General features: G+C 43.4%; 3 protein-coding genes across 17 annotated transcripts in view; 2 read left to right on the plus strand and 1 right to left on the minus strand.

The window, feature by feature from the left end:
• The first annotated feature begins 82,329 nt into the window (after positions 1–82,329).
• Positions 82,330–149,979, plus strand: ITPRID1 (ITPR interacting domain containing 1). 4 transcript variants are annotated; one of them, XM_034761128.1, is made up of 15 exons: positions 82,330–82,417; positions 88,301–88,472; positions 90,159–90,207; positions 91,614–91,657; positions 98,476–98,527; positions 99,555–99,641; positions 100,236–100,438; positions 108,332–108,921; positions 110,496–110,550; positions 132,149–132,231; positions 134,073–135,578; positions 141,062–141,189; positions 142,485–142,596; positions 147,680–148,015; positions 149,894–149,979. In XM_034761128.1, the coding sequence occupies exons 2-15, from the start codon at positions 88,322–88,324 to the stop codon at positions 149,921–149,923; spliced, it is 3,426 nt and encodes a 1,141-aa protein (XP_034617019.1). In that variant the 5' UTR covers positions 82,330–82,417; positions 88,301–88,321; the 3' UTR covers positions 149,924–149,979. The 4 variants fall into 4 exon arrangements, with proteins under 4 accessions (XP_034617019.1, XP_034617021.1, XP_034617022.1 ...); XM_034761130.1 differs by lacking the exon at positions 82,330–82,417 and adding an exon at positions 86,174–86,254; XM_034761131.1 differs by lacking the exon at positions 82,330–82,417 and having other exon boundaries at positions 88,202–88,472.
• A 532-nt stretch (positions 149,980–150,511) lies between these two features.
• PPP1R17 (protein phosphatase 1 regulatory subunit 17) lies at positions 150,512–215,765 on the plus strand. Its single transcript, XM_034761133.1, has 6 exons — positions 150,512–150,581; positions 191,928–192,077; positions 200,933–201,035; positions 203,007–203,159; positions 203,655–203,816; positions 214,703–215,765. The coding sequence occupies exons 3-6, from the start codon at positions 200,954–200,956 to the stop codon at positions 214,780–214,782; spliced, it is 477 nt and encodes a 158-aa protein (XP_034617024.1). The 5' UTR covers positions 150,512–150,581; positions 191,928–192,077; positions 200,933–200,953; the 3' UTR covers positions 214,783–215,765.
• An 11,741-nt stretch (positions 215,766–227,506) lies between these two features.
• Positions 227,507–288,358, minus strand: part of PDE1C (phosphodiesterase 1C) — a 276,106-nt gene continuing 215,254 nt past the window's right edge. Inside the window, exons 16-19 of one of the 12 annotated variants that reach the window (XR_004644507.1) lie at positions 279,996–280,073; positions 243,786–243,851; positions 242,389–242,472; positions 241,383–241,664 (exon numbers count right to left, since the gene is read on the minus strand). Coding sequence is in view for 9 of the 12 variants with exons in the window: in XM_034761134.1 (XP_034617025.1) it covers positions 229,208–229,377; positions 243,786–243,851; positions 279,996–280,073 (314 nt within the window). In the remaining 3 variants the exon portion in view is untranslated. Of the gene's footprint in view, positions 229,378–241,382; positions 241,665–242,388; positions 242,473–242,495; positions 242,828–243,785; positions 243,852–252,965; positions 254,329–265,706; positions 265,848–279,995; positions 280,074–288,358 lie in introns of those variants that run through there. The other 11 variants (XR_004644506.1, XM_034761134.1, XR_004644508.1 and 8 more) reach the window with 11 other exon arrangements.

The raw sequence follows: 288,358 nt of genomic DNA on the forward strand, positions 1-288,358 counted from the left end.
TAAAATATATTTTCATGTATGTCTCCTCTAAATGTTCTTTCTGATTTACACAGTAGTACAGTACTTACTGAGAACTACAAATATGTGCACATCAAGGGGGAATGTAATTTTCCTTAACTTTAAGGAGACTTTTGAGAACATATTGATTTGGTCTATGTATCTATCTAATTTCTGAAGTACCTAGTTGCTGCCATAATATCATAATATCTAGATGATGACTACCTTTAGGTGACTTGCCCATGGGGGCAACAAGAGGTAGTGCATTTGGAAAATAGAAACAAAGAAGTCTAGTTTGAATTTAACACAGAAAAATAGGCCAAATCCAGAGCATTTGCAATTCATATTGGAGGTGACTGAGTTTCTGAGCACCCTCAAAACCCGCAGGAATCAGGAGTTTTGGAATCTACTCCCAGCTCTGCTACGAATTCACCTTGGGCACATCACTTAGCTTGCCTTTGTCTCAGGCTTGTTCTACAGTTAAAGATTTTGCCAGCATCACTATGTTGGGTAGGAGTGTGCAAAAAAAAAAAAATCTCACCTATAACCAGCATAGCTATGCTGGTGAAAGCCTTAATGTAGATGCAGTTATAATGGCAACAAAGTCCTTCACTGCCATTTAGGGAACTGGTTTAAGCTATATCAGCAAAAGAATTTTTGTTTGTAGGTATAAGCTGTGTCTCCACAAGGGAGGGGGTTGCCAGTATAGCTACACCAATATATCTATACTGGCCAGCCCTTTTCAGTGTAGATAAGGCCCCAGTCAATGGGAAGTGAGAATGATCAGTGCCTCAGAGGGCTGGATCCATTGATTTCAGTGGGAGTTGCAGGTCTGAGTAGCACCTCTCGGAACTGGATACATTGGAATGTTTCATCTCAAAATGACACAAGCAAATTCACAATTAAATCACACCTGATAAACAAAAGAAATCGTATTTTTCAATTCACCTCATACAAGTACTGTAGTGCAATCTCTTTATCATGAAAGTGAAACTTACAAATGTAGATTTTTTTTGTTACATAACTGCACTCAAAAACAATGTAAAAATTCAGAGCTTGTAAGTCCACTCAGTCCTACTTCTTGTTTAGCCAATCGCTAAGACAAACAAGTTTGTTTACATTGACAGGAGATACTGCTGCCTGCTTATTTACAATGTCACCTGAAAGTGAGAACAGACATTTGCATGGTACTTTTGTAGCCGGCGTTACAAGGTATTTATGTGCCAGATATGCTAAACATTCATATGCCCCTTCATGCTTCGGCCACCATTCCAGACAACATGCTTCCATGCTGATGACGCTTGTTTAAAAAATAATGCGTCAATTAAATTTGTGACTGAACTCCTTGGGGGGAAATTTTATGTTCCCTGCTCTGTTTTACCCACATTCTACCAAATATTTCATGTTACAGCAGTCTTGGATGATGACCCAGCACATGTTGTTCATTTTGAGAACACTTTCACTGCAGATTTCAGAAAACACAAAGAAGGTAGACACAAAGAAATGTGAGATTTCTAAAGATAGCTACAGCAGTCAACCCAAGGTTTAAGAATCTAAAATGCCTTCCAAAATCTGAGAGGTATGAGGTGTGGAGCATGTTTTTAGATGTCTTAGAAGACCAATACTCCAATGTGGAAACTACAGAACCCGAACCACCAAAAGAGAAAATCAATCTTCTGCTGGTGGCATCTGACTCAGATAATGAAAGTGAACATGCATCAGTCTGCTCTGCTTTGGATTGTTATCAAGCAGAACCCGTCATCAGCATGGTCGCATGTCCTCTGGAATGGTGGTTGAAGCATGAAGTGACATATGAATCTTTAGCACAGCTGGCACGTAAATATCTTGCGACACTGGCTACAACAGTGCCATGAGAATGCCTGTTCTCACTTTCAGGTGACATTGTAAACAAGAAGTAGGCAGCATTATCTCCTGGAAATGTAAACAAACTTGTTTGTCTGAGTGATTGGCTGAACAAGAAGTAGGACTGAGTGACTTTCAGGTTCTAAAATTTGTTTTATTTTTGAGTGCAGGTTTTTTTTGTACATAATTCTATATTTGTAAGTTCAACTTTTATGATAAAGAGATTGCACTACAGTACTTGTATTAGGTGAATTGAAAAATGCTATTTCTTTTGTTTTCTGATAGTGCAAATACTTGTAATCAAAAATAAATATAAAGTGAGCACTGTACACTTTGTATTCTGTTCGTAATTGAAATCAATATATTTGAAAATGTTGAAAATATCCATTTTTAAAAAATAAATGGTATTCTATTATTGTTTAACAGTGCAATTAATCGCGATTAATTTTTTTAATCACTTGACAGCCCTAATATATATCTATATCAATCGATCTAGCTTTCTGTGATTTTAATGTGTGTCTAACTACATATGGATGGAAAATACAATACAAAAAAATAACTTTGTTTGCTATTCGTCATTAAATTTAAGATAGATTTTTACCAAGCAAAGTTACAAAGAAAGAAACAAATCCTCTACATGTATGGAAAGATCACATTTTCCAAATACAGAACATACTCATAATGTTCTGGGCAGCATGAAGAGTAGAGCTGGACAAATAGTGAAAATATTTGTTTGTAAATGTTGTTTGATGAGGAAATGGCAAAATATTCAATGAATATTATTTGCAGGATATTATTAAATAGCTTAATAATGAGAAAAAGTATTTATGAAGTTAATCAACAAAAAAGAACCAAATGTGTGACAAATATTATTTACAGCAAATTATTCAACCATCTCTAAAAAGGATTAGAATTTTTAATTTTGGGGCAATGAATTATCTTTTTAAAAGAATGTATTTTAAAAATTCTGTGTCTTAAGCACAGTTTGGAGAAAATACTTTACTAATAAAATTAACATAAACATTATTTTTCATGCATTGTTGTCTTGGGTTAAAATTTTCAAAAGTGCCTTAGTGACTTCTAAATCCTATTTTTAAAAGTGACTTTGGGCCAGATTTTAACAAGTATTTAGGTGCCTAAAGATCAGATATTCACATAGTGGGATTTTCAAAAATCTCTAGGCACTTAATTCCATCGACTTCTGTATCTGCATTAGCATCTTTAGGCACGTCACTTATTTAGGAGCCTAACGTTCCATTTTCAAAAGCAATGTAGGCACTTGGGAATCCCACTGAGACATAGGCCCCTAAATCACTGCAGTGTTTTTGAAAATGCTACCCTTTGTCTACAGCTAAAGATGGGTCTGTGACAGCTCTTTGACTTGGAGTCAAATAGTCATTCAGTAGTAATCCTTAACATCCACTGCTCAGTGTGTGTTACACATCCCCTTCTGTACTCAATCCACAAAGCAAGTCAGTTTGTTACAGCTCTCAGTTTGAGAGACTGGCTCTCTGTCGAGCTGTAGAAAGTCATGCTTTTAGCTCTAGAGGTTCCTTGGTTCATTCCAAGATGGAGGTCACACTTAAACTGTCAATTTGTGGATCATTAACATTGTTCTGGTACTTGCAGTATTCCGACAAATACTGCAGTAATATTAATGGGCAAAAGGCAAAGCTGAAAAGATTTGAATTGTGTGCACTCTACAGTACTTCACCAACTCCAGACAGATAACTCTGAGATCAGAGTTAGTGCTCTGCCCGTTCTATTGGCTCTCAGCTCCTGAACATACACACAGATTCATCCAAATGTCAAATTCATAAAATTACCACTTATGTTCACTCATTTTCTGCAGCAAATCTCTTCCGCAACTCAGGGAGAAGCATCACACTGGCCAGACTTGTGTGGGACAGGGAAACATTAATTAAGGAGGCAGATCAAGACATATATCTTCTGACCACAAGATATCCCCTATGGAGTCCCCCTCCCACAACAACAACGTAGATAAGAGGATTTCCAAACAAGAGGAAACCTCTATGAAGTTGTCTTGCAACTTGTAAGGATTCATGGGACTAGACCCCAGTTCTGCAGAGCATGGGACAGCTGACATACCCATATAACCACTGGGTGGCCATGTAAAGCTATATCCAAGGAGCACTCTAGTGATTAGGCGCTGCAGGAAATACTGCCCAAAGGGTTTAGAGTGACAGCACTCTGTGGCCACACAGACATCTGGCCTGCTGTGACTGCAGACAGAACCTTGCTTTCTGATCTCTGGCCTCCAACCCCAGCCTGACTGACTCTTGCTTATCTATCCTGACTCTAGCAATTTCTCCGACCCCTGCTTACAGACTACTGCTCCATGGCCACCCTTGTGGACACCACCCCAGCCATGATCACTAAGCCAGACTGCCTATGCCCCAGTCCCTCACAGTTTGCCCAGACCCATTTTTGACCCTTTCTGCAGAAGCACCTTAGTAGACATATGGAAGGGGTGGGTCTACCAGGACCCACTGGTCCCCATGGGCTCTTGATCTTCAGGAGTGGATCACTCAATTCCAAACCGAGATCCATGTGCTGCAATCCCAAGTGCAGCTCCTAGCAGAAAATCAGACACTCTGCGAGCTGATAGCATGGTCCCAGGAAGAGAAGTCTATCTCGAGTGGCTGCCCTCTGAACAAGATCCTTCAGTACCACTCCCCAAGTATGTAATCAAGATGGATGACTACCGACTGGCCCAGGATGTCTCTAAATACGTTGTTCATGAAGTGTTGAAAGGTCATGGGACTGTTGGTCAGACCGAATGGCATTACTAAATATTTGAAGTGCCCATAGAGGGTTCAAAAGGCAGTCTCCTGACCTAATGGGCACTAGGTTGTATGCCATCCTGGAGGCATGCGTGCAGACAGGCCCTTCAGCAATGTTCAGAGATGAAACTGATCCTCTTGTCTCTCCAGGAGATGCAAGGACTCCGCTGCTCCAGCCAGATGATGTCAAGAATCAGGGGAAGCATGGAGAATGGATTACATTGAATTGTAGCACTTCCCAATGACCCTGGAGTATGGCATCTAGGGGTACTGTTTCCTGTGCCAGTGGCCCTAAGGACATGAGTGACCCATTTATTGTCTCCACGAGAACAGATGTAGGCTTTAAATGGAGGGGGATTTGTAGTGCTTGAGATGCTTCAGCATCTATGAAATTATCTCCAGGAGGGCATACAACCTAGTGACAAATGGAAGACTTCTCACCATAAAAACATTAAATATCTGCTCAAGCCTTAATCCAAAGACAGCTCAGGTGGGTATTCTCTCGGTTCGATTTCATCATCACCTGTTGCCCAGGAACCAGGAAAAGAAAAGCTGATGCCTTATCTTGAAAGGGGGAACACTACCAAGAGGCCAAGGAGCCTGTCTGCTAACACCTCACAACTTCCTTGGTGCCGCAGTACACCAAGACCTGATTGAGCTAATTGATCTACTTTGTGGGGTGATCCATGAGCCCAGGAGGTGATGGAACAGCCTGAGCAAATGAGAGCCAGAACCAAAATGCAATGCTCCACACAGGATGGGATCACATACCTCAGTGGGCACATATATGTTCCCCCAGGTGGCCCCAGCTATAAGTGCTTCATCTCTGCCATGACGCTCCATTGGCAGGCCATTTTGGCTGCCTTAAGACTTTCCACACAATTTCCTGTTTCTTCTGGTGGCCCTGTATGCAAGCTGAAATCTAGCATAACATTTACTCTTGTGAACTGTGTGCACAAGATGCCCCATGATAAGTCCATAAACAGTCTAGTAACTCTGGATACCCCATCTAGACCCTGGCCCTCGATCACCCTGGATTTCATAGTGGAACTCCTTGACTGATGGCCATACGGTGGTCTTGACCATTGTAGACCAACTGACCAAAATAGTGCACTTCATCCCCTGTGACTGCCTGCCATCTGCTGAAACAATGGCTCAACTCCTAGTGGTACATGTTATCCATCTTCATGGGCTTCCAAATCGTATCACCTCGGACCGAGACCCACAGTTTGTCTCATGCTTTTGGCATGAAATGCTCTGGTTACTGGTTGTTTGGACTTTTACCTCATTTATGTACCACTTCCAGACTGATGGGCAGACAGAGAGGGTGAACTAGAGTAATACCTACAGTGCTTTTTCAACTACCATCAAGATAACTGGTTCTCCCTCCTACCTTTTGCCAAGTTCTCATAAAACAACTCCTCCAAGGGGCAGAGTCCCTTTTTTCCACCTGCCTTCCTGGCTGCCCCTCTGAACCCAGGAGCCACCAACTGTATCCAACCAATTCATCATATCCGGGGGGGAGCTTAAGGACCACCTCAAAGATGCAAAAAAGGACGACAAACATTATGCAGACTGTCAACACCAGGAAGGCCCAGCTCTCAGAGTGGACCAAAAGGTCTGGACCATGGCAAAACGCCTCCATATGAACAGGCAATCCTGCAAGCTAGATTACCAGTTCCTCAGACCATTTCAGTTTTGTCAGCAAATCACCCCCATCACCTTCAAATTTCAGCTGCCTTGATCTCTTAAGATAATCCTGTTTTCCATGGATCCTTTCCGAAGCCTTACACAGAGAATCCCTTTCCCTTTTGGTTTCAGCAGTCAGCCCCACCAGTCCAGATCCAAGGGCATGAGAAATATATAGTCCACGCTATTGTCAACTCTACTTATGTGGGGGAGACTGTACTACCTCATTGACTGGGAGGGCTATGATCCTGAAGGTCACTTCTGGGAACCTGCCGCCCATGTTCATGCCCCTGAACTGGTAAAAAAGTTTCATCAAGCCCATCCAGACAACCAGCGCCAACCCAGAGGAAGGCATCCCTGAAGATGGTGGTGGGAGATAATGTAAGGATCCAGGGGACTAGAACAAAGGTCTGCAGGGCCTGGGACAGCTGACGTTACCACATCACCACCAGGCAGCCACACAGAGCCATCTCCAAGGAGCACTGTAGTGACTGGGCACCACAGGAAGTGCTGCCCAAACAGACCTGAGTGACAGCACCCAGCAACCCTCTGATTGGTCCATGCACACTATTTAACCCTGGAGGGTGCCCCAGGAAGATGTTTGGGCAATCACACAGGCTTCTGTACTCCTGTGACTCCAGACTGCAACTTGCTTTTTGATCTCTGGTGCCTGACCCCAGCCTGACTCTGATCCTGACTCTTGCCTCCTGATTCCAGCCTGGTAACTACTCTGACCTCTGGTCTCCAACCCTGGCTTGACTTTGATCCGGACTCTTGTTTATTGATCCTGGTTCTAAAATTATTTCAGTCCCTACTCACTGACACCCACCTCATGGCCATTATTGACTTGTGGACACCAGCCCAAGGGTGACCACCTGTACCCTGGTCCTTTACATTATCATAGCACCAAACATCACAGTGGTTCAGGAAGGAAAAAGAGACAAGGCACTCAAATTCAAAGACAGTCCAGCAAAGAAGAATTGCTCGGGAGAATGTTGGCAATGGGATAAAGAGACTTTTCTCCACTGGGCTGCTTGTTTTTATCACACCCAGATTGGGATTGGTCAACAGGTGTTACAGAACCATCTGATGGCTATTTGGCATCCAATGTGAAATGCAATAGTTTCCACTAAATGGGGGACCTGACAAAATAACAAAAATCATTACTGCAACTGGCACTTATTGGCATCTCTGGTGATTGTTTCAGCAGAGATGCTTCACATTGAATAGGAATGGACAATAAGGGAATAGGGAATGGAGACTGAACTACCTTCTCACTGTTGGAGGTGTCTACTTTCAATTGGGATGAGTCTCATTGGTGATGCAGGGGAAACAGGTTTTGAAGCTTGAGTCTTGAACTTGTGTGGACCTTTTTCTGTGGCTAAATACACAACTTCAGCTTCCAGTACTTACAATTCTGGCCTCTTTCATGAGCCAAAAAAACTGAACCAAAAAAAGCGATGTGAGGCCAAGTAGTGTTGAATTTATATTTTCCTTTAGGATAAGGACATCTTTTCCCCTACATTCCATATGAATGAAACACACATTCTACTGATTGCAGAGTGAAAATCTAGGCTGTGAGGATAAAAATGTAGAGTTTAATGAAAGAAATGAACACTTTATTGAAAAAACAAAGTGAAAGTTTGAAAAAATATCCAGCATACACATCTCCTCCTAGGACAAAGGAAGTGTTCAGAGGCCTTGGGGGACCATTAGATCATGCTGATAAAATAAATTAACACATTTTTAAGCTATTGTACCTACTTTGTGTATTTGTGTAGTGGGGACTAGTTGTAAATATTCACAGTGAATAATTATTGTACTGTGAAATGCAAAGTACATTTAGAATTGAAAATAGTACAGTTTAGAGACCAATCCAGTGTCCCTGCTTAGATTTTGTGTTAAAGGCGCAAACCAGCATCACTGACAGCTCCAAAAATGTACTTTGTTAAACCTTCCATAGGAGTCCACCAATGAAGCAAGCTATTATCATAGAGGTGCTTGCAGTTCTAGTGTTAATATTGTGTTTCATATAATAATCTCCATGGTCCGAGATATGGAACATGGTTGTAAACATTTGATTTGAACTAGAACTTGATAAACAAGGTCGTGGTATGGTAGCAAGTGCTAGCTGTGAGAAGGATTTTTAGAGAGAGATTGAGTTGTATCTTTCTCCTACTTTAAATGGAAGGTGGGAGTTTTGTAACGCATCTTCAAATGCTGCAGTCCCATTTCACATTTTGTTCAGTCTAAGCACTTTTCTATTCTGTTATGTTCTCTGACACAGGAGGTCTGATTCTCCACTGACTTGCAGCTTGTGTAATCTTTTACATGTGTGCGATGAGAATACAAAGTGGGTAGAAAATACAAACGTTCTGACTTGGTAATGTTTGACACTCACAAGGGTAAATATCTATGCAAGGAGAAGCAGGCCCATGATATTAGAGACAAATATTTCTACATATATTGCAAACCTACCTTGAAATAAACTTCGCAGCATCAAGGTAATTAATTAATATTCACTATTTGTTTCTGGTAACAACCATAAGATGTTAGGTATTGTACTAATGCAAAAGGAGACATGGACTAATGTTTTCAAAAATGCCTCAGTAAATTAGGCTCCTAAATCCCATTTTCAAAAGTAACATAGGCATTTAGGAGCTTAAGTTCCATTGACTTTCATTGAGATTTAGGCTCTGAAGGGTCAGTTTTTTTTAAAGGCATTTTGACACCTAAGGATGCAGATAGGCATTTAGCAGGATCTTCAAAAGCACCTCGGTGCCTAACTTGCAGTGGGAATTAGGTGCCTAGGAATTTTTGAATATTCCAGTAGGTACCTATCTGAATCTTTAGGTGACTAAATACCTTAGGGTAAGATTTTCAAAGGGCCTGTGATTTTTCAAAATGGCACTTAGGTTCCTCAGTCACTGAGGAGGCACTTTTGAAAATTTTACCCATAGTGCTTACCCTGAAGAGCCTTACATTCTGTAAAGACAGAACAGACAAGAGACAGAGGAAAGGACAATAACACATATGTAAAAAATTGGGTGACAATTGTCTATGTCCTGATAAAAACAATTTAAGAAAATGTATCTCACAATCTTGACGTGATGAGCAGGTTAGTTTCTTGTAGGTATCACAGCAGATGTGGGTCTTCTGGACTGGTTTTAATGCAGAGACAATTTGAGGGAGAGCTTAGAAAGAGGATTCCACACACAATGATGGCACAAAGAAAGAGCAGAGATGTTTGTGAGATTTATAGGCAATTATTATCCATCTCATTCATGTCACAAGTCAAAACCCCAGAATATATGGGGACAGGAGGATCCAATGGGTGTCACAAATCCACATAAACATTCCTGACTCTTATGGAGTACAAACTTGCATGTGAGAAGCGCTGCACCCATGAGCAGTCCCATTGGAGCAAACGGGAAAACTGGTATTATGAGTAAAAATAAAGCACATAATTAGAATAGTAGGGTTAGAAGGGACCACAAGGGTCATCCAGTCTAACCCCTGCCAAGATGCAGGATTTGTTTGTGTCTAAACCCGTAATACTCAGACTGAGGCTTGTGAGCTGCAGGTGGCTCTTTAATGTGTCTCCTGCGGCTCTTTGCAGCACATAATACTGTGTGATTTAATCATTAACCAATCAGGAAGCTTTTACTATGTTACTAACCAATTGTAATTGATAAAATAATAATACTTGGTCACTGTGTATATACTGTGTAAATATGAATATATAGTACTGTAGTAAATGAAACAATGAATTCACACAACTGTGGCTTTTTTGGGTTATGTTGATTGCTAATTTGGCTCCTGAACCACTGAGGTTTGAGTATCACTAAATTATCCAGCCTCCTTTTGAAAGCCTCCCATGAAGGAGCTTCCACCACCTCCCTAGGCGGTCTGTTCCATTGTCCTACTGTTCTTATAGGTAGGAAGTTTGTCCTGAGATTTAATCTAAATCTGCTATGTTGTAGTTTGAACCCATTGCTTCTTGTCTTGCCTTCTGTGATAAGAGAGAACAACTTTTCTCCATTGTTTTTATGGCAGCCTTTCAAGTATTTGAAGATTGTTGTCATGGTCCCATATTTTCTATTTGTAGCTCTAAGGGTACATCTATACTACCTGCCACATCGGCGGGTAGCACTCAATCTATCGGGGATCGTTTTATTGCATGTAGGGTAGACGCGATAAATTGATCCCTGATCGCTCTCCGGTCGACTGCTGAATTCCAGCTCAGCAAGAGGCAGAAGAAAAGTCGACGGGGGAGCCGCGGCCATTGATCCCGCGCCTCAAGGACAGGAAGTAAGTAATTTTAATTCGATCTAAGATACGTCGACTTCAGCTACACTATTCTCGTAGCTGAAATTGCGTATCTTAGATCGACCTCCCCCCTAGTGTAGACCAGGCCTGAGTTAGCTGAAAATGAACTCTCAAATACAGGAAGACTGAACCTTTTGACTGTGCATCTGGGCCCTGAGCCAAAGCCCAGTGAAGTCAGCGGGAGTCTTTTCATTGTCTTCAATGAACTTTGGATCCAGGACCTTGAAGAGGATTGTGTACATTGTTTGTTTTAGCAACCATATGGGATATATTGCACTTGTGAAACATGTTCCTGATACACCCGTTTCAGAGAGTAAGGTACAATAGAACTGCACTGAAATTAATAAATAAACTAATAAAAAAAGTCCCATGAATACTATTTGTGCTTGGATTGTGTTTGCAATCATTTTCAATAGATACTGTAGCAAACAAGTTACTAATACAGAGGTGGGCAAACTGCGGCCCACATCCTGCCCACGGGACCGTCCTGCCCGGCCCTTGAGCTCCCAGCAGGGGAGGCTAGCCCCTGGGCCCTCCTCTGCTGTTCCCCCTCCCCTGCAGCCTCATCTCGTCATGCCACCAGCGCTCTGGGCGGCGGGGCTGCGAGCTCCTGCCAGGCAACGTGGCTGCGAGAGCCGTCAGCCTGCCCTTTTGCTCTAGACTGCATGGCAGCGCGGCTGCCAGTCCTGGTTCTCTAAGCAGCATGGTAAGGGGGCGGGGAGCAGGGGGATTGGATAAGGGGCAGAGGGCGCCAGGGGGGCAGTCAAGGGGCAGGGGGCAGTTGGATGGGGGTGGGGTTCTGGGGGGGGCATTTAGGGGCGGGGGGGGTCCCGGGAGGGGGCGGTCAGGGGACAAGGAGCAGGGAGGGTTGGATAGGGCAGGGGTTCTGAGGGGGGCAGGGAAGTGGGAGGGGGCGGATAGGGGTCGGGGGCTAGGCTGTTTGGGGAAGCACAGCCTTCCCTACCTGGCCCTCCATACAGTTGCGCAACTGTGATGTGGCCCTCGGGCCAAAAAGTTTGCCCACCCCTGTGCTAACAGGAATGTTTTTGGCAAACTGGTAGATTTTAGGCATCTATTCTAGACTATTCTATTTGAGCATCTATTCTAGACAGAAACTGATTTTTGAATATGCAATAGTGAGCATAACGAAGAGTTAGTTATATAGACAGAGAAGAGACACGTGCCAGGTGTCCTATGTATCCAATCAAAGCAGCAAGACTTTCATATACCCACAATGAAATGCTCACAAACGAACTTGACAAGAATTATTCACAGAAATTATTGTGGTGAATAATTTTGAATAAATTGCACTGAAAAAAGAGATGGAATAAAATTTGTAATTACAAAAGAGTTCTCGATATAAGTAACTGTTCCCCTACACACTCTTGGTCAAATCACACAGCCCTTCATGTAAGATCTTTGCCCCCGCCCCCAGAGCTTGTTTATAGCACCCAGTTGCAATGTCGTCAGGACAAATCTTCTACCTGAATAGGTCGGCCTGGTCTGTGGCTGGTTGTGTGTCCTATGTTGTCTCCTGATAGGGCCAATTGTGTTTAGAAACTGCAGCACTGATATGGTATGTAAAATCTCTGATCTATAACATTTACCCAACCTCTAGGTAAAACAGTATCTTCTGAGGTCTAAGTGATATTCATACCTCTAAATTGCCTTTTTTAAAATTGTTTACAGTATTGCCAGCCCCAAGTGTTCAAAAATCAGGCATCAGCCATCATGAGACTGGCTTAAAGATCAGCCTGCAAGGGGAGCTAGGGATGAGAAGAGGACTGTGGCACCAGGCCCAGCTGCTAGAAGGTGCTCAGGAGGTGAGTGCCCCACCTCCCTCCCTCCCATCACAGTAGCCTGGAGGCCTTCAGATCCTACAGTGTAAGTGAAGATGACCATGTAGCATCAATGCTTCATAAACTAGAGAAATATGTTATAGGGAATTATTTTGCATTGGCTGGGAAATGGACAGGCTGATCTCATAGGTCTTGTGCATCTGTAACTTCTGTGATACCGCGATAAACTTACTCCAGTATCACAATGAGAGCAGAAGAAAAATCTGTCCTAGTAATTGAAACTTTACATCAGGCAATCATTCATTTCAATGTGTCATATGTACATATAACATGAAACTATTGAGAAACCCAGACTGGAAAACCCCAGGCCAAACCATGTATCTCAAGATTGAAACCATTTAAATTCCAAGAATAAGTAGCTGACAAAACTAATTTTCGGAGATTAACATTTTTCACCTGGGTTTTATATTTCTGCAAGAAATATACACTGTGTTGGTTATGCATTGATCAAACTTTTATTGTGCCAGCTGTACTTCATAGACCTGAAAAAGTGATTCAAGCAAAACAAAAGAGAACATAAAAGCACAACTATAATGGTTTTAAATCCCAAAGAGGCAATTACAAGTTTGATTCCAGTGATGCAGCTGGACTACATTGGAAAACTAAACACTTTACACATATTAAGTAGATCTGAAGGCTAGGATAGGAGTTTAAATAATAAATCCACTCTGCAGTTACATTTGTAAAGTACAGCCCTTTTAATAAGTTGGGAAAATACGACAATAAGATTCACACTAATTCATATGCAAAAGATAGTTTTTACAAAGCTGAGATGTTAAAACAGGTTGGAAAAGACGGTAAGTTACACAATAACTAATCATTTAGATAAAACAAGTGGAAAGAAGATAAGAATACTGTGCAATGAGAATGAATTGTAATTCTTTAGTCACTAAGCATGTCAGCATGTTATAATGCAGCTTTTTGTATGCGGAGTGTTTCTTTGCCTGTTTGTAAGAAAAAGGAAGGTAATCAGGGCAGCGTGTACTGTCTCTTTCTCTCTCAAAAGGAAAAAAGAAGGCAAAGGAAAAGAGGGAACCCGGGGCAGGGTATCATGTGCCAAACCACACAATAAAAAGTAAGATGAGTTTGAGGGTTAGAAACACATAGGTCCAGATTGCAACAGGCCTTACCCAAGTGCACAGAGAGGGACTGCCCAAGCAGCCACCTTCCACTTCAGCAGCCACTCACAATGACAGTCTTCAGAGTAGCAGCTGTGTTAGTCTGTATCCGCAAAAAAAACAGGAGTACTTGTGGCACCTTAGAGACTAACAAATTTATTTGAGCATAAGCTTTCATGGGCTGTAGCTCCTGTTCTAATGGCAGTCTTGGAGATCAGAGATATGCAAGGGACAGCTCCCTTAGTGTGCCTTTAAGGGGGCGGAGCCATCACCTCACCTCTTCTCTGCACCTGCTCATGGAACAGGTGAACCACATTGGGTGAGAGCAGAATGCACCATCCTGAAGGATGGAACAGCTTGTGCAGGTCACCTAGCCACTTGGAAAAGATTTGTGTCTACCTGAAGTAAAATCCTTCCATGAATGCTCCATGGGTAGGGTGTTTAACCATGACTCTTAAGGGCCAGTGAGTGGCAAACACCAGAGCTTTGCTGAATGCGTTTTTATTCACAGGACAAGTGTACTCTTAGATTTGTTGGGTGCCAGAAATAACATAGAACAAGAAAGAAAAACTAAAACCCTGAATGAAGGGAAATGAAGGAACACAAAATTACAGGCAAGCAAGGAAGGTGGGGAAAGGCCTTTAAGTCCAAACAGGTTTTGGTTCAGACACCCCTCTTTGTCTTATGAGTTCACATAAGATTTGACCATAGCTGGGTTTGGAGTTCTTGCATGCTCCCATGGGAGTCTAGTGGGTTTGCTGGCTCTCTGGGACCAGAGGTGAGACTAATGAGCATAGTGAAAAATGCCATGCAGTGTTATCCATGTGACCTTTCCCCACAAACATGATAACTTTGATATTTGTGAGCAATCTGCAGCCTTGGCATGTTGATGGATAGCCATATAATGCCAAAACATTCATATCCAACACCATTATCCTAATTGGTGGATATGAATATAATGTGTTTGCACAACTTCTGGTTCATGAGCACAGGTTGAATTTGGATGTGGGATGATTTTTAAATGCATGTGAAGTTCTAGTCTAATATCTCTAGTGGAAGCCAAGAGGAAACTAAAGATAGATGGTCCCAAAAATAAAATGTGAAAAGATATTTTTCTTGGGAAATACTAACTGAATTATTAATAAAACTAGTGCCACCTATAGGGAGAACTGAACAGGCTGTTTGCTGATTTGCCTATGAAGGGCACAGGAGGAATGGCTGCTATATTTTGATGGTATTAGTTGATCTAATTTTAAAAGTTTATAAATTAGTTATATTTGTTTGATTTACCTCTGGAAAGAACATGTATTTTGCTAGAGTTGGTTACCCTAACCTGTGGAGAAATGCAGGAGGATCAAATGAGAAGCTTTCATACGAGTCGCTTTCCTTAAGAGGAACTTGTGTTTCTGATCTCTTTCTCTATAACGCAAGGTTAATGAAGCTGAAGCAGTCTGGAACCATCCTGCAATAAGGCAGATATGACAAAGCTTATCACCCAGAGCTAGAGTAGGACCAGAGTAGGGTTGTGAGGAGACGCTGGATTGGGGCTTGCTAAGGAGGGAAACTAGACCATCCTACGGCCATCCTGACAGAAGCCAGACCATGTCAGGATGTTTGTATGGTAAGTTTCTGAAGAAAGTGATCAAGGACCTTCTGTCAGCGTAGTGGGGATTCAATAACAGTTCTAAAGAGATCTGCAGTCTGATATTCCTTTCCTCTGTTGTTTGTGATGATTATTTTAAACAAAATGCGCTTTTAGAATACTCAAGCCAGTGGTATAAAATTTGCCCTTCAGAATAAAGTCGGAACAGTTAAAGGGCCATCGTCAACTTGAAATCTAGTCAAGTTTCAAAAAACAAATTAAAACAGCTTGAGGTCTATTCCTGTCCCTGAATCTGAGCCCTACCAAGGTATGTGATTTAAATGACCATTTTCCTATTATATCCAAATGCTTCTTCACCTCCCTGGTGCTATATGGAAGACCCTGGTAATGAACAGGGGTCAGTGACTAAGGCACAGATCCTGAAGTTAAACCTGAGAAAGCGGCCACTTGTGCCTGCGCTGAGACCCTTGGAAGGTTCAATTAAAACTCAAGGGGTCAAATGCATGGATCAGTTGCAGTAACAGGGCCTACTTTGCTGTTCAGGAGAAAGTATACAGCCAGTTTTATTCTTTCTTGCTAGATGCTAGTATAGTTTTTAGAATTGTTTTGCAATGTCCTTCTACTGGCTTAGTATTGTTGCTGGATTATAATTAACTCTAACTCAGGGGTGTGTGTGTGTGTATGTGTGTGTGTGTGTGTGTGATCCATCTATCTCTCTATCTGGAATGTGTTGTGCCTTCCTATGGAATTTTATGTTATCTTTCTTTGCTTCCTGATACTAATCTCTGGGGTTTTCCATTACACTGTTTGTGGGGAGGGTTGTATTTTGTTTTTCTGCTGCCTTTTGTTGATGTGTATATCTCATGCTTCATATTACTAGGAATAAAGATAAAAGATATTTCAGTTTTCTAAACCTCAGGACATCCTTTCTGTCTGATTCTTTGTGTGTTGTTGGCCTTTTATTATAAACTTGAAGTGAGTTAGTCGCCTAGGAATTAGTAGGAAGACAGAACCAGTGTAGCAAACTTCTTGCAGACCTCAAAGGCTCTGTTCTCTGTGTATCTTCTGTTCACTTCTGTCTCATGCTGATGAAGGTCTTAAAATTATTTTTCTAGCTTTTTAAAAGAAACCAAATTGAGCTATTATTTTGTTGCTGATGTTAATAAAATGTATGGTTTCTAATTTCCCAAATAATGAAGGGAAAACCTGGCTATCTGCAACGGCCATCAATAATAATTTAAATACTGCTACCATTAAGTACCACTTCCTAAAAGCACCGAATTGAAATTTTGGACTAAGACTAACCAACAGTACAAGAGGTAGCATATTGGAATATTTAACTTAGATTTATCAGCTCTTCGGGGCAGAGACTGCCTTTTTATTATGTGCTTGTACCAGCACAAGGAGTCCCTGATTCCTTACTGGAGCTGCTAGGTGTTAATCAACACAGTTATTAAATAATCAATGGTACAGCTGGGTGGGAAATGGTTTTCACATCCTGGGAATTTTTTTCAAGATTTTAACAAATTTTCCTATCTCAAATTGGGACAAAGAGTTAAAATCTTGACATTTTTTTTGTGAACTAACAACAAAACTTCATTTTGCGTCAATTAAAAATTATTGTTTTGATGATTTTGAAACACTTGATTTTGATTTTGACTGTTTTTTCACTATAATAAGCTTAACTTTCTAACCAGAAAATTGTTTTGAAACAAACCAATTTGTTTTGAATCAAACCAAACTACAGGTTGTTTTTAAACTTTTTTCTGCCAAACTTTTTCAAAATGAAAAATTCATAGAAACTCACCCTTTCCTACAAAGCGTTTCAGTTTCAATAAGTTGGCATTTTCCGACCCCCCAAAAAAAAAAGTTGTCAAAAAATACCTGACCAGTTCTAATCACTGGGAACTACTAAGCAACCAGAAAGAAATCAGACTCACTTATATACTATAGCATTTGGCGATTTGCTGAGTCATCATTAGGATACACTGGAGTGTGGATAATTGCGGGAATTACTGGACAAGTGATGCGCACCTTGGGGCATGATCAAGATTCAAATAAGAGGAAGTCTTAAACAAGGTTTGGATATGGAGATTTGTACTTTATTCTCTTTTTAAATGTAAACTGTCTGTAAAATAGAGTCTACAGTTTCCAAAGACATCAGCGGGTGTAGTAGCACTTAGCCACTAGGGCTGACATGATCTCTAACATACTTGAGCTGGTCGGAATGACCTCCTACCAAGTAGCAGGACAAAAGAGAAACACATTTTAGTGTTTATTGTACAGATAAAAGTCTAACAAATAGTTAAACATCTGAGGGTAGTGGAACTATGATTGTAAGATGTGAAAACTCCGGAACAGGTCAGTTGAGAATAGTGCTTATGCTTGCGCACATGTGCTCTCTCTCTCACTGTACACTGCAGAACAGTCCAACTGACAATAATATTGCTAGGTGGACATGTTACACTATATCAGGAACAAGTGATGCAAAAGACCATGTTGTGAAATCTGAGGCCCTGTTTAGGTCCCAGTTCTTAATTTTAACTGTTACCCCTCCATAGAAAAGGGCTGAGGACTCACCCCCAAATTTGGCAGATCCATATACAGATCCCAAGGGATTCACATAAGGTCAACCTTGTGGAACTCCTATACCTCTGCACCAATTCTTGCTCTCAGCATATCCCTTCCCCCTTCCGTGCTCGCTGGCACTATGCTTCCTCTGGTACCATATTACTAAGGGCTGGAGCTGTAGTCTCTTCTTTTACTAGTTTCTGCAAGGCCAGAAAGGGGCTGATGTACCTCCTCCTCCCTGGCCTACCCACTCTGCTTCAAGTGGCCCAATATCTAACCACTCCCCAGCACTGACCTGGATTGCTTGAAGATGCTTCTGCAATGTGAAGGGTGCGGGGAAGATGATACTGTGAAGGCCATTAAGTCATCCTTTGGCATGGACAGGGGAAAATCCATGTGTCCAATTGTTGGGCTAGAAACAGTGGGATGGAAGACTGGATTGACAGGGTTTTACCCCATTGATTTAGTTTAAAATGAAAGCTTAGATGCAAACATTTCCAGCAGCTTTCATGCCCATTGAAAAGTGCTTTGATCAAAGCACCAAGCCTAGTGCAAAATCTGCACAAGTCTTATTCTTCATCCAAAAAATAAATACAGAAAGCCACAGGCCCTGTCCACACTGGGCTCAGAATTGGGCTATCTGCAACCATGTTGCTACTGATAAAACCCAACAGGAAAACATCTGCAGCCTCTGTTCACTCTTAATCCATGTAATAATGTATTTAATTATAGTACTGCAAATGTGCAGTAAATGACATTTTTTACCTTTATATTAATAATAGGTATTATTTATCCTTTATTGCCCTGAAACATTTTAGGGACCGTTGTTAATATTTTGTAGAAATAAATGTTTATAGAATCATTAACTCTGGTTTTATTGGCCATATTTCTTGAAAAGATTCTGAGTCATGCCTTCAAGTCTGCTAGAATTTGTGAGCCTGTTTTTTGTTTGGTTTATATGTTTTGTCTGATTATGTAATTTGAAGAGAGAATTGTACAGTGTAAGGTGGAGGCAAGTCTTTATTTTAATTAAAATGCTAACATAAGAAATTATCTTATTGAGTGATTGTATTATAGTAGAGCCACTTGTTCTGCCATACAGTAGTTAAGTGTGATTTGATGCTTCCATTAGAAACCTCTATTCTCTGGGGCTTATAGAGTAGCCAAAAAAAATTCTCTTCAGGCTGAAACTTGGCACACAAAATCTCAGCCTAACTTCAACCGATTGTGGTTGAAATTTAAACTCCAAAACTTTGTTTTTCCTATTTTTGAGCTACTTGGGAAATGGCATGTGAAGGTCTTCAAATCATTTTTGGGTTAACTGCATGGCTCAGAAGTGGTTCTGATATTAAACGTGCAATGTTGCTAGTTCATGATGTGAATGAATCGTTGCTGATGGAGACAAAAAGAAATCAACAACTGGCTGAGTTATTGATGGTTACAAATGATATCCTGGCATGTGGGGTAAAAATTATGGCAAATTCTTTGGCAAATGATAACTGCATTGTTGGGCCTGATTTTCCTCTCATTGGTTTACACTGATTGAGTTCAATGGATTTACTACTGATTTACACATGGATGTGAGAGGGGAATCAGGCCCATTATAATTTGAGGATACTCAGAGATTGAAGACTCCATGCACAGAGATTGTAGGACCGGGGCCAATATATGTATCGAACTCTTTTCAATCAATTGTGTTTGTGACTCATTTCCTTTCCTTTTGGTAACATCTCTTCCCCATCCCACTAATATAAATATGATAGTTAGACCTGATGTTTTGAGTACACTTGACATGGTGCAGAACTTACATGCAAGAACAGCCCTTTGCAGTGCCAAGAGACCCGTGTGGACCTTTCTGACCCTTTTTCTCTGTGCCCTGCCTTCACTGTGGTATCTGAGTGCAATACAAAGCTATATAAATCTAAAAGGAAACCTGACTTTAGGTTCTCACCCCTCCACCCTTGCACAGGTAGTGGGGTCCTTTCTCCTTTCTATCCAAAGTGTTTGGATGAGTAACTGTCTCCATTCTTATGGCATGATCCTGCAATGTGCTGAGCACTGTGGCCCCAGTCCAGTGAAGTGCTTTCCCATGTGCTTAATTTTAAGCGCATCAGTAGTTTCATTGATTTCAATGCGAAAGTTAAGCATGTGCTTTGCAGGATCAGAGCAGGGTGTTCAGCGTCTTGCAAAAGCAAGCCTTTAGTTTTCACCCTGTCTGGTGTGGGGAGGTGACCAGAAACCAAAGGGGTACATAAGATGGTAAAAGCATGTTAAGGTAGCATCCTTCTTCAGCATGAAGCAGATAGGGTCCTGGACATGACTTCTCACAGGGCCTTGCAGAACTTGGGATCTCGCCTCACTGACGTTGCTCAGCTGCATATGAGGAATGGGTTGTCAAATGCTGCAGCAAATCTAGTGGCGTTTGGAGGCCAGAAAAGAGAACTCTGAAAGTGACATTAGTGGCCAGATTTTCCAAATGGGAAAAGAATCCAAAATGCTGAGCTCTTCTGTGAATCTAGCCAGAAGTATCACCCTGGGAGCTGCGAGGTGCTGAGCACGTCTGAAAATCTGACCCTAGCAGTCTTGCTGAACCTCCAGCGCCATGATTCATGTATTTTAAGTCAACCTCTGCAATTCACAGAAAAAAAGCACATGAATTAGCTATTTATTTTCCTACTGTGATGCTGACAGACCAGCTCAGGCCAGAGCTGTAGGCCAATTCACGTGTGTGTTAATGGAGATCAAAGGAGATGCTAATTGTATTGTTTGCACCTATTTATAACCTGTTGCTTACTATTACATTACATTTACATTATGCATGCCTGGTAATTAAATAACCCTAGATCAAAGTGTGTGTTAATGTAACAGTGTAGTCAGGTGTCAGAACTTCATGAAAACTAATGGAATGTTACTCGTATTGTTTTCACATATCTATTCCTATTATAATTTAATGACAGGCATTTACATTATGTACATGCCTGACTAAAACAACAAGGAGTCCAGTGGCACCTTAAAGACTAACAGATTTATTTGGGCATAAGCTTTCATGGGTAAAAAATTACTTCTTTCTTCAGATGCATCTGAAGAAGTGGTTTTTTACCCATGAAAGCTTATGCCCAAATAAATCTGTTAGTTTTTAAGGTGCCACCGGACTCCTTGTTGTTTTTGTGAATACGGACTAACATGGCCACACCCTGATACTTGATGCCTGACTAAATAACTCATTGAATGCAAATGAAGAAGAATGCTAAATTCAAACCAATTGGTCATTGTGTGGGTACAAACACTTAGATGGCTGTCTGGAAAAGAAGAAGCTATAAGTACTGAATCAAAGGAAGATCCTTTATCTCTCAACTGTTTGGATCCTAACAGGGCAGAATAACTGAATGAGAAGATGGAGATCCCCAGAATTATTCTGCGTAGCCCTGGCAAAAACTTTTGGGAAACTATCAGATTACTACATCTCTGCTATCATTTTGGCTTGCAAACTTTGACTCATTGGTTACAGTTGACGCTTGTTAGTAGCAATGGCTCTTTTGCTACGTTGCTCCTAAGCAGCTCTTGCTGTTATAGGGAGTGTTGTCTGGCCAAAGGCAGCCTGCTTTTTTTGATACATAAAACAACTACGTCTCATTCTAACAATGCTAATCCATAATTGTAACAGTGCGATGTATGTTTATTATCACTGCTACGGCATTAAATTAGTATACCTACTGCACATTTTAAACATGGGCTTTGGTCTGCATTTGTAGCCTACTACCATCTTGTATCAAGAAAGTTGTATTTAATTGATTTAACGTTATAAAAGAATCAAGTTTTATATTTTATGTTTCAAGAACAAACATCAACCATGACAACAAGCACAACCTCTTCTCTTACGTGAAAACATTTTTTGAACACGCACTTAACTGTAATATTTTATATGCACTGTAAGGGTGTTTGCTAAGCAAATGAATAATAATAATACTGTAATAACCTAAATTAAAGTATTATTCCATATCAAAGTGTATTCTATTTATACAGTATCAACATGTAAATTAATTAAGAATAGATAAACTCACTCATTTCAGGTGAAAGAAATCTGTGAATTTGCTCTGCTTCTTCTCAGTCACAATTTTGTTTTGAAGCTGGGATTCAATGTCCCAACGAGGCCCATAGAACCTGTCACCAAGTCCCTCTAGCAGTGAAAAGTGCCAAAGTGTGTTCAAAGCCTTCAACGGCTCTGAGTTTGTCAGAGGTGAAACTTCATCAAAATCATCCTCCCTCTCTTGATTAGCTTCTCGATTATGATACGTTTCATCAACAGAAGCTCATTTCTCTGACCTTGCAGCAACTGCAGCCCTCAGTAATTCCTCATCGGTTAGCTCTCCACACGTGAGCAAATCCTCATCCGCAGCAGCTATTAAGTCCTCTTTTTCTATGTTAACTAAAAATGGATCATCGTTCAGGGGGTCCTCAAATTCTTCAATATCCTTGTCTTGCACACCTTCCTCTGGCACAACAAATTTGCCTTTCTTGAAACAGTTGGAATTTATTGTCGGCTTTACCTCTTGCCAGGCCTCGGCAACAAGATGAATCTAGCAATCTAGCAAATTCACAGTTTTCAGGAGCATCTGAACATCTGTGTCAGGGTTCGCATCAAGAGCAACAATAATCCAGTTTGCGATTTTTGATTGGTAATGTCCCTTCATGTTCTTAATCACACCTTGATCCATAAGTAGTATCAAAGATGCAGTGTTAGGGGGTAAGAATTTGAGCTGGTCAGAACCAGTCCTTGAGGGTGTGTGGAGCAGTTATCCAGGAAGAGGCATATTTTATGGCTCTGCTACTGAAGCTGGCAATCCCACTTTTTTAGCCAGTTGATGAAAATCTCACCTGTCATCCATGCATTCGCTGAACTGACATAACTGAGGGGAAGTTTACTGAAATCCTTCAGAAAGCATCTGGGTCATTTTGACTTCCCAATCATGAACACCAGGGGTTTGTCACTCCCATCCATGCTAGCACAGATGAGCACAGTTACCCTGTCTTTTGAAGCTTTTCCTCCTTCTAGCTTTTCATTTTTTCCCTCCTACATGTCCTCTGTCATAGAGTCCTTTCATATAAAGTCCTGTTTCATCAGCACTGTAGATGTCAGCCGGGAAAAACTTTTTAAGAATGTGAGGAAGTTTTTCGCATTGCCACTGCTCAGCCGCTGGTTTGTCTGCTGTATGTTTTTTGCCATGCTCTTTTTTGTAAGCGACATTGAAGCGTTTCTCCCATCTGGTAAACCAACTGTCACTTGCTTTAAAATCGTTTAATCCAAGTGAAACGGCAAGCTGAAGGGCTTTTTCCTTGATTGCGGGTCCAGCAAGCAGTGGTCCCTGCACCCTCTTCTCCTTGAACTGTATAAAGAGAGTCTGGGAGATATCAGGGGCTTTTCCTTCGCGCCTGTACTTAAGGCAGCTATTCGACTGTCCATCTTCATATTTAGCCAAAAGCTTATCCTTCTGCTTCCACATTCTGCATACAGCCAACCTGTGCAACTCCCACTTGAGTTCAACTTGAGTAGCCCCTAGAGTTTGACAGTCTTGGATAGTCTGTACTTTTTCTTTCAGTGAGAGATTTCTTGGTCAAAAAGACAAAAATGTCACTGTTATGCGGCGGTTATGCTGATGTTACCGAGTGGACAATTCACGGTAGGGAAAGTGTTCCCAGGGGAAATGTTGCTCATAAGTGGCAGTTGCTCTTACAAGGTGTTGCTGCAAATAAGTGTCTACTAGATTATATTTTACCTGCTTTAACCTCTCAATAACTCGCATTCTTTTTCTTAGCTAATAAGCCTATAGTTAGTTTACTATAGAATTGGCTGCCAGCATTATCTTTGGTATGAGATCTGGTGTATCAATTGATGTGGGGTAAGTGACTGGTCCCTTTGGACTCAGAGACACCTGATGTGGCATGATTTTCAGTTTTAATAACCTTTTATCACATAGTTCAGTTTGTCTAGGTAGCAAGATAGACTGGAGAGGCTCAGGGGACTGTCCGTGACTCCATGATAAGACTGGTATAGTGATCTAGGAGTTCACATTTGTTACTGGTTTGGTGAAATCTAATTATAGAGCATACCACCAGTTTGGGGTGTCTGCCCTTTTTTTCTAACGGTCTGCCCTGAGAGTGACACAGTTGTGAGCCACTCCAGACAGCGTGACACCTACCATCAGGCCACTGTCTAACATGTTGTTCTGGAAATGCCAAGAATTTCTCGCCACTGTGTTTCCTCCAAGTTCTGCTGCTGGGGCTGTGGATAGCATTTGCTATCCTTCAGCTATGCCCTATGAAAAAATCCTGTGGAATTTAATAGACAATTATAAGTTTCCTGTAGACTTTTTATGTTATTTCCTCATTTAGAAGATACTTTGGGACTCTTTCCTTATTTTGTCCCTTGTTCGTGCATTAAAAGTTGTCTTTATGTTGTATATTTAATGACTGTTCATGGATAGCCATGTGATCTGTGATCTCATTGCATTTTTCAAACGAAGCAGAGGCAGTCAGGATAGGTCAGTGCTAAAATAGGTGATCTCCACCTAGGTGCTAATCAAAGGAGCACTGGTGTTTCAGGAGGTGGAACTCTTATTTCTGAGTCAATACTGAGCCTGGCATGGCATCACTGTTCTGCTGGGGTTGCCTTCTTACAGAAGAGAGAGAAAACAGAAGATCTGTCTACTAGTGGTCATTAACAATCATATGGCACTAAATATATGTTTTACTCATTGTTATTGTTATCTGCATGATGGACAGTAGGTACCCTTTGGGACTCATAGACAGACCTTCATGGACATATTATACCATATCCCAGATTTCCTAAAGAAGGGAGGCAACTAGAGAAGTTCCATGAGCTCGAACGAAGGACGTAACACAGCTGCACCTAGAGTCTGATCCAAAGCCTACTGAAGTCAATTGAGTACTTCCACTGACTTCAATGGGCTTTGGATCAGGGCCATAAAGAGGGCAGCCTCCTAGGAAGGCTGCTGTTGCTAGGAAAATGACAACTCACCACTCCCAAAGAGATTGGTTAAACATATGCACTTTTGGTAAGCGGATTGATGAATTGTTAGACCAGAAGGGACTATTATGATCATCCAGTCTGATTTCTTGCATAAGGCAGGCCACCAAATTTCACCCAGGGATTCCTGCACCTAGTTCAGAGCTTGTGGTTGAACTAAAGTATATCTTTTAGAAAGACAGAAAAAAGTGTACTTATTTCTTGTTATGAACCTTGTTTTGAATGTGCAGACTGAGAAACCTTTATGAAGGGACTTTTATTTTGTGCTGTCTTTTTAAAAAGAAAAAAGTTTGTTTTCCATACCAAAAAGTCTTCTGCTGATTTGGGAAGGATTTTACAACCAGGCCCAGCCACAATCTCGTTGTTTTTATGTATATTTTTTTGGAAAAGACAGACTAACATAAATAACTTGCTGCTATTGTTTGTGCTAAAATTGTGCACTATGATTTTACTGAAGATGAGTTAAGCACTTGTACATGGAAAAAGGATAGATGTTAAGTAATAAAGCCAAAAAGCCTGATTCTGATCCCAGTTACTGAGTAAACCAGGAGTAATTCAACAGAAGTCCATGGAGTGACATGTAGAACTGGCTAAGGGTACGTCTATACTTACCCGCTGGTTCGGCGGCAAGCAATCGATCTTCTGGGATCGATTTATCGCGTCTTGTCTAGATGCGATAAATCGATCCCGGAAGTGCTCGCCGTTGACGCCGGTAATCCTACTCCGCGAGAGGAGTAGGCGGAGTCGACGGGGGAGCCTGCTTGCCGTGTGTGGACCTGCGGTAAGTACCTTTAAGTTCAAACTAAGATACTTCGACTTCAGCTACGTTATTCACGTAGCTGAAGTTGCGTATCTTAGTTCGAACTGGGGGCTTAGTGTGGACCAGCCTTAAGTGAGGTCAGAATCTGGCTCACAGGTTTTACTTCTTTAGTATTTCCTTATTTTTGCAAGCAGAGTGAGTGAACAAGGTGTGTCAATAGTACATAAGTAAAATTGAAGCCTACAGCAATTTAAATTAAAAGCTAAAAAGATTTGGAATGATAAAACTGAATACATTTTAATTGAACATAATTTTATTGAAGACTATTAAATTACCACAGTGGAATAGAAGCAGAAAAAAACATAATAATGAGCTACCAAATGAAATTTTTAAATGGATAAACTGAAAAATTACAGGTACCCCGGTGTAAGACATGCAGAGTGATCATGATATGAACATATGAATTATTTATATCATCTTTAAAATGTAGAATGTAAATTTGTGTTGAATTAATTTCTGTTGGGAAATCACTACACAGTAAAACTGTCTGTCTCCTAGGACAATATTTTTTCCTTCTAATTATTATTGTTATTATTTTATTTGATCATATTGTTTGGGGAGGAGAGGAAAATGGAAAAATGTATGGTAATCTACAATTAGGTTATGGTTAGATTGGAAAATTAAGCACTTTATTTCTTGGCAAAGTTAATCAGAATCTAGACAAGCATAAGGTAACTTAAGAGCCAGATTCTTAACTATGACTTGTTCCCATTGCACAGCTCTGGTGGCACAAAAGTGCAAGAAATTAGTTACATCTTCCCAGCGGCAGAAAGCTAGTATAGCCACACGCTGTAGGGGGCATCTTAAGGATAGAAAGGGTCGGTCCAGAGCTCTACTGCTCCTCTGATCCCTGGGTGGTAGACAGCTCCTTGGGAACCAAAGCCAGGTGGCATAATTTAGAGCAACCTGAAGTCTGCTGTAAATTATGCTGAGGCCAGCGCAAGCACAGAACTGGCCCTAGAATTAGGGAGCCTTTGAGACACTGACCCTCATCACTGTAATGACCGATTTATTCTTATATTTATTTGTATTATGGTAGAGGCCATGGTCCTATTGTGCTAGGTGTTGTACGAACATATAACAGAGATAATCCCAGCCTCGAAGAGTTTACAATCTAGCTAGCTAACTGTTAGGGACAAACAGTCTTCCACACAGCTTATGTTCTAGCTTTGTCTTCATTATTTACCAAGGACCACACACTGTCTGGGATATTCCATTACACTGAGTGAAATGGCTGGAGCAGCATAAAAAGGCCCTAAAAGACCTGGTTTCTGCTAGGGGAGTATTCCCCTGGCACAGAAAATTTGGAAGACAGCCATAATTCTACCTTCCAATGACTCCCCACAAGCCCTGGCTGGGGTTGGGGGTGGGAGAGGCATGTTGGGAGTGGGGTTGCAATGTGTAATGTTGCAGGGATTTTCATCAGCGCTGCAACCCATAGGACAGCCTCAGGAGGCTGGCATAACTTATGCAGGTTGCCAAGGCTATTTTTTACAGCTTACCAGGGATTCTGGTTGAGTCTCCATCATTGACCATTTTACAATCAAGATTGGATGTTTTTCTAAAAGACATGCTCTAGGAATTATTTTGGTGAAATTCTATGGCTTGGATTATACAGCAGGTCAGACTAGATGATCACAATGGTTCCTTCTAGCCTTAGAATCCATGAACCTCTGAACTGCAATATCTCAGCCTATAATTGTATCCTGAAAGCAGTGACTTAAGACCACATTTGAATGGAAAGCTCGTATTGGATTTTCACTAGGCATTTTCTGTACCATAGTATTAACCCATCTTTCCCGTTTCTTTGCATGCATTGCCTTGACAGTGATTGTACAGTAAAATTCTGACTTTAAGTTGAAAACAGTAGATTTATATATATAATTTTGTTTTATAAACTGCACTAATTCTTTACGCTATTTCTAGCTTTGACTGATGACCCATCTGGATGTGAAGCTCATTGCTAGCTTTAAAGCATGCTCTGCCCATTCTCAGTCCTCTGACAACGGGGAAGATGATGAGCTAAAGATGTAAAGATTTTTGTTCTTATTATTTTGGAACAACTGTTCTTCTGTTTTCTGCTGTTTTCTTTTCATGGACCATTAGCAGCTTCCAAAGGCAATATCCTTTCACTGTCACACTATGCCATAGGGTGCCATTTCAACAACTTCAGATGAGGGCATTAAGTACAATTCTGGATGAGAGTCAGAGCATAACCAAATAAAAATAATAAAGGAAAGCTTGTACGAGTAATTTGGAATGCTGTCCTGTGCTGAATTCATTTGCAACTTAGCAGAGAGCTAGCAATCACGGATGATCAGCACAATACTCCACAGCACCTTATTTAATTGTAAAGTATTTCATATCCTAAGAAACATCACTACTCATTTGCTTTTCCTCTTTCAGTGATCATCTTTGCTGAATATTGAGCCACGAATCAGTGGGAGGGGAAGAAAATTTGTGTTTCTAATTCGAGGAGAAAAAAATGGACTTCTTATTGTTCTTCTTTCCTTCCCTTGCATGAAATCTAGAGTCACCCATTCCTTAGAATAGCATTTAAAAAAAACAGGGGGAAAAACAGCCCCCCATAATCTTTCAGTTAAATTTTTAATGCCTAAGGGCTGAATTCTGGCAGGTGCTGCATAGAGGTACGTGCCAGATAATCCTCCCGATCCCTGCCCAGCAGTGGAAGTGTGGAGCAGAAGCTATATGATCAATCCTGTCCCCCATCAAAACTCAGGAAGGGACCATTCTACAGGTCCTTCACAGCAGCCTAGGGGTTGGGGAGGGCATGGGCTGCATGTGTATACTCAAATGCCCCATGACTTGGCATTGCTGATTTGGCATCAATTTCTGTGTACAGCCCTCTGCACAGATCATTCATGCTCCTAGCAGGGAAAATCTGTGAGGTGCACTATGAATGGACTGCTCAGAGCTACAACATAGGCAGACATTGACTCTGATTTTGCAGTGCCTCCCTGCACCTATTTGGAGGTTACAGATATGCCGTTTCCTGGCTGGAATTTGGATGCAGGGATCTATATATAGCATAGCAGCTGGAGAGCAGATCAGTTGAGAGGGTTACATATAGACCTGGGAGACAACAAACCTGGGTTCCAGTCCTGGCTCTGCCACTAACTCACTTTATGGAAGTTACTTAACATTTCACTTTCAGTGTCCTTAAAATGGGGATAGTAATCTACCATCTGATGTATTTAAGGGTTTTCTCTAGCACCAGTCACTGTGCTTAGCTATCTTAGCTCCAACACTGAGGGCATGGTGAGGATTAATTAGTTAATGTTTGTAAAGTACTACAAATATTATTTGATCTATGTGTTATTTATTATTAACAATGCACTAGCTTCTTGCCATAGGAGAATTTAAATTTGATTTGAGTCATATGTAAGATGTGGTTTTGTACTCACCTCCTGTCCATTGATCACCATTAATCTCTCAACATTTGCCCAATATTACAAAACCTTCATTCAGCCTGGCATGACAATTGAAGTCTTTGTAATGGAAAGGTCTAGGGCTAAAATAAAACTGGCATTGCAGACCAAGATGCAATGGAATGTGCAGAGCTGTATGAAGAAAGCTTGCAAAAATAAGGGCAGGGATTGTCATTAACTATGTCTGTACTGTCCCTAGTACGATGGGGCCCTGAGCTGGCTGGGTTGTAGGCACTACTATACTATAAAAGTTAAATCATAATGAAGCTCTGGACAACACCACATTTAGCTTTGACCTTAGCTGTGCTGTATATATGGACATTTCTGATACACTGGTGTTGTGAGTGTCTTTCATAGTTACTGTGGGCAGAGTTGGGCGACATTTTTCAGTTGAATAGTAAATTTGACAAAACAATTCAGAAACTATTTGTGAATTTGAGTCAGCTTTGGCAGTTTGGGCCAAACAAAAATGAGGAACCTTCCCCGCCCCCCATCAAAACGGTTCATTTTGACATTTTGTTTTGAAAATGTTAATTAAAATAGACATTTTGTTTAAAAACACGTGAACATATTTTTTCATTTCAGCAAGAAAAACAGAAAAAAATCAGTTTGGGTTCAAAACTAATCAGTTATTTTTTGGGGGGGGTAGGGAAGTTTGGTTTGGCCACCCAAATGAAAAGTCATTTATTTGCTCAGCTCTAATTGTGGGCTAAACTAAATTGTGGTGTTTAGCTGCACCACTTCTAAGGGGGGGGGGGTCTTCCATCCCTTCAGACTGTGACTGTGGCTAGTCCTTCTTGGGTTTGCAAGTGGGATGCAGGGAAGTCTGCTTGCACCATTGCCCATGCTAGGGCTGGAGACAGATTGACCCTGTGGGTCTTGCATCACAGAATCATAAACCATTGTGTCAGTCATGGAAATAACATAGCAGCTGTGACTGGGGTAAATGGGGATTAGTGGCATCCTATTTTCAGGTGACAACGCTGTAATTAATCCATATAACCACTTTATGTACATGCATGAAAACAAGGAGCTGTCCAGACTAGTGCCGCTTCCTCTCAGTTCTGCCTCTAGTTTGCCTCTATGCCTGCTTTATGACACCCCACATTTTATTTGACACCTTCAGTCATTTTCCTCTTATTGTACATTCGCTGGAAAAGCAAAAAAAACCTCTCTAAAACTGCTGGACTGAAAATGAAATATGCGATGGCTGCAGGCTATGTTTTTCTTTGCTGCAAAGCACTGCCATGGTAATTGTTTCTACAAAAAGAAACTACTACTATGGCAAAAACAAAACAAAACAAAAAACAACCAACAACAGGCATCCTCTGTTTGCTTGAACCAACCATAAACTATTATGCTAGTAATTATAGAAGCCAATTGCACAACAGCTTAGTTTGACTTAATTGGCTTTTTTTTAAAGGCTGAATCACAATAAATAGTCCACAAACTCAGTACACAGGTTCCAGAGATGGTAAATTTCACTTTAGTGAAAAGCCATAGATCTCTGTACTTGACTGAAGGTGTTGGATTGTAAATCACTTTAGTCAGATATAATGTTTAAAACACCCTCTTATTTCTTTTTTCTCTGCAATAAATGGAAATGTATAGAGGTCTCTGAAAGCAGACTAAGCTTTGTTTATCACTTTGAATACTGGTTTCTAAAAGGAAAGAAATATTGCATTGTGAAAGATCAGTCAGGGGGGGGAGGGAGTTCATTTGTCAACTTTATTATTAGTTTGTTTGTGGCCTGCTTTTCCAAAAGTGACTAGTTTTGGGTGCCTAGACAGAGAAAACTTACAGCAGCAGGATTTTCAGAGGGTAGGGGCTTTGTGCCTTCTGAAAAGCAGCCCCTTTTAACAGGTCTCAAAGCGGGGCACCCTAAAACATTAATCACTTTTGAAAATTTCGGCCTATCGCACTTTTTTGTGTTAGTGCCACAATGTGCTAGGCACGCCTCAAAGAGCAAAGGTGGCATGGTCCTTATCCTGAGGAGCTCACAATCTACAGACAGGCATGCAGACCTATAGATCTATCGGCTAGGGGGAAACGGTGCAACATATGAGTGGTCAAGGTTGTGTTTGGTCAAGTCTGAGTTATGACTAGAGGACTGAGTGAGTCAATATTGTATTTGTATAATCACAGCTTTGTAGTAGGAAGTATGGTAATACTTTACATACTTGGAAGTATGGTACAATGTAAAATGCTGGATTTTTGTGAAGATTAAATGTATAAAAACTGTACAATTTTACCCTGATTAACCATGCAAAGCAGGTAATTGTGCCTGCCAATAGCTAATTAGCTGTATACTTGGTTCAGACAATGCTGGGGCCAGAGTTATGTAATAGAATTCAATAGGATGTTTAGCAATCTTTAGAAAGGATCTCAGTATCTGTTAAATTCTACAAATTTGTAATATCTATAGGACCATAATTGGTTGCATCCCTATTAAATTCTATAGGGCTTTCCTGTATGCTTTTTTAACCATTAAACAGGTATTTTTTAAATAGTTTTAAATGATCTTCCTTAAGGAAAACCAGAACATTGAGAAATAAATCAAGGGGAATGGATGGCAATTGTGTTGCAACCTTAGGCCCAATCCTGCAAACTATTCACCGAGGTGGTCCCCTGCACTTACATAGTGCACCAATGACGTCACTACTTAAGGTAGTATAAGGGTCAACCCACATGGCTGAGCCTGCAGCACTGGGCTTTAAATAGCACACATAGTTTTAACCCATGATTAATTTCTGTCAGGAATACTAAGAGTTAGACATTTAACTCCAGGGGTGCTGGAAGTAGGAGTGCTGGGGGTGTGGCAGTAATTACAATCAAAGACATGGTTTCCATTTTTAGTACCCCTACTATAAAAATTGTTCCAGCACCCCTTGTTCAGTGTTTCCATCATATACAGGGTTTACCATTTTGTTCAATGGCTTTCAGCACCTGACTTGACATGGCCAAGTTGCATGGTTCTGGTGAAATGGGGACACACTGAACAGCGCACACAAACTCGTCACTACACTGGGACTGGATTCTTGATTTGATGGCTCACCCAAAAGATGGAAGCCCCAGGGTTTAGTACTGAGTCAGAGAGAAATGTGGCACCTGAAACAACAATATCATTCCTCAGTTCTAAAGGCATAGGCTATGGCATTTGAGGTGGGGGGAGGCATTACAGGACAATGACCCTAGTCTCTCTCCATCCCCTTGGTTGGAGGCTGATTCCTGGTGGATGTAGAAGGAGCCGTGCCCTGCACTCCACCTAACACAGAGGCTGTTACCAGAGGCTCTTGTGCAGCCACACAGGAGAGAAAGCATCTTGTTCATCATCCATCCCTCTGTTTGAAATTCCCTATGTTAAGTCAAAGTAGAAAGAAATGCAAATAGCTGTGGTCAGTTTAGGAGTTCATCATCTTGGAGCATGAGCATCTTTAAAGTTAGAAAACAAACTGACAAGTATATTTATCTGCCACTCATGCTGTCTATGCACAGATTTCTTTGGAATGATCACACTGTTCCTCACATATTATTATTAATATTGCAAAAGATTAAACGCCATGAGTCAGACAAAACTAGCACTGTTTCATTTCAGCGGTTTTGTGTAGCATTGTTTCCTAACCCGCTATACTATAATGAGGTGACACTGCTTTAAACAAAGGCATGGCTTATTTTTGGGCTTAACTGCAAATGCTGGATCTCCCACTAACAGGGCTGCCCAGAGGATTCAGGAGGCCTGGGGCAAAGCAATTTCGGGGGCCCCTTCCATAAAAAAAAAGTTGCAATACTATAGAATACTATATTTTCATGAGGGCCCCTGCAGGGCCCGGGGCCTGGGGCAAATTGCCCCCCCCCCCCCCATCCCTCCCCAGGCAGCCCTGCCCACTAACAACTGAGAGGGCTGACAAGTTAGCACCAAAATTACCAGTAAAAGCTGGTGGTGTTGGAAGCATGCAAAGCTGATTTAATGTTGGTGTTTAGATGGCCTTGGAAGAAGAACTATTTGATTTCTCCATATTGTAGGTAAATTCTGACATCATGTGGTGAAACATACATATGTACATTATTGCTCTTTTTAAAAAAAACATATTATCTTCATATAGAGACAAGAACCATCATCAGACTGTGGATGAGCATAATCTTGCTACCCATTCAACATTTTAAATAAGCCAGATTTCTCTAATGCTTTGCACCTCATGTAATCACTTAGACCAGGGCAAAGTGGCATGAAACATTAAATCAAAATGGCAGCATTTTGCACTCACTTTGCACTTGTTTAAATGATACAAAGTGCAGGGTATTGGAGAATCTGATGCAGTGTGAAGCTACAATGAAATACTAGTACAGGAAATGAGAGAGAGAGAGAGAGAGAGAGAGAGAGGGTTGCACCTGGCTAATCACTTTGAACAATAAATCTTAGGTCTACTCCAACTTCTCTTGCAAAATTGTGATGTCAGTGTGAGCAAAATTAGGCCTTTAAAGTCACTAAAACTCCCATTGTCACACTTACTACTGTTATGAGAGCATTGGACTTGACTTAACTTGCAGCCATCTTGTGTCCTTAGCTACCATAAGCTGGAAGGGAGGACACCACATAGCCAAAGAATTTGTCCTTGCTTTTTAGGCAGACAAAAACAACTGCACAGTTAGTAACCATGTGTTACTAACAAGGATAGATACAGTGAAGTGACAGATTCATGGGAAAGGAAGGCAGTGTGGCTAACTGACCTTGAGTCTCTGTAAGTAGCCAAGAAGGCTAATGGCATTTTGGGCTGTATAAGTAGGGGCATTGCCAGCAGATCGAGGAACGTGATCATTCCCCTTTATTAGACATTGGTGAGGCCTCATCTAGAATACTGTGTCCAGTTTTGGGCCCCACACTACAAGAAGGATGTGGAAAAATTGGAAAGAGTCCAGCAGAGGGCAACAAAAATGATTAGGGGTCTGGAGCACATGACTTATGAGGAGAGGCTGAGGGAACTGGGATTGTTTAGTCTCCAGAAGAGAAGAATGAGGGGGGATTTGATAGCAGCCTTCAACTACCTGAAGGGGGGTTCCAAAGAGGATGGAGCTCGGCTGTTCTCAGTGGTGGCAGATGACAGAACAAGGAGCAATGGTCTCAAGTTGCAGTGGGGGAGGTCCAGGTTGGATATTAGGAAACACTATTTCACTAGGAGGGTGGTGAAGCACTGGAATATGTTACCTAGGGAGGTGGTGGAGTCTCCTTCCTTGGAGATTTTTAAGGCCCGGCTTGACAAAGCCCTGGCTGGGATGATTTAGTTGGGAATTGGTCCTGCTTTGAGCAGGGGGTTGGACTAGATGACCTCTTGAGGTCCCTTCCAACCCTGATATTCTATGATTCTATGAAGTTTCTTACTGGTGTCTGTAATTAAAAGTTTCTTGCTGAAGTTGCTTTGCTGATAAGTAGAATAATTAATTATTATTTGCTGTTGCTAGGGAAATTGTTAGCCTGTTAGGGGCCATTATGAGTTATGTGCCTATGTCTGGAAAAAAACGATAAAGAGTTTAGTGATAGTGTGTACTTCAGAGAAGCTTGGGAGAGAAGTTTGAGAGGATTTCTATGAACTAGGAGACTGGCATCAAACTCCGGATGAAGGCTGGCCACCAGAACCCTGTTTCAAACTCACTCGACACCATCTCAGACTTTGGGTAACTATATCTATCTGGGATGCACTAGACTACTGCTATTTTGATGTGTGCTTGGTACTCAATAAAAACAAGGATCTCTGAGTGGAAGCACTCTTTTGTGTACCAATCCTTATCAGACAGAGGTTCTATGTTGCCCACTGATTTATTTCCTGACATTGCCTGGAAAACAGAGATTAGATACCATAGCTTTGGGTTCAGATAACCCCAGGTAACACTACTTCCCATAAGCCAATCAAACTAACAGCGAAGTGAGATTCCAGGCAGCGCTTAAGATGATTGGCCATCTGGTATCCTCACTTGCAGCTGTTCAAATCTGACACACAGGGGTATGTGATCAAATGAGGAAACTCAAAACTTTAGCATGGAATTAAATGGAGGGGCCCACTTCACAGTCTTTCTTGAAATGTTTCTGAGGACAGCTCCAGATGTTAATGGTATTGTAGTGAAATTAAATTTCTGCGAAGTGCACTGATAGAACAGCACAGAGTAGCACCTTTGATAGTGCAGTCACATTGTGAAAAGCATCTTTATTGAGCCTGTGAAGGGACTCAGCCAGCGAAAACCCTAATTTATCAAAACTGTACCTTCTGCCAAGAGTCTGATCCTGACCCCTGCTTTGGCCCCACTCTAGAGGCAAAAGGGGACAGAAGACTACTTTAAACACCAGATTGGGACTCCCCAGGTGACAGAGAGCCGATGTAGCCACTTAAATCTCCCCTTCACCCCAAGTCACAATGCTTTTTAATGTGATTTCTAATCCTCCTTTCTTCCAGGCTGGAAGTACCGTGAGACCTGAAACTAGGAAATGTAGGGGCACACAAAAAGAAGTAAATAGTTATCTGAACTTTCTCAAGCCTCATGAAAAGTGCTGTTTTAGTTTTGAGTAAAGGTATATGTGAGTTTCATTTGATCTGAATTGGCTTTCCTATCCATAGCAGGAATATTCTAATGCCTATACAAGAGCAACATTGGAATTCGGGTTCATGAAGGGCTTCATAGTCACTGAAGACTAATTTACATATTGATTTGCATACTTTTACTCTTGTTTCCCATTATATTTGTCTTTGAAAAGTCCTTTTTGTGTGTGTGGCTCCCTTAGCCTAAGTACTCATTTCTTTCCCCTGTATGTTGACATTGCCTTTGGCTAAGGTAACAACTGCATAACACCAATGTGCACACAGAGAGGCATACAGAAGGTCTTGACTTCCTGGTTGAGATTTTTTTCACACTTAGGGTTATATTTTCTTTTCTGACAGGAGTTACATGCATGTGTTAAAGGAAGAGTATAACCCTAACTGTCGTAATTTTGCTGAAGCATTATCAGGTTTCATGTACACCTATCCAAAACCCCTAGAATTCCATAGTGTCTAGCCATTATGGGCCAGATCCTCAGCTGGTGTAAATTAGCATAGAATTATTATCTTAATGGAGCTATTTATACCAGCTGAGGAGACAATCTTGCCCTCAATGGAGCTGCACTGATTTGTACCTACCAAGGATCTGACCCTAACCTTCTAGACGAAAATTCTTTCAAGATGGTCCAACTTTTACTTCTGTCAGTGAATAACAAGCACAGTGAATAACATTCTGGAAACAAAGCACCAGTGTCATCCTTTTTGGGCTCTATAGAATCGACCCTGAATGGTGGTCATGCGTAACCTGCTATGGGTGGCATAGTTGTTATCTTGCCAGGTTATCATCCTCTTTCTTGTTGAAATCCACTCCTCTCTCCCACTTGCAGTGAGAGTAACTGTTTGACTTTCTTGCTGTGCTTCTGTTCTAGTTTCCTGACATATTGCTCTTCTGTAACTACTTCAGGGTTAATAGTCCTCGGCTTAAGAAGTTTGTTTGATTTTTGGCATTCAGGTTTTGGCCGTCTGCCCAAAATTTCTGAACTGATTTTCAGAATAAAGCACAGTTATGATAGATACCTTGAATCCTCTGGGACTTTTTTAAAAATCAAGTTGTTTGCTGTTTGCATTGACGTTTTGCTGACCCATTTGACTATACAAAGGACTTGACATAATGTGTCTGAACGGATGTATCAAAGAAAATCTCTGCAAGAAGTCACTTGTGAATTGTGGACTCTTCTCTGTTGTTACCACACTTGGAATCCCCTAGTAAGGCAACTGCAATTTAAATGTGTTATTACATTGTAACAGTGCAAGAGCTCAATTTACAAGAATTTGGAGAAGCAGTCCATCAGCAAGAGCTATCCTTTCCCATTTAATTCAAATAGCTATCCACCAAGCTTGGACCAAGAATGATCAGGAATGTCATGTGGCTTCAGTGGTGGTTTTGCACTCTTCTTGCTGTATTTTTAGATTTCACACCTTGAGTAATTTATCTGAGATTGCAGAATTCATGCCTGGTCAGAATAGGTCAGCTCTGGTTAATGTTTTAAATTTCTCTTTATCCAGATGGGCAGCACAGGAGATAATTTGTAGACTTTCCTAACTCATGCTGTCTGGTGTTATGACATGATGTCCTTTTTCCAGAACCTGTCATTTGTAACATATCTCCTCAATAGTACCAACCTATTTTCATGCTTGAGATGTCTGGACTTTTTCTGCTGGCCATCTATCTAGAATTGTGCTCTCAAGACATAGTAAGTTTGAATAATTTTGCATTTCTCACTTGAGCTTGCCAAATTTTGTGCTGGAAATGAGTAGTTCTTGCATCATATTTACTTCCAGCTGTTCTTTGTATCGCTCCTTGCTCTCACTACTTACAGGAACTCATGAAAGCATGGCCGCTATATGAAGTTTCTTATTATGCTTGTATCTCACATTTAACGAGTACTTTTGCAATTTCATGATTATTTTCTGGCGTGTAGGTGGTGCTCTGCATAATGTTTTTTGTACGGTGGCTTCCAACAGTTTATGGGTGATTTCTGCCTTGACCAGCTTCTGCCCATAAACATGTTTACTAATCTGCTCCCCACAGAAACAAGTGCGAGCATTCCTTTTGCAATCTGAGCATCATTCTGTTCTGTTTTAGTCAGTCCATTGTAAGCATATGCTCTGAGGTGGTTAGTATCTTGCAGACACAATGCATTGGGGCACCACCTCAGATTCTGAATCTATGAAAAAGGGGAGTTGCTTAAAATGTGTCTGATAAAGTGGGAGCCAAAACTGCAATGTGGTGCATTTTCTTGTATCAGGGCAGATCATCCCATATCCTAGATTGAAACAAAAATTGAAAATACTCTTATATTTTGAAGTCTGGACTTGAGCTCCTCAGCTGTTCTATGGGGAAATGCTAATGATTGATGGCCTTATTCAACTCTTTTTAGTAGGGCTGTTGATTAATCACAGTTAACTCACATGATTAACTCAAAAAAATTAATCACGATTAAAAAATTAATCGCGATTAATTGCACTGTTAAACAATAGAATCTCAGTTGAAATTTATTAAATATTTTTGAATGTTTTTCTACATTTTAAAATATATTGACTTTAGTTACAACACAAAATACAAAGTGTACAGTGCTCACTTTATATTATTATTTTTATTATTTTAATTTTTGCACTGTAAAAATGATAGACAAAAGAAATAGTATTTTTCAATTCACCTCATACAAGTACCGTAGTGCAATATCTTTGTGGTGAAAGTGCAATTTACAAACGTAGATTTTTTTTTGTTACATAACTGCACTCAAAAACAAAATAATGTAAAACTTTAGAGCCTATAAGCACAGTTGCCAACTTTCACACGGCAAATAAGCACCCCGACTTTCACAATAAGCCAAAAATCAAGCTAATCCCATTTCAAAACAAGGCCAAAACAAGACAATCCCTAAGAATCCGAACACTCAATGTGACTAGATCCCCCCCGGCGTGCCGTCTGGGACTGTGATGGGCCTGCTGCGCACTCCTGAATGTCTCCCTCCCCCCATTGCTCCTGCTTGCCCCCCCTTGCCCCTGCTTGCCGGGAGCCAATCAAGAAAAAGAAGCAACAAGCTACAAGCGAAACAAGCAACGAGCTACAAGTCAAAAACTAGCCAACAAGCAACTCACAAGCCAATTAAACCAAAACAAGCCCAATTTCTCAGGGTTTTTTTTTTTTTTTTTTGCAGTTTTGGCATGTCTGCCTACAAGTCCACTCAGTCCTACTTCTTGTTCAGCCAACCACTAAGACGAACAAGTTTGTTTACATTTATGGGAGATAATGCTGCCCGCTTCCTATTTACAATGTCACCTGAAAGTGAGAACAGACGTTCACTTGGAACTTTTGTAGCTGGCATTGCAAGGTATTTACGTGCCAGATATGCTAAACATTCATATGCCCCTTCATGCTTCGGCCACCGTTCCAGAGGGCATGCTTTCATGCTGATGATGCTCATTAAAAAAATAATGTGTTAATTAAATTTGTGACTGAACTCCTTGGGGAGAGAATTGTATGTCTCCTGCTCTGTTTTACTCACATTCTGTCATATATTTCATGTTATAGCAGTCTCGGATGATGACCCAGAACATGTTCATTTTAAGAACACTTTTCACTGCAGAGTTCACAAAACGCAAAGAAGGTACCAATGTGAGATTTCTAAAGATAGATACAGCACTCAACCCAAGGTTTAAGAATCTGAAGTGCCTTCCAAAATCTGAGAGGGACGAGGTGTGGCGCATGCTTTCAGATGTTTTAAAAGAGCAACACTCCGATGCGGAAACTACAGAACCTGAAACAACAAAAAAGAAAATTAATCTTCTGCTGGTGGTGTCTGACTCAGATGATGAAAATGAACATGCATTGGTCCACACTGTTTTGGATCGTTATCGAGCAGAGCCCATCATCATCATGGACGTGTGTCCTCTGGAATGATGGCTGAAGCATGAAGGAACATATGAATCTTTAGCACATCTGGAACATAAATATCTTGCAATGCCAGTGCCATCCAAACCCCTATTCTCACTTGTTTGTCTGAGCAATTGACTGAACATGAAATAGGACTGAATGGACTTGTAGGCTCTAAAGTTTTACATTGTTTTATTTTTGAATGCAGATTTTTTTGTATATAATTCTACATTTGTAAGTTCAACTTTCATGATAAAGAGATTGCATTACAGTACTTGTAATGGGGGAATTGAAAAATACTATTTCTTTTGTTTTTTTACAGTGCTAATATTTGTAATAAAAAATAAATCTAAAGTACATTTTGTATTCTGTGTTGTAAATGAAATCACTATATTTGAAAATGTAGAAAAAATCCAAAAATATTTAAATAAATCGTGTTCTATTATTGTTTAACAGTGTGATTAATTGTGCAATTAATTTTTTTAATCGCTTGACAGCCCTACTTTTTAGAACTATACAAATCTTTCATGAGTTTTTGTGTTTTTCATGGTGGCCATACTGTTAACCAAGTCAGTTAGTAGTATCTTAATAGCATCTGATTTTACCATCTGATCAAGTTCAGCTTTTACTTCATTTCTTATTGCTAATGAGATTTTGTACAGTGCCTGTATTTTGCAAATCCATATCACTGTGATGTATATCCTTAATGCATTCCTGTCTGCTAAACATCTCATAAATTCATTAAGAATATATTTTTCATCCTGCTCTGTGGACAAGTACCTGGTCCTTCAAAGCCCCCTTCTGGAGGCCCTGCGATCCTACCACACCCTACCCCATGAAAGGAGTAGTGAAGGTGGGTCCTCCAGGGCTGCCTAGAGAGGCTGCATAGAAGCAGCCAACCAGAGCTCATCAGGCTTAGATAAAATGAGCTGTAGGGTCTGAGCAGGACAGTTCCTGACTGAGACCAGAGGACGGAGGGAGCAAACTAGCAAGCTAACTAACTAACTAACTAACTAACTTCCTGTTGGGCATAGGAGCTCTAGAGAGAATCAGAAGATGCGTCCAGATGGTATGTGCAGTCAGTGAGGAGGAAGAGGATCTGAGAACTTCAGCCCTGAGGTCAGGGTGAAGATAAAGAGGCTAGGTGAGAAAAGGCCCAGGGAATAGCAGCAGTGAACTGGAGGCAGTGGTATGTGGCTGCTCTTGGTAGGGTCCCTGGATTGGGACCTGAAGTAGCAGGACCGGGTTCCCCCAACTGGCCACTGCAAAGTGGCCCAAGAACCAAGAAGGGGTAAGACTTAATTAGAAGCCCAAGCAAAGAGCAGTGGTTAAAGGGCCCAGAGACGGGGCTGAAGACCCTGGTGAGGGCAGATAGTTCTGTTGGACTTTTGCTACCCCTGAAGGGGCTTATCCATTTAGCTATGTGACTTGGTCAGAGGACTGAGCCACTAAAGACCTGCCTAATGAGGTTGACAACCTACAGGGGTGCCAGGAGAAAAAAGATTGCAGCACCACACCCAGCCCACGGGAGGCACTCAGGAGAAGTTATACACAAGAAGTTATACATGTTTGATCATTTGCATTTGCTGACCATTTTTCAACTCAAGCACACATGGATCTAACTGTTCTACTGGTTCAAACTTTACTAAGTGGCATTTGGCCTTATGCAGAGAGGCCAATGTTTCTTTTGTCACATGGGTTCATTTACTGTCATTTACTGTCTGCTATATGAAAGAAGCTTAGTTTATATTTTAATAGCAGATGGACACTAATTGTGTTGTATATGCCTGCTGCGGTTAGGATGCACTCAGTTCTAGTATCTATTTGAAATTCTTTTTGTACATTTAAGTCCATTATTACAAACAAATCTCTTGTTGAACCCGCCTTGTCACTGTATTGAGAGACCCAATCAACAATTTTTAAAAAAATGAAACCTACTATATTCTAAGTTCCACATGGTTAGACAGTATCAATTTTGGGTTTCAAAGGAAGTTGTCTAGCTTTCTTACCTGAGCTATATGTTTCAGAACAGATAGGTTCTGCAGATGCACTTTTGTTACTTATATATCCTGGAAGACATCTCTTTGGGTTTATAGTCTCTAGGACCTTCATGAAGCCCCCACAGGTTCAAATGTTTGCATCTAACTCAAAAAATGTTCACCCCTTTTGTTAACAATAACTCTGTGTACTGCTCATTGACGACTAATGCAGAAAACAAAGATGAAGGTTTCATATCAAGGTTCTTTTGAGATATAATTTGAAGAAGTTAAAGGATTTTTCCAAGTGTTAAAAACCAACTGTGAAGCTGCAAGTGGGAAAGCAGTTCTGTTCAGAAAGTTTGGGGGTATGTGAGTCAAAATCAATCTCCAATAGGAACCATGGCTCTGTTAACTACAGAAGAAATATGATCATAATTCCAAACTATTGGTATTATACATGCAATATTTTGTCAGAGTACTAAACTACCTTTATTCTTCACAGTTTATGGTAATGACACTGTGAAGACTATACCCTGCAGCAGTAGCAGAGTGTACACTATAGCAAGTATTAATGAAGTGGTGAAATATGAGGGGGAAATGAATCAGATAAGAGGATGGCAGTCTTGTGGTTAAGTTACTGAACTAGGACTTGGAAGACCTTGGTTTAGTTCCTGGCTCTACCACAGACTTCTTGTGTGACCTTGGGCAAGTCACTTGATCTCTCTGTGCCTCTGTTCCTCACCTGTAGTGTAGGGACAATGCTCCTTTTCTTCTGCCCGTTGTCTATCTCTCTTGTCCATTTAGAATGTAAATTCTATGAGATAGGGACTGTCTCTTACTGTGTGTTTGTACATTGCATAGCACAATGTGGGAATTCCATCTCTGCTGGATGCTCTATGCACTATTATAATGCTACTAGTAGTAACATAACCAAACTCTAGATTTGCCATTTCCTAAAACCTCACTCAATTAAATGAACTACACCTTGAATTCTAAAGGATACGCACATCATGACTCTATGTGTGATCTGAAATCTTGTGCAGAGACCAGGGGCAGCTCTAGCTTTTTTGCTGCCCCAAGCATGGCAGGTAGGCCGCCTTCGGCGGCTTGCTTGCGGGAGGTCCGCCGATCCCGCGGCTTCGGCGTACCCACCGCCGAATTGCCACCAAATCTGCGGGACCGGTGGACCTCCCCAAGGCATGCTGCCGAAAGCCGCCTGCCAGCTACCCTCACAGCGACCGGCAGGCCGCCTCCCCGCAGCTTGCCGCCCCAGGCACGCGCTTGGAGCGCTGGTGCCTGGAGCTGCCGCTGGCAGAGACAGACTGAAACGTTGATATTTTAATGAAACTTTAGATATGAGGAATAATACATTGTCATATCATATGGCTTGATAGTGAATTATTTCACTGATTTGCAAGTTGCCATAATACTGTAAACAAAACTAAAACCTTTCACTCATAGAAACCTTTGAAAAAGACTGAATCACAAAAAAACCTTGTGTATTTGAGACTAACCCACATATAAGTGTTGCAATGTTATCACAATGATTTCAAAGTAAAAGGATGAAGAAAGGAAGCCAAGTATTTCATAATGAATGCAGCATATAGCTTTTAAACAGGAGTAACATATGGTCCACTAATGTGAATGTGAATGCAAATTAGATACTTTTGATTGCTTTGAAATAAAGTCAGCAGATTCCAAGCTTCAAAAAGCAAATTGTGCAGATTTAACCACCTGAGTGCCACATCCAGAATACTGTTCATACAACATTTCCATATGAAACAGGGTAATTAAACTATTTTTTTAAAGGAAACCTGCCCTAGGTAACTTGAAGTGTTTGCTTTCTCTGGAAATATCTATTTTTGGTTTACCTGGTTTTGTAACCCCTGTTTCTTTAAACGTTGGTGGGCTACACTGCAGGGATTTCACTGTGCATATCTGCAGCTGTTCCATACATTAGCTGTCATTTGAAGAGGCTGTGCAGTGCAGCTTGCTTTTGAGAAGAAGCAGCACAACTGGTGTGTAGCTGGAAGTAGCAGTTGCTGGGAACCCTTCAGTCAATGCAGTTGGAGAAGAACGTAGCAGATGTTGTGCTAGGGATTTTAACATAGTCTGAGTTAGATGACTAATGGAAGGTCAGAGGCTAGCACAAAAATCTTGGAATTGCAGATGCAACATGGATCAGCACGAAGCAATGACAATTCACTACACACTTAATCTTTCTACCAGAAGCAGTAGGGAAACCTCAAGTCATTGCTGTCCTTGAGAAAACAGTTGATTTGTTCTTGATGAAAAGGAAAAACAACAGGGCTGCCCAGGTGTCATGTCTGCGGCATGACATCCACAAATGGGGCAGCCCTGTCAAGTCTGCTTGCATCTCAACCTGAATCTCTTGCCATTGGCAGGACGGCAGGCAGGAACTGCAGTTCCAACTGTGGCTGCTAGATGCTGCTGTGAAGCTTGGCTTCAGGCAGCCTGGCCACATGTCTGCCTGGCCTCTGGCTGCTCTCCCTGCTGGATCTCAGGGGGAAGAAGCAGCAGCAGCAGCCAGGGGTTGCCCCCAACCCCAGTGAGAACAGAAGGTGAGAGGGCTCACAATCTTGGCTCCAGCCTTATAGCTGCCAAGTGATGTGTCACTCAGTGTCTGATCTCCCCCATTGCTTGGGAAGGCTGTACTGACCATAAGTTGAAGTTTACAGCCAGATGCAAATTATTTAATCAGCTAATTTCCACATTTGCAAATATTTAAATTCACTCATTAAATGATTTGCATAAATGGTCACACCTGTGCAAAACTTGGCAGCTATGACAAGAAGATTCTTTTTCAAATTAATAATTGAAGAAAAAGAAAAGTAAGCAGAACACAAATACCTTTGCAGTTAAATTAGGGGTGGGGAAAGCAATTTTGAACTCACTTTAACATGGTTGGACAAATTTAAAACCTGGCATAAACACATGCAGTCCCATCAATGTCAATAGCATGCTACCCATTTATATCATGGTTAAATTTGGTTTCATGCTTCAAAACCTTGACTTGAATGTTACTGAAGTAGCACTCTGCTGAGGGGAGACTATTCAAAAGAGGGGCAGAGAGGAAGAGTGAGAAATTCTAATGAAAAAAGAAAAAGGAAAAAAGGAAATGCACAGGGTAGGGCTATTTGAACATTTGGGGGCGGTTCTATCCTTTAAACCTACTACAGGCTTTAGCCAAGTCTCTGAGGATGTGTCTACACACCAGCTCAGGTGGAGATTCACATGCGAACACTGCTCAAGCTAGCGTCTAAAAATAGCAATGTGGCCTCAGCAGCACAGGTGGCAGCTCAGGCTAGCCACCTAAAATATGCATTGTACTTGGATGGCTAGCCTGAGCCCCGCTCATGTAGCCCTGGCTACACAGATAATTTTAGTATGCTGGCTTGAGCAGAGCTAGCGCATGCATGTCTACCTCAGCTGGGAGTGACGCTTCCCAGCTGCTGTGTAGATATACTCCTGTGTGTTCCACAGCCACAGTAACCATGTCAACTTGTAAACTGAGAGTATGTCTACACTACCCGCTGGATCAGCGGGCAGCGATCGATCCAGCGGGGTCGATTTATCACGTCTACATGATAAATCGACCCCCAAGCGCTCTCCTGTTGACTCCTGTACTTCACCGCCACGAGAGGCACAGGCAGAGTCAACAGGGGAGCGGCCAGGGCTGGCTCTAGGCACCAGCTAAGGAAGCAGGTGCCTGGGGTGGCAAATCTGAAGGGGTGGCACTCCGATTTTTTCTTTTTTTCTTTTCTTCTTCGGCGGCAGTTCAGCGGCAGCTTTTTCTTTTTTTCCCCTTCGGTGGCAGCCTTTTATTTTTTTTCTTTTTCGGCGGCACTGCTGCGGCCACTTTTTTTTTCTTTGCTTCGCCACTTGGGGTGGCAAAAAAGGTAGAACCGGCCCTGGGAGCGGCAGCAGTCGACTCACCATGGTGAAGACACCACGATAAGTCGATCTAAGTACGTCTACTTCAGCTACGTCATTCACGTAGCTGAAGTTGCGTAACTTAGATCGATTCCCCTCTCCCGTGTAGACCAGGGCTGAGTGTAACCTACATGGTTGTGGGAAAAAACCTTCAAAGTATAAAGCAAGTGTAAATTAATGCAGTGCCGTCTTCATGAATCTGTAGACAGACTGAAATAGCAGCTCTGAGAATGGCCTCATTCATCTAATAGGGTTCTAACTCTGAAACTGAAATATTACACACTAAGGCTACATCTACACTACGAGCTAGGGATGTGATTCCCAGCTTGCCTACTCATACCTGTGCTAGCTTGATGAGAGCTAGTGTAAATATAAATAGTAGTGGAGCCATGATAGCACAGGCAGCAAGCATGCCAAGTACGTACCCATGGAGTTCAGGGAGAGGTGAAAGGGGCACTTACCTTACAGGGTGGGCTGGTTCTGACTCCCTCAGTCCCGCCCCTTCTGCCCTAGGCCCAGCCCCTTCCAGGGGCCAGAGCTGGCCCCAGCGTACTGGTAAGTCACTGGACTTACTTTCACCCTTCAGTTCAGGCCACTGCCCGTGCTATTGTGGCTACATTACTTTTTAAGGCCTCACTAGTTCTCATCAAGCTAGCACCAGTATGAGTACCATAAGCAAGAGAATCACACCCCTAGCACATAGCGTAGAAGTAGCCTAAATATCTACACCTGTCCCTATTTCACTGCTGATCATTTGAGCACAAACATCCAGCTAATGTGCTTATTCCTACAATTAGGAACTCCTTTTTATGCCTTCCATGGTGACAAAAGCTCCATCTATCCACTACCCAGTGACCAAAACCATAAATGTCCCCCAACAGCTTCTATGGTTCAGGCCAGGTCTACACTACAGACTTTTGCTGGCATAGCCATATCAGTGAGGGGTGTGCTGAGGTGTGATTTGTGACTGACATAGCTCTGCAGGGAAAGCCCCCAATATAGCTACAGCTATACTGGTAAATCTGTGTTTTTATTGGGATAGCTTATTTTGCTCAGGAAGACTAGAATAAGCTATGCCAGCAAAGTGAGAAAAAGCCATGTCCACAGTAGGAGTGCTTTGTTGGTATAACACACTGATATGGCTAGATGGGCAACTTGCTCTTAGTGTAGACCTGGCCTCAGTTTTTCTTTGTCAGCACAAAATTCTGTGGCATAATTGAGAACTGAAAAGGTGGAAGCATGGAAAATAAAGTTAATTTTAATATCTAAATTAGATCTGGTCAAAACATTTCCATTGAAACTGTTTTTTGACAAAACGTGGGTTTTTGCCAAAACAAAGATGATCATTTTGGTTGAAATGTTCTGTTTTTTTCCCAGGGAAGGCAGGAAACCAGTGAAAAATGCAGCTTTTTATGTAAAAATAAAATAGAATAAAAATTCGACTTTTTTGGTTAAAGGTTTTTTGGTTTATGTCGACCTAAATTTCAAATGGAGCCCAGGCCTAGAACTAGTTCTGTCTACCTGCAAAATATCCGAAGAGGCTTGCAACCCTCAAGCTGTCAAAGGTTCTCTCCACGTTGATTTAAATGTCATCCAGTGTACTGAGTACTTTTGGGTGTTACTGACTACATGGTAGTCGGCAGTAATTAATTTATTTGTGTTCCCCTTCGCATGAAGGATACAATTGGAAATCTGACCAGGTAGAGAAAAAAAAGTCCAGAGTAAAAAAAAAAAACAAATAAAAAAAGGTGACCCAGGCCTGCTCCAATTTCACAGAATTTAATGTCAGAAGGGACCATTGTGAGGGACCATCCAATCTGACCTCAATTTCAAAGTAAAGAAAATGAAAAGAACTGCAACAAGGAATCAAGAAACGGTGGCAGAGAAATATTTCTTCTCTTCAGGAATAGCAGGGTTCTGTTCCTCTATGTCAGCACAATTCTTTGTTTTATTTACTTATATTTTATATTTAGAATCTCCAGTGAACAAAAGCACAATAGTTCAAATATTGGCAATACCATTAGGGAAAAATATTTACATTGCATGTCCAGCATTGTGTGTTGAATTCAGAAGCACGCACTATGTTTTCACATTGTCACTTGCCCATATCACTGCTGGAGTGTACCTGAGTAAAACTCACTTGAAGTCAAATTCACTTTGTTTGAACATGCATGTGATGTTTGGTGAATATAATTCTATTGTGTGTGGGCATCAGTGACAGAGCTCAGTCATGCTAAGAGTCAGCTGTTCCTGTAAGGTACTAAGCACTCTCAACTCCAGGTCAATGGGAGTTCAGGGGTATGCAACACCTTGCAGGTTCAGGCCCATACTATGTAAAATTGTGCTTGCAAAGTGGGATGGCCACATTTTGAGAATTTGGCCCTGTACATCTTGCATATCTGGATAGATTCGCTACTATTCAGAGGGAGAGGAAGTATGACCTAGTGGTTCTGGCAGTAGCTTAGAACTGGAGAAACCCAGCTTCAATTCTCTGCTCCAGCATGGACTTCCTGTTGGACCTTGGGCAAATCATTTTAGCTTCTTTGTTGCTTCAGTTGCCTATTTGTAAAAGGGGGACAATGGTATTTCCTTGCCTCACAGGGGTGTTGTGAGGAGAAATACATTAAAGACTGAAAAGTGGCAATGGAGGCCATATAAGTACCTGAGATATAGAAGATTATATATAAAACTTAGTACCTATGTAATGCAAACTTCCTAGTTTACCTTTCAGGTATCATGATTTCTGGTCCAATTTCTAGAGCAAATAGGTTTGTATGTATAAGCTACACTTACCAGCTAGTTCGACGGCTGGAAATCGAAGTTCTGGGTTCGACTTATCGCGTCTAGTCTGGACGCGATAAGTCGAACCCGGAAGTGCTTGCCGTCGACTGCGGTACTCCAGCTCGGCGAGAGGAGTACCGCGGAGTCGACGGGGGAGCCTGCCTGCCGCGTGTGGACCAAGGTAAGTTCGAACTAAGGTACTTCGACTTCAGCTACGTTATTCACGTAGCTGAAGTTGCGTACCTTAGTTCGAATTGGGGGGGGGGTAGTGTAGACCAAGCCTAAGTTTAGCTCAGCTTCCAGATTTAGGGATGCTTTTCAGAACTGTACTGATTCTCCAAGCCTCTTGCGTTGTGTCTATCACTCATCACACAGGATGTCTTCTATACTTAGGTCAGGATTGTGCCCAATCTTCCAATGATGTATGTGGTAGATGTGCAGCTGCTATGTCATAATCTCAGAATTCTGATCTATAATAATTTTATGAATATTGTATGTGACCTCATCAGCGAGGTAGAGTTACTGTATATTTGTACTGAGTCATTAGACTTTTCTGTATGGATGTATTGATCTAGCTTAATGGGGGCGGTGGGGGAGGGGAGAGAACAAGCAGGAAATCAATGCAATGAATCTAGATAAGCAATCTTCCAACAAACACTTGGAGGACAATTACTAGAAAATGGCTTACTTCCACTCTCCAACCTGAAGGCACATCGTTGTTTTGCTGAGGTTGGGAGCCTAGAGGTCAAAGGGCTGTACACAGTGACTTGTTCTCGGAAAATGGAGGTGATCAAAAAGATTGAGCAACTTTTAGAGATGACCCCCTGAACGGGGGCGGGGAGGGGGGGCAGAAAGGGGGAATGGTTTTGAGTTAAAGAAAGAAATACAGATCTTAGCAATCTTCTTAGGGTGCCTGTAGTAAGCTTAGACCTATCAGGATCTACATGTGGAAGATGGATAGATGCCTTGCACACTAGACATGCATATCGTCTGTTTTGTTGTTTTAAGACCTATGTTCTCTTAAATGTCTTTCCTCTAAATAAATCATACATTACTGTAAGAAGGCTGTTTCGTTGCTGTGTTCACCACTGGTCATTGCTCCCGGAGGGGACAGAACTGCAGGTACTGAACGCAAGTCCGGTCTGATGAGTTAATCACAGTTAGCACCCGGCACTGCAGAATTGAGAGAATCATGTGTGTGACAGAGAAGTGACAGTCTGAGTCCCGAAAGGGGGTGCACGCAGAGACCAGTGGTGTCCTGTACAGTACTTATCACAGAGGAGTTTGATAATGTTTCTGGTACTTCATGGTTCTTGCTTAGTCAGAAACACTACAAGAGTTGGTTTTTGCATGCATGTCAGTGCTGGCCCTTCCAATCTTGGCCACGGCCAGAAAATGCTGCAAATAATGAAAACAAAAACAGAAAAAAAAAACACCACCAAATCTTTTGCGCTTCCTAGAAGGTACATTTTCAGATTTAGTTCAAGTTTTGGGTGAAAATTTGAGTAATTTCTTATTTTAGCAGAACTGGCTTTCCCATGACTACTTAGAATTAATGCATTATGGAGGCAGAACTGTCTTTGTATCCTTGATCATATTTTATCCTGTTTATGTGATGTACACTACTGCGGTGATGTTTAATGATACGTACATTTGTCTTGAGACTAATGGGATATTGAATTTATCATCTTTGTTCTCTAGAGTGAATTTGTAGTTACTCTATGTACGGTTTCTGTGCATCAAAGGTAGGCCAGATAATGACAATTGCCCTGATTTGGGAAAGAATCTCTGTTCAGGACAGTACTTAAGCACATGCTTCAATCCCAAATCTAAGCACAAGTCTTAAAGTTAGGGTGACCAGACAGCAAATGTGAAAAATCGGGACGGGGGTGGGAGGTAATAGGAGCCTATATAAGACAAAGACCCAAAAATCGGGACTGTCCCTATAAAATTGGGACATCTGGTCACCCTACTTAAAGTTAACCATGTGCTTATATGCTGTCATGAATAGGGATGAACTTAAGCCCATTTGTATGTGGTTTTCTGAGCTGGAGCAATAGCAGATGATACTACTCAAAATGTAGAGTTTGCTTCAGTTTTGTTACAAACGTGTCTGGGTCTATGTTTGTTGAGAAATAAGTTATTGAAAGATGAAACTGGGCCTATTTGCTAAGCGAAGATGACTTTCCTAGCAAAACTATACAAAAACGCATGTTAACAGAAAGCACAAATTCAGTGTAAGAAGTAATGAGAAATGAAATAGGGCAATAAGTTTGTTTGTGCAGCTCCATTGTCTGCTCTTCTGATTACACTAATGCAATTTTAACCCTAGTTCATGTCTTTTAATTTCTGCTAAGAACAAATGTAGAATTAAAAAAAACAAAACAAAATCCAGTGTATGTTGGAAACTAAAGATGCACAGGGATTCTGTACCCTTCAGAAAGAGTCCCTGAGGGTCCTATGGGGCAGAATCAGTGCAGCTATTGCTAGCATTGCTAGAGGAAGCTATGAGTGTCACTAGCACACAGCGTTGAGGGGTTTTTCAAAAACAGGCAAAAATTTATTATTACCTATGCAGCATCCAAAATGTGCAACTGTAGATGATTTACAGGAACAAAGACAATGTTTCTCCTCTGATGGTCTTTCAATCTACCTAGAATCTAAAACTGCACATGTGGGTGCAGGCAGGCACAGTATGCAGTGGAATGGATCGAATGAGTGACTGTACATACAAACAGGAACCATTACTTATTTTATGCACTCAGCTGCATATCTCCCCAACATAAATATTGGATGCATGAAAGCATATTTTGCATACGCAGCTTGGGTACCTTTTTTTCCCCCAATCCACCACTGAAAGTCTGACATTGGAGAATAGTTTGCAATGAAAGTGACTCTCTTACTAGACATTACCTTACCTCACAGCTATAACACGCATTTTTGTCCTCTACAAAATTCCACAAATGAAATCTATTTCCTTGTTAAGCCTTCAGTAGAGCAAGCTCAGAATGGCCACATGCAGCTATGAAGTTTGGTATAATATGTGAAAACTGCCGTGTTTCATATTTGTTTACTCGTGTACTTCATTTATGTAGGTGTAGCAACCTCCAGACTCTACACACACGAACATTCCATTCTATTCAATTATCAAAACACACTGTTATGAAAAAACCCACATTGATACGGCTGACAATGAGAAACATTCCCCAACTTACACAACCCGGAACCTTCCCACCCCAGGCCTACCGCATCAGAGAGAGTGGGAAAAGAGAGTGTTTACAACAGGCCCTAAAGGTCAGCAAACTCAGCTTCTGTCAGACCACGGGTGTGTAGGCATCTGGGTTGCCAACAGTCCCTTAGTGGAAGAGATGTCCCTTATTTTTTCATCTCTGTACAGCAAAGTCTGGAGTTGCTGAGTGCTACAGAAAGCATCAAGAAATGCCCCTGGTGAATGTAGGTGAGTGCGGATTATTATTATTATTATTTTATGTATTAATGATAATAATTATAATAATATTGGGAGGAGTGGTGGGGCAGGGGGTGCTAAGAAAAAAGTCCCTTATTTTTGAAATACAATATTGTTAATCCTAGTGGGTAGAGAGTAAGTGACAGAGCCAAGAGCCAGTTACTGAGAAAGCCCTGCACTCCCTTGTATAGGAGTGAGTGGGCTGGATCCTGAACTCTGCACAGGGCAGGTGTGGGGGGCAGAGGCAGAAGTGAGATAAAGCTCACCTTTGCACTCCCCAACCCTGAGGATGCTCTGTGTAGGGCCAGTTCCCTAGCCTACAAGATGGTATTGCCAACCCCAAGGATTCAAAAATCATAAGTCTGGCCCCAAAAAACTCTCGAGACTGGTTTAAAAATAACAAAGTTGGGTTCTTTTTATATAATTTCTAGATTTTGAGCTTAGAGGGGTCTATTTTCCTAGCTTTTCTCTGCAACCATGAAGATTAGAAACTTTCTTTTTTAAATAAAAGCTTTGTTTCTCACATATTCATGTGACTTCATGTGCTGGGGCTTTAAGAAAAATACCAAATATCACAAGACTTGCATCTGAAGAAGTGAGGTTCTTACCCACGAAAGCTTATGCTCCCAGTACTTCTGTTAGTCTCAAAGGTGCCACAGGACCCTCTGTTGCTTTTTACAGATTCAGACTAACACGGCTACCCCTCTGATACTAAGATTCATCAGAATATCACAGGAGTTAGCAACCCTGACATGAAGCAGTTCAATGAACTGAAATTGCAGTGTAGGAGCATCCCAGCCACCCCCACTTTCCTCCAGCCTTCCCCTCCGGTTATCAGAGGATTTGCCCTGCGTGGAGATGATTGCTCAGGTTTTTGGGCCAAATTTTGCCAGTGATTCAGCAAAAAGTGTTCCCATTTTAGCAGAGGATCTTGTCCACACTCTGTACATGTGACAAAGGCAAACCTGTTCTTACAGATACAATGTTCAAAAGTGTCTTCTAAATTTATACTTGCAAAATTAGGTGTGCCAAACCTGCCTTTGCACAAGTAAACATGTATTCCGATCAGGTAATCAGACAGTGATTTGCTTGGGCAAATGCAGATGTTGCACGCACAGATTGGTACCCATGCACTATAGCAAGAGCAAATTTACCAGTCCCCTTTGGAAACGTGCACATGTAAGAGGTAATCACTGAACAGCAATGAAAATTGTGGGCATAATTACTCTCATACCATGATGACCATTTACTTTTTATGACAAGATCTCTCTGCAGAATTAATTATCAGCTTTGGGGAAATATGGGTAGCTTTTTATAGTTTGATAATTTATCAGCCTCTCTCCCACATTCCTTTGCTGGCTGGCTGCTTTAAAAGCACACAGTCAACAAGAGAGCAGCGAACAGAAATATTTTCAAGAGCAGATGGGATGTACCTTCAAAAACCAGGATTGTCCCAGTGCAACTGGGACATCTGGCGATCCTAAAAAAAAAAAAAAACTAGATGAAATAAAAATTATGAGATGGCGGAGCAGAAAAATATGTCTTTGCCTTGATTAGCAAGCAATGTAATTAATCTCCTTCAATTCCCTTTTCAGTCCTTGGACTAAAATGAGGAGAAATAGGGACCTTATTGCTTTACCAAGCATTAATTATCATATAGTAATTTCAAAGCAATAAGAGTTTTAAAACTTAGAAGAAGGCATAATTCATTTATTTTTTCTTCCAAACATTTACTGTAAAGTGCCTGCCACCGTTTTAAGAAATAAAAACAACACCTTTATACCCAGAGCCCATGTAGTCTTTCCATGGATTTCAATCCACTTTGGATCAGGCTTATATGGAACAAACAAAAATACATGGCTGTTCAGAGAGAGATTGTAAAATAGCACTAGCTGCTCCTTAGTTAAACATGAAACCGGCATCGCATTCTGAGACTGATTTTCAACTGGCCCAAATCCATCCCTCGGAAATTTCATATGCCACATCTCACCCCAGGGTAGTCTTTTTTCTGGGAAATTTACAAAACTATAGAAAGGGAGTTTTTAAGTTGTATAACACACAAATCAGTCACTCCAAGACATTCATACTCCACTGACACATCACACAATGGGAATTTCTAGAACTCTGATGTAATTGAATGTGTCCTTGGACTTTAATAATTTTGAAATATTTATTATACATATAGGATGCAATGTATACATGTAACAATCTACATCCATTACGTTTGTACAATGTTTAGCACAGTGGTAAACCTGATTGGAGTGCTATCATAATTGAATGTTGACCATTGAATGTAAGCTCTTTGGGGCAGGGCCCATCTTTCTATTCAGTGTTTGTACAGGGCCTAGCACAGTGAGGTCCTGATCTGTGATTGGGACTCCTAAGCACTACCACAATACAAATAATAATACAGAGGATAAAGGTATGTTTGGTTAGGCAGTGCAAACTTCTGAGGATGTTTGTAATAATGGAAATATGGGAGGGGAAAGTAGACCTCTTTAGACATCATCATGGCACAGTACATTTTTATATACTACAACCTGAATAATCAAAACTCCCTGTGATCCTAAATCATCTATGTGTCCCAAAGTGATTGTATAAGAGTCAATCATTACCCCTCTCCCTTATGACCCAAGCTTCTGTTTATCCAAGTAGTTTTGATGCTCCCAACATCCATTTTGGATAAATGAGTTTGTGCTATATTGTTGGGCTCTATAGCTTTTCTCTATTTTTTTTTTCTTATGGTCAGCTGCTTATACTTCCCCAACTTCATCCAGCAACTGCACTTTACAGTCCTTTCTGGATTTTTCATATCTGATTCCCTTTTAAATGTACATTCTTACCTTTTCTAAAGCTAATAATAAAGAAAAACCTCCCATAAATCTAAGAATCTATTAATTGCACAGGGGCATCTTGGGATGAACAGAATATATTTCTGAGAAAGAACATTTATGTCTGTGTGTCTGCAGGCATACAGTATATGTGCCAAACGCTGTCATCAGTGACACCCACACAACTTAGGTGATGTAATGGAAGCCAGGATTTGGCCCTCAATGAAGGGACTCGCAGACAATGGTGCTGGAAACATCCAGGGAAAGAGGGGACACTGATGGATCCCATTTAACCATAGCATTTATACTGAGATTTATAAGATGCTTTACTATCGTATGGACAAATTTGCTTAAGAGAAATGTAACTTCTCAGCACAAATATTCAGACTGTCCTGGTTGCTTAACAACTAAACTATGCCATATGCACTAACAACATAAACAATGGAATATTGTTGATACTTCACAGCACATATTGAATTTGTTTGACCAAACAAGTATAGTTTAGTAACCCTTTTTTAGCATTCTTCTTCACCCATCCCAGGGCTATTATCTTTGGTCTGGAATAGTCAAATCATTCATACAGTGTATCAAGATGTTTCCTTAGATAAAAGCAGGCCTTTCACGAAGCTACTTAACTCATTCTTGGGCCAAAATGACCTCTGCTGGTGGAATTTTGCATATCTGTTCAATTGATAAAGTATCAAATCACATGAAAATCTTCTCATGAATATTTGCCTCAAAATGTATTGTGTATGTTTTTTAGTATATTTCCATTATGATGTGCTTGAATATTTTAGAGGCAGAAAATTGTAGACTATCAACTGTCCTTAGTACCAAAAATGTACAGGATAGAATAGGTGTGAGATAAAACTTGACTGCTTGAAAGTCAGATCAGGAGGTTATTAAAGAGAACACTTGGAACACAGACTGATTTGTAACTGATGTCCAAGACTGACTCATGGTATTTTTATCAATTTTTAAAAATAGCTGATTACATCCCAGCTTTTCAACAAAATCCTGCAACAATGACTCCCACTCCAGCAATAACCTCTCACATGCATGTTAATTTATGTGTATAATTAATAAGCACTAGTATCACTGGATTTAGATCAAGGATGATTTTGGCCCAGTTAGATCAGCTATGTTAGAATATAATCAGTGTAACACTGTCTATATAGTGGATGAATTTCATATGAAATAATATTATATTACATTTACTAATTTATAACGCACTTCATTCCACAGCACCACAACACATTTTCTAGTCTTAGAGCCTGATTCTTATTTACACTTAATCCACTTTACACCACTTTGGAATCTAAAGGGCCCTTAAATTGAAAATAATAAAATGCAGCCACCTTTGGATGTAGGGTGGCAATCACCCAAAGCACAGCACATCATATAACGATGGAAGAATAGAAAATGTTGGCCAACGATACCAGGCAAAACTTTATACTTACAAAAAGTGTCACATGATCTTTAGTCCCCAAGCAGAGCAGACAAGGCCTCAGGTTTAAAGCTTTCATCTGAAAGGAACAAAAGACAACTCCTTTATTAACATATATAATCATAATGAATAACAGTGACACTCACATGATGCCTTTCCTCTGAGGATCTCATAACTCTTTACACACACTAAGTAAGTCTTACAACTCCCCTATGAAGTACAGCAGGTATTATTCTCCCCATTATACAGGTGAAGTAACTGTATGGTGGTTCTCACAGAGCATTTGTATTTACCATTGAAATTATTTTTATTTAAATGCTAGAGAACACAGCAACCAGAGGCTGCTATAATCGGCAGTCAGCACTGTCTGTTCGGCCCCCTGCAGTCCAGAACTTGCCTTCCAAAATGGTGGATGGCCTTGAGGCCTTGCCTACACTGGTAGCAGGATGTAGGATATGTATAGCTACAAGCTGCATTGAGAAGCAGGCTGTATCCTCACGGCAGTGAAAGGCTTTGGCATGGGAGACTCTGGCAGCACGGAGTTGCCAGAGCCTGTCCCCACTGCCGGAGTCTTTCCTTGAAATGGGGAAAGGCTCCAGCAGCAGGATGCTATACTGCTGAAAATAGCAGTGTAGACATGGGAGGCACCCCATGGGCATGCAGAGAGCATTTCGTACCGGTACGCTGCACCAGCTAAGGGGGGGGGGGCACGTGACCCCACACATGACTTTTCACATGACCTCTGCCCTACCCCCAGCCTGGGGCCCCGCGCTGTCCACCTTCCCTCCCCATGATCCATCCTGTATTACTGGGGGGAGGGGCCGTGCTCCCAGTGGGTGGACACGGCACAGCTGCTGTGTGGGCTGCTAAGAGAAGAGGAGGGCTTGCTCTCTGGAACAACAGCCAGTTTGCAGTCACACCTGCTTTGGGAATTGCCAGCAGCAAACCAGCTCCCTCTGACAGCAGAGAATATTTTTTTCAGACACATTGGCAACCGAGCCCCGCGCTGGCCAGAGCTGGCTCTAGGCACCAGCCAAGGAAGCAGGTGCCTGGGGCAGCAAATCTGAAGGGGTGGCACTCCATCCATTCTTGGGACGGCACTCTGACTTCTTCCTCCCCCCTTCTTTGGTGGCACTTCGGCGGCAGCTTTTTCTTTTTTCTTCTTCTGCGGCAGTTCAGCGGCAGCTTTTTCATTTCTTCTTCCTTGGCGGCACTGCTGCGGCCACTTCTTTTCTTTTTTTTTTTTCCTTTGCTTCGCCGCTTGGGGCAGCAAAAAAGGTAGAGCCGGCCCTGGCGCTGGCAGCTCCTCCGGTGCGGCTGTGCCACCCCCAATCCCGCCACGCAGCTGCGTCTCCTGAGTCCTGTCTGGGGTCTGTACAGAAGTCCTGCTGGAGGACAGGCTGGAGTGGGGCAGTAAAGTCGTGCCAGAGGAGCTGCCGGCGTGGTGTTCTGCTCCTTTTGCCGCTGCAGTTTCTGGGAGAGCCCTGAACCACAGAGCTCTCCCGGGAGCCACAGTGGCAAAAGGAGCAGAACATGGGGCAGCTGGGCGACCCCATGCCGGCAGCTCCTCCGGCGTGGCTGTACCGCCCCCAGCTCTGTCCTCCGGTGGGAGGACAGGCCCCGGACAGGAGATGCAGGCATGCAGCCGGGTGGAAGGGCTGGAGGCAGTACAGCCACGCTGGAGGAGCTGCTGGCGTACGGCTGTCCAGCTGTCCCACATTCTGCTCCTCCTGTGTCTTTCCAGTATGTCGTACCGGCTATAAATAGCTTACTGGTATGATGTACTGGACCATACGGCCTACTCACCGGTAGAGAGCCATGTAGGGTGCATATTCTACAATTTCTGTGTGTCTTTACTCTCCTAAGCTGTACCTCGCTGTCTACACTACTGGGAGTGTGCAGTGTATGTACTCTACACACTGCCTTAAGTGACATAGTCTGAGTCACCTTCACATCCTTGCATTACAATTGCAGCTGCTTCACATAGTAGCCTTTGTCTACACTAGAAAGTTATACCATTTTAACTATACCAGTATAGTTCCAGCAGTACAATCCCCTGAATGTAGATGCAGTGTTTATATTGTTACAATTGATTGCTGTAAATTTGGGAAAATAGCTGTACTGATATGCCTTCATACTGGTTATAACAGGGTACTGGCCCTTTAAGGCCAAAGGGGTAGTGAAAGAGGTGAGTTATCCTGTTCCATGGGTCCAGGGAGGCAGAGGACAGGCACAAAATAATTGATGCAGTAATTAGGAGAGAAGAAGATGGTCCCAGGGAGCAGTCAGTGGCTAGCAGAGGGAAGGTATGGGGCCATGCCAGACCATTGTTCCTTTAAGGGCCTAGGATCTGGAGCCTGGTACAATGGGCAGGGCAAGGCTCCCCTCTCTCCCAACCAGTATGGACAGATTTGGGGAGTTATCAGACCCACCTGGGAAGCATTAAGAGCCTGATTAGATGACTGGGCGGGAGAATTCAAAAGACTGTCCAAGCCCAGCTACAGAGAACGGCTGAAGGGGAAGCTGCTGAAGCTAGCTAGGAAGAAGAACTCAGCCAGGACACAGCCCCAGAAAGGATGTCTGTGAAAAACCTGAACTTTAGGGGGGAATGTTCAGAGGCTGAGACTTGAAAGCAAAGCACACCATCCTGGGAAGGGGAGCTCTGCAACCCCTGTGTTTGCTGGGGAGAGTCTACAGGCCATGGAGACCAGGACTGAGGAACACAAGTTTCAAGAAGGAGGTCTGTGAAAGCCCTGAACTTAAGGAGAAAAGTACAGTCCCTAGAAGGAGGACTGTGAAAGCCTGAACCTGAGGGGGGAGGGCATTTGGGGCTCTTTGGGGAGCCAGATGCTGTTTAATAAATTAGACCCTGGAGAGGGGGAAATTTTAGAAATTTTGGGTGTAAGTGGAGTTGTTTTTAAAACCTCAGTGGGAAACGGAGGCAGAGTTCCTGTGAAGCCAGCCTAGGCCATGAAGGGATGCAATGGGAAGGCACCTGTTTACACCAACATAACTGTATCCACATTACGGGTTGAACTAGTATACCTAGTCTGATGAAAAACATCACACTCCTAAGTGAAATAGTTTTACCAACACAAAACTGTGTGTAGAAACCAAGCTTAACTGTGGCACAGGAAGACTGTTACACATGTGTGTCAATGGCAGAGCTGGGAATAGAGCTAGGGTCAGATTTTCAAAGATATTTAGATATCTGAAGATGCAGATAGGTGCCTACCTTTGAAAATCTGGCACCTAGAACTAGAACTGGTTGGAAAGTGGAGGGAGAGGGAAATCCAGCAAATTTACAGGGGGCGGGGGCGGAGGGAAGGGGGGGTCTGAAATGTTGGGATTGAAAAATTATAAATTGCTGTTGTGACTTTTGAAGCAAAAGGTACGTTTTCTTTCATTGCAAATCCCCATCCCTAAATGAAATATTTTTTTAATTTTATTTCAACTACAAGTGTTCTCTTTTGATTTTTCTAACCCCCACCCCAGTTTTTTTAAATTGGAGTTCCCCCCCTTTTTTGTGTTTTTTTTTCCTATTGAAGGGGAAAAAGGAAGAAAAGGCAAAAATGAGGGGAATACCCGTCTACTTATTTGCATTTCTTTTAAACAGTAAAAAGGTGTGAAGAAGGTAGACTTTCCTCCACTTTCTCATGTTTTCTTGTAGATCCTTAACTTCTGCCCATGTTGAAAGTGTTACTTCACTTCCAACACTTAGCAGGATCTGCACATTTTGCCACTCTTTTCCAAGGAACAGAAGTCAGGAAACAGGCAGAAAGTGGTGGAGGGGAAAAGTTAATTTTCCATACTTTCTGCCTATTTACCAACTTTTGCCAGTTAGAGAATAGTAACAGTGGGGGGAGAGCCTATTATATCAAAATGAAAAATTTAGGGTTTCTATCTGAAAAAAAAATTAAATTGAAAAATGTTGAAATTGACATTTTCCTTTAAAAAATGCCACTATTTTCTGATTGAAAAAAGTTTCTTTGAAAATTTTCTCACCAGCTCTATCTAGAGCTCTTTAATGGGATTGGGCTCATTGTCTGTATATATTTTTTTCTTTCTTTTGCCTTGGTCATGAGACTGTGTCCTATATAACAGAGATGGGGGGAAGGAGGAAGGAACAGAGGATTCACAAAGAATTCTTTGTGACATAGGTGGCAAGAGTAAAATATTACTCTTCTGAATTACGTTCGTCACCATTTTCCAGCTAAAGTCATTCAGGACACAGGAGAAATTCAGCTTCAACAGTACCACGTAAATTTCTGCACAGTCACACAAACGTGCCTACATGCACACACGTTCTCAAATCCCTTCCTTATTAATGACTGCCTTGTTGAAAAATGTTCTCTTGTTTTTTGCATAGTGTTCCAGAAATAGCTCTGTCAGGAACAGTTTTGCTTGAAAGTCATACATCATCAATGGGACTTTCATTTATTATTTGTATAGAAGGTGTATGTGTCCTTAAATTCTCTATGCAGCAACCAGCCTATTTGCATTTTTGAAAGGGAGGAGGGAGGAAGTTTGCTTTACTTGAAATATGTTGTTCAAGAAAATTTAACAGGCTGATTCTCAGACTAAAGCCCCAATTCATGCTTAATTTTAAGCATGAGCTTAGGTCTAGCTCTAGCCAGCAAAATACTTAAGCACGAGGGCTAGCCAGAAAACAAGAATTCTGTGTTGAGAAAAATCTGAAGATTTTGAAATGTCTTTTCATTCTGCATTGGAAGAAAACTGAAACCTTTAGAAACTTTTGTGAAAAAACAGAGAAAGACCCACCCCCCCCCAGCACACACCCCGAATAGCCACTAGTCTGGTGGCTAGGACACCGTGGCGGGAGATGGAGCACCCAGGTGTAAGTCCTTGCTGTACCTGATTTGGAGCAGGAACTTGAACCTGGGTCTCCCACATTGTATGTGAGTGCCTCAGCCCCAGGCTGTTGGCTAGTTGGGTGGGTTCCCTCTCCTGTTTTGATCAGAAATTCCATCCTGGATTTGAGAAACCTTGAAAATGAAAATTGTGTGTGAAACCAGTATGTTGCTGGGAGATGTTTCAGTTCCTATGAGGGGCGGTGGGAAACATTTTGTCAAAAACGTTAACTGTGTGGTCTGCTGAATCAGAGCCTAAATCCTGTCCTCAGTTACCTCAGTGCACCCAGTATAAGAGAGCAGAATTTGGCCCTGCATGTTTAAGGGAACACCATATCTACTGATCTTTCTCATGGTCATATCAACAACAAAACTCTCATTGACTTCAATGTGAGTGGGCATGAACTGTTATTGCACCCACTGTGCTGCCAGTATTTTAACATGGGGCTCCCACAAAAACTCTTCCCTAGCTTGTGTGAAACACCTCTGTTGCAGTTGTGTGCTCTTGGGGTGAAATTCACTGCTGTGCAGAGTGCCAGCAGATGGGCTAGGCACCACTTAATCCCACTTAAACCTTACTTTGAGAAGAGGGAAAGAATGTATGTCGGGGAGGGGGGATTTCATTCCTTTGTGGTTTTGTTTCCATTTACACAAAGATTTCCTTGTAACCATAATGAAGAAAGGAGGCTGCAATGGTTGGCAAGAACACTGCTATTAAGTATATTTGCTGGAAATGTTTATACTTTCCAATGCACTTGTTCAGGTACAAGTATGAGACTCTGTCCAACTTGTGTAAAGTAAGATTGACAGGTGGGCACTGGGCGGGGAAGCTGGTAGCTGTTTTGAGAGGAGCCTAAGGGAACCTTTCTCTAGGAAAGCTTATTTTAAATCTCTGCTATTTGAACTAATCAGGTGCATTCCAAAGGGGAAATATGACTCTCCAAAATTACTTTTAGGAGCCCCAAAAATAGATCATGGCAGGGATGAGTTAGAATTATCCAGAAAGGAGGTGAGCTGTATTACGCAGGGAAATCAGCCCAAACTTCCTTCCACTTGGTGGTAGATGTTTAGGAAGCATTACTGAGAACTTCTTCCTGCAAACCACCTCCTTTGACTCATCATTTTATGGGTTACTGGTTCCTTAAAATTATTTAATCAGGTTGCAAAACCCCTCCAAGTTTCAAAATATCTTGTTTTTTTAACTCTACTATATCAGCAACAAATAAAGAAGAGAATGAAACAGTAGCCATCCGCTTTATGTAACGCACAGCAAAAAATATTGAGCCAGTTTCTCAGTGGATGTAATTTGGCATAGCTCCACTAAAATCAATGAAGCTGCACTGATTTATACTAGTTGAAAATCTGCCCCAGTGTCGGAGGTTCCTTCTGTTGGGTTGACAGCAGCAAACAAAGACACACTGGCCCTCATCATGAATCATGTATCACCGGGAGTTTAGTATGATCATGCACCATTGTGTCAATGTGAGCAGGATCGTGTCCATTGTCCCTAAATGTTTGCCCATGTCATTGATGATATGGTGAGGCTGATATCAAAGAGATTTTGCAGCACAAGTGCACACTGCTAATCCATTGCTGTAGTTGTGTGTTGTGTACATCTATCGTCTCGAGGGTTGGATTTCTGGCTTTGGGTGACAGAGGATTCTCAACGTTGGAATTCATTCCCTTTTGCTTCTAATCAAAGCCCATGTCTGGCAATCTTTGGGATGCAATGTAATTCCACCTGGCTTTTTTCCGGTTTTGATCACTAGCTGGGAGACTGCTGGTGGGTAGGAGTGGCAGAGGTCGGATAGACTGAGTTTACTGGGAATTGATTGGACTTAAATGGCTTTAAATTCTGTCTCTTTATTCCTGGTTCCCTCCCCATAATGGCCATAAATATCTCTTATCCATAATGGCATCCACTAGAAGACTATACATGGATTTGTCACATGTCTAGTTAGTTTTGTGTGTGTAACATATTTATAAAACAATGTTAAAAGAACATTATTGAGATTGCAAAGTCAAGCATGCCAAATGCCAAAATGCCTATGCCACCTTAATTTAGCCACTTGCCCATGTGTATCCATTACGATAGTCTTTAATTACATGATCACATACTACTTGTTTCACATGCCCCTGCCTCATTCAGTGGCTTCTTGCCCAAGTCTTTTTGCCCATCTACTTCCAGTTCTCCCCATGGAAGCAGCTCCTTGTCAGATCTGTCTCCCCTCCTGCCTCATCTCTCTTCCCCGGTCCCAATCACTGATTTCCTCATCCCTGTCTCCTAGTCAGCCATTCCCTTCTTCCAGCTCCCTCAGTTGCTCCCATGCCTCTAGCAGCCAACTGGGTCCCAGTCCCCCACCCCCACCCTCACCCCCACCCCACATAGCTCTAAATCCCAATCTCATTACCCTACCTTTCCCAGTCTCCTTGTCCAAACGGTCCTGGCCTCCTCTTCCTCACAGCTCAAATCTTGTGACCCAACCTGTCCCACTCTCCTCCCTAACTCCTAGTCACAGTCTTTCTCCCTCTCCAATCCCAGTCTCACCAGAATGCTTGTCCCAGTCTACCCTTTTCCCTCACTCATCCAGCTGTTGTCCCCTCTGCAATTGCATCATTATTACTGTAAGCCAGAGTCTGAATGAGCTCTCCTGGCCATCTATTGATAAATTGGGAGGAAAGACTTTAGGAGCAGACAGTTTGTCTAGTGACACCTACCTAGGTAATCAGCAGACAAATCTGCTTTGCCAGTGTTTTGGGTTAAAATTCACTTCAGTTTTGAGTGCAGGGGTAATAAAATGTTACCCTTCGCTTATACAATAAGGATAATAACAGAACTGAACTTAACATACCCTAATTGAGGGGCTCACCCTAACTTTAACCTCACCCACTCAGCCGAATCCATGTGAGAGTCAGCGGTGGCATGGGCTCTGTTTAAAGAGTCCTAGATACCATGTGTCTGTCCCTTTCTAGAGTTTCAAGATGGAACTGATATGACCTTGTTTTTGTTCAGTGATCACTACAGTTGAAATCCTTAATGAGCAGGTCTAGGGGGCTAAGCCTTAGATGTGTTGCAGTGAAAAACAATGCAGAGGGTTCAGCAGTGTACTTGTTCATGCTTTTCTCGTATGGCTAAAAGGCAGCAGAGATTGAAAGTCAGATCTTTATAGGATTCCAACAGCGTTATATCTTTGTGAGCTTTACCCCTCTCTCCTTCATAGTCACCTGCTCCTTTGTTTTCAGCAGGCCTGTCTACTCCCTTTGGAAAATGTTCTTACAAATGGATGTAACATACACATAAATTGCTTCACAACAATTTAGGGCCTAATTGTCATGTACAATAAGCTCCATTCCACCACTCTGGCACTGAAAATGGCAATTAAGCCCATCGTCTGACTGGATTAGACAGTTGCTGAGAAGAAGCTGGTTTATTGGTGGCCACCTGTTTAATTTGAATTTTTCATTTAATCACTTTACTACAACACGAAGGGTGGGTTCATGAAGGGACTTAGACGCCTAACTGCCACTTTAGGCACCGCAGTCCACCATTCCGGCGCCACTGGCCTTCACAAAACCCCAGCTCAGCTGCCACTTAACCCCGTAGGCACCTAAAGTGCCTGGGCACATAAGTTTCTACTGTAAAAGTCCCCAAGGAACCTAAATTTTGGCAGCTGGGTGTTCACACAGCTGCCTAAGTTCTGGCACTACCAGATAGCTCAGCACATAACTCATGCCTAAGCCCCAGAGGGATTCACAAACTATGGGTACATCTACACTACAGCGGGGAGTCGATTTAAGATACGCAAATTCAGCTACGTGAATAGCGTAGCTGAATTCGACGTATTACAGCCGACTTACCCCGTTGTGAGGACGGCGGCAAAATCGACTTCTGCCGCTTTTTGTCGGCGGCGCTTACTACCACCTCCGCTGGTGGAGTTAGAGCGCCGATTCGGGGATCGATTGTCGCGTCCCGACGGGACGCGATAAATCGATCCCCGAGAGGTCGATTTCTACCCGCCGATTCAGGCGGGTAGTATAGACCAGGCCTAAGGGTTGTCATCACCTGAAATACTACATCAGCATAGCTGCACCTCTGTAGTGCTTCAGTGTAGATACTATCTACACTGACTGGAGGAGTTCTTCCATCGGTGTAGGTAATCCACCTCCCCGGAGGCAGTAGCTAGGTCAACCGAAGAATTCTTCTGTGGACATAGCGCTATCGCTGCTGAGGGGTAGGTCCACTTAACTACACCAGGCAGAGGTGTGGATTTTTCTAGTGTAGACCCTAGCCTAAGTGCTCCCCCGCTTATCTTACCTTGGGGACTGATCCAGTAGACATGCTCAGAGCTACACTCACACAAAAGATGCTGCCAATGCTACCAGAGAAGGTGATGCCTCCACTCCCTTTATAACTTGTAGCCCAGTGATTAGGACACACCCCTGCATAGCTGGTGGGAAACCTAGATTCTAGTCCTACTACTCTCATGAATATCCAATAATTTATACATAGGGCACCAGCTCCTATAGGAGAGCTTGAGAGAGCCTTGCCCTGGAATATTCTGTAGACCAGTGGCTAGAGCACGGTGATGGGAAACCCAGGTTCAAGTCCCCACTCCACATCAGGCAGAGTGGGAATTTGAACCCACCTTTCCCACATCCAGGACGAGCAATCTAATTCCTCAGATAAAGTTTATGGGGGGTGAGGGGAAGGGCATCTCCTTCCTATTTCTCATGAAAAACCACTAACCTGACTTAAGCATCTAACTCCAGAAGAGGATTCATGTTGTGAATCCTGAGCAGAGGCAGCATGGAGCTAGGCATCTAATTTCCTTTGGGGGTGAGAGCTTGGGCCACACCTCTGTCCTCGGTATCGCTTACTCGCTAGTTTAGCGGCTTCCTTGCTCAGCCTGCTGCCAACTCTCCCCATGTATTATATAGGGGCCTGAGCACCTAACTTGGCTGTGAATTCCAGTGAGTGGCAGGGCATCTAAAAATTAGGCACAGGAACACTTTGCATTGCAGCTCCTAAATCCTCCCTGTGCATGCCACCCTGAGGGTGAGATTGCCTGTACCATAAACTACAATTCACTTGGTGAACTCATCCTGGCCATCTTAGAGGCTTAGGAGGATAACAGGATTTTGAAACACAAAAGTCATGACAGACAGGAGCTGGAATTGGAGAGGCAGTGAAACTTAGAACCTCCAAAACCAGAGGCTATGTTTGTGAACTGCTATTTGAGGAAAAGGGTCAAAGGGATATACTTTGAAAGACTGGGGCCTGGTCTACACTACGACTTTAGGTCGACTTTAGCAGGGTTAAATCGAATTAAGCCTGGACACGTCCACACGACGAAGTCCTTTCTTTCGACTTAAAGGGCCCTTTAAACCGGTTTCTTTACTCCACCTCTGACGAGGGGATTAGTGCTAAAATCGGCCTTTGCGGGTCGGATTTGGGGTAGTGTGGATGGAATTCGACGTTATTGGCCTCCGGGAGCTATCCCACAGTGCTTCATTGTGACCACTCTGGACAGCACTCTCAACAGATGCACTGACCAGGTAGACAGGAAAAGCCCCGCGAACTTTTGAATTTCATTTCCTGTTTGCCCAGCGTGGAGAGCACAGGTGACCACGCAGAGCTCATCAGCACAGGTAACCATGATTGAGTCCCAGGATCGCAAAAGAGCTTCAGCATGGACAGAATGGGAGATACGGGATCTGCTCGCCATATGGGGAGACTAATCAGCTGAACTCCGTAGCAGTAAACGAAATGGCAAAATATTAGAAAAGGTCTCAAAGGCCATGAAGGACAGAGGCCATAACAGGGATGCACAGCAGTGCCGTGTGAAAATTAAGGAGCTAAGGCAAGCCTACCACAAAGCCAGAGAGGCAAACAGAAGGTCTGGGGCAGAGCCGCAAACATGCCGCTTCTACGCGGAGCTGCATGCCATTCTAGCCACCACTACCCCAATTGTGTGCTTTGACTCCGTCAATGGAGAAACATGCAACAGGGAAGCAGGTTCGGGGTATGCGGAAGATGAAGATGAAGAAGAAGAAGAAGAAGAAAGCTCACAGCAAGGAAGCAGAGAAACCGGTTTCCCCAACAGCCAGGATATGTTTATCACCCTGGACCTGGAACCAGTAACCCCGAACTCACCCAAGGCGTGCTCCCAGACCCCGAGGGCACACAAGGGACCTCTGGTGAGTGTACCTTTGTAAATATCACACATGGTTTAAAAGCAAGCGTGATTAAAGATTAATTTGCCCTGGAAATCGCGGCCAGTACAGCTACTGGAAAAGTCTGTTAACGTGTATGGGGATGGAGCGGAAATCCTCTAGGGACATCTCCAGAAAGCACTCCTTATGTACTCCCAAAGCCTTTGCAAAAGGTTTGCAGGGAGGGCTGCCTTATCCCGTCCACCATGGTAGGACACTTTACCACGCCAGGCCAGTAGCACGTACTCTGGAATCATTGCATAACAAAGCATGGCAGCGTATGGTCCCGGTGTTTGCTGGCATGCAGACAACATCCATTCCTTATCTCTCTTTGTTATCCTCAGGAGAGTGATATCATTCACGGTCACCTGGTTGAAATGGGGTGATTTTATTAAGGGGGCATTCAGAGGGGCCCGTTCCTGCTCGGCTGAACAGAAATGTTCCCCGCTGTTAGCCACGCAGTGTAGGGGGGAGGGGTGAAGGGATCATCCCAGAGAATTGGGTGTGTGTGGGGGGGTAGTCGGGTTTGTGCTGCATGTTAACCCGGAAACCCCAGCCCCTCCTTTTACATTGCAAACCCATTTTAAATGGCCAACCCAACGGGTCCTTGGTATGGGAAATGAGGGCGCTACTGTTTGAAACCATTCCCACATGTTATGAGGGTTAAAAAAGCTAAAAGACTGTGGCTTACCATGGCTGCCTGCAAGCCGAATTCTGTTGCCTGGCACCGTGTGAGTGATCTCTCACACCAAACCGGCAGGCCCTCAATATAAGAGGAAAAATGCGACTTGTAATGAAAGCACATGTGCTGTGTAATGTGAACAGCAAAATTTAACATGAAAGAGTGTACCCATTGTTCTCTAAAATGTCTTTTTTTTAACCACCTCTCCCTTGTCCTCCACCAGCTGCAAATGTTTCTCCTTTGCAGAGGCTAGTAAAGATTAGAAGGAGAAAACGGCGTACTCGGGATGATATGTTCACGGAGCTCCAGATGTCCTCCCATGCTGAAAGAGCACAGCAGAATGCGTGGAGGCAGTCAATGTCAGACTACAGAAAAGCACAATATGAAAGAGAGGAGAGGTGGTGGGCTGAATCGCGGGATGAACAGAGCAAGTGGCGGGCTGAAGATGATAGGTGGCGTCAGCTTGCAGACAGAAGGCAAGAGTTGATGCTCCGGCTGCTGGAGCATCAAACTGATATGCTCCAGCGTATGGTTGAGCTGCAGGAAAGGCAGCAGGAGCAGAGACCGTCGCTACAGCCCCTGTGTAACCAACAGCCCTCCCCCAAGTCCCATTGCCTCCTCACCCAGATGCCCAAGAACACAGTGGGGGGGCCTCCGGACACCCAGTCACTCCACCCCAGATGATTGCCCGAGCATCGGAAGGCTGGCCTTCAATAAGTGTTAAAGTTTTAAAGTTTTAAACTGCAGTGTGTCCTTTTCCTTCCCTCCTCCCCCACCCCTTTCGGGCTACCTTGGCAATTATCCCCCTAGTTGTGTGATGAATTAATAAAGAATGCATGAATGTGAAGTAACAATGACTTTATTGCCTCTGCAAGCGGTGCTTGAAGGGGGGAGGGGAGGGTGGGGTGGTTACAGGGAGGTAGAGGGAACGGGGGGGGGGGGGGGGGGTCAGAGGGTTCATCAAGGAGAAACAAACAAGTTTCACACTGTAGCCTGGCCAGTTACAAAACTCGTTTTCAAAGCTTCTCTGATGCGCACCACGCCCTGCTGTACTCTTCTAACCACCCTGGTGTCTGGCTGCACGTAATCAGCAGCCAGGCAATTTGCCTCAACCTCCCACCCCGCCATAAATGTCTCCCCCTTACTCTCACAGATATTGTGGAGTGCACAGCAAGCAGCAATAACAATGGGGATATTCTTTTCGCTGAGGTCTGAGCGAGTCAGTAAGCTGCGCCAGCGTGCTTTTAAACGTCCAAATGCACATTCCACCACCATTCAGCACTTGTTCAACCAGCCTGTAGTTGAACAGGTCCTGACTACTGTCCAGGCTGCCTGTGTACGGCTTCATGAGCCATGGCATTAAGGGGTAGGCTGGGTCCCCAAGGATCACGATAGGCATTTCAACATCCCCAACGGTTATTTTCTGGTCCGGGAAGAAAGTCCCTTCCTCCAGCTTTCGAAACAGACCAGAGTGCCTGAAGACGCGAGCATCATGTACCTTTCCCAGCCATCCCACGTTGATGTTGGTGAAACGTCCCTTGTGATCCACCAGGGCTTGCAGCAGCATTGAAAAGTACCCCTTGCGGTTTATGTACTCGGTGGCTTGGTGCTCCAGTGCCAAGATAGGGATATGGGTTCCGTCTATCGCCCCACCACAGTTTGGGAATCCCATTGCAGCAAAGCCATCCGCTATGGCCTGCACGTTTCCCAGAGTCACTACCCTTGATATCAGCAGGTCTTTGATTGCCCTGGCAACTTGGATCACAGCAGCCCCCACAGTAGATTTGCCCACTCCAAATTGATTCCCGACTGACCGGTAGCTTTCTGGCGTTGCAAGCTTCCACAGGGCTATCGCCACTCGCTTCTCAACTGTGAGGGCTGCTCTCATCCTGGTATTCTGGCGTTTCAGGGCAGGGGACAGCAAGTCACAAAGTTCCATGAAAGTGCCCTTACGCATGCGAAAGTTTCGCAGCCACTGGGAATCGTCCCACACCTGCAATACGATGCAGTCCCACCAGTCTGTGCTTGTTTCCCGGGCCCAGAATCGGCATTCCACGGCATGAACCTGCTCCAGTAGCACCATGATTTGCACATTGCTGGGGCCCGTACCTTGTGTGAGGGCTGTGTCCATGTCAATTTCCTTATCACTCTCGTCGCTGCACTGCAATCGCCTCATCAGCTGGTCCTGGTTTTGCTTTGGCATGTCCTGGCTCTGCATATACTCCAGGACAATGCGCATAGTGTTCATAGTGCTCATAATTGCCACGGTGATCTGAGCAGGCTCCATGATCCCAGTGCTATGGCGTCTGGTCTGAAAAAAGGCGCGAAACTGACAGAGGGAGGGAGGGGTGACTGACAACATGGCGTACAGGTACAGGGAATTAAAATCAACAAAGGTGGCTGTGCATCAGGGAGAAACACAAATAACTGTCACACAGAATGGCCCCCCCAAAGATTGAACTCAAAACCCCGGGTTTAGCAGGCCGTTGATTTCACGGAGGGAGGGGGAAGCAAATGAATACAGAACAAATCTGGTCCATCTATTTTTTACATCTTAAGCTGGCAGCAGACAGTGCAGCATCACTGATAGCCCTCGGCATCTTCTGGGTGCTTGGCAGAAGATACTGTACTACGACTGCTAGCCATCATCGTCAAGACGATTCAATAGGACTGCCGGCAGGACTGAGTCTCCAGGAGACAAAACATGTCTGCCCAGGTGCCTATGATTGAACTGGAGTATGACAACGATGGATACCAGTCGTAATACACCATCTACTGCCAAAAGGCAATTAGCTGCTGCTGTGTAGCAATGCAGTACCATGTCTCCCGGCACCCAGATGACATATGGTGATGGTGAGCTGAGCTGAGCGGGCTCCATGCTTGCCGTGATATGTTGTCTGCACAGGTAACCCAGATAAAAAGGCGCCAATCAATTGTCTGCCGTTGCTCTGACGGAGGGGTAGGGGCCTGATGGCATATAACCAGAACCCCCCGCGACACTGTTTTGCATCATCAGGCATTGGGATCTCAACCCAGAATTCCAATGGGCGGCGGGAACTGTGGGATAGCTACCCACAGTGCAATGCTCCGGAAGTCGACGCTAGCCTCGGTACTGTGGACGCGGTCTGCCAGCTTCATGCACTTAGAGCATTTTATGTGGGGACACACACAATCGACTGTATAAAACCGATATCTATAAAGCCAGCTTCTATAAATTCAACTTAATTTCGTAGTGTAGACATACCCTGGGAGTCAGAGAGGGGAAAAGGATAAATTACTCCCAACAAAAGCACCTTTTATGTGTGTCCCCCCACCCAAATTCATTGTAACTAGACTTAAGGTGAACCTATCTGCATAAGCTTTTACAGACTGTCAGACTAGGCTGTTTTGTTTGCATCTAATCTTCGTCTCTTGTTGTTCTTCATAGTGTTTTTAATTAGACCCTTGAGCCTTAGCATGTGATTTGGGAATTTCACACGGACCATCCTGGAGAGGTTCCAACAACCTTCAGCCTTTAAGATGAAGTAGAAAAGGAAGAGAGGCAGGAATCTGGGTCAGAAAGGCTGCCCTATGGAGTGGCTTGTCACAGGTGCATTGTGCACAGGGCTTTCGGCCTCTGATTGCAGAGAAAATGCCTCACCACAAACAAGACTTGAGTTTAAGGAGGTACAGGTAACAATTTACATAATGTATTTGTAGCACTTGAAAGTGGCAATACATTAACAAACCAATCCTCAAAACACCCTTTTAAGATAAGTAAAATATTATAGACTATTTTTACAGGTGGTGAAATGGAGACACGGAGAAGTCAAGTGATTGCCAAGTCCACAGCGGGAATCAGCAGCAGAGCCAGGTTTAGAAATGCCTCCCACCCACATCAGCAGGTGGGGGAAATAGATGGGGCTGGTGGTGAAGAGGGGGACAGTCCCCATAGCAAGGGAGGGAGACGCTTGCCAAGAGACAATAGGTAGCTCCTCCCATGGGAGTCTCTGGCGCCCATTGGCTAACTGGGGGAGAGGGGTGCTGGTTGGCCAGCATTCCCTAGCTCCCAGGATTTAGCCCAGTGCCAGGGCCATATGGAGCCTCTTTTGGCTCCGTTCCAGCAGCACACCCTACCCACCTGAATAGGAATGAGAACCCCACCTGGCAGAGGCTGTGGAGCTGACGGCCTGTTTAGGGGATGTAAGAAGGTCCGGACTCACCCCTGCAGCGCCCCCTACTGGTTGCTTTGGGGAATCAGCTCTCCAGCCTCTGGAGCGCTCTCTGCAGGCCAGTGATCCACCTGTCCTCCTCAGCTCCCGTATCCCGCCCAGGACCAGCTCCTGGTGCCCCTTGCTCTGGGTGCTGCCCCCTGGCAGTACCCACACGCTAGGTCTCCCCTCCCAGGGGAACCCCCACCCACTATCCCCACCTTGCCTCAGCACTAGGCCACTGCCAGTAACCAACTAGCCCCCACTCCCTGGGGCAGACTGCAGTATAGGCCACTCATCACTGGCAAGGAGGGTTTGGACCTGCTGCCTTGGCCTAGCCCTGGGCTGCCCTCTACAACCCCTAGTACTCCTTGGCCTCCTGCTAGGCCACAGCCTGGGCCTATCCAGGCTGGAGCTCCCCAGCCGGTCCCCAGCCCTGCTCCACTCAGGTACACTATCCCTCGCTTGCTGCAGCCAGGCCCTTCTCTCTCTGCACTCAGAAAGAGACTGCTGAGCTTCTGGCTGCCCTGGCCTTTATAGGGCCAGCTGAGTCTGTTTGGGGCATGGCCCCAGCTGCAGCCACTTCCCCCAATCAGCTCATCCTAAAAGCTGCTTTCTCCAGCCACAGCCCCCTCTGGACCGGAGCGGGGTCAGGAAGAAATGTTTTCTCCTAGAGGCAAAATTGGCAGAGGAGCAGGGAGTTTTTTGCCTTTCTCGCAGCATCAGCAAGCTGCAGTGGGCTAAGGAGAAATGTGCCTGGTGCCTAACTGAGGCACTGGGGTTATATTGCTTACACGTCACAACTCACGGCTGGTTTCTTCTGCGGTTAAGAAAATAAAATGAATGGTTCCAAGAGATAAAAGACCTGGGATTTTGGTGATGGGCCTTGTGCTTATATGGCCTTTGCTGGCCGAGGTCAGACCTTGTGGCCCACGTGGGCTGAGATCCCTGTTCTGCTGTACCCTCTGTCCCGTGTGCGCGTGTGTGCGTTAGGACTCAGACTCCCGCACTAGAACCAATTAAATTCCTGATGTAAGGTTGTATGGGTGATGGGCAGGTAGTGCCCCGCCCTTGAATGGCATATCTGTTCACACATATGTATTTTATAATATTGTATTACTGAGAGTAGGTTTGTGTGCTTTGGTTTTGTCGTTGGTCTGGCTGTTGTTTTTTTTTTTAAGTCTGATGAGAGCAGCTTTGTATGCTTTGGCTTTGTTGTTATTTTCAAGGGCTGGGTCTGTTTTTGTGAGCTTGACTGTTTTAAAAGTCTTGTTCTTCTGATTGATGTTTGAGAGAGCCGAGTGTAATTTACAAGTGTCATGAAGGCATCAGGATTTTTTGTCCCTCAATGAACTCTCTCCAGCGCTTGCCTGACAGTTCCCCAGGAGGTTACTGTCTTTTTGGGAGTATACAGATCTTTGTGCCTCTAGGAGATGATGTTGATTTTTCAAAGACAAACTCTTGGGCATACGTGACAAGATAGTGTGTGTGTGTTATCATACTGCCAAGGATTATTATAAGATCTTGATACTATAAATATCCTGATTTTCCTTGAGGAGTTACGTATAATAAAATCGTATTTTAAATTAAGTTTTTCAGCCATAAACTTTACAGACATGTAAATGTTATGCAGAAGGCCCTACTTGAATTGTGGGATGATTGTCAAAAAATTGCGGCTGAGTTGCGGACAAGCCATGGAAAATTGTAGAAACGTAATAATGAACCTTATTATTTGTGATAATAAAGTCCATTATTACTTTTCCGCGATTTTCCACTGTCGGCTGCATGGGGCTGAGAGTGGGGGGCCCCCTCTGTCAAAATTGCGGTGGAAACTGCAATTTCTGCAACATCGCAAGTTAAGTGGGGCCTTACTTACGCACAGTTAGGTCATCCTAACAATTTTAACTTTGCTGACAAGGAAGGGAGAGAAAACAACAATATCCTAATGGGCCTTTAAAAATCAGTTTAATGCAATTTGGGACCACAAACTCTACAATGTCTTAATAGTAACCATATGGTTATTGCATGGTGTCATAAGAGGGCAGTGTTAATGGAAATGCTAACCATGCCATTGCTCAATATGTCTGGGTTTCTTTAAAGTTTAATCTTAACTCTGGATATTTTTGTGGTTGCATGGAGAGGAAAAGAGGGGAAAGATAATTGCAACATCCCTGTAATTGTATTTTACCCTAAACTATTGATAATGGCATCAAACTTAACTCCATCTTGACACCGCTTTGTCTGGGGATATAAAATATGTCCTCTCTTGTACTTTATAATAATCACATGCTACATAAATGATTATAGTGTAACTGAAATTACAGGTGGAAAAGGTGTACTAAATTGCTCCCCCTCCCACACGTGCAGGATAGACCCAGTCAGAGGATGTATTGGATAATAAAGGGCTACTATATTTGATCTTAGCCAAAAGGCCAAGAGGTAGATTCACTGGAAGATACTACCAGAGTCTAGCTGGATATAAGAATGCATTTTTAAAAATCTGCAAAACCAATTTTTACTTTTTCCTTCCTTTATTCCAGTGCTTTTATACAAAATCTTGTCATCATCACCTGAGAGAACACACTCACACAAGTCAGCCTCTGGGCACACCTCCTCCTTTATTCCTCCTTGTTTTCAATCTGTCCCCCTGCCCAAGACAATTCTGAACAGGGATTGATAGGTCACAACAGTTTTTTTTTTTCTTCCCCTCTCCAGTTTGCATGTTGAACAGTTTAGTTAGCTCACTGAACACACCATCCCTTCCTGAGAACACTTGTGTGACAGTAGGAGCAGATAAGGTGTATCTGAAAAACAGGTTTCTCTTTAGAATGAATGGGTGGGGATATGAAAATGTCAACATAGATTAGGCAAATATTTGTCCTTTCTCCTTTCTTCCATTAGGAACTGTTAAAGCTGTGTCAAGGATTTTTAAAGCGTGAAAGCTGTTGAGCTAAAATGGGAAATTCTACTGGAGAGCTTTATCTGTTAGTTTTCTGCTTCTGGATGAGCTTTAGAAAGTGGTTTCTGGATTTCATACTTCCATAGGTAAGGCTATTTCTCACTCTCTCTCTCTGTATATATATTATTTAACTATTATAACCTTCTGGTGTAGGACTATAAAAATGAGTGAGCCTCGCAGTAATGTTTTACTACTTTCCCCTAACCTTTATTAAAGCCATGTTTGTCTTACAAATATATTATAGATATCCCACAGCTGGCAGAAAGGTGATCAGAGCCAGCTCCAGGCACCAGCTTAACAAGCAGGTGCTTGGGGCAGCCAAGGGAGAGGGGCGGCACCTGCGGCAATTTGCCGGCGGCAGGTCCCTCACTCCCTCTAGGAGCGAAGGACCTGCCGCTGAACGGCTGCCGCCGATCGCAGCTTTTTTTTTTTTTTTTTTTTTTTTTTGCTTGGGGCGGCAGAAATGCTGGAGCTGGCCCTGAGGGTGATGCCAAGGAAAATACTTTTTGAAAGACCAAATCCTTTGTACACTAAAGTGTGTTATGCATCTAATGGTGCAACCAACTCACTAGTGATGGGAAAGACTGACTCACTAGTGATCTCACATGCTGTCAATTAGTTGTGTCTATTGGAAATTGTTTATTGTTGTTTCTATCTCAGATCTCTTTGACTGAGAAAACTGTGTCGCCTAGTGATTAACTCATGGTGCTAGTAATCAAGCACACAGATTTTTTGACTCTCCAGCAATGCATTATTCCTTTTTTATATAGCAGGTCAAATCCTAAATCAAACCTGTCTATTGTACTATTTTTTCTCAGTTTCCATTCAGTCCTCACTCAGGCAAATTCTCACTGACATCAATGGACATTTGACTGAGTGAGGGATGCCCATAATATGGAAGATGTAAGCAAAGTTGATTAGACTATACATATCAAAACAGAATAAAACCCTTGCCCTAAGAATTTGCAATATAAATTCACAGACAGCAGAGTTCTATAGAGTCATTAGCACATGTGGGGCCTGATGCAGTGAAATGTACAGCAACGGGCAGCTTTCCACTGACTTCAATAGGCTTTGGATCAGGCCTGTAGTCTCTCAGATAAACTGGGAATGATTTAGGGAAAAATCCTATCTACTTCCTCACTTAAACTCAAAAGGACTTTTGCATGTGTAAGATGAGCAGAAGTTTGACCCCTGAGGGGGAAGAGGGAAGGTGCTCGTTAAATATTCACGAGAACAAATCTACCACATAACTGTAGTATTTAACATCTGATTCTGCCACTCTTACTCACGTGGAGTAGGGGATTAGTCCAAGGACTGAATAATTCTATCCTTATTCAGATAGCCTTATCTGAATTCTGATACTTTTCAGTCTAAGTAAGGCTATCTTGTTCCACATACTCTTATTGAAGCCAGTGGAACTGCTTGTGAACTGGGGTGCATGAGTAAGATCAGAATCAGGCCCAGTATGAGTAAGGATGGCAGAAACTGAGTGTACATTTCCTGCCTTATTCATTTTGGACACCAATCAAAAATAGTTATATTCACATAGCCAATGCTGATTTTGTACTGGAGATATAAGCCAGTGTTTGCATGCAATGGGGCAGTGGGAATAGACGTTGGCAAGGAAATAGAATACTTTCCAAAAGTTTATTATTATAAATATTAATGAGTGCAAAAATATTTTAAAATTAAGTTCTACTTTGAAAAGCAGCCCTATAAAAATGACATTGCAGGGTTCTACGTTTATCTCACCGTACTTACTGGATTCAATTTTATTTTTCAGTTCTGTGAATTTAGCTTGGGCTCCGAGAGTCAAATTGGGTTCTTTCTGACTCTGGCAGCACTAAAAATAAAAATAACAGGCCAAATCTTCAGCTGGTGTAAATGTGTTTAGCTCCGATGAAGTCAATGAAACTACAGCATTTTTATAGGGCTGNTTCTTTCTGACTCTGGCAGCACTAAAAATAAAAATAACAGGCCAAATCTTCAGCTGGTGTAAATGTGTTTAGCTCCAATGAAGTCAATGAAACTACAGTGATTTATACCAGTTGGGAACATGGCTCTCTGCATGTAGAATTTAGCAAGTGCGTTGATTTCAGAGAGACTAGAATACAGTGACAAAGAGTCCTGTGGCACCTTATAGACTAACAGAAGTATTGGCGCATAAGCTTTAATATTAAAGCTTATGCTCCAATACTTCTGTTAGTCTATAAGGTGCCACAGGACTCTTTGTCGCTTTTTACCGATCCAGACTAACACAGCTACCCCTCTGATAGAATACAGCCTTTCTCATAGAAGTGATGCCTCTGCAGGACTAACAGAATTAAAAAGAACCAAACATTTTTTTTCTCTCTCAAGTAAGTGGATATATCTCTGAATACACACAGGGAACTGATCTATTGGGTGGAGGATCTAGACGAAAGTTATTTCAGAGGTGCTGGGGTAACACCTCTCTCAATGGATTATTCACTCAGAATGACTATTTCATTTAACTAATTTGCCATGCTACTAGAGTTTGAAAAGTTTGTGCTACCATCTGGTAAATTTGCCATTAAAAAAAAAAAAATGCCTGCAGGAGCATTTCAAAATTAATTGCATAGCAATGGAAAATGGGGAGGAAGGAAAGGACTCTGCTTTTGGGACAGGAGTAATGGAACTGAAAAGTTGAAAGTATGAGCCCAATAAATTTTCAAGCACCTATGTTAGAAGGCCAGGTTCTGCCTTTGCAGACAACAGTCAACACTTGCCAATTTTGCCTGCGCTATATTGAAAAGTTTACCTCAGTATTTGCTATACTTCCCTGTCCTTGCTAGAGGGAATACCTGGAATGCTAAAAACACTGGACTAGACATGCCTGCTAGACCTAGCTGTGCATTGGGGGTGGAAGCTCTGCTGCACTGCATTGGGGGAGAATGGGGAAGCATTGTGCAATAGGGAACCCCTTCGTAGGCAGGGGGAGCTCTTGTCCTGCTGCTGTACCCCTTTATAGAGTCCAGCCTGCCTTCCTCTGCTGTCTTGTCCCGATTTATGGGCCAGTGTGAAGGGAAAGGAGGGCCATGTCCTCTTTGCAGTGCTGTGTGCCTTGGAAGAGTAGCAACAGAGTAACTACCCTGAATGCAGTGTCTAATTGTGCTTTACTCAGGCCACACAAGGATGGAGGAAGGGTCTTTGGGCCCATTCTTCTGCACACAGTGTGCTCATCTAAGGGCCTGGCAGAGGGAAAGTCCTACTGAGGGGAAGTTATCACTAAGGCCATGGGAGGTGCCTAAAATTGGCACTGGGGTATCTGAAAATCTTGGTCCTGTAAGGTGCCAAGCACCTCTTGAAAATGGCACTCAGCATCTCATGAGGGATATTCAACACCTCACTGGATCAGGCCCTAAAGTGAATGTTTCAGCAACCAGGTAGATGCTCACATCTGAGAACTGGGCCCACAATGTAAAGTAAGAGGTCAGCTAAAAAACAAACAATAAAACCCCAACCCTTTCGCAAAGCTTCCTGCTCCTTATTTTCTTGCTGTATTTTCTCAGTAATACAATAGCAGTTGACTTTAGCTTTCTGCAAATATAGTTTTAAAAACACATGCTGGGCTAGGCATGGTGCCAGCTCCCAGGTTTAGAAGAAAATGAAAAGCAAAACGTATCTGGATGGGGAGGAGGAAGAAACATATTGGGTCTGATTCTCCTCTCACTTGCACCAATATAAACAGGGAGCAAATCCCCGGAAGTCACTGGAGCTACACTAGTGTAAAACTGGTTCCTGTGAGCGGAGAATCAGACCCACTCTTTATATACTAAGCAATTCTCTCCTTTCCCCTTTCTAGCTTTTTCCATGTCAAATCTCAGTAGACTTGCTGGGCTGGATGAGAAAACTCAGTTGTTGCAGATAGTGGTGATCTGGATTCAGTTGTGGTACTGGGGACTGTGTGTTTGAGGGCTAAGCTTCCCAGACAGACCATACAGTAAGTGGCACTCTGCCCCAAGGCAGTATGGAATTAATGTCCTAGCATGGAATTAGGGGTCCTATTCTCTCTTGGCATATTCATCAAACTGGAATCCTGACCTCTTCTGCTCACTGAAGATCCAATGACACATTTTATTCAAGTCAGGATGTCTATGCCTCATGTCCTGGTCAATTTCCAAGTCTGGTAATTATATTTTACCTCCCTGAATCTCCCCAGGAGTTTCACATGTACACAACAGTCCTCCTTATCTGTCCTAAATTGTTATTCCTGGGAGGAATTCTGCGCCACTGAGCATGCACAGAATTTGTCCCCTGCAGATTTCTTTGCTTCCCCACAGAAAAATGACTTTCTGATGGGGAAGCAAAGGGAAGCCACAATAGCAGTCACGCGACCCTCCCCAGCAGTATGTTTCGGGTGCCCAGGGCAGCAAGCGCAGAGGTAAATCACTGTGGGGCAGGGAACGGGACTGGGGAAGACCTGGCTGATGACTCCTACCCTGCGCTGGGCTCAGCTGCTAGTCCCAGCTGGGCTGGGGAGGAAGGCACTTCCTCTTCCCCTGCACAATATCTAGGGCCAGTTCAGACCCACCCCCCAGATTTCTTCCCCAACTTCAGGAAGCTTCCTGCATCCATAACTCCTCAGCTGCAGGGGGAGGGATCCCTCTGCAGGGCGCTGCTCCCCCATCCACCCAACCCCGTGCATCCAGACCACTCATACACAGACCCTCACACCGAGCCTCATGCTCTCACACTCAGTACTTATCCATGAGCCCCATTCCCCATGCACCTGGACTACCCTGATGAGCCACCCAGATTCCCCCGCCCCCATCAAGTCCCAACCAGCTGCACCTGGATCCCCACCCCACTAAGCCCCACTCCTTCATCTGGACCGCCCCCACACTCAGACCCCCCTGCTGAGCTCTATCCCCCGATACCCAGATCCCCCTAGCTGAGCCTCAACCACCTTCGCGTGGACCCCCCTGCAGAGTCCCATTACCGTTGCACCCAGAACCCCTGAATGAGCCTGTTCATCCAGATCCCCCCCATACCCAGATCCCCCACTGAGCTCCCCACACCCAGATTGCCTCACACAGAACCCTGTCAATTCACACCTGGATCCCCTCACACTTGGACCCTGCCTTGCTGAGCCTGCCTGCCCACACTTGGTGCACCTGGCATAGAGGGGCAGGGCTCTGGGGTGTTTCTGGGACAGGCCCAGTCCTTGTATTGTGTCAGGGTTGGGTGCAGCCTCACCGCTGAGTCCGTGTGCCAGGGGAGAGCTGCACAGTGATCTCCAACCTCTGTGCAGTCAGTGGCCTGTGCTCCCCAATGCCATGCTGGCGCCTCCACATTTATTTGACAAATAAAATTTGCAGAATTTTAAAATATTGTGCACAGAATTTTTGTTTTTTTTGGTACAGAATTTTTAACTTTTTGGTGCAGAATGCCCTCAGGAGTAAATAATTGTGATATAGTCTTGCTTTACATTCTGAATCAGCTGTTCTTTCCCCAGGGCTAGATTCTGCACAGCTCTTCTGTGGCTCCAATGGTGTATCTGAGAGGGAGGGAGGAAGGAAGGCGCCTCTTCTGCCTTGCATGGCATATGTAAGGCTTGGGCAGAATTGCAGCCCTAATTTACTCCTCTGGGGGAAGACAGTACCTCAAATGGTGCAGGGAAGGGGTGGGGATTAGGCAGCCATGGCTCTGCCCTCCTTGCTCCACCTACATTTAGGTGACCAGACAGCAAGTGTGAAAAATCACACAGTGGGTGGGGGGGTAATAGGAGCCTATATAAGAAAAAGACCCAAAAATCGGGACTGTCCCTATAAAATCAGGACATCTGGTCACCCTACCTACATTGGCAAAGCTGGCTGGCCATGCAAAGGAGATCATGCTGCAGTTATTAGTGATGCAACAGTTTGTGTGCTCCCCTATATATTGGGGAACTCAGGGAGGCCCCCTTACTTTCTGCTTCCTTTGGGGTGATCTGACTGCTGTGTTCCCAGTGCAAAGACAGCACGATCCAACCCCAAGTGATTAAACAGCATTTTTAGCCAAATGTCTTTATAAAGTTCCTTTTTAAACTGTATCAGATCCTTTGAAATGAGAAACCCTTAATAGGTTCTTGTAATAACTGACATGGACTGACAAATTTGGGACCCAGTTCTGCTCCGGCTGAAATCTATCGGAATTTGGCTATTTACATCAATGGGAGCAGGATTGGACCATTTGTATCTGGTATCACATGGAATAAAAATGATGTGCTGGACTTAATGACTATAATGATGGCTACATTTTAGTTAATAAACAGAATTACTAGTAATCAATTATGTGCCGTTCCTTTTTGGGGCAAATGACACAGTTTTTCACTTTGCTATTTGCTACTATGCATTCAGATTGGATCCATGTAGCTCTGTTTAAGGGATTTTGCATTTATTCTTTTAGCTCGCACAGCATCTTGCACACTGGGGTCTTGGTCTATCTCTAGGGCTCCTAGGCATGATGTTAATACCAATAACAAATAACAATAATAAAAATACAACTTTGCCACTTTCATTTCCATTCCAGTATTGATAGAAATCTAGTACTTTGAAAATATCAAATGATTTATATAACCTTGGTGCCAAGTAGCTACTAAATTGGGGGAAAAAAACAACCTGAAACTACAGTTCAAAACTAGATATCAGTAGACATGTCATTTGCTGGTTACAGAGTCTCAAGCACGATCGAATGTACCCGTTACTTAAGAACCTGAAACCTAAATCCTTTATTTCAGCTTTTGTATTCTAAGTACCAATGCAGGTCTACAGGTCTGGCTTTTTTTACTTGTGAGCTTTTACACGGAGGTTCAGGTGCTCTGCATCCTGAATATCAAGTTCTGTGTCCTTCATTGCTTGTGATTGTTTGCAATGCAAATGGGAGGGTTTGTATCAAAGAGAACCATATCCATGGTAACCAAATGAAGACAAGTTTGCATTACTTCCTTAGTAAAGTGTAATCCTTCCCCTTGTGCATATGCCAAAGGGTCACACTGTGTTAAAGAGACAGGAATACATTTCTTAAAAATAAAGGCAAATAAAGCAGTTTCTACTTTTTTTATTTGTCTCAGTTCTCTCTCACACCCCCCTTCACTCTGTGATTTTTTTTTTAAGTCTTCTCATCATTAGAACCTAAACTAGACATTGTTCCTACGTTCCTTTGGCAGGGAGGATAAGCAAACAATCATCCATCTTAACTGTCAACTCAAACACCACTTGTTGGCAAACAGCCTTTCTTGGCCCTTCATGTTGGTTTTTTTGTTTGTTTGTTTGTTTTGTTTTTTTAGTTTAATGGGGGCTGGAGAGCCGACCCATGAGCACAAGTTCCTGTATCTTGGTTTTTCAGTCTTTGAGGGAGTAGCACAGCACAGATGTAGATGCACCCAGACACCAATTCCATTTTATTAACAGCTGGAGCAAGCAATACAGGTTAGATCGCGGCTAACTGTTTTTATTATACTACAAAATGCCTTCTGTTCTTCCAATGTAATGGAAAAAATGCTGTTTTGTTTTTATTTTTCTGGTTTATGTTCCAGTTAAAAGAACTGTAGCCTTGATTTCTTTAGCTTTTTCCCAGCCTTGTAGCTTGTACTTGTTTGACCAAGAAATGTTATTAATGAAGGCAATGGAATCTGGTCAAATGGAATGAACTGCTAGACCTTTGAGGTTGTTGCTTTTGTATAAGTTGTTCTAGTTAACAGGTTGTATCAAGTTTCATGAGTGATGAGCTCTGTGCTAAATTTTCAAACTTTCCCTTTTGTGACAATATTAAAGAGGTTTAAAATTCAACTATTTCTCTCTGTACAGTTTTACATTGTGTTTCAAATGGAAAATTTTGGGGAGTGAGGGTGCTGTTGGTTCTTATCATCTGCTATGCTTCGTTTTCTCAATTAAGAGCTAAATCATTATGATTAAAATTTAACATTATGATATGATTCAGCTTCCGTCACAGAATTCATTCACAAAGAGCCGCATTAATTGTCTTACATTGCACTAGTACTTCTACTTTAATAAGAACAGGAGTGAAATCCTGGCCCTACTGAAGTCAATGGAAGTTTTGCCATTGACTTCACTGTGACCTGTAATTCACAGCAGATTTTTATCTACAAAATCATGATAAAAATAAGGCATTATTTGAACTTTTTTTCCATTTTGAGTAACTGCTGTATTTTTAAAAAGTTTTCTATTTCATACCATGGAATTATTTCATATTATTATTATTTTAGTCCCCAGTATATATTTTACACTTCTACACCAGCATCACATAGTGATTGCAATATGCTTAACAAACAATTAATTTAGCCCCACAATGTCTCTGTAAAATAGTTTAGTATACATGGGGAAATCGAGGCACAGAGGGCTAGGTTCACAAAAAGACATATTATCTAACTGCCGCTTTAGGTGCCTAAACCACAGAATCAGGCCCCCACTGGGAATCTCATAGCCCCTGCTCAGGTGCCCCTGAATCTTGTAGGCATCTAAAATCACTGAGCCTAAATTTTTGTAGTAAACAATCCTTAGACACCTACTTTTCTGCCTCTGAGCGTGTGCACTGCAGACCACACCAGGTATCCAGACACCTAAATCCCAGAGTGATGCACAAACTGGGAGAAGATAGGTGTTCCTATGCCTAACTCACTTGTGGGACAGACCTGATCACTGTGCTGTGAGCTCACCTACTGGATCAGGCCCCTGAAGGTGAGCGTACACAAAATGGCCTGGAGGTTGGGGGAAACAAGGAGGAGTCGTCCCTCATAACTTTTAGCCCAGTGGTTAGGGTACTCACATGGGATGTGGGAGATCCCAGATTCAAATACCCCTTCTGCCAGAGGGAGAGAATGGATTGGAACAAGGATCTGCCACCCCTCAGGGATATTCTGATGTTGGGCTCCCTTAGCCTCTCCTTCTAAAATTGTTCCACTGTGTATGTAGATTGGCTGTTGTCACAAGATTTCCACCATCTTGGTCCACCTCCAAACAGGGAACAGGTTCCAGAAAATGAATCCCTTCCAGTTTTAGATATGAACCAAAATTGTAATCGTGGGTTCAAATCCAGAAATTTGAAGCTGAAACCCTCTTCCAATTCAAATTTGGCAGAGGGAGGCTTGAATTTGAGATTCCAGTGTGATCCCGTCTCTAGGGCTAGATTGTGACCAGTTCTGCACAGGTGCCTGGGGTGGGAGGGGAAAGAGGGTGCAAGAAATCTTTTTTTACCCCCACCCTCCTGGGACTGGTCACTGCTGGTGCTCACCTCCCTGGAGCTGGCAGGGCTTTGGTAGAGGAAAGTGCATGCTACAACCTATGTCGCTCCCCTTCTACTCCTGACGTTGTGCATCCTGTGTCTTTCTTTTTTTACTAGGTTATGTATATTGTGCTCCATTCACCTGATGGAGCTATATATTGGTATATAGAGAAGAGAGAAGACTCAGGATGATGACCCTGATTCTATTCTACAAATACGTTCAAAGTAATAATAGCAAAGGCCATCTTTGTGTGGGGGTTTCTCTTTTTTTTTTTTTAATCCTTCCTAAATGCAGGTGATCAGTTTAGAATTATATATAGTATTCCACTTACACATCCCAGGATATACATAACTTGTTGTGCGATCCCAACACATATGTCTGAAAATAGCATTGGCTTTTTCCACAATGGTGTTGGATTGCAACAGTGGGCTTAGTTTGCTCTTATAATACATAAATCATTCTGGCCCCAAGAACATGCTCGAGTGCTTTGCTGAATGGAGATGGAATTACTAATGTGTTTAAAGTTAAGCCTGTCCTTAAGTGCTTAGCTGAACTGGAGCATCTATGACTTGCTGCTGTTTTCTAATCTGTATCTGTGTGATGTATGTCACTTTCCTAGGAGCTTAGCTTTACATTTATCAGTACTGATTTTCATTATGTACAAGCCACTGAGTTTCTCTTGTCCTGTAATTTGTTTCTGTCCTCCTGTGTTTTATGCAAACCTCTCCATTTTACTGTTATCAGTTGATTTGCTGATTGTTGAATTCTATCCTTTCTCTGGATGGTTAATAAAAACATTAAATGATATCCATTCCGGAGACTGACCCTTCCGGCACATTACTTTTCCATTTGGAGATCTTTACATTAATTTCTATTTGTCAACTAATTTCTAGTTTTCATACCTGGCAAGTATTTATCTAATTCCTTTAAATGTTTGTTAACGTGTACATATCGCACACCATGATGAATGTGGTGTGATGAAAGGAATTCCAGAGTAACTTGTTTTTGTGAAATAATCATTTAAATATTTCAGTGGCAAGGAGAATGGGGTTGCTAAGTGCTGGCAACTTTAAGTGAGACTGATCATTCTGAAAACTTGCCATAAATTGTCTACATCTTGTTTCAGATGTATTTATTTGTTTATTTATTTACTTTGTGTAGTTAAGAACCTGTGTACATAGCTCATTCACAAGAGTCTTTAACTTCTACCTTGTTGCCTTCCTTGTGAATAGAGCCTCCAAGATGTTCCCAATGTGTTTATCAAATGAACAAAATACACAGAACATGGAAAATAGCCAGTCATTCATTTCATCGACAGATTTGCAGAGCTAAATTTACTTCTGGAGATCAATTAAATTAAAACACACAGATGATGAGTGGCTCTGGCACCCAAACTGTGATCAAGAGGACACTCTTGTCTGAAAAGATGTATCTTATCAGATTAATTATTATGTCTTATAATTAATATGAAATCAAAAGGAGCTCTTGAGTTGTGAGTTCAATCCTTGAGAGGGCCATTTAGAGAACTGGGGTAAAAATCTGTCTGGGGATTGGTCCTGCTTTGAGCAAGGGGTTGGACTAGATGACCTCCTGAGGTCCCTTCCAACCCTGATATTCTATGACTCATTCTATGACTCTATGACTCACTATCCATGGAAAAGAAGTTAATGTTGCTAAAAATAATTAAGGCTAATGGGAGTTACCTATATACATCTCCAGATGTAGGGCTTGATTCTCTATTGCCCTGCACCTTGTGTAGTCATTTACACCAGGGGGAATGGGTACAATACACTCCAGTTTGGATTTGGTAGTATTTTACACCCATTTTGCCCAGGTAAAAAGGACAACACAAGGTGCAGGAGAATCAGGCCCCCAGATACAAAACTTGAAAATAGGCACATTAAACTAAGCTATATCTGAATGTTTGTCCTTCGTCCTCAGACATTCCGTGTCACAGCATCTCACCTTCTGTTTCTGCTGAAAATGGTGAGAAAAAGGAGATCTCCTCTCCACATTGTAAAAGGTGTGGATTTGCATCCTTTGTGTGTCCTACTTTCCAAGCATTTTTCACAGTATTTTTTTTCCTGATAAGCATAAGATTCCACTTCCTTGCAGGCAGTAGTTCCTGTAGTCCCATATCTTCACTATGGGCTCAATAGCAAGGCAGGCTGTGTAGCCTTGCATGAGTGTAAGGAAAAGTTAGATCTCCCTGCCTTATACGCTGGCACAGCCTCTATGGAGGTTGGGCCTGTAGGCATAGGGCTAAGGGGGCACTCCATGCCCTCTTCTCTGCCTCTGCCTCTTCCCCTGCCTAGCAGGTAAGCAGAGATGGGAAGGCATACATAGCTCTGTCCTTCACCCTTGTCTCCCTGCAATGTGTTGGCCAAAACTGCTCACATAGAGAAGACCTCACATGTATCCCCCCCCCCCCCCCCCGGACACTGCTATGTTTCCAAGTAGAGAGAGAGGGAGGTCACGCTGTACCCTCTCACAGAGTGCCAGGACTGGGACTGTGCACAAGGTGTGAGTGTGTGGGAGAAATGCTTCCTTTGTTCTCTTCTTCCCTCTCTCCATTCCCTTCCCCCACACTACGTCCCTCTCCGTTGCCTGCCATAATCTGGACAAAAGGAGTCTGAATGGACTAGACTCCCTCCAAGAAAAGGTAGGAGCACACTGGCAGCACAGCATGGGGAAGCTCACGCTGGCACTGTCTGTACTAGGTCTGTTCTCTGCATAAATAGAGGACTTCACTCTCTAGTTCTTTCGGAAGCGCCCAGGTCACCTTAGAAAGGAAAGAACTCAATGGGTAGACCAGGTCATATAAGCCAATATTCCATGAATGAGCTTCAGCCAACAAAAAAAAAAGTGGTTTCAAAGGATGTTAAGAATCCCAGTTCATTTACCTTGAAAGCATCCACAAAAGACAGACAACAGAGGGATTTTTTTACACCCTAGTTACCGACACTTTGCTGGGTAGGCTCCTGCCTTTTCAGTTACATTCAGTTCCAGGCTTATTATGTGTAGTTCTAACAGAACAAACTTTGAAAGGGATCTTTAGGCTTTGAAACTATAAGCGTCACTAACTGCCCCACTGTTGGCTGCTATGCCACTTGCTGGGCAGATTCTCTGCACGAGAAGAGATTGGATTTCCTGGTGGAGACCGTGGATATGAAGTGCCTTAGCAAAGTGAGGAGGGGAGACTTTCCCAATGCCTGCTAAACTGTGCCTTTCTCAAGCCAGTTTTGTCATTGACAAAGAAAAAAAATCTCCAGATTAATTTAAAAAATGAGAGAGACAACCTAAGTAATGTTCCCCTTCCTCTCCTTTTCTCTCTGTCTCTTATGATAAAAAAAGGTTTTAAAAGCTGCTCTTATGGGGCTTAATCCTCTCTCCTCTCTTAAAAATTTTGATGCAGTCTGGCCTCCATCTGTCATCTCACACACACACTGAAAAAACAATCTTGTTGAAAATGTGATTCATGACTACAGTGATCTTTGTTAGAATGTTGCTGCATTGGAGCGCTGTGGGCAGATTGAACGGCAGCATTTGGAAGGTTGAGTCAGGACCACTTTTTTTTTTTTTTTTACTGCAGACTTAATAGGTGATTTGCTGGACTGAAATAACAGCTGAACCATGCTAAGCTTGGTAGAGAGTAAGATGTGCCTGCAATGCCCATTGCAAAGATATTTTAAATTTGTATTACAGTAACACCCTACAGGACTATCTTAGACCAGGGACACATTGTACAGGACACTGTACAAACACATAGTAAGAAACAGTCCCTGCCCCAAAAACCTTCCAATTCAAACATATCCACATTACGGACAGGGAGCTGAGACGCAGAGAGGTGAAGTGACTTGCCCAAGTTCATACAGGAAGTCTATGGTAGAATCAGGCATTGAACCCAGGTATCCTGAATTCCAGTCCAGTGCCTTAAATTCACTGCTGAAATGCAGGCCTCTCCCACTTGAGCTAAAGGATGAGCTCTGTCTATAGGTTGCTATAGTGTAAAACAGCCAGGATTTGTTAAATGTATTAAACATGATTTTCTTTGTATCTGTTTTCTTAGCTCACAAACTTACACCCTGGGATGGCTTCAGAGTCTTACTGTCATGAGACCAGCAGAAATGAAATGAACAAGAGGGATATCCTGTTATTTGCCAAAGCATCATGGACTCACCTGGATGAAGATTCTCTGACTCCAACTGTAGTAGACAACCCTCTTCCTCTTTCACAGCTTGGTGAGACCTGGGAATGGCATTACTGGATTCTTAAAAGCCTATTATGACAGAGGATAATGGCATTTTTCTTGCATTGTAGTGACTGCACTAATGACATGAGTACTAAGGCACACACTGCACTAGAAGTAAGATTGGGCTTATAGTCACATGGCTACCTTGAAATAATCATGTCATTTTACAATAATTCCACGGTAGACAATATGCAAACTCCAGTGGAAACAATTACACAGTAATAAGCATTAATACTATTGCATTATCTCCTAATAACTCTGGTGATACAAGTTATAACCAAGAATGTCACACAGCTTTTCAGTACCAAAGAGCCTTAAGTGGGGAGTATATGACTGTACAATAAAAGCAGTCCTTTTATTTTTGTTGAGTTTGCCTGACTGCTATATTTGCCAGTTGCTCCCATTAGATCGATCCCCAGTCTTGTCCCTTCTCTATTCTATATTTCATTTCTAGTTATTTTAAGGTTTTATACTGTCAGCTATCACCATAAGATTTGAGCCCCTTCCATGTAAAACTGAGAGGAATAGCAAAGTCCATAGTGGGATTCATGTAGTCCCTGGCACTTCTCCTTTTACTTTTTAAGGCTGATTTGTTTCAGAGTATTTTTTGGTTGGTTGATGTTTATTGACTAAAAGAGGTATCAGTGTTTTATCTACTATTTTAAAACTATTTTGTTAACCCCAAACCTTACACTGCGGAAATGCAGGCCTCTCCCACTTGAGCTAAAGGATGAGCTCTGTCTATAGGTTGATATATTGTGAAACAACCAGGATTTGTGAGATGTATTAAACATGAGTTTCTTTGAATCTGTGGGGTTGGGTTTTGTTTGTTTGTTTGTTTTTTGTTTTTGTTTTTTGTTGTTGTTTCCATTTTATGCCCTGATCTGTTAGTGTGTGTGCACAGTGGGAAAAGATGCAAAACAAACCTTGGTCTTCTTTACATTCATGTTGCACTGAATAGGCTTTAAACTGATTTAGGCCTGGTCTACACCAGGAAATTAGGTCAATATAACTATGTTTCTCAGGGAGTGAAAAATCCACACCCCAATTTCTGGTTTTGTTAAAGTTTTATTTTTGTTGTATTTTTCTGACCATCTCTTATTTATATTTTGGTGAATGCAGTGTCTAACATTTGACAGCACACAAACTTCCAGGGAATACTCTTCCAATGAACTTTAATCCTAATCCCCTAATTAATTAAAGACTCAGTGGTGACAGCTAGGCTATTTTTTAAACTGATGATTTATCTGAACATCAAGAAGCAAAAAAAAAAAAAAAAAAAAGCATTAATACATATCAGATTTTCATTGTAGCATTTTTAGCAATTAAATAATTGTCTCTCTGTGCCTCAGTTTCCCCATATGTAAAATAGGGATAATAATCCTTCCTTTCCCCTACCTTTTATTCATTTTCTCCATTTAGATTGTACCATTTTTGGGGCAGGGACTGTCTCTTACTATGTTTTTGTATAGTGCCTAGCACAATGGAACTTCATTTAGAAAGAACTCAAGTTAATGAAATGAAATTACTGCCAGTCTTTCCCTGGATAGCTTTTGCAAATTCTGGGATTAATGGCACTGGGAAATGAAGCAGTTCAGTCATGTGGTAAAGGGCTATAAACCAATCAGCAACTGTAGCCAATGATCCTATGTCTTTTTTTTATTGTTATTTTTAGAAGATTGTAAAGAAGAAAATATTCGACACTGGCTGGATTCTGGGTTCTTGTAAGTTTTGGTCATGTTATTGAATAAGTATTTCCTACATCCTCGAATTATGCCTGTGCACTTACTGATAGCAACAGTAGAGCTGGCCAGGAATTTTCCATTGGGATGATTTTCTGACAGACAATGCAGTTTCTGAAAAATTTTAATTTTCCATTAGAAAAATCAAAACTAAATATCTGATTTTTAGGTGTGTTCAAAATGTTTTGTTTTGAATCAATTCAACATTAAACTATGTTTCTCTATTATGGTGCATTGCCTCATGGGAGTTGTAGTGCACTTTCCCATTCTCTCATATGGTTTAGGGGGGCTACACCTTCAATAATGCAATATGGATAACCCTCTGACCAAACTGTGTGATGCATCATGGGAGTCATGTGATTTAGGTGGATCATGGGAGATGTTCTCTGCTGAGGGAGTTTGGTTTATAGAAAAGAATAGAGGCATCAGACTTCAGTTTCAGGAATGTTGAAATGTTTTCTTTCTACAGAAAATGGCAAAGTGAAATGTTTCAACATTTCCAAATCAACATTTTTCAGAATATTTTGTTCCATAAGGTTTTGCTGTTTTATCCAATTTGTGATGAAAACAAATATTGGAATTTCCCAGGGGACATAAATTCTGAATTTTGCTCAGTTGTAGCCTATAGCACTGTGGATACGGTATTTCAGTAGCTAGAACTACATTCTGCCTCTTCTTAGGCAGAATTGCACCAGGGAGAAGGAATGGCACAGCCTTAGGAACAGTGTCTGGAGACCTGGTGATGAGTATAAAAGGATGTAAGAAGCATGCCAGCACCTTCTAGGTGTAGCGTGGGCAGGACCATTACCATGGCCTGTGCCACCCAGCCTGTCCCACCCAGCCATGCCCCACTTGGTCATTTAGTACACTATTGCAAGCTAGTGACCACCCCACCACACATATTGGATCTAGTGGGAACTAGATTATGGCTGCCTCCGGTGTGGGTGCACTCAAAAGGGTAAGGCTTTGTTCAACCTCTTCACTCACTAGTCCATGTGCACAGGGGAAGAAATAATTTTAGTCCTTGATAGATTTAGGGCCATAAACTGCAAGCTTTACTTAGGCAAAATTTTCAGGGACAGACAGCTAGAGGTTTTGTCTGTAGCAAGGACTGCAAGATTGGACCCTTAGTGCTTAATTAAGGTCTCTGAATGTTGGGGAGCGGGGGAGGGGGCATGTACTGGTGGAAATTAAGTTGGGCAAAGGGAGCATTTTCCTCACCACCATACATACATGGCAGCTCTAATATACATTGAATGCCTAGTGCTGTACTTTTCTATGAAACTGCATCCCCCTTCCATATCTATTTAATGAAGGAGCAGCTGAGTATCATGCTTTTTATGGCGATTAAATTCCTTCTTTTTAAAAAACACATCTTTTATTTACAGTTTATCTACAAGTGAAGATTTACAACAAGACAGAGAAAAAGCAGGTAAAACAATAAAAAATCTGGGACATCTGCCTCTCTGGGCAAAGGGTTAACTTTAGTCAGTAATGGTAGATATTCTACATCAGATAGCACATCCATGATTAATAAATAATCAGTAAATGTTTCACCATTTGTCTTGTTCCTCTGAAGAATTGTTCATTTGTACAATACTAAAAGGCACAGCTCTCCATTTGTCTTTGCATCTGCTGTGTAGAGCCTTTCATCCATAGGTAAACTCTCTGTTCCTTCTCCCTCTGGAGTCTCAATCAGAAGACTCCCAAACTAGTACTCAGCAGAGACCTCTTTAATCTCCAGATCCTCGATGGATGTAAACTTGTGTATCTCCACTCAAGTCAATGGAGATACCTATGCAGATTTCTACCAGTGGATGATCTGGCCCACCGAGTTTTTGTGGTTTTTGATTTGATCTGCTTTAATTCTTGCTTTGATTGTAACATCTCTCCTAATGTACTTGTTAACTGAGGGTAATAGATCTCTGGGTTATGTCAGTGACGGGGGAACATGAAGGGGAGCCAAAAAATCCAACCCCTTGTTCCCTTTCAGATATGTAAGTCCACCAAAGCTTTCAAATCTTGAGTACCTGATGTGGATCCAAATAACTGCTTAATAATGCTGCTCAGATTCTAACATGGTATTCTCAACTTCCTATTTGCTCAAAATTAAGGGTATGTCTACACTACGGGATTAATCCGAATTTATATAATTCGAATTTTGGAAACAGATTGTATAAAGTCGAATTTATGCGGCCACACTAAGCACATTAATTCGGCAGTGTGCGTCCATGTACCAGGGCTAGCATCAATTTCCGGAGCGTTGCACTGTGGGTAGCTATCCCATAGCTATCCCATAGTTCCCGCAGTCTCCCCTACCCATTGGAATTCTGGGTTGAGATCCCAGTGCCTGATGGGGCAAAAAACATTGTCGCAGGTGGTTCTGGGTACAGCGTCACCCCTCCCTCCATGAAAGCAACAGCAGACAACCATTTTGCGCCTTTTTTCCTGGTTGAACACTGCAGACGCCATACCACGGCAAGCATGGAGCCCGCTCAGCTCAAGACAGCAGTCATGAACATTGTAAACACCTCGCGCGTTCTCATGCAGTTTATGCTGAGCCAGGACCAGAAAAACGAGGCGAGGAGGCGGCGGTGACGGCAGCGCAGCGACAAGCGTGATGAGGACATGGACATGGACACAGAATTCTCTCAAACCGCGGGCCCCGGTGCTTTGGAGATCATGTTGTTAATGGGTCAGGTTCTATCCATGGAATGCCGATTCTGGGCCCAGGAAACAAGCACAGACTGGTGGGACCGCATAGTGTTGCAGGTGTGGGATGATTCCCAGTGGCTGCGAAACTTTCGCATGCATAAGGGCACTTTCATGGAACTTTGTGACTTGCTGTCCCCTGCCCTGAAATGCCAGAATACCAAGATGAGAGCAGCCCTCACAGTTGAGAAGCAAGTGGCGATAGCCCTTTGGAAGCTTGCAACGCAAGACAGCTACCGGTCAGTTGGGAATCAATTTGGAGTGGGCAAATCTGCTGTGGGGGCTGTTGTGATGCAAGTAGCCAAAGCTTGAGGTGCTGCTATGAAAGGTAATGACTCTGGGAAATGTGCAGGTCATAGTGGATGGCTTTGCTGCAATGGGATTCCCTAACTGTGGTGGGGCGATAGATGGAACTCATATCCCTATCTTGGCACTGGAGCACCAGGGTACCCAGTACAGAAACCGCAAGGGGCACTTTTCAATGGTGCTGCAAGCACTGGTGGATCACAAGGGACGTTTCACCAACATCAACGTGGGTTGGCCAGGAAGGGTTCGTGATGCTCGTGTCTTCAGGAACACTACTCTGTTTAAGTGACTGCAGCAAGGGACTTACTTTCCGGACCAGAAAATAACCGTTGGGGATGTTGAAATGCCAATAGTTATTCTTGGGGACCAGCCTACCCCTTAATGCCATGGCTCATGAAGCCATACACAGGCAGCCTGGACAGGAGTCAGGAGCTGTTCAACTACAGGCTGAGCAAGTGCAGAATGGTGGTAGAATGTGCATTTGGCTGTTTAAAAGGTCGCTAGCAATCGTTACTGACTCGCTCAGACCTCAGCCAAACCAATATCCCCATTTCAGAGTAGCAGCCGTGTTAGTCTGTATCCGCAAAAAGAAGAACAGGAGTACTTGTGGCACCTTAGAGACTAACAAATTTATTAGAGCATAAGCTTTCGTGGACTACAGCCCACTTCTTCGGATACATCCGAAGAAGTGGCAGCCCACTTCTTCGGATACATCCGAAGAAGTGGGCTGTAGTCCACAAAAGCTTATGCTCTAATAAATTTGGGCTGTAGTCCACAAAAGCTTATGCTCTAATAAATTTGTTAGTCTCTAAGGTGCCACAAATACCCCCATTGTTATTTCTGCTTGCTGTGTGCTCCACAATCTCTGTGAAAGTAAGGGGGAGACCTGTATGGCGGGGTGGGAGGCTGAGGCAAATTGCCTGGCTGCTGATTACGTGCAGCCAGACACCAGGGCGATTGAAGAGCACACCAGGAAGCGCTGTGCATCAGAGAAGCTTTGAAAACCAGTTTCATGACTGGCCAGGCTACAGTGTGAAATTTCTGTTTGTTTCTCCTTGATGAAAACCCGCCCCCTTTATTGACTCATTCTCTGTAAGGAACCCACCCTTCCCCCAGCTTGCTTTCAAAGGAAATAAAGTCACTATCATTTAAACATCATTTATTCTTTATTAATTGATTATAAAAAGAGGGAGAGAACCCGGGTGGGGTTTGGGAGGAGGATCAGAGGGAAGGAAAAGGCCGCTAAAAAGGGTTAAAAAAATGACAGCCTTTTGCTTGGGCTGTCCACATGGCTGGTATCAGGGAAGATCCCTGCTAGCCAAATGCGAAAAGCTCTGGGCCAATTCCCCCCCACCCCACCCTGTGCTTGGCTAACTGCAGGGAAGGATTTCTTTTCAGCCACAGGCAAACAGCCAGTAGGAACGGCCACCTCTGTCCCCTTAATTAAATTCCCGTATTTCAACCAGGTTACCATGAGCGATATCACTCTCCTGAGGATTACACAGCGAGATAAAGAACGGATGTTGCTTGAATGCCAGCAAACACCGGGACCATACGCTGCCAGGTTTTGTCATGCAATGATACCAGATTACTTGCTGCAAGCATGGCATGGTCAATTGTCCTACCATGGAGGACGGAATAAGGCTGCACTGCCCAGAAACCTTGTGGCAAGGCTTTGGAGTACCTCCAGGATAGCTTCATGGAGATGTCCCTGGAGGATTTCCGCTCCATCCCCAGACACGTTAACAGACTTTTCCAGTAGCTGTACTGGCCACGAATGCATCCCAAGTCCTCAGGGCAAAGTAATCATTAAAAAACGCTTGCTTTTAAAACAAGTTTTATATTTTAAAAGGTAAACTTACCTGAGATCCCTTCCAAGGGATCATGGTCTTCGATACTGGCTTGGGAGGGTTGGGAGGGTACTTCAGTCAGGCTGAGAAAAAGATCCTGGCTGTTGGGGAGAATGGAGTGCTGGGTGCTCTCCGCAAGCTCGTCCTCCTCCTCCTCCTCCTCCTCTTCCCCGTCCGCAGAATCCTCAGGTGTAGCTGATGAGATTATCCCCGCCTCGGAATCCGCGGTCAGAGGTGGGGTAGTGGTGGCGGCCCCCCCTAGAACTGCATGCAGCTCGGCGTAGAAGCGGCATGTCCGCGGCTCTGACCTGGAGGGACCATTTGCCTCCTTTGTTTTTTGATAGGCTTGTCTGAGCGCCTTGACTTTCACGCAGCACTGATCTGAGTCCCTATTGTGGCCTCTCTCCATCATGCCTTTGGAGATTTTTTCAAAAGTTTTGGCATTTGTCTTTTCGAACAAAGTTCTGCTAGCACTGAATCCTCTCCCCATATAGCGATCAGATCCAGTACCTCCCATACTGTCCATGCTGGTGCTCTTTTTCGATTATCGGCCTACATGGTTACCTGTGCTGATGAGCTCTCTGTGGTCACCTGTGCTCTCCACGCTGGGCAAACAGGAAATAAAATTCAAATGTTCACTGGGCTTTTCCTGTCTACCTGGCCAGTGCATCCGAGTTCAGATTGCTGTCCAGAGCGGTCACAATAGTGCACTGTGGGATAGCTCCCGGAGGCCAATACCATCGAATTGCGGCCATACTAACCCTAATTCAAAATGACAATATCGATTCTGGCGCTACTCCGCTCGTCGGGGTGGAGTACAGAAATCGATTTTAAGAGCCCTTTATTTCAAAATAAATGGCTTCGTTGTGTGGACGGGTGCAGGGTTAATTCGATTTAACGCTGCTAAATCCGAATTAAAGTCATAGTGTAGACCAGGCCTAAGAGGTATAGAACTTCAAAATGAAATTTCCTCTTATCGTCTCTTACTATCCAGCATCTTCTGTGCTGCTAAAGTGTCCTAGTCCCTTTCAAGTATTAGATACTACATTTAACCCTGCAAAATGTATTCTTTACTGCACATATGTAAGTACATCTTTGCCTGTGAACACAGCACCAATTAGCACTGTTGTTGGCTGAGAAAAACCTTTTTGTTTTGTGTTGTTGTCATAAGCTTTTTCTGACTGATTTCTAAAGGGCATTATTTTCCCAAAAGTATATTCCAGCTCAGTAATCAGATGAAATGTTTTCAGAGTCTAGAATAAATGCATTTTTAGAGATCAGAAAGCGTACCTACTGTACCATCACACTACCTTATGGCCTCTTAGTTTGAGAATTTGTAGGTTTTCTTTCTATATATCCACTTACAATCCCACTCTGCTGGTTTGGGGATCTTCTGATTAAGGCTCAAGAAGGAAAGGGAAGTGGAGAGCTCACCTATGGATGAAAGTCTACTCAGCAGGTACCCTCAGATGCAAAGATAAATGGTTCTATGTTGTGTCTAAGCCTATTGCTGACAGACTAGTTATGTTCCATGGCTACTCAAAACACTGAAAGCTACAACCATTTCAAATTAACCCGCAGCAGCAGCTTCCACAGTGCTGTATTTTTACATTGGTGGTGCATGTGTTTGTTTCAATCCCAGTAACACACACTATTGAGGAGTTTACTATAATGTTAAATTTCTGTTGGCAGGGCATCAAGTTCTTTTGGAAGAAAAAATTGGCAAGCCCTATCAAGGAAGAATTCTAATAACTTCCAACATTTTTTTTTCTTTTGCCTTTGACAGGCACCCAACATTTTTATAGTGCATCTCCAGCTTTTGATTGCATGAAACCGGAAAAGAGTATACGTTGTGTCATGAGACAAGTAGCAGATTCTTGTGCAAATGGAGCACAGAGTTTGCTATTAGAGGTTCTGGTTTATGTTGCCATAGCAATTACAGAATGCCAATATCCTTTTTGTTCATAATTTTATTGGTTATCTTTGCAGCGAGTAAACCACAAGAATTTGTGTTAGGATTTATGAGCAGGAAAGTAATCCAGTAGAGAACATGAAGATGCTTTTTCCTTTCTTTGTAGACAAAGCTTTGTTAATAGAAAGCAAATATTTAAATCTCGAGAAAAGAGGTAAAAAGATATTGGCATGTGCCACAGAACGGCATCTATTGTTAACCACAGGAAAATATTCTGCCCCAACTTCCAAGCAGCAAGGAAGATTTCGAATCCATGGAGTGTGTTATTTCATTGTTGGGAGGAGCAATGAGTTATAACTGACACAGCACACTGTATCCTAATCTCACTTATTTACAGTAGTGAGCAAGGTTATTAGATGGTATAAACAAAGTGTACTTATAACTTCTAACTGTAGCACCCTGGAACTCCAGTAACGAGTGTTCAATACTTCCAGTTCATAGCCAGACTGTTTCTCTAACAAAAACTATTTCAGCTGCTCTGTGACTGTTTTAGCTCCTCCCCAAACACATTACAGATTTGATCCAAAACCTAGTGGAGTCAATGGAAAGACTTCCATTGACTTCACTGGGCATTGGATCTGATGTTACGAGATTGTCTACACTGGAAAGTTATACCAGTATAAGATAAAGTGTGAATTTAAATAGATATAGTTATCCTAGTATAACCCCCTGTGTGGATACTCTTGTCCCTATGAAAATTTAGCCCTCCTGATTCAGGTGAAAATCAAAACTTCAACAAAGCTTGGGGATCAGAATCTTTACAACAAAAAAGGAAACTCATTTAAGAATTGTTCCACATAAATATAAGGAGTTTGGTATATACTGTTAATGGTGCACCACATCCAAAAACATCTCAACAGTCAACCTGTGGAATTCTTTGCCAGAGGATGTTGTGAAGGCTAAGACTATAACAGGGTTCAAAAAAGAACTAGATAAGTTCATGGAGAATAGGTCCATCAATGACTATTAGCCAGCATGGGCAGGGATGGTGTCCCTAGCCTCTGTTTGCCAGAAGTTGGGAATGGGCAACAGGGGATGGATCACTTGGTGATTACCTGTTCTGTTCATTCCCTCTGAAGCACCTGGCATTGGCCACTGCTGGAAGACAGTATCCTGGGCTAGATGGACATTTGGTCTGATCCAGTATGGCCATTCTTATGTTATCTATTTTTCCTACCACTGAACCCAATTCAGTGGTTAGGTAGGTTGATCATCAGTGGCTAACATGCTCTGTGGGGTCCTATCTCACATTTGTGTGACAATGAAGTTAAAGTTTTCACATATTTGCTGCTTTTGCTAAAATAACATGGTCATACAATAAAATAAATCTTACGTTTGTTCTAGTTTGACAACATTTCTGTCCTGAGAGGCATTAGGAGTACAAATATAAATGTATTTTCTTATTTGCAGTTTCCTTGGCTAACCCAGGAATGGTGCAAATGACTGTGCAAAGCTATATGAGGTAGGTTTCAGACAATGCATGGCTATATTAGATATAAAGGAAGGAATTTTATTTTTAATATTTTCAAAGAAACCACAAAGTTTTTTTCTGTAGATACACCTCTACCCCGATATAACGCGACCCAATATAACACGAATTCACATATAACGTGGTTAAGCAGTGCTCCGGGAGGGGGAGGGGCTGCGCACTAAGGCGGATCAAAGCAAGTTCGATATAACGCGGTTTCACCTATAACACAGTAAGATTTTTTGCTCCTGAGGACAGCGTTATATCGGGGTAGAGGTGTAGTTGTTTTGGGTTTTTTAACATTACTACGTTAGTACAAGACATAAGCAAAATTTAAATCTTGTTTAAGCTGTATCTTGTGGGGCAGCTTGGAAGGATAGAGAATGGACCAACTTTTCATCCATAACTATATTAATGACCTTAATCACCTTAGGTACATGTGAGTAAAACAAAGTCCATCTATTACAGAAGCATTAAATTTGTGCCTTAGAAAAAGACTACCAGATTACAGAATGTTCATTCTACAATGAATAGCTCCTTAAAAACAAGCATTATTATCCAGATTATTCGTTACAAATACAGTCAGAAACCTTAACTATGTAAAGAACTGAGATGTAATTTGAAATGTAGTTTCTGCTGTTGCTACTTAGTGAGCCTATTCTATCTGAAACTTTGTTAACAGCAATTATATCCTTTAGAAGTAGGTGGCTAGAGAAACTGTGCTCCCTAAAGGTTCCCCAAAGATTCACCATCTGTCAAAAGCGAGACATTCTGCCACCTTTATAATTAGCATTTACTGGTACCTAACACCTACATTCTAACACCTACTGTAACATACTGTTCTTGAGAATAAGTGTATTGCCATAGTATCATACATGCTCTTCTTCTACGGCCTTGATATTATGTATCATTATAAATTAAGACAAAATGCAAATGTTTACTCTGGAAAAAAATCATAATGACATCCCAAAGGACCCCAAGAGTAAACACACTTCATTGTTACTTTTTCCAACTCCTGTAGATCTCTGCATCAATTTTCAGAAACTCCTGTTATGTCAAGATGGAACAGTTTCAACTCATCCCATTCTCTTCCTAGTGCACCGAAAAGGTTAGTAATTTCCAGATATTTTCAATCCAAAGCGGTAGGGATTAGTCCCATTTAGAGAATGACAAATATATGAGGATTAAAAACCCAATAAATGGAGTGTAAAAAATAAAGATACATGACACCCATTCCTGTTCCCATTGAAGTTAATGGGAGTTCTCTCATTCACTTCAATGAGAACAAAATGGCCCTCCACTGATTAGTAGGCACCTGATACAAAGCTTTCCATTGACATCAGAGGTGAGTATTGAGGCATGTTTGTAAGGCAATGTGAGGAAGGCTGAATTGCTGTAGCATGTGTCTTATCTATTCTATCAAGGATAGAACGAGGATTTCAATCTATAGGAATATCAACTTCTACATATGTTCCTCTTGCTGAGTACTCCGCCTTATCTTTCCACTCTAATGCATCCCTGGGAGAAAAAATCATGTGCCTCTGAACTGTAAGAATATAACTACCACTAATGGAGTAGTGTGGGGAGAGTGAGATGGAGGAAGGAAATAGAATTTCTGAGCAAAGGCAAACCATGTAATAGCTAAACAAAAAGAAGGGTAATGTCAGGACAGTGATATGAATTGTCTTTGTTTTATCCAAAGCATCACTGAATGGTTGCAGCTCTGGGAAAAGGATCCAGTTGAGATTCTGCTGGATTTGGGGTTTGGAACAGAAGAACCTGACATTTGCACTAAAATCCCTTCTCGATTCATCAGTAATGCTTCAGTAGCAAAAGGAATCAACATCCGAGTCTTTCTGGAAGCTCAAAAGCAGCGTATGGACATTGAGAATCCCAATTTATATGGTAAGTGTTCGTCAGAGATGCAACAGCAGCAAATAAAGTGGGGGTTGTGGAGGCAGGGAGAGGACCTTGAGAGGGAAAATTAATGAGACCTGGGACCATATTCGGGGGACATAAACACAGTTCTGCAAACTTACAGCATAACTTCTTCCTGACATGGTTAATACAACTATGATTTTTTAAATGTATCTAACCAGGTCTTCTAACATAACTGTTTTTATAGGGTAAACAGGCCCTAAGATGTAATATCATCTACAACTATGTTAAAATTTGCTATCTGGGCTGTTATTTTTTAAATTCCATTTATTACTTATATAGAATCAACAATACACCATGCACTTCACAGACACGTTCTTTACACCAAAGGAGAACCATGATAAAGCTATGTTAGAGATTTTTTGTTTTTAAGCATAGGTCTGGGAGACACATATTTGGACAATCAGTGTTTTAACATATTTGCACCTAGTGTTGTTCTATCTTCCAAGGATATTGAAAATGTGAAAGGATTCAGAAAAGAGCAATAAGAATAATTTGAGGACTGGAAAACCTGGTTTAGAGTGAGAAACTTAAGAAGATCAATCCATGTAACTAATCAAAGAGCAGGTTAAAAGGTGGTTTGATCACAGTCTAAAGGTACATATGTGGAAGAGAAGATTTCAACAATCTACCTACCAATGTGGTATTTTGAAGTCTTTAAATGAAGATTGAAGGATCTTTCTAAAAAATATGTTCTAGCTCAAATTGAAGTTATGGTCTTGATGCAGAAATTACTTGATGAAATTCACAGGCTTGTTTTTTGCAGGAATTCAGACTAGATGATCATAATGTTCCCTTCTGACCTTACAATCAATTACTCTTTAGTATCGACAGGATTTTAGGATTATGAGCACACCTTGTAATCTCTATGGTCCAATTTCTAATACAAATTCCCCCATATTTATGCTGAAGACTACCTAACTCAAATAATAGTCCCATTGAAGCCAATGGAGTTACATATGAAGAAGTGTTAAAGTATCTACCATGAGTAAAGCTACCAAAATCTGGACCCATGTTTCTTAGTATAATTCAAGTAACTGATGTTTTGTGCCCCATAAATACCAGAGGTAGATAGATTACTTCACTACGTCACTTATCTTTACTCATTCTTGTCTTGCTGCCCTTTCTCATGCAATTAGGAATGCTCTGTGGTGTCAAGATACTGCAATCCATCTTCTTCCAACACCCTCCCAGCACTACACCCTGCCACTAGCAGAGCAGTGAGGATCTGTTCTTCAGGCTCAACATTAGAACTGGTTGACATTTTTCAAATTTTGAAATTACAGATTTTGATTTTTTCAAAGGAAAGGGAGATTTTTTTCACACTGCCCTCCTTTTTTCTACCAACTTTATTCAGTACATATGCCACACACAACTGATCACACCATTCCCTTCCTCCTCCTGTTGCTCAGACACCCCTTCCATTTTTTAAAAAAATCTGGACTACACTTCCCAAGTCTGCAATTCTTATTCTTGTACAGCTTCCACTCCTGTCTGGTGCACAATGATAGCCAGATGACCTCAAGAACTTCAGTTTGCTCATGAGATGCTCACTGAGGCAGGATCTCATACATGTTGGCTGCCTTCCTATTCAGAAACTTCATCAAGTAAGCCGTACATTATTGAATGAGAAATGCAACAGAAATGTCCACCCTTACAGAAAATGTTTCATAGACCCGTGTGCCCATCTAAATGTTTACAGCAAACCCACACATCAACAAGATTGTCATCCCAGATGGAGGAGAGGAGAGGGAAAGAAGAAAATCAATGAGAGTGAAAGGAGTGAGTGAGGAGGAAGGGCAGATTAAAGGAGGAGAAGAAAAGTGAAAGAGTGAAGGAGAAGAGGAAAAGAGATCAGAACGAAAGAGCAAAGGATTAAGATCTAGCTTGGAAGAGAGAAAAGGAGTGGATGACAGAGGAGGAAGAGATTTGTCTGTCTGACTAGGCAGAGTGGTCTCTCTGGGGTTTGTTGTTTTTTTTAAATCTCCCAGTTATTAATTTCCCAGTGAAGTCTTTTCTATTTGGGTTTCCCTGTTGGTGGGAGAATAAACTGTGGGTTTGGCTTCCACAGTAAAGTTAGATTTATTATTTTCCTGGGTTTCTAGATCAGTTTAATTGCTGATCTGACCTTTTCAAATGCAGTTGGTTATTATTTGTTGATGCTTCTGTTTGATTGGTGGTAATTGATTTTTCTGTATAGTCACTGAGCCAGATTTTCAAGAGCTCAGCAATCCTTTGGGCATCTAAATAAAAGCCAGAGGTGAAATCCTGGCTCCATCTAAATCAATGGCCAAACTCCCATTCACTTCAATGGAGCCAAGGTTTCAGCTCTGATTTTTCAGAATAGCTCAGCAGCCAGCAGCTCCCATTGTGACACAGATGGCCAGATTTTTATAAGAGCTAAGCACCAAAAATGCTGAGCTGTTTTGAAAATCTAGCTACTTATTGTGGTGTCTAAATAGGAGCTGAACTCTTTAGAAAATCTAGCTAGTTCAAGTCATCCTCAGATGGGAAAGGACTTTGCTGGAAATGAATAGCCAGAAAACATAAGTCTTTAGAAGAAGAAAAACATGTCAGTCAAATTTCTCTCCTTTCTCACTCACTCCGTTTCCCGTCTGTTTTCCTCTTCCTCCTTTTTGATTCTCTGTGCATGTCTGATTTGAGAAACTTTATAGTTTGTACTCATGGATCATCAATCTGGAGGTTCCCCAAGTTATTCTGCATCATATTCTGCATTTCTGAAGCTCTTCTAAATATCCCTGAAAGATAGTTTAATATTTTGACTATAAAATCCAGAGTGCAATATATTTATTGTGTGACTCACTGGAACAGAGGAAAGGTTGCTTAAAGAGAAGGAGGGCATATGTGTTAAGATCTATCATCAGTTTCTGGTTTTTTTTTAATTCCTAGAGCTGTTCAAATATTAGAATTTCTGTCCCAGGGAAAATCCCAATACACCAAAATTTGTTAATGTCAATATTTTTTGTGAGATGGAAAGTTCAAAAAATTAGGATTCAGAACAGTCAAAACATTTCAGTTCAACATATTTGATCGAGGGCTGTCAAGCAATTAAAACAATTAATTGTGATTAATTGTGCGATTAATCGCACTGTTAAACAATAATAGAATACCATTTATTTTAAAAATGTTGGATGTTTTCTACATTTTCAAATATATTGATTTCAATTACAACACAGAATACAAAGTGTACAGTGCTCACTTTATAGTTATTTTATTACAAATATTTGCACTGTAAAAAAACAAAAGAAATAGTATTTTTCAATTCACCTAATACAAGTCTTGTAGTGCAATCTCTTTATCATGAAAGTTGAACTTACAAATGTAGAATTATGTACAAAAATACCTGCATTCAAAAATAAAACAATGTAAAATTTTAGAGCCTGCAAGTCCACTCAGTCCTACTTCTTGTTCAGCCAATCGTTCAGACAAAAAAGTTTGTTTACATTTGCAGGAGGTAATGCTGTCCGCTTCTTGTTTACGATGTCACCTGAAAGCAAGAACAGGCATTCTCGCGGCACTGTTGTAGCCAGCGTTGCAAGATATTTATGTGCCAAATGCACTAAAGATTCATATGTCCCTTCATGCTTCAACCACCATTCCAGGGGACATGCGTCCATACTGATGATGCGGACCGACGCATTTTCACTTTCATTATCTGAGTCAGATGCCACCAGCAGAAGGTTGATTTTCTTTTTTGGTGGTTCAGGTTCTGTAGTTTCTGCATTGGAGTGTTTGTTGTTTTTCTAAGACTTCTGAAAGCATGCTCCATACCTCACCCCTCTCAGATTTTGGAACGCAGTTCAGATTCTTAAACCTTTATCTCCTGTAAATGTAAACTAACTTGTTTGTTTTAGCAATTGGCTGAACAAGAAGTTGGATTGAGTAGACTTGTAGGCTCTGAAGTTTTACATTGTTTTGTTTTTGAGTGCAGTTATGTAACAAAAAAAGCTACATTTGTAAGTTGCATTTTCACGATAAAGAGATTGCACTACAATACTTGTATAAGGTGAATTGAAAAATACTATTTCTTTTGTTTATCATTTTTGCAGTGCAAATATTTGTAATAAAAATTCGAATTCAGTTACAACACAGAATACAATATATATGAAAATGTAGAAAAACATCCAAAATATTTAATAAATTTCAGTCGGTATTCTATAGTTTAACAGTGTGATTAAAACTGCCTAAATGACAATTAATTTTTTTAATCGTGATTACTTTTTTTGAGTTAATTGCGTGAGTTAATTGCCATTATTCAACAGGCCTAATTTGATCCAAAGAAAACATTTCAACATTCACAAATCTAAAAAATTTCCTTTCATTTTAACATTCATCTGTGTCCTCCTGAGCTTCCGTGGTGCCTCATGGGAGTTGTAGTTTGGGTGCCTCATGCACCCATTCTTTTTTATGGGCTGGAGTCCCCAGCCAGACTACATCTCTCAGATATATTGTTGTCTTATGACTCCCATGATCCATCATAGCAGTTCAATCAGAGGGGAGACTGCAGTGCATCATTGTAGAGCTGATCTGAAATGAAGCATTTCAGTTCGACAAACCAAGATGACATGAACCAAAATTAAATATTTCATTTTGATTTTCAAAAGAGTAAATAAAAATTTAGATTTTGCTTAATTTTTTTAAATGGAAATATTTTTGCAGAAACCTCATGTTCCATTTAAAAAACATTTTGTTGGAAAATTTCCAGTCACCACTAAAAACGCCAAAGGCCCCGTATTCATTTCCGTGATGGCCACTTATGAGATTCGAAATCCTTATAGCACGGTCTTCTAGACAATTTACCTTGGGACTTAGGTAAAGATAAACTAAAATGTGTTTTTTTTTCCTCTCAGCTATTTAAGACCTGACCTTACAAATTCTTAGACACTGACCAAATTACACATGCAATATAACTGAGTCAGTGGGCTTGTTTGCAACATAATTATCCTGAGACAATTACAGCACAACTGCAAATTCTGGTGTCTCATCTCTATTCCTTAAGGCGGGGTAGTCCATTATTTTTTTGTCAAGGTCTAAATTTCTTGGTCAAGATATAGTCAAGGTCCAGGCTGAAGAGAAAATAATAAGAAAACAATAACAATAATGATAAGTAGTAAATAAAAAGATTTCGGTGTTAATTCAAAAAGCATCTGGTGGTCTGGATTTGGCCCGCAGTCCGCCTAATGACTACCCCTGACTTAGTCTCATCTATATTACAGATTTCAGCTGTGTTGTAAATAGCTGTGAGGATAACTGTACTGTTATCAGGATCTCACAGCTATAATGTGAATAGGCCCCGATTCACATGAGTAGTCTAATTGTCTTCAGTGGGATTGCATGCATGGGCAAGGATTACTTGAGTAAGGATTGGTAGAGTTGAGTCCTTAGTATTTAGGAAAAGAGCTAAAAGCTCTGTAAGTAATGTGGGCTAAATTCAGACTGCTCATCTTATTCACATGTTTAAACATTACTCCTGGGAGCGATCCCACTGAAATCAATGGGGTGGCCTGCATGGGGAGGATTAAGCAATGAAGCAATGTTAACCTGATGTAGTTTCTCCAGTGACTTGGTTGAAATCGGTGCAGTTACACAAGGGATGGATTAGATTGTGCATTGATTTCATTCACAATTAGTGAATTATTGTTTGCTTCTCTTTTTCCTCATCATTTGATTCATTCATTAGCTATCAGAAACTGAGGTCATTTTTGACACGTTGTTTTGCTTTTGCAATCTATATCAAACTATAAAAGGTGGTTCTGATTTAAATTAGAAACGTTAGACCATTCTGTCACTAATAATTCAGAGGAGATTAGAAGTTGGCATTTTTACATCCTGACACGGTTAACAGCCTAACAATGTACAATACTGAGGATATATGTTTTATTCGGGGAATATGTGATGGCATCATTGATATGCAAAGCCATGAATGGCTCATGCCATCATCCCAAACTCATGCCAATAAAACCTTTATATCACAAAATACCACTCTGTACTCTGTCTACTGATAGATCCAATTACTAGTTTTTAACCAGAGCTAGTGAGAGCTTTGTCATCATCCTTAAAAAGACTTTGGGATGGCAAAATCCTCCTCTGAAGTTAAAAATCAGGCAGTGTTTGGAAAAACATGAATCTTAGAGAGAAATGATACCAGTCAGGAATTATATGTCATGATACTGGTCCTCATGCACAGGCCCAGCTCAGATCCATGTTAAATATCCCCTTGTTGTCTAATCATCAGTGAAGCGGCTTCAACAGTCTGCATGCAGAATATATGCAATAAATTTGGCTGCTCACTAGGAGAACTGGAAGCCAAGAATGTTAGAACTTTGCCATCTATTCTCCTTGGTGAATTTCTCAAGGAATCAGGAGCCCTTTTGACATTTTCATTGCCTCAGGAAGGGTTTGGGGCACAATATACAGACAGAGGTGTTGTAGCTCCTTTTATCAATAACCTGACAACATTTTACAATAATGGAAAACTCCAAAATTCTTTGGTTTTTTTTTTTTTTTGGTAAAACAGATGAAAAAGTAAAACATTTCCCCTTAGCTGTTATGCTGTGGAATAATATTCGCCAGCAAATTACAGAGACTTAATAAGCTTAACAAGCTGTGGGAACCTTATGAAACTTCTGTGTGTGTGCATTCTGCTGTGTCTGTGGAGGACAATGCACTTCTTGTTTTCTGTTGCTCTGAAAACAAGAACAGAGCCTCTAGGGGTTGTATTGATTAATACAGTGAACTATTTATTGAAATAAATTACAGTACTTAATCACTACCAGCTAAAGGGTTTATACATTTACGGAAGTCTTGGATGACAGTCAACTGTAAATATTTGAGAACTGATCTGATACCTTTATTCACAGTGAGTAGCACCGTACTCTGAGTGGACCAATTGAGCTCAGTGGGGTGACTCATAGTACAAATCGCTATTCAGTCTTAATACTGGAATCAGATCTGGCTTATGGTATTTGAGAACTTGAGGCTTGATTCTGCAGTGCTTACTTATGCTGAGTAGTATTAACACAAGTAGATCCAATGAACTCAGTAGTGAAACTGTTTCTATAAGTACTACCTGATTTAAGAGTTGCACAATCAAGCCATTATAACCCTGATCCTAAACCCATTTGAAGTCAGTGGAAAGATTGGTTGACTTCAGTGAACTTTGGATCAGGCCCTTAATGTGTTCATTAACAGTGAAAAGTTTTAAAATTAATTATGCTCCAGAAGGTAGTCAATTGTTTCAAATATACAATTCATCTTAATTCACATACATGTAACATGCATGGCCCCAATTTAGCAAAGCACTTAAGCACATGTTTATCTTTAAGCATCTAAATCCATCCCTTTTCAACAAAACATTTAGGGAGTGATTCTCATTTACATTAAGGGCCTTTTAAGTCCGTGTTAACTGCCAGCATGGAGTATAGGGCCCATAGTGTAGCTCAGAAACACGCTCTTTAAAGTTCAGTTTAACCACGTTTCAATTCTTTGCTGAATCTTTGAGTCTCAAGTTAGGCTCCCAAAGCCATATTCATGCATCTCTCTGTGTACACCCTGCAAATTTTGGTTGCAGAACTTTGGAAACCACTCTTCAAAATTTGGCCTTTAAAATATGGATAAAAAAGAATCCATAATAAAGGGATCTGGAGAAGCCCTAGCATTCATTTCCCAAAGAAACCTGTTATTTGAAAAATTCCCAGCCTCTCTGAAGAAAAGCAGAGGGGAAAGGCTGAACTGCCGTGACAACTGTGTGTAACCTGATAGCGTTAGTTTAGGTCATGACCGCATTATTCTTTTCTGTTTTAACAATGGGTCTTTTCATCCCTTTCCATCAAACTGAAGGACGTTTTCGACAACTGGAAGTCTTGGATCATGTGACTAGTGCCTTCTCCTCTTTGCTGAATGGTGTTAACACCCAGCAACAGAAATCAGAGGAGAGTAATGGGGAAGAAAAGAGCATGACGGACATTGAGAGGAACAAAGCTGAGGCCACACGAGCCAAGCGGAGAAGGCTAGGTCATCTTCTGAGAAAAGCTTCTAGACAGGCAACAATACTGCAAAGGAGCGCTCAGGCTTCTGGAAATTCAGAGTCATTCAAGGATAGAGAAGAACAGTCTCCCACCTATGCTGAGATGGACCGGCGCACAGCAATCAGGACAGGCTTTTCTGAAAATAATACCTTGGTGGGTCTGACAGAGGAACAGTCTTCCACTGAGGATGATGCACTGACATTATCACAGCTGCCACAGGCTCCAACAGGGAAATCTCAGGTTTATTCATATATACCTATAAAGCAGCCCCAGCTTCCTTCTGCATTGGAGATGGCTGTCAAAGACAGACCAAGGAAAGAGTTCAATTTGCTCTTGACCCACACACTCAGAAGGGTGTCTGGTCTAAAGGGCAAGCCTCCAGATTCATTTGAAATGGAAGAGGTAAGGCAGATTTCAATGTACTGTATAAGGACAATGTGCATGTACAGATGGTAAATACAAGTGTAGATCTGGCTTCTCTCGTCCAGGATGAGAGCTAAAATATAATGTTTTCTAACATCATATGCCCGCACCAGGGAGAAAAGCCAGATCCCTTTCTCTGTGTGTTATAGACTGTTTAAGATTTTCAATTTAGGTTAAAACTACTGTCAAAAAATTTGGCACAGGTGTTTCATAAAAAAAATCAATGGTGTCAACAAGTACTGTTGTATAAAATGCCAACATGCTTTCCAGCAGTTGTTCCTTAAGCTCTGTGTCCTAAAAACAAGCTCATTCAAAGCAATAGCTTGTCCTCTGATCCACATTCCATGGCATGGCTCTAGTCCCTGATGTTCTGCTGTCAATACATTTTAGGAGCAATGGGAAGCAGATCAGAGTCAGCGTGGTGCAGCATAACCTGGAATGTTTGTCAATCCTAGTCTTATATAAGAACAGTGTGCAGTTGCAACAGTGGGATCAGCTGGAGTGTGTCTGGTCCCATTGCTGCAGAAAGAGGTCCAGAAAGGCTACTGCCCTATACTGGCAATTCTAATAGGATGCACAGAGGAGCAGGCTTATCTTTCCAGCCACCCAAAGACTAAAGATAGGGGAAGGAGGCTAACAATTAGGGTCTCCCTGAGGAACCAAGGAAATGGGGAGAGGAAACAGCCAGCAACCCACTACTGACATTTGGAATTTGAGAGAGAGAGAGAGAGAGAGAGAGAGAGAGAGATGGCATGCCTCCTCCATAGAAGATGGCAGCAGATTAAGGAAGGTTTCCACTTTCAAGGGTCATCTTGGGGAGGTGGGATTCTGGATCCATGGAGAGGAGGCTCGTTCATCCGAGTCCTGTTTCAAGTTTTTCTTTTGCTACAAGAGTTTTGTCCCAGCCTACATTTATCTATATGTTCTACAGTGGCTAAGAAAAATGCTAAGCCCTGACTGCAAGGCTGGGGTCGTGGTGCTGTCCTCCCCCATCCAAGCTTGCAGAGAAACACATGAAACACTATTGTACCTCTCTGAGGCGGTGTGGTTCAGCACAGTGGACTAAAAGGTCCAAACTAGCCGCATACATTTTGAAGAGCATCTAGCACAATGGAGGCACCAATCCCTATACGGGAGGTTTGGGTGCTTCTCTAAATACATTCTCTGAGCAAAATCCTGCCCTTCCTTACACCTCATTGCAAGAATTGCGCCCCATAGTCTGATTTATGCTAATAAAGGCACATTTTCTGAGGGGCATTTGTTTGAGCCAGTTCAGTGGCAAGAGCTTGAATGTATAGTATAGGCGTAGGGGGGCCTTTGTGCATTGATAGTTAAATATGGGAGTTGGAGGGTGACCAGGACTAGATCCTGGCTTAAAAGGCGAAAAATTTATACAATCTGAAGAGAAACCAGAGCTAAACAGTAATAAAAACAAGAGCCACCAAAAGAAGACTTAACAATATTTCAGTTGGAAATTCTTAATTCTAAAAGGGAAAATAGACTTGTAATAATAAATAAGCTGGTTTTGCTTTTGTTTGTTATTTTTGTCTCAGATCCAGAGCTTTGAGGATGAAACTCCAGGGGGAAATCTTCATGACAGCACTTCAGGTAGGTATTAAGAAAAAATGTAGCTTTAAAAAAAATTAATTTTGCTGTGTATGTTTTCTAATTTCTCATCTCTTGCAGAAAGCATTCTCTAGCTGCTCCTACCATCTATGCAGTTTGGATGCACAACTATAAATGTGCCAACCAAATGAGCATTCCGCGTAATAAAATAATGTGACTTGCAAGTACGCACACCAAGTCAAAGGGGCTATATGTGTGTGTGCCTAGAGGTCTGCTCATACACAACTCATTGCCAGGCTGGGGCCTGTTTTAAGTGCTTAAAGGGTTAAAGCACAAACTGCTGGACCGACGTAAAGTGGAAGTGTGTCTTGACATCCTGTGGGAGGACCTGAGTTTGAGTCCTGAGTTCTTCCTGCTAGAGAGATGGATGGGAAGTACTGGAGAAGCAGGCTGCTCAGCCTCCAGAACAGGGAATGTCTAGCAGGGTTCCTCCCTCTAGTTGTATTCAAAGCAGCAATGACAAACTCCAGAGCAAGGGAGACTCATTATGTGATTGAGCTTGAGAGTGGCAAGGAACAGACAGCAAGGAATAAAGGGAGAAATCCTGGTGGGCCTTACCATATCATAATAGAATGATATTGATGATTTAAATGCAAATCCATATTTAGTCACATAAATAAGTAGCCTGATATCCATAGATGCAAATCATCCATACATCCCATTGATTTACCCAAGAGTTGACATCTCCAAAGGTGACATCTTGATGGCAGTGTAGTCAATAGCACAAGTCCTGTTGACTGCAGTGAGGCCAGGAGTTCACCTCAAGTGCGTAAGCTTCACTTAGTAAATGCTAGAGCTGATCAAACTATTTGCAGTGAATAATTTATCAGACAGCCTTTCTTTCTTTCTGTTTCCAAATGATCTGTGAGCAGGTTTTTGTTTGAATGGTGTGTTAGTTATACATAATCGTTCAATAAACACTGTATGTGGGTGTATTTCAGCTTACGGATTGTTCGTTTTGGTCCTGTCTTTGGCTGTTCACGATGGGCCTGATCCAAAGCCCATTGCTATCAATGGAAAGACTCTCAAGGGTATGTCGACACTGCAATAAAACACCCGCAATGGCCCATGTCAGCTGACCAGAGCTTGTGGGGCTAAAAAACTGCAGTGTAGACATTCAGGTTCAGGATGGAGCCTGGACTCTGGGACTCTCCAATGACCAGCCTGAGTCTAAATGTCTAACCGCTAATTAAACAACCCCACAGGCCAAGGCCTGTGAGCCTAGTCAGCTGACACAGGCCAGCAACAGGTGTTTTTATTGCAGTGTAGACATACTCTCATTGACTTCACTGGGCTTTGGATAAGGTCCTCCTGTTTGCTATTCATGGTGTATTAATCACCTCAGTTACATGGTATTGTTTTGTTTCTGCTTCCTGAATGACAACTGACTCTTTATAAATCGAGACATGCTCCCACACCAATGCACAAATAATCTGCATACTGGTATTCACACAAAGAACAGTCATTCCCCAACATTTGTGCAAAGAAAACCTCATTTGCACAAGTATTCACAGAGAGTGACCACAGCCAAACCAATTCAGGATTTGCTAAAATGCTCACAAATAGAGTTTCCTACTATTTGTCAAGCTCCAGTGAATTACTGTACCATGCAATGACAAATAGTATTAATTTCTGCAGATCACATAATTATATTCTTCTCACTAGGTACCCTGCATTCTGGCCTAAAACACAGAAATAAGCATGGTCTTTGTCGAGTTTTCATGGTACAGTATATAGAATGTGATTACTTTGCCTATACTGACAGCAGTGCTTTGTCATCCAGTTAAATGGCCAACCAATATCATATAAGTAAATAGTATAAATATTATACTAAGCAGGGGTCGGCAACCTTTCAGAAGTGGTGTGCCGAATCTTCATTTATTCACTCTAATTTAAGGTTTCGCGTGCCAGTAATACATTTTAACATTTTTAGAAGGTCTCTTTCTATAAGTCTATAATATATAACTAAACTATTGTTGTATGTAATGTAAATAAGGTTTTTAAAATGTTTAAGAAGCTTCATTTAAAATTAAATTAAAATGCAGTGCCCCCCAGACCGGTGGCCTGGACCCAGGCAGTGTGAGTGCCACTTGAAAATCAGCTCGTGTGCCGCCTTCAGCACGCATGCCATAGGTTGCCTACACCTGTACTAATGTCTGTGACACAAGGTGTAGTTCCAAAATGTTATTTCAGCATGTGATTTAAATTCTGGTTTTTCTCTGTTGTTATGGTATTATTGATACTTGTCTTAATTTCAAAGAAGACAATGTAGGGCCAGATCCTCTAATGTATTTAGGTACCTAACTCAGAATTGTGGATTCCACTGGGGGCAAAGTACCTAGAACATTGTACCACTGAATTTAAGTCCCCTTTGTGGATCTAACCTTAAGGCCCCAATTCAGCAAAGCACTTAAGTATATGCTTAATTTAAATTGAATAGTGATGAACTTAAACACGTATTTAAAATTAAGTATGTCCTTAAGTGCATTCCAGTACAGGGACAGACTTAAGCACATGGTTAAAGCCACATGCTGAAGTGTTTTTCCAAATAGGAACCTAATTATGGAAAACAGCCCCAAAAGTGAATTCTAATGTAGACTGTAATCTCTTTGGGGGCAGGAACTGTCTGTTACTGTGTTTGTACAGTAACTAGCACAATGGGACCTCTTTCTCAGTTGGCCAGCAGGATCTATTGTAAGAAACGTAAGTTACAAGCATCTGAAAATCGGGATGGAATGGAAGCTGTTCCACTCCATTACCTCTGGATGTAGTGCTAGGTGCTGAAGAAGTAGGGCTAACTAGCAACAGAGTATTTTGCATAAATGGAGCATATTAGAAATGGGTGACTTATTGAAGTACTTGCCCTAAATGGTCTTTTCCCTTGGTTCTGTAGCCTGGCCTCAATTTTAGTCCAATTGCTTAATTTTCTACACTCCCCATGAAAGCCAATTCCCTGTCTGCTGCGTGCCTTCTTTATATTTCTCCATAATGTAGCTTTTGGCTGTTTAAATGCAGCAGGCTTTATGATAAAGCTTTTTTTCTTCTTCTTTTCTCTTTTGGCAGAATGCTGAGACTTAATTTTAAAAGACACTCAAACCCCCAAACATCCCTGAATGACTTACAAGGAAAACAGTGTTTTCTAGCTCTGTTTTAAAAAAAAAATACAATTTTTTATTAGGCAATTTTATCATTGTTATAAATAAGTAATTGTACTGGGGAGAAGGGATAATCCTTATTTAATTAAATTCATCTATACTCCCAGGTTGGCAGCAACCAGACATATGTGAGACTAATACCCACAGCCTGCCTGTATGCATGTGCAATTAAAAATTCGCTCTACAGTAGCACTGGCAGTTTAGTGTTGCTTTTGGCATTTACAAATTCTTTTATTTTGTGACTTTTTTTTTTTACCATACACATATGCTGGAGCAGATGTTGCTTATTTGTTGTTTATTCAAATCTGTAGGCTCTGGCAGCTAACTCCATTGTTCTGTAATGAAGCTTTATTCACTGTCCTGTATTAGGACCCAGCAAATGCATGACAGGCAGAGTTAGCTCCCAGCAGGAAGCTATAGTTATTGCTCTTACTTATTGGCTGTTTATATTCTAAAGCTCACAGTTGAGAAAGCTGGCTGGGCAGTGCAAGGGACTGGTGCTGTTGTGTTCTGAGGGAAATAACTCCACTGTATCTTTGCCCTGATGAGGTGCAGGCTTGCATGTAAACTCATCTGTTGCAGGGATTTCATATTCGATACTTGACAATAGAGCTGTTCTCTCTCTCTACCCCCCATCGTTCTTTCCGTTTTCAATTAGCCTTTGTAAAGTATTGGGTTTAACTAAAGGATGTTTCGGTGTTGTTCATGCCCGTTAACTCAGCACGTGTCTGAAGATTCATTTGCAACAACGTCTATTATGGATGCAAGGGAACTGAGGTTTATTTTTGTACAATATTGTATTTGTTCACTCCCACTTCTTTCTTCTTTACTCCTCAATGCCTTTCCCCATTAGGGGAGCCACACTATTGCTATGCAAGGATTCCAATGTGGTATTGACCAAAGAAGGACCTGCTGATCCCTGAAGGTTGTGTGCCAACATAAAGGCATTAGCCTGCTGGAAAACCTCTTTGTAGCCCAAGAGGCAATCAATCAGAGAAGTAACCACCTCCATCTGGCACACTGTGACATGGAAACTCACTATTAGAGCATTCATGATTCATCTTGTCCCAACTAATGGTGCCAGGGATCAAACTATACTCCGTCTTCACAGCAGCTGGGAACATTCTAGCTTCCCAGCATGCTAAGCTAACACATTAGCTCCTGTGACTTATCAAGTAGCAATTCTTTTAATTATCACACCTTCACTCCTCCTACCCACCAACTCCACAGACAGTGTGGCACCATGGGAATATTTCCAGAATGCAATCAGTATTTTTCTTAATTGACTGTGTTCCAAGAGTGTGAATTCTGTTTATTCTTCATTGTAACGTGCATGGCATTGATTGCTCCATGCCACCACGAGTACGGGAAAGGAATCCACATTTATTTCCATGTTTCTGCTAGCATCAGGATATTCCTGTTGCCTCTCATCATTTTTAATGTTTAGCAAAATAGTAACAACATAGAGCCAGCTACCATAAGAAAGATTCCTTCTCGCCAGCGGAAGGGGGTAACAAGGTAATTCACAGTCCTGGTTACCACTAGAACTGTCACACTGTAACCATTTACATTGTGGTCCTTAATTGTCCCTACTTTCTGAACAGTCCTGACAGGTCACCTTAGTGTAATAATGACCTCCAACAAATGGGGTGAGAGACAGGGAAATTAGAGCATTGCTGGTGGAAATCCAGTGTGGATCTTGTTGCCTGTGACCTAAAGGGGGCTGATTTTCCACTCTGCTACATGGGGTTTACATTGGTGTAATTCCCTTAACTTCAGAGGAATTATAGCTGCGTAAGTATGGCGTAACGGGGTGACTTGGTTCCAAATATTTTATATACTACTGTTACTTTGCTGTTGTGGGAGATAGGTGGGATTTCCTGTAGTCTGTGATGACCACTGTGGAAATGCTGAACAGTGAAACTCTTCTGGGTGGCTTCTTTCTGCTCTGAGGAACTTAAGTTCTTCACAGAGAAGTCCTGACAGATTCAGAACAACCTCTGTGGAGCTAAGGTCAAAGTGGATACTGGGTCAAGGAACAAGGATTTACTGTGCTGTCCCACCCTCCAAATGAGTCTTATGCAGTATTCTAGTTAGAGGTTTTTAAGCTATTGTAAGCTATTGTGATTTGGACCTAATCCCTCCCTCAGAGAGGGAAAGGTGCAGGGAAGTTGCAAACAAATTGTGGTCAAACATACTTAAAAAATGGACACCAATATTGTTACTTATCTGTGAAGTGGTAATGCCTATGAGCCCCATTCATGTCCTGAGCCTTTTCTTTCTGGCTGAGATCACTGAGAAGGCCATGATGGGTCTAATCCAAAATCTGATATCCTGAAGTCCTTAAATCCCCTTCTAGTCAGGCTTCTGGCTGGACTATAGCATGGAAACAGAGCTAATAGCATTGGCTGATGAACTTCACATCAAGACATCCATGCTGACCTTTCAGAGGTTTTTGATACCATTTAGCAGAGTGTGTTACTGGACCTGGCAGGGAAGGGGGGAATTTTCATTCTGTTTGGGGTGATTCTATAGGATGGTGTCGAGTGACTCCTCCTCCTTCATCAGGGCACTCGGCTGTTGAATCCCACAGGAGTTCAGTCCTGTCATTTCTTTTTATTCATGTCTCTATGCAGTTGCCACTTGGGGAGATTGTGAAATAATATCTGCAATGTCATCTGTATGCTGATGACACTTAGCTCTACATCTCATTTTCATCAGAACCAGACATAGCCATCACCGGGCTCTCCTGAAGTTTGGCAGGGATTGGAAGATGGATTAAAGCCAATTGGCTGAAGCTCAATCACTAATAAGATGGAGGTGATGCTGGCTGGCAAGGAAAAATACTGGGAGGACCTGGCAAAGTCTGAAGCTGTTCCATCAATTGAAGGAGGATAAAAGACCATTGCCAAAGTGGGCTGTAATCTCAGGGTTTAGCTAGATTAATCACTTCTCTTAGACTCCCAAATTGTATCAATGGCTAGAAATAATTCTGATCATGCATCACTAACTAAAATATTATGCCCTTTCCTCTAAAAGGCAGATCTCACATTGCTCATTCACACCTTCATTATTTCTAGACTTGCCAATGCAGTCTGTTTATGACTAAGCAAGAAAGCCACTCAGAAGCTCTGACTAGTGCAGAAAGCAGCTGCCTACCCTCTGAGTGAGATCGGTTGTCAGAGCATATCACACCTGTGCCCTGGATTATTCCCAGTGAAAATGTGTGAAATTCAAAGTGTTGGGCAGTATCACCACACATAAAATGACCCCAACCCCTGATACCTAAAAGACAATACACTCTCGCTCTGACTCTGACCCAATTGCCTTTAGGGTGTGGCTGCTGGAGCCAAAGATGAGGCATTCTCAGTAAAGAACCCCCACCTCTGAAGTTTGCAGAACTCAATTCTGGCCTTTCTAGTAAGTTGCAACATTTTGTTCACTAGAGATTGTTGAGAAATATTTTTCCCCCATCAAAATTTTTAATTAAACAACATTTTTTCCATTTTCATCTAAATTTTTCTTCTCCAATTCTAGGGGGGTTGGAAAACACACAAAGGAATACATTCATTTGTTTTTTTATAGAAAACAGAATTTTCTTCATTTTAAAAGTTGTTCTAGAGAAATTTTTCACCCAGTTCTGCTCCTCACCAAGGCTTTCTACTAAATGTGAGCTATGAAAGCATGTGCTCTTAGATAGAGAGAGCTCTAGCCATTTCACTATTTTCTAAAGCATAGGGCTCATGAGGAACATGATGCCAAGCGCCTAATTTCTCAGGTGTTTTGGGTGGGAATAGGTTGAAGGCTGAGGGCTATGGTGATGTGCTAGTTATTCTGTGGTTGTTCCATGACTAGTTTAGAGGATGTTTTATAAATTTATTTTTATTCTGCGTGATTTAAGCTTATGAAATGATTAGAGCCTGGGATAATCACTTTTAAATCAAAATAACTAAATACATTTTGTTCCTTTTCAAGTTATGTGAAGCGTGCCCCTATACCACAGTGATGGGTGCCTTATAAAAATGTGATAATAAATAATAGCATGTACAGTGGGAGGCAGAAAACAGGAGAGAAAATTGCACAATTATCTACAATATAGGCAGCATATAACTGAAAATGTACATCACATCTTAGATGTATCAGTGTTATCTGTGATTACAGAAAGAAAAACAGGCCAGACTGTCTGAGAAGGAGGGTAAGAGGGTTCTTCTTTGGTAAAAGTAGAATAATTATACAGCAATATCTCTGGGGACCCTGGGTGCCTTGAAGTTTTCTGTTCTTGTTATAAGCTCTCTGGGGGCAGGAACTGTCTCTTTGCTCTGTGTTTGTACAGGCCCTAGCTCAACGGGGTTCTTGCCTATGACTGGGGCTCCTACGCATTACCAAAATGCAAATAAATAATAATAATAATTGCGTTTGGTACAGGATTTTGTATGTTACCAGTAATTTGTGGTGGATCACAACTTCAACATGAGTTAACAGTGCAATGCTGTTGCAAAAAAAGCAAATGCAATTTTAAGTTGCATAACAGAGGCATAGCCTGCAAGTCACAGGAGGTGACAGTACTGCTCTGTCCAGAGCTGCTTAGGCCTCAGCTGGAGTACTGTGTCCAATTTTGGTCACCAATGCATAGAAAGGATGTAGAGATAATGGGAAGGATTCAGAGGCAAGTGACAAAGATGATAAAAGGGATGGATTGCAAACCATATGAGCAAAGGCTGTAGGAACTGGGTAGTTTGGAAAAGAGGAAATTGAGGGGGAACATGTTAGCAGTCTTCAAATATTTGAAAGGTTGCCCTAAAAAAGATGGAGAAAAGTTGTTCTCTCTTGCCACAAAAGGAAGGACAAGAGGCAGTGGGTTCAAACTACAACATAGCAGATTTAGATTAAATCTTGGGAAAAACTTCCTAACTGTAAAAATAGTAGGACAATGGAACAGGCTGCCTAGGGAGTGGAAGCTCCTTCACTGGAGGTTTTCAGAAGGAGACTGGACAGCCATCTGACTTGGATGATTTTTAGACACAACAAATCCTGCATCTTGGCAGGGAGTTAGACTAGATCTGACTAGATCTGGTCCCTTCTAACCCTATGATTCTGTAATATGTGTATGCTAATTTAAACAAGAATCTCACTTAATCCAAATGGAACAGAAGACATGGAATTTATCTAGCTAACCTGCATTTTGAATAAGATGTAACTAATGCATAGTGGGGCACATAACCCAGTTTCCTATAATGTGGGTTTCAGATAAAACAATTTATCTAACTTCTACTATAGTTTTGTTTAAAACAAAGATCAGTGGAAAGGCATTAATGAAAACTGTAGTTTATTCCAGCACTGAAAACTGAAGTTATGGTTTGTCTGCTGCTGCCACCTGGTGATCATTCTCCTATGCTGCTGCATGTTGTTCTGTTTGTCAGGTCTAGTCATATGGCGATGTGCCTAGTTGGGCAGCCCTTACTCCAATGAGAAATTCCATTGAAATGGGCATTCCTAGAAGGCGACAGACTATAAACATGAGAGAGGGTTGTAGAATTGGGCCTCATATTGTTTCTATTTAAAAAGTAAATATAAACAAAGATTTGCTAGCACTGTCTGAGCCGTACATTTTTACTTCTGCAGTGGGGAAAATAAAGTTTTTAAATGCTTCAGAAAATATATTTGAATCATAAACATACTGTTTTGTATTTCAGTGACACTAAGTGTGCATGGCATGGATGTTGATAATCAGAACAGCTGAAAAACAGCCCTTTAGAATAAAGGCAGAATGTGCAGTTGTGGTAGTTTTGCACTCCCCAATTTTGGCAGTGATGTGGAGCTGCCCTGCAGATGTGCAACACAGGTTAGCACGAGACATTTTGGTCACATACCTGCAGGGCTGGCCTTACCATGAGGCGAACTGAGGCGGCCTCCTCAGGTGCCAGACTGTGTAGAAAATTGTGTCTGCTGCAGGTGCACATGTATTCTCTCTGCTCTAGATGCACAGAGATGGTGGAGTGCTGTGCTGGAGGAAGGAGGGCACAAGAGACATAACAGCAGGCAGGAGAAAAGGTGAGAGGCAATAACAGAAAGCAGCAGGAGCTGCAGGGAGAGAGAGGAGGAGGAGGAGCCTCTTATGTACCTCTCTAGCACCCCCAGGAGCCTGGACTGATTAACACAGCTTCTCAGGGAGCTTCCTGTTTCCTGCTGCTTCCCTGAACCCACTTGAGGAGAACAGGCAGTCAGCCGAAGTAAGAGGAGCCAGTTAGGCCCTTAAGACGCTGATATCTTCCCTCACTCAGGCCCTGCTACCAGCCTGCTTATTTGTCCCCTTCAATGGAGTGTTGAGAGCAACTATAGCTGGCACAGAACAGCAGTCATGAGTGAAAGAAGAAAACACCCCTCTGGGGCAGCATTCAGAAAAAGAAAGAAAGCAAAGGAAGCTTTTCTATCTAAGCAGGAAGGCGCTCTCCTGAGATACATAGACACAAATGTTCACAGTGAGCCTTCCGGTCCTAGTGAGGATGTGAGTGGTGAGGAGAAGCCTGATCTTCCAGTTAGTCAGAGTGCAGGTGACCTGGCAGTTACTGCAGCATCCATATCTCCATCTCAAATGGATGTAACCACGCACAGTCCTGAAGAAAAGTGTAGATCAAAGAAGAGTGTGGTGGAGGCGCAAGAAACAGCTGCTGTTGAATTTAGTTCCTTAAGTCTAGATGATCCAGGACTGTGGATCCACTTGAGCAGTAGCCTGAGGGACTTCCTTGTACTGCATGGGCCACAGCAAGTGAAAAACTTCATGTTCTCCAAAGACAATGAAAATAGAAGTTTCCATCCAACACATTACTGGTATGAAATCCCCAATGGTAACAAAGTGTAGAGGCTATGGCTTATGTACTCAAAAACCCAGAATGCTGCATACTGTTTTTGTTGCAAACTCTTCCCTCTAATGTTCCAGACACATTGGGTTCTACAGGAACAAAGGACTAGAAAAATCTGGCATGCCATGAGAAGGCAGCAAATCACCAGAGAGCATTCTATAGGTGGTGGAAAGAGCTTGAGATGAGACTAAGGTTAAAGGCCACCATAGATGATCAGCATCAAGAGAAGATTGCATCAGAGTCTCTTTACTGGTAAAATGTTCTGAAAAGGCTCATTGCCATTGTGAGAATGCTTGCTACCCAAAACCTAGCACTGCGTGGCACTTCAGATCAGCTGTATGTGCCAAACAATGGAAACTTCCTTAAAATTGTGGCACTGATGGCCGAGTTTGATGCTGTACTCCAGGAGCAGCTAAGAAGAGTCACCAGCCAAGAAATGTACACACACCATTACCTTGGGAAAACAATTCAAAATGAGATCATACTGTTACTGGCAACAAAAGTCAAACAGAAGATTGTGGCAGACCTGAAGTCAGCAAGATATTACTCTGTTATTCTGGACTGCACACCTGACATCAACCATACGGAACAAATGACTTTAATGGTGCGTTTTGTAACAACAACAGAACCTAGTGAAAATGTCCCTACAATAGTGACTGTCAGAGAGCATTTTCTAGAATTTATTGACATTGATGATACTACAGGAGCTGGTATGACAAATGTGCTTCTTAAAAAGCTGGAAGATAAGGGAATAGCGATAGCTGACATGAGTGGTCAGTGCTACGATAATGGTGCCAACATGAGAGGAAAGAACAGAGGAGTGCAGACATGGATCTGAGAGTTAAACCCTTGAGTTTTTTTGTCCCATGCAGTTCTCATTCATTGAACTTGGTCGGCAGTGATGCAGCATCAGCTTCTAGTGAGGCTGCTGAATTTTTTAATGTAATTCAAAGCATATATGTATTTTTCTCTGCAGCAACTCATCGATGGCAAACTTTGAAGCAACATCTGGGAACATCCTCTCTGATACTGAAACCACTGAGTGCCACACAATAGGAAAGTCAAGTGGAGGTGATGAAGCCTATCCAACACCAAATTGGGAAGATAGATGCCATTATGGAGGATAATGCTATGACAGGAACTGTTTGTGGGAGAACAGTGGCAGAGGGAAATGGAATCACCAGAAACATACATAACTTCAAATTTCTGTGTGGCTTAGTGTTGTGGCATGACATATTGTTTGAAATAAATAGTGTAAGCAAGAGACTCCAAGGTGTTGACCTTGAAATATCTGGAGCAATGGAACAACTGGACAAAGCAAAGTCATACCTACAGTCTTACCGGTCAGATGAGGGATTTCAAAACATTCTGAAGAGTGCACAGAAGTTGGCAGAGGAACTTCACACTGAAGCTATTTTCCCACCCATTCAAGAATACAAGAGTCACCGAAGAAGACGACATTTAGATTACGAGGCATGGGATAATCCCATAAGAGATCCCCAAACAACAATTCAAAGTTGAATTCTTTAACCAGGTGCTAGATTGTGCAATACAGTCAGTTGAAGAACGTTTCATGCAGTTGCCAGTGGAGAACGCAGCTTCTCCAAGCTGAAGTTAATAAAAACAAATCTACACTCCACAATGACACAGGAGAGGCTGGTCGGCCTTGCAACCATCGCAGTAGAGCATGAGCTGGCCCAGACTGTGGCCCTTCAGGAAGCAGTTCAAATCTTTGCAACCAAGAAGGCACGGAAAGCATGACCTTGATTATTCAAACAGATAAAATTGCCAGTGTTTACTATGCAGACAAGAAACGTTACATTTGCTGTTCAGGCATTTGAAAGTTAAGTGTTACTTAACATTTTTGAACAAGGCATTTTAAGTTGTTAGTTCTCCTTTATTGGGGTAGGTAGCAGAGCAGTATCATGAGAGGAGTAGAACAGGAAGAAGGCAGAATTGAGACCTTTCAAAGTTTTGTCCCAAGCGAGAAGGCATGGGAGTGTCATTTGAGCTCCCTGCCTCAGGTGCCAAAATGTTGTGAGCTGGCCCTGCATACCTGAGGACCCATATGCTCATTTGTAAGCTGTTTATATTTTTGTTTTGTATCCAGATGCTTAGATGAAATATTTTCTTGTACTGTGCAAAAATCCAATGGACTGCAAAGAGTCCTCTGCTCAGATAATAGTTGGAAGCCCACTGTATATCTGACAACAGGTAACTATTCCAGGGGAATTTTACTAGATTTGGTTTAGCAGTTCGGGGAACAGAAGTATGTGAAGTATCAATCAGTCCAGATACAGGTGATTCTTTATCCTTTATTCTAGTTACTTTAACCTTCTCCAAATGATGTTCTGATAGCAGTTAGGTTAGTGGTTTCACTGAGCTCCCTGCCCACCATGCTGAGCAATATTGTCTCATGGTTTCCTTGTAGTCTCTCTGTCGGTCTGTCTGTATCTCTCATCTCACAGTTAGACAGCAAACTTTTTGGGGCAGGGACAGTGTTTTTGTTCTTTGTACGGTGCCTAGTGCAGTGGGCTCCTGGTCTGTGACTGTGGCTCTTATGCACTATGGCAATACAAATAACTAATAAGGATAATCTGATCTACTCAGCCCTGATCTAGCAGGTTGGTTCGGAGATAGTGGGACTGTAGAGGGGCGGACTCACCCCTGCGGAGCCTCCTGCTGGTGACTCTGGGAATTAGCTCGATCCAGCCTCCAGAGCACCCTCTGCAGACTGGTGATCCGCCTGTCCTCTGGCCCTGTCTCCCTCCCAGGACCCCGGTGCCCCTTTCTCTGGGTGCTGCCCCCTGGCAGTACACTCCTCAGTACTTGGCTTCACAGGAGGCACTCTCACAGTTCCATATTGTCCTGGGTGGAGCCTCTTTGCTCCAGTCCAGTAGGGGCACTCCCTTCTCAAGTGTCCCCGTCGCCCGCAGGCGAAAGAGTCTTTAAGTCCAGGCCCTGGCCTCTTGCCCCTGGCTCCTGGTCTCTTATAGGGTCCGGGTGCCCACTCCCATAGCAGCCAGAGCAACGCCCTCTGCCGCTCAGCCAGATGGGCCGCCCAGGCCCTCCAGTAACTGCTCCTCTTCTCCACCATTTTAGACTTGATCCTTCTTCCAGGCTCTCAAGTCTCTGCTCCGGGCAATAGTCTACAGTCCTTGCCCTGGCTCCTTGTGTCAGGGGCGGACCGCTATGCTCACATTCTCCACCACGTGTAGAGGGGCGGACTCACCCCTGCGGCGCCTCCTGCTGGTGACTCTGGGAATTAGCTCGATCCAGCCTCCAGAGTGCCCTCTGCAGACAGGTGGATCACCGGCCTGCAGAGGGCACTCCGGAGCTGGAATGAGCTAATTCCCGGAGACGACCAGCAGGAGGCGCCGCAGGGGTGAGTCCAACACCTTACAGGGACATAACTGGCTAGGAATTTCCTGTTGATAGATGCTGTAGGTAAGGTTGTATTGTGGAGAAAGATGACATACAGACCTAGCCAACGGTATAACGGAACATAAATGGGGCAGAGACACCACAGGAATCTGCAACATCAGGTGTTGTCAGTAGGGTTGGGGGGTATAAATGAGGAGTAGTCAGTACCTATTCCAAAGTTAATCCGGCTAACTTTAGTAGACTCTTTTGTCCATCCTTCAAGACAAAAATCTGAATTTTAGGTACCACAATGTTGTGTCTTGACATCATGAGGTGCAGTCCTGTGGGTAAATATTAAGACTGACATTTTCAAACTTTGTACCTAAAGTCAGGCACCTAAAGTGACCTGCTTTAAATAGGTTATGGGGGGTGGGGGAGTGTACTAAAAGTGACCTGATCTCCAAAGGTGCCAAATTCCCAGTTTCACAGGTGCTGACTTTCCAAAGTGCTACGGGGTGCTTGACCCCAGGGCCCCACCACGCCCCACCTCTCCCCACCCCCTCTCCACCCCGCCCCACCTCTTCCCACCCAGTTCCATCCCCCTCCCCCGAGTGCGCCATGTCCTCGCTCCTACCTCCTCCCCCACCCCCCAGAGCCTCCTGAACACCGTGAAACAGCTGATCGTGGCAGGCGGGAGGCGCTGGGGATCGTGGGGGGGGGAGCTGATCAGGGGGCTGCCAGTGGGTGCTCAGCACCCACCATTTTTCCCCGTGGGTGCTCCAGCCCCAGAGCACCCATGGAGTCAGTGCCTATGCCCAATTTCTTCTGTTAGAGTTTTGATATTTGGAACCTTTGAAGATAGGCTTCTTAATAAAAGTGACCTATATATGGATTTAAGTGCCTACATTAGGCACCTAAAGTCAGTTTAAAACCTGAGCTCTGATTTTTTACAAGTCACTCTAATTTGTTTTCATGCTTGTTTGGTTTTTTATATAACATTTTTAGAAACGAGAACATCCAATCTGTAATCAAATGTTTCCATTCAAGATCCACCACCATCATGTAATAGCTGCAGGAGACCTGAGTCTCATCACAGTGGTAGCTTACCATAGTTGCACTGGGACTACTCACTGCTTAGGCCTGGTCCCCACTAAGCCCCCACTTTGGACTAAGGTACGCAAATTCAGCTACGTTAATAACGTAGCTGAATTCGAAGTACCTTAGTCTGAACTTACCGTGGGTCCAGACGCGGCAGGGAGGCTCCCCCGTCGATGCCGCGTACTCCTCTCGCCGAGCTGGAGTACCGGCGTCGACGGCGAGCACTTCCGGGAGTGATCTATCGCGTCTTAACCAGACGCGATAAATCGATCCCAGAACATCGGTTGTCTGCCGCCGGACCCTCCGGTAAGTGTAGACATACCCTTAGAGTTAGGCATATGCTTAAGTATCCTGCTGAATCGGGCCTAAAGGAGGAGAAAGTCATGATTTATAATTATGCAAAGACCTTGAGAGTTTTGTGTGAAAGACTGCAAAGTGCCTTCCAAATAAAGCTGAATGAATAATTCAGAATGACTCCTTCAGCCTTTCCCCCCCGCCTTACAAAATAGCCATGATCTCTGTTTCTCGGAATGTATTTATTATTCAAATATACGTGCTGGATATTTTTTAGAAAAATGTACTCTGTGTAGGTTGATCACACATATTTACAATTTGAGCCACATTGCTTACTTGTTGTTGGGCAGATAAGTCACCTGGTATTGTTTCTCTTTTGTGACTGGATGAGCAGGTGAGCACTTCGATGTGCATTTTTACATGTGTGAATTTAAAATTCAGTTTCTTCAAATACTCATTCATCCAGCTTTGAAAATTATGAATATCTGTGCCAATAAACCTTAAGTATTCAAATGCTCATGAAAGACAAACGAGTTGTGGTCATGGCCCAAGCGAATTTATTTTAAAATTCATGTGAATAGTACTGGATACTTCTTTGCTGCATTCACCCGGCATTATTTGCATTATTAAACACAACATCCGTTTGAGGTACGTTAAATATTCACTCGGTTTTTCAGATTAGAAACCAGGTCACAAAGAGGTTAAGTGTCTTGCACAAGGTCAACAGAGAACCAGTGACAGAACTTGCAGCTAAACTCAGAACTGGAGCCCGGTCATGTATTTTAACCACAAAACAGTACTCCTCCATTAGGAGTAAACATACAGACACAATAATTTCAAACAGTCTGTTTGCCCTAATCTTATGTGCTGGAGATTGCTGAATTTGCAAAGTACTGTATCGACTGCACCCCCCAAAATGGGGAGATTAAGTCTCTTTATGAAACTATTGGACTGAATTAAACTGATAAAGTAGCTCTGAGTGGTTAATGAGCTTTGAGACCTGGAAAGCAGTCTTTCTTATGGGAGACTAAATAGGTGTGGAGCAGTCACAGGATTAATAAATTATCCTAATCTACTTTTATTTACAACTCTTGCAGAACAGAAATGGGATTTAAGAGCAAAACCATCCTAATCTGAGCTATCACAGTAAGGCTAAGAGCCAAGGCTTTCTAGCATCTTTGGGGGAGATTTTCAGAGTTCCCCTTTCTACTATGGCCAGATGTGTTCTCTGCACAATTCTCTGAGTTGTAATTGTTAATTCATAACTCAGAAAAGGTCTCCTCTCGAGCTCCTCTTCGAAACACACTTTAGCTCCCCTTTAAGCTCTGCATACATGCTGAAAATCTCTGCAGGTTTGGGAGTCTCTGTACACTAGGGGCTTGTCTATACTTATGCCTAAATCGCCACTGCTGCAATTGATGCAGCGGTGTCGATTTTAGTGGGTCTGGTGAAGACAAACTAAGTCGATGGCAGAGCACTCTCTCATTGACATCTGTACTCTAGCTCCCCGAGTTGCGTAAGGTAAGTCAGCGGGAGAGCATGTGCCATCAACACAGTGCGGTGTTGACACCAGTGTAAATCGACCTAAGTTACATTGACTTCAGTTACGTAACTTATCTAACTGAAGTAGCATAACTTAGGTCAACTTACAGCTTTAGTGTAGCCCAGCCCTAGGAGAATGACCATTGCCGGCAACAACTTGTGCCCTTTGGGTGACCTTCAACCATTGTTGAGAAAGTTTAGCTGCTAATGTGGAGTGGGCCAAACTATCTTGAATACTGAATCTGTATGCTTGAGAGAAACCTGGTGTACTGAGTAATTCTGATTTAAGGGGCTATCAAAGTGTCAGTGTCCTAGTGTAGGCCAGCATTATTATATATAATAAAAGAGAATTTATTGAAACGCTAACAGCTTGCTTACAGTGGTAGCCACTAAATACTTTTACAGTTATCACTGGCAAGAAAGTTAGTTACCACAGTGTTCATAGGAAGTAAAATCCACTGCTGTGCAGAGAGCCAGCATAAGGCATATCCTCAACTGAGGGCTCACTTATCAGCCCTGTTTTGAAGGTTGAAGTGGAATTGAAGTGATGCATATGCCTAGAGTTGACCCACAGTACAGGGACCAAAGGGTGGATGCCCTCCAACTGCTCACTCAAGTGTAAAGGTGTTAAACTATGTCTACAGTAAGTGCTAAGTGATGTTTCACATGGAGTCAGCTACCTCATAATAGCTACTTAAAGCAAATGCAATTTTAGGTTACATTAACAGAAGCATAGCCTGCAAGTCACGGGAGGTGATAGTACCACTCTACTCGATACTGGTTAGGCCTGAGCAGGAGTATTGTGTCGAATTTTGGTCACCAAGGTATAGAAAGGATGTAGAGAAACAGGAAAGGATCCAGAGGTGGGTGACAAAGATGATTAAAGAGATGGAATGCAGCCATGTGAGCAAAGGCTGAAGGAACTGGGTATGTTTAGTTTGGAAAAGAGGAGATTGAGGGTGGACATGATAGCAGTCTTGAAATACTTGAAAGGCTGCCATAAGAAAGATGGAGAAAAGTTTGTTCTCTTGCCACAGAGGGCGGTACAAGAGGCAATGGGTTCAAACTACAGCACAACAAATTTAGATTAAATCTAAGGAAAAATGTAAGAACAGTAGAACAATGGAACAGACCACCTAGGGAAGCCATGGAAGTTCCTTCACTGGAAGTTTTCAAAAGGAGGCTGTATAGTTATCTGTCTTGGATGGTTTTTAGACACAACAAATCCTGCATCTTGGCAGAGGTGACCCTTGCGGTCCCTTCTAGCCCTATGGTTCTATGATTCTAACTTTTTTTTTCACCTTTTATCAAGCCCACAGACTGCAAAGCAACCCCTCTTCCCCAAAACAATAATGCGTCCCAGTTCTCCCAAATGCATGATGTGTAAGTTAAAATGGTTTGGAAAAAAGTCCGTCCTCACCTTGAGCCCGTACCCTGAGTTTCGTATTCAGATTTTACGTAGTCTTGTCATAGGCAGACTGTCACTGAAAAAAAAGAGATATTGGCCTGAATAAAAGCAAAGAAAAACCTGAGTAGCTGACCAACAAGAGAGAAAGTCTCATCTTTTCAAAATTTTCTGTCTTTACTTATAGAACTTCTGCAATCAGTATGTCATTGTCACTTCAGTGATTTGATGTAACCTTACCTGAACATGCAGTTCTTTCCTCCCTGTGCCCCATTCTGTCCTAAACAAGCCATGGGTGCTTTCAAACCACAGTCCTAAATTTATTTAAATAAACTACAAAACAGTAGAAAACAGAATCTGAACACAAAATGGACATTAATACTTTGTCTATAGTACAGTTTGTAACCACTTAGTGACGTGGTTGGCTCTGTCGCCACATCCAACATAGTTAATACATTGTTGGAAATCATGGCAGGTAGGCATGTGTAACTCTTGCCTACAGTCTAGGGAGGCAAATCGTTGTCTTTCTGTAGCTAGGTTGTAATGCTGTACTTCGATCTGTAGACAGCTCAACCAGTCTTCCATCCTCCTCTTGTGCATTAAGATGCTTCACATCTGGCTGGTGCGTCTCGTGTGCATGCCTTTCAGGGACTTTTAGATTTTTCATGGATACAAACAAGGGTAGGTGGCAAAGTAAGTGGTGATGTGCAAACATGATTGAGTATTTGATGGCTGCGTTGTGGAAAAGTGCTGTGTGGATGCAACTCAATGCAATCTGTTGGAAATTGGGTCATACAAGAGTGTGATGACATGGTTACAACAAACTTAGTAGATGGGGGGGGGCTAAAAAGTCTAGTCTTCTATTAATTTTCAGAAGATTCCACCATGTAACTCCCAATAGCAATGAGTTGCCTATAAAACCCACATGCAACAGGAGAAGAATAAACATCTTAATCACCACCACTCCCAAACAAATACAGGTAACTAATACGTTCTTCTAACAGCAGTGTGAATTTCCAAACTTACAGTAGACTGACCCTATCTGAGATGTGGAATCTTTCTCATATAGGACATCAGTTTGAGTCTAATGCAGATTGGGAATAGACCAACTGAAAAATTACTACATTTAAAAATTATGCTCTGCTTTTGTTTCTTTATTGATAAATGTGAATGGATGTAGGACAGCAGGATACATTGTCAGCAGCAGCTGGCTAAGGTGCAAAGGGTAATTGAAACATCTTGTAAAAAAAAGTTTAGAGATGTGGTGGAATATTTTTTTCATGGGAGAAGTTGAACTGTGATTTTGAGACCATTCATAAAACAGAAATTTTGGAGCAATCTTGATGCAAATTATTGATTGTGCAGGATACAAGCCGGCAATTCCCATCAAAAATGAGGCAACAATTGCTGAATTGACAGTTTATGTGCCGGTGACAAAAAGACAGATACTACAGTTTATGAATTTGTAATATTTAACCAATGGTCTGGTCTTGATTTTACAGTTGCCTTCATTTACAAATGTTTTCCACCCTTTATTAGTTCAAACGTCAAAATGGAATATATGTAACACATTTCATTGTAGGCTATTTGGTGAAAGCATCCTTTTGTGTTCTGCTTTTTATGTTTCTTAATGCACACAAATGACTATTGATTGTTCTTGTCCTGTCTTTTGAATTAACCCTTAGGTAACTAGCTTCACATGCAATGGGATGAAAATGGTTGATTTCCACAGGTTGTGGGAAGTGTTGTGTTAGACAGAAGGGAGGATTATGTAGCTGTTGGGAGGCTGGAGCCAAATTGTTGCCTGGAGTAAGTCCAGAATGACTCCACTCCTGGGAACCCCATTCTGCCTTGGCATGCAATCCTACTTTGACCTAAGAATAAGAACATAAGAATGACCCTACTGGGTCAGACCAAGGGTCCATCTAGCCCAGTATCCTGTCTTTTGACAGTGGCCAGTGCCCCAGAGGGAATTAACAGAACAGGTAATCATCAAGTGATCCATCCCCTTTCGCTCATTCCCAGCTTCTGGCAAACAGAGGCTAGGGACACCATTCCTGCCCATCCTGGCTAATAGCCTTTGATGGACCTATTCTCCATGAATTTATCTAGTTCTTTTTTGAACCCTGTTATGGTTTTGGCCTTCACAACATCCTCTGGCAAGGAGTTCCACAGGTTGACTGTGCGTTGTGTAAAAAAATACTTCCTTTTATTTGTTTTAAACCTTCTGCCAATTAATTTCATTTGCTGACCCCTAGTTTTTGTGTTATGAGAAGTAGTAAACAACACTTCCATATCTATTTTCTCTATAGCAGTCATGATTATATAGACCTCAATCATCTCCCCTTAGCCATCTCTTTTCCAAGCTGAAAAGAGTCTTATTAATCTCTCCTCATATGGAAGCCGTTCCATACCCTAATCATTTTTGTTGCTCTTTTCTGAACCTTTTCCAATTCTAATATATCTTTTTTGAGATGGGGTGATCATATCTGCACACAGTATTCAAGATGTGGGTGTACCACAGATTTATATAGAGGCAACATGATATTTTCTGTCCTATTATCTATCCCTTTCTTAATTATTCTCAGCGTTCTGTTCGCTTTTTTGACTGCTGCTGCATATTGAGTGGATGTTTCAGAAAACTATCCACAATGACTCCAAGATCTCTTTCTTGAGTGGTAACAGCTAATTTAGACCCCATCATTTTATATGTATAGTTGGGATTATCTTTCCAATGTGCATTACTTTACATCGATCAACATTAAATTTCATCTGCCATTTTGTTGCCCAGTCACCCAGTTTTGAGAGATCCTTTTGTAGCTCTTTGCAGTCTGCCTGGGTCTTAACTATCTTTAGTAATTTTGTATCATCTGCAAATTTTGTTATCTCACTGTTTACCCGTTTTTCCAGATCATTTATGAATATGGACTGGTCCCAGAACAGACCCCTGGGGGACACCAGTATTTATCTCTCTCCACTCTGAAAACTGACCATTTATACCTACCCTGTTTCCTATCTTAACCAGTTACCAATCCATGAGAGCACCTTCCCTCTTATCCTGTGGCAGTTTACTTTGCATAAGAGCCTTTGGTGAGGGACCTTGTCAAAGGCTTTCTGAAAATCTAAGTACACTATATCCACTGGATCCCCTTGGTCCACCTGCTTGTTGACCCCCTCAAAGAATTCTAGTAGATTGGTGAGGCATGATTTCCCTTTACTAAAATCATGTTGACTCTTCCTCAACAAATTATGTTCATCTATATGTCTGACAATATTGTTCTTTATTATAGTTTCAACCAGTTTGCCCGGTACTGAAGTCAGGCTTACAGGCCTGTAATTGCCGGGATCATCTCTGGAGCCCTGTTTAAAAATTGGCGTCACATTAGCTATCCTCCAGTCATCTGGTACAGAAGCTGATTTAAATGATAGGTTACAGACTACAGTTAGTTGTTCTGCAATTTCACATTGAGACAGTCAAAAGTCAACAATTTTAGCAAGTGAAATAACAAAGCAATAGGACAAGTGGTTTATTGACTATTTACATTGGTTTATGTCGAATGTTCAGATGATGACATTTGTTTTACACATATGTAAAATGGAACTTACAGGTGGTGATTATACCTGTGGTTAAATTGATGCCTGCCCTGGTATTTACAGCCACGCTGGGCTCACTTTGTAGTTCATTCTAGTTGTAGATATATAATCGGATTCAGAGCAATACTCCTAGGACCAGGAATATACTTAGCACAGGAACGAACATTTAAAGTCCATCCACTGCAGGATCTAGTGGGAAGCATTTACTGATTTTTATCCTGGCTTGCTGTTGAATCTCTTTCTTCTCTCCCCTACTTTTCTCCCTGCAGAAGTGCTGGTGACAAGAACAAACAGCTGCCAGTCTGACAGCAGTGGATTTCTGGAGGAACCACCGGAGCCCTTACCTTTACAAGTAAACTGCTGCTGATATTCTTCAATGAGATTAATGAAAAGTTTGAGCAAAACTAATACCCAAAAGTTATCAGGTTCATGAAAAACAAAAGCAATACACAGGGATGGAATTTCCCTGAGATTCCCTGTGGGGAAAACAGGGAGTTTTCATAGGCAAAAAAAACTTTCTACCCCAGTGGAAAAGTATGCAAGGTCCAAAATTATATCTTGTAGAACTATTCCACTTTGGCTACTTATATCCTATCTTACTGTATTGTATTGTTGCCCCTTTGGCTCAAGTGGTCAGCCAACATTTAGGGCTTTGCTGGGTTGTATCTGTTAGGAAGAGATGATGTGAGTCAGGTATATTCTTTGGTGTAAACTAGTTTATTTACAAAAGAGCTACAGAAAGTCTTCCCTGAACACAGGAGAAACAGCAGGCCATCTCCTCGCTCAGAAATAGCTCAATGTGAATCTCCATCAAGCTCATAGCCTATGAAGCTCTGTCTCTCTGCATCCCCTTAGGGCCACATTTGCAACAGCTTCTCTTGCTTTCTGCCTCCAGCCTACACTCAGCTGCAATCAATATTCTAGCTCCTCTGTTTGTATCCAAGGAAGACCCACTGACCGTACAACTTAGTTCTGACCTGCCATGTGGCCTAGTGCACTGAACAGTAGCCTCCACTGCTTGCAGATAAAGGAGCCACTGAGCCTGAAAATGAGTGCTTGGCACACCTGTCTTTAACAAGTTTGTTTTTGGATCAAAAAGCTCCTTAATGGCAGCCATTAGCATCTCTCAACATAACGTTATCTAGGCAGTAGCACAATTTGAGGTTTCCAAATCCCCTATATTCAAAGACTTGCAGTAAGATGTAACTAGAACATCTAATGAGAATTCAAAATAGCGGGTGGAAAGTGACATTACTCCCTGTGCCAAAGCTCAGTGAAGTCCTGGGGGAGGAATAGCTTAGTGGTTTGAGCATTGGCCTGCTAAACTTAGGGTTGTGAGCTCAATCCTTGAGGGGGCCATTAAGGGATTTGGGGCAAAAATCTGTCTGGGGATTGGTCCTGCTTTGAGCAGGGGGTTGGACTAGATGACCTCCTGAGGTCCCTTCCAACCCTGGGGAAAACAAAAAACAGTTAAACTATATGCTTCTGATTCTGCCATACTGATAAACTGCTTTGTGGGGGGAGGGATAGCTCAGTGGTTTGAGCATTGGCCTGCTAAACTTAGGGTTGTGAGTTCAATCCTTGAGGGGGCCACTTAGGGATCTGGAGCAAAATCAGTACTTGGTCCTGCTAGTGAAGGCAGGGGGCTGGACTTGATGACCTTTCAAGGTCCCTTCCAGTTCTAGGAGATGGGATAATTAATTAGTTTTATTTATTTTTTATTAAGTCAACAAAAGTCTTTTTATTTACTTCAATAAGCTGTGAATCAGGCCCATATAGTGCAGACTTCAGTAGGCGTGAGGTGCAAGGGTTGAAAATTTGATTGGCCCTGTTGGTCTTGTCTTCACAATGAAGTGTCTAGTCTTTTGCTCAGCCTGCTAACTCATACGAAAACTACAGACCACCTTGTTTTCACAAGAATGTTAACTTGAATTATGAACACACCTTTTTTTCCCCAGTGAAAACAAGGGTTTTGTGTGGAATTGATACAACATTTAGGAGGAGAAATCTCATTCTGCTCTCTTGACCACCCAGGGACCAACTGACCACAATCGGCCCTTAACCACGTACCAAACAAAAGAGTTCCTTTTGTATTTAAAAATTCTTCAAGATAAAGTCCCATTATCCATCTCATCAAACTAGTCCATGGCATTGCAATATTATATTCTTAACGTCCTCTCATTTTCCTTGCAGAATCCACCTTTTCCAGGACACCTGAACCTCAGCTGTGATACCCATGACCAAAAAGTAGCTCTGCCACATAGAACAGCTCTCGCTGTGTCACACCAGGATTTTCATCAAAAGCCAAAGGACCCTGTTGCTAACACCTCCACTGCAGATTGCAAGAACATTCCAAGGGTGTCTAGTCCAGATAGAGAACACAAGGACCAGAGGGAAAAGACCGCCCTCTCACTAACTGTGGAAGATGGTCTACATCAAGTCTTCAGTGATCAATCAGAGGGTTTTGTCAAAGAAATGGTGTACAATGCGAATAAGCAGGAGATTAAAATTGGAAGAGGGCAATTGGAGAAAGAGGAGAGCTGCATACCACAGCAAACTCCATGTTTTCAGGCTGGTAATCAGGATGTGAGAGATATTGTCACCCCAGAACCTGACTGTCATTTATACTTTGGTTCAGTACCCAAAACTCCAGCTCCATCTCACGCTGAAGAGAATGGCACAACTCCCATTGACTTCACTGGCAGTGGAGGCTGTGCCAAACAAGAGGCAAGAGAGGGACCTTTGACTGAGGAGGATGCTGGGAAAGTACTTAAGGAAAATATCCAGGAAGGTATTACAGGATATGTAAAAGGAAAGCAATGTGATAAGGAGATTTTCAGTAAAGTTGATACCCTGGCTCCAGTCACCAAGGCCACAAGTGGTCAGCAGTTTTGCAAACCGGACATTGATATACACAGTATAAGCCGCTCTTGTGAAACAGGGACACCAGAGACCCAATGGCAGGTCTCACAAGTACAAAACGAAAGCAAGGTTATTTCAAGCAGTTCTTTACAAGTGGCTAATTTTTCTGCTTACTGCAGATCTGAATTTAGTTCCCAGGGAAGCACAGAGACTTGCTGTTTGGGTAAAATATCAGAAGCCAACAAAACGGAGAAGAATGATTCTGTCCAAAACGCTGAAATACACACTAATCTCTCTAAGTCTGTTACTGTTCAGATGTCTTCAAGGCTGGTGTCCACTGTGCAAAAAGTTTCCCTGAGTGAAGGCCTTGGCAAAGGCCAGTCTTTAGAAATTAAATCCATAGGGTCCCAATGCTCTGAGGGTGAGCCAGTAATTACTTCAGAACTGGGTATTTTGAAGGAAAGTCTAAAGGAGACAAGAGAAGCTTCGATTCAAACTGACCCAATTGGAATAAAAACAAGAAATTGGTGGCCTGACCCAAATCTTCTCCCTCCATTTTGTAGACGTGGTCATCTCACAAAATCAGTCTCCCTAGACACTGGGCTTCATGGGAAATACAGATCATTCTACCATGAAACATTGGGTGCCCAGTCTGCCCAGTGCGGTCACAGCTGTCATTGTGTCTGCTGCCATCATTGCTGCTTTCAGTGGGCCTTTCCCTTCACTGCTTCCTCCGAACACCTTGGGGCCTGTTGTTCAAATCACAGCACCGTAGAGTTACAGCTTTTGAAAACATTAAAGCTCCTGCAGGATACAGCAGTGAGGAGTATTTCTCCAGTAAGTATGTTTCTTGCTGAAATAATACCTAGAATCTGGTGCATTGAGAATAAACTCCTGGGGTGTTCGTTTTTTCAAGGTCCACTCAAGCACTGTTCAGTGTTGCAGAGAAAGTGTCAGGAATGTAGTTTAGGAAACAGATAGGAAGAAGGGACAGTCCGTCCTGGACAAATTGGAGGAATGTCAGAAATATACTTTGACTCAAATTAAGTTGTGTTAGACTACGTCTCTTAATGCTGAGAGTGTCTAAATGGTACCTGCTAGGTTAACAACTGACCAAGATGAGCTGAAGGACTAAGGTTTATACAGGTCAAATTCAGAGGTGAGAATGAACTGCTGTTACTTGCTGCTTCTTCCATTCTCTTCAGTGTATAAATTCTACCAATCTGGGTTCCCTTAGGGCTTCTCTACATAAAAAGTTGTATTGCTTTAAACTACACCAGTATATATAAAGCAGTACAACCTCCCCCTCCCCAATATGGCTGCAGTTATACAGTGCTTATACTGATACAGCTTTATTCCCAGCCAGGCAAGGGAATAAACTGCACTGGTACAAGGCAGTTTTATATCAATATACTTAATTGGCCTCTCAGAGTTGGTAAGACAACGCCCACCTGTTCATGCTCTCTGTATGTGTGTATATATATCTCCTCAATATATGTTCCATTCTATATGCATCCGAAGAAGTGGGCTGTAGCCCACGAAAGCTTATGCTCTAATAAATTTGTTAGTCTCTAAGGTGCCACAAGTACTCCTGTTCTTTTTGCAAATTTGTGTAGTAATACAAGGTCAGCCAGTATTTTGAAACCAAAGGGAAACTTTATGGTTTTCTGTGAACTTATACAGCTTAACCACTTTATGTCTGAAGCCGCAGAATGCCCTCCTTTTGGTATATATACATGCTGCTATATACTTAGTAAATAAGGATGAAATCACATATGACCCAATCATCCCATGAATAGACTCAATGATTTCAATAAAATTGATATGATACTGTATACCCCTGATTTTCAGAAGGGCTGAGCAGCCAAAACTCCAACTGAAGTCAGTGGATGGGGAGTGCCCAGTATCTCAGAAAATCTGACCCAGGTAGAATAGGGAACATTTTAGGATATATCTACACTACAATTAAACACTCGTGGCTGACCCAGGTCAGCTGACTCACAGGGTCCCAGAGCCCGAGTCTAAATGTCTATACTATAATTAAACAGCCAGGTAGCCTGAGCCCCAGGAGCCCAAGTCAGCTGACATGGTCAGCTGCAGGTGTTTAATGGTGTAGACATACCCTTAACCAACCTAAAGCTGTGTTTGCTGTCGGAACCATGTGAAATGTTTGCAACAAGAACTGAAACTACAAAAAGTCACCAGGTTTTGACTTTGTTATGAACTCAAAACTGAGGATTCAGGGTCACCCGGGGGATGGAGGGCCTCGCTTGTTTGAGAAGCACCCCAAATCCATGGAACAAATGATGCAGAGCAGCTGGGGTAAACTGTAGTGGGTGGCATTGCAACCTGGCACTCAGGGTTGCAGCACCGCTCAGGTTTGGCCCAGATGCCCCTTGGTCATGACAGAGGGTGGGGGACAGCTGGGACAAAATTGAGTGAGTGTTGCTGAGATCTGGTACACAGGCTTGCAATGCCACTATAGGTGAACCGGCCCCTGCATGCAGTGTGCCACATGCCAGGTGTTCATCTGCTGGCTACCAAAACCATGGTGGCTCTCTCAGCAGTGGGGACTGACTGGGAAGCAGGATGGACCCAACACCAGAAGGCAAGTCTCACCAGCAGGGAGGGGTAAGGTAAGGAGTGGGCTGGGGAGGCAGGGGCTCCTGGAGGGGATGGCAGGGGAGGTCCCTGGAGTGCTGAGGCTCCTGGTGGAGGGCTGGGTGTAGGAGCTTATGTGCCAGGGGGTGGTTGTCAGCCTTTTTAGAAGGGTTGGGGGGCCTCCATTTCAGATTTTGCCCTAGGACCCCATAAACCAGCCCTGCTAGGATTGTTGGAAAGCTCACAATGCTTCTGAGAAAAGCTGGGCCAATGGATATTTCTGCACCATGAGGAATGTGAGTGTTTCTCCTGGTTTTGTGTTGAAACTATGGAAACTTGATGGTTTCAAATGAGTTTCTTCCTTCCTTTCTTTCTTTGAACCTGAAACTCAAAGTGAAACTTGGGACTGTTGTAAACACAAGTGGGTAAAAGTGCAGAAAACGGTTAGATTAACTCCTATGAAGTGAAACTGATGAATTTCATGTTATTGACTATATCAATGCTATGGGGGCTTTTCTTTAAACTATTTGCTGAAGTGCTATGAATTTTGTGAGATGTCTCTCAATTGCCACAAGATGTCAGTGTTTCAGTACATTACAGCTGAATTTATATTGTCCAACTTATTTATCACTCCTCTAATGGTGGTGAAGGATTAACAGTGATGCTTTTTCAGTAATCTGAGACTGAGGATACTGCAGGCATTGACTGCACACTACACTATTGTTCAAGCTCTGTTGTTTAAGCAGGGCCGGTGCAAGGAAGTTTCGTACCCTAGGCGAAACTTCCACCTTGCGCCCCCCCCCCCCCCCCCCCCCCCCGCCCCGCCCCCGCCCCCCCCCCCCTCCCNCTCGGGGGGGGGGGAGCTACCGCAGGGCTCCCCACCCCACCTCACCTCTCCTATGCCCCCTCCCCGAGCATGCCGCCCCTGCTCTAATTCTCCTCCCCTCCCAGGCTTGCGGCGCCAAACAGCTGATTGGCGCCGCAAGCCTGGGAGGCGGGAGAAGTGGAGTGGCCACTGCGCTGGGAGAGGGAGTCTGAGCTGCACGTGTCAGCGTGCCGCCAGCAGCCCAGCCCAGGAACGCTGTAAAAAAAAATTGGGGGCACCGCTTTTTGGCGCCTCCAAATCTTGGCACCCTAGGCAACCTCCTAGTTTGCCTAAATGGTAGCACTGGTCCTGTGTTTAAGCAAAGATGTGTTAAATCTGGCACTTGTCTGGGGTTAATCATGTGAAATCCAGCCCCTGCATCACAGAAGGATTGTGTGTGTTGGGTGCAAGGGACATGTAGGAAAGCCCATATAGGGGGGTCAGAAAACATTCCTAGTTTTATGTACAGTGGAACTCCATGCCCATCTAAATTGGAAAGCATTTGGTATGCTGGTGTGTAGTCAGTGGGTCTGAGGCTTTACTGGGCTAAAATCTTGGAGAGTTGCAGGGAGAGCAGCAGCAGGTTGTATCTGCTGCTACATCCGGTGTTTTAAAATTGTGGGTATTGCTCCACTGCACTAGGTTGAAGATTCTGCTCCTCACTTCTTCATATGGAGAAAATCCTGTGTATGTAGGCTTTATTCCACATGACAGGATTTGGTCCATAATCTTTAGTCCAGCCTGTCAAGGGATTTAAGCATCAAACATTTGCTAGAACAAGAGAAAATCCTGAAAGTAATCAAAATCTATATTAACTGCAACACTGTTCTTGACAGAAGTCAGTGTTAAAACACTGAAAGAGCAAATAGCCATCAGATTATATTGAATTTGCATGTTTATATTTTATTCGTCTGGCTATGACATTTTCTTGTACAAGGAAATTATTTCCCAATAAAAACACTTTATTTCCATACCTTTTGGAGGCTCAGTTGCTGATTAACATTACTTTAAAAAAAAATTGTTTTGGTTAGGTTTTCCAAAGTGGCCATAACATCATTCTAGTCTACTCATGTTTTTATACCATATCTATCACTAAGGTACTTGAGTGATCTCCAGCAGTGAATTAGGGGACATGACCAACATTTTTCATGTCTGGTTCTTTCTTTATTTCTTTCTCTCATCCTCTCCCTGGAGGGGGAAATTACATTTTTAACATATGACATGCTATGTCTTTATATTAGCAAAATCCAGGTAGGAGAAATACACCTTGATCTTGGCATGGAACGTTGTGAGGTTTGAGGTAGTTCGGAAATCCCATGGGAGTTGGTTCCACAACCTTGAACCAGCCCTTGAGAAAGCTCTGTCTCATGCACAGACAAGCTTTACCCTTGTGGATAGACCGTTCCATAACATCTTGATGTGCAGGAACCTCCAAAGCAGAGCAGGCCAGTGATCCATTGATTATTTATTCAAATGTATAACTGATCTAAACAATTAGTCTAGAATCCCGTTTCTAACTGAGGCCCATGCTAGAGTCTTAATGGGAAGATATAAAGTCCCCAGAGAAATACTATGCTACGGGGAAATTACTTCCCAATACCAATCAATGACCACAGTAGAGATGAAACACTGCAGACATTATTTCCAAATATTTATTTGAATGTTTAAGGATATAAACATATGAATTGCCATATTAGAGAAAGACAGTTCATTCAAACCAATACCTTGTGCAAGAGAGAACCTGGAGTGGATGATTAGGGAATAACCTGCCCATAGAAATTTCTTTCTAACTCCTGTCAGTTAGTGATTGACTTTTTTGCCATGAAGTAGGAAAGTTTATATCCTTTATAAATAAATGTGCTTTGGCCGTGTTTGTATATTCTATCAAGCAATGTTACTGGCAGGAATGTTCCCCAAAACATTGACTTGTGAACAAATATTGCAAACTCTCTGCAAAAAGCAAACTTTGAATTTGTCTTGGAAACCTGATTCCAAGACTTACACTCATCCAGTCTGGGGACAGAAATCTTGTGTCCTGTGAAAACAGCTCAAATTTTAAATAGTTAATAATGGATATTCGAAGCAATATTTGCCAAGGACAGTTGATGAGCAATCTATAGGCTGAAATATATTTGTGCCAAAAGTCTGCAAACATCACAATTCCCACAGATCTGTTCATTTGCTCAAAACTCTTCAAATAATGTGTTATACAAAGAGAACTGAACTATATATGTCATAGTGCCAGCTCGAATCCCAAAAGAATTGTATAGCCTTCGCAATTTTATCCTAGCTAGTGCAATTGCAGTTGCTATTTTTATTCTTATTAATCCTTTTACCTCCACTAATAATGTAAAAGTCAGCTAAACGTTAACATCTACAAATGGTGGGTCAAGAAAATGTGATGATGGTTCTAGAGGTACAGTGCTCAACCTGTCTTTCAAATCAGACACATGGAGCAAACTTCTTCATTCAGTGATGCTGGTGTAAATCCGGGGCAACTCTATTCAATGCTAATGATTTACATAAGTGTAACTAAGCTAAGAATTTGACCCATTGTGTCAAAACTATGGGCAAAATCCTGTCTCCCTTGAAGACAAGGGCAAAATTTCCATTGACTTCAGGGGAGGCCTATGTGACTTAAAAAGAAGAGCTGATAACTAAATGCGACATTTATATTCTTCAGAAGTCATCTCACTTGTTATCTGGAAGCTTGTACCTACTAATGTCTGACAAGCCTGCTTATGATGTACCTGTTCTGTTGATGAGAATAGGACTGCTGCCTCCTGAGCTGTCAGTATGACAAATATTAAAAGGAAAGTAATGAAATAGTCACTCTTCTTGTTCTTCTTCGTAGTGCACAATCCATGAAATAGAAGCTATGAAGAGATCTTGCCAGAGTTTCCGGGAGAAGCTAGATGAGATCGAGCAGCACCTGGTAGAGCAACATGATCTTTTTTCCAGTGCTATGTCAGATGAAGGAAGGTAATTATATCACTACAGAAATATACATATTATAGTCATTAAAAAAGCAACATTTTGGACCATGAGTGCATGTGCAGAGCATCTTGCTGTATGTGCCAACACTCAGACTTAACATTTTTACTGTATAACACAGAAGTCAGCATTCAGTTGTTCATCACTTTATTACTATCCATTTATCCAACCAATATTTTCGAAACTTGATCATGGCAGTGTATGTTATAAACAAGTTATGCTGCATTAAGGTTAGGTGTACATAAGAGATTTATAATATATACCAACGAACATACACTCTCTTTGATACTTCTCAGACTCAATGGCTGGGATTCCTCATGAGTATAACATCCCCAATCATGAAGGTGCCATCATGGGTATTGTGCATGTCGTGTGCCCACCCTGCAAGTGAAAAGGACTTTTTATGTAATTGTGTCCATAGAAAAGTATGACTTGTCTCCATTAATTTCAATGTTCAGAAACATTAGAATTAAAAATATGGTCTATTTTAGTTTTAAATGACTTAAAATACTATGGAAATACAGGCATAATTTGCAATAGATCTCATTTATTTTGACCTCAGCATTCCAGATGAACATAGGTGGTGGTTTGTGGGGGGAAGGTGGGGTTTGATGATGAGGGCATTATACAGATTGGGCCATAACCAAAGGAAGCACTGTATTAGAATCATAGCAGTAACACCATCATCAAGATTGTAAAACAGTCTCCATTATACACTTAATTTTAAAAAATAAGTCTTTCCTTCTAATAAAACTTGTTTCTGGCTGAAATTTTTCATGTGCAGTCCCTTGGCAGAGGAGGGTAGTTTGAGAAAAGGTAGCAGTTAATCGAACAAGACATTTTTGAATGAAGAGCACTTTGAAGTGTGGAGGGGGGGAAGGTATGTCTTTTTTTGTTCGGTTGTTTTGTTTTTGTTTTTTTGTAATGTCATAACTCAAAATGGCTGACTCCAAAATCTGTTTAGTTGGGTTGTCTGCAGTGAGAACTAGTGCCCAGGACTATTTTTGTACGACTGAATGGTTATTCCCTATGAATTAATATGGGGAAAGGTTAAAAGAGAAAGGGAGGACACACACATGGATTCAGTTTATTCAGAGTTCTGTGGCCTGCATAGTGCAATGCAGTAAAGGAACTATCTGATGTTGGTACTGTTAGGTTATTATTTAGACTGTTTTGTGGTGCTATGTCTGAAACAACACTGCATTAATGGCATGAATGAGAAATGGATGCTTTGCAGAGCATCACTATTCACCTGATTGTTTTTCTTCTGTTGTCTACTACAGGGAGGAAAAAAGACAACTGCAGATCTTACGTCAAGCTGTTCGTCGTGAGGTTTCTGAACTGGAATTCCAGCTGAATGATCGATCTCGCCAGGCTAGGGAGGGAATTTTGATGGTACGTTGTATAAGCAGCTATTCTTGTGAAACATAGGAAAAAGGAATCTAGTTTAAAGACGCTTTATCCTATTGCCTTTACTGGTGCAATGTCACAGTTAGTGGTTGCCGTATGTGGATTCCACATGCATTTGCTGTCAGTTGAACATGTGACCAAACCAACAAGGTTAAATTGTGTCACCTGGTACAACCGTGGGCCGACATTTTCAAAAAGGGACTAGTGATTCCAGGCGCTTCAGTTTTTAGGTGCCCAGTTTATGACTCCTTAAAGGGCTTTGATTTTCAGAACATTCTGAGGTCCAACTTTCTGAAAACCAGACCCTGGATACACTCAAAATCACTAGTGGTGTTGGCCACACTGTTGCTCTTTCAAAATCTAAAAAATGTTAAATCCAGTAAGTATTTTATTAATAAACTGCTGTCAGATGCAAAGCAAAAGTTTTCTCTTTGGAAAGAGAGAACTTTATATTTTGCCAGATCTCCAACTGATCACTTGTTTCTTGCCATTTGTGATTTTATAACCAAAAATGTCATCAACTTTCCTCCAAATCAACCACTGTAGTTATAGAATTGCTGCATGACTTAGAGTCATGTAAGCGTACGCACAAAACAACCATTTTGATACTAACTTCACAGTGCAGAAATTTTCAATTACTGAAGGCTGATAAGAGCCTGTAAAAATTAACATGGCTTGTAGGTGCGGTAAGGATTCACCTGGCATGGATACCCATCGTCGGCAGTTAATATGAAAGAAGTAAAACAACTGCTAGGAGCAGTCAGTAGTGAAACAGTTGATGTACACAGAATACGTATCATAGCTATGGAGCGACTGAAAGCTGTTGTTTGAGCAGTAACTAAAGCCAGCATGAGAGTAAAACCTCAAAAAGATTTAAGTGCTCCTAAATTATTTGAAGGGTATCCGCATTAAGCATAATTGTCATCACCATTAAGCAACAGTTGTTGCTATAAAGCATTGTACCAACCCACCCACCCGCTTCTCTGTGCTGGACACAGGATCTGGTAAATGTCTGAAGGTAGCATGTCTGCACCTGTTTCTCTTCAGGTCAGGCACAGACCTGGATCTGGAAACCCCTGCCACAAAAACACCCAAGTGCACACAGAGTTCTGAGACCATTTAATTAGGCTGGGAGAAGTGGCTGCTCAGCCTGGGCCTCTGTCCTGGTGGGATTTGCTGCTCCATGGCTACTCAGTCTTCCCTTGCCCTCAGGATACGTGCGACCCTAAGTCCCCAGTGCTCATCACTAGTCCCAATCTAGCTGTCCCTGACAGTCCTGTTCTTGGGCTCATTCACACTGCGCCCAGGGCAACACATTCCTTCTTCCTCCCACAGAACTCTCTCCCCCACCCCCAAAACACATGCTCCTGTCAGGATGGCAAGTCCCTCCAGCTCCTCCCCACAGTCATGGAATCCTCCAGTTTCTTGCCCCTCTAGGCCGTTGACTCCCATAACGTAGCTGTTCACATTTAGGTGCCATCTGCTGGCTTATTACATTACCCTCCATGCCCACCTTCTAAGATGATGTGCCTCTGCATCCTGCTGAAGCTACTTCAAATAGTCCGTAAGCCAGTCTGTGCACCTGCTGCAGTCTGCCCTGGGATTCTGAGACTGGTGGCAGGGGTGAGTCTTTGGAATGACCCTCTGCTGAGCCCTATCCTGACACCACCTCAAGTGTTTGCTCACGATCCCCATCTTCATCAGGCCAAGGTACCCATTCTAGGCTTTCTGACACAGGAACATTCCTTGTATGTAGGAACTGCAGATGAGCTGCGATACAGCACTCCTGAGCGTATTTTGCCTGAGGTTGGGTGGTCACCGAGGGCTCCTGTGTGGGCTCAATGTCCCTGCCCTCAATTCACAGAGGGCTTCAACTGGTTGTAATCTGCCACAAAAGTTTATCCACGAAGCACCCCAGACAATTTCCTGATGCCTGTAAAAGGGACCATTAAGCTTTCTGCATAATTTTGGACCCTGCCCCTTCCTGGTCTCATACCCACACCGACTTGCTTAGCTCATACACCTATCTGGTGACCCAGACATCATAGTATTCTTTCCGTCTTTGTGTGGCCGTAGCCTGATTCCTCTTAGCAGCTTGACTCACAGAACTCAAGTATCCTGCTACCTGTGTGACATAGTTGGATGGATTGCTAAACTTGTTTTCTCCTAAAACTTCAGCTCAATGTGCAACAGCAGTCAGAAAGGCTAACCATGTTAGGAACTATTAGGAAAGAGAGAGAAAATAAGACAGAGAGTATCATAATCCCCCTTATAAATCCATGGTGCTCCCACACCCTGAATACTGTGCTCAGCTCTGGTCTCCCCATCTCAAAAAAGGATATAGTGGAACTAGAAAAGATTTAGAGAAGGGAAATAAAGATGTTCAAGGATATGGAACAGCTTCCATACAAGGAGAGACTAAAAAGATCAGGGCTGTTCAGTTTAGAAAAGAGATGACTAAGGGCATGGGGGGTGGGGATATGATAAAAGTCTATACAATCATGAATGGTGTGGAAAAAGTGAATAGAGAAGTGTTATTCACCCTTTCCCACAATACAAAAACCAAGGGTCACCTGATAAAATTAATAGGCAGCAGATATAATACAAACAAGAGGAAATGCACAATTAGACTGTGGAACTCATTGCCATAGGATGTTGTGATGGCCAAAAGTATAACTGGGTTTAAAAAAGAACTAGATAGGTAATAGAGGATAAGTCCATCAATGGCTATTAGCCAAAGATGGTTGGGGCTGCAACCCCATACTTGAGGTGACCCCAAACCTCTGACTATCAAAAACCCGGAGGGGAAGCCTGCTGGATGTCTCCAAAATTGTCCTGTTGTGTACACTTCCCCTGAACCTCTGGTAGTGGCCTCTGTTGGAGACAGGATATAGGGCTAGGTGGACCATTGGTTTGACCCAGTATGCTAATGTTCTAACTCTTCCAAAACATCTACCCCAGATATGCATTCACCAGGCAGGCAGATCTTCCACCAAATAACACCATAAAGGGTGTATATCCTGTAGATGACTGGACAGTGCTCCACTAGGCCATCCTAATGTAGGGGACAAGCTCATATCACTCTCTTTGATTGTTTTGAATCAGGGAGGGCAGCATACCAACACACACATGGTTGAATCATTGAACTAACCTATCAGATTAGGGATGATAAGGTGTAGTGCAGGTTTTGTGGATCTCCCAAAGGTCACACACCTCTTCGAACAAAGGGAATTCAACATTTCTTCCCTGATCAGCATGCAGGAACTGAGGCATGTGTCTATGGTAGCACACAACCTATTGACAAATGCTACTGTCGGAACTTCCTGATCAGGAAGGGGATATGCTTCTGCACTCTTTGAAAAACAGTCAGCCACTAGAAGCACATATTTATTCCCTTGGGGTATAATGGACAAAGGCCCCAAGATAGCCAATGCCATTCTTTCATTCAATGCCTGGCCTGGGTAGAGACCATTGGAGCTCTGGGTTTACTTCCCATTTCTTTTCAAGCCCCACACACCCTCAGAATCCCCAGGACCTCCTTCTTTGGCACCACGCCTTGAATAAGTTCAGACCTTTTCCAAGATCCTGGCAGTTTCCGCACCAGCATTCCCTGTCTAACACTTGGCTCAGGCCACATAGTCCAATAGCTTTTCAGGCCTGGACGATGCTGAGCTTCATCTGGGAATTCCCCACTACCAGTTCCCTTCCTACACCAATCTATTGGCCCTATGGGAAACTGAGGCACAGAGAGATTTAGGGGTAGAATTCACAAAGGTGTTCGGCATCTAATGCCCATTGATTTCAATGGGAGTTAGGCACTTAAATACCTTTGTGAATCTCATCTTAAGTGATTTGCCCAAGGTAACACAAGAAGTCTCTGACAGACCTGGGGACTGAACTTTGTTTTCCCAAGTCTCTAGTTAATGCCCTAACCTCTGAACTATCCTTCCTTCCTAGCCTATGTTGCCTCCCTAAGGACTTATCTATGCAGGGAAATTGACTGGCATTGCTAGAGCTCAGTAATGATAAAAGTGACTTTATTTTGGAATATTTACTCTGATAAAGTCACTTTTATGCTGGAATAGTGTTCCCATGGGGAGTTACTCCAGCATAGCTGTAAAGACTTACTTATTGTGTTATAGTTGTGCTTGTCATTTTCCCCTGAGTGGATAAGCCCTAAAACACAACTCAAATTGGGGACAGGGAAGAAGGAAGCCCTATCTTCATTTGGTGCAAAGTAGGGAGATGGCCACCAGAGTTGTATCTCCCCAGGGTTGCTCTGCCTGGTTTTAGTGTCGCTTACAGTAGCTGAGGAAGAATAGTTGAATTGACAATGCAGCACTCTGTGCCTGCCCCAACATCTCCACCAGCTTTTTCCTCCACCACAGGAATTCTCCATTAGCCATTTCCAGATTGAAGCCATTCATTTTGCAGTGCCTGCATGACACACAGTGCATGGCGCACTGGTGAATCTGGGCCACAAATTGTTACGATACACCCTTTTCAATCTAGGGCTGCCGCACACATCCACAGAGGTCTGCTTGGGGGGGTTGTACTTAGGGTACGTCTTCACTACCCGCCAGATTGGCAGGTAGTGATCTATCTATTGGGGATCGCTCTGCTGTCGACTCCAGAACTCCACTGCGGTGAGAGGCGGAAGCGGAGTCGACGGGGAAGCAGTGGCAGTCAATCCCGCGCCGTGAAGACGGGAGGTAAGTCGAACTAAGATACGTCGACTTCAGCTACGCTATTCTCGTAGCTGAAGTTGCGTATCTTAGGTCGATTCCCTCCTCCCCCCCCCCCAGTGTAAACCAGGCCTAAGGCAACTGTGTCAGTCAATCACAGTAAAAATTTGAAATTTATGTTACTGAAACGTGAAAATGGGATTGAAATTTATTACTGAATTCTTTTCACGGCACCATATCCGCTGCCAAATTATACTTTGTTTTTTTGACCAGCAATAAGAAGTGGGCATGCTTCATAACCTCTCCTGTGTATCACCGTCTGATACCTTTTATAATTTTTTATTACTACAATATGCATGTCTTCCCTATTTTCTCTGCTGCAGCTGGACCAATTACTAGGAGAACAATCCCATCTGTTTTCAGAGCTTGGACTCCCTGATTGGAGGGAAGAAAGAAATGCCCAGAATAAACAAGTTGGTCCAGATGCCGCTGACACTACGCATCCTAGAGCTGGGTGCTCAGAAATGGTAGTTCCAAGGCGCCTGAGCAGAAGTGAAACATTCCCATCAGCTCCATCAACCTCAATGCCAGGAATGCCAGAGATACAGTTTCCTGCCATGGCAACAGTGGAGCTAGACCCACAGGAACTCCCCAGCAGTAAAAAGGAAATAAAAGGTCCTCCCCAGCCAAAAATTGACTTTAAGGCTTTTCTACAGAGTGTAAGAATTCATTTTATTCTGGTTGCTTGCATATTCCAATGTCAGAACATGCTGACACAAGATTACTATTGTTTTTATTACAGTAGTGGCTAGAGGCCCAATCAAGGGCCCCTTTGTGCTAGGTGTTATACATACCCCTACCGAGCTATAGTTTCTGCTCTAAATACCTTACAATCTAAATAGATAGGGCAGACAAAGGGTGGGGTAGCATTCTCAAAGTTAACTGCAGCGGTTACTCATGGTAATGAGGGCAGTATTATTATGTGGCTGGTGGTATTAGCAATGCCTTGTCAGTCTAGAACTCCGAGGGTGATTGGTTGAGATCTATACCAAAATGTGTGAAATTAACAAGTAGCATTAGCCTGCAAAACAACTTCAACTAGTTTACATGGACAGCCAAGGTAATGAATTTAGGTATCAGAGGGGGTAGCCGTGTTTGTCTGTATCCACAAAAACAACGAGGAGTCCGGTAGCACCTTAAAGACTAACCGACTTCTTTGGGCATAAGCATGATGCATCTGAAGAAGTGTTTTTTTACCCACGAAAGCTTATGCCCAAATAAATTAGTGAATTTAGGGTTTCTCCGGTTTTGTGTAAAAGTGAAAATGCTCACCTTTTTGACTGATCTGCTTTTACAGTTTCGCCATCAATAAGAAACAGATTTTTTTCTTTATTGTTCAAGATATAAAAACTTAGTAAAAGAGATTAACTAGAAAGTGGTCTACCTAAAAAGTCAGATGGGTAATGGTCTTGGTCTTTCACTTTTCCACTTAAGAATATGGACCCAAATCTTTAGGTCTGGACCTTCTCTTAAGCAAATAGATAGAGCCAAATTCTGCACTAAGCCTCAGTAAAATCAGTGGATTTCATTCTTCTCACTTTTAGGGTTGCCAGGTGTCCGGTTTTCGGACACTGACCGGGCCATTAAAAGTCCAGTTGGCAGGCTCCCGCCAGGCTCCGCATGGCTCCCGGAAGCAGCGACATGTCCCTCTGGCTCCAAAGCGCAGGGGCAGCCAGGGAGGCTCCATGCACTGCCCCTACCCTATGTGCCAGCTCCTCAGCTCCCATTGGCTGGGAACTGCAGCCAATGGGAGCTGCGGGGGCGGCACCAGTGCACGGTGGCCGCATGCACCCCTCCTGCACCCCAAGCCCCTCGTCCTCACCCCACACCCCCAGCTGGAGACCTCCCCCCACACACACCCTTCAATGCCCTGTCCCAGCCCAGAGCCTTCTCACACCCCAAACCCCTCATTCCTAGCCCCACCCCAGTGCCTGCACCCCCCATCCAGAGACCTCTCCCCCCACACCCCATTCCCCTGCCCCAGCCCAGAACCCTCTCTCATACCCTAAACCCCTCATTTCTGGCCCCACCCAGAGCCTGCTCCACCAGCCAGAGCTTTCACCCCCTCCTGTACCCCAACCCCATACCCCAGCTCAGTAAAAATGAGCGAGTGAGTGAGTGTGGGGCAGAGCGAGTGACAGAGGGAGGAGGGATGGAGTGAGCAGGGGGTGGGGACTCAGAGAAGGGGGCGTTCAGAGGGACATGTCGCCGCTTCCGGGAGCCATGAGGAGCCAGGTTGGGACAAGGGTGTTCGGTTTTATGCGATTAGAAAGTAGGCAACCCTATTCTCATACCAGTTTTACACACAGGAGTTATCCCTGATTTATAGTGGTAAAGCAGAATCACGAAATCATTTCCAAGAATGAAGCCCCTGGCTTAGAGAACCAAACAAGCAATTAAAGATTTCATTTAATGTATTGTGTTCCTTTATGCCAGTTATTTAAAGACTAAGACTGTTTAGCTATTTAGAAACTAGTTGTTAGTTGATTACTAGTTTTTAGTTACTTAAAGACTAAGACTTATTTTTCTTTTGCCAGCTGAAGAAATCATTCCGAAATTTTCAGTAATGACATAGCAGAATGAAGAGATTGAAGGAAGACTGACAACTGTGGACTTTTTAAAAAAAAAAAATAGTTGTGACTTCTTCCTACAACAAACACTTTAAAGCATCTAAGGCTTTACAAAAACAGAATGAAACAGCTGTCATTTGCAGCAGGGCATTCTATATATTTTCGCAATGCATGGACTGCCCTGAAAGGAAACCATTTATCTCGATGAAGGTGCCATGTATTGTGCTGTTCTGTGGTCATAGGCAAAAGGCCTGCAGTAAATTCTATCCTTTGGCACAGTATTAGACGCCAGATTGTAAGCTGTCACTTCAAAAAAGAGTTGAGCCCTCATAGTTGTGAAGAAAATCTTGGAAACGTGAACCAAGTAAACTGATGTTGCACTGTCTTCCTGTACATTCACCCAGCCTGAGAAAATAACTTGGAAAGGTATTAACTGTATAACTGCTGGTCATTTGAGTGAAGCAGCTAGCTAACATTAATTCTCAACCCCAAACTGCCTCGCACACTTTCCCTATCAACCACTAAAACCTCCATCTTCCCCCTGACAACTTCTATGATGGATGTATCTATCATCGCTATAGAAATCTGCAGCACAATGCCAATGTGTGGACAGCATACAATGTAGATTGAATTGAGTACCAAAATATATAACACAGTGAGTATCGTACTGATTGTATTAGTCATTTTCATATTTAATTCATAGAAACCTAATTTTAAAATAATATAACTGAAACCACTGCAAAAAAACCTGCAGAACCCAAGAAGGCTGCAGGATCCAGGGCCACTGCCTCAGCATTCTGGTCCAGTTTGCCGTGGAGTACACAGGGCTTTGATTTAGACACAAAATCTATTAGCTTGGAAAGCATGTGTAACTTCTGAGGCACCTCTGGGTCTCCCAGCTGTGTATGGGATGGCAATACATAAAGTGTTCAATATTAGAGACACGGTATTTTGTCTGACTGCTTTTTAGCTTAGTGCTTTACATCTACAAGGATTGCCAGTCCCATCTAACCATTTGTTTAATGCCGTGAAGGCGTTTTTGTGTCATTTAGGCCTTCATCTTCCAAGTCTTTACCCAATGGAAGTGCAAGTGAAGGCATCACTTGCTCACCAGCAAGATTAAGTGCTGAATGGTAGTAAAGATCCATTTCTCTCCACTTACAGTGCACAGGGTAACAAGCAGGGCAAGGCTGTCATTGGCTTAAGCAAAAGCCTCAAGTTAATGGGGTGTTTATTAAAGCACTCCTGGTGTAGAATAAAATTCATCCCTCTGCAGATGGCCAGCATGGGACCTGTGCACCACTTACACCCTATTTGAAGGCATAATAGGGACTTAAAAAAGGTGCTTGGGACTTGTAGCCCTCTGCACAGGGATGAATTTCACCTGCCAGTTAGTAGGCAGGAGTAACCAGTCACAGCAACACCCTTTAAAATGTCTGTGTGTGCTCCCCTCGCTCATCATTTTCTACTTTGCACTGACATGTTCCACCCTCTGAGGGTGACGATATGTCCCGTTTCGGACAGGACAGTCCCTTTTTTAAGCCCTGTCCCAACTTTTTTGGCAAAGGGAACATTTGTCCCATTTGTTTGGGCCGACTTCATCAGCTGGCAAAAACAAATAGGCCAAATGCCCATTTTTGTCAAAAAGGCAGGCTGCAGCGCAGAGGAATGTGGAGGGGTGGTGGTGATGCCAGCACCATGCAGCAGGGGGAGGCAGGACTGGCACGGGGAGGGTGGGGGGTAAGTCAGGGCTGTGAGGATAAGCGAACTCAGTCTTGTGCAGGGGGAGGGGGACGGAGCAGGCAGGGCTCAGGTGAGCTGCAACCCTCAGCCTCACGTGGGGGAGGGGGACAGGTATAGCTCCTGCGAGCTGTGACCCCCACCCCCAGCTGTGCATGGGAGAGGCAGACAGGTAGGTTTCAGGAGAGCAGCATCCCAAGTCTCATGTGGGGGCGGGCCTTGGGCAAGCAGTGACCCCCGTCTGAGGTGGAGGGGGGAAAGGGGCAGGCAGGAGTTGGGGAAGCAGCCACCCCAGCCTTGCACACAGGATGGCAGGCAGGGCTCTAGTGAGGGGCGATCCCAGCCCCGCTCGGGGGAGGGAAGGGTAGGAAGGGTTCAAGTGAGCCATGACCCCAGCCTTGAGTGGGGGAGAGGACAGCCGCAGGCAGGGTTTGGGTGAGCAGGCACCCTCACCTCACACACTGAGTGAGGGGCAGCGGCAGACAGAGCTGGGGGGGGGGGAGAAGTGACCCCACTGTCATGCAGGGGAGGAGAACAGGGGCAGGTATGCCTTGGGCGAACAGTGACCACAGCCTCACACAGGGGGGGTCGGCCAGGGCTCAGACAAGCAGTGGCCCCAGCCTTGCACGTGGGAGGGAGCAGGTAGGGTTGCCAACTTTCTAATCGCACGAAACTGAACACCCCTGCCCTGGCCCTCTCCACAAGACCCCACCCCTTCTCTGAGGCTCCATCCCCCTCCCTCTGTTCCTCATTCTCCCCCACCCTCACGCATTTTCACCAGCCTGGGGCAGGCGGTTGCGGTGTGGGGTGGGGCTGCAGTCTCTGGCTGGTGGTGAAGCCAGAAATCAGGGTTCAGGATGGGGGAGAAGGCTCTGGGCTGGGGCAGGGGATTGGGGTGTAGGGGGTGAGGTCTCTGGCTGTGGGGTGCAGGCATTGGAGTGGGGCTGGGGATGAGAGGTTTGGGATGCAAGAAGGGGCTCCAGGCTGGGGCTGAGGTGTTCGGAGTGGGAGCGGGCTCTGGCTAGGTGTGTAGGCTCTGGGGTGGGGCTGGGGATGAGGGTTTTGGGGTGTAGGAGGGAGCTCAGGGCTTGGGAGGCGGGCTCCAGGAGGAATTTGGGTGCAGGAGGGGACAGCAGGCTGGGGCAGGGTGTTGGAGTGTAGGAGGGAGTTCAGGGTTACCATGGCTCTCAGGTGGCGGCCGCCAGCTCCCTGCAGCCCCTAGGTGCATGGGCATCCAGTAAGGCTCCACCCACTGCGCTCGCTCCTGCAGGTCCTGTCCCTGCAGCTCCCATTGGTTGCGGTTTCCAGCCAATGGGGCAGCACATGGTACCTTCCTTGCCACCCATGCGCCTAGGCGCCATAAGGACCTGGTGGCCGCATCCAGGAGCTGCACGGACCTAGGGTAAGCAGGGAACCTGCCTTAGCCTGCCCCCGCCCCCCCCGCAAACAAACTTTTAACAGCCTGGTCGGTGGTGCCGCCAGGGTCCCTTTTTGACCGGGCTTTCCAGTCAAAAACTGGATGCCTGGCAACCCTAGGGGCAGGGCAGGCATGGCCTGGGCGAGCAGCGATCCCCCAGCCTCGCATGAGGGCAGGGGTTCAGGAAGGGCTCAGGCGAACCATGATCCCAGCCTTGCGTGGGTGGTGGGGAGCAGGGGCACGCATGGCTCTGGTAAGCATTGACCCCAGCCTCACGTAGGGGTAGGAAGGGCTTGAAGGATCTGTGATGCTAGCCTCGAGCGGGGGTGGGGAGCAGGGGCAGGCATGACTGAGGCAAGCAGCGACCCCAGTGTCACATGGGGGCAAAGAGGCCAGGGCCAGGCAAGGCTCGGGAGAACAGCCACTGCAGGTTCACCAGGGGCGGGGGGAAGGGGGGCGGGGACAAGCAGGGTTTGGGTGATCTCCAACCTCACTTTGGGGGGGGTTGCAGGCAGGGCTCAGGCAAGCAGTGACCCCAGCCTCGCACAGGGGAGAGGGGGATTGGACTGGCTTAGGCAAGCTGCGCCCCTAGCCTCACAGGAGGCACGGAAGGAAGGGCACAGACAAGCAGTGACCCCAGCCTCACGCTGGAAGCTGCAGGCAGGGCCTGGGCCAGCTGTGACCCCAACCTCACTTGCGGGGGGGAGGGGGTGGTAGGAAGGGCTTCAGTGAGCAGCTGTCCCAGCCTTGCACAGGGGTCTGCAGACAGTGCTTGGGCGAGCAGCGACCCCAATGTCACACAGGGAGCTGCAGGCAGGGCTCAGGCGAGCAGTAATCCCAGCTTTGCACGGGGGAGGGAGTTGCAGGCAGGACTAAAAGGGGAAACGAACCTAGCCTCGCATGGAAGGGAGGCAGGCAGTTCTTGGGTGAGCAGCAACCCCAATCACACAGGGGCTGGGGATGGGAAGGGAGGCAGGTAGGGCTCAGGCATGCAGCAACCCCAGCTTTGTGCTGCAGGAGGGGCAGGCAGGGCTCAGGCCAACCCCACAGTGGGGGAGGAGGGCTCAGGCCCCACCTAGTTTTCCCTTTGGGAAGTTTGGTCACCGTACACCCTCTGAACATGTATAGAGAGGATCAAACTCTTGTCAGTAGAACTTCTAGCCAGACACAACCTCTGGCCAATCATGCTTGCCTTAGTGACACAAACTCCTAATGACTTCAGTGGGAGTTTTATGTAACAAAGGCAACAAGATCTGTCCCACTGTGGCCCATATTTCCTCTTTGAAAAATCTCTTAAAATATTGATGCAAAAACTGTTTTTAAATAACAGAATCCACAGCACCTGAGCCAGAGCACTTTGTTTACGAAAACTGTTGCTTCAATGTAAATGTTTTCTGAAAAACTAACAGGCAGGTGCAGACATATGTTGCTGTAACCGGATAGATAAAAATTGATTTTATTGAGGAAACTAGCAATGGAAAATTGAAACTCCTATATCTTTTAGCCATTCATGGTTGATACATGAACTTATTGACCTTTTCACTTACAACTCAAAAGAGCACTTACACTGAATTAATCTTACTTTAAAAACCATCCTCTTCAAAACTCAAGGTGGGCTCCTTTAAAGTGTGTGAGCCTGTGACAGGAACCCAGGGATGCAACCTGGGACTGCTGGACTGCTGTGCCCCCTTAACTCACTAATCTGGGATGTCTATCACAATGCCTTACTGGTGACAAGCAGCAACCCCTCTAGGTGCTGTTACCACTCAGTACAATTGCATGTGAAGCCCCACACCCAGCTAGATTGCATGAATGCTCCCAGAGCCACTCACAAATCACACAGAGAAAGGCACCAGCCAAATCCTCCCAGCTCCCAGTCTTGTACTTCAGGAATATACCCTCTTGCACTGCTCAAGACCTTTTCTTGAGCAATGCAAGTTTATTAATTGGTTCACCACTTCATCAATGGAAAGTGGACATACACTAGTCTTTGTAACCTGAGCATATTTACCAAGCACTTCAATCAAACGCACTGGTAATGATAAACATTAGAATAAGTTTATTGATTACAAAAGATGGATTTTAAGTGATTGGCAAAAGTCCCTGCAGCCCGTGGCTTCCCGCAGCTCCCATTGGCGGGGAACAGTGAAGCATAGCCACTGGAAGCTGCGGACGGTCAATGTAAACAAAATGTCTCACGGCCCGCCAGCAGATTACCCTGATGGGCCGCGTGCCGAAGGCTGCCGACCCCTGGACTAGGCAATAGCTGGATTAAGCAGTTTTTCTCATGCCATTGGATAGTGCAGTTTGGTTACAGTCTTTCATATGCAGGTTCTCCCTGTTAGCCTGGGGACCAGTCTCCTCAGCTCCAGTGTTCTCATTCCCTTCAGTGTAGGTGGGAGAAAAGACAGGCCAAACCATACAGCCTCTGTTCCCTATATTATATCCTTATTCCATGTGCTTGAAGAACACAAGTCCAGGCACGTCTGGTGGCCATTGATGAGTCACGAGACAAGGTGGAGCAATTCCCCTGGTGTGGCCTTGTGTAAGGGAGTCATTGAATTGCAACTCCCTTGCTGCACAATGGCTGCTCATAGTTGTTCGACACCTACCCAGGCGCTGGTTAGCTCCCATGTTGTTGTTTCTGGGGAGCTAATATTTTGGCGATTCCCCAAATCACAACATATTTTAGTGACAACAGTACAACACAATCTCAGAACTTCACATGCACTAATGATATACATATTTAGATAGAACAATGGCTTTCAGCAGATCATAGCCGTTCCCATGATACCTTACATAGGTATCTTTATCTGAAATATCCCAGTTCTATACAAATGATGAATATGGGGGTTACAGGGCACTCCTCCAACGTATGGAGTGTAACAGAACCTAATCCATGAAACAATACTTGGAGTGTACACTGGGCCAAATTAACATCTGGTATAACTCCTCTGACACCCGGGGTGAATTTGGCTCAGCCTTTTCCCACGCTCTCTAGTGCCCATGTGACAGCACAGCTGTAATAAGCTGCATTGGTACTGCATCGCGGCGTATAGAAGCTGCATAGGCAAAATGGATAAGCAACATATGAACAATGCCGATTTGGGCCACAGAAAGAGAAGTCAGCTTTGCAAAGTTTCTTTATCGAGCACGTACAAGGGATGTGGCTCCTCCCACAGAACGGTAACTAGTGCCTTTCCAGCAGAATCCAAACATAGTTCCACAGACAAGGCAAGCTACATGAGAACATATATACTGTGTTACTAAGCTACACCCAAATCTCAAGATCGGAGTAAAGACCTCCAGCTTTGGCACAAGAGGTAAAATGTATCCCTGAGTCAAGAGGGCACACGTGGGCTATGCACCATTTAAATCCTAATCTAAGGGGTGAATTTAAATTGCTAGTGAATACACCTTTCCATTTTAGCAATCTTTGAATGGTATGGCCAGTTCATGGTGCTCAATACCATTCATCATTTAAATTTAACAGAGGCATATCATACAAAATAGTTTGTTTTCTCACATGGTGCCTAGAATTCCAAACATATAACACATATCTATTTATATACTGAAACTGTACAGAACTTTTGTGCATTTAGGGCTAGACCAGTAACTGGATTCTTTTAGCAATAAAAGTATTCTGAGCAACAAGAAATAGAAAAAGTCGTCAACTCTTTCTAATGTACAATAATAATAATAATCAAACTTTGTTTTCTAAAATGCAACTCAGAGCATTTTACAAATATCACTAGTAGCTAAAAACCCATGCTGTCACATGGGCATGGCAGCTGAGTCAAGTAATCCACCATCTATGCAGTTCCTGTTAGACAACCAATGGAAATGTTGCATGCAGATTAGCTGTAGAGTAAGAGTGATGATTGATTGATATCACAGTGGTCTGGGACTCTTGGTATGGCATATATACACGCCTTACTGTGCTGTCGTACAGGGTAGCACATTAAGTCAATAATGGCTGAGACCTTAAAAATTGGATGATGATAGATTGTGAATCCCAGTTCTGATTGAACCAGGGCCGGCTCTAGGCATCAGTGCTCCAAGCATTGGCTTGGGGCGGCACTTTCCAAGGGGTGGCACTCTGGTTCCTTTTTTTTTTTTTTTTTTTTTTTGGGCGCAAAAAACCGTGAGCCGGCCCTGAGCGGAGGTGAGCTGCGGCAGTGGGGGGGTGTGGGGAGGGCCGCAGGAAGTAACCTTGGGGGTGGGGGGCAGAGGAACCTCCCTCCCCAGCTCACCTATGCTCCACTGCCACCTGCTCCCCCGAGCGCACCGCCGCTCCACTTCTCCCCCCTCCCTCCCAGGCTTGCCGCGTGAATCGGCTGTTTTGTGGCAAGCCTGGGAGGGAGAGGGGAGAAGCAGAGCGGCGGCGGCGCGCTCGGGGGAGCAGGCGGAGCGGAGGTGAGCTGCGGCGGTGAGGGGGTGCGGGGAGGGCTGCAGGAAGTAACCCTGGGGAAGGGGGCAGAGGAACCTCTCCCCTCCCGAGCTCACCTCCTCCCCCGAGCATGCCGCCACTCCGCTTCTCCCTCCTGGAGGAGGGGAAATGCGGCACACCCGGGGGAAGAGGTGGGGCCGGGGATTTGGGGAAGGGGTTGGAATGGGGCAGGGAAGGGACGGAGTTGGGGCTGGGCCGGGGGGCGCACAGGAGAATTTTTTTTGGAGCGGCAAGAAACTTGGAGCCAGCCCTGGATTGAACCTACTGATAATCTAAAGAAAAAAAGGGCTCTCAAGCATATTGGTGGTTGTTTTTTCGCTTCAGGTTCATGGCTGCATGAATCCATTGGTCCAGATTTCCCAATTTAGTAGATTGCAGTAGTAGCCCTGCTGAATTGCTATGTAGATGCTATGGTACCATGCTAGGGTCTCCCATTGGTGGCTCTTCCAAGTATCTATGCAGTACACCCTGAAGAGTAATGGATGGTTAAACATCAGCACATCTCTGATACATTAATGTATGTACTGTGTGACTGAGTGCCTCCTACAGAATCCAAGAGGGAAGAATCTTGGGGTTGATCTTACTCCCTCTGAAGTCAATGGTAGTTTTGTCACTGACTTGAGGAGAAGGAGGCTTGGACTCATAGTGGTGGGGTTGGAATGAACACTTGTCTGAGGGCCACTTTACACCAGATTCATCACTGGTATAAAGTGGCCATAAAAGCAGCTTGAAGATTTTCTGGGAACAACTGTGCATGGGAGTTTCCCTAGGAAGCACAGAGTTGGCAAAGCATGCTCCATCCCCATCCTCCCTCCTCCCCGTGAGTGCCCCATGTAGGGGGGCAGGTGGGGCATGGCCAGGTTATTCCTACACTCCTCCTATAACCTGGCAGCAAAATAAGCCATGTGTGTCATTGCAACAAAGTGCAAATTTGCTTAAGCGGGAGCAATGTTATAAGAACCACAGTGACCAAAGTTTAGAAATATTATTGAATTATTATTAAAATTATAACTGCTACTTGCAAAAGATACTTACATGGTGCTATATATACGGCTGTTCATAGCATGCACACCAACCTGCAGCAAGCACAACAGAAGGTGAACCTATTGTTAAAATAGTCTTTGATGGCGGATGAGCAACCATCCCAGAATCAGTGTTTTTGCAGGCTATTATCTTTTATAAAACAGTAGCACATACATTAAGGCTGGAACCTGATAGGCTATTTTAATTGTATCTTCAAATCCAGACTATGCAACTCCTGCCAAAAAAAAGGGTCCGTTGATTTATTTATGATGCAACAGTTCCGTTTTTAATCAAATTCTTGTCATAAGCCAATGCGAATTCTCCTTTTCAGGTGGATCATATACGAAATGCCATGCACTGGAAAGTAGAAGGGTGTTGGTGTCTGATGACCTTTACAGCACCTTCCACCTGATGATCTCCATGCACTTTGCAAATATTAGTGAATTGAGTCTCATAACACTCCTCAGAAAGACAAGATGGGTGAGGTCATATCTTTTATTAGAACCAGACAATCACTATGCTTGCAAATGAACTCAGACAGAAAAAATGATGAAAGAAAAAAAAAAGACACCGTATCACATGTGGGCAAACACTTTTCACAAAACAATCACTCCACATCAGACCTCTGTGTCCTCATATTCAAAGGAAACCTGCATAACACTTACAAAAGATGAGCCTGGGAGCTTAAACTAAGGGCCACCCCTACCCATACGCAAAGTACGCAGCTGTATAGGGCACCAGGAAATTTGGGGCACCACATTTCCTGGTGGCCAAAGCAGCTGCGTGCTGCTCCAGCCCCTGCCCTGCCTCTTCTCCAAAGGCCCTGCCCCACTCTGCCTCAGCCCCGCCCTCACTCCACCCCTTCCCCAAAGCCCCTGCCCTGCTCTGCCCCAGCCCCGCCCCTTCCCACTCCTGCTCTGCCTCGACTCCCCTGAGAACTGCAGCGGGGCCGGACCTGCACTCACCGGCAGCCGGAAGTGCAGCGACCCACCCCAGCCACGCTGTTGGTGAGTGCTGGGGGGTGGTTCACCCCTGCCCCCCCAAACAAGCCCTGCCCCCCCCCCTGCGGAGGCCTGGGGTCAGCCCCACACACAACCTCCGCGGAGGCCTGGGACCCCTCACACACACCCAATGGGGGAGGCTGTGTAGGGCCCAGAATGGCTAGGGACGGCCTTGCTTAAACTCATAACTTTGCTAAATACTAAAAATCATGGACTCAATAACTGGGGTTATGACTCATTACAACAATCTGTAACCCATTAACCCTTTTTTGTCCTACAACTGCAAACGTATTAACTACCCACTTCACCTTGAATGTGCTCTTGCAACATGTGTTAACTCCTTATGCTAAACAATCTGTTCCACTTTGTGTTTAGCTGTGACACTCTGAGTACATTTCCCAGACCTGAAGAAGAGCTCTGTGTAAGTGCTAAAGCTTGTCTCTCACCAACAGACATCGGTTGGTCTCTCTAATATTATGGGCCTAACATGGCTACAACAACCCTGCAAACATTTCTGTGGGGTAATACTTCTTATATATGGGGAACAGAGGGACAAAGCGGTGAAGCAGCTTACACAAGTTTACACAGAAGATCTGTGGCACAGCAAGGATGTGAACCTCCTGAGTCCTGACACTCAGTTTGTACCTTATCCACCAGTTTATGGTCTCACTTGTGGAGAAGTTCACAACAACAGATAAATCGCACATTCATTTGCAGTGGGAGACTTGCCCTACAAATCCAAGCTATTTTTCAGTGGGTGTCACTATAAAAGCCCAGTGCCAAGTTCTTTGCTGGTGTAAATGGCTGCAATAGCTAAACGGCTAAAAGTCAGTTTGACAGGTGAAGCAAAACCTCAAGGGAATTCATAGCAGCAAGTAAAATTCTGGCCTCAGATGCATACGGCAGCATTGGGCCCCATGATAGGCACTTTATACTGCCAGACCCGCACAAAGTGACCTGAAAGGGGATAGCTGAATATTCTCCCAGCACTAGCCCAACATCCCACTCCTCAAATGCAGGGGGCGGCATGTCAGGAGTGAAAGTGGGTATGATGGAGGCCAGATGGAGTGGAGCTGCAATGAGAAGCTCTCCACTGATCCCCAGCCTTACTGTTGCAAGTTAGAGCAGGCCTGTTTCAATGTGAATAGAGCGCAAGTGGGGATTGAGCCCTGCATGAATTAGATTTGAGTTGCACATATCCTCTTGCTTTGCTGAAGCAAATAGTCCTGCATTGGCAAGAGATGGATATTGTATTTTCCATTTCTAATTCTATTATTATTTGTTAACAAATAGATGGGATCAGAGCTTAAATGGCCAGCATTGTCATGATCTGTTTTTAACCCTCCTCTTTTCATATCCCTAACCAATTATTGTAACAATGTTCTTCCATCATCAGTGGAAACCCTGAGCTGAGTTAAGGAGTTTACGTAGTGTAACATTATGATGGATGTGGTTGTGCCATCATCAGAAATAATCTTAGAAATGGGCCCAAACTGGGAAAAGACCATGTGTACATCTGAAGGTGAGATGGACGGAGAGAAACCACAAACACAGGAATCATAACATCTGTCCCTGAAATGTTGACACCTTTGTGGTAGAACAGAGCAGCTATTTAGCAGTACACAACAATACAGTCCTCCTAGAGTTTAGGGCACCATGTTAGGATAAGAATACAGTATAAAAGGGTTTGAGTGTCTATCTGTGGTAGAAGTTGTGACCAGGTGCCTGGGATGGACCACTCTGAAAATACCACACCCAGGGCAGACTGCAAAAAACAGGGCAAGCTATTCCCCCGTTAAGGCTGATTCCCCACTCTGGCATTTGGAGTGCAGAAGGTGGGGGCCCTCAAGAATTCTAAAAATTAATACTGGCCACTCTAGGCTTGTATTAAACTCCCAATGTTACAGCTCTTTTCTGACATTGGATGGGTAGATGCTGCCACCACCCAAGTGCAAAAATCCCTTTGACAACCCAGGAAGATGCACTTGGGAATTCCTTCATGTGGGGTACCCTCAAGCCCTTTCACTCCCCCCACTCCAGGGAAGAGCTGAGAAAGAAAACAAAGGAAATCAGCTGTTGCCACCAACTAATTAAACAACATATGCACAAACCTCTTAGGACACAAAAATTCAATCCTGTTTTTTTTAAAAAAAAATAGGTACATTTTATTAAAAACAAAAGAAAGAAAATACATTTGGAACTTAGGCTTTTTGCTAGATTTAAAAAAAAACAATTACAAAGATTAAGCATGAAGATAGCTCTCGAGGCCCAGCTTAAAGGTTACAAGCAAAACAAAAAGCACCTGGGGTTAGCACAGAGGAGTCCACAAGCCATAAAGAAATAAAAGAGATAAACCTAATCACGTCCGCCTAGACATTTCCTGATCTACTTACATATCTGAGGTTTCAGATAAATAGTTTCTGGGTATTATCTGATGATTTTTCATATCTGGCCCAAACCTTTTTACAGCATAGTTCCAGCACTGTCTCTGCTCTCCAGGAGAGCAACACAGACAGACAAAGGGGAAGTTTTTTCCCAATTTTAAAAAGTTCTAGCCTTCCTATTGGCTCTTTTGGTCAGATGCCAATCCCTTCCTTTTACCTATGTAGGGAGCCTTTTTAACCCTTTACAGGTAAAGCAAGCAGAGAACAACTACCAAGAGGGATTTATAGCTAATGGGCTGGCGGGGTGTCCATAAAAGGGAGCTACCTCCCTTTCATTCATCACACTCCCAAACTGGCGGTTTATTCTATAATAAGATTAATCGAGCCAGTAACAAAAGTGCTTCTGCAGTACCACAGTAGTTAACCAGAAGCCAAACACAGTCCCACAAAGCCATGCCAGCCCTTGGCTCCCATCCAGACAGATAGGTCTAATATAGTGAGAGGTTACTGAAACCCAGGTCATCATATGTGAGGTTATACCAATCCCAAAGGATGAGACACTTACCCCCAAGTCAATATGTATTTCAGATCTGACCCAAATATCACACTGCCTGACAATCTTTAGTAAACTAATTAAAGATTTATTAATAAAAAATAGAGTTAAAATGGTTAATAGATCATATACATACAAATGATTGCAAAGTCTTTATATCAGGTTTGTAGCAGTGATGAAATAGACTACTGGCTTGCAAAAGTCTCTCTGGTATTTTCCAAAAGCTTGGTAGGTCCTCAGTCCATAGTTCAAAATACTCCTATTAGTTGTAAATCGACAGTCCAGAGAGTTGGATCAGGAAAAAGGCAAAATGGAGGTTTCTCAGGGGTCTTTTATATCCTCTGCCATGTGCATGGAAATTTACTGTGCCAAACAAAGCCCACAGCCCCGTGTATGGAATGTTACTAGCCCAAGATGAAGTCCGGGGTCACACATCCACATCACATGCCCTTACATGTTTTGCTGAATCACAGGGGGTGGCCACTGGCTCCTTGCTGTCTGAGGCATCCACAGGCAGACCTACTGGGCAGGATGAGTTTCTTCAATGGCCCATTGTGAGAGTGGAGTGTCTTTAATGGGTCACCAACACATAGATATCTAACCCTGGTGTAAATCTATCTTGGAGATGTCACCCAGGAATACAATGCATGCTTAAGATACAAGTACATAGCCAATATCCATAACTTCAGATACAAAGCTAATAGATGCATATAGGGTGACCAGATGTCCCAATTTTATAGGGACAGTCATGATTTTTGGGTCTTTTTCTTATATAGGATCCTGTTACCCCCACCCCCACCACCACCCCCTGTCCTGATTTTTCACACTTGCTGTCTGGTCATATAAGCAAGATAAACATACTTAACAATTCATAACTTTTCTATCGATATCTCACGTGACATACTTTGTACAGGATTCATGGTAACTTTGTAACAGTGGTAACAACAGTGATATAAATGGTCACCCTTCTTATACACAGCATCACAGAATTAACTAGGGGCGGGGAAAGGTTTTGGAGGGGAAAAAACCCTAAGAGAAAAGCTATCTCAAGAGGAAGCTTAGAATGAAGGCTACATTTCTAATTATTTACATTAGTAATAAAGACCAAGTAGTAAGGAGGTAAGCATGGACCCTAAACACTGTGTATGAGCAAGAGAGGAACTTCACCTGCCTACACACCACTATTTTTTTCAGGGCTTAATGAAAGGGAAGAGTGCCAGCTGCTGGGTTACAAACAGCATATCCTGCAGCCCTTGGAGCCTGAACAGCTCAATATTATCTCAGCTGGAGGTAAGGACGTAAATATGACTCTTCAGTCTCCATCAGACAATATGTCTAAATGCATCTTCCATTCTCTCATTACCATATTATCACAGTTTAGCCAATTTCCTTTTCCTAGCTATTTCTCTTACCATGCAGAATTGTAGGCTGTCAAAAGTTGTTTTTGTCTTTCACAACAAGCAGGTTGTGAATTAAAAACAACCCGACGCAACACATTCAGCCAGTAAATCAGACTGAAAATCAACCGCAATAAGACAGATATCATGACCCTTAATATTACTTCCCCATCACCAGTATGATAGAGGATCATGTTCTCACCAATGTAGAAATATTCACATATTTGAGCAGCACCATCAGCCAGGACAGTGGAACAAGCCAGGATATCTGGAACAGAATCAATAAAGCCAGGAACACCTTCAGGAGCTTAAATACAGTCTGGAAATCATCAAAATACAACACCAAAACCAAATTCAGGATTTATCAGAGCTGTGTACTTTCAACACTACTTTATAGTGCAGAATGCTGGGGAATGTCAAAGTATGACATGTCCAAACTGTCTTAGTTCCATACAACCTGCCTCAGAAAAATTCTCCGTATCTTTTGGCCCAGAACAATCTCAAACCAGGACGTATTTACACAGTGGAGCCAAGAAGATATGAGCACTCTTATGACCGGGGTCCCAGTGGGGACCAGCTATGGTCACTCAATTAGGGTGAACTGCAAAGAATGGGCAGACAAACCCCCAAAAGCTGGTGAATATTCCAATACTTAGATTTACCAAGCCAGCATAAAACAGCTTCTTTATTACCTTACTAGTTACTCAGAAGTCCAAACAAGACAGTTCCCTTAAAGTGATCCAGCCTCAGGCCTCCATCCAGGTACCTAAGTCAAATATGATGATTTCTGAAAATCTTATTTCATCATATAAAAGAAAACGGTCTACTAATTCCAAAGGATCGGACACATTACCTCCCAGGTTAATGAATATTTCAGATTTTATTCAAATACACGCTACAGCCAATTCTTATTAACTAAACTAAATTTTATTAAAAAACAAAAGAAAAAGAGAGTATGGTTAAAAGATCAATATACATACAGACATGAGTTCAATCCATTGAGATTCAGATTCATAGCAGAGATGGAGAGCTTTGTAGTTGCAAAGAGTTACTTTAGAATTCAGTTCATAGGTTATAGTCCAATGTCCAAATATCATATTCAGGGCGTACCAGCATAACTGGGACCTCAGTCTTGTGACTCAAACTTCCCCTGATGAAGCTTAAGCAGATCTGAGATTAACAGGATCAGGACCCACGGGTCTTTTTATACAGTGTCCAAGAATCCACTTGACCACATAGTTCTGGTTAAACAATAGGCTTTTGTTGTAACCTTTTGCTTTCTAAAACACCACCCGTCATCTCTGGAATTGGCACTCTCACTGAAGGACTATCCCGATATGTAGACTCTCGCTCAGACCCTATGCCACCAGCACTCCCAGCTATCTCCGTGACATCACTGATTTCCTGAGAAAACTACAATGCATTGGTGATCTCCCAGAAAACACCATCCTAGCCACCATGGATGTGGAGGCTCTCTACACAAACATCCCACACACAGATGGAATACAAGCTGTCAGGAACAGTATCCCTGATGATGACACAGCACAACTTGTTGCTGAGCTCTGTGACTTTATCCTCACGCACAACTATTTCAAATTTGATGACAATATATACCTCCAGACCAGTGGCACCGCCATGTGCACCCGTATGGCCCCACAATATGCCAACATTTTTATGGCTGACTTGGAACAACGCTTCCTCAGCTCTTGTCCACTCACGCCCCTCCTCTAACTACACTACATTGATGACATCTTCATCATCTGGACCCATGGGAAGGAGACTCTGGAAGAATTCCACCACAATTTCAACAGCTTCCACCCCACCATCAACCTCAGCCTGGACCAATCTACATGGGAGGTCCACTTCCTAGACACCACAGTACAATTAAGTGACGGTCACGTTAACACCACCCTATACCGAAAACCCACCAACCGCTATGCCTACCTTCATGCCTCCAGCTTCCACCCCAGACACACCAAACGATCCATTGTCTACAACCAAGCACTGAGGTACAACCGCATCTGCTCCAACCTCTCAGACAGAGACCAACACCTACAAGATCTTCACCAAGCATTCTCAAAACTACGATACCCGCACAAGGAAATAAGGAAACAAATCAACAGAGCCAGACATGTACCCAGAAGCCTCCTGCTACAAGACAAGCCCAAGAAAGAAACCAACAGAACTCCACTGGCCATCACCTACAGTCCTCAGCTTAAACCTCTCCAATGCATCATCAGTGATCTACAACCCATCCTGGACAATGATCCCTCGCTTTCACAGACCTTGGGAGGCAGGCCAGTCCTCGCCCACAGACAACCTGCCAACCTTAAGCATATTCTCACCAGCAACCACACACCGCACCATAACAACTCTAACTCAGGAACCAATCAATGCAACAAACCTTGATGCCAACTCTGCCCACATATCTACACCAACGCCACCATCACAGGACCTAACCAGATCAGCTACAACATCACCGGTTCATTCACCTGCACGTCCACCAATGTTATATATGCCATCATGTGCCAGCAATGCCCCTCTGCTATGTACATTGGCCAAACTGGACAGTCACTACGTAAAAGGATAAATGGACACAAGTCAGATATCAGGAATGGCAATATACAAAAACCTGTAGGAGAACACTTCAACCTCACTGGCCACACAATAGCAGATGTAAAGGTAGCCATCTTACAGCAAAAAAACTTCAGGACCAGACTCCAAAGAGAAACTGCTGAGCTTCAGTTCATTTGCAAATTTGACACCATCCAATCAGGATTAAACAAAGACTGTGAATGGCTAGCCAACTACAGAAGCAGTTTTTCCTCCCTTGGTGTTCACACTTCAACTGCTAACAGAGGACCTCACCCTCCCTGATTGAACTAACCTCGTTATCTTCAGACTGATTCTTGCCAACATATTTATATCTGCCCCTGGAAATTTCCATTACATGCATCCAACGAAGTGGGTATTCACCCACAAAAGCTTATGCTCCAATACATCTGTTAGTCTTAAAGGTGCCACAGGACTCTGTTGCTTTTTCCAGATCCAGACTAACAAGGCTACCCCTCGGATACTTGACACCAGTAATTAGTTACACAAATTAACATAGGGCAATTTATCCATTAGGCAGTCTATTACAAACTTCAAAGAGACATATAGACAATGACATTATTTTACCCAAGATTCATCCAAATGTTAATATTCCCTTTTGATCTCTGAATCAATAATTATAGTGACAGACAGGGGTAGCATCTAAGATACACACAATTAGTATTACTTCTAACAATATAGGTTTGCATTTCAAAGTTCCAGCCTATTTAGCATGAATGGTCTTAATTACCATTCACATACCTTTCTAACATGACTTTAAAGGTGGGCTTTGGGTCATTCTGCCTGCAAACTGTTTAACCCTTTCTAGCCATGCATCACAACCATCATTATCAAGAGGCGTTGAAGATGGATTGATCATGTGCTTTGGATGGAAACTGATTCCTTCACCAGAATAGCAATAAGATGGACACCTGAGGGCAAGCAAAAACATGGTTGCTCGAAAGCAACCTGGTGAAGAGCTTTGGAAGCTGAGCTGAAAAACCTGGGGCACAGCTGGGGAACCATTGAAAGACTTGCCAGAAACAGACAGGAGTGGAGGAGCTTCGTCGCTGCCTTAAACACCAGAGGCGTAATGGGCACTAACTAGCTAATTAACTAACTAACTAATAAGAAGGTTGAGGTTAAGCCCTACATTTTAAGATATTCTTATAAATGATTAAATATTGCTAAGAAGGCTAATGACATTTTGGGCTGTATAAGTAGGAGCATTGCCAGCAGATCGAGGGACGTGATCATTCTCCTCCATTTGGCATTGGTGAGGCCTCATCTGGAGTACTTGTGTCCAGTTTTGGGCCCCACACTATAAGAAGGATGTGGAAAAATTGGAAAGAGTCCAGTGGAGGGCAACAAAAATGATTAGGGAGCTGGAGCACATGACTTATGAGGTGAGGCTGAGGGAACTGGGATTATTTAGTCCACAGAAGAGAAGAATGAGGAGGGATTTGATAGCTGCTTTCAACTACCTGAAAGGGGATTCCAAAGAGGATGGATCTAGACTGTTCTCAGTGGTACCAGATGACAGAAGAAGGAGTAATGGTCTCAAGTTGCAGTGGGGAGGTTTAGGTTGGATATTAGGAAAAACTTTTTCACTAGGAGGGTGGTGAAGCACTAGAATGGATTATCTATGGAGGTGGTGGAATCTCCTCCCTTAAAGGTTTTTAAGATCAGGCTTGACAAAGCCCTGGCTGGGATGATTTAGTTGGGGATTGGTCCTGCTTTGAGCAGGGGGTTGGACTAGATGACCTCCTGAGGTCCCTTCCAACCCTGATATTCTATGATTCTTTGACTACGGAGAAGGTGACACCCTTTATGTGCATGTGCATGTGTGGGTGTATGGGGGTCAGGTCAGGAGGGAGAAGGGAATAGAAATAGTAGTGCTTGTGGGGACTAAAGATAGAGGAATTCAGAGGTTCCAGGTAGGCATGGAAGTCAGCAATGTAGCTATAAACTGCAAGCCATATGACAGAGAGTGGGGAACTCAGTCAGCACCAGGGCTTTTCACCACCAGTAATGGGATCCACTTCTTAAAAAAAAATTAAAAAAGCAAAATAAAACCCAAGTTCTTGACATCAAGGATCAAAAATACCAGATTGGGGGCAACTGTTAGTAAGTCACAGAAAGGAGTCTATTTGTTACTCTTTCACCTCTAGAACTCACAGTTCTTCTTCACTGCCCTGAGGATTTGGGATACTCCCAACAGTTATCCAAGCCTTTCCTGCAACAGCTAGCTGTTCCTTTGAGGGTTTTCACCCAAGTACTGTCCAGCTGGACCCTGCTTAATTGGTGTGATATCAAAGCATGACGAGCTAATGGGCATCTTCCAACTCTGACATTTAGAATTTTATGATAGCATGTCTTCTGCACCTTCTGCCACCCATCATTAAGCAGTATGTCCTGTTTTAACAAATCTGCCACTCAACAGATGGTTCCTGCTGCATGGCCCTTCCATTCCCCAAACGCAGGGATGATGGTGGTGGTGGGGAATGCCAGAGGAAGAACTCACACACTCCGGTGGCAAATTTATGCAGCAGCAGCTGTGGATTTCTGGCCCTGCCACATCCAAGAGACCTCTACAAATAGGTACATGGGAAATATTCCCCTACTGTGTGTTCTCCTCTGAGCCAAGTGTCTTCAGTTTCTACAAAGCAGGGGCTCAGCATCAGGACTCCTGGGCCCTATTCCTGAGGGTCTGTCATTCATTGTGGGACCTGGGGGAGGTCAGTTTACCCTCCCTTTGCCTCAGTTTCCCTATCTGTAAAATGGGTTTAATAGTCCTGCCCGTCCCCACAACAGGGAGGAAGGCAGGATTCAGTCACTGATGATTGGTACAGGCTCAGGGATTCAAAAGTACTTTGGGGATTATTACAAAACAAGGTACTTGTAAAATATATCAGCTGGTGAAAGGCCATATTTCTGATGATCCAACACCTCTTATAAAGTTATCTGGAATTTCCCGAGTCCTTTGAACTTGGAGGAGACACTTCAGCCAAAACAAGTTGCTTTAAAAATATTTTAATTGCTTGAAAATTGGGATTCCAAGCAAAGGTAACACTACCATGAGGTTCATGGGATCCAGTGACATTTCACTGCCTTGCTGGTCTAGAAGCAGCAGCAAGAACTGGGGAATATCAGCACATGGTGAGATGGCAGCTGTGCTAGTTACTACCACACCACATCATTTGACACCAGATCAAATTGTTTTCTGGAGCTTGGGTAGGCAGTGGTGTAAGGAGGGGGTGTCCATGTTGTTAACCCCATTTTACAAATGGAGAGACTGAGACTGACTCACCCAAGACCATGCAGAGCCAGGAAAATCCAGAAATCCTGATCCCCAAATCCATGCTCTATTCTCTAAACAACACTGCCCCCTCTGAGTCTTCTGTTTCTTGTTCTGAAATCAATAATCTGTGAAGAGGCCTGGGACACCACACAGAGTTGCATGGGGAAATCAGAAACAGCTGGGACCAACCTAGCCCTGAGTGAGCTCATCAAAGGAGATGATGCAACAATGCTGTGATGTCAGCAGCTCATGTCTAGTTGCTGTCTTAGCAGTTGCATAACATTCTGTCCTCCGAGCGCCTGGGAAAGCTGTCCTGAGTGTACTCAGCAACCGGATTGGGATCTGCAGGGGCAAAGATGAGTGATTAGAAACAGCAGAGAAAGGAAGTCAGAGACCTAGGAATGGGTGAGGAAGGGTATGGAAAATACAGAAAGATAAAGGAAAACAGGAGTAATAAGAGGTGGAAGAGGAGCAATGGGGGAAAGGAGGCACAATGAAGGCCAAGATAAGGGTAGTGACAATGAGAGAGGAGCTATAAGACTAGAGGTAGAATAGACAAGGGAGATGTGAACACATATCACATCCTTCTACCAGGTGGTTAATAGCAGCAAGAAGGGCTGAGTTCACTATATCTAAGGTCCCTTGTGACAAATAATTAAACCAACTTGAGCCTCCCCTCACCCAGAAACCTGAACTCATTCTGTGGATGCCCTTATTAGGCAGAACTTCCCCACTCACAAGGGTAAAGTCAAGAACATTTGTATTAACATAGGAACAGCCATTCTGGGTCAGAACTGTTTGCAGTTCACCCTAATTGAGTTACCTCAGCTGGCTCCCACGGGCAACACCGTCACATGGGGATAGTGATTGAGTTTCTTGAATGGGATGTGCCAGGGAAGGGTAGGAATATGATTTCTGTATAGCTGTAAAAGGGCCATCTCCTGGGGTTTGTTTCCCACTCTTAGGAGTTACCTTGGCTTCTCTGCTGTTTCACTTGTGAAACAGAGCTAAATACTCGCATTTCCAGTTTGGAGCCAGGAGCGATGTGCTACATCTCAGAGGTGGGGAAAAATTCCAAAAGTCCTAATATTACAGGAAACATATCTCAGCATTGTCATCCCCAAGTGTTCAAAAATCATGAACCAGGCCCCAAAAATCAGTGGCTTGGCTTAAAAACAATGACATTTTAAAAAATACAATGGTTGGATTATTTCTATTCGCCTGCTGGATTCTGAGCCTTTACAGTGCATCTGGGGCACGGTTCCAAGCTCTTCCCTGCAACCCTGGGGCTAGAAACTTACTTTTTTAACATGCAATCTGGGATTTTCATGCAAACTCTGGAGGGGGATATAAGGTGGGGGTCTCATGATAAAATCAGGAGAGTTGGCAGAAATGGTATCTATAATTGTGTACATGGTCCAAGGCAAAATGGCCCAGATCATCAGAGGCATTTAGGCAGCTAATTCCCATTTAAATCAATAGGTGTTAGATGCCTAATTACCTTTGAGGAGCTGGGCCAATGAAAGCAACATTAACGTAGGTGCCTCTCTTTGGCAGGGCATTCTCAATTCTCTTTGGCATGTTGGTGAAATATTTGAGGAGGTAACTTCCTGGCCTCTCCCATCTCAGCATTCAGTAATAGAGTGAGACCTCTAAGAGGTCTGTTATCATTCTTCCCAGAAACCATCTGATCATCCACCTTTTCTCTTCTGTGCGGCTGAGTTCAGATCTGCATGCACTATTCCAAGTAGGGCCACATGCACCTCTCTGAGCATTTCAAAGGGTAAGCTTAATATTTTCAGTTTGCATTTTAATAGTGTCCCGTTTTGATTAGGCAATTTCAAAAGACATGGTACACATGAGAAGGGCTAACTTTTAATATTGCTTCATATTTGTTATGCTGGGATGATGTTTGTTTTCAGAAAATGGAGACAGGAGTGTAACAGTTGATTACATTAAACATTGTAGGGGATGAAATGCACATGCTGATCAATGCCTATTTTCAGGGAGAGATATTGAAAGCACCAATTAAGAGCCTGGCAATCAATAATCATAAAATGCTATTCCCTATCACCAAAGATATGAAGTACGCTTATTAAGTTTGCGGATGATACCAAACTGGGAGGGATTGCAACTACTTTGGAGGACAGGGTCATAATTCAAAATGATCTGGACAAATTGGAGAAATGGGCTGAGGTAAACAGGATGAAGTTTAACAAAGACAAATGCAAAGTGCTCCACTTAGGAAGGAAAAATCAATTTCACACATACAGAATGGGAAAAGACTGTCTAGGAAGGAGTACGGCAGAAAGGGAGCTAGGGGTTATAGTGGACCACAAGCTAAATATGAGTCAACAGTGTGATGCTGTTGCAAAAAAAGCAAACATGATTCTGGGATGCATTAACAGGTGTGTTGTGAGCAAGACACGAGAAGTCATTCTTCCTCTCTACTCTGCTCTGGTTAGGCCTCAGCTGGAGTATTGTGTCCAGTTCTGCGCGCCGCATTTTAAAAAAGATGTCGAGAAATTGGAAAGGGTCCAAAGAAGAGCAACAAGAATGATTAAAGGTCTTGAGAACATGACCTATGAAGGAAGGCTGAAAGAACTGGGTTTGTTTAGTTTGGAAAAGAGAAGACTGAGAGGGGACATGATAGCAGTTTTCAGGTATCTAAAAGGGTGTCATAAGGAGGAGGGAGAGAACTTGTTCACCTTAGCCTCTAAGGATAGAACCAGAAACAATGGGTTTAAACTGCAGCAAGGGAGGTCTAGGTTGGACATTAGGAAAAAGTTCCTAACTGTCAGGGTGGTTAAACACTGGAATAAATTGCCTAGGGAGGTTGTGGAATCTCCATCTCTGGAGATATTTAAGAGTAGGTTAGATAAATGTCTATCAGGGATGGTCTAGACAGTATTTGGTCCTGCCATGCGGGCAGGGGACTGGACTCGATGACCTCTCGAGGTCCCTTCCAGTCCTATAATCTATGAATCTATGAATCTATGAAGTATAAAATGCCAAGTTTGCCCTCACATTGCATCCTGACACTATTATTTATCCCCTATTGAGATGCAATTTACAGATTTTCATTACTAAAACTTCCCATAATTTTACATGTTTTATACAGGAGCCAACAACTGGAGTTTATCAGGTTGGTGTGAACACAGTCAAACTCTGTTATCCGATTCAAGAAGATGAAATGTGTTCTACAGGACCTCCCAGATTACAAATAATGGTTTATGCTGGTTCCGGACCCTTTCACATTAAGGCTAGTGGATTCCCAAAACTGACCAAAATGGAAAATTGTCAGGATGATGAACTAAAAACTCATCATCTTCCATCCATCTCTTATCTGAAATAAAGGCCTCTAAGTGAAATAATTGGTGGCCAGCATCTTTCTCAACTCGGAGCCACCGGATAGAGAACTAAGTGCAAACAACTTAGGGTCTGTCTACATTGCAATTAAAAACCTGTGGCTGGTCTGTGGAAGCTGACCCATGCTCGCGGGGCTCAGGCTAAGGAACTGTTTAATTGTGGTGTAGACCTTCGGGCTTAGACTGCAGCCTGGGCTCTCGGACCCTGCCCCTCAGGGGGTCCTAGCGCTTGGGCTCCAGCCCAAGCCTGAAGTCTACACCACAATTAAACAGCCTCTTAGTCTGAGCCCCACAAGCCCAAGTCAGCTGGCATGGGCCAGGCATGGGTTTTTAATTACAGTGTTGATATACCCTAAAGAACAGCATAGGTGAATTTACAAACCTCTCAAGAGGATTTAATGTGCAGTGCGGCTCTTAAATATCACCATAAAAATTGCACCATCTGAGTCAATAAACCTGCTCCTTGTGTGAGTGTAGAGTCAGATCGGCTGACTTTAATATCTCAAAATAAATTGTCATGCTTTTTATTCCTATTAGCACAGTAAAAACCAATACAGCTAAAAGAGGCTGAGCCAGTTTCCAGTCCTTCTTGTCCATCAGCAACAGCATTGTTGACAAAACTCCAGTTAGTTATACATGTGCAAAGTCACCGAAGGCAACAGGACTCCACAGGTGACACTGAGGCCCATGTCCTTAAAGGATTTGGAAACACCTCATTGACTTTAGAGGGCTTTGAATCAGACCCCAAAGTCATAATTTGGCCTGCAGAATCTTTTACTGCTCATGATGCATAGGAAGGAAAATCCCACCTTTTCTTTCAGAGCCCAGGTTGAATTTGCAAGCTGGCAGTTAGGAATATTAACTTTTTATTTTGAACGGCATACTTTAAATCTGGAACCCTGCAATGCCATTTTTACAGAGTCAGCCTAGATCTGTACTTTGACAGCTTTGATTAGAATCATCACGAAAGCACATACAGAAGGGGGGGCCACATGCCGCATACCATTGGCAAATTTTTTACATGAGTAAGGCAAACAGGATTTGGCCTTGTGATTAAATTTGCAGCATGTAAATTCTCTTCAGATTTGCTAAGGGTTTCCTTCCATCATGGTTCTTGAAATGGGAGGACGAGACTAAATAAAACTTGCTTGGCTTTGCTAGATCATATTTATGTAATGAGAACAGAGTCCTATTCAACTCATTTCTCAATAGCCACTTGCCAGAGGACTGAATTGCATTTTCTAATCTTTGATGTTAATTTCATGGCACTGAGGGATAAAAAGGGAACTCTATAGTCTTTTTTGGTGTTTAGTATTACAAAAAAAGGTTGCTTTCACGTGTATCTGCAAAATGTCCTGGTATTAACATTCATTGTTCTGCAGTTTCATTATCGATGAACAGAAAATATAGCAATGAATGGGCATTTAATTAAACTGCAGGCAAAGGAGCTACTTCATGCAGCCACATGTGTTAGGAGACTGCTTGAAATGGAATAGCCATTGTCATGGAAATTCACCAGGAATTTATCATTGAATTTCAGGTCCACAAGCACTTTTCCCCTCCATACATTTTATTCTAGCATTGTCTGTTTCACATGCCCTAAGCTGTTACCTTTCACGGTATGGCTATTACTTTAAAACGTGACCTTTCCCTACAATGGTCACAGTTATTTAACAAAAAACAGTTGTGTAACCCTCTCAGAGAATCATTGTTATAAAAGTAAAAAAAAAAAAAAAAATAAAAGTGGGCTTTATCCTGCGGCTGTTTTATTTGACCCTACATACATAGTTGAAATGTGCAGAGAGAGGGTTAGTTATATTGAGCATGAGCAGTTTGTGTACTCTGGCAAAGCTCTCATTCTAGTGAGTGTCACTTCCTCAGAGATGCTGTTCTAGCAGGGCTGCTTAAAATGGTGGGATACCCACAGCAAAGCCAATACATGCTCAATTGGAATTTTGTCAGCGGCTTCAGTGGGGGAAGGATTTCACCTACAGTGACATGCCGGTTTACAATCCAGGCCAGTGGGAAGGCTGTGTCATCCCTTGCTGCTGTAGCCTTCAACCGGGACTGCTCACAAATAGCCACCAGCACACAGGTCATTCCCAGATGCATTTGTGTAACTGCAGCTGCCAGTCGCACTCTGGCTCTCACCAGCCCTGGTTATACTGCAGGGTGACCCCAACACAGTGTCCGTCCCAGACTTTCCCCCAGAAATGTATCTCCTGCACTGTCCAGTCCTCTCAGTCAGTCCAGAAATATTAAGTTAACTATTCCTTTAGGGCAGTGGGTCCCAAAGTGGGGTTTGTGAACCCCTGGGGGTTCGCAAAATGTTACAGGGGGTTCTTGGGAAAAAATTCCCTAATGGCCGACAGAGCTGTCCCTAGGGACCCTGGGCAGCATGGGACCAGCAGCCCGGAGCCCCTGGACTTCCAAGAGCTAAGCAGATCAAAGCAAGCATCTCTATCACACTGAGGGATTGAAACTTCAAGACTCCTTATAAGTAATGGAAAGGGAGGTGGATATTTTTTGCTGTTTTTAAAATTAAATAGGCAGCTCGTATTGTTTTTAAAATTATTATGAAGAACAAGTTTAGGCTTTGTTGTAACATACGTTGTTTGCCTGGATTGCTCAAGACCTGAATGCTTGTGTAGGAGGAACTCTGAGTTAGCTTCTTAAATACCTTCATGCTGTTTCACATCTGATAATCCTTGATGAAACATAGGAGCCTTGTCTTATAACAGGCTTATTCAAAGTGATACAAGTACAAAAGTGAGATCTTGGAAGAATGTTGCCGTTTTCATAATGTAATAAAAATACTGTAATGATAAATAATTAATAAATAGTATGTAATAAGCATGTCATAAAAACAAATTTTATATTTCCAAGAACACTGCTTTTATAATTTATACTCAGATAAAGGAGAAAATCCCTGGAAATATTCCTTTTTACGAGGGGGTTTGCAAGACTTGACATTTTAGTGAAAGGGGTTCACAGGTTGCTAAAGTTTGGGAACCACTGCTTTAGGGGAATAACATGCACCAGCGTATCATGATAAATGAAGTTACCAGACACTTTAACTTAAACACAGTGGATTAGATAAAACAATAAATCAAGTTTATAAACTACAAAGAGAGAGGTTTTAAGTGAGTACAAGTAATGAGGCATAAAAGTCAGAAATGGTTACAAGAAAAATAAAGAAAAAACACAGGTGCCTAACTTAACAAATTATGTTAGATTCAAGCAAAATTTCTCACTGTATGCTTCCAGCAAGATTACTGACCAAATGCTTCGGGTCAGGACCCCCGCCCCTCCCTCCAAGTCCAAGGGTTGTTTCCTTTTGTCTTCTCAGGTGCAGAGAATGTGATGGGCAGGGGGAGGGAGAGAGAGAGATGCTTTGGGGTATCTGCCCCTCCTTTTCATCATTTCAATCCCCCCCTTGAAAAACTTTTCCAGCTGAGAACCAGGAGACAGAGTCTGTGTGGAAGGATGTTCCCTGCTGGAGTTTTTTTCCACCTGTTTGAGTCTCTTTTGTTTTCCCTTCCTGCTTGATGAGTCTGTTTACTGCTTATTAAGCAAATTAAACACATTCCTTTGTTTAGGCCAGACCTGTTTGCTGACTTCAGCTTGGCAGGGCTGTGGGGTTTGAAGCATGTTTTAATAACATCATACAAGGGAATCATATAACTTCACAAACAATGTTGCCACTCATAGTTTATCAGAACAATACTGACCAGCAGATTATGAGTTTTCAAATGATACCTTACAATGTATACCTAGTACAAAGATTATTACAATAGAGTATCGGGTGTGAATACAGGGGTATATTATGTCACACCCACTACATGGCAATTGTACTGGAAACCACAGATTCTATATAGTATTTTTATTTGCCACTACCGATAGTGATGTCAGCAGCTCAGTGGTTGTAAGCCCATGTGCAAATCTTTTCTTTGGTTCTTCATCCACATTTCTTTTGTGAAGCAAAGCATTGAATATTATATAGCTCTAGGGAGGGATGATAATAAACTGTAATGCGCTTGCATTGGGACAGGTGTCTAGTGGGTTGCCTTCAAACTGGGCTGAGCTGTATTGAAATTATACTGAAGCTGATAAGCCTGGAAAAGATAAAGAAAGAAGTGGTTCTGTGGTAGAATTTTCAGAAGCATTCAGTGTTTGCCTAACCGCCCACTGAAATGAATGTTTTACTGGTAACTTCAGTGGGACCAGAGCTAGGCCAGTGTTTGTTGCTTTTGAAAAATCCCATGCTGTAGGTTTTTATCTTTTAAACCTCTTATGTCATGTCATTTGTTTAACGCCTCTGTACAGCCAGCAGTGATGGAGAGATGATCTCCAAAGGAGTTCAGGCTTCTGAGCCTATTACCAGGAAACAGTTTGCTTAGAGCAGGGATTATGCAAGAGCTCTTACAACAGTTCCTTCCCCAATCAAATGTCCCTTCAGGTCACACTTACAGCAGGCTTGTGAAGATCATCAGATCTGAAATTGAAGAGAACTAGTGAGACTATGGGGTAAAAGCAGTGCAAAAAATAGTATACACCTATTAGCTATTGTTTGCCTTTTGGTAGCATGAGATGCATTGTACATGCGTTACATTTCTGTATTTCACCTAAAATAATATTTGGTCCAACATTGAGACCTGCCACAAAGAATGCATCAGTCGGCGTTTAGCATCATCTGTTCCCCTAAGAGAATTCTCAGACAGAGATTGTTTCCTTTATGTTTGTGGTATAACTTGACAGGACTATTGAGGAGCAGGTGTGGCATTTCTCTCCCCCTCTTCCCCCCTCCCCCTCTTCATACACTGTGGTTTGTCTCATGACATTTTTAGAAATTTGGGGAGTCCATTTTAAGGCTGAGGGTCGGTTTCTCTGCTGTGCCTCACAGGAGGTAAGATGTGGGCCAGGGAGCAGGAGGGCACAGATGGCCTTATACCACCTTTGCAGCCCCAAATTCTAGGCCAGGCCAGGGTGCTGCCCAGACTCTACTGCAGTTTAAATATCTCCAGGGGTGCAGTGTTCTGGTGACATGCAGCTACATCGAGCCTACTCTGAGACTGCCCCTCCCACTCCTGGACACACTCCTCGTATGCTGCTAGGCCAGATGTTGGCAAAGTGTGGCTCTGCCAACCCTATTATAGCCAGACAATCCCTTTACTCAGGCTTTTTCCCAAGAGTTGCTTTAAGTAACGGTGACCTTGCAAGGTTGCCAATGGGCCGCTCTGCATCCCACAAGAGCTGAAGCAATGTGTTCCAGCAACATCCCTTCCCTCTCACTGTGTAGGAGAGTAGCATAGGGCTCTTTGCCAGCCTTACAACAGCAAGGGAATCCCTTACTCAACTGGTATTCCCAGAGGGCCATTCTGCACCCTTTATGGCACCTTTTTCCAGCCAGGGCAATATAAGAAGGCCACAGGAGGGGACAGAATCATGCCTTTAACTTCCCAAGGAGCGTTCAGCAGTATGAGCAGAGAATCAAGCAAAAATGCATATCCCATCCATTTAAATGTGCCGTAAAAAGCGGGATCAGAAGATGTCTGACTTGAGTACAGATGCATTAGTCAGCACATTTTAGGTCTGTTTTTCACCCTTATTATATCTACTTAATTGAGCAATTGAAATGCCTCTGTTAAAGGTCCCCAATGCTAAAAAATTAATATTCATCCACAGCTTTAAATTGGCAATGACTGTGTGGCTTACACTTCTACTCTATAGCCCAGCCTAATGTCCAGTTTAAAGAGAGCAACTTCTGTTGGTGCAAGTAGAGGGACTAAAACCAGCATAACTAAACAGAAAATAACACCAGGGCAGTAGCTTTTTTTTTTTTTTTTTTTTTTTTTTTAAAAAGCCTTCTCTAAGAACCTAAACAGATCAGAATAGAAACTACGGCCCTGATCCTCCTCTCATTGAAGTCAATGGCAAAACTCCCAATTGGGTAACTACTAGGAAATGGAAACCATGAAGTAAAATGGCAATGAAATGACAGCAATGAAACCAAAATGGAAACCAGAAGTAAAAATGGCAATGAAATGACAGCAAGAGTAAATAGCCTATGTATCAAGGAAAACAGTACAATTATTCAAACTAGCATACACTGCTATTCTAACTGGGCCAAGAAAGCTGTGTTTTTAATTTGCAAAAAAATTATAATCCAGGTTTGCTAAACCAGAACCAGAGGTGAGTTGGTTCCACATTCTTTTAGGTGTGTTTCCCCCCCCCCCCCCCCGCCCCCATAACCACCAAAGTTAGTGAAGGTGGAATTTTTTAAAAAAAATGGTTTTGCCCCATCTTTAATTACCATGTTTACTTTTTTTCTACAGCACCACAGGGTTTACACTTTGCATCAGTATTGAACGACCAGGGGCCACATTCATCCCTGATGTAACTACATTAGCTTCAGTGGAGTAAGTTGACTTTGGTCTGAGGTCATTACCCTCATGAGTTTACAATCTAGGGCCTTGATCCTGAAAGTTGCTCCCCCCACACATGAACACTCCCCTGTGCACAGATCCCCAGTTAAGTCATTGGCGCTCTGCCCACACGCAGGGTTCTGCCCTGCAGACCAGCTCACAGAACAAGGGCTGAAGTTTGTGAATAATGACAACAAAAAAAGTAGTATAAATATGGCAGGTGCGACTGCACTCTCTCTAGATCAGTGCTTCTCAAACTTTTCCAGGATCCATTAATCTATTACAGTTTCTTACTATAACCTACCTAACTTTGTGGGATTGCAGGGACAGCAAGAAATCCTGGCTAGTTTGGGGTGCTGGAACCCTTCCGAATCAGAGCTTTTATTGCTTTGCAAAATCAAAGGCAGATATATTTTGCATAACGCAAGAAGTGGAGGAGAAATAAAAATAAGACAGTTATCTCTTCCTCCAGAAAGGAAGGATGATCTTGGAAGGCAACTGAACAGGGATTCAGGACACTGGGGTTCAATACCCAGCTCTGCCTGCCACAGACTGTGTAACCTTAGGCAAGTCAATCTCTCTGTGGGTACGGATTGCAACCAATATGGATGAGCAACCATTACTCACGTTACTGACTCAGGCTCTCAGAGCTTGGGCTCCCGGCTGAGAAATTGCAATGTAGATGTTTGGACTCAGACTGGAGCCCAAGCTTTGGGAGCTTCCCACCTCGCAAGGTCCCAGAGCTCAGCCTCCAGCCTAAGCCCAAATATCTACACTGCAATTTTTCAGCCCACAGTCTGAGCACTGCAAGCCTGAGTCAGCTGACCTGGACCAGCCATGGGTTTTTTATCACTGTGTAGATGTACCCTGTGCCTCAGTTACCCATCTGTAAAATGGGAATAACAATTTTGTCTTGTCTATTTAGATTGAACCTTCTTCAGCACAGAGATGATCTCTGACTAGGTGTTTCTGCAGTGACTAGCACAATGGGGCACTGATTTCAGCTGGGGCCTTTGGGTACTACCATAATACACATACCTGGTGAGGACTGGGGATTTTCAAAGAAGCCAATGCACAAAACTGAAAAAAAATTCCCATTGAATTTCAGTGGGAGTTAGTCCCTAATTCTCTGGCTTAAGCTCCTTTGAAAATCCCATCCTGTTCCTTCTATCAGTTTCACGCCTTACACTTAAAGTATTGTGGTCCAGTGTCAATCCATTCTGGTTTCACTGATACTTTCAGCATAACATTTTCTATATAACACACGTTCAAGTACTCTTTGCTGTGATTCTTCACAGATGCATAGGCTACAACCACTCCCTCTCTTTTTATTTTCTTGGTTTTAGGCAAAGGCTGGAGTTTGCTACTGAAGCTTTGCTTCTAGTTTGAGAGAGAAGCACACATTTGGTATTCGGTGTGGTTTCTTACTTTCATGCATATCATTTTCATCCAGGTAGCTCAGTGAGCAGTATTCTTCCTAGGCTTGCACTCTGGTAAAACAAAGCAGACAGTACACATCATATTAGAGGACAAATATCAGAGGAGTTTTATAAACTTATTTTTAACTAAAAATGAATAAAGTCGATAATTTTATTTTAAAAATATAGAATTCAGTGTGCATAATCAGAAAACCCTGCAATAAATCTCATTTGGAATGCTTTACAAGAAGAACCCAGTGTGCTGAAATAAAGGTAAAAAAACAATTCAATGCCTAATCCCACCACAGTAATTTATTAGGGAGAGGGGGCAGGAATGAAAGAGGAGGTGAAGACAGAAAATGGATGTCAGGGAAGTTGCTCCAGGAAGTTAGAGAAAGGCATGGAAACAGGGAAGGCAGCAAAGGGGCCTAGACAAGATTAGAACTCCCCTTTGACTCCATGTCATATAGGACCTCTACATTTGAGGTAGACTGTGAGCTGCAGGGGTCAGAGGTCTTCTGCTCCTGCTTTGCAAAGAGTCATTATCCTGATCTCTCTGGAGAATAGATTTCCATTACCATCTGCCGTTTAGTGGATTTTTACATCTGTCTTTCCCTAAATGTAGGCAGAATAAAAACTGACCCAAGGAAATATAAATGGGGCTGGATGGAAATAATAGAGTTCAAAGCTTTAGGAATCCCAAACTCATTTGAGAACCTTTTCCTGTAATTTGGAGCTATGTATTTTTCAAGTGTGATTGCTCTGGGAGTTTCAGGGAGACCTGTGCTTTGTGTCAGGGATAGGAGAAATCCCTCAAAATGTGAGGCTGGCACAAATGCATGTCTTGCACACTATATAGGTAGTGGGCAAAATTCTTCTCAATGACACCTTTTCATTCCCATTAACTTCAACTGGGGTGCCCAGCTGTAAAACAGTAGACTTAGGCCCACTATCTATATTTTCCTTGGGATTTTTCTTTCCCCCGTCCATTTCTTTTCTCATAAGGCTAGATTGTGCATCACCCCAGAAGTGGCTCTAGAAGGCAGCATGCCCCCAAAACACGCCTCTGAGACACAATTCCCTCCCTGCTTCCTCTTTGCTCTGGGAGGCAGGAGGGAATGATAGTTTTGCTGCTGGCCTGTGCCAAAAGCAAGTACAGCATCCCCTGCAATGGCTTAGCCCTGGTCCACACTACAGAGTTAGATCGACATAAGGCAGCTTACGTTGATCTAATGCTGTGAGCTTCTACACTAAAATGTAGCTCTCACTGATGTAACTTGCCCGTTAAAACCGACTTAACTCCACCTCCGTGAGAGGTGTAGCAATTAAGTTGACATAGTTAGGTTGACACAGTATCAGCATAGGCACTACGTTGCTTACATCAACTCTTGCTGCCTTCAGAAGTGGATCAGCGGGTGGGAGGCATGGGGGGGGGGGGGGGGCGGGTACTTAGTTACCAGTGGATACTAAGTACCCACTATTTTTTTTCCATGGGTACTCCAGCCCTGGAGCACCCACGGAGTCGGCACCTATGGTCTGTGCAGTGATATATGGGATAAATACCAGCATTTGGGCTCTCTACAGAAGTAAGTGCATGAAATTCTATGCCCTGTATTATATAGGTCAGACTACACTATCTGGCCTTAGAACCTATGAATGAGTCAGATAACCATGAATTTGCTTTTAAAATAAGAAAAGAATCCACCAGGAGTTAATGTCTTCCCCTCAGTTATTGACTAACTGTGTCATATACAGTTGACTGTAATGGTTTGCAGTTATTTAAGGCCCTCCACCTATTATGTAGATTTGACTTTCAGGCTATAGTGCCTCCGCAGGGCTTACCATAACCTGGCAGCTTACTGTGATTCTTTTCTGCCTCAACCCCATACAGTAAGGCTGTGACGAAGAGCTGACTTAGAAACTCCATTTGTTCCTCCAGATTGAGTTGTGCTTTGCCAGTCTTTCAAGTCTCGCCTATGGTCCTGCTAACATTTGTCGGGGCAGTGGGGAGCTCAGAGGTATGTCTACACGGCAATTAGACCCCAATTGCTGGCCTGTGCCAGCTGACTCAGGCTTGTGGGGCTCAGGCTAAGGAGTGTTTAACTGTGGGATAGACGTTTGGGCTTGGGCTGCAACCCAAGCTCTGGGATCCTCCCACCTCGCAGGGTCCTACAGCCCAGGCTCCAGTCAGAGCCCAAATGTCTACATGGCAATTAAACAGCCCCTTACCCTGAGCCCCAGGAGCCTGAGTCAGCTGGCATGGGCCAGCTGTGGGTTTTTAATTGCAGTGTAGACATACCCAGAGACTGCTCAGGCCTCAGTGGTTTCACTCAGCTTTATAACCGACACAGATGGTCTGTCTGCTGGGCAAATACACTTTAGGAAAATCTTTGCCATGTTCTGAAATAAAGTCAAGCTCCTATTTTTGAAGATCTGGACCTATATGCCTTGCTGCAGTGATAAAGTCAATTCGTATTCTTATAGAAATGCAAAGGAAAATAGAGAAATATCATAATTTCTGTGAAAGTTAGGCATATCGGGCACGGAATCTAGTCTATCACATCCTAAATGTATATGAATAGCAAAGAAGCTATGAAGTTTAACACCAGGTAAAAACTAAATACATCACTTCTATTTGATGAAAGGCCTCATTATAGTCATTGATCTACTAGGTGCTGATTGCCTTTTACTACCACATCAAACCATCCTGACAGCAGTCACCTAAACTATAGGATGAATCATAGTTTATTACCTAGAGAAAATTTTCAAAAGTGCTTAAGTGACTTAGGAGCCTACACTTCACTAAAGTTAATAGATTTAATCTTCTCAATGCCTAAGTCACACAGGCACTTTTGAAAATTTTGCCCCATGCCATAAATTGATAAGATTTCTGTCTGCAATCAAACTTGTACTACTATAGCCTCTGATCCTATTTCAGCAGAATGTCACCATTTGGATGGAAGACCATGATGGGAAACGTTGTTTCTGACGTTAGTGTTTGGTTTGGTTTTACACTACTCACATGTCCACATTCGGAATAAAATGGAACAGACAACTCTCCTATCACCACTCACCTTCTGAGCTCCTCTATTTGCTATTTAATGTGTTAACACTGTCTGGAGTGGCTGTGAGTGCCTACCTCAGGGCAGACTGTCCAAAAACAGGGCAGACACCGCAAACTGGTAGTGTGTTCTATAATTAGATTTCACCAAGCCAAACGACTGTGAATGCCTGGATCACTGTAACAGTCTTACCATAGAGTTACAGACAGGCCCCTTAGGCTCTCCGTCTATGTTGTCAGCCAGACAAACTGGACTTAGTGTAAATCATCACTTACACCAAGCCTCACCTAATATTTAGGTTGCTTCCACTCCCAAGAGACCAGTCACTTATTCCAGATCAATTGGTACCCTAGATCTTACATCAAAGACAACCCCTTTAGCCAATCCTGTAAGAAACTATCTAAAGGTTTATTAACTAAGAAAAATAAATGAATTATTTACAAGTTAAAGCAAGCAAACATATGCACATAAATTAGTTATCATCTAAATCCTAACAGTGACAGAGTTGTGTGATCTGTCAGTTCAAAGTGTCCTTCAGGGCAGACCCATTGGAATCTTTGGTCAGAGTTCAAACAGCAGAGAAAGATGGCAAATTTTCCTGTGGCTTTGTTTTATTTCCTTCATTCAGCTTCCAAGTCCACAGGATGAGTTTCCTTGCACGTAGCATTTCCCAGGTGGGATAGGGTCATTAACCAATCTTTTGTATTGCTATATTCCTTGATGGCTCATCTGATTTTGATGGGTCGGGGAGCAGAGGTGCTGGAACAATTTTTATATTGGGGGTGCTGAAAACCATTGATCAAACTGTAAACCCTGTATATGATGGATACCACTTCAAGACAGGGGGTGCGGCAGCACCTCCCGCACCCCTAGTTCCAGCACCTATGCCAGGGAGAGGGAAAGAGATTCTAGTGCCTGGTTTCACAAGTTCAGAGCTAACATTTTCAAAGTTATCAAGCAAAATGGACACATTTTCTTATAGCAGAGAATACTGATGTTACAAGTGAGATTCATGCATGCAGCAATTTACAAGCATTCCATAGAGTCTAAACATTAAATACATTCTTATCAGACTAATACCTATTCCAGGGGTCGGCAACCTTTCAGAAGTGATGTGCTGAGTCTTCATTTATTCACTCTAATTTAAGGTTTTGCATGCCAGTCATACATTTCAACGTTTTTTAGAAGGTCACACTCTGTCTATATTCTATAACTAAACTATTGTCTTATGTAAAGTAAACAAGGTTTTCAAAATGTTTAAGAAGCTTCATTTAAAATTAAATTAAAATGCTGATCTTACGCCGTCGGCCCGCTCAGTCCGCTGCCAGTCTGGGGTTCTGTTCATCTAAGCCGGCAGCAGGCTGAGTGGGACCGGCGGCCGGGACTCCAGACCAGCAGTGGGCTGAGCGGCTCAGCCCGCTGCCGCTCAGCCCACTGCCAGTCTGGGGTCCCGGCCCTGCCCACAGAGTGGGTACCTACCTTCTCCCTGGTTCGAGCCCATTCTCTTCCTCTCTCTCTGCACTGAGCTGAGGGTGGGAGTGCACTGAGCACAGGGTTGGGGGTGAAGGAGCAGGCTGGGGGTTGGGGTGTAGGGTCTGGCCAGGAGCTAGAATGAGGGAGGGGGGCTCAGGATTGGGGCAGAAGGTTTAGGTGTGGAGTGCTTATCTGGGCAGCTCCCATTTCGTGGTGGGGGTGGGGATGTGGGGGGTACAAGAGTCAGGGCATGGAGTGTGTGGGGGCTGGGTATGTGTGGGGGTGCTGGAGTCAGGGCTGGGGTTATGGGGGCTGCAGGGGTCAGGGCAGGGGGCTGGGTGTGTGTGAGGGGGTGCAGGGGTCAGGGCAGGGGCTTGGGGGGGGCAAGGCGGGGGGGGGGGGGGGGGGTGGGGCCTCCGGGGCCCCAGGAGGGGGCGGGTGTCTGACGCTCGGGGGAGGGGTGCTGGGAGCCAGGACTCTGGATTCCTAGGTTTCCAGCTGGGCTCTACTTGTTCGAGGGGGTGGGGGGCAGATGGAGACTAGGGCTCCGGACTCCTGGATTCTTCCCTCAATGCCAGAGGGGAGCGCGGTCCAGTGACCTGGGGTGGGAAAAGAGCAGGGCCGCCCAGAGGGGGGTAAGTAGGGCAATTTGCCCCAGGCCCCGCAGGGGCCTCCACGAGAATGTCGGAGGCTCCCCCTGCCTCTGCCTTTCCCCATCCCCCGGCACCTCAGTGCGCCGCGTCCTGGAGCAGCCCTGGACAGTGCTACAGCGGCATGGCTCGGGCGGGGCCTGAGGTCCTCCCACTCGGAGCCGCGTGGTAACGGGGCGGGGCTGCGAGCTCCGGTGAGCCGAACGGCAGGAGCTCCTGGACGTGGCTCGCTGAGGCTCTGGGAGAGGGGGTAAGTGGCATGGTAAGCCCCTCTGAGCCGGGCACCCCCCGACCCCATCCCCCCCCCAGCCCTGACCCCCAGTTTCGAGCCCAGCACCTCTGAGCCAGGCTCCCCCCTCCCCCCTGCAGCCCTGACCCCTAGCTCCGAGCCCAGCCCCTCTGAGCTGGGCACCCCCTGACCCAGAGCCCAGCTCCACACCCAGCCCTGGGCAACAGTAGCACCACCCCCAGGCAGCGACAGCCCATTGGCACCAACCATCACCCAGCAATCGCCCATTATGTAATTGCAAATGTATACATACCATTAAAGCATTTAATGTTTTTAAATAATGTATTTAATGTATTTTCAAATTATTAAAAATTATTTTTGAATGTATTTCACTGGTTATTTTTTACATTTCCAAATACATGTTGCTATAGAATTGCCACTTTTTTTTATGGAAGGGGCCCCCAAAATTGCTTTGCCCCAGGCCCCCTGAATCCTCTGGGCGGCCCTGGAAAAGAGGCATGACCCAGCTGTTCCCAGGGTCCAGCAGGCAGTGAGCTGCAGCCCCCGGGCTCGGGTTCAGCCTGTGGGATGCGGTGTGCCCCAGTACAGAGCCGAGCTCATTCCGGCACCGGGGCTCCAACCCCAGGGCAGCCTGCCTGAGTCCAGGGAGCGGGGCCGGCCATGCTCGGGGCGGGCGCACGGCGCAGCTGGGACACAGGACCCTTCCCCACTTACAGCCTCGCGGGCACTGCAACTCCTTATTTTGTGCATCACGGCAATGATGTTCTCAGTTATCCTCATCTCGTTGGAGAGGGCGTTCCACAGTTATGATTTCTATGGATACATACACGATGGTATGAAACTTCTCTTTAACTCTCCATAATGTCTTGTCCCCTCATCCCCATGCATACCGTCTGCTTCTTCTCCACAACAGACTGCTCCTCATGTTTCCCATGCATACTGTCCTCTCACCTATGCTCATGTTCACTGTCCATTCCTCATGAGCAAGCCCCATAGCCATGTCTGCATTCATGACATTCTTTCCAGACCACAATGTCTATAAAAGAGACGTCATATTTTAAAATGAACTAGCACGGCAATCTGGCCTCAGTAAAACTATTTCAGTAATTAATTTGTGACCTATGGTGTGGGGAGAAGGGTGGAGAATAAGAAAACACAGACCACCACAAGGTCTCCTGGAATCTGAGGTTTTGCTGCCCTCACAAGCTATTTCTTGCATTTGCAGGGCTCACATCTCTAGGCTGAGTTGATGAATCTCATTTACTTGTTAATCTGAAGCATTTTTCCCCGTCAAATTTAATGTAAGGGTGATTCTAGCCAAAAATAAGCATACTTTCCCCCCATGCACTCCTTCCTATATATATTCTACCATATATAAGATACACTGGCTCCAGTGGATGCCATATATATATCACATTTATAGGGTAACCAGATGTCCTGATTTTATAGGGACAATCATGATTTTTGGGTCTTTTTCTTATATAAACTCCTATTACCCTCCCCCCACCCCCGTCCCGATTTTTCACATTTGCTGTCTGGTCACCCTAAACATGTATCCGCTGGCCCAAATTCTGCTATCATTCACACCAGCACAAGCCTGTTTAAATCAAGTATGATAGCATATTTCGGATCACTTCTCTATTTTTTTCATGGTAAGTATTCTTTCTTTTCCACAGTCTCCTGGTTTCTTTATTCCCAGTCTCTCTTTAGCAGACATGAGCCTACAAATCTTTAAGAAGTGGCTTCTTGTTCCACCAGTATATCTCTCCAGTGGCTTCAGAGGAGTTATGCTGGATTAACACAGGTGTAAATGAGATCAGAATCTGGCCCTGGGCTGGAGCCAGGGCCGGCTCCAGGCACCAACTTGGCAAGCTGGTGCTTGGGGCGGCCACACCGGACAGGGGCGGCAGGTCCAGCTATTCGGCGGCAATTCGGCGGATGGTCCCTCACTCCTGCTAGGAGCGAAGGACCTTCCGCCGAATTGCCGCCGCAGATCACGATCGCGGCTTTTTTTTTTTTTTTTTTTTTTTTTGTGTGGCTGCTTGGGGTGGCCAAAACCCTGGAGCCGGCCCTGGCTGGAGCAGATTCAAAATTAGCAAAATGAATTCACTGCAAACAAAGTTATAGTCAGAAAATTTTTTACAGATTGCTGTCAATGGTAATATATTAACAGGCCATTCCTTACATATGACAGCACTTTCAAGGGATAGGTGAATTTACATTACAAAACCAGAATATCTATCTACTATGAAGACGACAAGCACTTCCATTGGCACAAGGATGCCTTCAATAAATCAGCCAATGTATTGTTGTTTGGCTTTGGGGGCTGTTGCAGGTAGTCAATATTTTTTTGTAAAGGAGGAGATTTTAAAAGGACAAAGAGCAGGTAGGTGCTCAATCCCCTTTGAAAGTAAATGGGAGTGAGAATCCTAACGACCCTGTATGCCTTAGAAAATCTCCCCCTTAATTACAAGTCAAGTCAAAATCAAATAGCAAATATATTATAAATGTTATTACATACTCCCTTTTCCCTCATAGGTGCTTGTCTTTTTAGGCCTCATGATTGCAAATAGTTAAGCACCTGCTTAACTTTAAGCCCATGAGTAGTTCCACAGACATCAATGGGAGTGTCCACATGCTAATTAAGGGGAGGGTCAGATTTACCATTTATTCAGCAAATTTATCAGGCCATCTTTCCCTGTAGAATAATCAATCAGACAGTTCTCCAGAACTGGAAGGAGTCTCAATCTCTTTATGGCTCTCCACAGCAGGTAACAAGAAACATGGAGGCACTGAAGAGAGTAGCATCTGGGGGGTGCCAAATCCTGCTCCCACTGTGCCACTGATCTGGTCAAGATCCCCATGCGGGCAGCCCACCAGATTGCTGAAGTGGTATCTCCAGCCTCTGGATCCCTGAATATCTGAAGCCTCCAGAGTCTGTACAGGCATTGTCCCAGTCTTGGGGTCCCTAGGCACATCCTTGATTCATTGTCTAACACTCCCTCCTGAGAGCTGAAATCTCATGTTCCCCTGCTCAAGCCCTGGAACCAAGACTCCCTGTTAGCTTGAATGCACCCTCTCTGGGAATCCCATCAAAGATATGAGCTTTCTGGTTTTCCTCTTCAAGGGGTGACATGGTAGGTGTAGCATATACCACACACAGACACTCTGCATAGAATTCTACCATGCTGTTGCTCTTTACTTAATCACATGATCTATAAAAAAAATAATCAATTCTACACACATTTCCCCATCTTCATTTCCTCACTACTGCAGGGCATTCTTTGGGCAGGGGTAGGTGTCCTCTGGGGCCGTCCAGGTCCTTCTGCTGCAGAGTTTGCCTTGAGTTCCAAAACCTACAGTCTCCTCCCACAGCTCACCTGCCCTATTCTTCTTGGTTGATCTATGCCCTTCCTTCTTCCTTCCCGCACTTTCTCTGAATATCTCTCTTCTTGCGCCCTATGAATCCTTATTTAAACCCATAATTTGTCACCTAGCAGCTTTTGTTCTGTTCCTGGTAAATTTCTGCTCTCTGCTTTCCCCCTCTCCTCAGAGAGGTCAAGTAAAACTAGTTTCCCCTAAGATGCAGTTACTCGTTTGGTCTCCCCAGGTAAGACTTACTCATGTGCTGATAGTCCTTCACAATTGACTTGATCTGGCAGAGACGTGTCACGAGCCATGTCTGTTCAGGGTGGCTACACATGCAGAGGGGCATTTATGGTACAACAGTTTCATAATACTTTCATCATAACCGCATGATATCAACCATCACACCCTGCTCATGTAAAAGTTCTATGGTAGACAATAGGCCAGATTCTCAGCAGGTGTAATGTCATCTCTGCCAATTTACACCAGTTGAGGCTCTAACCAAATGTGAGTAAGCTGATAGGCTTTTCCCACTCTTGCACCCACAACTCTTGGTTAAGGGCTTTGGATAACATTTTCAAAAGCATGTACATGAATTAGGCCCAGACCTGGGCAGGAAGAATTGCTGTGATTTTCCAAATATTTTCCTGTCCTGAATTGAGACAGAAAGTTGAAATCTTGAAAAAAATCTAAAATCCATAAAAATGTCACTTCAGGTCAATTAAAATGTTTCATTTTAATTATGCCCTTTAAAAAAAACACACAACTATAAATTTACTTAAATGATGTCATTCTGACATGAAAAATAGAAATTGTTTTCATTCAGAAAAGGTCCAAATAGGATGTTTCAAAAATTTTGAAACTTTTTTTTTTATTTGAAATGGGAAATTCATCAAAACGGACCCCTTTCTGCACACAGTTTTGGATTGGACCAATTGGCATTTTTTGACAAAAAATGTTTAGTTGAGAAATCCCCAACAAGCTCTACTTCAGAATTTAAGTCCCATTTTCAGAAATGACTTGGGCATTTAAGTCCCATTAACTTTCAGTGAGACTTAAGATCCCGAGTGCCTAACCCACTTCTGAAAAATAGGTCTTGGGATCCTAAGTCACTTAGGCACTTTTGAAATTTTTCACCCTGCGTCATCCTGGGATAAATGCCCATCTCAGCCAGTGAAGTCACTCGGAAATCTCATTCCTTGCGGGACTGGACTTGAATTTCACAGACGACGAGGGCGCTCAGCAAATCCCAGGACTGGGAGCTAGCACCGAACATGTTTGGTCCCTTGGCACACTCCCCTTCTATTGTATGAAAGAAAACAAGACTCATTTAAACCATATGTTGCAATGCCATAGTGACAGCATGGGAATGGCAGTCCGAGTGTGACAAACCAACTGTCAGCAGTCACAGTTTTATAGAATGTTTTAATGAAAGGCGCTGGGAGAAGACTTTTTCATATGGGGATGAATGCTAAAAAGGGCGCGATTCATAATACCGTCAACTGAGCAGAGTGCTTTGTCTTGATTTTGCAAAGATCAGACATGTTTATATATTTTTCCTCCTTCCAAACAACAGTCCCATCTAAAGCAATGGGCTAAAATAGCAGAGACTGGGCACTGCTGGCAAGTATACAGCAGCCACAGAAGATTCCCTGCCTGACCCCCTAAATGACATCAGTGTGTCAAACTTGTGTAATGAGTCAAGGCCATATACACACACAAACACCGCAGTCCTCAGCTAAACCTTAATGTTTATGGGCCTGCCTCCTCGCACCTTTTTCATCCACTGCACAGCTCTGTATACAGCAAAAAACAGTCTAGCGCTCTCTTGTCTGCATCCTAATTGACTCTTGCCATAGCTGATTTTTATCTCCAGTTGGTACACTTTAAGATTTACCATCCCCTGTTTAATTCCTTTCATTCCACCATCAAAATGTGTGGATCATTTCCTTTGATCTCTGGTATAAAAGGTTGTTTAATCTTAAACGTTTTTTTTTTTTAATTTCTGTAGAATTTATTTTTTTCCTTCATTCCAATTAAAAAAAAAAAAAAAAAAAAAGCTGCAACCATCACATCATCAAAAATCTGTTAAGTGCACAGGCTAAAGGTTATTCTTTTTTTTCCTCCCCAGAGTACTCTTGAAACAAAGTATTACCATAGCAACAGCCACTGCTGCTCCCTAGATAAGGAGTGCAGGAGCACACGGCAGCAGCAAAGAACGTTCCTGCTTCAGTGAGTGCTGACCCTGTATCACACCCATCCCAGAGCCTTTCACCGGTCGGTAAGTACGTCTGCACACATGCACTTTACCTTTGCTTGAGTAACAATTTTTTTGCAGTCACCAGGACCAAGTTAGTTACAGTCATTTGATATTTTCTAGTTGCGCTTCTGTAGACTATTATCTATACCAATGCTGAGCTTGCAGTAAAGTTCGGAACTCCAAGTACTCCACAGGATAGATTTGGAAGAAGTAAACATATGATACCATATGGCGAAAGTTGGAGGTGGACTGAGCTGTGAATGGGAACGCTGGGATGGCGGATGAAGTGCTATAAAGACAAATGTGTCACTTTATTTTAATTGCAGCGTTATTTCATGGACAAATTGTGCAAATTGACAGAATATGAAAGATTATTAGGATTTTATCCAACTAAAAAGAAATGACATGTGTAGGGTATGTTTTGCTCCTAGAGGAATTAATTAGGCAAGGTTTTGCATATTTAATCATCTCCAAGTATAGCAACTTTTTTTGTCAGAAACTCAGACATTTTATTCTGCTTTTGATCCATTGATTCAAGTTTAGCTGCTGCTACTACAGGGCCTGATCCAAATCCCCGTGTGAGTCTCTCTCCGTGGACTTGGCAGACTGTTCAAAATCAATTTTGTGGGCTAGGTGCAACACACAGAGTTATTTGTCAGAGGTTTGGGTGGACAAAGAATGCACAGTCCGGATTTTAAACACATGCAGTATTATGTATCGTAGAGATGGTACATTTTAAGGCTGCTTTATAAAAACAAATTCAGACCACGTTGGTGGGAATTTTTGGAAACAACAACCTAGTGTCAAATGAAACTTTTAACCCTGGAGTAGAAACTTTGCATAATGTTATCAGGGCTCAAGTCGAGGCAAGTTACTCTGATGAGGTGGTATAAAACCACAGTGATCAAACTGCCAGTGAAGAATTTCATTTTGAGACCTCTTGAAAAAAATAGTCAGTCTCCTTGTGTATGACATACATTTTCTAATCTTAATGTGCTTAATTCAAAAACCGACCAGAGGACTTACTTGTGCGGGTGGCAGAATATAATCGGGGTATAGAAGAAAGAGCACACTCTCTAACGAAATCAAATCTTGACTTCTGATCAGAGGAGAATGGACCATTCTCCGCTGCCTTGCTCCTGGAATAGTCATTTTCAGCTGTGCGAAGTGAGTGCGTAGTAGGCGTAAAACACTATTGTACTGGAATGGTCGCATTTTACACCCACTTTGCACAGATATAAATGGCTGCACTAGGGGCAAAACAGGAATGAACTGAGCCTCTGACTCTTTTTTAGGGTTCAATCATAAGGTCTCTTGCTTTCCCATAGAGGGGACTACGGTGATTCCCCACTCTCCCGTATGCGCTATCCACATTGTAAGAGCTTCCAAAGGATGGGGGGCAGGGGAGAGAAGCTGCCAACAGGCAGGCAGGGGTTGGAAGCCTGCCTACACCACCCCTTCATGCAGATGCCAGCACCTCGGAGTCGACAGAGGTGAAGCACTAGCAAAAAAGGCTGGCACTGCTTATTTCCCCCTTGGTGTGAAAAAGCACCAGCGTGTGATTCTCGAAGTCACAGGCCAGGTCTACGCTACAGAAAAATCCACACACCACGAGCGACAGTGGGAAGGCTTCTCCCGTTGACATAGCTACCACCTCTCAGGGCGGTGGAATAGGGCTTGCACAGACTAGCCACCCTCCTGAGTGACGTAAGTTACACCGAAGTAAGCGCTAGTGAGGACAGCGCTAGGTCGGTGGGAGAAGCTCTCTCACTGACATAGCTACCGCTGCTTGGGGAGGCGGAGTAATTTTGCTGATGGGAGAGTTCTCTCCATCAGGATAGAGCGTCTGCACTAGCAGCACTACAGCTACATTGGTACAGCTGTGCCGCTGCAGTGATTCTAGTGTAGACTAGCCCTAAGTATGCCAACAGGAGAAGCTCTCCCACCAGCATAGGAGCATCTTCACTTAAGCAGCACAGCGCAGCTGCACCAATGCAGCCTATTAAGTGCAGACCTTGCCCACAGTCTGATTCATGTCCTGCCACTGGGACAGTGCAACCCTTCGCTTATATGTCCATTGGGCAACACCCTATCAAATATTCATAGTTACCACTTGCAGCTCTATAGTGCATCAATAGCAGCTAGAAAAGCATTGCTCACTTACATGCATACAAACACATTCGCAATCCCACCTCCAAATATAAGGCCCTAGCTGGCAGCCCTTACTCACACAAACAGTCCTATCAAAATAAGAGGATCTGATTCTGCTCCCATTAAAGTCAGTGAAGATTTTTCCATTGGCTTCAGTGGAAGCAGGATTGGGCTTGAAGGCACTGTTCCCCTGAGGAGGGGGCCAGGCCTTTAATCTCTCATACCCTGTTTTTCTTTTCATCGAAATTTGATTGCTAAGAAGGGAAAAAACAAACAAGAAAATAATCGGCACACAGCCCTTTCAACAAGCAGTCCCTGTCCTTGTCTCAGAACATTATAATTAAAACTGCAAGAAAAATATTTTGGGTTATTAGTCAATAGCATTTTCCTTTTCAAACACTATACAAAAGTTCACGTTAATTATTGGCAAGTGTATATTTTTAATTAAGTGCACTGGGTCCAGCGGAAGTGTAAGTACCTTGCATTATAACTGTTTCTATGGTAATATTTTTATTAACTAGCAGAATAAATATTCATATTAAACCTGCATTACTTACCACAAAAGAGTCTTCTCAACAGCTGTTATTTATGCACCATCCATGCCAATGTTTCAAAGGTCTCTTCAACGATGACTCATAGATTACATGCTGGGGGGTTGCTCTTATTTTTCCTTGGTGACCACATTGCTTAAGGGCTCAGATGACCCTCTGGGTGAATAGAACATCCAGGGGCTAGCATGAGAGATGTGTGCACTACTGAGCCATTAGAAGGCGCACCTTGGGTAAAGCTTGCAAGGGTTCAACATACATTTTATAAATCTACGCTATACATGGAAAACTTGCAATAGAAATTTGTAATAAATCACCTCCCTTAATGTGAAACATGGTCTATTGTCATCTACAATTTCAGCAGGAGTTCACTTTGTGACTATGGTTGCAATTGCTGTTAATGTTAACAGAAGCTAAGAATAGCCCTGCTGGTGTATCATCTGACATCTAAACAGTCATTTATTACTTATGCAACTTTTTAATCTTTATGCAGTTATAGTAAAAGAAAGTCTCAGCCAGTTTTAAGCAGATGTCATTTGGATGGAACTGTAGGGCATGATTTTCAACAATGGGCTGTGCACTGAAACATAAAAATAGCAGAATTCAGCATGCACGTTTTCCACTTAGATGGACACCTCTGTGCACAAACAGTACTTTGTTTGTACAGTCAGGCAGATGGGCAAGGCAATGGGGCTCATGCAATCATTCATGGCTGTCTTTAAAAGCCAGGCCCCAAATGACCTAGTTATACTTATTTTGCAAGGTAACTGCTGTTGCAGCGCATTTGTCTATTATTGATTGCGAGGTACAGGTGCACTTTTAGGTTTCTTTGTGCGGTGACACTTATACCGTTAATAAAAGCAGCGATAGGCTAGTAATAAAACCTCAAATCCCCAAACCTTCAAATTCCATTTAAAGAGCCATTCATATTTGACACACCCCCTCATCCCCTCCATGAATCCAAAGCTAGCCCTACAGTTTTAGTCCCACGTCAGAATCAAAATGTGACCAAGGCCTAATTTGTTTTTATTTTGTTTCAAATGTGATGAAAATCTCACACAGACAGGTTTTTCTCATGAGATTTCAGTCCAGGAGTGTTAACATTTCACAGGAACAGTTGATTTCACAAGATTTCCATCTATTTGGGCAGAAATCTGTGAGAACAGCACTCTTGAATCTAACCCTAAACCCTAGCCTTTCTATGACCTAAAGTTAAAAGCTGAGCTAAACCAAATCTAGATTTAAAAAACTGCTTGCTTTGCCCTGTCTATGTAAAATACTCTTATCCAATTGAAAACTGGATTAAACTTCAGTGGAAGGTAATTTTCAATACAGGAACTCCTCACTTAACATTGTAGTTATGTTCCTGAAAAATGCTACTTTAAGCAAAACGATGTTAAGTGAATCTAATTTCTCCATAAGAATAATGTAAGTGTGTGTGTGGGGGAGATGGGGTTAGGCTCCAGGGAAATTTTTTTCGCTAGACAAAATTCTCTCTCTCTCTCTCTCTCTCTCTCTCTATATATATATATATATATATACACACACACACACACACATATATACACAGTATAAGTCTTAAACAAACAATTTAATACTGTACACAGCAATGATGATTGTGAAGCTTGGTTGAGGTGGTGAAGTCAGAGGGTGGGATATTTCCCAGGGAATGCCTTACTGCTAAATCACAAACTGGCACTCGGCTGAGCCCTCAAGGGTTAACACATTGTTGTTAATGTAGCCTCACATGCTACAAGACAGCACGAATTGAGGGTGGGGAGACAGCATGGCAGAGAGAGACAGAGATACATACCATGTGTGTGCGTTAAAAACGCACATTGCCCCTTTAAGTACGCTGACCGCACTCTAAGTACATTGCCTTTTTAAGTAGATCAGCAAGTTGAGACAGCAGCTGCTTCCAGCAAGCTCCCTCCATCCTGAGCCCTGTCATATTCGCCCCTCCCCCAGCTCTATGGAGATGGGGTAAAGGAGCGGGGAGGGGCAGAAGTGGGGAGGGGGAGGGGAACACCCTGACATTAGCACAGCAATGCACAGCAAGCAGGAGGCTTCCGGGAGCAGCTCCAAGGCAGAGGGCAGGAGCAGCACACGGCAGTGGAGGGAGGGACAGCTGAACTGCCCAACAATTGATAGCCTGCTGGGCGGCTGCCAGACAGGGAACTTAAAGGAGCTGATGGGGGGCTGCCGGCCCACCCTGGTTCCAAGTCCTCATCAGCTAGTTCCAATGGGCTGCTCTTCCTGCAAGCAGTGGAGAAAGTAGGCGGCTGCCAAACGAAGTTATAATGGAGCATTGCGCAACTTTAAACAAGCATGTTCTCTAATTGTTTAGCAACGAAACAACGTTAACCGGGATGACTAAGTGAGGAGTTACTGTCTAGCATTAAAACCTTTCAATTTTGGCAATTAAAGTAATCACTTACTGGCAGGAAGGTAGGCTTTTTTGTAGAAAGTGAAGATGTTTTCTTTGTGGTAAAAGAATGCACCTGGAACATCTGTATATGTACTTTAAGGTGTTTTAATAAAGCCGTCCAGTGAGTCAAATTCCTGGTCAAAAGGATTGCCTCATTTTTGCTGTGTTCGCCTTGGACCATTTAGCAATTTACTGACATCGAAGGAGGTGTTAGCGGGTGAGACGTTCCAGGTATTCTTCATCTGCCTTTCCATCCCCTGAACATATGACGGCCCAAAGGATTCTAATTATCATATGGCCATGACTCAGCAAGTGAGCTAATCCCAAGAGGAACTGGATGGCTTTTAGTAATCTACCCAGAGTCACTGTTTTTTTCAGCCTATCCGGCCATTCCCCAATCCTCCCCATCCATAAGGACGGTCATTAAAATTTTATGCCATGTGCTTTCACAATTAGCAACACATAGCCAACCTGCTCCAAAACTTGAACTCATTAATAGCTAAAAGAGAGCACTTGTTAACACTCCCCACCCCCCCACCCACCTGGTCTCAGCCTTTGCTAACCTAAGGAATGAGAATCTAGGTAACCCTTCCAGCCCAAAACTCAGTCTAAATTCTTGCACAGTCCTAATTCTGATGCAAAACTCTGCATTCATACAGAAAATGTCTCGCGCTGGCCCAAATTAATCCCTCCTATAACTCTGCTGAAATCACTGGAGTTGCACAAAGGATGAATTATTCTCTCTACATATGTATCTATCTTAATCCATCATGTACAATAATTTCCTTAAAAAGTGACTGATGTCGAGCAGAGAATGCAGAATGTCGTAGCATGTAGTCCAGCTGAAAAAGAGATGCATTCAAGAATCTAAAATATGAGCTCAAGAAAGTATGTACTTCTATTTCAAAGAGGAAATTAGTGATTTGTATTAATTATCTTCACATTTTTCTCTTCTAGAATTTTTGAACATTTATTCAATAATTCACTTCTTGGGTGTCAGGATTTTATTTTATTGCTTTGTGAAAGCACATTTAGAATTCTTCATTTATGTGCAGATAAACTGTGCGTGACTTTCTGTTCTAAATCCCATTGCACCTAGATGCTTTGAAAAAATTTACATTTCAAAGCAGCCTGCGAAGGTTTTGCAGCTTTCTAAAACTGAGACTAGCAGTGGGCAAACCTCAAAAGCTTGAAGGGTCAACCTCATCACTAGTAGCCACACAACCCTTTACCTCCAACGAAGTGGGTATTCACCCACGAAAGCTCATGCTCCAATACGTCTGTTAGTCTATAAGATGCCACAGTACTCTGAGATAAATCAATTAACAGCAGGATACCAAGAGAGGAAAAATAACTTTTGAAGTGGTAAGAGAGTGGCCCATTACAGACAGTTGACAAGAAGGTGTGAGTAACCGTAGGTAGAATTAGTATTGGGGAAATTAAGTTTAGGTTTTGTAATGACCCAACCACTCCCAGTCTTTATTCAGGCCTAATCTGATGGTATCCAGTTTGCAAATTAAGCCAGTTTATCTTGTTAGACTGACCTCACACTTGGTAAAGAAACCCCCATCCTTTCATGTATTTATACCTGCTCCTGTATTTTTCACTTCATGCATCTGATGAAGTGGGTTCTAGCCCATGAACACTTATGCCCAAATAAATTTGTTAGTCTCTAAGGTGCCACAAGGACTCCTCGTAGATTTTACTCATCATTACGTATGGTTTCCAGTTTTCCAGTTCTGTCCTACCAAAAGTTAATGGCCCACCATTAATTTGAAACTGTCACACTTCTTTCTACATTTTTATTGTTGTTACAAACACCACCTAAAATGACTATAGCTGAAAGGGATTAGAGAAGCAACCAAAAAAAAAAAAGTTTTTCCTTTATTTTTCCAGTGTGCTTAATTTGTGCATTTGACAGCACTTCCTGCTCTATGGTCAGTTTCACTGTTTCCCCCTGTACAATCCATTTGTTAGTCAGTTTTCCCTGTCAGTGTGGATCTGTTGCAGCAACATGAATGAAAAAATCATTTGTAAAAACAGGAAACTGTTGTAAAACCACTCCTCCCCCCCCCCCCAAAAAAAATAATATTAGTATGTATTTACAGTGTCTACCACAGTGGTGCTCTGGTCCTTGAGCGAGGACTCTAAATTAGTAGCTCTCAACCTTTCCAGACTACTGTACCCCTTTCAGGAGTCTGATTTGTCTTCCATACCCCCAGTTTCACCTCACTTAAAAACTACTTGCTTACAAAATCAGACATAAAAATACAAAGTGTTACAGCACACTATTACTGAAAAATTCCTTACGTTCTCATTTTTACCATAGAATTATAAAATAAATCAATTGGAATATAAATATTGTGCTTACATTTCAGTGTATAGTATATAGAACAGTATAAACAAGTCATTGTCTGTATGAAATTTTAGTTTTTACTGACTTCACTAGTGCTTTTTATGTAGCCTGTTATAAAACTAGGCAAATATCTAGATGAGTTGATGTACCCCCTGGAAGACCCCTGTGTACCCCCAGTGATACACATCTAGGTTCCCTCTAAGGTGAACGCCTGCACAGCTGCGCAGGAGGCCACCAAGGGCCGTGCAGGCGTGCACACTGCACTCGGGCGTGGGGTGAGGTTGGGGGTGGTGATGTGGGAGCTTGGGGCATGCAGGGCTGGGACTATTCCCCCAGCCCCGGGGCTGCAGCACAGCGAGGAGAGAGGCCTCTCCCCCCACCCCAGCCTGGGGCTGCAGCGGGGCAAGATGCCTTTCCCCCGGCCCCAGCCCCAGAGCTGATGTGGCCAGGGAGAGGCGTCCCCACCCCAAGGCTGCTGCGGCAGAGAGAGATGCCTCTCCCCCAGCCCAGGTACTGTTGCGGGGAGAGAGGACTGGGGGGAATCCTCTCTTCCCACCGCAGCCCCTGGCAGCCTGCACCCCAAAGCCCTCTCCCCGGCCCCACCTCAGAGCCCTCACCCCCCTGCACCCCAACCCTTTGCCCCAGCCCTGAGCCCCCTCCTGCACCCTGAACCCCTCATCGCCAGCCCCACCACACACAACCTCTATATTGGTGCACATAACAAAATTAATTCCATACATAGATGAGAAAAATTAGATGGAACACTGGTACACGTACCGCCGGTTGAGAACCACTGCTCTAAATGAATAAATGAATAAATAGCATTAACACTAACACCAACAACAAATATCAGGGGGACTCAGAGACTGGTATAGAACCTGGAACTACTTTTAAGTTACAATTAGATTTCAAGTGGACTGTGTCCCTTTAAATAGATTCCTTCAAAACTAATTGTTAAAACCCCTCCCATTTGGCCTGCTCTTTTTGAGGCTGGCAGATGTTGCTTTAGAATCTGCAGTTTTGCATTCATCAGTGGGAGTGGGGGGCGGGGGGGTCAGAAGGCAGTAAGCCCATACAGCTCACAAGCACTCCAAGATCAGCCAGGCCAGCAGTGGCTGTCTGGCAAAAATCACTTTGAAAACAGGAACTTCCCAGGGCTGGATGGAAGGAGCTGATTGGCACAGAATATAACCTCGGGAGTCAAAAAATCTTACCGCCTTATAGGTGAAACCGCGTTATATCAAACTTGCTTTGATCCACCGGAGTGCGTAGCCCCGCCCCCCCGGAGCACTGTTTTACCATGTTATATCCAAATTTGTGTTATATCGGGCCGCGTTATATCAGGGTAGAGGTGTATATCTGTTTTATGGTATGCTTCTTTTTGTTGTTGTAGCTTCAAGAGAAAACCTTTTCAATGATGTCAACAGAGTGTGTGCAACCACTTGATATCCCAGAAGACAGATTGGACAAGCGAGACTCACACTGCAACCGTTTAGGTAAGTGTTATTATGGTGATGTCAGTGACTTGTAATTAGAGAGATGTCTTCTTTACATCATTAAGTACTGTCCACTGGCTTTTTCTTTCCAAGAGGTATAACTGAGCCCTCGTGAAACCCGATAGACTATGCCTTCTGGTAACACATCTGCTGCCAGATGGACAGGCAAAGGGTGTCTTTCCTGCATATAAATATTAGCTGAAGCTCTAGAAGGAAATTAACTAAAGAGAGGAAAGGAGAAAGAGTCATTGTCCTTTTTCGTGACAGAGAAAGAGAAGCGCTTTTATCGATTATACAGTAATAAACTGGAAGCTAAGATATATCTGAGCCTTCACTACACCCACTTTCTATGTGCAATTTCAGTAAAAGATTTCAAATATTCCTTTAGCCTATATTTGGACAGAATTTTATTTTTTTTCCCCTTTATTGTCAATCTGTGTCCTTTCTGGGGCTGACTTTTTACATAACTTTTGCACTTGGAGTACCAGAGGCATCTCTGCTCATACACATTTCTAAATATGAGGCTTTCAAGACTTTGATAGATGTGACTTTTGCATATTTTTGCATTTTGCATGTTCGCCTTTGCTTCACATGTCATTACTTTATTCCAGCCTTCCAAAATTGTCATGAAGATTTGCTAACCCAGGCACAAAAATCTACTTGACTACCCGTACACTGATGGTAATAATGAAATACAAATGCTATTTTATTTGTCCCAAGCAAGTAGAATTTTGCAAGCCTGCTTTACTCACACACAATCAAGATGTCTGAGTGTGATTTCACCCTGGAAGCACAACCCAGGTCAGGGCTCTTTTATGGTAGGGGCTATATAGAAACAAAATAAAAAATGTCTCTCTTCTGAAGAACTTATCATCTAAATAGACAAAACAGACAAAAGATGTGAGAAAGGAAGAACTATTATCCCAATTTTACAGGTGTGGAACCGAGGCACACAGGAATAAATGATTTTACACAAGATCACATGGGAAGTCTGTGGCACAGCTGAGCACTGAAATCCAAAACTGCTGAGTACCAGTGCAGTGCCTTAATTGTGAAGTCATTCATCCTTACTTTCACTAGTCCATGGAAGTATGATGGTGTGAAATCTAGGACATGAAATCAGAATCAGGCCCCTTTTGTTAAGCAAAGTTTCTAACTGAAAAGCAAAGCTGACAAATCCAACCAAAGTCAAATTTAAAAACCAAACCTCTGGTTTGTGTGCTATTAGTGATGGGTCAACCTCAAAAGACTCAATTTGTTCAGCTTGACTAAGCATCCAGAAATTTGGGTAATTGTCTAGAATGTACCCAGACTATCTGATGAGTCAAGTTCTGCTTCAATATACACTGGTGCAAATCCAGAGTAACTCCACCAAAGTAAATAGGAGCTGTGGGTAGAGAGGACCTCTTAAAATTAGTCCTATTATTTAGGTGTCTAAATATGGCATCTAAGATTGAAAATATTAGCCTTAACGTCTGTGTCACCCTATCTATAATATGGGTATAATTCTTCCCTTCTTCACTGTGAGGTTTAATTCTCTAAGGCCAGCATAAGGTACTTAATTCTCACTTATTCCCCGTTTTTAGTGGTATTAAGGCCCTTGTGATCAGGGCCGGCTCCAGGCACCAGCGCAGCAAGCAGGTGCTTGGGGTGGCCAAGGGGAAGGGGCGGCACGTCCGGCTCTTCAGCGGCAATTCGGCAGCGGGTCCCTCGGTCCCTCTCGGAGGGAAGGACTTGCCGCCGAAGAAGAAAGCGGATCGTGATCGCGGCTTTTTTTTCTTTTTCCCTGCCGCTTGGGGCGGCAAAAACCCTGGAGCCGGCCCTGCTTGTGATGGCCTTCTGTGCAGAGGTGAGTTTACTTTGTGTTTTAACCTGCTACGGTGTAAGTATTGTTATTAAAGTGAGCCCTTTTTTAAATTCTGTGATTCATTATTTTCTATTAGCGAGGTATTCTTTATTTTTTCCATGCAGATGACCTTTCAGAACAGTTTATTAAGAATTGTGACCTAAAAAAGAAACCAAGAAAGGGTAAAAATATCCAGGCTTCCCAGAACAGTGAGCTGGAACAGAAAAAGCCAAGGAGAAAGGATACACCTGCCTTACACACCCCACCACCTATACCAGGTAACACAACTTAGTAATATTGAAATCTGACAAACCTCTGATGTTTCCTGGTTTACTTGTATTCACTAGGAATTGAATAAAAATATTACTGTCCTCAATTCTCCTACATCTGTGTGTGCCTACTTATGGCAGGGAGGGAGAATAGGATTCTCAAAAGTACTCGGTGTTGAAATGTATGAAAAATTCACACCCCTGAGACACATAGTTAAGTCGACTAAAGCCCCAGGGTGTGTACACACAGTTAGGTTGACAGAAGAATTCTTCCATCAACCTAGCTACCGCCCCTTGAGGAGATGGATTAACTACATTGATGGAAAATACCCTTCCCTCAGTGGAGCAACTGTCTACACTACGGCACTACAGTGGCCCAGCTCCAGCACCATAGTTGTGCCACTGTAGTGTAAGCATACCCTAAGTATATCAAGTTAAATGGGTGCAATTTTTATCAATGTAGACGAGATTTAAGTAATATTTATTGTGTGTCGTTCCCTGCAGGCATCCTCTCAGACTTTTCAGAACATTTAATTAAAAGGTGTGACATCACCGAAAAACCACAGAAGGGTAAAGTGAGTACAGTCTCTCAGCTCACTGATCAGGAACAGAAAAAACCCAGGAGAAAAGATACACCTGCAATACACATCCCACCCCTTATACCAGGTAAGAGCATTAGCACAGCTTTCAAACGTAAAAAGTAAAGGGCAGTTAGTTTAGGAACACCCTCTGGAAATGTATGGGACACCATTTATCTGCCCACTCTGCTTAAGTTATCTAATCACGCCTACTTTGATCTACTTATTTTTCTTATTCCCAATTGGAATTATTGTTATTATTTGTGTTGCAGTAGTGACCAAAATGTGCTAGGTTCTGTACAAAGATAGGATTCAGTCCCTGTTCTGAAGAGCTTACAATCTGAAAGAAATTGGGAAAGGGAGATCTCTTTTGACTTACCCTTGCTGAGAACTAAGAATGAGTTCAGAGTTCAAATTAAAAAAAGAACGGACCCAAATCTTTGCCCACAATTTGACTTGAATTTGACCACTTAGACTGTAAGCTCTTTGGGGGCAGGAGCAGTTTCTTGGTTGTGGGTTTGTTTAGCTCTAAACATGATGGGGTCCTGGTCCGTGGCTGGAGCCCCCTAATGCTGGCGTAATACAAATAATACATACTAATGGCAAAGGTGAGTATTTGAACTCATCCAAGCCCCTGGAGGGTCACCTATCAATAAACGAATCCTCCAGTTTTTGTTGGGACCAGAATTTTGTTATCAGTTTAAATGTATCCAATCAGTCTTCTCCTCACTTCTCACCCATGTAGCAAATGGTGAAAGCTGAAGGCAGGAGGCAGCATGGTTTAATGTATAAAGAGGCAAGAACACCTGGCTTGTTATCCTGGCTCTGCCACTGACTTACTGTGTGGCCTTGGGAAAGTCACTTAGACCAAAATTTGGGTGCCTAAAATTAGGCAGTTGAATCCATCTCTAGGCATCTAATTAAAGCATGGCATGATTATTGGTTGTGCTGAGCACCTATAGTCCTGAGTGAATTTTAGGTCCTGATCCCTCACTGTGGCCAAGCACATTTCAGGAAGGGCTCTTGTGGCCCCTCTGCTGCCGTGCTGCAGGATTGAGGGAGGAGAAAAGAGGTTCAAATTATAGCCAGCCCCCAATGGTTCCAAGCATCCGTAACAGCAGTGAGGGACTGTCAGAAGGCCCCAGTGATGCCCCCTAATCCAGCTGCAGGGGCATAACGAGCATATGCAACTATCTCACTGGAAGATCGTGATATACACTGAGGTGATCCGGCAGTGGTTGCCATCCAGACAACAATGGCTTCAGGGCCTTTTTGTGGCGGTGGTACAACTGGAGAGGCTATGGAGCAGCTAATTAGCTTGGGTATCCCTATGGACTCAGCCACCCAAATTTGAACATTGTGCCCTTAATTACTTTGTTTTTTAGTTTTCCTATCTGCAAAAAAGACACGGCTTCTTACTTTCCCTACACCACAAATGTGTTGTTAGCCTTAATTAGCTAATGTTTGCACAGTGCTTTGAAGATGTAAAGTGCCATATCAGCGTCAAATATTACTACTGTTCAGGGAGGAGTGAGCTATTGCCAGTCAGAAGAAGCAATGTCTCAGCTGTTTCCAAATCACGGGGGAGGGAGGGACAGCTCCAAATCTAGTGTTAAATGGTTCATAAAGTAAGATACCACTGGAGAGGGACACTTACTAGATAGTAAGGAGCACTAGAAAAGAAAAGGCCTAAGGACCTGATTCAGCAAAGCATTTAAGTGCATGCTTACATTTAGAAACAGTTGGCACAGAGAGAGAGAGAGAGAGAGAAACCAAAGGAAAGAAAATTATAGAGGGGGACAATGATAAGAGGCACCTTAGAAATATTTCCACCAGACTGATGGGGAAAAAAATCCAAACAACTAAAAATAGACCTGAGGAAATGTAAGCCCTTTGAGGCCAGATTTCCAATGGTATCTCAATGCCTAAAGTTACAGATAGGCATCACCTGGAATTTACAGAATTGTCTAAACAGGTTAGGCACCTAAATGTGTGATGCTTCCCCGGGGCACCCAAGCTTGGGAGGTACCTTACCACCAGCAGCCCTTTGCCTGAGGAAGTCTTGTCTGTACCTGCTGTGGGTCAGCTCCCTGAAACCACCAGCCTCTGGCAGCACAATCGCTTCTTTCCAGGCCTCCGCAGGTCTCACTTTCTGTATAAGCAGTGATAGGCACACACCAATCCCCAAGTACTGCAAGCATGCCCTATTCCTTTGAACACACACAGAACGAGATCTGCTGTTCCCAAAGGAATAGCACACACCATCTTGTAAGCATCTGCTCAGAGTCCCTGCTTTACTTAACACATAGCATTTAGATAGATAATAAATGTATTCTTGTTCCCACTAATCTTATCAAAGAACAGAGATTCAAGTGATAGAGAGTGAGAACAGGGCCGGCTCCAGGCACCAGCTTCTCAAGCAGGTGCTTGGGGCGGCCGCTCCGGAGAGGGGCGGCAGGTCCAGGTATTCAGCGGCAATTCGGCGGACGGTCCCTCACTCAGCCTGGGAGTGAAGGACCTCCCGCCAAATTGCCGCCGCAGATCGTGATCGCAGATTTTTTTAGATCGCGATCACGGCTTTTTTTTTGTTCATTTTGTTTTGGCTGCTTGGGGCGGCCAAAACCCTGGAGCCGGCCCTGAGTGAGAATATGGGAAACAAATGGTTACAGATAAAACAAAATAATAACATGCATTCTAGAGACTAAACTTAACTAACAAAGTATTCCTCCATATCCTAAGGATAGCTTACCCCAAGTTCTTTCCCCGGGGTTTTCTCCAGTTTGGCTAAGACAACTTCTTATCAGATCAAGCCCACTGGCATATTGTCCTCACAGATTGAAGGAATGAGGGTGCATCTCCTTATACCCCTGAAAGTTAATTGTCCTTACTTTAAACAGGGCTCTCCCCTACTGGTTCACTTCTTTCTGTAAATTTCTTCTCTTTGAAGATTTCTCAATCCTCCATTAGCATTCGGCTCAGACTATAGGTGGAGGCCTATTGTGAACCATAAAATACGTAATTTACATGTAAACAAGACAGACAGATAACCATTTCTTGCCTGAAAGAAAATGTGGTTTTCCCTTTCTGCTGACCAGTCCCTAGTTACAGTCCATAACGACATAATTTTCAGTATATATACACACAACTCCTTACTCAACATCCATACGTATATATGGTCATGGTGAGCAGTGTGACACAGGCTTTCATTAGAAAACTTACATGGCATTCTTTTGGTGAACCCAAGAGACCCCTATACCCTTATATAACCCTGTACCCTCTGCCAGTTGCCATCTCGAGGTTCTTGGGTCACAAACTCCTATTCAAATCAATGGGGCTTAGGTTGCTTTTGAAAATCCCAGTAGGCAACTATCTGCCTCTTTAGGTGCTTAAATATCTTTGTAAATCTGGCCCTTCCGAAGGGTCCCTGGTAATTCAGAGCATCTGCTCATGTGAGTAAGGTTGAGACTGTTTGGAGGATTAGGTCATAGAGTTTGGCAAGTACTGGAAAAAATGAATCCACCAATATCCTACAAATTGCTTTGCACAATCAGACCTTAGCACCTGTGCCACCCCATTACAATCTAGTGTTGACTGACATGCAGGATCAAGGCTTAAATTTGAATTTTCAAACAAATTTGCTTGTACTGCGTTTGCAAGCAATTTTGTCTTCCTTTCATTCAAATACTTTAGTTAACATGCCTGGGAGGTTGGGGGAAATCAATTTTAAGTAAATATTGGAATCATTAGAGGCACCTAAATACCTTTGAGGATCTGGGCCTACGTGATATATTTCCAATTGCAGCTGCTTCATTTTCAAATGTTAAATATCAAGTAGGACTGTCAAATGATTAAAAAAGGTAATCACAATTAATCATGTGATTAAAAAATTAATCACACTATTAAACAATAGAATACCATTTATTTAAATATTTTTGGATGTTTGATTTCAGTTACAACACAGAATACAAAATGTACTTTAGATGTATTTTTGATTACAAATATTTGCACTGTAAAAAAAACAAGAAATAGTATTTTTCAATTCCCTTATTACAAGTACTTAGTTCAATCTCTTTATCATGAAAGTTGAACTTATAAATGTAGAATTATGTACAAAAAACCTGCATTCAAAAATAAAAATGTAAAACTTTAGAGCCTACATGTCCACTCAGTCCTACTCCATGTTCAGACAATTGCTCAGACGAACAAGTTTGTTTACATTTTCAGGAGATAATGTTGCCTGCTTCTTTTTTTACAATGTCACCTGAAAGTGAGAACAGGCATTTGCATGGCACTGGCATCGCAAGATATTTATGTGCCAGATGTGCTAAAGATTCATGTATCCTTTGATGCTTCAACCACCATTCCAGAATACATGCGTCCATGCTGATGATGGGTTCTGCTTGATAAGAATCCAAAGCAGAACGGACCGATGGATGTTCATTTTCATCATCTGAGTCAGATGCCACCAGCAGAAGATTGATTTTCTTTTTTTGGTGGTTCAGGTTCTGTAGTTTCCGCATCTGAGTGTTGCTCTTTTAAGACTTCTGAAAGCATGCTCCATATCTTGTCCCTCTCAGATTTTGGAAGTAATTTCAGATTCTTAAATCTTGGGCGGAGTGCTGTATCTATCTTTAGAAATTTCACATCGGTACCTTCTTTGTGTTTTGTCAAATTTGCAGTGAAAGTGTTCTTGAAACAAACATGTGCTGGGTCATGTGACAAAAAGTTCCTCTTCTGCCTTGGTGGGTCCTGCGCTTTTTGGCAGATTAGCTCTCCTCAGAGGTTCATGGCAGCCCTCAGTTTGGCCGCTTCTGCTCAAGGCTCAAACCTGCCATTCACTCAGCTAACCTCATCACTGGCCAGCATGGGGGAAAAGGGAGAACAATCTCCGCTGTCTCTGTGTACCACCTAGTAGGTCGGGAACAGGCCAGATCCCTCAGCACCTTCTTTATCCTCACACCACAGGACTTTCCTCCTGAAGCCTGATCACGCTTGTACTACTTAGTCCTCCAGTACCACGCCTTCTCACTCCCTGCTCCTTGCACGCCCTCCACTAACTGATGGGAGGTCCTTTTTAAACCAGGTGTCCTGATTAGTCTGCCTCCCATAATTGATTCTAGTATGCGCAAAAAGAACAGGAGTACTTGTGGCACCTTAGAGACTAACAAATTTATTAGAGCATANACTTCTTTTTATGAGCATTACAGTAAATATACACCTCTACCCCGATAATAACGCTATCCTCAGGCGCCAAAAAATCTTACCGTGTTATAGGTGAAACCACATTATATCGAACTTGCGTTGATCCGCTGGACTGCGCAGCCCCCCTCCTCCCTCCCTGCCTCCCCGGAGCACGTTATATCCAAATTCGTGTTATATCGGGGTAGAGGTGTAATATCTGCTATAGCAGGATTCAGCTAGGACTAACAACATTTGTCATCCAAATTCATTTAGTTTAATATTTACTTCTTTAGCATTAGCAATCTCTAGTGAGCATTTAAGTGAGAAATAGGGCCTCTAGTGGCTGTTTAAAGACCTTTACCATTTCTGCCCCTAGAAGACTACTTTTTTCGTTCCAATAGAATTTGCAAATGATAGAGGAAGTTAATGAAAGTTATATAGTAGTAGAGGCACTTTGTTATAATCCCCAGAGGATTTGCCAGCCAAGAAATACCAAAAGGGAATAAAGTAAAACAAGAAAAATGCAGTGGCTTTCAGGTCTGTAACAGAAATCGGTGCATGTGTCCAATTTCTGAGGAATGTGGCTGCTGATAGAAAATGAAACACCCCAGGCTTGATGTATCACTGCATTACTGAAGTTTTATGCCAGCATGACTCAACTGATTTTCATTTCATGAAACTGAACTAAGAAAGTGGTGAATGATCAGGCCCCCTTAGTCCCCTATGAATTAAATCCCAGTACCCTGCTCATTGCTGCCTCTCCCTAGATACAGCATTCCCATCCCAGCTGCCTTTCTATGGGTACAATTCTCCTGCAGCGCTCATCTGTCATCTAATAATCCCTGTGGCATATTCTGTGTGTGTGACATGGCTCGAGTGGCTTGTGTGCCTAGGTTTGAATGTCTCCCCTTTCAAAGAAGCATATTTTCTTTTCAGGTTGGATCCTGGAGTACAAAAAGCTGATATTTAGATGTCGGCTGCAGTGGTGCATGGCTTGCAGTGAGAGAACGACTTGCTGTGGCTGCGGACTAGTCCACTATTTACAACTTATTTACTTTTAGGGTTACCCAGTAAGGCAGCAAGGAGAGAATAAATAAAATGAGGTCTTGTGGAACAGCTGTGCAAAACAAAATCTCAGTTATAGGCTCAAATCCCAGATGTCCCAGCAGGGTTATTCGCACCAAACAAACATAAAAGGGCCTTTCTGTCCCTAGTCCTCTAGTATTGCTGTTGCTGGATGTGTGGCCTAAGTAGCACACTCCATGCTCAGTGCTCTCTCAATAATTTGCACTGTAGGTTGTTCCAGTTTTAGGTTTTATTTTTCTCCCTAGTTGCTACTAAACGCCAACGCGTCAAGCATTACCAAAACTACAAACCAACACTGCCTATTTTAGCTTACTTAACCAATATTTTAAAAGCTGTCTTCACAAACATTTTTCCCATAGATAGAGCTGAAAATCATTCCCCTCGGCTCCTCCCTCCATTTTTGATGAGCTGTCCTTGATCACTTGAGATCAGTCCTATCCACTTTGGGGTGGCTAGAGACTCTCTAGGGACTGTTTCTGTCGCACTTCTCAATAGGACTGCTCCTGGAATGAGGGGGGCAGAATCAAGTCCATACTACTTTACATCTTCCAAACACTTAACAAACATGGACTAATCTTCAGAACACCCCCATGAAATACATAAGTATTTACAGATTAGAAACTGAGGCACACAGAGGTTAAATGTCTTGCCCAAGGCTTCAGCGAGTCCCCAAAGAGGGATAGGACTCAGTCTAGAGCACAACGATCAATACCAGCAAGCTATGCAAAAACACAATAATGTCCAGAATTATTACTTCTAATACATCTAAACATCCCAATGAAGATCAGGGACCCATTGTCCTGGGTACTGTGCCTACACCTAAGAGAGAGTCCCTGCCTCAAGGAGTTTACAAGCTACGTGAACAAGACACGTAAACGTGAAGGGGAAAAGGGGAAAGGAAATATTATTACCTCTACATTACAGATGAAGAACTGAGTCAGAGAGAGATTAATTGACTTGCCCGAGGTCACATAGGAAGTCACTGGCAGAGCTGGGAATTCAACGCAGGTCTCCTGAGTCCCAGTCTCATGCCTAAAGCATAAGACCATCCTTCCTCTGCAGAACAGGAGATACATTCAAAGGAATTCTGAGTTCTGGTAAATTTGCCATTCCTTCCTCATTTTATCTTAACCTTATAGTTAGAGATACATGTGCATCCAATCTACTCATGGGTAGGGGATCATGTGTGTTGCAATAAGTCCAAAGCATTTGATAAATTACTGTGGCATTCAAGATGCAAATCTTACTGGAGCAATGCTTTCATTTAAAATCTGTCTTTTCCCCAGTATGCTATGGATAAATGTAAGTTCATCATTAGTAAGTGACATTAAAAAATAATTAACAGGTACAAAACTTGCCCCACTAGTTGTTGTCACATGCTTGCATTTCAAAAACATTTATAGACATGCATCACTTTAGAAAAGCAAAAGCTATTTAAATAGCAAATAAATCAAATCAGCCCACATCTTGGACTTCTGATGGAATAAAGAAGGGAAAATGGCCCTGATCTCCATTGTTGTGAGTTTGGCACCTCAGTACCTTCAAGGATCTGGGCCAATGTAACCACAATTCTAATGTAGCTCCCACCCATGACCATAAATGATCTGCATCAGATTTGAAACACCTTTTATTGCTAGCCTCACTTAGCAGCATATTCAATTAACTTAAGGGTTTCTGAAGAGCCCTCTGCAAATGCAGGTTTTGACAAGAATGTAAATATTCGTGTGAATATGGCAAAGCTGTTCCTGACAAACGGATATTTGAGATAATTATAAAACCACACTGTCAAGCCCTCATCCTCTCCTTTGTCAGTATTTCTCAAACTGGGGCCACCGCTTGTGTAGGGAAAGCCTCTGGCGGGCCAGGTCGGTTTGTTTACCTACCCCGTCCGCAGGTCCGGCTGATCGCGGCTTCCAGTGGCCGCGGTTCACTGCTCCAGGCCAATGGGAGCTGCTGGAAGCGGGGCCAGTATGTCCCTCAGCCCACGCCGCTTCCAACAGCTGCCATTGGCGTGGAGCAGCAAACTGCGGCCAGTGGGAGCCACAGTCAGCCGGACCTGCGGACGGGGCAGGTAAACAAACCGGCCCAGCCCGCCAGGGGCTTTCCCTACACAAGCGGCGGCCCCAGTTTGAGAAACACCGCGGTACACAGAGGAAGTCTCTGCATGTTGTAGCACCAGCAAAGCAGCTCTACACCATCCCCTCACCAGCCTCAGTTTGACAGGAATTGCCCTATGATTGATAGACAGTCAGATATAAACACCCCGAGGAAGCTCTAAGGTGCACCAGGGACCAGACTGGCAACAGATCCTCTACCTCCCCTTGCTAAACTGTACTCAGCACAGCTCTGGCAAGGACCTTAGAGTCTGAAGCCACTGATAGCCTAGTGTTGGGTTACAGATTTCTCATCAGCACTAGGTTCTATTGTAAACTACTACCACTACTCTGTATTTATTTATGCGCTGCTTTATACTTCAGAGATGCTGGCTAATCTATTAATCCTTAAAACATCTGTATGAAGCTATGCTGAATGTTGTGATGCCCATTTTTCAGATGGGAAAGCTGAGGCAGAGAGGCTCAGTGACCTGCCCAGACACTAAATCAGTAAGCAGAGCCAGGATTAGCACACAAGTGTTACTAATCCCACCACTCTGCACATTCAATCTAGACCACACTATCTTGTGCTTTTGATCTACATACCACACTGTACCAGCTTCAGAAATCCCGCCAGGATTATATTTTGGGAGCACTCTCAGTCACCACTGCATTCTATTTTGGTGAGCATGTGATTACTGAATGACAACAACTCCTTATAGCTGGGCTGCTGAGTCCTGTTGCTACTCTCCAGCTGTGCCTAGCTCCCTGGGCCTTGAAGACAATTTCTGCTAAAATTAGCTGTGGTAGGTGGAATTGCTTCACGCACGGAGTAATTTTGATGCTCCTATAGTCTGGCTAGGAGCCCATTTGCTTTTTCCTTATTGTTTTGTAACTCAGATAAGAACCAAGAAGCACTGGAGATAGGATTATAGATCATAGCTCTAAACTTTAGTTTTGTTTGCTATACATTATAAGCTTCCATTGCAGGCAGGGAGCATTTTGGAAAAGATGCAGAAATAACGGGATAAAAATAAATGTCTGTATTTTTGGAAAATTTTTTGCTAAGGGCTGAGTTGAAACCTGGGTGTGGAATATTTCTCTCTCTCTCCATCACTTTAAAATGGCTTCCCTGTTACCAGTTTCCAGTATTAGTCACTCAATGGCTGTTTGAAGGACACACCATTGTATTTCACACTTACCTTTTGAAGTTTCATCCCTCCCCCAATAAAATCAGCTAATTGGTAAAAAACCCCATCCAAACACAACCAGACCTGAATTCAAAATAGTAATTTAGGTCAATCATCTGTGTCCCTAATTCCTCACCTCTTGAAGAGTGTCCAGAATTGAAGAAAGCCTTCCTGTGTGGCATAGCTTCCTTTGCGCTATTTTCAGACTTCATGAATTGCTTCATTATGAGAGGGCTTTCAGCTCAGAAAGAAAGAAAATGGGTTGGTTTGACAGAACAACTTGGCAGGTTGGAACGCACTGACAGCAAACAGTAGGCGACTGACTTAAAGCGATTTGCTTGGCTTCAAGTCCGGGTTTCCCCTCACCCTGTTTATGGAATATTTTAGCCACCATACTAAAGACAGTGGAAATAAAACATACTGTGGAGGCTATTCATTGTTTTTTTTTAAATAGGAATGGGCAAAACAAACCAGTTCAGCTAAAATAAGGATTGAGTAGAGCCTTTGCCTGTGGGATTCCATTGGTTGATTTTAACATTTCATTTTAGGGGCATCATTTTTTAATTATATTTTATTATTTATTTGTATCACTGTAGTGCATAGAGGCCCCAGTCAGTAGTGGGGCCTCACTGTTCTAGGCTCTAGGTTTGTACATTCTAAATACACTAGACAGACAAAAGATGGGAGCTCACAAGCAGAGACACAGACACAGTGATAGTGATAAATGATAGGTCACATAGGTGTTCTGTGGCTGATTGAACCCAAATCTCTTGAATCCCAGTCCTGTGCTTTAACCACAAGATCATCCTTCCTCTCTATATTAAGCTGTACAGTTCTCCAGTGCCTTGGCAATGGGTGTGTGGTTTTCTTAATTATCCTTAGTATTCATTTACAGACAGATCTTCTTTGATGCATGTTCAAATTCACAAAGCTCAGTATTGCTTGTACTGGTACAATGTCTTTGGTAATGCATGGGAGCTTGTTCAGCATTGATCCAAGTTCATATTTTTATTCACATTTGCAACATGTTGCCATTAGATTCATTTCAGTGGGGATGATACTGGATGTGTGGGAGCTGGCTGTTAAGTCTTTCAACATTTGCCCATTCTGGAATCTGCATTTGCAAAATCTACGTAATAAACAGTCCAGAAGATTTCTGAGAATAAACCACAATGTGCTAGTTATTTGAACAGGTATCAGCAGTGTGTGAGAATGTCCAATAATTTTAATTACAAAGTACAAAAACAGACACGAGTTTCAGGTTTACTAAATATTAGGGGCCTGATTATCCAAATTTAATCAGAAGCAACTCCACTGAGTGTCAAACAATTGGAAAGGATAGGAAAATTAGGCCCTTGTAAACAATGAATATGTTAACCCGACTAGTTTTTTCTTTGTTTTAATTTTTTTTTTTCCTGTTTAAGGTACTAACCTGCTTAAAGAAGAAAAGCAGACAGTGATTGTGGAAGATGATGAAAAGGATGGCGAAAAAACCCTTATTTAAGATTATTGTGATATCTCCAAAACTATTGTAAATAATTCCAGATCATTCAAAATGGTAGCATATAACAAAGCCCATTTGTTTTTATAAATAATTTTTGAAAGCATGCACTGCATTTAAGCTAGTACCAAATGCTTATCTGTAAATGGCTAGCATTGGAAAAGATGAAAGTAAATAGACTTGTGGTTAGGGTTGGAAGAAATATCTTGTATTATCTAGCCCTATCATTCAGAATTTTTCTACTCTGATCCCATCTGAAGACAAAAAAATTTTTGGACATCTCTAACAGTGGCCACAAGGGATGCCAGCTAGCACCACATAACAGGGTGGGAGCTGTGAGTGTGGGACACCCACTAACTAACAACAGGCTTCTCTTGAGAAGAGAGCTGCTATAGGTCTATCCCACAAAAGGACAGCACCAGGCAGAAGTAGGCCAGCTTCTACACCACCACCCCCTTTTCCCATGGTTGTGAAAATTTGGCTAAAGATTTTAATGTGTGTTTGTGTCCTGATTCTGTGTTTCATTACACCAGCTTTACTCTGGTGGAAAATCAGTGACTAAGGTGAAGTTACACTAGCATAAAAGTGAACAATCAAGTCAACAGGTCCTAAAATTGAATCCAAATGTCTCTTGCATGTACAGTATAAGTTCAGTACCCATATTTGTAATTTTTTCCTTTGTTATAACCTGTGAGTTTGCTCTAATACCAAAAATTAGTACCTCATAAGAGCCATCAACTTTGAAACCTTAAATATTACAAAGCACACTGCTATCAGAAAAGAAGCTTCCTAGAAGTGCAACGTTTGTAATTTATACTAGTATGTATTATTGAATTTTTAGCGTCAAAGTTCTTTTTCCAAAGTTGGTGGAATATGAACTAGTTGGGTAGCTGATCTTTTAATCTGCATGTTTTCTTTTGGTAAGTGCTTTTAATTGAAACCTAGCCTGTTAGGGGGTGCTGTTAAGATTAAAAATCTTTGTTGGAGAATTCAGAGATAATCATACACAATGTTTTCACAATATTTTGTGGTAACAGTAATTTACAAGTTAATTCATACAAAATGTCTCACAGTGAGTCACAGACAATTACAATCAATATAGTTCAAACAAATAGAACTAGGTACCTAAAGAATGTGACATAAAACAGATGGTCTGTGTGTAAAAACTGGGTGTTCTCATGGTTGTTCCTACTAGGTATCCACCTGTACAAAGCTCCAACCCTATTAACATCAATCTGTCCTTTATTGAGTCCTTGACAATCTCAGCAGAGGGGGCAAAGACTGTGTAGCCTAGCAGACTGAATTCAATTATCCTTTTACTGTCCAACATGCTTACCTTTTTAAGAGGTAGGGTGACCAGACAGCAAATGTGAAAAATTGGGATGGGAGTGGAGTGTAATAGGAGCCTATATAAGAAAAAGACCCAAAAATCGGGACTGTCCCTATAAAATCGGGACATCTGGTCACCCTATTAAGAGGGCTGAGGAACGCTGGTTGTAAGGAATCTTACAATATAGCTACTTCTGCTATACCTGAGACTTCAGTTTCCAAAGCTATTGATCCAGCAACATTCACAAGCATTCAATTCATTAATAAATATTTAGAGGCAATGTATACCTTGTATGGTAAATCAATGACAATACCATAAAAATTACATAGCTAAACTTATACAGTGGACTAAAATTTATGAATTGGCTATTTGACCGGTATTTTTTGCTGAATATTAATGTATAGAGTAGATTAAAATATTAACAGAAACCCACATATCAACTAACAATATTAATGTATGGTGAGCAGCGAGTGTATTTTACAGGTAATGCTTTGCAATTCAAGTTACAATTAATTTCCTCATATGGTCTACCTACAGTGCCAATGCACTAATTGTTTTTGAGCTATTATTATGTAGGTCATGGTTGTGGTTCTTTATTCACAGTTTTCTTTTAAGTAGTCAATGAGGGACAGCAATATCTGTACCTCTGTCCTATTTCTTAGTGTAACTCTTTTCCACTGGAAGAATTTCCCACACCTTACTCCAATTGTCACAATCAGTGGGGAAATTGTGTATTTGATCCTAGAACATCACAGTTCAAGTAGCCCGAGCAGTGTGTCTGGATGAGGTGGCATGGCCTAGTGGATAGAGCACTGGACTGGGACTGTGTTCTAGTCCTGGCTCTGCTACTATCCTGCTGGGTGACCCTTGGGCAAGTCACTTTACCTCCCTGGGACTCAAGTTCCCATCTGTAAAACGGGGATAGCAATACCTCCTTTGTAAAGCACTTTGAGATCTACTGCTGAAAAGCATGAAATAAGAGCTAGGTATTTTTAGCAGCAGCAGGATGATGACGTTCTCCCCATGACATGAAGTGGAAGCAGAGCTACTACGTGGCCAGCTCTGGCAGTTCAGGCCTACATATCGTGGATCCACTTAGTGAATCAAGATGGGTGGATAGACATCAACTAGGCCATTTCCTCTCCTCTTCCTCCACCCCTTCTCCCAAAGCCTTGGAGTAAAGGGAGGCCCTATGAAGTACAACCCAGCAGCATGCAGTAGCTCCAGACACCTGTATGGACTCTCCACACTTTTCTTGCCTGTTTAAGGGTTGTGTGTGTCATGAATTTACCTACCTGCAAGAAGCTTATAGTCTCCATACTAAACTCATTCCTGGTTTAACTCTGATGATGTCAGAGATACAGCAGAGCTGCTAAGATTGCTGTATTGCTAACGGTCCTGTAGGCTGCTGATTATCTTGGAGCCTACAGGCTGTTGAGCACTGCTTGAGGATGTGCAGAGAGCAACAGCCTTCATGCAAAGTAGCTCTATTCCCACACTGATGTGAGCACTGCTGAGTAGGGGGAAAGCGAGTATTGAGAGGTAGAGGAAGTATGTGGCCAGGTCATAGGAACTTAAGTGCAATAATGTGAATACAAATGGCATCTGTAATAGCACTGCTAAAGTTTTTCAGCTCCTCCTGTTGCCAGTCAGGAGTACTTCCTGACCTGAGTGCACTCCAGAGCAGCCATAAAGGCCAGCCACTCACACAGAAAAGCATCTGGTGATTCTCCAAAAACAGTATTTCTCCCAGCCAGCTGCTGAATGCCACATGGCAATTGCTGGGTACAGCGCTGACCCTCCAACACTTGCTCCTCTCAATTTACATCATGAGTCAAAAGAGCTGCTTAGCAGCCGAGGGGTAACGCAGAGCTGCTGTCTCAACCCTCAGCTGCAGCACTGAAGACCTGAGCCCTGTGTCTCCAGGAAAGTGAAAGTTCCAGTCTCATTGCCAAACCCAGATTTGTTGTTGCCAGGCTGCTGGGTCAAGTTCCGGGGTAGCAGTGTGGATCCCAAGACATCTCATCCAACTGAAAATAAATGTGCTTCAACAGTATCTCCTCCGCATGACTTCAAAAGGAACATTTTCATCCAATAATGCAGCCTTTCCTGATGTGTGGAGCGTGCCCCTGACAGATGTCTGTGGGTGGGTCTCCCATGGAGCCGCCATTGCGATGAGGAAGATGTAGACATTTAGATGGGTAAGCCTTTAACACCACAGGGCAGGGGTGAAAATAGGGAGAAACTGGCTTCATTTTTCTGAAGGTGTCTGTTTCAAAAGCTCGGACATGTTAACCTAGTTCAACACAAGCCATTTACACTTTAAGCACTGTCCATTTTTTAAGCAGAAGTTACATCCGCAGTGACACCTCACATCTAAATGTATCATCCCCATATAGACCAATGCAAAAGCTAGCAATAAAAAGCCACTGAATAAACCGCTAGGTGTAGTTCATTTTAAAAAATATGTATATTCATAAGTTGTCAAATGTGCATTTACTATTTTCCACCTACAAAGCTATTTGAGCAACTGGAAAGTCATTTCCATTTGGGAAATTGGTGAACAGTAGGCTTTTGCCATGTTCACTGGCAGGGCCAATATGTATGTAACCCTTTGCCAGGTGGTATCAGCAGCAACAAGGGCCGGGTTAAATATCTAGGGGTTCCTTTTAACAATACAAAACAGAACTGGCTCGAGCCCTCACCCGATGATTTGGGGAAATTAAACACAACGCCTGGGTTCCTCAAAGGGGCTATACTTCGCTCTCGCAAACACTGAGTCTGTGTATACCAAAAGAAAACTTTCATTAAAAGGGAAAGGGAGCCCAGCATTAAATTGGGGATTCAGAATTCAGAGCTGCATTCGTGTAGGTTCACCTCCCACCCCTGAAAAGGTTGGGGAGAGGGACAAGCAGTGCCTCAGCTGCTGCGGTTTTCTTTGCCACGGCCTCTGTTGGCCATGGGTGTGCTGTTTTCTCTGCTATCGCTGGCCACTCACTGCCACTTCTGTGATGCTGCATTCTCAGGTTCCGTGAATTAGCCCACGTCTTAGTGATTTCAGATCTTAGCAATTACATTGGGTAGTGGGGGAACCTCACTGCTAGTGCTGTCTCTGTGTTCCCTGCAACACCGTCCCTGCACCAGGCGCAAGGCTTAGCCCCTAAACCTGCTCATCAGTAATTTTAGCCCTGGTAACCACTGAACAGAAACAAGGCCTTTCAATTAAGTCTAAACTGCTCAGTCTTTAAACACTTGAGAAGGGAGGGTCAAATGGCATCAAAGACTCTAAAAGCAGAGTTCCCACACTCAGGTAGGAATACCTGTCCCCATCCCCCCTCTCTTTCACTGGGAGTTGGCATCCCTGCCCCCCCACTTAGCAAGTGAGGTTCAGATCAGGGTGTGCTAAGTACAGTCCTGCTGCTGTTTACTCGTACAATAAGGATAACATTTCATTACCCCTTCGTTCAATACTAAAGTGAATTGTAATCCAAAACCAGCCAAAATTGATCACTTTGGCAAAGCAGTCTGTCTGCTGAACATCTAGGAAGACTGGGTGTCTATGTGAATGCTTTCTGCTCCTGAAATCTTCCCTCCAGTTCATCATTAGATGTCAGGGGAAAGCTCATTCAGACCCTGCTTACGTGTATAATTTCTCACTGCTTTCAACTGCTACATTACATGAAGAGAAGTCACTTCAATATTACTTTCTATGGGAACTGGTCATAAATCTTTAAAACCTTTTAGGACTCGCAGAAGCATGTCACAGTGCTACAAACTGTGTGTGTATGTACGAAGCACTGTCCCCTTCTGAACGACTCTGAATCTGAACCTCTCCATTGCCACAGAGGGCCAGAGGCTGCTAGAGCAGCAGAGGGTGCTCTCTAACTCAAGTGGCAGCCGGTTGTCCTTTTTGAGCAGACATGCTTTACCCCCTTCTCCTCCTCCCCCCGCCCCATTCTCCCCGGGAAGTTCCAAGTCGCCATGGCACACAGGGCAGCAACCACACAAGGTTCTGAGACAGCCGCAAAGGCCCAAACCCTACAAGGTATTTCAGAGCCCACCTCTCCATTCAATCAGAGGTAGGCACCTAAATACCTCTGTGGAACTGGACAAATAATGTTTCTGTTGTGGAGCTCCCATTCTACACATCAGCAATGTGAAAGGGACACTATCCCCAAAGTTCTAATAGTCCCAGGAGCAGGAGGGAAATCCAGCCCCTATGTCCTGCTTCCAGCCCTTCTCTAATAGAAGGGGGATGCCATTTGAGAAGGAACTGTGTGAGCTGCACATGTTGCTGCAAGAATGCAGCAGGCTGGGCGTTTGAGCCAGGGAACAGCCTGTCTGTATAGACACTATGGGCCTGCGTTCACTGCACACAAGAATCAGTCAGAACCCAAAGGGAAAGAGGGGCTCTGATCGGTGACTAAGACTGATAGTGGAGAGGCTGAGGGACAATTTGTTTGCTGATAAAGATAAGTGTTGCTTATAGGGGGGTTGTTTGTTCACTGCAAAAGGAGCTGGAGTGATTTCTGGGTGAATTCCTACCTCCCCAAAAGCTTTAAGAAGGTTTTGGGGAGGTAGGAAGGGGAAAGGAAAGGGGTGGGAGATTGTACCTAACTACCTGAGAGGTAGCTATCCCTACAACATTGTACTTTAGCAAGCAACTTTTAACCCAGGATCACAAAAGTCTATTACACCTACAAGTAAATTATTATTAGCCCTATCTTACTGATGGAGAAATTGAGGCCAAAGTGTTAAGTATTTTCCTAAGCTAACCAGTGGTGCAAGTAGGGTGGTATGGTCCAGAATGCCGTACCAGTAAGATATTTATAGCTGGTACAGCCAGAGGTGAAGGTAGAAATAGGGACTTACCAGTACGGGGCTGGGTTGGGGCTAGCTCTGGCCCCCAGAAGGGGCGGGGCCTCGGGCAGAAGGGGCAGAGATGAGGGGGGTGTCAGAGCCAGCCCCGGCCCTCCCTGTACCGGTAACTGCCCTCCCCCGCTGGGGTAGTAGCGTCAGCCGGGGGCTCCGGCAGTAGTTTAAAGGGCCCAGAGCTCGGACGCCACTACCGCCCCAGGCCCTTTAAACCACTGCCGGAGCCCCCAGGCTGCCACTGCTACCCTAGGGCTCTGGCAGCAGGGCTCCGGGCGCTATTTAAAGGGCCTGGGGCTCCAGCCACTGCTGGGAGCCCCAGGCCCTTTAAATTGCCACCTGGGAAGCTCGGGCCGCCTGGATACGGCGCACCGACTCTTGCCGGTACGCTGTACCGGGGCATACCAACTTACTTTCACCTCTGGTACAGCGTACTAGAAAGACACAGGAGGAGCCAGTTCCCAGCCCCACCCCCACACATTCACATTTCCTGAGTCCTCCTGCCTGGGGTCTGTAAAGCAGAAGTCTCTGGCAGGAGGAGTTCAGAGCCCCTCCCAGGTAAGGTGGGATGGATGTGGATCATGGGGAGGGGTCAGGGAGAGCATGGAGGCACTGGGCTGGGGGTAGAGAGGGGAGGAGTGGTCACATGGGGAGGTCACGTCCTCCCGTGTGCCTCATGAGTACAGCGTACCAGGAAGAAATGATTTCTACTTGCACCACTGAAGCTAACACAACTAATCAGTAGTAGAGATAGAAACTGAACCAAAAGCTATGATTCCTTCTGTTCTACCCACCCAGCTAACATACTATCATAGATTAAAGCAGACTTTGCAGGTGTCAAGTTTAGGAACTCAGGCACCACTGCAGGCTGAAACTTTGTCCAATCGTTTAAGTAAATTAATTAACAGTTATGTTAGTTAATAGTTAATTGATGTTTGGATTGTGCTTTAACCATCTAAAGCAGCACGTAAATGCCAGTAGTTGGTCATCTTCCCTCACCCAAATGCCCTGTTATTCTTTCCCTATGTCTGTCTGGTAACATGCAAAAAGTACACATGCAAGTGGTCACATGCTTATAAAGGTCATATTTTGAAAATGTGGCCTTCTATCAGCTATACCTGTAAATGAGAGTGCACAAAAATTGCACATAAAAGTGAACATCAGAAAAAGACGTCATGCTGAGGCCCTTTAGAAAAACGTGGTTTATTTAACTGCAGCCAAAGTGTAATTAACCAGATTCATGACTCCTTTCATTCTGATCTTTACAACCCCAAACCTCATGGATTGTTTTAAATGAGGTCAAACCCACCAGCACAAATTGAAATGAGATTTTGGAAATGTAATACTTCTGGTCAAATGAATGCAAGAAGTGAAAGTTAAAATCAGTTTTCATTCCATGTAAATGTTCTCTTGATCTTAATTTTCCAGCAGGGAAATCAGTGTCCTGCATTCATTCTGTCAGTCTGCTCAGCTAAGACAGTGCAGCAAGCCATGAAAGGGATCTTTCACCCAACTTTTTGATTGAAACAAAGGCCTTGAGAAGCAAAAATGAGACAGAAGCTGGGGAAAGAGAAGATAAACCTGGGAAACATTCTCTGGGAATGTAAATGTCCCAGCAATGGGCTGCGTTGTCCATGTTTTTCTTTTAGGTGTGATAAGCAAGAGAATGGTACAAGCTGACTAACTGCTGTACACAGGAGGTCTGACTAGATAATCTGGTGTTCCCTTCTGGTCCTAGACTCTATGGCCACCATGGCACATGACTTATGAGGAGAGGCTGAGGGAACTGAGCTTATTTAGTCTGCAAAAGAGTGAGGGGGGATTTGATAGCAGCCTTCAACTACCTGAAGGGGAGTTCCAAAGAGGATGGAGCTAGGCTGTTCTCAGTGGTGGCAGATGACAGAACAAGGAGCAATGGTCTCAAGTTGCAGTGGGGGAGGTCTAGGTTGGATACTGGGAAAAATCTATTTCACTGGGAGGGTGGTGAAGTGTTGGAATGGGTTACCTAGGGAGATGCTAGAATCTCCATCTTTAGAGGTTTTTGAAGCCTCGCTTGACAAAGCCCTGGCTGGGATGATTTAGTTGGGGTTGGTCCTGCTTTGAGCAGGGGATTGAACTAGATGACCTCCTGAGGTCTCTTCCAGCCCTAATCTTCTATGAAAGATTTCCAATGACTGCAATGGGCTTTGGATCAGGCCCCTAACATATTAAAAGGGAAGACAGTCCATTTGTTTAATATTGCACTCTTCTCAAAATTGTCTGTTTTTACTCCCCTCTTCCTGTGTTTCCTATTGGAATTTTCTATTTATTTGGGAACAAATACCATCTCTGCAATACTGTACATTGCCAGCCGCTCTAAAGCCTCTTTTACCTTTTTCCTATCTGGAAATCTTATTTTACAAAGACAGACTAACTAGACTAACTAGGATGAGTTAAATGGAAGGGAGGGATCAGAACTTTTCTTCAAGGTGTTGCCTGCTTCTCCAAATATCGGAGAGAGCTGGGGCTGGATCCTCAACTGGTGTAAATCTGCATAATATCATTGAGTGCAATGTACTAACACTGATTTACATCTTCTCCATCTGGCAACTCTCCTAGATTTACAAGACAGCAGCTGTGGTCCTATGGACAGTAGATTTGTTGTCCCCCTGGTGAAGTTTACCAGGTCTGTGAGAGGCTGGGAGAAGAAGGGCAATGGATGGAGAGGCTGGCTGAGATTCAATGGGACCAGCCTGAAGGCAGAATGGCAAGCTGTCTGCACAGCTGAGCAGCAGATCTTGGGAAGGGGGAAGGAATGGAGCTGGGGAGACAGGTTGTGTAGGGATTTGGGAACAAGGCTCTCCACTGCCTAGCTTGCCTTACCAAACCCATTGCTCACCTGACTCCCTTGCCCTGTTGTATACTCACAACCAATTGATTCTCAGCTCTCTCCATCTCCCCAACTCCCCTGCTGTCCCCTAGTTCAACTAGCTCCTCTCCCTGCTGCTGCTGAATCAGCTTCCTAGAGGATACAGAAGCCACACACACACAATTATTTAGATATAGATACACGCATACACAATATATGGAATAAACCCTAAAGAATCCCTCCCTCTGCTGTATAATTAAGTTATAATGAATGTAAGATTTTAAAATTCAGATTTTAAATAGATGCTTAAAAAATCCATTGCCTTGCCAGAGGAAATGTCTCTAGTGGTTAGAACAATGGATGAGTTCACAAATGAACCACAAACGGAAAAAAGGCTCTATTTACAATTAAAAGTTGTGACAAATAATTCAATCAGCTCTAAATGGCATCAAGTTTCCTGACTCAGAATCACTGAGTGAGCTATTTTAGTCAGACTGTCACCATTTCTATACTTGCAGCATCTAAGCAAAATGCCAAAGTTCACTGCAATGCCAGGTCTCCCTTAAACAGTGTATGCCATTCTTAAACACATTGCTTGGAAAACTTCTTCAATAGGTACACTAGATGGCAGTGTTGTACTGGTAGGGTGACAATATGTTCAGCCATGAGACCTTGGACTGAGTTGAATTATTTGATTTAATTCTAGTAGTTTTTTTTCTCCCAGGAATGATTTGCTCCAGAATCCAGTATGTACATGACATAGTCCACACAAGTCACAAGAGCTTTTAGAGGGCTAATATTAGCAGTACATCACTATATAAAGTTAGAGAATCACAACAATAGAAGATCAGAGGGGTAACCGTGTTAGTCTGAATCTGTAAAAAGCAACAGAGGGTCCTGTGGCACCTTTAAGACTAACAGAAGTATTGGGAGCATAAGCTTTCATGGGTAAGATGCATCTGAAGAAGTGAGGTTCTTACCCACAAAAGCTTATGCTCCCAATACTTCTGTTAGTCTTAAAGGTGCCACAGGACCCTCCGTTGCTTTTAACAATAGAAGATGACCCTTTTACATTTCTAAGTTACATATTGTTATATGAAGAGACAAGGTGGGTGAGGTAATGTCTTTTACTGGACCATCTTGTTTTGGTAAAAGACAGATTTTCAAGCTACATGGAGCTCTTCTAAAAAGCTTGTCTGTCTCACCAACAGAAGTTGGTCCAATAAGAGATATGACCTCACCCACCTTGTCTCTCTAATATCCTGGGACCAGCACATCTACAACAACACTGCAAGCAACATATTGTTAAAGAGGGCATTTGGTGACATCTAGATAAAGCAGTGTAGTCCAGTGAATACAACACTGGGCTGGGACTCATGAGATGTGGAATCTATTCCCTGCCCTGCTGGGTAACCCTGGGCAAGTCACTTTGCTTCTTCGTGTCACAGTTTTCCCCCTCCCCCTGTAAAAATAGGGATAATTACACTTACCTCAAGTGTAAAATGCTTTAAGACCTATAAATGAATAATAAAGAGCTAATTATTATAAGAATTTGCAGGGGCTCTCAACCAAGAACCTAGAGTGGGTATTGACACTCTGTAGCCCTAGGTATAGGACAGAAGCCAAATCATTGGCCCTTTTTTTGCCCTAATAGTGCAATATCAAATATATATTTTGGGATAAACTGACACAGTTTTTATTTATTCAGATTTGGTTACTGCATTCCCTCCCCCCCCCCCCCCCCCCCCCCCCCCACACACACACACAATCTAGACACATTACAAGAGTTATTAAAAATACAGTTAAAACACTAAATCAGGCCCACACTCACCGATTATAGAAAGGCGGAAAATCTCCTACATCTTTTCAGCCCAAAATAACTCCCAGCCCAGCCTCCACCTCTTCCTCAGGCTGGCCCCATCTACTTCCCCATCCCCAGAAAAAAGCTCAGGGGACTGGACTGTCTTTCAGAGGTGTGAGGGAATACCATAGAGTGTTCTACTGACTGCTGGGTGGCACCTCCTTCTGGCCATTACTCTGCCCAGTTCAGCACCCTCTTTCTTCACTTCTACCATTGCTCTCTCATTACACTCACACAGTCACAGTCCAGCGGCTTCCGAACAGCCAAGTCACATTTGATCTCCCCATCCAGGGGAAGTCTTTCAAAATCCTTCCACACCAGCAGTGGTCAGGCAGTCCTCAGGCCCACAGCCCTGCCTATGTCAGTCCCGTAGTGCCTCAGGCAATCTTCCCACTCACTGCCCCTAGCAATACCAGTCTGCAGTGGATGATGGTAGGGGAACCCAGGCCCACCCTCTACTCTGGGTTCCAGTCCAGGGCCCTATAGTGAGAAGTTAAGGTATGGGACTTCACCAACCCTGCTGCTCTCCTCTATGCACTATTTCCTACCAACCCCAGCCTTCAGTCCCCTCTCTCCTAGGCCTTTCTCAGGGGGGGATTCCAATGTCCCACTTCCTTCTTCTTTACTTCAGGCTTCCTGTGGTTGCCAGCCTCCTGGCTTTATAGAAGCCCTGCCTGCTCCCTCACAGGTGAGCTTTATTTCAATTAGAAGCCTCCCCACAGCCTAAATCTCCCCCCTTTGCAGCTTAATTGGCTGATTGGGCCCACCTGGCCTAATTCAACTCTCTCAGGACCAGTGTGGTGGAGCACATCCCATCACAGGTCCAGAGAGGGAGGCCAGCAGAGCTTGAAAAGAGGATGGTGCTCGCTGGGGAATGGCCTGGATAGGTGGAAGATGATGCACTAATTCAGCACATCCCCTTAGCAGCCTACAAAAGCTGGGCTCCTATAGAGAGCCCAATGGATTTTAAAGCAGTCCCCATCTGCCATAAATGCCAAGGGAGATCAGGCAGCGTCAGTCCAATATGCTTTCTCTTCAGGTAAATTCCCTTTCATCAGAAGGAGCCAGGCTGGTGCAGGAAATGTCTTGTGATAGGATGGTGGATTTGGACTTGGTAGAACCAGATTCAATTCTTGGTTTTCCCATATACTTCCTGTGTGACCTCAGGCAGATCATTTAGTTTCCCTGTGCCTAATTCCCCATCCATAAGAATGAGATGACAATACTTCTCTACATTGCAGGAGAAGGATACATTAAGAGGCTACATACATTTTGTCTGTGACGTGCTCAGACTCTATAGCAGGGGTCGGCAACCTTTCAGAAGTGGTGTGCCGAGTCTTCATTCATTCTCTCTAATTTAAGGTTTCACGTGCCAGTAATACATTTTTAACGTTCTTAGAAGGTCTCTTTCTATTAGTCTATAATATATAACTAAACTATTGTTGTATGTAAAGTAAATAAGGTTTTTAAAATGTTTAAGAAGCTTCATTTAAAATTAAATAAAATACAGAGCCCTCCGGACCAGTGGCCAGGACCCAGGCAGTGTGAGTGCCACTGAAAATCAGCTCACGTGCCGCCTTTGGCACCCAGGCCATAGGTTGCCTACCCCTGCTCTATAGTGACACAATGTAAATAATAAAATGGAAGTGCAAGTTAAACTGAACCCAGGGGAACAGGAAAGTGTATCTGGCCCAGTAAGTCTAAACTGGTGTCATCTGAATGCCAAGGGTGTAGACAGGTAGGGGAAAAGGTCTAAGATAAAGTGTGGTAAGTCAAGGGCTGTTTGAGAGAAGGAAACGACACAGACACAGAAAACTCATTTGGAATAATAATATTTTGCATTTCTATACAACCCAGTCAGGTAAAACATTTCAGGGCACTTTACAAGCAATATATAGTGAAAATATCTGCTCTTCATCAGGCCGAGAATTCCCAGATATAAATCAGGTTTTCAACATTTTAGTAACAGATGACTTCAAAGTATATACCACATTTCACTGCATTTACGTTGCTGGGGAGCACAGTAACTGAAGACTCTATAGTGATAAGAATTCTGATAGTATTTGAGGAAAACAGAACATAGAAACCAAATGCATAGAGAGAAGACAGCCAATAGGATGGAGTCAATTGACAGGCAATGACATCAGTTGTGCAGCTGATGTGCTACTTAAGAGGAAGACAATAATGTAATTGCAAGTAGGAGCAATATGCTGAGGTCACCTATTTTGTGGAGCTCACTGTCAGCAGCCATCTGTGAAATGCTACAGGACCTAGGCTAGTGCGCAAAGAACGGCAAGGTAATCTCTAATGAAGAATTGCAGTGCCTATAACATTCCCCAGCAATTTTCCCCACAATGCTTAGCCCTTATTGTACTATCTATGTGGCACCACAATGTTATGCACATCAAATGTAGCCGTTCTGATGTCAGGCAGACTTACACATCTGTAGCCTATAGCCAAATGGGACAAGAGGCGGGATGGGTAACTCTGCTATTACACCTGTGGGACCAAAGAGACATGTCACCTTGTGATGTTGACCCTGGAACTTCACTACTTCATGTATTATTGAAATGGGGATAATCAGTGGGGATAATGTCACAGCTCCAACCAATTAGTTTTCACTACCTAACATCATTTGTAGCAATGCCTTTCAGAGACATCATTTCCAGGAATGAAAACTCTTAGAGAACTAAAGATGAATATGGTCCTGTTTAGTGCTCTTTACGGAGAGACTGAAGTTGAGTACATGTGTGATGAGACTGCGACCCTCTCCTATTCCTACCACTTTGCTTCTGTATTAGGTATTTGTTCTACCCAGCTTCTCTAAATCTAGGGGTTCCTTCCTACATACAAAGCTTTGGAGGAATGTGGCCTCATAGACTTGGATTCCATTCTCCATATCGATCAATGGGCCAAAAGCCAGAAACATCTATTAGTAGCTGAACAAAGCTAAATAAGCCTCATGCATTTTAATGTGATGTTATGCTTTCTTTTTTCCCCCTCATCTGTGAAATTAGCGGGGAGGTGTTCATCTCCCATTCCTTGTACTTATTTCTCAATCCCTATTGTAGTATAATTGTCAGGCATCTTATTCATAATACGATCAGTTTAAAGCTAGGCTAGGCAGGACCTCACACATGATAGTGGGTTCAATGCAGAAATTACTGGGGGAAGTTCTATATGCCCTGTGTTATCCAGAAGGTCAGACTAGATGGTCTTAAAATCTCAGAATCTATACCATTCTTAATTTGATAGTAACTCTACGTAAGCAGATTTACTTTTGAAAATTTAAAGTAACAGCCCAATATTTTAGCCCTAAATGTGAGAATATTCCAGCAATAAGGAACACTATTGAGAATGGTTCTACTGGAAGATTCCATGGAATTATTTGGCTAAATCATATACTTGCTTGCATCTTGGATTACTCCCCACTTGGTGCAGAATTAAAATGATCCATGATTATTACACAATGTCCTTCATCAGCTTGCAAAGAGCAGTGTGAACTTCCTTTCTTCTTCTATTTCCTGTTCCAGTTCTGAGAAATATGTTGAATCTTTTTCATCCTGCCCCTCTGGTCGAGCAGCTTGTATCTCACCAGATGTTCCTCGGATTTCTTGTGAAAGGGTGGGAAGTGGGTTCCTGAGTGGTAACTGGGTCTCTTTAAATGGCGCAGTTGAGGTTTGATAGCTAGAGGTTATAAAACAAACAAAAAAAGGTCACTCATTCACAAAGCTACTATCAGATTGGTGGAGAACAACCCATGGATTTTGTTGTATCCCAGTTCACCCCAACCAATATGTCTGTCTGTATAGAAGAAAGAGAAAACATATTGTCCAATTAGTGAAAGGGGGCCTAAATGTAAAGTTCAAGTCTGTATTTACCTACCTATATAGGTATCTGAGCACCAGGTTTCGTTTCTAAATATATAATAATTACTGTATCACTGAATCAAAGATGAGTTTGAGGCTCTATGCTTGGATTCAGATCCAAACTTCCCCAGAATTCAGGGATGGTTGGATCTGGGATTTTTGGTCTGACTCATTAATGAGATAGTTGTCAGCTGTGAAATTCATGCATGGCTCCATACCTGGCTCTGAATCTTCTAAACTTTTAAATTGTAGGAGTTTGAATGCTTTGGGTCCATTTTTACACACCTAACACCAAGAATGAAGTATGAGATAACTAAACCCAAATGACACCCATTGCTGGTTATCAAAGGTAAATGAAGTGATCAGTGAAATAGTAGCATCAGATGAATATTCTATGGAGAATGTGTTACTTCTAGCATCAAAGAAGCTAAAGAGATGCCCAAATGTGAACTACTTAACATTAATTTCTGATGCACACTTCGCTCTCTCATGTTAATAAATCCCAGGAGTAATAAAATGTACCATAAAATGTTCTAGTAAACCAAGTACTTCTTTTATCCCATCTCCAATAATAAATATTCTGATTCTTTCCTGTTTTCAAGGAGACTGTCATTCAGGCAAGTAGAATTAAAGTCTGCAGTGTGTCCGCTAGGTGATTTACTGCTCATCACGGGGCATTCACTCTTCATATTCATTCTGTTTTCATTACTCAGCATGGACTTGGCCAAACTGTTGTTGGATTTCCCACTGCTCAGCATGGAGAAAAGTTTATTGCTAAATGGAATTGTACCAGAGTCACTGCCAATGGTGATGAGCTGGCTGATAAGTATATGGGGTATATCCAGAATACTGACAGACCATTTTTCATCTTAATTCAATAGCTGAGTAAAGGGAACACAATTCATTCAATTTCCTTAATCATTATTGACTCCCACTATGAGTATGCAGGGGTGGGGGGAGGTTATGTCAGAAGACTGGGAGTTAGGACCACTTACCCTTTCTGTGCTTTAGTTCCCCCATCTGTAAAATAGGGATAATGATAACTACTTAACTCAGAGCTTTTGAGAGGCTTAAATAATTATTGTTTGTAAAGGTGATTAGATGAATGATGCTATATGAGTAGCATTATTGTTGTCTAGGCTTCATGCTTGTGAGACGTGATCTTATAGTTTTGGGGGGAATTTAGGAAGTATCTCTAAGACAATATTACATGGCACATTGTTTCTGGTTTGGGATGCACATTCATCATTAATGAAAGGGACTTTGTGAAAGCCAGTGCTGCTGTTTTGAAGCCCGCTGCTGGACTGCATGCATGTGCATTATATACACTGTGGAGTGGAGAAAATGTGCTACATGGAACCTTCATCTGACCAAAAAAAAAAAAAAAAAGTCACGGTGTTAAATAAAAGCTAAGAATAGTGCAAAGAATCAAGGTGAAAACAACATTTATTTGATTTGATTTTACTTTGTCATTTTTCTGAGCAGGGTAGGGTTCCATCTGTCCAGAAAGCAGAGCTGCCACTGACAAAACTCCCATGCTGGGGAGAGGATATGGCCAGAATACACTGCGAGGGCCATAGTCAACTGAGCATAGAGTAGAGCAGCCCTATGTCTGCTCTAAAGTATGCTGATATAGTCACACTAGCCCCTGGATGGCCCAGGGAACAAGGAGTTGAAAATGGATTGCCTCACCCTCAGCTGCATTGTCTGGATGATGGGCACAGATGAGAATTGAAATCCTAATGTACATCTGCAGAGGGTGCACCATCGCAATACGTGAAAAAAATGCAGAGGAAGTGAGGAAGACTAAACAAAAATTACTTCAGTTGACCAAGAGCCAATGGAAATAGAGAGTGTTACGATTTCTTGTGTTCTCAGCTGATGTCTGTGGCTATGTCTGTAATAACTGAACAGATCAAATCTATGCACCACTGAGATGAAAGCAATGCTGGGGCCATATTTATACAAATAAATCCTGAGGCCTAGTGAATAAAACTTGACTCTGATTATAAATTCTCCCCATTACTGATACAGACAAAAAACAAGAACGTCATTCCCTGAGCCTGTAAAATATTGTGTGTTTTTGAGCCCTGCATTACTACTCTAGGGTCATGTAACTACTCACAACGGGTATTCAATGAAGCTGAAAAAGTACAGAAGAAGGACGGCACAGAGAGATTAAGGTCACACAAGAAGTCATGAGCAGAGCTGGGTATCAAACTTAGACCTGCAGCATCTCAGTTGACTGCTTTAACCATAAGGCCAACCTTCCTCTCTCTTGTTAGCTGAGAGCTCACATGTACAAACATAAATAGCAATGACTCAAAGCAATAGCTGCAGGAAACAGTTTGTGAACAATCTCTAAACCTAGATGGTTTTGCACAAACCATTTCTTGAATAATTTTGAAAAACAACTTTGTGGGGGCCTGCTTGCAGATAATTCCAAACAAAAAGGAACTAAATTTATCAAACAAATTGTTTGCTGTGACCAGTTTGCCCAGATCTAATATGCAAGTTCTATTTTCAGCATCATAGACAGGAACTGAGATAAGTCACCGCCTTTTACCTGGTTTTCTGTTGGAATTGGGCTAAGAGTTCTGATGCTTATCTATGTTCTCAAACCAGCGGCAAGAGTAGTGTATTGTGCAACTTTTCACCTACTTGCTTCTAAGTTTTTGGTACAAACCTGAACCTAGGTTCGCCTAAGAGTGACTGAGTTTTGAGCAAACCTTGGGTACAGACTTTAGGGATACCTGGACAGTGTCTCAGGCAAATTTATAGTAAACCAGGGTTAGGTTGGAAACCCATGTGAAATGGGATCACACAAATACAGAATTCATAAAAAACATGATTGCAAACTCATGTGAATCAAATAAACGGAAAAAAAAAACCCCAAAAATGTAGTTCATCTAAGCTACCTCCTGCCAAACCCACTCAACTTCAGATAGTTCTAGGAAAGAGGAATAGACTGAGACCCAAACTCTAGCAGAAGATAGAGTGGGGAGATCACAAGATACTTATAAAAACCACTCCTTATGAGTATCAATCATATCTAACCCTGTGCTATATATGAGAGATACAGGAAGGGTGATGTACAAACCTTGAGTCTGGTGTTTGCCATAATTATTTCATTCATAAGTGAATCAACAAAACTGAGGAGAGTCTATTACTGCCACAAGTGCAGACTTTGGGCCTAAGCCTGAGAAGTACTGAGCACCCATTACTCTCAGTGACGTGCCTGTTGCAGGATCACCTCCTTACCCAGCTAGAAGATTTGACTTTGGAAAAATTCCTATCAAAGCAAAATATATATAAAAATCTGCATATTTCCCAGAATGTTAAATGGTAAAACCTTTGCTGAAATGTTATGGAAGTGACGAGAGTGCCTATATTTTAAAATCTGATATTCAGAGTAATGTATAAGCATGGGGGAGGTGGAAAGGGGCAGGGAAATCTGACTCGCCATGAACTGAAAAGGTTTACCTCAACTGTGATATGTCATCTTGCCACATTAGCATATTATCATGTGAACTGGAGATTCAAACCAGGATAAGTGCATGATTCACACACTTATTTTATGTAACCCCTTGTAGGCTGTTTATTGAGATGCATGATATATGATATAAAACAGTACAGAATGAACCAGCCAATAATAATACACAGAGAAAAAAAAATCTGACACAAGAATAAAGCCAATAGCCATCAAGCAAACCTCCCTGTTCTCAGAGAAATTAACTCTAAATAGAATGTAGAAGGTCAACAGATACAAATCATGTTGAGGGCAAAAAGTTGACAAAACTAGGCCTACTGAAATAAACAAGAATTGCCCAGTTTCCTAAAGACAGCCAGTGAGAGAATCCAGTGGTGAGCCTCTTGAAGCGATTTCCACAACTAAAAACTCTTGACTGGGAAAGACTTCTCCTCCCAGCCTGCTTCGTATTGAATCGGGGAACTTAGGGCCAGATCCGAAGCCCCTTAAAGACAGTGGGAGTCTTCCCATTGAATTGAATGGCCATTGCATCAGATGCTCAGAGCAACCCAGCTCTGACACCAGTTAGTAACCAACAAGCAAGGGCATACAATAAGAGGCATTCATTCAAGTACATAGGGCCTAGTTTATAAAGGGATCTATACAGTAACGCCTGATCCTGTGATGTACTGAGCACTTTCATGTCCCACTGAATTGAGGGCTCTTTCCACCATGCACAAGGGGGCCCTTAAACTGTATTGCATGGTGTACTGGCAGCCAGTGTAGATGGCAGAAGGAAGTGTGTAAGCCAGACAACTCCTATTATAAAGAACAAGGCAGAAGCTGCATTCCACATTGGCGCCTTTGCATCAGCTTCAAAGGAGGCCTAATGAGAAGCACACAACAGTGGCTTTATCTGGATAAGGCATAATGGATGACCATGGTGAGCAAAACAGGGAGAGTCTCCAGCTAAGGCAGAGAGGGCAATCACACATCTTGATCCTTTTCCTGACATGGGCCTGCGAGCAAAAAGAGCAGGTAAGGTTTCCCCCCACAAGCTCTAATGGCATTTTCTACTCCTTAACTAAACAGTCATGCACAAACTGGCAACAAGCTCTTCAGAACACTTCCCCTTTTCCACAAACATGACTTCACTCCTGCCTGGTTGAGCTTTACCCACCTGAGTGTCATCTAAATAAAAGTGAAGGAATTTCTAAATACTCTGCATGCCCGTTTGATAAAGTGCAGTTTTGATAGTGAATGTTTTGTAAGCCCTGATGTGATCAAGGGTCAAGTACACAGGATTAGATTCTGTCCTCGGTATGTGTGTGTAACTCTTATTGGCATTCAACAAGACAAAACAATCGTGCATTGATGGTAATTGTGTGAAGCGAAAGTAATGATTTAAAATAGCACAATAGACCTGGGAAATGAGTCCTTATAGAAAACAATATAGTCAACACCAGGTGCTCAGAGCCAGCATTTTAGGTTTGATATGTCAGGAAGCAGTTAAAATTCAGCCAGCAGAAAAGACAGAAACTGCTGAGAATCAAGGACATAGTTTCTGTCAATACATGATAACTTAGTTCAGCTTATCAGTAAGAAAGAACAAAGCTTGTGCCCATGGAAAGAAACAGTTCAGCGAGGAAAACAGGATTGGGCCCAGACAAGCAAGCAGGAATATTTCAGTAGCACAAATGGCACTGACAATTGTAAACAATTGATAAGCTTATATGGTCAATGCCCGCCCAGTAACTTAGTTCTTAGAACAAAATAAACCTTCCCTTCACAGCCCACTGGATATCTGTAAGCACTCATCCCCACCCCACCTCACCTCACCTCTTTCCCCCACAAGGTAGTCATAAATGTTGGATGCAATTAGGATGACCTCTATATGTATGTAATGTTCTTATTTTTATCTTTGTTCAGGGTTCTCTCTTGACTTGTAACATGAATTGTTGTACATCATGATGGTCTAAATCTGCATAGCTCTATTGCCTTCCTCGAAACTACACTGATTTACACCAGCTTAGGATCTGGCTTGCTTCAAAGAAAAGGACGCTATTACTAACAGCATGGTAATAAAGTTAGATGTAGTCACCTGTAATACTTCAAAATACTATTATAATAACAAAAGCTCCTGAAAATGTTTGAAAATGAGCTGTTAGTGTTACAGAGTAATCCAGTCCCATCAAGAAAAAAAATCTTAGCTTCCAGTGGGACTGTTACAATGACTTGGAGCAAATGTAACTGATCAACTGGGTGTTGAAAGGTTGTATTCATTTTAAAAGATTAAATGAACATAAAGCCACTGGTGCAGCAGCGGACTCATTAGCCCACATTTACTACAGGAATTTCTGTTGTAACAGCAGTTTGGATTTCCACAGAAATACAGCAGGATCTTAAAGATCTGATTTCAGAGATGCTCAAAAATCTGAAATTGAAATTAGTGGTTCAGAATCCCTGAAAATCAGACTTTTAATGTACTTAGTGTAAAATAAAATAATAATAATAATCCTCTTTTGCAAGACATGCATCCTCCCACAGGCAGAATCCTCCACACAGTTCAGCTTTGGAAAGTACATGGAAAGACACTGAGTTATCGCACTTCCATTCTGATGCACTTTCTCTTTTTATTGTTGTTATTTATAATGGGGCAAATGCAGCCCAACATCTCTGCTGACATGGAGGTTCCCTGGCAGTGGAACTAGTGTGGTTCCCCTCTGGGGACAGGGTGAGACTAGAATTATAAGATGCCCAGCTCCAGGAGGGCACCATACACAACAGTGGAAAGGAGGCACATGGGCTGGAGAAGGAGTGAGAACCTGAAGCTGCATGGCTCCTTACCTTGCGATGGGGTACACTGGTGTCACAAGGGGCCTTGGTGCTGACATAGCACTTCCCGCAGCTCCCATTGGCTGGGAACGGCGAACCGCAACCAAAGGGAGCTGAGGGGCTCCATGCCTGGAGACACTTCAAGTAAACAAAACGTCCCAACCCACCAGCGGCTTATCCTGACAGGCCAGGAGCCAAAGTTTTCCAACCGCTGAAATATAGGGTCAGTTTATGAAAGGGTCATACAGTTTTTGCTATTTTTACCTATCCATTTTGGGGGGTCAGCTGATAAACGAACGGGCTAATGAACGAGTATATACGGTATACACTTCCAGCACCCAGGAATCCCTCAGTGGAGGAGAAGCCAGTCGCCATGTTTATGTGATGGCTTTCATCTTCAACTGCAATGCAGAATAGGCAAACAGAGCTCTAGTAACTGGGCTTTATGAAGACTGCAAGAATCTCACCTTCTGTGAGCAGTATAAGGTTATATAATTTCAAAGGTACATGAAATGAACTAAATCAGGGGTCGGCAACCTATGGCACACGTGCCAAAGACGGCACGTGAGCTGATTTTTAATGGCACACTGCTGCCTGCCGGGGTCCCGGCCGCCGGCAGCAGGCTGAGCGGGGCCGGCGGCCGGGACCCCGGCAGGCAGCAGCGGGCCATTAAAAATCCTTCCCGGCCCGGCCTGCTCTTCTCCGCCCCTCCTGCCGGCATTTGCACATGCTTTCCTGACCTCCATCACTTCCGGCAGGAGTTTGTGTTTCTGGGTTAGCGTGTCCATACTGCTACCTCGTGTCCGCGGAGTCTGAGCGGCCCCAGAAGTGGCCCCGCCGGCAGGGGCAGGAAGAGGGACCCGGCCCCACAGGAGTTGCAGCGCCCGCGAGGCCTGTAAGTGGGGAAGGGTCCCGCTGAGTTTTGCGCCCGCCCCGAGCACGGCCAGCCCCTCTCCCTGGACTCAGGCAGGCTGCCCCGGGGTTGGAGCCCCGGTGCCGGGATGAGCTCGGCTCTGTACTGGGGCAGGCCGCGTCCCATAGCCCGAACCCGAGCCCGGGGACTGTGGCTCGCCGCTTGCTGGACCCTGGGAACAGCTGGGTTGTGCCTCTTTCCCCACCTCACTCCCCTCCGGCATTGAGGGCAGAACCCAGGAGTCCAGAGCCCTAGTCTCTGTCTGCTCCCCACCCCACCCCTCGAACAACTAGAGCCCAGCTAGAAACCTAGGAATCCAGAGTTCTCGCTCCCAGCACTCCTCCCCCGAGCATCAGACACCAGCCCCTTCCCAGAGCCCAGGAGTCCCAACTCCCACACCGCTCCCCATCCTACCCCCCCACACTCCCCCAAGCCCCTACCCTGACCCCTGCACCCCCCTCACACACACCTAGCCTTCTGCCCTGACCCCTGCACTCCCCATGATCCCAGCCCTGACTCCAGCACCCCCACACATACCCAGCCCCCCCCACCCCATGCCCTGACACTTGCACCCCCCACATCCCCACCCCAACCCTGAGCACCAAATGGGAGCTCCTGCACACACACCCCCACATGCACCCCTTGCACCAAATGGGAGCTGCCCAGGTAAGCGCTCCACACCCAAACCTCCTGCCCCAACCCTGAGCCCCCTCCTTCATTCTAGCTCCTGGCCAGATTCTACACCCCAACCCCCAGCCTGGTCCTTCACCCCCAACCCTGTGCTCAGTGCACTCCCACCCTCAGCTCAGTGCAGAGAGAGAGGAAGAGAATGGGCTCGAACCAGGGAGAAGGTAGGTACCCACTCTATGTGGGCAGGGCCGGGACCCCAGACCAGCAGCGGGCTGAGTGGTAGCAGGCTGAGACACTGAGTCCACTGCCGGTCTGGGATCCCGGCCACTGGCCCCGCTCAGCCCGCTGCCAGCCCCGGGTTCTGGCTGCCAGCCCCGGGTTCTGGCTGCCGGCCCCTTGCCAGTCGGGGTCCCAGCCGCCGATCCCACTCCCTGCGGCGTAAGATCAGCATTTTAATTTAATTTTAAATGAATCTTCTTAAACATTTTGAAAACCTTATTTACTTTACATACAACAATAGTTTAGTTATATAATATAGACAGAGAGAGACCTTCTAAAAAACGTTAAAATGTATTATTGGCACGTGAAACCTTAAATTAGAGTGAATAAATGAAGACTCCGCACACCACTTCTGAAAGGTTGCCGACCCCTGAACTAAACACAGATTATGTTCCGTAAGGAAAATCCTTCATTAGCCCATTTTTATGGATGACTACTTGGGCAAGTTACAGATGCCGTCATTTTCTAAGCTGGTATTTAGCTGTTAAATGAAGTGAGAAGCATTCAGCAGCTTTTCTCTTACTTTCTCTTCTTTTGCCACTGAAGGGGTCACACGCAGTGATTAAGAGTAGCACCTCATGGACAGTGGAGGAGGAGAATCAAGATTGAAACGCTCAAGAAATGTTCTGTGCTAGGGCAGGGGAGAGGAATTAGTCTCCAAGTAGTTTTAAAAACATCTATGTGTTTGTACAAAATTCAGTGGCCCCAGTTGTCTCCTTTAGTAGAAAAACTCACAGGAGGGAAAAGAGAAAAACAGTACCTTCCAAAACAGCATGAGGACCTCGCTGCTGTGGGGTCACCAGTTCATCCAGGATTCAAACTGCTGTAGGCCTCAATTGCTAGACATGAGAGTCCTCTGTCCTGGTAAAGTATACAGCTCACTGGCTAATGTGTTATGTTGCTCTCTGTGCTCAATCATGTGCTATCGGCTTGAGAGCCTGGCTCTTTAGCTCATGCTATGGTGACAGAGGCTTTCAGCTCTGGAGGTCACCAGTTCAACCACTAGTGCATCAGCCAGGATGGTAGACATCACATATGTACTCCCCCTGCTACCAACATGTTCCCACACAGGGTGTATACACCCTTGGCCATATCCCAAAACATACAATTTGAAGTGCTGGGCAGTACTAGCTGCTACCACATCTTTCTGCATTCAACAAAGGGGTTGTGGCTGCCAGCTGAGCAGAGGAGCTTGTGGGGAATGGTTCTTGAGTCTTTTCCTCTCCTCAGAGCAGTAGCCACAATTTGGCCCACTAGCTGTAAAGTGGAAATTGGCAAAACTGGTTGTAAAATAGGTTTTGTTTCCAAGCTTCTGAAAGTGTATAACAGCAATGAACCCAAGAAATATAACTGGCAATTTATGAACCGTATCTCTTTCTTTCCCTTGTGTGCCTATCTATCCAGCCAGCCATTTCTAAGCCTCTTAGAAACTATGGGACGAAGGCCCAGATTTTTACAATTATTTAGTGGCTGCAATGCTCAACTGACTTAGGAACCTACATTTCTTTTTGAAAAGACCTAAGCCTAAATACCTTTACAAATCTGGGCCTGGGCACCAAAAGTTATAGCTAAGTTACAAAATCAAAAAACCCCAAAGCACAAAACTTCATTTCCTCTTCAGTGCAGGAAAACTGGGCAAAAAATAACATTAAATCATTCTTCCTACTGGAAAGTTACACAGAATAATCACCAACCTGTGCTCCTACCTTTACCCTGAAGGTGAGTTCTGTAATACATCAAATGCTTAGCGGAGTTTTCTCCATCTCTATAGCAACATGAATTCATCAAAGAGTCAATTAACAATGATTTTCTTCTGTCTAGGTTTTGCCTCTATCATAACAAAGATATTTTTAAAATCTACAGTCCTGGAGAAGATGTGAAATATCTGAAAGTATGTTTGGGAAGGATCGTAGGGAGGAGGGGGAAAGAGTCAATCTTAAAATGGCTATTCAGTACCCAGTGTGCTTCACAAAAGAGCCTGTAGTTCTGGCCACAAAGCAGAAGAAATGGCCCTTTGGCAAAGGGATGTTGTACTCAAATAACAGAGGCCTAATTATTATCATTATTATGCTGCTGCTATATACAGCACTGTATGCAGGGTTAGATATTCTTAACCTCTCCTGGGAAACTCACAAACTAAGTCACATCAATAGAAATGAAAATACAACCTTTGGGGTTTACCAGTGGACTTGTGCTACCTGTCTATTTAAATTGTAAGTTCCCTAGGGCATGAACAGTATCATTCTCTGTGCATAGAACAGATGTGTGCACACCGATGCTGTGACAGGGCGCCTGCCCTCAGAGGGTTAAAACCAGCATAGAGAGGCTGAGCATCAGGCAGCCAAAGGAGTGGCTGTAGGGGAAACAGCCAATTAGGGCCCCGCCAGCTCATATAAAAGGAAGCTGCAGACCAGAGCCACTTTGTCTGCTGCAGGGAGCCTGACGGATAAGACTGGATTCCTAGAGGGCTACAGTGAGACCAGCACCTGGGGAAGGGCAGATGCTAGCTGGGAGCTAGGGAGAGCTCCTGACAGGCTGCCAGGACTTATGGGCTCGAGGCCCTGGGAAGAGGGCAAAGTACTGGAGCCAGAGGCAGGAGCAGAAGGCACTGAGGCTGTGGGGAAGTGGCCCAGAGACTAGAGACAGTCAGCTGGAAGGAAGAGGCAGCAGGAAGCTGCTGTTTGTGGGGTCCCTGGGCCTGCCCACCAGCCCCCACTAGACTTTGAAGGTGTGGCCTGGCTGTGGACTGCCAAGCCACTGTGAGGAGTGTCTGGACTCTTATTGGAGGAGTCTCCCAGAAGGGGGAGAAACCTGATTGTGACACGCCCGGATGGCTGTGCCACGAAGCAGATGCCGAGAGAAAGGAGCTCAAATGGGTCTGCAGGTGGAGAAGAGGATGGGAGAGCTACCACCACCTGAAGGCGTGCCCTCTGGGACTGAGCTAATTCCCAAAATGCCCAGCAGGAGGTGCTAGTGCATTGGTGAAACTCTACTCCTACTGAAGTCAATGAAAGATTTGTCATTGACTTCACTGGGAACAGAAATAGGTCAGCTCTGAGCATTACTCACAACCACACCCTTCAAGTTCAATTCACATGCATCCTGCCACAGAGGCGATGCATATACTGTGCTCTCTCATGGAGACTTTACATTTGTTCTTTCTTGCTTTGCTGTTTTCCCTTAATCTGCAATAAAATAATTTGAAATGAAATTGGACAGTTGCTCTTTGTGTATGGAAAAAAATAAAGAAAAGTAGTGATGGTGAGAACTGTACAATGACAAATAGCTCTGAGAAAGTGAGGGGCTTTCCTGGTTAAATAGAACAAACAACAAAATGAAAGTTCTCCAGTAGAGAACATGATGCATGTAGGTGGAGAGGGGGGTGTCCCCTCCTGCTTCTTAATGGAGCACAGCTGCCTCCAACAAAGAGCAGATGCCTATAAACTTAATAGTGCAGTACACAAATAGCTAATCAGAATTGTTACAAAGCTATATGCCCCACAGGGCTACATAAATATTACACTTAACTTTTCCCATCAATATATCACAAGTTTGTGGGTATGAATAACTGATTCATGCCCTGTACCAAACTATAAAAATTTCTATGTGAACTCTACAATGGCGTGTACAAGTACAATGGTACATTATGATACAGGCACATTCCGAAAATCTATTAAGTCAATGCCAAAACATACACTGATGTGGGAAAGTTTTAATAAAGAGAGAGAAAACACAGCCAGTTATTTATTTAAGTGCCACTCAGAAGCCTTCTTTGTACAATCCATTATGAGATGGTTAACAATACACAATGTGACAGAGCAAAGACTGAATAGTCACCAGGTTTACATTGTATGGATCAGCTAAACTACAGTAAGACAGGCTGAAGTGTTCTCCTGCTGCACGGTACATAGATAGAGCCCTCGCTGCCCTCACTCCTAAAGGGCGATGTTCAGGATTGCTGGTGTTCAAGTCAGGTGACCTAACAATAGTAAAAAACAATGGAAATGTTAATTGGTCAGTACACTCAAAGTAACAGCCTGAAAATCTGCTCCGTTAGCACTGCGGGGAATGGACAGCAGCTGCAATACACACATTTTTGCTGCTATGTATACTAACCTTATGTATCAACAGTATAAGACAAATACAGCAGTATGTGCTATACTAGAGGTATATTAACATATTCCCTCAGGATTTATGTATTTGAATTCTACCACTTCAGTTTAATATAGCTCTTTTCATAGCTCTCAAAGCCTTAACCTTGAGTAAGCATTATTATCCCCCATTGTATGGAGGGGGAAACTGAGGCACAGAGCAGTGAAGTGACTTGCCCAAGGTCACCCAGAGAGTTGATAGAGAACGGAAGAGAACTTATATCTTGTGTAACACTCTCCAGAGCCTGATCCTCTGCACTGTGCTCCCTCCTCTTTTTAACTACCCTGTTGTAATTACCTACATTCTGAGAGCAAATATCATGTGCAAGTAGGCAGGCAATACCTATTATGTGCAAGTGCTCACTAGCTTATTACAGCAACAAAAATGTCATGGACAACAGGGATGAAAAGCAGTCTGTAAACATTGCTTGTTAAAACAAGTGTATTATCAGGGGAATAGTGCAAGAGTGCAAACAACATATTAAAAGCAATCTCTGCTGTCCATAAATGTTTAACTTATACATTAACCACCCTTTAAAAAAAATTACATGCCTTTCCAAAAAATGTCTCCAAATATCAGAGCTAGTAGGTTTTTATTATGATAGTAATCTTCAAGGCAGTCCTATCCAAAGTCATCTGAAACAGGAGCACACATATAACAACGTCAATATAAATGTACACACATTTTTAAAAAATTATAGCACCCAGGGCAAGGGTGTTAAAGAAATGGGAGCAGGCAAAATCTACAGCTAATGCTACAATACCTATTAACTACTTCAGCCAATAACGAGGCATTCAATACATTAAGAGAACGATTGTATGGTGTTTACTGTACTGTACCTTCTATTTAGGAATCGCTTCAGGCAACGTTCGTAACAAAGGTCTTCAGAGAAGTGATGTGACCAGTTTCTTATGTTTTACTTTCAGTGATGGTCCATATTTATTAGAGGACAAAGTTGTGCATGAGGCTTCAAAGAGAATGCTGCTTCATCTGAGAAAATTAACGTTTTCAAGTATCTCTCCATTGTTTTACTGCGTTACAGCCAGTGATCTGTACAGATTACACTGGGTTGTACCTTGAAGAAAATTCTGCTGACTGTGCTGTTATTTTGACGTGAAATTATCTCATGCCACGGCTAGCAAGAAGATGTCAGTCACACAGTGATGTGCTATTGCATATTGATGTCCATATGCAGAGCTGTATTGTACCTTGAATACCTGCATTTATATCCCAGGTAGTCCTCAAAAAATGAATGTAGTCACTAATTCTTCAATGCCTTTCCAAATCAGAAGTGAACTGCTTTCCTTGGGTTCTCTCTCTCTTTTTTTTTTTTTTTTAGCCACACTCCAGGTGATTCAATATGAGCTTACCTGTGCTCTCATCCAATGTCGTCCAAAGGTGTATGTCCTTACTACCTCTCCATGCTGAGTCATTCTGAGTCACCATTTCATATTGCTTTCCCTTATTGCCCTCCCTCCTTCTGAGTGAAATTGTGTGAGACAATGGGATAAAGATAAAGAGATAAAGGGCCTCTGGAGGATGGTATCGCTGATATACCATAGAGAGCAGGGACTTGGGGGGAGAGAGAACTGAAAAACAGCTGCCCTGTGATTCACCGAACAAACATTTTACTTCTCTTCTACTCCTCTATGTGGGTGACTAGAACGAAGCCCGTTTTTCTTACCACATTCAGCAGACTAAAATAATTTGCACACAGCAATCCACAAAACATAAGCTTTTTTTTTTTTTTTTTTTTTTAAAGTTAACACAGGGTCCATCCAATCGAAATCTCAAAACAGGAGTGAATTTTTGAGTTAACTGTGACCTTGGTGGGAGGACTTAATTCTTGGAGGAATTACTGTTTGAAAAGATTAAAAACTCTCCTGATTACCTATTTGTGTGGCTGTACATGATACAAACACAGTCTGGCATGGAGGTACCTACTGACCTGGCAACGTAAGGCGGCTTGTCGTGGAACCTGAGCCTGGTGCCTCGTTTGAATGTCGCTTTGAACCTTTAAAAAGAAAGAATTGTCTCAGAAGTGACGGGTGAGCTGCAGGCCTGCCTCTGTGCAAATGCTTTTTATACTATCACTGCCACTCGATAGTGTCAGCTTCTTTCTGTCATGTCTTCTCAACTTGTCCTTAGCAGTGTTAGTAATGTGGGTGGAGCTAACTTCCTTACAAAATCAGGCTACTTTTCTCTGTTTGAGCAGCCTTCTTTGTCCCTTTTGATTTTAGAGGAGCCAACATCGAATACCTCTTCACTTGCTTCTGTTCAACTTTTTTGGCAGAACATAGGGAGAGTGATAAATGATTTTGTTGGTGGCATTTTCCTCCATATTTTGACCTGGTTTTGAATATTAATTCCATTATACATTTATTCCAAAGAAGGGAATCTAAAATATTGCAAGTGGAGATCAGCCCCCAGATCACCAGATCCAAACACCTGGCAGCTTTGTATTTGGATCTGAAGTTCACAGTTGGCCTCTATAATGGGTCAGCCAAAACCCTGGATCACAACAGCTACCAAAACTTGTGGGCTGGTTTCCTCTCTACCTGAAGGAGTTTAGGCAAAGAGCTGAGAGGCTGACAAAAGCAATGAACTACCAGAATTTAAGAATATCAATTGACACCTATTGTGCCCTTATGAAAATCAATAAGAATGACCATGTGCTTGAGAGACATGTTGACCTTATTAAAAATAAGAAGAGAAAAGCCCCACAACCTCTTAGTGGACAGTCATGAACTATATATCCCCCATTAAGGAGAAATGGCTGAAGTCTCTCTCCAACACTGATGATCACGAGTCTCATTTTATTAAAAAGAGAAAGGCTGACAAGTTCTTCAGAATGGGGACTAAAAGAAAGAAAAAAAAGTCGCCACATTCTCAGAGTGAGACTCTGCTCCTTACTCATGTCACAAATAGTCCTGGTGAGGGTATCAGAACCTGGCCCACCGTGAGTAAATGTAGTTGTATTCGTAGCTGGAGTTTATGGATGTGTAAGCACTATATGAACAGTGGAGTCCAGTGCTCAGAGATTGGCACCGGATTTCCAGGTGGAGTGAAAGGGGATGGTTTTAAGCTAAAAAGCTTCAAAGGGCTTGGGCCTGCCAGTCTGAGCGATTACTTCTTTCCCAGTACAGCACCTGACACAACTGATATCAATAGATGCAGCTGAGCTTGATTCCTTTCGTAACCAGTGAACTACTCGCAGGGCTTTCTCTGTGTGGGCCCCTTGACTTTGGAATTCACACTCCATTGGTCTGAAATAGCCCAATTTTGATGACTTTCAGGCTATATTTCAAAATTTTCTCTTTAAGCAGGCATTTGAGAGTAGTTGATCATTATGTGGGGTGTGACATTTTCGTGGGTTCTGGAGGATTCTGCTGTGCTGTTTCTGGTTGAGGCTTCTTTATGGACTGTAATTTAAATAATCTGTCAAGGCAGATTAAACCCTTGGAATAGGTATTTTATGTGTTCAAATTTAAATAAACAAACAGTGCATATGTAATGCTATGATGTGCTCAAATATTGTAACAAGGGGATCTCTCAAAAGTTTCCCCTTAATCTTCAATAAATCTCATGAACAAGGGATTTATCTGCTTGCAGAGAGGAGAGTGAATTACTGTGAAATCTATTCATTTACTTTCCCATTTAAACATAAAACGCGTGTAACTAGGGTTGCCAACTTTCTAATCACACAAAACCAAACACACTTGCCCCACCCGCTGCCCTGCCCACCCCTTCTCCAAGGCCCCACCCCTCACTCACTCCATCCCTCCTCCCTCCATCGCTCACTCTCCCCCACCCTCACCGGGCTGGGGATGCGGGATGTGGTGAGGGCTCTGGCTGGGGGTGTATGCTCTGGGGTGGGGCGAGAAATGTGGGGTTCAGGAGACAGTGAGGGCTCTGCCTGGAGGTGTGGGCTCTGGGGTGGGAGCTGGGGATGAGGGGTTTGGGGTGCAGGAGGGGACTCAGGGCTGGGGCAGGGGATTGGGGTGCAAGATACGGACTCCAGGAGGGATTTAGGGTGCAAGAGAGGGTTCCGACCTGTGGCCAGGGATTGGGGCATGGGAGGGCATCCAGGGTGTGGGCTCCAGATAGGCCGCACTTACCTCAGGTGGCTCCTGGAAGCAGCCAGCATGTCTAGCTCGGGTGGCCAGGGAGCTCTGCGTGCTGCCCATGCCTGGAGATGCCACCCTGCAGCTCCCATGGTTCCCAGCCAATGGGAGCTGCAGAGCCAGCACTTGGGGTGGGGACAGCGCGCAGACTCCCCATGGCTGCCCCTGTGCCTTGGAGCCAGACATGCCGGCCACCTCCAGGTGCCGCACGGAGCCAGAGCAGGCAGGGAGCCTGCCTTAGCTCCACTGCGCTGCTGCCTGGACTTTTAGTGACCCAGTCAGCAGTGCTACCAGAGCTGCAAGTGTCCCTTTTCGACCGAGTGTTCCGGTCAAAAAACAGACATCCGGCAACCCTACGTATAATCAAGGATGAAGACGGCACTCGGATGTCACTCAGTAAACAGAATTGTTATTTGAAACAAAAGGTTTTGTTATTGGAAGGCAGACATGAGTAGAGACAAACTGGCAGGTAGATGTGTGGGAAACCTGGGATCTAAATCTGGATTTCCCCTGAGCCTGCTTTTTGGTTTAAGCCCCATCATAAAATTTGCCTCTGGAATAGAATCCAAATGTCTCGAAAATTGGGGGGGGGGGGCATCTTTAATAATCCAGAGTTCAGGCCCATCTCTAACATAGTGTATATAAAACAGATAAACCCTCACTATATAGATGCACATACAAATATATAGTTCTGACCTTGACACAAAATATTGTTTAAAGAGAAAGACCCACACACACTTCTGAAAGACATTGTTGCCTGGTGGAATGGGACAGGTTAGCTGTCAAGAACTCCTAAATTCTAATCCCAAATCTGACACCAACTCACGTATGCGGCCTTGGGCAAGTTACCTCTACAGTCTGTCTCAGTTTCCCTAGCTGTAAAATGGGGCCCGTACTACCTACCCATCTTTCTCATAGGGATTCTGATGAGTAAGTAGTTAATGTCCATACAGTGCTTTCAACATGAAAAGTAGTACACCAATGTTGATTTTTGTTATTCTGCAAAGAGAGAGTGCAGAGCTCCATGTTTGTGGCAGATATAAAAAGTGACTGAACAAACCACCCCTTCCCCCATTCAAATTCAAATGGAGTGGAGACCTCATTGACTTTATTTGGTAATAGGATGGACATACATGTACTCATTACAGAAAAACTGGAATGCTGGAAAAGTGTTTTATACATTTAGAGACTACAAGCCTCTTCTTTCAAATAAGGAACTTAACAAAAAATGCAAAACTGAAAGGAATTGTGCTCATGTAATGGCAAGTGTTCTCAACTCTGCTGAGAAGAATTTAAAACAATATTTATTTATTGTAAAGTCTGAACAAAGCAAAGAGGTTTTTCTCCAACAAACTTGTGTTTAACTGTTGCTTTAAAATGGATTTTGATTAGTTTTCTAGTTGCCTGATGCAAAACACATATAGCAACCTGCCTCCTGCCTGCTTGAAAAAGGCTCTGGATTACAGGTGTATACTACTTATATTACTTCAGTTCAACAAGACATCTCCATTATAATTTCTGCTAATATAAAGATAGTCTAAAGTGTATGTTCAGCTTTATATATATAGGACTCCCTGCACAACGTCAGCTGAGAAAAGATTATTTTACAATCTTGAATCCTTGCATTTTGGTTAATTTCCCCCTTTTCCCCCCTTCAAAACAAGTTGAACGTTCTCTAGATTCATCAGGACCCATTGCTACAAATGTAATTTGAGAGCAGTGACATCTAGTCTTACAGGTAAACTGGTAATTTACAGACTTCCTTCCTGCCGAAGGTAATCAGTGTACTACTTTGTGCCTCTGCTGTAATTTCCTACTGATCTAAGCTGCTTCACAAGTAGCATCATAGGAACAAAGACTGATTTTTTCCTTATTATTTAAATCCATTGTGGAGGGAGCAAGGCCCTCCCCACTGAAGGAGGACACCACTACCATTATATAGGGGGGTTTCAGATTGAATCACCCGGCATTTAGCATCTTGTATACATGTTCTCATTTACGCTTTGATGCCAGTTCCCAATGGGGATGCTAGTGGAACTGAACGGAGCTTGTGCGCAACTTACATCAGTTTCAGTGCAACTGATGACATGTTTGGGCCCAAGGTGTTGTTTTATTTTATTTTTTGCTCTAAGCTGATGTTGCAAATGCAATGGCTTTTGTCTACGGGGAGGGAAAGGGAAGAGAAATCTTAATGGGAGAATCTGGGCCTGCAGACAACCAGAAGTTCTGGTAAAACCCAATCAGAACCCTACAAATAAAAATAGCAAATATTTAAAAAAATTGTATATAAAATTGTATAAAAATATCATCCAAGCCAGAAGAAAAGGAAAATGCTCACTCTGCCACTAGGATTTATCACTACACAACACCTATGGCCATAATTGATTGTTTTATATACGCATTCCTACAATCATCCAGCAAAGAGGATGAGATTACATATACACATCCTCCTATCACAGGATGGCTTCTAGAACTGGGCAAAGATGAGTACACAACAGGTCTTATACACGCACGCTAATGAAATAAAAGGAATACAAAGTGCCAACAGTGTATTGTGGAGCCTGTACGTGTGTACGGTCATGGTTTTGTGTACTTGTGTGTGAGACAGAGGATGAAGAGACAGTCACAGTTCTGCTTTGTTGCCAGTGAGAAATCTCACACTATATTTGCTCAGAAAAAGAAAAAAACAACATGCAGGGAAGGAAGAGTAAAAAATCTGAGAAACTTGAAACAAAGTGCCTGCTTTTCTGTTTTAATGGCAAATAATGTGATCAATGGTGGTCAAACGATTTGCTTTTAGCTTGGACCACAGAGATCAGAGATGGAAAAGACCTATCTGATCACCAAACCCATCTCCCTGCGAGAACAGGATACTCATCCCCTGAGAGAATATGTTTCAGATATTAAATTGACACTGCACTTGATCTGAGCCCATGGTGGGGAATATTAATTGAAATAAATGGACAAAGTATCATTGACTTCACTGGGAGGAGGATTGGAGCCTGAGAAGTCTGGAAGTAAAGTATGCTTTTCCTATCAAGTTTTCTCATTTGGGCCCCCTCTCCCACGCTGCTGCAGGTATTAACACAGCTTTCTATCTTCAGCTTGTAGAGTCTCTTACCATATTTAAGCTTCAATATTCAGAAATCTCACATGCACAGCTAAGGGACTGGTATTGGGTACGCAGATGGAAAATAGAGGGCCATTGTTTTGTGTTTGCTTATTTGATGGTGAAGCGGTGGATAAAATAAATAAATAAATGGACTTCACACGCCTGTCATTCATACATTGGTGATAATCAGGAGAAACACCACTGAAGTCATAGGAGTTATACCAGTATGAAACTGGTACAAGTGTGATGAGAACAGGGCCAAATAATTAGCCATTTAGGGAAATTTCCTCAGTCCGTGAAGATGCACAGATTTTCCCCAGTTGAGCCTGTGGCCCTTAGATGGGCATTCAGTTTCTATCAATGTTTAAGTTATACCGATTATTTTTTTTTTAATTAAAAAGCAGATCCAAGTTACAGATTTTGTGTGTACACTCCATGAGCTAAAATGTAAAGTCTTTGCAACTTTCTGCATACAGAATTTGAGCATGATCAATTGTACGCACAAATAATAAAATCTACCCATTCCAAACCTCATTTGCATACAAGCTGGGCACAAACAAGCTTTGCATGTTTAAATTCTAGTGTTTGTATGTTCAGGTGGCCTTTGTCAAAAATTGCATGTCAGTTTTTTTCACAAGCACAAAAGAGGCTGTAATGAAGCCCCTTTGAAAATTCACTCCCAGCTACAAATCAATGGGTATTGAAAACAGAACAATTAAAAAGGTCTTCTTTATTTACCTACCAGGACCTAAGTTCAGGGTTCTGGGTTTCCCTGCTATAGTACAGAACAACACTAGTGCCTAAATGTAAAATGCCAATGTAAAACAATGCATCTTTATTTAAAGAGAGAGTGTTCAAATTGTGACAACTCTAAAATATTTTTAAATCTGAAATTGCAAGAGTTTTTAGAAGCCCTAGAGTCAGGTATCTATGTTTCTCTTGTGACTGTGGATAATGTCATTAATACCAAAAGGCATTATTTATAAGGAAAAACAGAAAACCTGAGCTCACGCCCTTGATGAAAAGCTGTGCAGTTCATGTTTAAAGCTGGTCAAGCAGTGGATATAAACATTCGATCATGTGCTTTTAAATGATGCATCAAAATCGTTTTGTTTTGACAACTGACCCTGCCTACTCCTAATTATCTTTGCACGTTGTCAGAGACATGTCGTTTTCTCATCAATTAAATCATTATCTGAGTACAGAATTGGGAACATTTACACTTTAAAAAATGTAAGTAAATTGTAAATTGACAATAAAATCTGCTGACATTCCTTAAGGGCAGCTTGGGCCTTTGTTAGATAGAAGCACAGGCACCACTTATTTATGTTAACGGAGCTATGCCAGTTCTCTGAAGACCAGTTACTTTGAAAAGTCTAAATATGGACAAGTTAGTGGGGCACCCAAGGAAATCTCTCCCTACTTATAGGATGTAAAGTGCCTGGATTCACTTTCACAGATTAGGAGACAGTTTTTGGTCTGGTCATCCAGCAAGGTGGTACTTTGTGAGAGATTTGACCAGCACTCTCATCCTAAAGGCTGAAGTTGTGTCATTTTAGTACACAGGTTGACTTCCAAATCCAGGTCTCAATCTGTAAAATCCCCATCAGCCATGGTTGTGCTTACATGCATGTGACTCCCACAGAAGTGAGTCAGGCCTGCAGCATGGGCCTCGTATTTTTAATATGTGTAGCTTACTCTTTGTCTCTTCTAATAGACTAGGGTTACCATACGTCCAGATTTTCCCGGACATGTCTGGCTTTTTGGGCTCCAAATCCCCGTCCGGGGGGAAATCCCAAAAAGCCGGACATGTCCGGGAAAATTGGGACATGCGGGGACTGCGGTGCTGGGCCGGGGCCGGGCTGGCGGTGCTGAGCCGGGGGCGCCAAGCCGGGGGCCAGGCCAGCAGTGGGGGCCGGCAGTGCTGGGCGGGCCGGGGGTGCTTGGCTGGGGGCTGGCCCGGGGCCGGCACCCCAGGGCCCAAGCCGACCCAGGCTGGGGACGCCGGGGGGGCCAGACTGGGCCGCGCCTCCTCCTCCCACCCCTCCTTACCTGCTTCAGGCTTCTCGCGAATCAAATGTTCGTGGGAAGCAGGGGAGGGGGCGGAGTTGGGGCGGGGGTGGGGCCGGGACCCCATGGAGTGTCCTCCTTTTGGACACTCAAAATATGGTAACCCTATAATAGACAAGCAGATAGTAAGGCATCTACAGCTTTGTTTCCCTCACACGAAGGGAGAAGCTGAATGGAAGGTAAAGAATTAAAAACAGATATTTTTCATCGTGTTTTACACAGTGAGGAAATGTATTTAATTGAACTGAATTGTGTAAAGGCCATTCATTCAGTTTCATGCACTCACAGACAAGTTTTGTGAAATAAAATAAGAGACAGTACTGCAAATTTGTTATATAAGCACACTGTGACTGCTGTTTAGTTCACCTGGGAGATATAATTTCTTGGTTCTCAAAGCACTAGCACAATACTATTGTGAGATGGTTAATTTGAGAGATACCATCAAGTGTAGTAGTTTAGGACCTGAACCTGCAAACAGAACCACAGAGGTAGACTCTTCCATCTACACCACTCTTTGCAGTCTCTCAACATCTACATTTCAGTTTTTTTGTTTCTAGAAAGGCCACAGAGTCTCCTAGAAATGATTTCACAACTATTTAAAATTTAAAAATATTTTTGACATGTTAATATACCACTGTGAATATATCACAGATTATAAGGCCATAAGGGACCATTAGAACATCTAGTCTGACCTCCTGTTTATCACAGGCCATTCAGTTTCACCCAGTTATCTGTACATTGAGCCCAATAACTTGTCTATGACTAAAGCATATCTTTCAGAAAGGCATCCAGTTTTCATCTCAAAACCTCAAGAAATGGAGAATCTATCATTTCCCTGGGTAGTTTGTCACCCTCACTGTTAAACCTCCAGCCTGAAGTTGCACCAAAGTGCTAGTGCATGAGAACCAAGAAATGGCTCACCGTAGTCTCGTTTCACTGTCAAAGCAGTGTGTTGTCAAAAATACATCACAAAGAGCTGAAGATCAATTTGATTTTTAAAATTATTTCAGTTTTAATAGTCTAAGGAATTTTTAGTTACTGTAAACTAAAAAAATATGTGCTGGCTCAGACTGTATTCAAGTTAAACCCCAGTAGGAGTAAGGACTGGGTCAGCAATGCAGTATTATTTATATCTTGTCAATGTCCCTTTAAAGAATTTGATAAAGACGAAGACACCAATCCACAAAGGTATTTAGGCTGCTAGCTTCCATTGATTTTAACGAAAGGTAGGAGCTTTAGTACCTTTGTGGATCTGGACCTATAGGCCAAATTCTACAGCTTCTAGGTGTGTGAAACTTCCATTGAAGCTGATGGGGGTTCTGAGTGTGGAGCAGTCACAGAAGCAGTTCTAAGGAATTAGAATATTGTGTGTTCCTTTACTTTCTTTAAAGGAACCAATATAGAGAAGACAGCTGGAGAATGCTATATGTATGCTAACAGCAGTTATTTTTATATTTCTCCAAGGGAAAATATTTTACTAAGGATGAGACGGACCCCAACTAAATCCCTATATCTGAACAAACTCAAACTTTGGTGTCTGAAGTAAAAACTCAGATGTGAATCTGAGTTTTGCAGAGTGGGTTGAACCAAAATCCTGGATACAAACATTCCTGAGCTATGGGATGTTCATGTTCAAAATCTGAACTTGGACGAGCCCTACTGCTGCTAGTGTTAGGTGAGGCTAATACAAGTATGGCACTATTTCCTACTGCCATCTTAAACATGCTCATCCCTGTTCATATGCATTTTGAACAGAAGCTGCGGGTCTTCTATCTAATAGAGGCTGGTGGTAGAACAAAGTTTTGTGCTTTGAACATGGAAATGGAATACAGATGGAGTTTATTTTCCTTCTGAGGCCAATGTTTTCCACATTCTCCAGAGTAGCATGAAAGCAGTCTAACTCATAGTAAACTATATATGTGAACAACAGGGCAAAACTATACACTGGATAAAACGAACTATGAAAAACCAAGTGTGTGTGTGTGTGTGTGTGTTGAATTTCACATGGACAGGTGAAATCAAGTTATATTGAACTGGATCCATCTTGGGGCCCTAATCCAGGACAACATTTAAGCACATGTTTAATGAACAGCAACACTTTCCTGAATCAGGGCCTGAGTTAGTTAGTTTTGAACATTTCACCTTTAAAGTTTATGGGCCTACTTCACTCCAGTGGTGTACCTAGACCATAGTTTTTTTTTCAATCTTTCTTTGTCTGCTTATACTTTTCCAACTTATTTATATTAAAAACTTATATTTTTCTTTTCCTTTGATCCATCCATTCAATCAGTGATAAAAGAAATGTCACACTAAGATGAAAGGAGGAATTGATCCATCTGACTTCCTAATGCCTGCCTTCTCTCAGTACTTCTAGGTCAGGTAAAGAGTGGTTACAGGTATCTAAGAAACAGATGTGAGAAATATATCATTAATTGTAATTACTAGTTATGGAAGACAACACAAAAAGTACATTCCTCAGAGCTTTAGTGGGCAACAGCCCTGAGCAAACAGCCTATTTGTGAGTCATTACTAAAACAAAATAAGAAAAGTGCACAAAGATTAAATGAATTTGCCCACCGGATAAATAAAAAAACAAAAATCAATATCAGAGTGCTGGAAAAGCAATGGAACAGTACTAAGTCCTAGTGAAAAGTTTACGAATTTAACAATTCACCACCTTCACGAACAAAATCCTCTGAACTGATGCTAAAACTGGTATCAAATTCTCTGCCTAGCAGATGGAAACAATAGTACAAAGGCAGGAATTTCAAGCCCCTTTCCACACATTCCGATTTTCTGTTTCACCACCTTAGCGTCTCTTTCACAAGTTAGGGCTCTAACATAGGGAAGCAATGGCTTCTGAGGAGGATCCTCGTTTATTTGCTTTGCCTGTCCAGAAAGTGGAATTATTTTGTTAACAAAAACCCTCAGAAAATTTTAAAAAAGAAACCACACACACACACACGGGGAAAAAAGTGAAGGAAAAAAACACCCAAACCCCAGAGTCATTAACTGTGAAGTAGCCAGTGGGAGGAGGATTGTTTTGAAAGCTGTGTAACGCCTTCCCCAGAAACTGGTCTTTGCGGAAGGAGGAGGAGGAGAGGAATGAAGAAGCTCAGCTAAAATGATGAAAGAAATTTGCAGTCTCTTTTTTTAATTTTTTTTTTTTTTTTACTCTTCTGTATCTGGAAAAAAAAAAGAAAAAGAAACGTGTCAATGCTGCCTTTTCCCCCCCACGTCAAGGGATTGTAAAGCTGGGAAAGGAGGGAAAAAAGGTATCAGTTTAGACATGCTCATTCCTTCCAGATATCATGGCTTTGTGTAATCTCACAAAGACCATAAACTGCACAATAGCTAAACCCTCTTGCACACTTGGTTTGAAAGTAACACTCTTTCCTACACAAGCAGACCCAATTGTCTTCCTGCCTTAACCAATGGAAGTTTAAACATTGGTTTCAGTGGGATCAGCTCAAGAGCTTAGTGTGTTTTGACAGGTAGGTCATATTAGTCTTTTTGGTACAGGGCACTCCACCCACCCTTGCTTCCCAGCCATTTCAGCATCTCTTTGACACTAAAATGGGCAACACTGTACTTGTATTTTGGGTAAAGAAAAGAACACTCTCCAAACGAAAAACAGATCCTCTCTTCTAAATGGCTCTGTCACAAGTAGTAAGGCAGCTCAGTGCATAACCACATAAAGTTCATGTACTTTGTGAATTCACAGTAAATGGAAAGCCAGTCTGACATAGTGGATTTAAAGTATTAGCTCAGATCACAAGTGAGAGTGAGTTTGGTGGTCATGTTCGAATCTCTAGGAGATATTTGCTCACAACACCACATAGTACAGTATATTTGCAATCTCTGGTCAAGATACACAGACCAGGAAAAGCAAAGACAATGAACATAATGATTACGGGGTGTTGGCAGAGCTGGGTGGTTAAGCTTGTTTTGTCCTTACTCAAACTATAGCTGGGTCAATCAGGGTTTCAAGTATCAGGGGGTAGCCGTGTTAGTCTGTAGCTACAAAAACAACAAGGAGTCTGGTGGCACCTTAAAGACTAACAGATTTATTTGGGCATAAGCTTTCGTGGGTAAAAACCTCACTTCTTCAGATGCACCCACAAAAGCTTATGCCCAAATAAATCTGTTAATCAGGGTTTATCAGCATGACATTTATGCCCAAATGAAGATAGATCCAAAGAAGATGTTACTGAAATCACTAGTTTGCAAATGGAAGAGAAATAAAACCTTCCAGTATCAGGATCTAGTTAACATTGACTTTATTCATGACACAATAGGAGTGGTACACCTATTGTGCTGTGAACTTATGGCAAGTAAAACACACTCGAACAAGTCCTTTAAGACTTGTTCTTTCAAGGCAAAGATAAAATATACATTGGTACTCCAGAGTATTTTGCTATAAGCAAAGATCCGTTTAAAATTTGAATTTAATATTTGTCTTCAATAGTAAAATTTGTGGCTTTGTCTGTTCTTGCTATCTCAGAGATTCCAGATGATCAGTTAAAAGCGACAGAATAGCTAGCTTGGCAAATAATATCTCCAAGATTCAAAAGTAAAGTATATTGGACTAAATTCATCCCTGACACAGTAACTCCATTGACTTCACTAATATCCACAGACAAATCTTCACCCTGAATAGATCTCCACAAGGAAGACGCTCTGCTAAATCAAGAGGCATTTTTCATTATTTCCAGGAAAAAGAAAACACTGTATTCAGAGCAAACAACCCCTCCTCCCCCCCCAGGCAGTCCTCCTGAAAAGTTATCAAACTTGAAAATTGTACTTTGATTAGAAAGGGGTTAAACCAGTTCTGAAACAGTTAGGTTCCCATGAATATCTTTGGCACCTCTGCTTAGCCACCCATGTTCTAGCACCCACTCATATCAACTAGTTGCTGCTGCGGGGTTGGATAGTTCATGCTACCCAACCAAACCCATCTCAAGTAGCGCTGATTTGATTTATAATTCTCTGCATGCCTCAGAAGCGACTCTATGTCACAAATCTCTTTCTGCCATGTTCTGAAGCCAGTCCGGTTTGTCTCCATAAAGAAGATAGATTTTCATTTGGTCAAGGAGGGTGGGGTTTGCAGCATAGGTCTGATTTCTTAACTACATCGAAGGTGAATAATATTGTATCTGCCGAATACATAGAACACAATGCTGTACAATCACTGCTGTCTGCCCACAGATTTGCCTCATTCTCTTATTGTGCACTCAGCAGATGGATTTTTCATTATATAATGTTCATCTGTAAACTGGTGCAATGATTCCAAAAAATTTGCACATGGTATCCTATCTGCCAAGATGATTATAACATTGAAATCTCTGGATTTCACTGGTTTTATTTTAATTTCATTAAACATTCTCAGCTCTAGTAAGTACAAAATCTAACAATGTCAAATAATAACTTATACTTCTCTGATGCCTCCCATCTAAGGAACTCAGCCTGATTTGCAAACATTAACATGACCTCACAACAGCCCTGTGAGAAATATCATTAGCCCAATATTAAAGAGGAGATACTGAAGCACCAGTGGTTAACGGTATCCTTTTGTAGAAATCCTGAGCACTCATAACTCCAAGTAAATGACAGCTGTAGGTGCTCAACATATCTCAAGAACAGGCCCTAAATGATTTAGCTATGGTCACACAGTGAGTTCTGTAACAGAGCTGCAAGTAAAACCAAGTGTCCCATCTCCCATTCCTATGTCATACCTTAATCACAAGAGCATCCCTTCCTTTCCTGCTAATGGAAAGGAAAGAAATACATTTTCCTCAGACTTTGTAAGTTCTCTATGGGCAAATGGAGCACAGATTGCCTTTCACTCCCATCCACCACATTACCAGCTGTACCAACAAGAAAATTCTAGTTCTATATTTGCTTAAAATGGAGTAAAAAACTCTAATTGTTCAATTGTTTTGCTTTCAGAAGGATGCTCTTTGGTGCAGAAAATGCATTTGCTTTCTAGCTGGATTTCTCTTTGGGTACAAAAAGGGTTCCTTACCAGAATGTGGAATTTTAACGCGACTTTAGCCCTGAGTATGATTAAGGCTCATTTTCATTTCACTACCGTATTCCCAAACTGATTTCACTGCAAAATTAGCACATATTAATGCAGATAATTAAAAAAGAAAAAGAAATATATACCATTCTATATCTGGGAAGACTAAGTAATGTCTAGGCATCTATTTCAAATAAGTATGTGTATATGCACACCCCTCCAGTGTTGCTGTCAAATTTATATTTTGTCATTGCTGACTTTAGACCTGTCCAGTGATCACTACCACAAATATTCAAATACCTGGTTCCTAACTGTGATTCCTGTTGTACTCCACTTTATAACAGTACCCCTTGGAGGTCTTAGATTGTAAATTGGAACAGAACATGCAATTACTAATAATTTATACTAGAGTATTTTCAACTAGTATGCGTTTAACTGGTTATTTACAAGTTTATTATGTGACTATTTTGAATAACTTACTGAAATCCACATATACTACGATACATCAATTTCACTACCATACACACTACTGAGCAATATATAAATGTATCTTTACAACTATGAGGCTGGTTGCTGATCATAGAAAACCAGTGATTAATCTTCCCTATTCGCCTCCCTCTTTTTGACTAAACAAATGTCTACAAGTTCTTGAGCTTACAAAAATTAGAACTTGAAGCAGTTGGTAGTAATTATGCCTGTCTAATTGAAACTTTAGCAATCTGCTACCCAGTAGGGCACAGGAACAGAATCTCGCAGTCATTCAGAGTTGGGGTGAGAGTTTAGACTGATTCAAAACCTAAGCCTGCTATGTGTGACTCATTAAGCCAGATCCTCAGCTGGGATAAATCGGAGTAGCCCACAGAAGTCAATGGAGCTATGCCGATTTACACCATCTGAGGATCTGACCCATAGTAATTAATGCCTGTGAAGATCTGACAGCTCTGCCTCTCTCTGTACCAGCTGGGTGCCTGCTCCCCAGAAGTTTGGAAGGTATTATGCTTATTCCAGGAACAGTACCTCCCAGAGCAACTATTTGGTTGATGCAACTCCACACCTCCTCCAAAGAAGTGCTGTGTCTACATGACACAGTTGGGCCTGACATTTTAAAAACCAAAACATTTCTAACATTTCCCCCCTACAAATACAGAACACATGATAACGTAGTGTGGTACAAATATTTTATTGGCAGTGTAACGGGGCACATTCACCTCTCACGAGCGCTCTCCTCCCCCCGCCCTTGGCCAAGTGCTCATGTCTGCGCTCTCTCTCTCTCTGTGGTGTGTCTTTGGTGACTCAACCCTCCAGCTGAGTCAAAAACAAAGCAAAATTCTTTCCGGGGTACAAAAGGGGTCTCTCCCAGTGTCCTGTGTAATATCTTCCTCAAGTTGTCCCTGCTTCAGGATAGGGTTCCCTCCTTGGTGACGAAGTCTACTCCCTCCCAGAGATAGCAGCTGTCTGCTGTGTCCCTTTATCTAAGTCATGCTGCTGCTCTAATTCCCTGGGCCACTTCCCCACGGCCCTGCGCCATCACCACCCTTACCTCAGGGCCTTGTCCTCATGGAGTCCCTGCAACCAGCTCAGGGCTCCTTCTCACTCTCCCTAGCTTCTGGCAGCACTACCTCATCCAAGAACTTGCAGCTCCCTCAGCCAGCTACACACCAGCCACACTCCTATAGCTCCAGCAAGGAACTGGAACTTACTCTAGCCCTGCAGCTCCTCTTATACTGACCTTCTGGGCCCTGATTGGCTGTGTCCCACATAGCCATTCTAGGCAGAATGGAGGACCCTCTCCACTGCCCTTTTCTGGGGCAGGGTGTGGCAGGTCCTCAAGGACTCCAGTAGGGAGCCTCAGAGGGTCTGATATACCCCATCACAGGCAGTTTTTGGGATGACCTACTTGGCTGTCTTGGGTGAGTAATGTGGCCATCCCTTTTGATAAAATCTATATACTACATCACACCGTCATGCGCTCTTCCCTTTCTGTGTGATTGTATATCTAAAATCCCATTCCATATATTCGATTATTTCATCACTCCTATATTTCATTACAACTATAAAGATTTCTTAATAATTATGAGAAACAAAGGGATTCTGTGGTTAAGGTTGCACCAAGATTTTCCTTTTAATTAGACTGTGGCCGTCTTCTAATTCAGTTCAGTTCTGGAAAAAATTACTTACAATGTACAAATATTATCCCCTCGCTATCATGCCATGTAATGCTTCTGATGAGCATTATGTCATCATGAGAGAGAGAAGCATTTGCTATGCTATCAATATAACATTTTGTGTCAATTATATGAAAACAACTACAAAAGTTAAAGACATGGAAGTGATTTCTATGCTGCATCTCTGCTATTAGTGAATGCAGAATATGTTGGAAGAAAACTATCCAAGTGTACCTGGAGCACCAAAACGCCTCATCCTCGGACATATCCCTTTTCTCTCTCCTGTCTCCCTAAGTAATCACGTTACAAAAACCCTTCCTACGGCAGAATAGCCATGACTCTCTCCAGAGCACTTCACTGCCTTTTCTTGTGTCAGCTAAGGGTGCTAGGGAATAATGCTAAGCATCCACAACTCCTCTGGCAACACAATGGCAAATAACCTAAAGAAACAGGTTTTGAATAAGCCATAATTTGAAAATTATTCATCCAAAACATTTTGTGACTACTTACACACAGGGATAAACATTTGCAATTAACAGGACTGGTTAGTGCTGGGGTTGGCAACCTTCCCATGGCCACTGGGAGCTGCAGGGGGCCATGCCTGTGGATGGTCAATGTAAACAAAATGTCTCGTGGATTACCCTGATGGGCCGCGTGCTGAAGGTTGCCGACCCCTGGGAATGAATCACAACGTCCTGCCCCACAAAAGTCCTCAAGTTTGTTGAATTTTTGATCTGACAGATGCTATTTGAACAGCTCTAGTAATGTGCTAGTGCTATCCAAAGGGATCAAAGAGAACTGGGGGGATTCAAAGAGATGCATCAAAGGAAGAGGAAGCAGCTGGAGAGAAAGTTGGCCTTCTGATACATTAGGCGGGGATGAAATTAAGTGCCTCAAAAGCAGCTTAGAAACTGAGGTCTTGTACAATCCCATCGTTAAAGCAAGAACTGTGCTGTTTGGAGTTCTCATGCCCTGTCTTCCCTTGGACACCTGCATGTCAGGCAGGTCTGATCTGGGGTTGTAGCATTTGCAATATATTTGAAGGGCATAAACATCAAGGAAAGAAGAATTATTTAGGGTGGTTTGGAGAATGTTGTTAGAGGGATCATTCCTTCACCCTCTCACTTCCCTGGTCCTTCTCGCATGAACAGAGGGCAGCAATACCCGAAGTCCAAAGGAGAAAACAATTCAATGTTTATTGGGGTGAACTTCCAGTAAGCAATGATTCCAGTTTCCTTCCTCAGTGTCCCCCTTCCCAGCTCTGACACCACAGAGCCTTGCCTGTGTCCCAGTTCCCATTCTACCCCCCTTAGCAAAACATGATTCCAATTCCCCCCTCTTACTTCCTGATTGACTGCAGACTATATAGTAAAACTTGAGTTCTGCTTAGCTATATCTTAACCAATCATTTTACTGAAATTTAACTAACCAATCCTAACATATTGTAACATGATTATCTAACCAATTATATCCCACCAGCTTAATTGGTTTACACCCAACAAAATTAATTATACAGCAGACAGAAACAATCACAGAACCAGACAAAGATTATACGGACAAACAATTCATAGATTCATAGATTCTAGGACTGGAAGGGACCTCGAGAGCTCATCGAGTCCAGTCCCCTGCCAAAGTCCAGGACCAAATACTGTCTAGACCATCCTGATAGACATTTATCTAACCTACTCTTAAATATCTCCAGAGATGGAGATTCCTCAACCTCCCCAGGCAATTTATTCCAGTGTTTAACCACCCTGACAGTTAGAAACTTTTTCCTAATGTCCAACCTAGACCTCCCTTGCTGCAGTTTAAACCCATTGTTTCTGGTTCTATCCTTAGAGGCTAAGGTGAACAAGTTCTCTCCCTCCTCCTTATGACACCCTTTTAGATACCTGAAAACTGCTATCATGTCCCCTCTCAGTCTTCTCTTTTCCAAACTAAACAAACCCAATTCCTTCAGCCTTCCTTCATAGGTCATGTTCTCAAGACCTTTAATCATTCTTGTTGCTCTTCTCTGGACCCTCTCCAATTTCTCCACATCTTTCTTGAAATGCGGTGCACAGAACTGGACACAATACTCCAGTTGAGGCCTAACCAGCGCAGAGTAGAGAGGAGGAATGACTTCTTACAACACACCTGTTAATACATCCCAGAATCATGTTTGCTTTTTTTGCAACAGCACCACACTGTTGACTCATATTTAGCTTGTGGTCCACTATAACCCCTAGATCCTTTCTGCCATACTCCTTCCTAGAAAAAAAACAACAAGGAGTTTGGTGGCACCTTAAAGACTAACAGATTTATTTGTGCATAAACTTTCATGGGTAAAAACCTCACTTCTTCCGTTGCATAGCATCTAGACAGTCTCTTCCCATTCTGTATGTGTGAAACTGATTTTTCCTTCCTAAGTGGTGCACTTTGCATTTGTCTTTGTTAAACTTCATCCTGTTTACCTCAGACCATTTCTCCAATTTGTCCAGATCATTTTGAATTATGACCCTGTCCTCCAAAGCAGTTGCAATCCCTCCCAGTTTGGTATCATCTGCAAACTTAATAAGCATACTTTCTATGCCAATATCTAAGTCGTTAATAAAGATATTGAACAGAGACGGTCCCAAAACAGACCCCTGCGGAACCACACTTGTTATGCCTTTCCAGCAGGATTGGGAACCATTAATAACAACTCTCTGAGTACGGTTACCCAGCCAGTTATGCACCCACCTTATAGTAGCCCCATCTAAATTGTATTTGCCTAGTTTATCGATAAGAATATCATGCGAGACCGTATCAAATGCCTTACTAAAGTCTAGGTATACCACATCCACAGCTTCTCCCTTATCCACAAGACTCGTTATCCTATCAAAGAAAGCTATTAGATTGGTTTGACACGATTTGTTCTTTATAAATCCATGCTGGCTATTCCCTATCACCTTATCACCTTCCAAGTGTTTACAGATGATTTCCTTAATTACTTGCTCCATTATCTTCCCTGGCACAGAAGTTAAACTAACTGGTCTGTAGTTTCCTGGGTTGTTTTTATTTCCCTTTTTATAGATGGGCACTATATCTGCCCTTTTCCAGTCTTCTGGAAACTCTCCCGTCTCCCATGATTTTCCAAAGAGAATAGCTAGAGGCTCAGATACCTCCTCTATTAGTTCCTTGAGTATTCTAAGATGCATTTCATCAGGCCCTGGTGACTTGCGGGCATCTAACTTTTCTAAGTGATTTTTAACTTGTTCTTTTTTTATTTTATCTGCTAAACCTACCCCCTTTCCACTAGCATTCACTATGTTAGGCATTCCTTCAGACTTCTCGGTGCAGACCGAAACAAAGAAGTCATTAAGCATCTCTGCCATTTCCAAGTTTCCTGTTACTGTTTCTCCTTCTTCACTGAGCAGTGGGCCTATCCTGTCTTTGGTCTTCCTCTTGCTTCTAATGTATTGATAAAAAGTCTTCTTGTTTCCCTTTATTCCTGTAGCTAGTTTGAGCTCATTTTGTGCCTTTGCCTTTCTAATCTTGTCCCTGCATTCCTGTGTTGTTTGCCTAGATTCATCCTTTGTAATCTGTCCTAGTTTCCATTTTTTATATGACTCCTTTTTATTTTTTAGATCATGCAAGATCTCATGGTTAAGCCAAGGTGGTCTTTTGCCACATTTTCTATCTTTCCTAACCAGCGGAATAGCTTGCTTTTGGGCCCTTAATAGTGTCCCTTTGAAAAACTGCCAACTCTCCTCATTTGTTTTTCCCCTCAGTCTTGATTCCCATGGGACCTTACCTATCAGCTCTCTGAGCTTACCAAAATCCGCCTTCCTGAAATCCATTGTCTCTATTTTGCTGTACTCCCTTCTACCCTTCCTTAGAATTGCAAACTCTATGATTTCATGATCACTTTCACCCCAGCTGCCTTCTACTTTCAAATTCTCAATGCGTTCCTCCCTATTTGTTAAAGTCTAGAACAGCTTCTCCCCCAAGTAGCTTTTTCAACCTTCTGAAATAAAAAGTTGTCTGCAATACAGTCCAAGAATTTGTTGGATAGTCTGTGCCCCGCTGTGTTATTTTCCCAACATGTATCCGGATAGTTGAAGTCCCTCACCACCACCAAATCTTGGGCTTTGGATGATTTTGTTAGTTGTTTAAAAAAAGCCTCACCAACCTCTTCCACCTGGTTAGGTGGCCTGTAGTAGACTCCTAGCTTGACATCACCCTTGTTTTTTTACCCCTTTTAGCCTAACCCAGAGACTCTCAACACTTCCGTCTCCTATGTCCATCTCCACCTCAGTCCAAGTGTGTACATTTGGAATATATAAGACAACACCTCCTCCCTTTTTCCCCTGTCTATCCTTCCTGAGCAAGCTGTACCCATCCACACCAACATTCCAATCATGTGCATTATCCCACCAAGTTTCAGTGATGCCAACAATGTCATAGTTGTATTTATTTATTAGCACTTCCAGTTCTTCCTGCTTAGGGAAATGGGGACTACAATGATAGAACAACAAAGAAATGAGGATTTCACACCCCAGCTATAGATAAGTGAGTTCTTGCCAGACAGGATGCTATCAAACTAAATTTTCTTTAAATCTTCTAGGCTCTTCCCTTTCTCTGGAGGTGACAGATCAGATCATCTTTTTAACAGCCCAAAACTGCCTTATTTCAGCATGACTGGTGAGGATGTGACCGTTCGCTTCCCAGCTTAAGGCTGCCCCTGCTGTTTAGCCAAAGGCCTTAGCCTAAGAACAAGGCCTTAGACTACCATAGGGAGCGAAGGCCTATAAACAGGCAGACTGATTCTGATTCTTGTTTTGTACCTCTATAACTTGCTAAGTAATAAATATATACCTAAATTCTTAAAGTATAGGCCTTTACAGACAGGCCTGATCATATCCTAACACTCCACCCCTTTTTTTTCTTTTTCTTTTGGGATCCTCCTGCCCAGGTATCCCTGAAAAGGCACAGGACATATGGTGACACATTTCCCGATAGGGACAGGCATCAAGATGGAAGGTGTCAATATTCCATTTGTCCCACTGCACCTTGTGTAGTATCGTGCCCTGCACCTTCTCTTGTATGGGCATACCACACCTATTCCAATTAATGTTCCAAACTTCCCATTATAGTGGGCCCGAGAAGGTTGGGTCCGGGTTGTCTAGTACACTGGGAGTGGGGGTGGGGAAGGCCTTACTACATTACTTATAGGTTATCTTCATATGCAATGTAACACAAGTGTACTTAACAATACACCAGCCACTATAATAATCCACAGCAACACCGAGAGTCCTGACCACTGCAGTATGGTCCAATATCCGAGCCACCACCAAAACACTGCCTCTCCTCCTTCGACAGGTTCAACATCTTAATGTGTCCAGTTGCTGGCAGTTGCAACAAGCTGCCCCTGCAGGTTTTGCTTGCTTTTGTTCATATTATAAATCCATTGAATGTCCACAGAGAAATGGGTTATTGTCCAAACCAACTTAACCATTTGGAATGGAATCAGGCAGTATGCACTGGTTCGATTATTCACAGCAATAAGATTCACAGATCCATTTGTGCACCAAAGTCCAAATAGCAGTATGTAGTTTGGTTATGGGCTGCTGTAATTGTGCCCCCTACCACAGGAGCCAACTTTTGTTGGCACCAGGGGGTGGTTGCGCGCCCGCCCCAGACCGACTCCGCCCCTTCCCTGCCTCTATTGGGTGCTGGTGGGTGCTCATGTCCCCGCCCAACTCCACCCCCTCCCTGCCTCTATTGGTCCCCTCCCCAAATCCCAGTCCCGGCTCCTGCCCTAAGTTCCCCCTTCTCCCCCCTCGCGCCCAGGTTTGCTGCGTGAATCAGATGTTTCATGGCGGAAGCACTGGGAGGGAGAGGGGAGAAGCAGGACCCAGCGGCGTGCTCAGGGGAGGAGGCGGAGGTGGAGTGGAAGTGGTGGTGAGCTGGGGCGGGGTGGGGAGCGGGGCGGGGAGCTGCTGGTGGGTGCTCAGCACCCACCAATTTTTCCCCGTGGGTGCTCCAGCCCTGGAGCACCCACGGAGTCGGCGCCTATGCCCCCTACTAATATGTACATTCCCAGCAAAACACCTCATACACAGTACACCCAATTGTCCACCCCTTGCCATAGGTCATTGGATGTGCTCCTCCATGGCCATCAGGGAGGGGAACATCCAAACATCTTCTCTGGATTTACACAATGTCACACACCCCTGCATTGATTCCCAGCGAGTGCCTTCCCTTCTCATTATTCCCATAGGGTTTGTGGCAACCAGCTTAGTTGCCATTCCATGTACCACGGTAGCTATTACACAGGTGCTGGCCTCCTAGTTGAGCATTTTGCATTCCCATACACATCTCCCCCCCAGGTTAGCCTTTTGAAGCCATCCCCTACCCATGTCATGAGGTTTTCTGTTCATTGAAACACAGCAATGCTAGCAACAAGACAAACACCACAGACGAACACCACAAAACATATATCCATGGTATTCTGGGGTATTCTTCCGCTGGCGACAGCTTGCTTGTAGAGTGTCTGAAAAACAAAAGAAACAATTTCCACCCCCCTGTCCGAAGCGATGCATCCGAGTCACGGCACCAAGATGTTAGAGGGCTTATTCCTTCACCCTCTCACTTCTCTGGTCCTTTTCCCATGAACAGAGAGCAACAATACCCGAAGTCTGAAGGTGCAAACAATTCGATGTTTATTGGGGTGAACTTCCAGCAAGCAATGATTCCAATTTCCTTCTTCAGTGTCCCCATTCCCAGCAGGGGCGGCGAGTTGTATGGGCCCATGGTGCCAGGGCTCCAGCAATATTCAGGGCCCAGGGGCCCTGCTCCACCAAAATTTGGGGCCGGGTCTCTCCCCCGGCCCCGCCTGCCGCCCCCACGCTCCTGCCCCGAGTGTCCCCTGGCCCCACTTGCTGCCCCTGCGCACCTCCCCCGGTCCCGGAGCCTGCAGCTCATGCTGACTCTGCTCTGCCGGCTCCCGGCATCAACTGCTGCCGCAGGGTCCTAGTGCCCCCCCCATCCACTAATGGCAGGGCTGGCTGCCCTTACCCTGCCCTTCCGCCCTAGCCCTGAGCCTCTCCAACGCCCCAGACCCCTCAGCCCCAGCCAGAGCCCTCATCCCCCTGCACCCTAATCCTCTGCCCCAGCCCTGAGCCCCCTCCTGCATCATGAACCCCTCATCTCCAGCCCCACCCCACAGCCCTCACCCCACACCCCAACCCTCTGCCCTAGCCCTGAGCCCCCTTCCCACACTTCAAACCCCTCATTCTCATCCCCACAGCCCTCAGCCCTGCACCTCCTCCTATCCCCAAACTCACTCCCAGAGCCTGCACCCCTCAACCCCTCCTACACTCCCACCCTGAGGCCAGAGCCTGCACCCAAACTCCGTCCCAGAGCCTGCACCCATCACCCCTTCCTGCACCCCCACCCCTTCTCCCAGCCCAGAGCCTGCACCCAAACTCCCTCCCAGAGCCTGCACCCCTCACTCTCTCCTGCACCCCCACACCCTGTCCCAGCCCGGAGCCTGCACCCAGCCAGGGGTGGAAGGTTTGTAGAAATTTTGGTGGTGCCCAGAAACCGCCTCCCCCCCAAAATCCACCCCCCACCTGCCTAAGGCTCTGGAAGGGAGTTTGGGTGGGGGAGGAGGTCTGGGGTGCAGGACCTGGGCTGGGGATTAGGGTGCTGGAGGGGTGCAGGGTGCAGGCTCTGGGAGGGAGTTTGGGGATAGGAGGGGGTGCAGGGATGAGGGCTGTGGGGTGGGCTGTGGATGAGGGGCTTGGGGGGCTCAGGGCTAAGGCAGAGGGTTGGGGTGTGGGGTGAGGCTGGGGGTGAGGGGGTTGGGGGGCTCAGGGCTAAGGCAGAGGGTTGGGGTGAGGGCTGTGGGGTGGGGCTGGGGATGAGGGGTTCATGATGCAGGAGGGAGCTCAGGACTGGGGCAGAGGGTTAGGGTGTGAGGGCTATGGCTGGGGCTGGGGATGAGAGGTTTGGGAGGGGCTCAGGGCTAGGGCAGAGGGTAGGGGTGTGGGGGGTGATGGCTCTGGCTGGAGATGAGGGGTTTGGAGTGGGGCAGGGCTGGGGATCAGTTTGGGGTGCAGGCAGGCTGCCCTGGGGCTGGGGCAGAGAGGACTCCCAGCCCTCTCCCCCCACCGGCAGCACACTCACCCCCACCACTGTCACTGCACGTGCTCCTAGGGCCCCTCTCAGGACCAGGAAGCCCCCTCACCTCCCCTGTGGTGGGTGCCGGGGGGGGCTTCCATGTGCGCCTCTTCCCCTGCTGCTTCCCCTCATTGTAGCCTCACTGGGGGTGAGGGATGGGTCTGCCCCTTACCCAGCATGGGGCAGGAGCAGTGACTGCAGGCGTGGGGGCTGGGCTGTGCTGGTGGAGGGTCCCTCCGGAAAAGGGAAGGGTCTGAGGCAGAAGGGCAGGGTAAGGGCAGCCTGCCCTGCCACTAGCAGATGGGGAGCCGGCAGAGCAGAGTCAGTGTGGAGCTGCAGGCTCCAGGGCCCAGGGGAGGTGCGCGGGGGCAGCAAATGGGGGCCGGGGGACACTCGGGGGAGGCGCATGGGGGCGGCAGGCGGGGCCGGGGGAGAGACCCAGCTGCAAACATTGGTGGAGCTGGGCCCCCAGGCCCTGAATATTGCTGAAGCCCAGGCAGCACCGGCCCATACAACTCGCCACCCCTGCACCCAGCACCCAAACTCCATCCCGGGGCCTGCATCCCAGACCTCCTCCCCCCACCCAAACTCCCTCCCAGAGCCTTAGGCAGGTGGGGCCGGAGTTTGGGGGTGGGTGGGTTCTGGGCATCACCAGAATTTCTACAAACCTTCCACCCCTGCTTCTCAGCTCTTTTTAACAGCCCCAAACTGCCTTATTTCAGTGTGACTGGGGAGGATGTGACCGTTCGCTTCCCAGATTATGGCTGCCCCTGCTGTTTAGACAGGCCTGAATATCTATATCCTAACAGATGTAATTAGTATTAATGGGATGACATTAAAAAATAGATCATTTAGGCTGTTTATGAAACTTCCTGATCTATTAGGCTGTGGAATTGTCTCCCTGGGGGAATTCCTATTGCGTTGACATTTAAAATTACACCGGACAATAAAATGCATTAGAGGGGACAATACAACTACAGCAAGGTGATGGACTACATGACTTACTTGAACTTTTCCTCATCTTTCATTTCAATTATTTAGGAACATCACCCAATTTTCCACTGTGTTAGCAATTTGAATTTTATTCCATTATTTGAATGAAATATTCCTGTTTCATATATACTGTTGTCACACTCATCTAATGCACAGATGTCAGCAGGATTAGTCACATGCTTAAAGTTAAGCACATATTTAACTTCTCTACTAGAGCAGGGCCAAACTGCTCAACACCTTGCAGGACTGAGCCCCTAAATAAGTGGCCTGATTTTAAAAGGTGCTGAAGTACCTGTCCCCAGTGGGTGCCTAAATATGCATTTACACATGGGTCCCAGCTTTAGACACCCTAGTTTGAAAATTTTAGCTACATTTACTTGGTTAAAGTCTCACAGCTAGGAATAGAACCCAGGGTCCTGAGACCCAGTGTCCTACTCCAACCACTAGATGGCTCTTTGGAGTTTTAACACTCAGATTTCTTTTAGCAGCTTTAGTTAGACTGGGAAAGCCTTTTTAAAGAACATTTAGACCATGAATGAATAACTTGCACATTTGTGTCTCTCTCTTGTTTCTGTTGTGACAGGAAAGACAGTAAGGAAGAGACCCGAGAGATACAGCACAGTAAATCAACCAAAGAGGAAATACAACACATTATGTTTTAATTCATCTCCATTATCTATTTTTTAAAGGATCTGAAATTTTAGATTGATAATTCTTGCTAAAGAAAACAGAACATAACTTCAAGGTGACAGAGTCCTGTTTAGCTAGAAAAATAGAGAATAAACACTGCGGGAAAAATTCTTGAATACTTATTTGGTATCTGATTTTAAATAACATCCGTTTGATTTAGCTGATGACCGGAGTCTTTAATGTTGATTTTGCTAGGGGGGAAAATGGTATTAGCATAGAAGAGATTCTGAATTTCTGGTTTTGGCACATAATTAGCCCTAAATCATTCATGACTTCAAATAATTTCATGTCCTGTTCACACTGATCTAGAGACTTGTATTTGTCTGACAGCTTCTATTATATTTGACCTAAAATCATTTTAGTGTGTGTGGGGGGGAAGAGATTAGTTTATATATTTTCCCGATGATTACAAGCACATTTTGGAAATTCAGAGCACAGGAGAAAAATAACAAGTATGTCAGAAATGTCTGACATTGCAATGCACAGTGAATGCACCATCTACCAAAACCATTGTAGAAACTTATTATACATTTCATGATCAAATAACTTATGAATATGCTGCTGTTAATAAAGATGTGATAAAGTGCATCTCAAGAGTTGCTCTTTACAGGTGGCAGCTAGAATGCTGGTGCTGTCTGCACAAGAAGGGTGAAAATTGTTTGGTATCTGATTTGAAATAGCATCAGTTTGATGCACCAGTACAGCCAAAGCTAACCAAGGGTCAGGAAAAGATTCTGGAGCTGGATCCCTTGAATAGGAAATGGCACATAATAGTCTCCTGAGCTTAGACTGTGACTTTACAGTCTGTGCTGACTAAGGTATGGCACACAGCTGCAGCGCTCTAGGAGTAGAGCGGAGAATGAACTGTGATTCAGTCAATTCCTTCCTTCCTTACTTTCCCCATTTGGTTTGGATGGAACAAGAGCCTCCCATCTAAATGCAGTAGTAAAGCACCAGGCATAGAAAGCTAACTTGTAGAAAGACACTTATTCAAAACACTTAGCTGCCTGTCTACCATCCACTGACTCTGTGGAAACTAGTCCTGGTCTGAACAAGCCAAATAAGCTGAAACATCTTCATGTTTGCTCACAAGAACAGAGCCATCCGGCAGCACAGTGGATGATGCAATGAGCATGTATGTACCAACAACGCAAAACACAACTGACAATCTGGACAGTATCCCTTAAAAATTGGATTACAGTATGCTTCCAGTTACAGTGTTTCTTCTTTCTAGGTTTCACATTTTCATTTAGACATATCAATGTTGCAGTGTCAGAGGCCCAGATCCTCAAAGGTATTTAGACTCCTAACTCCCAACGAAATCAATGGGAATTAGGTGAAAAAACACCTTTGAGGACTGGGGACCAGAGTCTCAGACGTTAAGGCCAAAAGGGACCATCTTGATCATCTAGTCTGAGCTCCTACACATCACAGGCCACAGAACCTCACCCAACCACTAATAGACCGATAGATTAATAGACCGATAACCTTTGGTTGAGTTACTGAAGTCCTCAAATCATGATTTAAAGACTCCAAGTTAAAGAGAATCCACTATTTACACTAGTTTAAACCAGCAAGTGACCTGTGCCCCATGCTGCAGAAGATGGTGACCCCCTTTCCCTTCCACCCGCCCCCTGGGGTCTCTGCCAATCTGACCCAGGGGGAAATTCCTTCCCAACTCCAAATAGGGCGATCAGTTAGACTCTGAAAATGTGGGCAAGACCTACCAGCCAGACACCTGGCAAAGAATTCTCTGTAGTAAGTCAGGGCCCTCTCCTCTAGTGTCCCCTCATCAGCCATTGAAAATATTTCCTGCTAGCAGTTGCAGCTCAGCTACATGCCATTGTAGATAGTCTCATCAGATCATCCCTTCCATAAACGTACCAAGCTCAGTCTTGTGACAAGTCAGGTTTTTTACCCCCACAGCTCCCCTTGGAAGGCCATTCAGAACTTCCCTCCTCTGATGGTTAGAAACAGTCATCTAATGTCAAGCCTTAACTTGTTGATCATCAGTTATATCCATTTGTTCTTGTGTCAGCATTGGTGCTTAACTTAAATAACTCCTCCCTCCCTGGTATTTATCCCTCTGATGTATTGATACAGAACAATTCTATCTCCCCTCAGCCTTCTTTTGGCTAAATAAGCCAAGCTGCTTAAGTCTGCTCTTATAAGGTAGGTTTTCCATTCCTCTGATCATCCTAGTAGCCCTACTCTGCACCTGTTCCACTTTGAATTCATCTTTCTTAAATATGGGAGACCAGAATGCAAACAGAATTCCAGATGATGTCGCACCAATGCCTTGTATAATGGCAATAACACTCCCCTATCACCACTGGATATATCTCGCTTGATGCATCCTAGGATTGCATTAGTTTTTTTCATAGCTGCATCATATTGGCAGCTCGTAGTCATTCTGTGATCTTCCATATCTTTTAAAATAGCCATGATCTGAGGGGATGTGCAAACCTGAGACTGACTACTGGTGGGGCGGAGAAGACAAGATGTGTTGCTTCTCGTTACTAATATCTCTTCAGCAGCTATCCCATATTCTTCCTTCCTCTTGAGAAGCTTTTCTGTCTGCTTTCTATTTCAGTTATTTACCTCAGCTGTGATCTGGTTTCACTCTAAGGGCACAATCTTGCTCAGGGATATGACTGTGTGGACATGTCAGAGTAGGCCTGATTGTCCCTGGACTTAGTGGAGGGAAGATACAAGAAGCACTTTCCCTCCTCGGTAGAAAGCAGGAAATACTCTGTCAATGCACCTCTAGGGGGTACAAACTGCCCTAAAATGAGTAGACTAAAAGTGGGACCATAGCCCCACCTCTCCAACCAGTATGCAAAGTTGGATGGCTGTGCTGGGGGTGGGAGGAATCGTCACAAGGGATTTTGCAGGTTCACACTCCCCTTATGTTTCAAGGAGATGTGGGGAAAGCATTGTGTCTCCTGAGCACTTCTTTGTGTTTTACAGTTCTACATTGCCTGCAACGTGGAACTATGGCCAAATGCCAACATCTAACCTGAGTATGCACCTTGTAAAGTTACCTAGACAAACCGCACACACAAGCATTGACAGCTAATTTTTCCAGACATGAAACTGGGATGAGTGAACCAGTTAAAGTACAATGAGAACTGCACTAAATCTTGACCCCAAAGTTGAAATCAAAACACACTGCATTTCCTAATGCCAAGTTTTGCACCCTGGCTTCAACTGAGATTGGAAGTAAAAATAACCAAGTAGCGTAAGAAAGGCTGTGCTTCCTGTTCTTTCACAATGGATTCCTGGAAATTGGGCACATACACCCCAATCCTTTGTTTTCATGAGATTTCCACCAAAAAGAAGTATGAAGAAGTATGACAGGTTTTAGATATTATTCAAACATTTTCTTGTTCTCGTCATCTAATGCGTGGCACGATTAAACAATATACCTGAGATCAGGGATGAACACTAAGGCTGGGTTCCTGTAACTAACTTCTGTGATCACATTTACATTCTGTGTATTACCTATTCAATGTTAAAGGGGAGTAAAAATAATAAACAGATAGAGTATATCCCTTAGTCTATTCAAATTACAACTTGCCTTCAGTATCACCTTTTGTTAAATAAGCCATGGCCATGCCCCAGCCCAGACTAGAGAATAATAACTATTTATTTATTTGCATAGTTATCCAGCTAGTGAACTATAATTGGATGTTTGGACAGCAAATTAACCATCTGTGTAGTAACAAGCAAAGCTGTGTTTGGACAGCAAAATGCTATCATGCCTTCAAGGGAGGTTTTTGGGTCAGGGACTGTCTTTTTATAACATGTGCATAAAGCCTACCATAATAAGTCCCAGTTCCTAGATTGGGACTTCTAAGTACTACTGAAACAGAAATAATAAAGAAAAAAAGGAAGGAAGGAAGGAAATTATATTCAGCAAATCTTGACCCACAGAGATCCCGATTTTCCTTTGAAGTTGGATTGTGATATGTCCCATGTAGCATAGAAACTATGAGGACCAGAGGAAAGGGGATAACTATCGTATCTGCCTCATGAACTCTGCTGAAAGCTGAACAGAATCATGCTTCTGTCAATACAGAAGAAATCAGCCTAATATTTGGAGCTTTGGGCACCTCTACTTATATGGTCTCAAATTTACCCTCATTATCATTGTCACGCTTCTAGGAAGAAGGACAAATCTTGCTCATTTACCCATTTGAGCGGTCCCATTGACAACAAGCCTACTTCTGTAAGATGAGCAGGACTTTGCCACAGGATAGAGATTCCTTAGTGCAGCAGCCCACCTCCACTGTTGGATATTGGTTTTGGCTGGATAGACATATAACTCTGCACTGCAACACTGAAAATCATGCCAGTCAGGGTTGCCAAGCATTCGGTTTTTGACTGGAATGCCCAGTTGAAAAGGGACCCTGGTGGCTCTGGTTGGCACTGCTGACCAGACCATTAAAAGTCCAGTCAGCAGCGCAGCAGAGGCCCAGGGCTAACACGCAACTTCTGGAAGTGGCTGCCAGGTCCTGGCAGCCCCTAAATGCATGGGCGGCCAGGAAGGCTGTGCGTGCTGCACCCGCCCCGAGTGCCGGCTCCGCAGCTCCCATTGGCCAGGAACCGTGATGAATGGGAGCTGCAGGGGTGGAGCTTGCAGGCGTGAAGGCAGCGCGCAGAGCCTCCCTGGCTGTTCATTAGCCTAAGGGCTGCAAGGACCTGGTGGCCACTTCCTGAGAGCCGTGGTAAGCACCACCAGAACCCCGCACCCCTCCCACACCCAAACTCTCTTCCAGAGCCCACATCCCGTCCCCAACACCCAAACCCCTGCCCCAGCCCTGAGCCCCCTCCTGCACCACAAACCCCTCAACCAAGCCCTACCCAGAGCCCACACCTCCAACCAGAGCCCACATCCCCTCCTGCACTCCAAACCCCTCGGCTCCAGCCTGGAGCACCCTCTTACACCCCAAACCCCTCATCCGCGGCCCCACCCAGAGCCCTTACCTCCAGCCGGAGCCCTCATCTCCCCCCCACAAATCCCTGCGCCAGACCGGAGCCTTCTCCTACACCCTGAACCCCTCATTCTCTCCCCAGCCCAGAGCCCTCACCCCCTTCCTGCATCCCAACCCACTGCCCCAGCTCAATGAAAGTGAGAGAGGGTGAGAGAGACTGAGCGACAGAGGAAGGGGGATGGAGCGAGTGGGGGCTGAGCCTTGGAGAAGGGGCGGGGCGGAGCAGGGGCAGGGGCGGGGGCCTCGAGGAAGGGGTGGGGCCGGGGTGTTCGATTTTGTGCGATTAGAAAGTTGGCAACCCTAATACCAGTGCTCACTCCAGAAGGAGACTGCAAAGACAGGTGGACTCTATGATGTAGCTGATATGTTTTAATAACAGCACCACTGTTCAGAGTGACACCAGGAAAGGACATCTGTTAACACAAGTAGTAAAATGCCCTATAGAATCACTGAACTATTGCCATTAAAATGAATTACTGCTATAGAAGAGAGCATTCTATTCACCAACGATGCATTATATCAAAAGTTCAGGCAATCACACTAACTAATCTGCCACTACAGGTATTTTAAAATCCTCTTGAAGGATACTTGGACACAGTAATAAAAGGAATCCTTGGCCCATAGCTACAGTATATTTGGTGACTAGGGAGTGATTGCCAAATCGAATCAGAAGCAAATGACTGCAAGTAGGTGTTTGCAAGTGCAGCATGTGCAACATAACCGAACAGGCTATGTTAATAATATTTGCCTGCTTATATCAAAAAAGCCACCAAAAATCCTGAATTCTTGTTAAGTGTGTTATGCACAGAAATGTAGATTCGGTTTATAAAAATAATAAACCATCTCTATATTCTCTCCATATTCTAGGACAAATATTTTGAATAGGAGGGACATGATATTTTTCAAATTTCTATTTGGTAAAACGTGGGGTTACAATTTAGCCACTAGATGGGAGCATTGCTTATTACACACTTATGCTTGGCATCTTTTCGTCTTTCAGAGTGGCGGTTCCTCCAACCAAGAGTACAGATATATCTCAGTGCTGATGCCTGTGAAACTGGAATGTTTATTACTAGAATGATAAGCTCACATGATTAGAAGCATAATAAAATCCTTCTAATTTTCTATTATTCCTAGTTTATTAGAAATAATAGAACAAACTGTGCTTCGATCCCAAGAGCAACAAATTCCAGTAACAACGATAATGTGGCCTCCACGTAGATCAGTGGAAACCCCTAACAGGGATCCTCTCCCTACTTGTTCTGCTTACTGTCTGCAGTTGTGTTCTTTCCTTTGCATCCTCAGAAAGGCAATTATTCAATAGGTAAAAAGTAGGTTTTCCAACCTTCTCGAATAATATTCTATCCAAATGGGAACATTTGACACACTATTCATGCTGATGATGTTTCTGATAAGTCTGTGTTGCTGATATTATATACTATACTTCCTTTCTCAGTACTGAAGATAAAGTATACATTGCTGAACAGGGGGCCTGCCCCATAAGCAAGGATATTCATAAGTAAAGAACTCTAGTAAAGTAATGAGTGTCTGGCTGAAATCAACCAGAATAAGTTTGACAGGGCGAAGGGAGCGGAAGGATGATCCACTGTAGATGGTGCTAGCTTAGGACTTGGGAGACCTGGGTTCATGTCTTTTCTCCACCACAGACTTCTTCTGTGAGCTTGGGCAAATTATTTAGCCCCTCTATGTGTCAGTTCCCCATCTCTAAAATAGGGAAAATACTTCCCTATCTCACAGGGTGTTGTCATGTGCTACATTAAAGATTGCAAGGCACTCAGGTATTGCAGTAATGGGAATAATAGAAATAACTAAATTCTGCTTACAATTTACACTCTTCAATCACATTCTCAGCTTCTTACTCAGGAGTAACTCCCTTTGAAATCAGTTGGAATTATCCCTGATTAAAGACCTCCGGATCTGGCTTCTGATGTACAGGTAAAGCAGTTTATATAATATGCAATGTGGAGCTTCCAAAGAGTTGGTTCCTATTCAGCTACTGCAAAGTTTCTATTTTATGAAGAAGGGGAAGATTATGCTAAGTTCCCCAGATGCTCTCTGTGCAAATACCTTATTCTGTAAGGGCTAGTCTACACTGGCAACGCTAAAGCGCTTTAGCTGCCGGGGCAGCGTTTTAACGTGGCTTGCGTGGTCGCGTCAGAGCGCTAGGAGAGAGTTCTCCCACAGCTCTAAAATAACCACCTCCACGAGGGGCGTAGCTCCCAACGCAGGTGCGCTGTCTACACTGGCGCTTCACAGTGCTGAAACTTGCTGCACTCAGGGGGGTGTTTTTTTACACCCTGAGTGAGAAAGTTGCAGCGCTGTAAATTGCCAGTGTAGACAAGCCCTAAGTGACTTAGAGCAGAGGTGGGAAAACTACAGCCTGTGGGACCCTCCTGCCTGGCCCCTGAGCTCCTGTCCTGGGAGGCTCACCGCCGGCCCCTCCCCTGCTGTTCCCCGTCCCCCACAGCCTCAGCTTGTCCCACCGGCGGCGCAATGCTCTGGGTGGCAAGGCTGCGAGCTCCTGGGGCAGCGCAGCTGCAGAGCCACGACCTGACCTGGTGCTCTGTGCTGCGCGGTGGCATGGCTGGCTCCAGCCAAGCAGCGTCACTGCGTGTCCTAGTGCTCTGGGCAGCACGGCTATAGTGCCGCCAGCCACCGGCACTCCAGGAAGCGTGTTAAGGGGGCAGGGAGCAGGGGGGGTTGGATAGAGGGCAGGGAGTTCGGGGTGGTGGTCAGGGGGCGAGGGTGTGGATAGGGGGTGGGGCGATCAGAGGGCAGGGAACAGGGGGGTTGAATGGGGGCAGGGGTTCCCAGGGGGCAGTCCGGATTGAGAGCAGGGGTTGGATGGGGCAGTGGGGGGCAGTCAGGGGCAGGGGTTCCGGGGGCGGTCAGGGGACAGGGAGAAGGGGTGGTTGGATGGGGCAAGGGTCCAGGGGGCAGTCAGGAATGAGAGGGGAGGTTGGATGGGGCGGCAGGGGGGGCAGTCAGGGGCAGGGGTTCTGGGGTCTGTCAGGGGACAGGGAACGGAAGGGTTGGATGGGGCAGGAGTCCCGGGGGGAGCCATCAGGGGGCGAGAAGCAGGAGGGGTTGGATAGGGGGCAGGGCCAGGCCATGCCTGGCTGTTTGGGGAGCCGTCTGTCCATACAGTTTCAGAAACCCAATGTGGCCCTCTGGCCGAAAAGTTTGCCTGCCCCGACTTAGACCCTGCACTTTCAAAGACTTATGCACATGCTTTACACATTGTGAGCTCATTCAATGGGATTACTGATAGTGCATAAAGTCAAGCACAGGTAAGCTTTTGCAAGATCAGGGTCTTGTACTCTAGTACAGCAGTTCTCAAACTGTGGGTCGGGCCCCCAAAGTGGATCGGGTCCCCATTGTAATGGGGTCACCAGGGCTGGCGTTAGACTTGCTGTGGCCCAGGGCTGAAGCCTGAACCCCACTGCCTGGGGCCGAAGCTTGAGCCCCACCACCCGGGGCCGAAGCCTCAGGCTTTGCCCCCCCCCCCCCCCTCCCGGGGCGGTGAGGCTCAGGAGGGCTCAGGCTTTGGTTCCCCCTCCTGGAGTCGTGTAGTAATTTTTGTTGTCAGAAGGGGGTCATGGTGTAATGAAGTTTGAGAACCCCTGTTCCATTACATGCAGGTGTGACTATTTCCCTACAGTCTCTCTCTCTCTCTCTTTCTCTCTCTCTCTCTCAATTTCTCTCCAGCATACCTGGCGTTGCCTGTATAAATATTTCACTTTTCTGTACGTAACCATGTGTCTCAAACTAGCATTTCTTTTTCTAGATCCCCCACTCTGCTAGTAAAGTGCTTTGTTCCATGGCAAGTAACAGATAGAGCTGATTGAACAGTATTTGTCAAAACAAGAGAGTGACACATGTACATCTTTTCTTTGGTTTGAAAATCATTCACAAACTTTTCTTGCTTTCTGCCAGTGAGGTCAGAGCTATCTGAAGTGTCTGAATGAACAATACTCAGCCTCTGGGTTGCTCTTGCATTGTTTCATTTGACTATTTACAATGTGATCGATCACCTGGGACTTTTTAACGGGAGAGTAACAAATAGTTATTCTCCACAGTGCATAAGAAATAGTAGATAATAAAAAGTGAATACAGATTCATGAAGATTTTGGCATTTGCAAATACTTTCATGACCATACAGAGGTCATCTGAATATTCATGATTAATTAATAGCATGGGTCTGCAAACAGTAATGAATTGAACCTGAATCATTTATTTAGTAATATAGCTGCCTTTCTGTTGTTTTTTTTTTCATTATTTGACCAAGAGGTTTTTTTTTTCTGGTAGATATTTATCTCAAGTGTGTAAACAATATGGCTTTCTAATAAAATAAGCAAGTCCTGACAGACATTCCTTTTTAAAACGATAATTTTATAAAATACATATTTATGTGGGTAGAATTAATATGTGTTCCTGCATCAACTGTGTCACCTTTTCTTTTGAATTATAAAATTATCAGGACAATGTGCTTATTCAATAATTCATTCACATATATCCAATTAAGGGGACATATTTTATTTCAGGGAAATAGAAGACATAATTATTGTCATTCTTAACTTCTGCTGTAGTAGTTACAATAGGATTGTTATTCTTTTCAGTGTCAAAACCAGCTATCCTATTGTGTATAAAGGTGAAAACTGCATTTTCTCAGTGGATTTAACTGAGACATATACAGACGAGTAAAAGGTAACAGCAAGTTATGTATCCATTTATAAATGTTAATTAACAGTTATTAAAATCATTCCCATAGCAATAGGCCCAGATCCTCAGCTATATCACAACTCCATTTGGCACACCTGAGGGGGAGAGGAGTAAAGGTGGCTTACGCTCACTTTTATACTTTCCTGATTCCTGGGGCTGCTGGGAACCTGTCTGACTTCTGGCATAATTTAGAGCAGCCTCCAGGCTGCTCTAAATTGTTTCCAGTTTCAATGACACCAAATAGGCTGTTCCACAGCCAGGGCCAGCTCTAGTGTTTTTGCCGCCCCAAGCAGCAAAAAATAAAAAAGCTGCGATCGCGATCAGTGGCAATTTGGTGGCAGGTCCTTCGCTCCAAGAGGGAGCGACGACCCCGCCGCCGAATTGCTGCTGAACGGCCAGACGTGCCGCCCCCCTCTTCATTGGCCACCCCAGGCACCTGCTTGCTACGATGGTGTCTGGAGCTGGCCCTGTCCACAGCAGTGACCGGTTGGAATGCAGCAATATTCCAGCCATACCTCTTCTCTAGGATGTCCTTAACGTACACACTACACCAGATGGGGAAGGGGCTAGCCCAAGGTCATCTATGCTTGCTGTATCTTACTTAGGAGTCCACTACTCCAGAGGAATTCTCAGATAACCAGTTAAACCAGGAAAATCTTATTTCTATATTGGCATAGTGTGATATATGATTATAAACTATGGGCTAAATTTTGAAGTCAATGGAGTTAGTCTGCATTTACAGTGATGTAACTCAGAGCAGAGTTCAGCCAAATGAAAGTCAAAAAGATGGAGCTAAATGTAACCATGTTCTCTTGTGAGAAGCTTAAATTATCCAGGATTTTTCTTGTAGAAATTTTGTGAGTTCAGGTAATTGGAACATGATATACCAACGTAACAATTAAGTACTGCTAGACATTATTTGGGAAAGAGACAATTTTACCTGAAGATGCCCCAAGAAGTTTTGCCAAATGTTGCAGAGTATTTTTTCCCTGAATTTCTTATACTATAACTTTAGGACAAACTATTGGCTGTCTAGAATGCTCTGCACTGCATAAAGTGTTGAAGGGAAAAGGTGATAGAAATTAGGTCCTTACCATCTGTTTTCTTTGATTCATTTCCCATACTAGACTGATCTTTCTCGTCTGACTGGTTATTATCATCCTTTAATTCACCTGGAAATAAGAAGTGAAACATATTATAAGCATCTTTAATATAGGCTGTAGCTCAGTACTGCCTTTAATCCAATCAAATTAAAGTATTTGAGAAAGATTTGTCTTCATGGGAAATAGCACATATAGGAATTAGTTGATATTTCGGATTAGCACACTATTGTGATAAGTCACCAGATAAGATTTACACAACTCTAACAGAAAATTCAAACCTCACAAATAGCTTGTGGATTTCAAATAAATGTTGGTATCTCTTTAAATAGAAAAAGGAAGTACAAATGTGAATCTACATGCATAACCCCTTTTGGCAATAACAGCTGTGTCTCACAATAAAATGTAGTATTGTCCTTGTTCCAAAATCAAGACCTCTAAAATTTGCACTTTTAAAGGGCAGTAGTTTTGAGAATGGCCATGGGACATTGTTTATACATGACATCCTCCCACAGGCAAATCCCTGTCTAAAGGCGCCATCTTAAAATATCCCAAACTATACAAAAAAATTTTATTTGACTTTTAGTTACTAACCACATCTACTTCTAGACCTGTTTTTACTGGATGATGCTTACGTTTCGTAGCGGTAAGTGGCTGGGTCCCCTATGTAGCTCTAGTCCAAGAAAGCAAGGCCTTAGGTGACGTACAATGAAAATAGCAATTGGACCCCTTAGGTACATTCCTACTTTATGAAGCCTGGGAATGTGCACTGGGACCATCCTCAGTCTTCATTGCCAATTATCAGGTACTTCAATCACAAACTGGAGAGCATGGCAGAACTACCCAGACCAAACTCTTCCTCCTTCTCTTTGAACCAGACTATGTTTGTTGTCAAACTATATTGGAAGTCAATATTTTAAAAGAGTCAGACTTTGTCAGGGCTCGTTCAGCTCCAGTGTCCAAACAGCAGTGACCAGAGATATGTCTCCCGAGTTGCTCAGTAAGGCAGTGCATGCATGGACAAATGGGGGAAGCAGAACCCTCTACACGAAGGAACAACAGTGGATCAGCATCCCATCAATCCCCCAGCCCACCCAAAGACCTCCAAAAGGCCAAACCTCAGATAGTCATACCTGGAGTGGCAAAACATTGTTTCCCTTTTCCAACCCAAAGTAGCATCCAAATGTAGGACCCTGGGGATGTTCCAGCTGGGAGTATAAATTGGTGATAGTCAGGTATTTCTTTGGTGCAGTTTTGTTTATTTACAAAAAATATGCAAAGCCCTGTCTCTCTGAATGCAGAAAGAATCAAATAGCATGAAACAGCTTCTTTTCCTCACAGAACTAGGAACACTCTTTTCAGCCTGCACCCCGACCCCTTCTGGGGTCAGACACAGTGCTTCCAGCTGCCGGCTGTCTGAATCTCTGTTTTTTGTCTGTTCTGCGCGCGCGCGCACACACACACACACACACAACTCAGCAAAAGCTCCTGGGTGGGCTCACATATTCCTTTGGTCTTTGGTGGAGGCCTATCCTTGCCCTTATGTTAACTGAAGGTTGTGTTCACTCTTATCAATTTGAATAAGGTTTTAACTCAACCCACAACAAGGTTTCACCCAGTTCATCATAACACCCTCCAACACAGGTTCGCACATTGTCCCAATGAGGCCTAACATGGTGACACCCAAAAACTCATGCCAAACACAAAGAAAAGAAATACTTTAACAAGTTACAAGTCATACAACTATACTTAACTATTTACATATACACAGTGTCTTTCTGTCAGGACAGTTTTAAATCACCTACATAAAAGAATTTTATTCCCACCCAAATCTCTTTGGGGCTTTTCTCTGTATTTCCTATCAGTGTCTAACAACCCCTGCCCATTCTGCTTTAAAATGGGGAATTCATCCCTGTGACAACTTTTTCAGTTTCAATTTCCAAAGCTATATTCTCAGATTCGGGGGGGAAGCCTACCTGAAATTCTGTCCTTCAAACCACAAGCACTAGCATCTGTGTCCAATATGAAAAGGGTTTTGAAAAATGGATAGACCAAGACAGAAGCAGCCCCCAGAGCTGTTTCCTACTCTGAAATGCTAAATCACACCCTGCTGACCAAGTTTCTCTTTCTTACTATTTACTGCTTGTCAGAAACATTCAGCACACAAACAAGGATCGGTTCTTGCTTCAGACCTGCAAGAGATTTGGCAGCTAAGATTTCCCCCAAGACCCTGCATCTGCAAACAGGTTTCAATCACTTTCCATCTTTCCCTTGCTGGAAAGCCACCTCAGCATGTAATGGTTATAATACTTTCTACCTTGGGGTAGGACAATTCATTCATTGCAAACGTAAGAACAAGAGAACATAAGAATGGCCATACTGGGTCAGATCAATGGTCCATCTAGCCCAGTAACCTGTCTTCTGACAGTGGCCAATATCAGATGCTTCAAAGGGAATGAACAGAACAGGGAAATTATCAAGTGATCCATCCCCAGTTGTTCAGTCCCAGTATCTGGCAGTAAGACACTTAGGGACACTCCAAGCATAGGGTTGTGTCCCTGATCATCTTGGCTAATAGCCATTGATGTACTTATCTAATTCTTTTTTGAACCCACTTATAGTTTTGACCTTCACTCATTGACCCTGGCAATGAGTTCCACAGGTTGACTGTGCATTGTGTGAAGAAATACTTCCTTTTGTTGATTTTAAACTTGCTGCCTCATAATTTCATTAGATAACCCCTGGTTCTTGTGTTATGTGAAGGTGTAGATAACACTTTCCTATTCACTTTTTCCCCACCATTCATGATTTAATGGATCTCTATCCCATCCCCCCTTAGTCATCTCTTTTGCAAGCTGAATAGTCCCGGCCTTTTCAATCTCTCCTCATAAGGAAGCTGTTCCATATTCCAATCATATTTATTGCCCTTCTCCGTACCTTTTCCATTTCTAATATATCTTTTTTGAGATGGTGCCACCAAAAAACTGCACACAGTATTCAAGGTGTGGGCGTACCATGAACACTAATTACCTACAAACCATTTGTCTCACCTAGGCCATATCTTTAAAGGGAATTTACATGGACTGAATTTGCAAGACACCTTTCCAGGTACGTATTACACAGTTACTACCCATAAATGAAATCCAAGCCAATTAATAACTCATCCACTATTTCAGCCACCCAGATTTCTTGCTCAAATGCCAGAGTTCTAATCTTCAAACTCAGTTTTCAGCTGGGTGCCCTTGCCCCAGCCACTGTCTCCATTTGAGACCAGTTAGGCAGTTCGGTTTTGGATCCCCTATTGCCTAGACTTGTGTCTGGTTTAATAACTTGTGTGTTTGAGACCAAGTGAATTATTCCTGTACACATCACAGCTCCTATTACTCCTTCAATAGCCAGACCCCCACTATTGTTGTTTAACTGCCCAGATCTAAACAAAAACAGTGGGGCCGATCCATGTATTGCCAAACTTTGCCCATTCAGGTTGGACATTCCTCCATTTTCTGAACTGGGAGAGAGGCTTTCACTAGATGCTTGCAACAATCTGTCTTGGCCTGCCTTAAATTTATTACAATCCTCCTTTTTGTGGCTAGTTTCTTCACCGTTCCAGCACTTGACTGTTTTCTTTAATTTTTGCATTATTGCCAGTTTCCCTTTTTTTACAAAGAGAATTTATCATTTGTTCTAATCATTCAATAAGGTCATGAACCAGATTAGGATCCCCTCTTCCATCAGACATATGGAAGATCTCTTCTTACAGGCCTCACAGAGATCAGCTTCCATCCTTCTCAATTAGTGGTTGCTTCCTCTTCTGGTGCACTGCTGCAAGGAAAGATTCAAGTTCTGTGGCAAATTCCACAGACTATTGAGTGTCTTTGGCCTCTTTTTGCTGCTTTTGATCTGCAAGTCCAAGCCCAGCTGAGCATCTACAAACTGGTCTATTGCCAATTTATCCTGGGTATGCCAGGAACACAAGCGTCCACAGGTCCTCTGCCAGTTCAGGTGAGGTTTCTTCTTTCTCTTTTCTTCTAACTCTTAGCGGTCCCCGTGCCAGCTCAGATTGATGGCTAGCTCTAAACTGCATGTCAAAGGCTTGTGCAGGTCTGGATAATTCAATCTGTTTTCTGAGATAGGTTGTGCAGTACCCTAAGAGCTGGGCCACTCAAGCTGGCTACTAGAATCTACCTTTCTGTCCACCATCCCAGCCATTCATTTGAGCTATAATGTTGAATTGAGCCAAAATAAGCCTCCCAACGAGTTTTCTACTCAGAAATAGTGGGCTTTTGCATTATTTGAGCTAGGACAGCCCAACCTTTCCCCTCTGGGCCTCTGTGGATTACAAATAGGGTAGGAAATGATGATAGATATCTCACCCAAGCTCTGACTGCCTCAATTCCTCATCCAAGCAGCTGCCTTCCACTGTGGTCAGTGACCCTTTGATTTCCTTCTGGAACTGAATTTTCAGCTTCTTGAATCCTTGCTGCAATTCATCTCAGTTAGCAGTTCCAAACCCACCAAAACCTGTTTGTCTCCTCTAATTCATGGAAAAACTTCTGGTCTATGGCAGTCCGACTGTTGCCCACCTCACCAATCTATTTTACCATGCCAGTCTGGGTGTGTGCAGTTGGGCTTCCCAATCTGTCCAGGTACTTTGTAGTTGCTGTTCCAACAAGGATCTTATCTCAGAATGCAACTTCTCACTGGGCATTTTCTTGGAAACCTCCAATTCCTGATTTATAACTTGTTTTAAGTCTTCTCTTAACTCCTGTTGCAAAGTCTCCAGCTCCTGTTCTTTACGTCTTGTTTTAATTCCTGCTGTCTGTTTTTGCTTTTGGCAAGTATCTCTATTATTTGTTTCATCTTGGTTCACCAGGTACACCAGGCTCACAATCTCTCTTCTTGGAAACTGGACCCCACCAGTGTTGCCCCTTTCCAATCTGAGTAACTAGTCAAAGCTTGAGGCCCTGGGGATGTCCCACATGGGAGTAGAAACTGGTGATAGTCAAATATTTCTCTGATGCAGATCTGTTTATAATTTAAAGAATCTGCAAAGTCCTGCATCTCTGAACGCAGAAGGAATCAAATAGCAGGAAACAGCTTCTTTTGCTCACAGCGCTAAGAACACTCCTTTCAGCCTGCACCACTAACCCACATACTTCTCCTCAAATTTCTTCCAGAGTCAGAGTCACTGTGCTTTCAGCTGCTCCCACCAGCTGTGTCTCAAATTTTTTGTCTGTTCTGACGCCTCCCTCCAACACGGGACCCTACCAAAAACATTATTCAGCAAAAGATCCTGGGTGGATTCACATACTCCTTTGGTCTTAGGTGGGAACCTAACCTTACAGTTATGTTAATTGAGTTCACACCTATCAATCAGAGTAGGGTTTTACCTGAACCAATAACAAGGTTTCACCCTGCTGACAACACCACTTATGGAAAAGTGGGACTTTCTCTGGCCATCTGTTAGTCCTAGATTAGATGACCTCAGGCTGCAGGCTCTTTACAATGATGAAAGCATCACATCATACAATCTCTTGGGGCACCAGGCATGGGCTTGCTGTGCCAGCCCTGCATCCCAAGTATCCTCCATCATCAGGACTCCAATGGAATGAGCTATGATTTAGAGCTGTCCTCCCATGCTGGAACCTCTATGGGAGAGAAGACGAGCAAACGCTAGCTATCCTCCCACAGGAGGTGAATCCTGGGCACTGCAGAATACTCTGCTAGTGCAAGAAGTGAACTGAGCCCAGCCTCGGTTAAAAGCGGGTTTAAAAACAAAAACAAGCAAACAAAACCTCCCGCAGGAACCCAGTCAAAGCAGGATTAACCACAGATCCTTATTACAAGAGTAATACAATGACAGCAAAGCAGAACTTCACTAAATCACATTAATGACTGGGAAAACCATTGCAGGTGATCAAATTTAGCAAATTATTCAGATGCATCAGTGGAAGAAAGAAAATACAAATATTCCCAGCTTCCACAATCAACACTCAGTCTGGCACTAATTCCAGGCCAAAAGACCCTCATTTTTTTTTTTCATTTAAATCACAAGTGCCTTTCTCTGTGCTGATGAAGGGTAGGTTAAAAACAAAAATATTCTTGAACTGTGAAATGGAGACTCATATTCTATGGCTATATCAAGCTGTGATCCTCATTCCAAGCATTATATGTGCATACACACGCACACAGCCTGATCCAAAAGCCAGGGCCATCCCTAGCCATTTTGGTGCCCTACGCAGCCCCCCCTGCAGGGAGGCTGTGTGGGGCCCCAGGCCTCCATGGGGGTGGGAGTGCCAGGGGGGAAACTGCCCCCCAGCACAAGCCGGCAAAGCAGGTTGGAGCCGGTCTCTCCACTTCCTGCCGCTCAGTGATTGCAGGGCAGCCAGGCCGACCCCGCACTCACGGGGCGGCGGGAAGTGGAGTGACCTAGCCCCAGCCCACTCCACCCTGCTCCCCTGGCTCCCAGCCTTGGGGGGGAAGGGGGAAACCGCCCCCCAGCACTTACTGGAGGCGTGGCTGGGAGCCGGCGGAGCGGAGCACGCTGGGGCTGGGTAGCTCCACATACCGCCACCGGTGAGTGCAGGGTGCCCGACCCCTGCTGCAGTCCACAGGGGAGTGGGGGCAGGGTTGGGGCGGAGCAGGGGTGGAAAGAGGTGGGGCTGGGAGCCATGAGGAAGCGGCGGAGCAGGGGCTGGAGCAGCACTCAGCTGCATACTTTGCGTATGGGGAAGGACGGCCCTGCCAAAAGCCCCCTGAAATCAACAAAAAGACACATATTGATTTCAATGGGCTTTAGATCAGGCTCACAGGGCTCAACTGTGTCTTACTGGAGCCAGTGTGGAAGAGCCAAAGTGAGTGCTAGGGTTGCAATTGTGGACGGTAACATGATGCGGGAGCAGGGCAGGCCACTTTAGCTTCTAGCTCCTCTTTGCCAAACCATTTAAAGGCCAATCACAATCCGGTCCACAGTGGGTGCAGTTAAAATCTTGATACTTACACTGTGTAGATTTACTGTAGCACAATATTAATTGTATTTAGAATGGCAGATCCCACAAATACCATGTGTGACAGGATGAGTACCCCACACAGGCTCTGAATGGGTTAATATGATTAGAGAGGACAATTAACATACCAGGCTTGGCTGCCTTGGGGAAAGGGCCGGGCTTAACTGTGGATGAAGCCCAGCTGGAGAGAGGACTATAATCAGAGGAAGTTGAGAGCAGGAGGTGGCTGCAAGGAGGAGAGGAAGGAACTCTGCAATCCCTCTCTTTGGGACTAGAGAGGTTGTGAGGAGAAAGCCCAGAGGGAGAGTAAACCTGGGGATCCTAGCCTGAGTAGAGAAGGCTGGCAAGCCAGAAGGTGTGTGGCAAAGGCTCTGGAGGTGCACACTGAAAGCAGGGCAGGATTTGGACGTCCAGGGGGAGAACCCGGGGGTGTGTTCAGTTAAGGAACAAAGCAGGGGGACTGGAGGTGTACAAAGAAAGGAAAGGTCAAGCCTGAGAAGTTAGTATTTTCAGTTTGGGATTTTGTTGGGGGATTCTTGGGGAGAGCTCTGGGACACCTGCCCCTGAAATAAGGGTTAGCCTAGGGAGGCTGTGGGGAGAACGTCTGAGAAAGGCCATGGTAGGAAGAAGCGCAGGGAAGCAGCAGCAAGCAGTTGGACTGAGCAGACCTTGGCTGCTAGTTATATGGTCTCTGGCCTGGCACCTGGTGTACTGAGAGGCCCCAGGTTCCCCTACCAGCCACTGACAGAGTGGTGTGAGACCAGAAAAGGGGACAAGGATGTCAAAGAGCCCTGAGAACCACATGGCCCAGTGTTGGGACTGAAGATCTGATACAAGGTCTTGGACATCGGTTTGTTGGACTTCTTGTAAGCCTAAAAGGGCTAGACTTAAATGATGACATGGCCGGAAGGTCAACTCACAGGAAGAAGTAGACCACTGGATGACCAAAACAGCCATTGGCAGTGGCTGCCAGAGAGGCTATGACACACATGGACATGAGGAGGCACCTCAACAGTGAGGCCAGCCTTCTATCATAGAATACAGGGTTGGAAGGGACCTCAGGAGATCATCTTGTCTACCCCCCACTCAAAGCAGGACAAATCCCCAGATAGATTTTTGCCCCAGATCCCTAAATGGCCCCCTCAAGGATTGAACTCACAACCCTGGGTTTAGCAAGCCAATGCTCAAACCACTGAGCTATTCCTCCCCCCTATATCATGATACAGTTAACTACTATGTTAAATATCAAGAAGATTTTAACAGTATCTACTCTACTAATGAATAGGTGGGCATTACTTGTTTGGGAAATGTAGAGGGAGAATCTGAAAAATCATCTGTCTCCAGTACTTC

This window comes from Trachemys scripta, chromosome 2 (genome assembly GCF_013100865.1).
Source record: "Trachemys scripta elegans isolate TJP31775 chromosome 2, CAS_Tse_1.0, whole genome shotgun sequence".
NCBI classification, from domain to species: domain Eukaryota; kingdom Metazoa; phylum Chordata; order Testudines; family Emydidae; genus Trachemys; species Trachemys scripta.

Excerpts from the sequence above, each read along its gene's own strand:
- ITPRID1 (XM_034761128.1), top strand. The coding sequence starts at position 88,322 with ATGGCTTCAGAGTCTTACTGTCATGAGACCAGCAGAAATGAAATGAAC. Across the intron at positions 110,551-132,148 it reads TCTTCATGACAGCACTTCAG|AAGTGCTGGTGACAAGAACA; the intron begins GTAGGTATTAAG and ends TTCTCCCTGCAG. Across the intron at positions 142,597-147,679 it reads CTAGGGAGGGAATTTTGATG|CTGGACCAATTACTAGGAGA; the intron begins GTACGTTGTATA and ends TCTCTGCTGCAG.
- PPP1R17 (XM_034761133.1), top strand. The coding sequence starts at position 200,954 with ATGATGTCAACAGAGTGTGTGCAACCACTTGATATCCCAGAAGACAGA. Across the intron at positions 203,160-203,654 it reads CACCCCACCACCTATACCAG|GCATCCTCTCAGACTTTTCA; the intron begins GTAACACAACTT and ends CGTTCCCTGCAG. Across the intron at positions 203,817-214,702 it reads CATCCCACCCCTTATACCAG|GTACTAACCTGCTTAAAGAA; the intron begins GTAAGAGCATTA and ends TTCCTGTTTAAG.